Source organism: Microchirus variegatus (assembly GCF_963457635.1).
Source record: "Microchirus variegatus genome assembly, chromosome: 2".
Lineage (NCBI taxonomy): Eukaryota > Metazoa > Chordata > Actinopteri > Pleuronectiformes > Soleidae > Microchirus > Microchirus variegatus.
This window is the reverse complement of record NC_139803.1, coordinates 29,433,797-29,683,076: the sequence shown is the minus strand read 5'-3', so window position 1 is coordinate 29,683,076 and position 249,280 is coordinate 29,433,797. Positions and strand designations below refer to the sequence as shown.

The following is a 249,280-nucleotide window of genomic DNA, read 5'->3' as shown; positions in this document are numbered from 1 at the left end:
CTTGCAGATACAAAAACCCTGAGCTTAAGTTTAGCATGAGTAAAGATGCATGTACACTGTATATAACACACATGCAATGCTTTTTGGGATAATAGACAAATGTGTTTTTCCTTCCCTGACAGTCCTGTCAAAAGCACCCTGGAGGTGTAAAGCATGAATATGAAATCAACTCTCTGTGTGATTGCTGCTAAACTCTTGAAAGGTGTTGACTTCCTCTTATTATCTGGTGTCACATCTGTCACGAGCGCGTAACTCAAAGAGCTACACAGAAAATAGCATTTTAACTGTTCAAAGAGTCGGAGATAAGGCAAAGTGACAGACGCGGGTGAGACAGATTGAATTTTTTTACGGGTCAATATGTGGAGGAGAATATAGAGCCGGGAATGTGGGTTTCTTTTTTTTGAGTCAACACTCGACACTGTGGCGGTGTTGACTTAAAGCTGTGACTTAAAAGGTGGAAATGAAACAGAGGAAGACAGCGAAAGACAATTATGAAATGTGGTGTCACTGTATAAAAAGATAGACAAATGTTACTGTGGGTGTATGTGGCCATCTGTATCTGTGTGATTGTGTGTGTGTGTGTGTCTTGGGAGCAGCTTGTGAATGGGAGGATTTAGGAGGGAAAAGTTGGTCGAGGCTGAAAGCTGCTGGAGGTAATCTTGTGGCCTGCAGATGATAACAGCTTTCCACCTGGAGCCTCTTAACAAATACTTGGACCAACATCAATCAGACAAATGTCCTTCACAGAGAGGGAGAGCGAGGGAGAGAGTAGCTCAAGAGAATACAAGTGCAGTGACCAATACTGCATGTGCTGTATTTATTGTAGAATATTGTAACATTTTTGTGAGGAATCCAGAAAAAAAAATCCAATTTTTCTGCACATGCTCTTGCATCCTTGTTATATTCTTTCTGTCCTCATTTGGCCTCGTCTCCTGACAATATAGCTGTGTTCCAAATCAGAGGGGCTGGACTCATCACAGTAGTGGGACTATGCCAGTCTTATTGGGACTGTGCATTTGTATGTCTATACTGGTGTTAGCTGCCCAGGCAACACATCCTACCACGTTATTCTTACAAAAACGTGCATATTTTATCGGATTATTATGATATTTTAAAGGTTTTGCTATGATGTCAGACCTTTTGCCCCATGTCTGAGTCCTTAAAGAACTGCTTTAACCCTGAGTTGAAGGGTTAGAACTCATTTAAGCTCATTACTATGCTAAAACATATATACAGAGGCTATAGGAATCTGCAATATCAGATTAAAACACAGTGCACAGTGATTGTATTGGATGACACCTGTCTGAACCAGTTTATTTTGAGCATATCCTTGCTTGAAAGTCAACTCGGCATCAGCTGGTGGTCTTGTTTTTGCTGACATACAGGGTTTTAAAGGCCCAATATTATGCAAAATCAACTTTTTAATCATTTAAATCCTTATATTTGGGACTCTGGAGGTCCTATCAGTCGGCAAAGTGTGAAAAAAGATGACTCACTCATGTTTTTGTGGTCCTCCTCAGTCTAAGTACAGGAGATAAAACATGCGATGTTGACTTCCGTCATAATGTGCTAAATTCCTGGAATTTGTTGTCTCGCAGTGCTCCGCTTTGTCCGTAAAACACACGAGAGTGCTGGTGAGGGCAACGGTATCCTAAAACCAGAAGTCCGCAAAGTCAGCAAAAATTCTTGGCTCCACAGTGCAGCACAGAGTTCTACACAAACTTTCAGCCTCAGAGGATTTATCTGTCCAGTGGATACATATATGACGGCAATGTGCCTGCTAGAGCCTGCAAATGATCACTTTTCCAAATGCTAACTGCTGTTAGTTCCCGGTAGCCTCTCTGGCTGATGTCATTTCCTGTCCCTTAGGTTTTGTTTTACTCTTTTTTCTAAAAAAAAAAAAGATACTACTAAACTGAGCGTTCTGAACAGGGCTGTTGCAGGGTGATTGAACTGCTGTGGTGCTTCATCCTTATGGTATTTTGACCAAAGCGTGTCACAGACATGTTCATTAGGACACCAGGGAACTAGTTTAACTTGGAGAAATAGGGTATAATATGAGACCTTTAACCTCTTATCTTACTGCAGTAATGTAGACATGAGCTCTCAGGTGTGTCACAAGGTCACAGAGGTCACGACACACGACACACACTGAGGGGGAAACACCTCCAAATACACGTGATCACAAATACACGAGCCAAACATCTTAAGTGAAGAATTTATTTGGATGCACGTCATGGAAAATCAAAGTTTGTCTGTGCAGTTGTGCACATCTGTCAGTCTAAACCAGGCCTAATGGGCCTGCAGCCCTTTCATCGCAGACAGGAAATCAATGGGCAGCTGGGTTGGTCCGATATTGGTACCTCTGTGCATGAAGAGAGGGGAAGAGAGAGTGGAGGAGAGAGGGGGGGTGACGACCAGCTGACCCCACTGTAAACACTATGGATATATGTCAGTGGCTTATGAGAAAGCTGTCACATATCTCCTTTCACCAAAACCTTGCTTTCAATTGTGTGCACTAATCTTCCCGGGCGCTCGTGCTCACACACAACAGATTAGGACACCAGATGCACGCTGCCGTTTGTATTTCTGAAAAAAAGCATTAAGCCTGAGACTTGATATACCACAACGGGGTCAGGTTAACCAGATTAATCAGAACTTTAGAGAGTCTTTAGAGGACAATGTCACAGAACAGGGAGGGACAAAACGGAGTGATAGAAACGGAAAGAACAGACCGTCAGAATGAAACCGCACAAGTACACATTGTGCAGACTTGTGAGGATTTCTGGCTGTTAAATAACGTGGGAGCTGTGTGTGTGTGTGTGTGTGTGAAAGTCTGCAGGGAAGGTGTGAGTACTTTAAGAAAAAAATGTTACTTTAATGAATTAGTTGGTGCAACAGTAATGTGATTCAACAACAAAACTATAGCTCTATAGAACATATAAAATAAGCTATAAAATAGCAGAAAATAAATTGCAAGAGAGTGCGTCGCCTTTTTCCTCCCAAGAAAAACATCAACAAATAAAAATGTTTATGGGACATGGATCTTTTGAAAGCAGAGCAGCTCGGACTGTTTGTTTCACACAATGGATGAGTGGATGAGTCGCTGCAGTCCCCAGAGGAAAATCCCAGAGTTATTGTTAACAACAATGTTTGACTGCTGTTTTCTCCTCCTGCTCTTCCCCCTGAAACACAGCAGCGCTGTAGCCATGATCAATCATTTTCTAAGCGCAAGTAATGAAACTTCAGTGAAACATTTTGGCCTTTAGTTCCAATCTGACTGGTGCACATTAAATGCTTCTGCACATTTCCCTGAAGAAACATATAATATTCTCACTCTTACGTTTTATTTACAGGTGCTGGTTTCCAGCCTGTGTGTGTGTGAAGCTGTGTTTGACTGCTCTGTGGCTTTCAGAAACGCTGGATCGCATTGGTGATCTCAATTCAGTACACAAATCCTCAACCTCAATCCAATCAAAACTAATACCCCCACTGGGCAAGGGCGAGGGCAGGGCCGCATGCTTTCCACCATCATTGTCCTCCCATCATCTCATCAAATGTTAGTATCACTCAACTCAAGCTGAAACCTCATAATCAATGTGTTTCTTTTCTTGAAAATCTAGTGTGGATGAGTCAAAAAGGGAGATATTCGCACTTTTTTATTCTGGATGGATTGGGCAAACGCAGAGTCAGAATTGAAAGGACTCTTATTTTCATTCATGCAAAAGTACTCACATAGTCTTAGGAAGAGAAATCACATCATAATCTTAAACAAAAGACACAAACACACACTCGCAAAGAAAGAGAACTACACAGTGTGTGTGTGTGTGTGTGTGTGTGGGGCTCGACCCATTTGAGCTGGAGACTCTATGACTTTATACTCCTGATAATCTGGATTAAAAGCCTCTGGGATATAGCATTAACCACTGCCAGCTGGGCATTACACACACACACACACACACACACACACACACGCACTCTCCCTTTCTTCTCTAGTCCAGGGAGTCCCTACTTTGTGTCGTCCTCTAGGAGGAGCTGTGTATCCAGACAGATGAACTTGTCCGGTTGCTGTGTGTTGTGTTGTGTTTTTTAAAGCAGACACAATCACGGGGCTGCTGCCTCGCGGACGCAGCTCACCTCACTGCGTTAAAGACCTCACATCAGCTGCTCTCAGTTTGACCTATTTCGGCGTATTCACAACATTATCGTGGCCTCGTTTGACTTTTTTATACGATGCCCTCTCTCTGCAGAGATCCTCCTCCTCTGTGTCTTACACAGTATGAATCGATCTGATTTATCTGCCATTTTGGACCTCACACGCCGCCCAGAGTTTCCCTCCACCTCAGAGACTGCTGCTCCGTCATTTACATACACATATTGCCCAGTTGGAGTGGATTCATTTGGCCGAGTTTAATCTGATGGTGGGAGATTGATGCTCCGCGGCGTGGTGGGCTGCTCTGTGTACGTTTCCTCACATTCGCTCGCTCACTCACATGTCCCGGTGACAGGCGGCGTGATTGGAACACAACCAGTCATTTCTCACATAAATATATATACGACAAATGAAAAGTGTGTGTGTGCCACACGCAGAGGAGCCGCCTGTGATCACTGGCCTTTCCCTTGATTCCTCTGTAAATCCACTAAACCGTTTGTTTCATTCCTTTTTTTTTTTTTCCCCACTCTCGGCACCTCATCTTTCCCGCTCTAATCTTGCCTTTGTCCCTGTAATCACACGCTACCTCTGCCTCTTCTGTATTCTCCTCGCATGCATGTGTCCTGGTGCTCTGTAAATTAGGCTGAAAATGGAAGATTAACCTCTGGAGATGAGAAGCCTTCCATAATGCACTCTGTTCCTCTCTCGCTCCTGTTTTTTTTGCTTAACCACTGTAGTAAACTGTTGTTTAATGGAAGCATCTAAGTGGAATCAGCTGGAAAGCAGTGGAGCTGGGTGGTCGAACCTTTTACGAGGATGCAAGATTAAAACATGGCGGATTATGCTTATTAAGAGACCGCAGCACAGAAGCTATTGTGTCTGCTATTCTCTATGTTCCAAAGCAGACAATAATATTTCCTCTGGGTGAGGACTGATATCAGTTTATTCATAATTTGATGTATTGCATACACTTTTGGAATCAGCACAGTCGATGATGATGATGATGCATGTGTGCTTTTTATGGCTTTATGGACATTTCATTTGTTTCCTGTTTCCACCCACATCGGTGGATTTGTTAAAGTCTAAAATAAGGATATATTTTTTCTGTGGTTTTCACTGACAATAATATAATGACTATGAGTAATAACAATGTGTCCATATTTACTGTTACAGCTCCAAATGATGGCCGTGTGATGGACAGGTGACCTGCCCAGGCTGTGCCCCTCACCTTTAGCCCTGTCTCAGCTGGGATTGGTTTCCTGCTTCCCTCATGTGAAGGATGAAGTAAGAATGAATTTTCCCTTTTGAACATCATATTCATTTAGAATTGCATGTGCTTGTAAGTGAATACACCAAACCTCTGTTTGTTGCCGTTTCTTCTCAACACGGCTGGTTCTTTACACATTCATACATACATATAACCATCAAAGCTTCTCTGCAATGGTTTTATGGAAATAGACTTACTCTTAATGTTTGTGGTTTCCTAAAACTAACCCAAAGTTATTTCTGGCTCAGTCTCACTTTTTTTCTGGGACTTCCTATTATGCAGCAAACACCTACAAGAGTCCTCCTCATATATAATTCAGGCAGCTCTCTCAGTTCATCCGACCCTTTCTATTTAAGGTTTATATCTGTTAGGTGTGTGTGTGTTTTTTTTTTTTTTCCCCACAAGTGCTTCCTTGCTTGGGGGGAAAGTTGCATCTCTGCAAATCATTTAAAAATAATATGGTCTGGACCTGAACGAGTAGATAATATATTGTCATAGAACTGTAGTGAGTGACGGATAACTTAGATAGCTGTTATCCTAATTTGGTTCAACTACTTATTGTGTACAGCATGCGTTTTTGGAAACATGCAGTAAAGTAAAAAACTATTGGAGAATTCAAATTCTAGTTTTCTAATGACTTTGGCAACCTTGACATTTCTGGTTTTATTTTGAAATTCCCCCAACAGTGTTGGACAAATGTTGTGGACAGTTGTGTCTCCCTCCTCTTTTCCTCCACCTCCAGGTCAAAATTTCACTTTGATTTGATTTCTTTATGGAGTTAGAACGTTCTCCCTATGTGCGCATGTGGGTTTTCACTGGTTTCCTTCATCAGTGGATGGTTGTTTGTCTCTATATGTGTCGATAGATGGAATTCTTTGCTTCATGATTACAACTACAAACCTACCATCATCAGTGTGAAACCTTGAGTTAACTAGAAAAGCACTCGGAGAGCGCAGACCTCCGCCCAAGGTAGCTCATCCCCGCCCGGACGGATCGCGCCCAAAATTAAATCACTTGTTCCTGTTTCCTGAACATTTCAGAGTTCGACAAACAAACAAACTCCGGGCGAAAACATATAGCTCCTTGGCGGAGGTGAATGATTCAGAGCTTACATGCTACACTCGGGTGTTGAATATGCTTTGCTAACCGTTGTGAATCAGTGTCAGTGCATATTAGCGTCCATGAATGTTTACCTGTTTAGTGGAGCTTAAGGTGTGAAGTACATAGGCTTTATTTCCCCCTCCTCCCACGCTTTTACGTGACATTTTGATTCTCGCGGTGCGTAAAGCCGGTGTTCCTGATAACATTAACGTGAAGGCTCTCGAGTCCAAGTGATTCATTTCACTGTTTACACGTTGCGTTGTTCCTCCTGTGACACGTTAACAGGTTATCTGAGTGTGGTACTGCTTTGGTTTGCGTGCTCATCACAGTTAAACACTTAAAACAACAGTTATTCCTCATCGACTTAGTCCACACACACAGACATAGACACACACACACTGCTCTCAGGTTATTACGGGCTGCCTTTGTTTAATTCTTGCTCATTAAATGCTCCAGACAATGACAAAGCGCTTCACTCTCTGACAGCCTCTTTGTTAACCCTCTTCCTCTTATCTCTTTCCGCCTACCATCCTCGCCCCCCCCCCCCCCCCCCCTCCTCTGCTTTGTGCCCATTGTATGACACTCAAGGACGATTTGACGGCATCCCGAGCCACCACTTAAACATCCCTATTCATCTCAAACTAAAACCTGAGAGAGACTGAGCGCGAGAGAAAGAGGGAAATACCAACTCAAACTGCCAAGAGAACAATTTGCAAAAGCCTTGGAATGTCAGATACCACTTGCCACTTACTGGTAATATAAAACTTGCACGGATGGAACTGGTGCTGATGTCTTTGGCGGCAGAGCCACTGCTGATATAAGATGTCACAACCTGGCGTCCTTATTTCACAACCATCAATCCATTTGACCTTTTTTTTTTAGATCCTGACAATGATTCTGTGTGTGTGTGTGTGTGTGTGAGAGAGAGAGAGACTGAAGAAGAAGAAGATGGAGATATTGAAAGAGGCCGCCCCTGACTGCGTTCACATAAGAACCGCGGCCACCTGAGAGCAACAGAGCACAGAAGAGTGAAGATGAGAGAAAATGAAGAGACAAAAAGCACTTCCCTGGTGTAATTATGCTTTCATTTCATGGCCAAGTATCCACATGATGTGCCCTGCATGCAGAGTTACTGCACATCACAAGTGTAAGTGGCATATGTCTGTAGACTCACGCTGAAGAACTGTGTGCCCGAGACCTTTTCCTTTATTAAAAGAAGAGCGAAACAAAGAATAGAACGGTATTTTGCGGTACATTGACCACTTAATTACGCACAGCTTGTCACATGGCAGCAACAAGACACGCGTTGATGCGAGATTATGATCTCTCTTTTTTTTTTGCCTCTCCATAGAGCAGATATATTTGGATGGGAATTGCGTGTCCCGTGGCGCCCATGAAGGCAAAAACACGGCAGCAAACAACAAATCTTCTCAAAGCGTTACCAAACAAATAATAGCAAAGCTCAGGGCAGTATCAGCAGGACTTAAGCACTTTAGTGTGAAATTTCCCTCTGCTGGTAAAACAGCACCATCCCGACTCTCGGATCAATGCGGCAACAAATAAGTGTAACGCACCTGACTGTGTGTGTGCTGCCGTGCCCTAACACACACACACACACACAGGCTGGAACGTACAAAGGTCTAAATGTGAAGAAATAGTTGATTACTACGTTTTATCTGTGTGTTGTTATAGTTTTTTTTTGAGCTCACTGCTCTGTCCTGACCTCCTTTTATCAGATGGGCACAGATAGACGCACTTGTTTTGGTTCAAACTCTTTGCTGTGGTGGTTATGTGTCTGTTTTCTGAAGTTTTTCTTGGTGCATGTACCTGGTTTACTTTGACTTCCTGTCCTGCCCTGATGTGTTTTTTGAGTTTCACCCGTGCTCAATCACAACCTCAATCACCTGTGTATTTAGTGTCTCTGTTTGGTACCATGTGTTTTCTGCAGGGTTCTGGTTCTGGCTCCTGCTCCTGTTCCTCGTGTTGCCAGGTATTTTCCTCTGTTTGGCATTTGAAGACTCCTTTGTTTCAGAGTCCGTCGTGATGTTTTTGCCAATGTGACGGCCACTTGAAGTTTTATTGTGTTTTATTGCCTGAGAACCTCTCCCGCTGTTCAGTAGGCAGTGATTGTTGTGTGCTGGAATAGCAATGTTTCAAATGAGTGAAACTGTGTATAGGGTAGATGTCGTAGAACAGCCAATCTTGAGAGAGAAATCTTGATCGTGATTGTTCAAATCGTGGAGGTGAACAAAGTGTCTCAGGCACAATTTATTCTTTCTTTTATAGCAGTTGGCATCCATACTCCTCCATTACTGCTTCCTTCTTCCTTTTCCCTCCATGATTTCTGTCCTTTTAACTCTTGATTTACGTTATGGTAAATGGGCAGTTAGGCTGAAAGGTTGAGTATTGATCGATAATTAAAAAAAAATCCTGCCAACTGTGTGTGTGTGTGTGTGTGTGTTATGATGGGATCGATGCGGGGACAGAGCATGCAGATTTAAGACCACACACATACACAGCGGAGTATTAACTACATGTGGAAAACATAAACCTGTGTGAGATTGATCAATCCACATTTCATCAATCTCACATTTCTAAAAAAAAAATCGTTGCCTGCTCTTCTTCATCTGCTGACGGCTGCTTTGTGGCTCGTAGAGATTTTATAATGAGAATTGATGAGTGATAATGGCTTCTACCTGAATTCTTCTCATCAATAGACTTAATGGAAAGAACGAGGGGCCGATAATATTTAGTACATGCGGTATCAGTGACTGTGTTGTCAGGCTCTTCAGCCAGGCCCTGGAGTGGGTTTTTTACTGTCAGTGATTTATCCTGGGTATCTTTTGTACTTCAGCTTCCTCAACACACACACACACACACACACATGCACAGACACACACACACACGCACACACACCTCAGCATTGTCTGGGATTTCAGCAATTAATGGGGCGGTAAATGAGATTGTTACTGATGTGTGGTAGCGAGGTGAGCGAAGGTGTGGAGGTGATGGAGGGAGACAGGAGGAAGACGGAGGAGAGCCAGGGGGAGGCAAACACTCTGAAGATGTAATGCAAATTAGAAACTTTTGCATTTTGATTTAAATTTAGTCCAAAGTCCTGAAAATAGACTTTTGACTTGACTTCCTCCTCTCAGAAACACAGGCTCTGAGTTTTTAAAAGGGCTTTTTCGAGTGCAGCCAGATTAATGCTTTGAAAGTGGAAGCTTCAGCGTCGGCGTGGTTTGCAATTAAATACTTCATTTTGTTTTCCCTCCTCCAGCCTGTGAAATATAAAAATACTTCTACTTTAGTGATGTAAGTCGTGTATCTGCATGTTGTCAAGGGCTCATCATAAATATGGACATACAGTGCTGAACTCTGAGTTACCCTCAGTTTACATGAGTTCCGCTTCACTTAGTGATCTCTGAAGTTTCCTAAAACATCTTCTGAAAAACCCCAGAGAGCACGCGTGGACCTGCTGGCTCCAGAGAGGCAGACAACAGTATGTTAAAAGCCTGTGTTTTCCCACTGAAGGATAATCAGTTTTTTAAGCATCTTAAACTCAGAAGGGAAAAGATGTTCTGTCCTCTGTGGAGAAACCAGTGTCTCCTGTAAAGCAACTCAAACATGCAGAGCAGAGGCTCCTCGAGGACCAGGATTGAGAAACACTGAAGTGTTTTCTACTTGTGTAAATGTTGAACGAAAAAAGGACAGAATTTGCTGTAAGACTCTGAGGGACTGAGGGGAGTAGTGTTTTGGAAAGATGAGAAATGTTTCTTATGCTGGAAATGTCATCACAGTAAACTGTACCAGTGAATCCAGAAAAACAACTTCTTCTGGTCAAAAAAACACATTTAAAAGTTTCAACTGGTTTTGGGCCAGTGATTTTTTTTTTTTTAATCAGAATTGGTCGGATTATGCACGACACAGATAAACATGCAAATGTCTTCTTTTGTCTTCTTCATTTTTGTCAGCGACGCATGATTTCCACACAGCGTTATCTCCCCCGCCGTTTGCAGAACCATTAGTCGTGAACGTTTGTGGCAAACTCAGGACTTTCATCAGTCAGATTAACTCAAATTTCTTCTTCTAACCGACTCGCTTTGTTTCTGACCCATTTGTGACTGTTCACAAATGCAGGTGTGGAAAAACCAAACCACCACAGGGCCTGTTTTTCTTTCGACTGGTTCACCTGGGATCACACATCCTGTATATGCGTGTTCATTTTAGTGTGAACGAATCAACCTGAGTGACATCACTGAATAACCAAAAACACATGAGATCAGATTTTTCCATAGCTGATTCAAACCAAATACGGAGGTGGTTTTGAATGCAATTCAGGTCGGATTTTTACAGATTGTCTGTTTAAAGCGTCCACTGACTCATTTTGCGTTGTGCACAGGGCTCCGTCGTTGTTCGGTTATTGCTCCTGTAGAAAATATGCAGGTGTTCTATTTTTGACTTCCTGTCCCACTCGTCCTGACTTGTTAAACACCGATACAACATTAAGAATCCGTTTTTTTTCCCATAATAAAATCCCCCATTGATATATGGGATGGGAATCTTTGGGTGGCTCACGATTCGATTTGATTCCGATTCTCAGGGTCACGATTCGATTCAAAATCGATTCTCGATTCAACCGATTCGATTCATACGAATCTCGATTCAAAAATTGATACAATGCATAGTGTGTTGAGGCAAATTATGGCATCAAAACAATACAGTTTGTATAAGATAATGTGATAATGTGATCACACAAAGGCAAACTTAAGACAAAAGTTAACATTTATTCATTCAAAACAAATAAAAAGTTACTTACTGTACAACAAAAATAACTTGCATAAATAAAAGCTTAGGCTAGCTGCCTTTTTCTCCCAGAAGTAACAAAATAAACTGTACACATATAACATAAACAGTTTTTTTCAAAATAGAAACTTAATCGTTAAACGATTAGAATCGCCATTCATATGTGAATCGATTTTTCCCCCACCCCTAGTTGATACCATACCATATTTTCATGCATGCAGTGGAATCCCGGGGTTCTGCATCCCTTGCAGCGCGACTCGAACGACAGCAACCACAGTGACGTTATATCTGGAGAGATGGAAGGTAATTGGAGGATCCACACAGTGGAAGACAACAGATTAAAAATCAGTTTATAACACACACACACATCGGATCTGATCACTTACAATATATAATGTGAACAGATTGTGATCAGATATGCTTACAAATCTGATATGGGCTCCACTCTAAATGAGACCTAATTCTCCTTCTTGGAGACACATCCATGGATCAGTATCATGACCTACATCCTCTGACAGACTGAGACGGATCTGAATTCCTGATTGCCTGCCTGTGCGTCTCCATTTGTCTCCTCTTCCTCATTGCTGCTAATTCAGCAAAGGCCCTGGAACACCCAGCTCCAGGGAGGGGGAGGGGGAGACAGTGGGTGGCTCTGCATGTGAGGGCCTGCAGGTGGATGCACATCCGCACATATAGTTATCAATCAATATCACTTAGTCGAAAAAGGATGCTCTATTAGAGCTGTAGACGGGCAGAGGAGAGGACAGAACACACACACACACACACACACACACACACACACATTCAGGCAATTTGACAGGACAGCAGAACACACGGACAGAGGCTTGGAGACATCTAATCACACTTATGATGACGCACATGCATAATATGCATACAAGCATCAGCTCATGTACTGCACACACAGATCTGTCAGGGCCTTATTAATGCATGCGAGCGTGAGTGTGGATTGATGTGTATGTTAATATGTAATTTTAACGTCATTAGTCGAGGACTAGGTTTGCATAATCGGCCTCTGCTCCGTGTCCCTTTTTTTTTAAATTTCTCCTTCATCTGGGAAGCTCTTAAATTCCCTTTCCACAAACACATTTATTTTTTATTATATTGAAAATAGTTTTTATTACACTTGGCGCTGATGCTACAGTCAAGTGTAATAATGTGTAGTTGAGTGTGTGATTCATTTTGACTGCAGAAGCCATTTTGTTCGCGTCGTCGGTGTGTCGGACACATTAGATTTTCCGATCATCTTCCGTCCCCCTCCTCACCTCGCCGCTCGTGTGACTGTCATCGCTGCCGTTTTGTGTGTTTTTGTCAGTGTGCGCGCGCTCCCAGTTAATCGCTGCGACTGCACACAACAAATGTCTTTAATCTGCTGCCTAATCACAGCTCAAACCCGGGGAACAGTAACACACGGGTGACATCATACAGCAGATTATGGTGAATCTGTTCTGCCTCTCTCTGCCCATATGTTCCACCACTGCGACTGTGTTCACACTGCAGGGCATGAGTTACAGTCGAACAGGATTAACACAAAAGATTTCCTAGCTCTGCCTTTCTTTCATCATTTTAAAATGACTTTAATAATCCTAATTAGTCTAATTCTTTTTTTTTTTCACTTTACTGTGAAAAAAAATGAACCGCACCAACTTTTGACTAACTACAGCTTCATATTTTTAAATAGCATATATAATTAGCTGTCTTTCATTCGGGCTCTGTGATTCAGGATGAAAAACAGCCATAAAAAACCAGGATAATTCCACCATCTGCTTACGATCATTACCAGAGTGGCAGTGTTTGTCTGATTCTCCAGTTTACAATGAGCTTCCATTGGGGCAGAGAAAAGCAGTTCATTCACACACACACACAAACTTGAACAAGCGTGAAATGAATGTTACACATATTACATTTAATATTTAAAATGACTGGAACTGTATTTTATCTATATCACCGCGCTTATGGCACACGGCAACCTTTCCAATCTGAGCCCCGGAGGAATCCAGCTGTCACTCAAACCAGATTAATGTCGCCGGGCCCACAAAAATATCAGCGCATACGGTAATGACACAATCAATATGCACTGTGCTCTGTGTTTTAGATATATGACATTTAATCAGACTAATGACACCGCTTTAAAGTGAGCAAGCGGAGCACGGCGCATTTTGAATGCTACACTTGTTCTCTCCGTCCGGTTCGGGCTTGTGCGAAGAATTAAAACTCCTGAAACTGAACAAATTGAGTGTGCGCTGTGAGCACGGCGCTTCGGTGACCTTTTCCCCAAACCGTTCCAACGTGCTGCAGCCCGGGCTCCAGTTTGATATCTGCTGTGTGTACAATTGAAAAAGATACCGGTTGAATGGGCAGCACCATTCCTCAGACTCTACTGCAAATAAATCTATAGCATCCTCTCTGCTGCCCCTCTCATACCTTCTTTGAATCCACTTGTAGGAGAGACCCTGACCAATAAAACCTGATCTTCATAAGTCTTGAGGGGAGAGTCGGGCGAAGTTTGGGGAAATTGCTGCATGGGAAAAAAAAGCAATATATGGCTTAAAGATAAGCGAGAGCAGAGGGACTAGCCGAGGATATTGTCTGCTTAAGGCTCTGATTTACACTCGGGATACAGAGACAGGAGTGGAGGGGGGGGGGGGGGGGGGGGGAGATACCCTGACCTAACTGGCTGCTGGCCACAGATACCAGGATATGGCTCCTAATTAAAGATTTCTATACTGTAATGATGCATCGGTTAGATTAAGGATCCCACTATTTTAAAAAACAAAATGACACATGAGTGAGGCTGTTACTAGGCAGACGAGCCCTGGAGTGATCATTTGTCGTCTTTTTCCGTCCACGTGTCCGTCTCCATCCTCCCTGGTCACAGCTCCTGTCTCCTTCTGTTCTCAGAGATGGAGTAGAATCCACTGTGACATCAAGCAAAGCTTTCACACAAGTCCAAATGAACAGGAATTAAGAGTAGACTTTACACAGGACAGATTTGGTGAGGTTTCAGCGCCTCGGTTTATTTCTCACCATTTCTCTTTTCTCTCTCTCTCTCAGAGGATAATAAATGGCGTGACATTCAATCAGCATATATCTATATTCCCATGATGTGTGTGTGTGTGTGTGTGGTCCGTGTCTGTATACATATATGTTGCAGAGATGATTGATGGATGGATGATGACAGCGCTGTCATGCAAGGGTTGTCATGCATTTTCAGTATTTGTCTGCACAGAAAATGATGTGTGCCTTTAAATCCTCCTCCCTGCACACACACACACACACACACTATACACACACTTACACACACTTTCACACAGCCACAAAACACATAAACAGTTTTGTGGCCGTTGTGTCATGTGTTATAGGACAGTTAAACCTAAGGGGCAAACAAAAGTTATCCATGAAGGCAGGAAACTTGGGCTGGGGAAAGAAAGAGCGAGGGAGGGGAACTAGGAAATTGGAGATGCATCAGTTATAGGGAGCCACACACACACACAAATACACTAAAGGAATACTTCAATTTCCCTGTTTCAATGTTCCCTGCTCAAACACACCTGATTCAGATGGTCAGCTGGTCAGTGAGCTCTGCTGAAGCCTGATAACGAGCCATTTATTTGAATCGGGTCTGCAGGAAACATGCAGGACAGTGGCTCCACAGGAGAGAAACCCTGCCTTGGTTTGTGCTTGAGTTTAAACATTTCTTGATTTTCCAAAATTGAATATGAATCTGTGACACTGGATCAAATGGAATCTGAAATTGCAACCAGAAATTGACAGAAACAAGCATGGATGATACAGCTGTAAGTCACACTGGTGTCCACTTACTTTATGGACAAGTAAGCTAATTTTCTTATAGTTTCTGGTGTCTCTTCAGTATATTTTTACTTATGCATTTGTGTGGACTGCATCCAGGTTTTATATGTGGAGGACGACCAGCGTCCAGTTTCTGTGTATGACAACATTAATTCTGCTGGCAGGTAAAAAAAAAAAGCAGTCGTCCACAATGACTTTGTTTGAAATTCATGTGCAGAACTCTCAGAATAATTGTGAAGAGCGCTCCATCTCACCTGACATCAACAGAAAGTTTGAGACAGAGTAAATGTGATGTGAGCAGCACAGCGATGCTGCAGAAATGCTGAAATTCTCTCAGTTTGCGCCAGCACAGAGCTTCAATTACGCCTCGCTGGAAAACCCCCCCCCCCCCACCAAAAAACAGGCTTGACATTGTAGAAACTGCATTAAAGGGGCACTCCAGTGATTCAGTGCTCCACTTCAATAAAGTTTGTTGACTTGTGCGAGACGGATTGAGAAAACTAAAGGTCACAATCAAAGACTGACTTTTATTCCCTGGGACAAAAAAATATTGGTTCTTACTTTTCCCACAGTGCACCACTGCAGCGTGTGAGGAAAGACTGTGTTTGGCATAAAAGAGAGGAGAAATTTCAACATAATAATATGGTAATTACCTCAATATTTTCAAGTGAAGATTCAACACTGATATTACAGCCCTGAAATAATGAGTTAATGATGTATTACCCCATCACCTTATTATCCATTCTATTGTCTTTTTCCTCCAAAGGTCAGAGGCTCAATCCCTGGCTCCGCTCTTCTACTTACCCTCATGTTCCTCCTGATGGCAGTGTGTGAACGGGTAAGTTAGATGCAAGCTGTGATTGCGAGTGTTTTTAGTGTGAAAGGTCCCATATTATGCAAAATCAACTTTTTAATCATTTAAATCCTTATATTTGGGACTCTGGAGGTCCTATCAGTCCTCCAGTGAGTCATCACCAAAAATGATGACTCACTCATGTTTTTGTGGTCCTCCTCAGTCTAAGTACAGGAGATAAAAAACGCGACGTTGACTTCCGCCCTCACTAGGACGTCACAATGCGCTAAATTCCTGGAATTGTTGTCTCACGGAGCTCCGCTTTATCCCTAAAACACGCAAGAGTGCTGGCGAGGGCAACAGTATACGAAAACCGGAAGTCCGCCAAATCAGCAAAAAGTTATATTCTTGGCTCCACAGTGCAGCAGAGAGTTCTACACAAACTTCTACACAAACTTCCAGTCGCAGAACTTTTCTTATTTACCCGAGGATTTTGAAAAACCTTTCAAACTGTAATTCCCAGGTAAAAACTTTCCCTTGACCCCAAACTTTCACCGACAGGATTTGACATGCATACGTCTCATTACCGGAACTCGTAATAGTTTGTGATGTCTAGGAAATTCAAAAACTTTGGACTGGCGATCTGTCCAGGGTGTGACTCCGCCTTATTGATTCCATTATTGGTCATTTCAAAAATATCGAGCCAAAGAAAAGGACGCAGGACAAGTGGACGCATTCGAGAAGACATTATTGGACTGAATGGTAAAATAGTTTATTACAAAGAAAGAAAGAAATCACACTCTCAGGCTTCTGTTTATTCTTGATCGTGTGGCTAAACACAGCAGCCAATCACAGCCCTGCACACACACAGCCATCATTACGAGAGCAATCTGACTCAGCTCGGCGCGGTCAGGAGGTTTGTGCACGTTAGAACGCCTCGCTCACAGAGCTGCGAGCTTTACGCTGCGTATCGCTGCAAACACATCAGTATCCCAGACAACTCATTACAGCCATCTCCACACACACACACACACACACACACACACACACACACACACACACACACACACACACACACACACTGACGGCTCATTACAGCTGTCCTCATTGTCCAGGAAAAGGAAGCCATTGCTATTTTCTGGTTATTTCAATCACCCCTGTATTTTTGCCAGCTCTGGCCTCCTCTAAGATAATACCCATTTATCCCTGCGGGTGTTTACACAAGCGATTCAGGTTAAGTGACTCACTGAGAGGAACGACAGACAGCAGCTTTGCTTTATTCAAAGAAGATTGGATTCATCAGCCGCCGTCTAATGGTCGCATTCAAGCTTTTTGACTGTACTCCATCTGACACATTAGTAGGTGTTTGTGGCGTGTTTATCCGTGCGCTTCCGCTCATGCTCAAATAAATGCCTAAACCTTATGATCTCAATAACTAAAACCATCTTTAGAGAAATATGTTATTGGTTTTTCTTCCGCTATCAGCGTTCAACAACCGTGACGGCTAAAGCCTCTACATCCCCGTGCCTTGTAAAAATCACTCTCTGGGTTCCCCGTCATAAACTAGAGCAATAAACAGCCCCATATTCACGATGCTAATTTGAACGTCCTTTTTTTTTTTTTTGCATGTTTCCACACATTTGCAGAAACGGTGCGATAATGCCGTGCGGCAGGAGGATCACAAGGTCATTTTACACCAATATTTTAACTTCATTTTGAACTGATTTCAATTAATTTCTCCCTCGTTACGCCTTTAAGACAAACGTATAATATCCATTGTTGCACGTCATTGTTCCTGGTCGATTTCATGTGGAAATGCACCATTTACTACTTTAGAGTTCACACAGCAGCAGAAGGCAAAGTAATGCAGCATTTTTATAGAGTGAAATAATGGTCTGTTCAAACTGTGGCGGAAAAACGTGAGCTAAGTCATGTGGCATAAATTAATTACTGAGGAAATACAATAATATTAAACGGGTAGCTTTTTTTGAACGTATAAAAATGGCTTATTTTGGTACAGAATCTCAAATGCAGAAGGATTACATTTAAAATATGACATGATTTACATGCAAAGACTGTAAAAATGTAAATATGAAAATCTAATAGTGAACACATGCAGTATATGTAGTTTTGTTTTGCTCATTTAATCAATGACTTAAAACAAACAAACAAAAAAGCACATTTTAAGCCCATAAACAGTTAAAGTTGAGTCTATCCAGGTATATTGGTAGTTTATTCAGGGTCCAAAAACTCAATTACTTCGCTCTGGATGTTGCTGTTCTGCTCAAACAAAGCTCTGTCAGGGTGGAAAATACTGGGGATAATGAAGTAGATAATGAGTTCTAGACCAACGCCCCGATCATTTATCTTCAACACACTTCAGGAATTTGATTCTTTGGTGTGAATTAAAATTGTGTGTGTGAGTTAGACAAGTGTTCTGTTTAGTCTTTAACCATGGAGCACCTCTGTGCTGTCTAGAAAGAAGAAAATTGGATAAAAGGGACATTTCCAAATAAGGAAATAATAATAACAAATGCGATCCCTTCCCACTATTTTCCATAATCTGTTCAGCCTGCCCACCTAGTGTGAGCGGCTTCACGGTGCACCATTTCATTCTAGTTCGTTTCACCAGTGGACGGCCGCTCTTATTGTAATTAGTTTCAGTGGGACAACAAACCGTCAGAAGCGTGTGCCTTGTTTCTGATTTATGAAGCATTTAAAAGGTTGTGTGGGGAGGTGGGCGGGGCCGGGAGACAACACACACACACACACACACACACACACACACACACACACACACACACACACACACACACACACACACACACACACACACACACACACACACACACACACACACACACACACACACACACAAAAGGCTCCTGCCTAAATGAAGCAGGCCTCAGCCAAGCTCTTAAAGCCAATGTCAGAAACACAGAGAGAGAGAGAGAGAGAGGACGGAGAGAAAGTGAGAGAGGATTCGTGATTAACTTTCATTTCCTATGCCTTATTATTCTTCCCTGAAATGAAATTTCAGAGGAGGAGATAAATCTTCCAGCAGTGCCCGGTTTTGTGCACCTAATGTCCAGGAATAGCTTCTGCTCGCCACTGCTCAGCTTATCGCTTTAAATTCACAGCAAACTAGCTGTCGAGCTCTCGCCTGGCAATATGAAAGCCTGTGACTGTGTGTGTGTGTGTGTGTGTGACTATGTGTGTGTGTGTTTGGCTGGGGGTTCAAGAATGTGAGGGAGAGGAAATAAGGTCGTCAATCAGTCTACCACAGCTTGATATTTATAGATATGGACGGCATGTGTGTGTGTTCATATGTGATATTTGTGCAGGTGTGTGTGTGTGTGTGTGTGTGTCTCCAGTAATGGTTTATATAAGGAGATCAATAGAATTGAGAGCGTGAATCACACAGCCTTTTAATCACATTCCTCTCGATGGACACATGGATAAGTAGATATCGATGTCGCGGCTCTGCCGTCATCCATCCTGCTCATAATTTCTATGGTAGAGGGGGAAAAAGTCTGAGTGTCCAATGATTCTGTCTCCTCACCTTTTACAACAACAGGTAATCACCACCTCCATATTTCTCATTTAGTCCAAAACAAAGGCTTCAGAGAAAGTGAAAGCACGTCTGCATCGTGGGCTCATTAATGCGATCCCTTCTGAAAAATCTGAAATAACAGCTGAACATGCACGGGGGGCAGTCTCCTCCTCACCTGTAGGGGGCAGTCTCCTCAACACAGTGAACAATAATTACATGATCACGATCATCATCAATTACCATTGTTTTTATCTGCTGCTCTAAAACACAATTAGACTGCAATCAGTCGTTCTTTGTGTTAAAGTAGTTTCAGACCTTCACAATAAAAGCTGTGGTTCAACACAGTTCATACTCAGAGTCAGCGTGGCGCTGATTAGGCCTCGGTCGTCGGAGCAGGAAACCCCGCGTTTGATTAGAGCTCTATTGTTAACATTGTGAAAACATAATCAAGGCTCAGTGAGGATTTTTAAACGGCACGGTCATCACGAGCTGCGGGAGATTTTTTTTTTGTCCAGGCCCTGTTTTGTCAGGGCGGGGCGTTTTTTTCCCCCCCTCTGTGGTTGATGTTGATGATGCTGGTTATGAAAATGTATGGATATGTTTAGAGACTCAATATAATATCAAGGAGAATTTTTTTTTGTCTTCAAATGCTCTATCTTGACTCAATTTACACATACTTTACTGTGCACTTCGCGCGCACAATAACCCATTATGCTTCGCGCCGACGCGATGCTATTCACAGGTATGGAGCGGAGCTGCTGCAGGTGGTAAATATTCTACCCACACTGGAGGTGAAAATGATTGACAGACGTTTGATTGACGTTCGTTTAGCTGGCTATAATGGGGGAGTGTAATGATAGAGTGTTCTTGTTAATTATCTCAAGGCCTCAGAACGCCTTGGTTCTCAGTGTTTATCTAATCTGCATTACCTTCAGTCTCATATAATGTTCATATACAGTATATATATAGAATTATCATATGAGATGAGGTTTGAACATGTTGTCAGTCCATATGGGTCAGACTCTCATTGTGTGCATATATAATAATGTGAGTGGGCCCCTGTCCGACTATTCCATGTGGCTCGGTGTGACTGCGTGCATGTTATTAATGAATATATGAATATAATATAATGCAAATCCAGTCATAGTCATACACATTTTCTCTGTTTGATTTGCTCGGTGCTGGCTACCAACGCCATTAATAAATGTATGCAGAGAATAGAACATGTGATGACACATGAAGACAGAGAGAGAGAGAGAGAGGCCACTGGGTGTCATGTGCAGTGCCACTGTGTTTGAATACAAGATCCTTTTAGTTTTAACAGCCTTTATGCTGATGTATTTTGTGCCTAAAAGTGATGTTACCAGAAAATGACTTTAATAGAAGTTGAAGTCACTTTTTATATAGTATTACTTCAGTAAAAGTCTTAAAGTTTATGACATTTACTGTACTTAAGTATCAAAAGTACTTTTCTGATATGAAATCAACTTAAGTTTTAGAAGTAAAAGTGTTAAAAAAAAAAAGTGATGAGTTTTTACGAAGTGAGGACATTTGGCCGGTCCACTGTTTTCATTGAAATCACTTCCTTAGGTTGTAAACATGCTATAATGTGTTTTTAACAGAGGTCCTCAATTTGGTACAAAAACCCGAGGATTGAGCCATTGTGTGGGTTTAATTCCTGGCTCTGCTCGTCTATACGTGTCCTTGAGCAAAGACACTTAAGCCCATGTTGCAGCTTGTGAATGTGAGTGAAAGATGTGTGAATGTGTGAAAACTGTAGTGTAAAAGCAGCTTCATCGAGACTAGAAAAGCTCGATATAAATACAGACCATAATACCAACTCTTCTTCTTCTGATTTTATTTGGTCGTCACAACAAAGAGAGTTAGAGGAGATGTAGTGGAGTAAAAGCTAGAAATATTAGGAATAACATAAGCACAGATGAATATATATACTCCAGTACAGTAACAAAGTATTTGTACTGTTATATTACAACACTGTTATTTTAGCGTGGTACTTTTTACTGTGATGGTTAGAAATTCAGGAAGAAACTGCACCATTTTCAGCTGCTCCTACAAAACTGACAGTGAAAGAAAGGTTGCATAGTGAGAGGTGAGGAGAGCAGAGCTCCGTGTTCCCAGGACAACAAGCGTTTTGTCTCATGTTTTGTCGACGGCTTCTTGGTGGTTGTTGTTGGTCAATAGTTCATTAAAGGCTGGATCAGAACAAAGGCCTTCTCACTGCTGTAGACTCTTCTCTTCTCAGTTGTAAATATAACGGTGTGTTGTACTTATCAAGTTAATTGGCCCAGTTTCACAATTAACGGCCCCCGTTGAATAATCCCGCGCATCATGATTCACGTCAGGTGCCGACATTTAGTGCCAAAGCGAGAAGTGGTGTGTAACGAGCTAGAAAGTAAAGATGTGGAGGTTTGTCTGACTTTCATGGAGAAGATCAGAATTTGCATTCTCTCAGAGACGTGCAATTAATGTTTTATTATCCATAGCCTCACTCTTCCCCCTCACCTTTACTAAGTGTTTCAGTTGTCAAACGACAAACTCATACTTTATCTGTCATCGCCACAATCTTCCCTCGACATAACCTCATATTTTAGAAAGTCGCATATTTGAACTAAAAAAAAAAAAAAAACATTGTTATTTTGTGTAATCTGTGTTTTGCACTAATGTCTGTAATTAATGTTCCCATCATTTTTTACAACAGACATTTTGACATCGCAGGAAACGTACAGGTGTAACTAATGATGCTAATGTTTGTTCTGCTCCATTTAAGTGTCCCTGTAAACCACACCAGTGAGCCGGCGAGCTTAATAGCATGAAACTAGAACACCTATGAAATCAGACACCATTAATGTTATTAATTACACCTCTGCTTCCTCTACCATGACAAATCAGAGTGTGAAAACGGCCAGTTAAATGTGCTTTTCCTGCGTCCTGGCAGTGCACAGTGTGTTTTCTGTGTCCCCGCTCTCCTTCTCCTCAGTGATCACGCTTGTTTATCTTAAGAAGATGCAAAAGACCTCGTGGGAAATTACTGCAATTAGGCCTCTGGCTGTCAGATGCTTTGATATTTACTTTTCATGATCTAGCCCCTTATATGCAGCTCTTATCCTGCTGTCCACTGTGCTTTCATTTTAAATAAAACCATTTTTTTTTGAATGGACAGGAAAACAACAACGTCATTTTCATGCCAGTGTATTCTCCGTTGGCCTCTTTCCTGATGAATCGCAGTCACTGACCACAGAGCAATGAAAGGTGCCCTTTTGTTTGCGCGCCCACACCATTTCCCCTCCAACAGGGAGCAACTGTCTTTCAGCTAATGATGTACTTTACATTTGTTTTAATTTGGTGTATTTAAATAGCTCTGAGCAATGCTTAACTAGCTGGAGCATCAAAGAGGGAGCAAGTGATGGAATTTTTCTGCTGCAGTGTTGTTTTTTTTTCTCCTTCTGCAGTTAGTTCCATTCACAGAGGCACTGTGCCAAAAGTGAATTAAAGAAGCACTTCTTTATTCTTCTCCTCGTTACGTGTAGCTTACATATGGTGGTCATACATTATCCATGTGACACCCAGAGATGTGGATGCTGTCATCCAAGGCACAGCTCAATTGTTAGTTTCAGGTCCTCTTCAGTAGCACATGATATAATTATTTAAATGCAAAATCAACTTTTTAATCATTTAAATCCTTATATCTGGGACCCTGGAGGCCCTACCAAAGTGTGAAAAAAGATGACTCAGTCATGTTTTTGTGGTCCTCCTCAGTCTAAGTACAAGAGATAAAACACGCAATGTTGACTTCCGCGCTCACTAGGACGTCACAATGCGATAAATTCCTGGAATTGTTGTCTCGCGGAGTTCCGCTTTGTCCGTAAAACACGCAAGAGTGCTGGCGAGGGCAACGGTATCCGAAAACCAGAAGTCCACGAAAAGTTCTATTCTTGGCTCCACAGTGCAGCACAGAGTTCTACACAAACGTCCAGCCTCAGAGGATTTATCTGTCCAGTGGATACATGTTATATATGACGGCAATGTGCCTGCTAGAGCCTGCAAATGATCACTTTTCCAAATGCTAACTGCTGTTAGCTCCCAGTAGCCTCTGTGCCTGATGTCATTTCCTGTCACTTAAGTTTCGTTTAACTTTTTTTTAAGGTGGACCTAAAGAGATACTACTAAACAGAGCGTTCTGAACAGGGCTGTTTTGGCAGAGTGATTGAACTGCTGTGGTGCTTCATCCTTATGGTATTTTGACCAAAGCATGTCACAGACATGTTCATTAGGACACCAGGGTAGTGGTTTAACTTAGAGAAATAGAGTATAATATGACCACTTTAATATTTCTCTGACTGACTGCAGACTGTAAACAGTAAACAAACTTGAACTGCGTTAACCCTATTAATCGGAGCGATTACTGCATTAACTTTGACAACCCTACTCTAATATATGATGATTTTTCTATGGCTGGTATTTGGAGATTAATTTGTCTTATTGTGAACTATATATATATTTCAAAATAAAAGGAGTTATTTGGAAATTCTGTGAAATATTGTCACAAATATTATTATGAAAACCTGCATTACAGGGAAACTAGACGTTTAGACAGGACATATGAATGGACACTAGTGTGATTGACAGCTGTTATTATCCACAGAATGTGTATAGTTGCGGGTAACGTCTGTGAACTTGTGGTTTTAAAAACTGTCCTGGCGTCAGATCGAATAACAGGTTGTGTTGAGTTAGTTTTAAGACATTCAATCTTGATATACAGTCCATGACGATGACTAAATCAAAAAGCATCTGTGTGGCATAACAGATGTGGTTTGGGACATGGACGACGGTCTCCACCACAGACTCAAACACTGCAGACTCCCTTCCAAACAGTACAGAGAGAATATGGATGAATGCATAGAGAAATACACTGGACTCAGATGATGCAATAAGCTTTTATTTTCACGCACCATATGGTGAGGAATCAAGGCGATGAAAGGAGATAACGGCTGCTGTAATGTGCTGCTCCAGTTTACACTGTAACTTAACATTAAATTTAAAGAAAGAAAAACTCAAATAATATCAGTATATGCACTGGTGTTTTCAGTGATTTCAGTGCGTGCAGTTTAACAGCCTTAGCTTAGCTCGAGCATGATTAAGAAAAGTTGTGAAAGACAGAATGATGTGAAGGAGGAGGGGAGGAGGGAGGGAGTGAGGAAAAAGTGGGTGGATGCTTCCAGGGCACAGCTCAAGATGGTGTTTGAAGTGCTTCGGGGGTCTTTTCCCTTTATTGTCTCTCTTAATGAGCTTTTTATGTTCTTGTGTTTTTTTTACACGCCATGTGATGGTCGCTGAACGCCTCCTCCACAGCCTCCTGATGGATCTGTTCTTTTTTCATCCAGCGATTCACCGCTGCATGTAAATTTAATTATAGGCATCTGGTTAGTGAATGGGGCTAATTAGCAGATAGGGGCTAGAACATCAGGTCAGAGGCTCGTCTCTCCCTTCAGCCCCCACGTCTTCACCTTCTCCCCTCCATCCATCAGGCACAGATTGTTCCTCACATCCCTGTTTCTACTTTCTTTCTTTACTGTTTTTCACTGTGTCAAAGGACACAATGATTACTGAGCACAAAATCCTCTATATTTAGCGGTCGAAATGTACTTCAAAAACAACACAAAACTTCAGGTGCGTCAGCCTTGCAAGATCGCATTCATAATTCAAATGCACAGCTGGACTTGAGGAAAAACAAGCAGTCTATAATGAGAGGGAAGAGGCGAATCCCAATTGAGGGGAGTGCTCAACCTGTTAAGGAGGTAGTGAAGGCGAGTCTCTCTCTCACACACACATTTAAGTTTGCTTTTTAAAAATTCTGTGTGATTTAAAACACCCTATTCTCAGAGCGAGGAGCTGCTGTGTGGCCATGTTTTCCACCAAAATATTACCTATAATGATGCAGCCAGCGAGCTGTGGAGAAATCCACACAGACTCTTTTCTGCACTCTTAGAGTTCAGAACGTTGAAAGAAAGAAACCCTCCCTCACTTTCATTTAGCCTGTAGACAGCCCCCCCCCCCCCAAAAAAAGATCTTAACTAAGGTTATCTGTCTTTCCTAAAGTGGCAAAGATTGCTTGACTGTGAAAGTGAGGGATTGATTGATTCATTTGTTCCATGGTATTTACTCGGGTCCATGAAATGATCTGACAGTTTCAATGCTCATGTTCTTACTCCTGTGGTGGAAAACAAAATCTGTTTTTTCCCATTTACACAATCATTATTGCAAAAGGTTATAAAGAGTCTATTGATCTTTAGCTACCAGCCACTCTTGGAACATTTGGATTTGTTTTTAACCCACTTATGACCGTCAAGATACTCAGGCCACCTGGATTTTAGAATTTTCTTTTCAAAAATAACTTCCATTTTCCATCTGGAAGCTATTCAACCATTTAGGAATTACAGTACTGAGAAGCTGACGTTGTACACGTGTGACGCATTGGTGAATCTTGTCTGTGATTGGACGCTCGTTCCGCAGAAGTCCTGAGGTTCTATGGCTTTCATTTCTCTTCTTTCTGGTACCCATCCATCCATCTTCTACTACATTATCCTCCACATGAGGTTCAGCTGACATATAGCGAAAGGCAGAGTCACCCTGTACAGATCGCCAGTCCATAGTTTTTGGAATTTTTTGGAGTTACGGCAATGGGAAGTACATGTGCCAAATCCTGTCTGAGACGACCCAAGTCATTTCTTATCAGTACAAAAGTGGCTATTGGTGTCTTAACATGAACTCTGAAGGCCATGGACGTAGTAGCCTTCTCATTTCACCTCTTGGCTCTACCACTTAACCCAAGACAGATGGAGACATTGAATCCATAAGGCAAGGCGGCTGCAATCAGGTTGGCGTACGACTGAAAACGGCAAAAACATGAAGACCACACAAAGGCAGAATAATAACAAAAACAACCAAAACAACCAAGAGTTCCACTGGGCAGCTTTAAGAGCAACAAAGGGATGTCATAAAAAAAACAGAGGATGGCCACTTCAGGGGTAGATGGCGAAGAAAAGGAGGATGTGCCCCGTTACCTTGAAGGAGGACACGAGTCGTTTAATTGTGCTGTAATGGAGGTCAGCGCTGACATGGTCTCTTGGCAGTCAGCAGCCCTCGGTCGCACAGCCAGCCTCGCGGGTCTCTGAGGCTCCGCGGCTAAATGTCTGATGTCTGTAAACGAGATGAAGAGTGATGGTGGAAGAGGATGAAACAGAAGACAACACGGAGGACCTCCAAAGCCTCGTTTCATTTAGTCCACTGGTCACAAGGGGGAGTGGTGAGTGACAGTAGAGGTGACTGGCCTGTCGACACAGCTGATTGCAGCACTGACTGACTTCCACTGTCGTCTTCGCTCCTCTTGCAGTCCTTCGCTCCCTTTGTCTCTCCGGTGAATTTCTGTCATCTGAAAGGTTTAGTTTTTGGGGGAATAAACATGATAATAAGGTGGAATACAGGAACAAGGAAACGTCAGACAAGTTTACAAACGGAGGCGCTGTTTCACGTCTACTATTTTGACAGTTGAAGTTGCAGTTTTATGTCTTTGTCTGAAGCTGCAGACGCTGCAGGTCATTGTTGCAGGAGGCAACTCAGTACAGAAAACTCCCTTTTGAGCAGAAATAGTGAAGGAAAAGTTTAAAAGGAAAGAACCAAAACAAACAAGTTGCTTTTTAAAGGGTCTATTCTCATAAAAGCATGATTAAAATGTTTTTGTGCAATGGGATGTAACATTGGTGAGGCCGTGAAACTTTCTGAGCTCCACTCTGTGTATAGCTCGCAGCCTATCTCTTCTAAATGGCCATTAAAAAAAGAAGTGTTTGTGTAAATGTAATGTTTTATTTTGCTTTATTGAGAAGGAATTGGGCGACATTAACCTTTTTTTTTCTTCTCTCCTGGTAAACACAACAAAAGCCAAGGCCTCAAACAGTCGGCAAGAGAGGGAAGAATGAGAAAGGAAAAAAGGGGGGAGAATAAACAAGCTGGGTCTGGCTGAGTGCGCAAGCTAATTAACTTGAAAAACTATAAAAATGTAAATTGCAATTTGCTACCGTGGGCATCTAATTAAAGCCACTGGAATGTTAAGGACCAAATTGAATTTGCTTAAGAAGAGGAAAGAATATATGATTTCACCATATTGTCAGGTATTGATCGCCTACAGTGGCCGGGAAGAGGAGGAGGGAAGAGGACGGACGTGAAGGGGAAGCAAAGAGCGAGGGAGAGTCTGACGTGATGCTGCACAGACAGCGAAGGTCAAATAAGTATCACTTTGGCAGAGGAAAAATGCGACACGACGAAAAACACAGTGCCCACCAGAGACGGAGGAGGAAGTAATCACAGCTAAATGGCCCTGTTAATACTCGGCAGGTGCACGGGCGCTTACATGATACTTGGAAGAATCACATGAAATGAGGATTGACTGGGAATCGGCAGCAAAATCTGAGCTCCTCCGTGGCCCTGGAGTTAATTGCGTTAGCTTCATTAGTGCAGTGTACCTATAACGTTTTGCTGTAATTACTCCGAGTGCAAAATTTGCCGCGGCTTATCTCGTTATATCGTTGCCTCTGGGCCGTGAGTGTGCAGAAAACAGCGCACAGTGTGTTTATGTGCACGCATATGTGCAAAAAAAAACACCATCCTGTATCTTTGTTAACCTTGTGAGTGTATGAAGAAAAGAAAGTAAAAACTGTAGAGAGCAGCTACTAAACACACTCATTTTAACTCATTGTTTTTTATTTTACGGCTGCACAGCTCTGAATATTTAAGCTGTCATTATACCAGATGGGCACAAATAGGCAAGGGATTGTGTGGCTTTTATTGGAGTAATAAACAATCATCACTAGCTTTCACCACCCCCCCCCCCCCCCCCCACACACACACACACACACACAACAAACAGAGGCTCTGTGATTGAACGCTCAGTTCTCCCTCTGTCATGATATTATATATTCATAAAGCTATACTCTGATGACAGTGCGGCAGAAAGGTTAGCTTTTGTGGCTTTTCATAAATCCTCATCTCTGTCCCGTTGTTACTTCTCACTTCCTGAAACACGGGACTCCTTCGCTAATGAAAGGAGTTTATAGGAGACTGAAAAACACATCATTTCTTTTTATTTTCTCCCCCCACTTTCATGGAAATAAAACGGCTTTCCACTTAAGTTGTATGCGGCACGTTTGAAGGGAGGAATTGATCTGGTTTAGCGTCCGCGCACAGCAAAAGGTAGAGAAAAAGCTCTGATTGACAAATTTACAAGCAGCCATAAATCCTGCTTTTTCTTCCCCCGCCACCGTTACCCCGCACACCCCCTCCCCACCCCCTCCACGGGCCGACCTGCGTCGCTGTCGACGGCTGCAGTTTGTTAACCCAGTAAAAGTTTTATATGTGCAGAGGAGAGGAATGGTCTGTCTGTGGCTGGCATGAGTTACAGGCTGCAGTAAACAAACTTGAAAAAAGGCGATAAATAGACGGAGTCAGGATGGCACTTTCAATAATGCATTAACAAGAGTTGCTCGGCTGCTCGAGTTATGCTAGTGTGGGATTACAGTGTGTGTGTGTGTGTGTGTGTAGACCTGCCTGGACTTACTCCCAATTAACTGATGTTTCCTTTAACATCCACACGTGACTCTATCCTATAATGCAGTCAGCACATCATCTTGGAAATGCTCCTATAAATCTTCTCTTGATGGTTACATATTAATGCACTTTTAGCAGAAATATAAACAGAAAGGGTCACACGGTTGGCGCAGTGGTTTCTCCGGCTTCCTCCCACAGTCCAAAAACATGCAGATTTGGGGATTAGGTGAATTGGTCACTCTAAATTGACCGTAGGTGTGAGAGTGTGAGTGAATGGTTGTTTGTCTCTATATGTGGCCCTGCGATGGACTGGCAAACTGTCCAGGGTGTACCCCACCTATCACCCTATGTCAGCTGAGATAAGCATAGCACCCCCCTGCGACCCTCCAGTGGAGCATAAAGTGGTAGATAATGGATGGATGGATTATTTAAGATACATATTTTATATGTCTTTTATTGAGATCATGCAAATGCCTTCACATTTTGCATCAAAAATACTTCAACGTCATGTATTTTTTTTAATACATACAATTACTTTCTTTGAATTTTGAATATAATACGTGAGGTTCTGCTGCAGATTGGACGTCACTGGTGTTTGGTGTCTGCTTTAATTTGCCTGCACTTGTTAAAGTCACACAGAGCACACACAGTGGAGTTATAATCATTGATCTCTTTGTGTATGTTCTCAATCCTTCATCGTGTCATGACTATTGGCTTCTAAGTAATTATTATAATGGATGGTGTTGGGATGTTGCATTTAAACGTGACTCCCTGAGATTTTCAGCTGCAGACTAAATGATGTAACTGTACTTCGTGTGGAGTCAGATCATCCATTTCAATGTTTGCTGATTCATTGAGGGCTTCATCTGTTACTGAACTGAGTATTTTTAGTGTTTTGAAAATACTGTAGTTTATTTTGATGCATTTATTTATATGTGTTTTTGCCTAAGCCTGGCAGAGAGGATGAGTAAAGGAAACTTCTGTTCTCCGGCACTTTTTAAATAACACATCTAATAAAAGAACATTGTGTCACACGTGTCAGGCACTGACAGGAGGAGAACATGCAAATAATTAGTGTTGTCACAGATGAACATATCACACATCATACCAGTTATTATACTTTCATAAAGAGCTTTATGTGAGCGTATTAAAACAGCCGTGTCTGATAAAACTGTCGAGTTAAAAGAAATAAGTGTCTAACTTCCCCGTGTATTGTTTATATTCCTTCATAATCATTTCCTCATCCTTGGTTACAGTTTTTCTCCTCACATGTATTCACAGAGGCGACACCATATCGATTATATGACATCTCCGCTGAGCGTCATGTTCCTTTTATTAATTCAAATTCATAAAAGTGTGTTTTGTCACTAATGTGTCGCTCTTTTATTACGAAGGAGAGACACACACACACACACACGAGCAAAACGAAGCAATAACATTCATAACTTGTAGAAAATGACAGTTAACGATTACTCAACGTTGTATTTTCTATTATTAATTTGTATTTTTCTTTTCTGCCAACACCTGGGACAATCTTTTCCCCATCAGCTACGATCAGCTTTACATATCCATCGCCCGAAGAACATAATCATTTATTACAACAAACAACCTGTTAATAAGAAATCAATATCACACTCCCAGAAGTGTTTTGTGCAATATCTTAATGAGTTTTTAAAAACCTCAAACTGAAAAACAGCAGAAAGGAAAAGTGAGAGGGTGCTGGAGAGCAGACACAGACTGAACCAGTTAAATGATATCAGACAAATATTTGTTTTGTTTTAATTCAGTCGTGAGGATGAAATCGACGAAGGGAAGAAAAGAAAAACCTTGGCCTCCCTGGCAGAGGTGAAGCCATTAACCAGCTTATTTATTGCTCCCCACATATCATTTTTATTTACATTTACGGGGTCGTTGATACCTGTTAAACGTTGTATTAACGTGTCACGACTTTGTGTTTCACATCGCGAGGCTCATTTCCTTTTATTTGACCTCCACGCGCCTTTAATTGTATGCATTTTCTTTAGGTGACAGTGAAGTCGAGCTACAGTTGTACAGTTGGACCTTGACTACGCCGTTTAATTGGAACACTGTCGGTTATGAACCTCTCAGATTGTCATAACAGTCTATGAGCTTATTTAATTCTTTAAGCTGACAGAGAAATGGTCCTAAAACAACTCCATGTTTGTTACCGTCTTCTTCTTTTGTGTAGCAGCTATTTCTGGGTTCAAAGTTCTGGAGTGGGAGCTGTGGAGCTCACGCTGAGCCCCCGCTCTGCTTCATTCCAACTGAACATATAATGTACATCATAGCCAGTTTTTGCTATATGCGGACAATGTGAATGCATATGTCCCCCACCAAGCCACCAGGGGGCCTCAAAACTGCATGTTCAGCCTCATCTGAGGAGAATTAAGATAATCTGTCGCTGTCTCATGTGTTTATTAAATCTGTTAGTTGCTAAATGTAGGATGTAACTAAAATAAGCTGCAACGATGAGCTGTGGTTGGTGTTTTTGTGACATAATTACATCAACATCGTTGGATCCAAAAGTGTCCTGAAGGGTTTGGAGTGTCGCACGTAACGTTCCTTACTAACTCCAATATTAGGACGTTTTTTGTTTTTTTATTATTTCAAGTTGTGAGAATGGGAGTTGTGATCTTGCTTTCCAAATTTGTTTAAAAAAACACTTGTTGTTTTCCTTGTATTATCATTTTATATCAGCGTAACTTGCTTCTTGAGTGGCTCAACTTAAGAGGTTTAATTTTTAATATTAGTGGTTATTATGACCGCAGCCTGTTTAGATAGATTGCTGAGGTGATCCTGTCATCGCAGAACAGGAAGAGAAATTTTCTTTGTGTGTGTGACATCCTTTTCCAATTAGGAGCACATGTGACTTTATACCACACGAGGGTTTCTTCACACTCTTACATCAGTTGTGTATGTGCACACGTGTGTGTGTAGACGTAACTTATACTAATGTGAGGGGAAGCGAATAACTTGACTTTTCCATGTGTTTCATCCACTAACTACATCCTCATGTCACGGGGGTTGGGATGAAATCTATCCCAGCATGCATTATGCAGGCACTGGACAGGCTGCCTGTATATTACGGTGCAGTATAAATGCATAATGCTGTTTAAGCATGAAAGCTATAGGCACCTGAGTGCACCACTCTGCTTTTAACCGTGCAGTTGTTGTTTGAGTTGAAAGATTCACGCGCGTATGGTTTGGTTGTTACGTGACGTTACAGACATCCTGCTCAAGGGAAGAATGAGGGAAGGAAAAGGTGATGGCGTTGGTTTTCATCTCAACGGCAAGGCCTTGATGCTATAGAGAGCTGTAAATAGTCTGAACCTGCAGACGGTGAAGAAAGAGAGGGGAAAAGAGGCTTTGCTGTAAAGATTCTTATCATGGATATGTGTTTTATGCCACTGCCTGGTGGTTAAGACATATTTTTGTCACTGAGTTAAGCTGTTTATATATATGTATATATATATATGTTGTACTGTACGGTTTATTTCCCCTCTTCCGGTTCTTCTGTGGGCTTTTTTTTACTCCTCACATGGAGACACCGAGGACATAGGAACAAAACCAAAATTGTTCTGTATTGTTCTTCATTTTCCATCATTCTGATTCCCACTGATGTGACTTTCATGGTCGATGATCAAAACAAATAGAAAACATGTAGCTGTACAAAAGCATATGGAATGTATATTACACGGCGCGGTGGCACAGCGGTTGGCGCTGTTGCCTCCACAGCAGGAAGGTGCTGGGTTCTGGGACACGTTAGACACATCACTGTAGGTCATGACGACTCTCTGTAAACATAATGTGACGTCTCCATTGTTGCAAGGGCTTTATATGAGTTTATGTTTGTCATCATTTCCCATCCAAGGCCCTTAGAACAGCTCTATAGTGCAGATTCTATGCTCACTCCCCCTTCTCCCGCCATCTTGCTTTACCTGCTTTTACTCACCTGTCACCTGTTGCTGATCATGTTACTGGTAAAGTTTGGTTCTCTCTACAGCGACAGATACATAAATCTTGGATTATTCTAAATAATGCAGCGTGCAAATGATGGAGATGAAGAAGATGAGGCATTGACACATGCAGTGTAAGAGGATAATAGCTTCTCTTTAGGCTACTCTCTCTCTTTTCACCTCCAAGGGCTAAATAAAATGTTCTCTGCTAACTAGAATTCCATGATACTGAATGTACATTTATGAGCAACACAGAGACAAACAGAGAGAGGGAGAGAAACAGACGGGACATGTATCCGGAGGCGAGAGTGGTATTCTGTGAGGATTGATAGACTCCATATTGTGAGCTAATGATCTCCCTAGGGCGCTGGGGAGAGACGATGAAACCAGCCTGCATGACACTGTCACACTCCCTATGTCACGCTGCCACCTTCATCTCTCAGTCTTTTCTCCCCCTCTCTACCTCTCGCACTCCCTTTCTTCCTCTCAACCTCTCTTTGTCTCTTCCTTGGGGGAAATGCATCGATTCACCTTTGTTTGCGCTGTCACCCACACACACAGTCACCTGTCACAGCGAGGAACGGAGTTCACTGCAGTGATGGAGCTGATTTAGAGTAAGAGGTAGACGCTGTCCTCATTTCCCCAAAAAATGAATCTGGCTGACATCCTTTTCTCATTTGGTTCAGTCTGGACCAGAATGCCTCAACAGATACTGGAGAGGTGGTTAAGTACAGACGAGTAATAGCATGGCACCACGGGGCTTTGCAGGCATAATAGAAAAATGATCTTTGTGAATCAATTGTCAGCCTTCGTACGATCACAATGAACGCATTCACTGCTCGTGTTGATGGAAAAACGCACAATCATCAATGTGGCTTTTAACAAAGCAAACGCTGCCCCCTGACTCAAGGTAAGACGAGGGAGGAGAGGACGTAAGGACAAAGGTACAAATACAGGTTTGATGTTGACTGTGGTTACAACGTTTACTGTTTACCACTGAGGCTTTGTGTCTGCCAGGGAACAGAGCTGACTTGTTGCTGCTAAAATGATATTTTCCAAGCGAGGAAAGGTTTGTTTTTGTGGCCACTGAGCCCGTAGACGTATTACGAGACAACAGGCCCCTTGGCACAAACACATAGAGCACCACATCCCTCCCACTTAGGAGCAAGGAACCCAGAGTGTCTGTACTTGTTATGTTGTAAGTCTTTTCATTGTCATTTTTTTTTATCTCCCTGGTAATTTTGTGTCTTCTCTGGCTTTTGTCCCTTTGTGGCTGTTTCATGTTTTTTTGTAGCATCAATTTGTGCCACCACGTAATTGTTCTACATTTCTGTCTGATATTGTCTCTCTCTAGTTCCTGCAGCGTAGTTCTCTTTCTAATGAAGCTCTGCTCCAAGTCCAGTCAGGAAGACAAGCTTCAGCCACAGTCTCATTCTAATACTTCCTCTTTTAATTTCCCTGGGCGTCTGCTACACACCTCACCCGTTAGACATCGCCATGTTGATAAAGTCTCTTTCTGTTTCTGTTCTCATAGGATCCGTCATTCTTCATCCTTCATCCGTCTCTTCTGGCCTCACACTCACAAGTACGATGAATTTAGAGCGTCCAATTAGCCCAATCCTCAAAATGCATTGAGGATGCATTGAGGATATCAGAGAAAACTCATGCACACATGTGGGAGAACATGCAATTTAGGTTCAGGGCCTCCCTGACCCCTTGGACTCCCCATAGGCCCACTCTCTAATCCATCTAAGCCCGTACTGGTCCTGAAGATGACCTGGCTGACCTGGCTGAAATATGTTTTGATCATCTGTCACATTCCTTAACGCTAAAAGTCAACCTGTGAACATAAGAGCCTGGGAAAAACAAACGAACATCGTACACGTGCACTAACGCACTAGGAAAACAAAGAACAGGGAACAGATCTTATCAAAACACACACACAGACGGATAGAGCGACTTCGTTCAGTGTATTTACACAGAACGGCGTTGTTTGCGGCTCTCTCATGTATTGTTTAAAATCACCGTGCGTCTGCTGCCTTTTCATCTGACGCTGGAAACAAATCTCCTTTTGATGCCGACATCTCTGCGTTTTCATTTAATTTCCATCAGAGAGACAGAGCCGCGTCGGTTTCACCTGCCCTCGCTTCTCAATCAGACGCACAAAGCCAAGTCTGTGTCTCTGCCTCCATGCTGTTTTATCGAGAGGAGAGAAAGTGAGTGGACTGAAATGAGGTTGGATGTGGCTGAACTCTGAATCATTTCAACCTTGTGTTTGCTCAACTTAATTGTGGATAAGATTGATAAAGAAAGAACATTCTGTTTTTTTTATGAGTCTGAACTTCCTCGCTATTTCTGATTCATGGTGACATTTTCTGATAATGGTTTGATTTCCTGACTCATTCTTTTTTTTTTGTTGTTTTTCTTTACCTGGGATCGTCAAAGACAAAAGAGAGCGTCATTAAATATGCCATTACAAATCTCGCAGGAAAGAATCACATTGATTGAAGGCCCGGGGAAGTGGGAATCACTCAGCCGCTCCATCATGACACATGCCAGCATGTTCTCCACTGTGTGCCAAGAAAATAATGGCATTTCTGCATATCTGAAAAACACATTTTGTTCCATTATCACTGTTGTGGTTTTTTTTCTGCTTCGCAACTGCAAATGGAGGCGGATGCTAATTTTTTCCTCTTAGAAAACAGGTGGAGGATTTTAAATCAACGATTACATTTTGACCACAAGTGTTTATCTGGCGTTTATTAATTCTTTACAGCGAGATCACATAATCGTCACAGTGGAGCGTTTCTATTTCTATCATCAATTTGTCTTTGCAGCATGAACGCAGCAGCCTGTAATGTTTCCCACCCACTCCTGCTTTCATTTGCCAGAAAATGTAGCTTACATTATTGCCAATGAACTGCTAAAGTAATGCCATCATCACACATTTTGCCGTATGATATAATATCTCTGCTATTTAACATAACATTATTGTGCTGTAAATGTGTTCCCCTTGGAATATAGCAGCAGGGAAATGAGGCACTTTACTTTGAAGTGTCAGCACAGAGGTAGTTTATGGTCTGTGTACATTAGGTAAACGGGTCAAGATACCTATGGAGTAAATAGCCATAAAGTCATTTGACTTTATGGAAATGTAAAGGCAGGACTTTAATTTTCTCATATTTTCTGAATAAATCTCCTTTTTTTTTAGCATTTAATTTGACCCAAAAAACATTTAAAAAAACACACACGGAACAACATAATGATTGCAGAGAGAGTTGAAAGCCAGTGGGCAGCAGGCAGAAACACAGACTATCTGCTCCACCAGGATCAAGGGTCACAGTATACCAAAACCAAACAAACAACACCAAAAAAAGAAATCAAACATGGACGGAGAACTGGCGGAATGCAGGATGAGGAAGTTTTCTGAACTCTTTCAACAAAGTTTACATCGACTTGTGACTTTCCTTACGACTATAGATTAATATTCTCCACAGATTATGTTCATACGGACTAAATATTAGAGGAAAATCCACTCAAAAATACAGTATGTCAACATAAATGACTTTAATAGCATATTGTTTTTAGCGAAAATACAGTCGACGTGTGTGGATAAAGTTTCATGAAACTGATATACTTCCAATATTGTGTGTGTGTGTTTTTTTTTTTTATGATTGCAGCACAAAACAACAATACATACCACATACACAACTTAAACCCACCCCAAGTTGGTCCACCTTTTTCCATCAATGTATCACATCAAACGTCTTGCATCTGTACATTGACGTTGCGACAATACAAAAAAAAGAAATAATAATAATAATGATATAATAAGTTTTGTTCATCTCTAAGTGGAAGGGGTTGTAACTACCTTATCAAAATATGAGAGGAGAGGCTGCCATGAAGTGTAGAATTTCCTTGACCCTTTAAGTGAAATTTTTGTCTTTTCTAGTTTAAGGAATGACATTAAGTCATTTTCCCAAGACTTATCTGTTGGGGGGTTTAGGTGACTTCCACTGGAGAAGGATACATCTGCGGGGCAAAATGGTAAAAACGTTTAATTTCTCTTTACTTGAACTCCAAATATAGCAATACTTGGACAAGGAGTGATATTTGTATCAGTGTGTATTTCTTCTCAGACTAAATCTAATTTATCAGTGTAGAGTAATTGTGATTGTCCGTGTTTTATTATCTTTGTCTAACGTGAGATGGTTTCATTAACCAGGTCTTATCAGAGCAAAGTGATTTCCAGGCCCACGATGAGAACACACGCACAGGAGGAACCTTGACAGAACTTTGAATGTAGGTAATTTACCTCACGTACATTTACATGCATCACCTGCTTTATCTCCCCCACACACACACACACACACACACACACACACACACACTCACGCTGCTAAAACAATTACAGGTAGTTTCCCCTCTGTGTTGAGAGAGTTGCTTGTTCTATAATTATAATTCCCATTGTGTGCCCGTGAACTGCCGTATATCTGCCTCAGCCACTTTGTTCAGTGGATGTCAGATCACACTGTGTGGTCCACATTGAGAGCGACCATTATATTTAAAAACGCTACAGGAACTTCTGAAACAACAGGGATACTCGCCTCCTTTGTTCTAATTCCCCCCGTCTTCCTCTGTTTCTTTAGTCTTTTGTGTGGCAACACCTGCTCGATATATATTCCTCCTGGTCTTTTTATATCTCTGTGTATGCCTCGCGTCCTTCCACACTCCATTTTCCACGGTGTCCTCCTCACCGTGGAGAACTCTGCCTGTGTGGAAAAACGCTGTGCTAATATCGCCCTGCTTATACTCGTTGGGTGGGATAATGGCAGCCATCGCTCACAAACACCGCAGCTCATTAGCTGACGTTTTTTTGCTCTCCTCGTGCTGACAAACAGCGTTTCCCACGTCCTCCTCGCTTTTGTCTCTCACTCCCGTTTCCACTCGGCGGATCCGTCTTCCTCGTGCCTCCTCTCAGAGGTCATGACTCGTGGAAAGGAAATGGAAATGGCACTTGACTCTGAAAGCTTTATAACTGATCATTTTACCTATACATAAATTATTCAGTCAAGCCCTAAACAGAGGGACACATTAAGAGTCATGGCTACTATTACAAGTCAATCATCCCGACAGGGAATTCTTAATGCTGCTCAGTGACAGAATTATAGCCAAGGCGAAAGACAACTGCTGTATATTCCCTGACATACAGGGGCTCTTAAATACAGCACATTTTCTATATATGCTTAAAATGAATTACTCTGCTATCCCTCATAATAATAATAATGATATTAGATGTCAAATTATTCACCTGAGGTCTCTTTTCAAAATCAGTCTGCAGTTTGTTGAACTTTGTTGTATTTATAGAAGGAATTTTTAGGTATTTATCACTTTCTTTTTTAACCTGGGCAGTTTTTATTCCTTGTATATTTATTTCCTTTACTTATTTTTAGAGCAGCTTGGCTCTATACTTGTGTATTCAATACAGAACGTTCTTCCTCACGTGTTCTGTTTCCTCGTGGATTCGTGTCTCGTTGAATGGTTGTGTGCAGTGGAACTGTGGAAACTCAAAGGGGATAAATGAAGTTTCCAGTTTCTGTATTTAATATCTGATATATAAGAGCTAAAGAACATACAGGACCAATGGGAGGAAAAGTCCAACCTTTACTCCCATGTTACATTGTTTCCTGCTGAGGGAAAAGTGTGCGGTTGCTAAATGTCATGATGGTAAACCAGCTAGAAACAGGGAAATGCCACGTTATTCTTTGTGCATTCGTGTTTATTTTATTTATTTCGATCCTAAACTAAATCAAGCCACGTTTCTCTCCTCGTGCAGGACGAGTTCTTGTGTTCTCTGCGATTGTTCTGGCGCTGAGACGAGCTCGATCCATTCTCCTTGAAACAAAAGCATCTATAATCACCAGCGATACGTACATGATTGCTTTGATAAGAAAATAAACCCTCACATATTATTGTTTTCCGATGCACAGGTGCCAACAAATGACTGAAAACAATCTTTGATAAAAGAACAATGGAGCAGTAAAACAGCTTTTCGAAAAAGCCTCTGATGTAAACACTCGACATGAAGAAGAAAACAACAGCAGCCTCCTTCCTGTGAGGAGAGCCTGCAGTGGGAGGCATTGTTTACAAGGCGTAAATCGTCAGTATGTTTATTTCTCTTAATTAGAACAGCGCAGGTATCGGGGGCCTGTCTTTGTCTCACACAGGAAAGACGTACACGAGCGTGCTTGTGTATTCGCTTTGAAGCGGACTGACCAGTGTGTTCACTGGAATAACGTGAAATTGATCTTCATTTTATGATGTAATGATTTTGTGTTTGCGCGAACACAACACGAACGATCTATTCAAAAAGGCCTTGTTTCATTTCTGAATTTAGTCGCAACAATATCTGATCAAATTACCCAAGGAGCACGAGGATATTGATCCTTTCTCAAACACACTGCGATGACATAATCAAACATTATTACCTTTACAATATAGTGCTGGAGCTTTTACAATTCCCCGCTGTCCTGTTTCTCATTGTCTGTGTCTGTGATGTTAAAGCAGGGCCTCGCTGGCCTGATGACAGCGTGCATTACTTTGTACAAGTGAACACAGGAGCAGATTTCATCCCCATGACACTTCATTAATAATAGTTCACTCTATTAATGCTGTGGGGTTCAGAGTCCTGGAAACCCACAGCCTGGTGATGCCTGGAGTTTGTGTAAAGTACAACACTGCTCCGTACATTTGTATTATTTACACAGTGCACCATGAATTTCTGCATCACACATGAGTCTGACTTCTGGTGCGAGCGTTTTATTCGCAAAAACACAAGAGTCTCAAAATGTAATTTTCTACAGTGGCAGCGCGCAGCAGCCTTTAGAAAATCTAAGCCTTTTACCATTAACCCAACAGATCCTGATTGATCTGCCCTTTCAAAACGCTCTAAATCGTCTCCAAGGTAACCGAAGGCAGTAACTCTTGCACCTGTTAAGTACCGAACAGAGAGCGCGGATGATTCACCTGAAGCCAGACTGCAATCACCTCCATTCATATATTAATAGCCTCCACTGTTTCCAGGCCTGCAGCTTTTCCTTAGGTGGTGCTTGTTGCGCGGTGCGGTGGTTAATCTCGCTAAAACCTGCATTGTGCTTGCCAGGCAATCAGCTCAAAGTGATTGCTAATTTTGCTACTGCTGCTGCTGGTGGTGATGGTGATATTTTGCTGTTTCCTTGCACACCTGCACAGTCAGGTCCACACACGTACACATGTGTGTGTGTGTGTGTGTGTGTGTGTGGGGTCAGTGATCTGTGGCTGGTCTGAGACGGCGCCACCCGACTGCGGGGTCAGGGCACCAGGGACGAACTCTCCACTGTCTCTTCAAAATGTGACAAATAAGATGTGGCGTGAAGGCGCCTGCTCGAGCACGTCACCCCTGTTTCATCAGAACTCACACCCACACACACACACACACAAACACACACACACACACACACACACACACACACACACACACACACACACACACACACACACACACACACACACACACACACACACACACACACACACACACACACACACACACACACACACACACAGACTCACAAACACAGTCACAAAGTGCAGGTTTCTGTGTTTTTCTTTGACAAAATAAGCACAGAAGACACTCACACAGAGGAACACGGTTACTCACTCACATGAACACACACACACATATATATCAGTCTCCACTCTGCCCCTGAACTATGTAAAAGTAACAGCTTGCTTTTATTCTCCCTGGTTTCATTCTCTCCTCTTCCCCCACCCCCCCCCCCGCCGTCATCCCACCTCTCGTGCTCCAGCACATTTAAGTGCATTTGCAGACCCCGGCTCAGATAGGCTGTCATATATATTTCAAAAGGCATCTCAAAGCACATTCAGACTGACTGAATGCACATTCAACAAGAGTCCATACAGGGTGTGCTATTGCACTGGCACTTTTTCCAGTGTGACATCTTTTGTGTGATGTGATGCATTTATACTCAGTCTGGCGTTAAAGGGTCCTTTCACTTTTCACTTTTGCAGTTTCGGTGCGAACGATTAACGCTGTAACACAATATTTACACTTATAGAATATACACAGAAAAACAATGACACAAGAAAATCAGGGTAATTTGTTAATAATTAGGGAAGGGTGTGTAGTTTTATTTATAAAAGCACTTTCTGTATCCAAAGAGAGCATCAAGGTGCTGTAGAGAGACATTTGAAAACAGCAGATTAACGGAATGGAAAAAGAAATAAGAGGAAGTAACGAGGTTAAAAAATTGAAATGAATGAGTAATTATTTAACTGATCCTGCTTTTAAATATGTGGCTGCTTCTGTTCCTGCTGACAGAAAACATGAATAATGATTCACACACGCTTGGAAAAATCGACCCCCGAATTTGTATCGCCCTCCTTTGATGCTGCACTGGAAACTGTGATAATTCCACCTGCGTGTCTGTTCTTCTTCATAACCCCGCATCCAACAGTCTGAGAACGCTGATAATATTTAAAGATGATCGCCATCTGTTCCCGCGGCCGAAACCTGAATACCAAGCAATACACGCGGCAAACAAACACAATTAACACAGCCAAGATGTCAGGAGAGGAGAGGAGAGGAAGAGAAGAGGAGAGGAGGGGAGAGGAGAGGAGAGGAGAGGCAGATGTGATGTGAGCAGAGATGACTTTTCATTTTTTTTCAAAAAAAAAAGAAATCCACTTGTCCCCCTTTTCCTAACTCACTCTGCCCATGTGTGATAGGATCCTCGGTATCAGCTTCACTTAAGGGGATGTGCTTTGAAATATATCTGCCTTATAAATGTCTGTCTCCCTCTATTTGAATGTTGGGGAGCGTCAGTCAGGTGAAGATGAGGCACGCTGGGTTCAAATGCTCGAAATGAAAGCAAATTACATTTGCTGTGCTGTTCACAGTTTGTCAGCGCGGGCATGATTTGTTTGTCTTTGTGTGTGTGTGTGTGCGAAAAAAGAGGCAAATGCATTCGAACAGGGCGATAAAAACGTGTACTTAACACAGAGAAGGTCGGAGGAATCCAAATGTCTTACCTCGCACACAAAAATGTAAAATGTGGGTGGATTTTTTTTCCAAAAAAGCTGTATCTTAACTAAAACCTTTATCTAATTACATTCCCTTCGAGTTTATTGTGTGATAATAATAACAATCTGTCCACTTTTGGCCCTAAATAAACTACAGAATAGTTCAATTCAGAATCACTGTGAGCAGATTTTATATTTTATATTGTGCTCAATGACACTTGAAATGAAATATTCACAAGAAGAACAGAGGATCAAAAAAAAAAAACCCACCAGCCTCGCAATTAATGTGCAATTTGCTCTGCTACCTGAGCAACAGCAGCAACATCTGACGACAATATTTCACAAACAATACAACGTTTTTAATAGCACGAAATGACTCTTGTCAAATATGTTTTTGAAGATAGAATATCACGTCACACCTGGATTACACTGTGTTAAATTTCATATTTGCTCACGCAAATGTGTTGTGCATTAATTAGGAGCCACTGAATATCACAGACTGAGCAGGAAATTAGCTTATATTAGCTCTCACACACACACAGCGTCCCCTCTCATCTGGCCTCCTCCCACCAAATTGCCAGTGTTTGACCACTTCTCTCTCTGAAGCAGATCCACATTTTTAAAAAGCCATTATCCCTGCACCCTCACCTTCACTCATCCACTTTCCCCTCCTCTCACACTACAGTATATAATGTCCACGGTGGATTCAGACCCGGTGGATCAGTGGTGTCACTGAAGACACGTTCAGGTTGACGTGACATTGACCTGTAGGTGATGATGTGAAAGCTATAAATTCTCAGGAGGGGTTAGGTTGTTGCCACAGCTGCAGAGAGGTCACGGTGCGAGGCGCGGCAGCATTCTGCGGATATTTCTCCTCTGATGGTTCGAAACTGTGAGAGCTTCATGATCTGTAGTGACAACATCATCTGTTTTAAGTTTAAAATGGACATATGCAAAATCAACTTTTTAATCATTTAAATCCTTATATTTGGGACTCTGGAGGTCCTATCTGTCGGCAAAGTGTGAAAAAAGATGACTTACTCATGTTTTTGTGGTCCTCCTCAGTCGAAGTACAGGAGATAAAACACGCGATGTTGACTTCCGCGCTCACTGGGACGTCTCAATGCGCTAAACTCATGGAATTGTTTTCTCACGGAGCTCCCGCTTTGTCCGTAAAACACGCGAGAGTGCTGGCGAGGGCAACGGAATCCGAAAACCTCTCGAAAAGCTCTATTCTTGGCTCCACAGTGCAGCACAGAGTTCTACACAAACATCCAGCCTCAGAGGATTTATCTGTCCAGTGGATACATGTTATATTATGACGGCAATGTGCCTGCTGGAGCCTGCAAATGATCACTTTTCCAAATGCTAACTGCTGTTAGCTCCAAGTAGCCTCTGTGGCTGATGTCATTTCCTATCCATTAAGTTTCATTTTACTTTTTTTTTTAAGTTGGACCTAAAGAGATACTAATAAACAGAGCGTTGTGAACAGGGCTGTTTTGGCAGGGTGATTGAACTGCTGTGGTGCTTCATACTAATGGTATTTTGACCAAAGCATGTCACAGACATGTTCATTAGGACACCAGGGAACTAGGTTAACTTGGAGACATAGGGTATAATATGGGACCTTTAAGATAAAAGGGATTGTTGTAAAGACATATTAAGCAGTGGATTACCAGCGTGTCGCACGTTTGTGACGACAGCTTCTCAGTGCTGTAATTCAGATTATGGAAAGTGAAAATTATCTTGGAAAAAGGAAGCAGACCGAACATTTTTTGACAATTCTACAGCCATAAAATCAAAATAAATCCAGGTGGCCTGAGTATCTTGATGGTCATGAGAGGGTTAAGAACACCTGTGTGTCATGATTTAGGGTTTAGGAGTAAAAGAAAAAGAGTGAGTGGCTCACAAACTTCAGTTTAGTTGCAAGAAAAAAATACATATTCTGAAGCGATAATAGATTTAATTTGGTGATTTGTGGCTAAAATCCGTCTAGTATTGATCATACTGTATCTCACACCTCATACAACCACACGTACTCAAGGTGATCTTGAACAAACAGAATCGTGTAAACAATCATCAACCAGAATGTCGTGACAATCGAGGAGCTGTGTATTATCCATATGTTTATCATGTGGACGTGTGTGTGTGTGTGTGTGTGTGTGTGTGTGTGTGTGTGTGTGTGTGTGTGTGTGTGTGTGTGTGATGATTGCTGCCATGGTCCAGTGGGCATGTTAGAGTGTATGCTCACAGGGAGGAGGAGTGCAAGCTATGCCTTCTAATATCAGCATGGCCTCAAAGCCGGCTTCTATAATGCATGAAGATCAATACGCTGTGGCTTTGTGAGTGAGGCCTTGCAACTCTGTGCCCATATCAAGTATTGCCGCCAACTGGCCGCTCGTTTGAAGGGATCTATGCCTTTGGATGTGCTGGGGACTCTGGGGAGAGGAGACTACAGTCTGGATATCTGAACTGCCATTGTTTGCAGATAAAAACTCAAAGCAAGTGCTGCTTTGTTTGGGGTATTTGTGACAGTGGCACTTTTATGACGGTGTTTGATGAGGAGGATTAGCGCTAAAGGGGCATTTCCGCAATAATGCAGTTCTGCTCTCTCTGATGTTTATGTTCAGTCAATCCAGGATGTCGCTAATGTTTGTACTATGAGATTAAAAAAAATCTCTGGGTTTTCATGTACATTTAATTAACTTAATTGATTGTCCTACTGTTCTTGTCCCTGTATACAAGCACGTGTTTATATTTGGCAGCGAACATCTCGTTGTAACCATGATATAGGGCATAAGATCTGTAGTCTATTATTGCCAGTTTTAAATTGAGGGTGAGACCTGGACTGAACATATTCATGTAATAGTTGTTGGGTACCCGCTTACATTATCTGGATGTGTTAAAAAACAGAATAATTCAGTTCTTTAATGTCATGTAAATCAGTGAGTGTTGCATGAATAAAGTCCAAGTTAGGTGTGGATTACTTATAAAGTAAGATTTGTATGCATTCAACATTGAAATAATACAATTAGTAATATGTACCATTGCTGTCATACATCAATGCAACCAAAGTAACGTTAGGAGATGTTTTCAGGCTGTGGGAGGAAACCGGAGAACCTGGAAAACCTGGAGAACCTGGAGAACCTGGAGAAAACCCACGCACACCTGAGGAGAACATGCAGAAACCGGGGTCATGAACCCCGGTCTTCTTTGCTGCAAAGGCAAGTATTTTAATGTATTTAAATGACATTGAATTGTAAGAGGGCGGTGCCAGATGTTTCATGTTAATCCATGAGGTCAGAGTGTGTTCCACAGGTCTGTCGTCTTCCCTTTCTTTGAAAAAGGTGAGTGGCTGTAATGAAGGTGCAGTATAGCAGGGCTGTACGATTTATGCTGCCCCCTTCCTCTTACTCAGTGACAGTAATGGTTCAGAACCGGTGCTCTCTATACTTCTGCCAACTCGCTAGTTAAACTAATGGCGCTACAGTGAAAAGGTGACCCGGCCTCACATAGAATGACTTGTGTTTTTTTTTTTTGTGTCTGCCTCTCTGGGATTGATCACACTCCGCTCATCATTATATGCACGCCACAAATCTTCATCCACGAGTAAATACTTTAATGATGCTCTTTGTCTGGCAGGTGGACCGAGGCCTTGACTCTCAATGAGCTGCTTAGCGAGAGCGTCCTGTGCACTGAATCATTCCAATTTAGGGATGTGGTACTTTTAATCTTCCAATATCCTTTTTTGCCTCTGGAGACTTTCTTGGGTGAACTGGTGCAACTGTTATTAATCTTCAGTGCACAGGCAATTTCTCTAAAAGCCCCTATTTGTTTTTTATGGCTCCATCGAGAGAGGAGGGTGTAGCAGCAGGGAGGACGACTGTAAACAAGGTATGCAGGGAAAGCAAGTTATGTCCCCGTCAGCATTCAACGCTGCTCTCTCACTCTCTCTCTCCCTCTCTCTCCTCTTCCCCTCGAGGATTAAAAGGAGGAAAAGGGGAGTTTTGAGAGAGCAAACTGGAGCGTCAGCATGAATTCAGCCGGACTGAGAAATGATTGTTCAAACAGCGCTGCGCTATCTCACTCCTGTGAGTGTGCAGCCAGGAAGGGAGATGATTTTTTTTTTTTTTTTTTGTGAATTGTGGATATGGCACCTTGCAAAAGTGATGTGTAAAAAAAATTTGAAATAATGTTTCTCCACTCCTGTGAGCTCACGTGTCCACATGTGTGTCAGATCTGCAGAGTCGTTTTTTTCCTCTAACTTCAGACGCTTACATGCAGAGTTTAATCTAAGCTAAGGCCGTAGTCCGACTAAGACAGGCAACGAGACAACTTGCAGAGTCCACGGTGGCGCTGTATCTCTCTATAAGCCAGTGCGTATTGAATCAGTTTCCTGTCGGGCCTTTACGTCACAGAAAAACAAACGTGTATGTGCTAATGGTGATACAAATTAGATGGAGCGTGGCTCTCGGTGTCACTGTGTTGTCTGAAGAAAGACACCGTTGCTGCTGTATGTTTTCCAGAAACAGAACTTCAATTCAATTCAGATAAAAAATATATATATATATTACTTGTGTCTGGGGGCCAATTAAAGACACACAGCAGTTATAGATAACAACACACAGATAAGTTATACAGGCACTATAATGATGTACACAGTACTGCGGTATATATGTCGTCTCCTAATTCTACGTGGACATTTTTGTGCATGTGCAGAACGCCAAGTCCTACTCCAGTCCGATTTTGCATTTTGCATTATGTTAGTCTGACTAAGACTGGCTCAATTTAAGTGGGACTAACTTGTTTACATAACATTAAGAATACTGTATTCATAGTAGTAGCATTAGTCTGACTACAATCAGACTTTTAACATGCATGTAAACTTAAATTATGAAGATTAGCATTCACTAACAGTAATGATGCATCGTGTAGAACAGGTGGTTATGTATGGAGAGAATAGAGGAGGATGATTTCTACACTTTTAATACACAACACTTTGAGGAATATGTCTCTTTCTTTCTCTCTGCAGCCACACTGTCGCGATTGGGTTTGATCTACAGCTCGTTTTCTGGGCCACCTTCAAGCTCGGCGTCCATTGTCCACTGCGAGGAGGGGAAAACAGCAATTATGATATCATTAGAGCAGAAACCAGGACCTACAAAAGCCGAGGACCCAGAGGGAACTGGAAGAAGATTCTCAGCAGGAAAAAGGATAAAGAAAAAGGATGGCAGAGACTTTGCAGAAGAGTCAGTTGCCCCCCAATTACCATGAAACAAGACAAACAGTCATTAGAGGAGGCCATTAGGCTGTAGGGAGAGCATCCAGGGGCTTGTTCCTTTTAACAGTTCGTCAGGTTGTGAAAGTCACACAAAGTGTATAATGTCCTTGTGATAAATGTTATTCATTGCAAAAGCAAAGCAGCATTGTTGTACGTGTGGTTTCCAGCCATTATTATAGTATGTTTTCTGACAATTAAGCCCGAGTGAAAAATGGAACCAAAGACATATTTAATGTCCTGTAAGGGGAACATACAGACAAAGTAAAGCACGAAAGCTTGAGAAACATAAGTTTAATTAGCAACAGTACTGAGTTTAATAGATGATCTTCATCACAGAGTTATTTTCTTGCTTTCTGCCCGGTGCATCCTTGAATGAGCTCCAGTCAATGACCGTCACCTGGAGAGAGACTGTGATGATGAATGCTAGCTTCTTATCACTCCTTTTCAAATAAGTCATTTACTTTCCTTTTTCTGTCTTTTATTATTTTGCTTCCTCAATTTCATTTCTATATTATGTTGTGCAAACGATTTGTTCAGTGATAATCAGGAAGCCCTGTAGTACTGTAGCATATTCAAAATAAATTTATTCCAATATAAACAAAATGAAATTGATACAAAATTAAAATACAATCAAGTAGAAATATGTAATGTTTACTGGTGAACAAATTTGAAATAAAAAAAACGAATGCAATACAGCTATAACAATATAAATGACTTATATTGATATTATATTTTTTAACTTTATGTTTTCATTTCATTTCAAGGATAAAGGAAATACATAAATAACCTATTTCACGTTTATTGTGAACTTCCTTCACTGATTAAACACCACACTTGTTTCCATGGACACACACATACATACACACACGCACGCACGCGCACACTCGCTCGCGCCAAAGCGTCGCTGGTATCATAGCAACCATCACTCCACAAACAAACGTCCTGTTGCTCACACGGATGCTGAACATTTTACGGTGTAAAAAAAAACTCGGTAATCTGCGAAAGAGAGAACACCTGTGATCGCGTGTGAACAGCTGTGATCGCGTGTGAACACCTGTGATCATGCCGAGGAACAGGACGGAGCTGCACGCGCAGGCGTTCACTGTGAAGGCCACGATGAAGAACTCCGTGGTGAGTTGGTTTGTTGACGTTAGCGTTAGCATCAACATCTGCAGCTAACAACAACAACAACAACAGCAGCTTTTCTTTGTGTGAACGTTCCCTGAAGGTTGTCCTGTGGTTGACATCGGTATTATTATTAATATTTAGGCTACATAGTGTGTGTCTCCTGTCATAATTGTGGGCATATTTACTTCACTTTAGTGTGAGATAAATGTTATATCATCACAGTGCTGCTACGTCATTTACCACTCAAACTGTGGTACGTGGGCCACCAGTGGTACGTGGTACGTTTGTCCCAGCAAAGAGAGTAAAGATAAATTAGGTTAAAATAGAATATAGAATGTACACTATAGTATATACATTAATGTACATTATAGACAATTTGCAGAATACACACAATATGGTCTTGATATTTACAGTAAAATACTGACATTTACAGTATTTACAGTATAAATAAACAAACATGGGAAATTGTATTAGTATAAGTTCCTCTGATGGTACGTTAGTTGGGCAGATACAATCTTTCACTCGGTGATGCAAACACCTACTCTCTTAGAAAAGTGCATTATCCACTTGAAAATACAAAATGGCCGCCATTTTTCAGGCTGGCCGCCATTCAAAGTGGCTTTTAACGGTGTTTGAACTACATTTTGATTGATTGAATAATCCTATTTTGATGGTCTGTGCATCGAAACATATGTTTTTGAATGATGATGAATTTTTTAAATTGAGCAAATGATCCATTTGCCCTGATGCACTTTGACTTTATTCAAAAAAAACAAAAAATATCTTGAAATGACTTGAAATTGTCTATAATAATAGTCAACATCACCCTTAACAAGGATCCACTGAATATTTTCTTAATCTCCCCCACTAAAATCAGAAATGCTATTTTTACTGTATAAACCAGGGTATGTGATCGGAGTGGAGCTGAGGACCCGAGCTTCAACTAATGCTTATTTTCATAACCAATTAATCTGAAGATTATTTGATCAATTATGTATCTAAATATTGAGTCATCGTTTGGTCCATAAAATGTCAGTTAAAAAATGTTGATCAGTGTTTGTCAGCGCAGAAGTCCTGAGAAGTCCTCATAGGGAATGACAACAGTTTTGCTGAATTATGTAATGTGTGTGTGTGTATAAGTGTGTGTGTGGGTGTTTGTTTGTGTGTGTGTGTGGGAATGTGCGTCTTTCTATGGATGAAAACCATGGATGTGAGGAAGTTTTTTTGATATAGTTTTAAGACGTGGCTTTAGGTTTACGGTTAGAATTATGTTAAGTGCATGGTCAGAGTAAGTGAGGGTTGAGGCTTGTGATTTAGTGGAGAGTGCATTATGTGTGTGTGTGTGTGTGCGTGCGTGTGTGTTTCTTGTACTCGCTTGGATGGAAACTCTAAAATTATACAATACATCTCACAGGCTAACATTATGTTGTTGGAACTCCTTTAGAATTCCAACATTGTATTGCACTGATTAGACACAAAAATGCAAATGTATTTTCTTTCTTTTAAATGTAATGCCTCAAAGATACCACATTAACATGAAACGCTTGTGGATCGTGGTGTTGTGTGTATTCTGAACAAGTTATTGTGCACTTATTTTTATACGGGGTTGTCCTTCAGTCATATTCTGGAACATAGAGGTTCATTATCCTTAAATAGAACGGGCCAGGGTGGAAGAGACCACTGTAATCATGGTAACAACGTAAAACTGTGTAGTAGAAGAGTGACTGTTTTAAGTTTTAGGGGACAAAAAAAACCCCTCACTTGATTATAATTAGGAAAAGATTCTGGGTTAGGCTAAAATAAGTGCTGTCATAAGGATAACCTAAAATTGTCATCGGTGTATGATTGATTATGTGGAGTAATCGTCATAGAAATAGAATATAGTAGAGTGTCTGAGCTGTATTCAGCAAACTCATAATATGTGCAGTATGCAAATGCTGATTTAAATCAGAATGGTATTAAGCTCTCATATATGATATAATCAATTCCTCCCTTTGTCCGTGTGTCACAATTACCACGACTGTTAGGGGTCATGGTTTGTGTTGGGCAGACGACCTGTGGAGTGCTTTTACAGCGGATCGTCTCATTGCAGCTGTGGTGAAAGCAAAGCATACATGACTGTATTTCCAAGGACTGTCGAGTCGGTTCATCCTCTCATTTACCGTGAATGAAGATGGATCAGGAACGTGTAATAGGCTTGTGCAGCGGGCGATATTTGTCTTTATTGAACCGTGTTAATTGGCCGGTAAATCCTGCATTGTGTGGCCAAAAGATGATTATTTACTACAAATGAGGGGCAGGTGATGTGATGTGTGTTTGTGCATTATTAGTCCACGTTTATTCACTGTTTGTTGACAAACTCTTTGTAGATCAAAATATATTAAAGTCTGTGTTTACTTGCAGTATATGTGACGTTTGACGCCTGTTCCTGCATTTATTTCTCACTTGGCGCCGTTTCAGGTGCACGTCGCATGTCTTAAATTGACAGGTTGTGAGATCCTTGTGACTCTCACTTGCCTGATCTCTCAGGCAATTATCTCTAACCTATTTTCTTAGCTTTCTCCATCAGGAAGTCTCTTTGTAAAGTAGAAATGAAGACAGAGGAGATTCCAATTATTTTATTTATCAGGAATGTAGTGAAAATCTCATTATAAAGTTTATAGTGATACAGTTTATGTTGACTGTTTTGATTAGAAACGAGCGTCTGTATAATAATTAAACGCACTAGTTTGAGCGTAACCAGGCCTGAGTTCTTGTTACAGTTATACTGCACTTACAAAGAAGTGGCTCTACGAGATGGTTGGAATTGCTGCATATTTCTCATGACGACAGTGAATACTTGAAATTGCTGCTCTCTCATTTCCTATGGCTAAGGATTTCCTTGAGTCAGGGCTATCATTGACTTCTTCCTCCTTTTCCTGAAGGTCATAAACAAATCTCCTGTCAAGATCCTTCTCGAAAAAAAAGAAAAAGGGGCTTCTGCAAAGCCTTTTAACATTCACCGTCTCCCCAGACGACGTGGCTATATGTATGGAGCTAAGAGTGATACTCGCAAGCTGCTGTATACCAGCGGCTAAATCCTCAACAAAAACCATTACATTTTTAGAGGCTTGCTTGTGTCTGTTGCCTTCTGTTTTTTACCCCCCCCCCCCCCCCCCCCCCCCCCCTCTCTTCCCCTGTGGTCACTGACATATCGCTCCAGAGAGGGCAGCTTTGCAGAGAGCTGTGATTTGTAGGTAGCGACAAGGCCATTTCAAGCCTTGAAAGGGAATGGGGACTTGAAACATAGGCTTATTATGCTTTAAAGTATTTGTGGTCATAGAAATTGAATCAATAGCACAGGCCCTGAACCCCCCACACCTAACCCCCCCCCCACACACACCTCTTTTTTGGTGATTCATCTTCATGTGTTGAAAGAGAAAAAAAGATGCACTTTACAATCTGTTGGTGGCAAGTCGTCACCTTGTGTTTGAGCCTGAGAGAGGAGAACAAAGGTGTTATTATATGTGTCACTTTTAGGTCAGTGACACAAAATAATCATCCAGGGGGAGACGGTTAACATCTGCGCAGCGTGGTGTGACATCGATGAATAGTGTACATGTGAACACCGACAGTCTCATGTGATTTAGACATGTTGAATTTAACTATTAGGTGTATACATAAGGTGCAGTTGATTTATAAGGCCCTTGAAAACGGTGTTGTCTGTCTGTAAAGTTTCCTCCTTTTATGCCCTCGGCGTGTTTTTATGCAGGGTAAATCTCAAAGGTCTTAAATGTCACGTAGCCCGTTTGCTCGTCCAATGACGAGGCATGAAAGAGCGGCCGACAGTCCTAAATGTCTCTGCAACCGTCACAACACGGGAGCACAAACATGATCCTCTTGAAGATTCTCTATTGCTCCGTTCACCTGAGAGGTCAAAATCGATACAAACTACACCTGATCCCAACCTCGGCGTCCGTGCGGCGAGGCTGTGTGCAGATTGGCCGAGCCAATAGACTGCCTTTATATCAAGCACACCTCATTTACTTTTTTTTTTTTGCTCGGCCTCTGGGATAAAAATGGAGCTGGCGAGCGAGTCACCGTCCCCGAGTCTGTGCTACAAGCCTCCCCGCAACCCTGCCAAGCCCTTTTCCCCCCCCGAGCCTTCTGTCATCTCAGGCTCACCCCACTAACCCCGGGGGACAGATGGAGACTCCATGCTAGCAAACGTGACCTCCATATCTTATTTTGTTCCTCTCCCACAGCAGCATCATTATTTACCTGAGCAGATCTCCTGGCCCCCCCTCGCTGTCTTTATCCTGCTCTCTCTCTCTCTCTTCATTCAGTCACACTGGTCCCTGAAGATGAAAACATTTTACTCTGAGGACAGGAACAAAAGGCTACAAGACAATTACTGTATGAACAAATCCTCAACCAAATCGATGAAATAAAATGAGGTTTCCTATCACACTGACTGTTTACACCACTGTTTAATTGTATCACAGCAGACTGAGCCACAGATGAGATGATGATTTACATCTACTCTATACCCCTACAGTGTAATTTTAGTAAATAAAACCAATCTTAACAAATAAAACAAGTCTCAGTGTAGAAATTGGTCCTTGATTAGGCTTTTGAAGGAGTCTAGGATTTCAGTGTGATCTAATTGAATATAATCTTGCTTTAAAATGCAATAAAAACCTTATTAAATTCCCATCTTGAATTGGATCGCGTTTAGAATTAATCTAGTTTGTCGAACAGTGTGATGTTTATGAGTTCAGGCTTGATTTAAGAACTGCGTATTCTCTCTTTTTGAACACTATAGGGTGGGGGAAAATCATCCAAAACAGAACATTAACACAGAAGAGATTAAAAAGATCACGAGCTTGCAGCCTCATTGTCAGTTATAGGGAGAGCGGGGGAAGTTGCTGACCAAGACTGAATCCTTGAAAGCTTTTATGGAGATGAATTTGTCTATTTATTATTTTCAGTTGCCGTCGAGCTCGTTCGTTTCCTCATCGCTCCAAACACATTTATCTGCCACGGGAACTCATAATGTGCTCAGCATGATACATAAATTGACCATGAAGCCGGCGGCTGCGGGGTTTTGTGTCTGTGTCTGTGCTGTGTGCGGAGCACGCTTATGCAAGTAGAAGGAAATTGATCAAATATCTGCCGTTGGATGTTGAGGTGAAGATTGGCTCTCACCTGTCGGCTTTCCTAAACCAGCCGTGCTTGCAGACACACATTATTTTTCTCCCGCCTCTCCTTCTGCACACTCGTCTTATCAGCACCAGAAGCCTGTCGTTCATCCAGAGATGCAGCCAGGGTTATTTGAAGAGAGAGGAAGAATTGAGTCATGGTAAAATAGGTTAAATCGGCAGCGCAGCTCAGGAGGCCTGTTGGCGTTTCTATTACTATCGATCAACCACGGAGCCTGGAGAGTGGACGACACACACGATTACAGTTTCTCCACCAACTTTGCCGATTATGATTTGCTTTGGCTCCAAACTTTAAAAGCAGCATAAAAAAAGAAGACCAAACAGGAGCACATTTTGAACACTTTTAATCGATGAAATGTTGTTAATTAAAAGCAATCATAAGGCTGACTTTGAAATGCTGATTTTGGGACACTGCTTTGATGGTGTGGATCTGCAGTGTGTCCAGTGCAGTGTATATTTCAGGATAAATTTAGCAGAACGTATTTGAAGAAGTTTCTGCACGTCCTTCTTCTCCGAGGCCACGCTATCTGAAGTGCATTACTCCTGAAATGCCTGTGACCTTTTTCCTCCATGTGGAAACTTCAGTCAGATATGGAGAAGCACTCACACAACATTCTATCATGACCTTATAGGAAGTGCTCGACTGATTCCCATTGTGTTTGCTTCCCACAGAGGTTGGTCGACAATTACACTGGCCACTCTGTTTGTTATGTTCTCCTTCAAGCCCTTGTAGCTTGTGTTCTAATTAAACGGCTTTTAATGGAGACTGTTTATTGCTCCTTGCAGGGCCTCTGTTTCCTGCCGCAGTTAATTAGCCCTGTGTCATGTGATCACTAACGTTAGAGGACATTTAGATCTATGCCTCTTCTATGAGCGGTGTCCCTCTTGAATGGAGGGGCAACGGCTGCGTTTTTATGTAAGGGCATGTTGGTATGAAAAAGATGCTTTTGACCAACAGTAACCTTGGTGTTACGTGCCTGAGTGCAGAGTGGGTTTATGAGATAGACACACAAACCAATGCCATTTCCTCTGCAGAGAACCATTTTGTCCTCATACCTGGCAAATCTGGATAATTACAATCTACACTTACATAAAATATACCCATAAGTAATTAAGAAAACACTCACAAGTCTTTAGAACAATGCATCCGGAATTAGAATTTTGAGACACATTGCATTTACTTTCAAACTTCAAGCTTAATTCAAGCAGTATTGTTTCATTTTATTTTATTTAACCTATTAAATTATGACATTTTCTCTATATATATGTTATATTATAACAACCACACACGCCCCATTTTTTAAAATCATTAATTGTGTGTCTAAGCAGCTATATAAATAATCAAAATGAATCTGTGATTAATTGCCTTAAATTGACAGGAGTCGCCCTAACCCTCCATCATTATCAGCCCTGTCTTTAATTTGTCCTTGCAGGAGGAGAACACACTCTTCTTAGTGTCGCACACTTGACTGCAGGGTCATAATATGGCAGCTTGCACTCGGCCTACATCAATATAGTGGGAACCAGTAGCAGAAAAATCAATGTATCTGACAAACGCTGTTGTTCCAATTCAATAAAACCAAATGTTGGCTGTCGTTTCACTGCCCCTTCCCCCTCCCTGAAAATCTTTTAAGATTACCATCAATGCAATAACATTGGCCTGACCTTTTTGAATTGTGCTGACCAGCGCTGAGATGAAAACAGGCTGCATGTCTGTACTGACTGCAAGGACACTGACATGCATTAATGGTGCAGAACAAACAGAACCTCTAATAAATGCTGGGAAACAAACACACACACAATGATTCCTCTCAGAATACTGAAGGGAATATTGTGGGATGAGGGATGGAAGGTCAGAGCACAAATGTACACTGAATGCATTTTAAAAAAAACGCACAGCAGCAAACTTCACAGACGATGCTCTGGGGCGCTGGGGTTCTTCATCTAGTGCCAAGAAAGCAAACCTACAAACCCTTTAAGATGTGAAGTAGTTTGTGCATTTCCATCAGAATCCCCCGGAGGATTACTTTACTATTTAGCTCATGCCACGCATCCAGCTGAGTTAAAGTGCTCCCAGTTGAAGGCGCGCTGGAGGCGATGACTCTGCTAGAGAGGACGAGGAAAGGGCTGGAAGGCAGAATACTCCACTGCCACAAAAATGATCCACATTACGGCGCGGCGCCCCCTCTGTTCCAGCCACCGTCGCTCATTACTTTCAGCTGTCCAGAAACACCAAGCACATTCTACTAACGAGTGTTTGATCAACGTGGCGCTCTATGACAGAGGGAGACAGGCAACCTGTTCCTGACTTATCCTCTGTCTGCCCACGTCTTTTTATTCTCTCTTCCTTCCGCTCCCTTAAGTCAGAGCAGAACAAAGGCAGAGACAGAAGAAAACCAATATAACCTCTTGGCCCTTATCTGTGGAGCACACCAGAGCATGTCCGGCCTCACACACAGCTTTGCCTGTCCTTTGAAGGCCCTCATCTCCCTTTGATTTCAGGCAAATGGTACAGCTCTGTGACAGATGCTCAACTTTCTATCTGTCACTCCTGACACCCATCTCTTTAGTGTTGTTGAATCTAACTGACTGTGTTCGGACGGAAGTTACCGAGACCTTTTTTTTTTCGCTGATAAAAATGAGAAAGCTGCTACTTTTTAAGGTCATCTGCGCTGTCTTGGCTGCATTTCCACGTTAACATTTTGGATATTTAGTAGATGCTGTGAAACAGAGTAATTTAATGAGGAGTCTAAGGGTCATCATCACATTACCTTGAAAACATTCCTCTGAGATGGGCCACAAAAAGGCATAAAAATCCAAGCCAAGGAGAGTCATAGAAGGCAGCCTTTTTTATGAGAGGGAATTAGAGTGAGTAGAGGGTAAAAGCGTGGAGAGTGAATGTGATTTGGGAGGAAGAGGATGACGTAGCGCGCCTCTTAAATAGATGAGGCTTCGGTTTATGATCAAATTAAAGGGATTTTTGCTGTTCTGATTGAACTTGGGAGGTCAAATCTAACTTTTGTCGAAATAAACAGTAACGTACCCTTTTAATCAGGAGGTTTGTGGGATTTTGTTGTCCAAACTTTGTCACTGATGTCTGATTCACGGTTGCTTATCATGTTTGTCGTTGCTCATAAGAAGTGCCTGATTTCTACAGAGAAGCCACAGTACTAAACACAGTTATAGCAGTTGTGGAGGAAGTGGCATAGAAAGAACTTTGTCACTGCCAGAGCAAACGTCTGACTGCTTCACACATATCCTGCGCTCTGGAATACGACTTGATTGTACAAAATGTTTTTGGCATGGCTTTGCATAATATACTCCTTTTTTTTTGCATGTTTATGAGTCCATGTGTCTCTGTGAGAGTCCCTCTCTCTCTCTCTTTGGGCTGATGCAGCGAGCACAGTGTGGGATTTTATGCATCTGAGAAGTCGCCCGATTTCAATGCATTTTCTTGTAGGAAAATAGCTTCATTCGTCTTGGTCTTTTGGGCCAATCCAAAGACTGGACGATCATTCAGAGCAATATCCCAGCAGGAGGTCTCAATACAAGACCTCTGCTTAATATACGATATCATTCACGGTTTCTTGTAACAACCTCTACTGGGAGCGCCTCTCCTCTCTTATTCTGTGGAGTAAACACATTTTGGATTAGAAAGCATTTTTGTTGCACACAAAAGTCAATAGAGAGAGAGAGCGAGGGAGTAGAAAGTGTGTATGTTTATTTATTTATTTTGTTTTTATTCAGTCCATGCAGCATAGTTTGCAGAGTTGTGTGTATCTGTTAGCTGGGATATAGCTTTCAGTTCCTTTCAACCAGTTTAATTTGTGCAAAGGTCAAACTTCAGAACACTCTCGTCTCGACTTGGTCTCTGTGTGAGTGAACCTCTGGCAGCCTTTCAGGCAGTAAAAACCTATTTTCAGGCACAGATATTCACACTGGGCGTGTGATACGACCGACGGCCTGAGGTTCATTTTGCAATACATAATAATCAGCGAGATAATGTGCTTCACTGTTAAACAATATTCCCATATCAGACATAAAACCTGCATCTCTTCCCATGTGCAGGCTGCTTATCTCCACACGACTCCCTCTCCTCCTCAGGGATCTGTCTCTGCTGGACTTCCTGTGGCACTTGCAGATATGTGCGGTGTTGTTAGGCAAAGTCCTCTCTGCTTTCTGTGGTGAAATCAATGTCTTCCTGCTGTGCTGGTTGTGTTACCTTTACCTATTTCTCCCCTTGTGGTCCAGTATAATGCCCAATAATTGTATGTGCAAAGAGGACAACAACATTTCCCCATGTTCCGCCCTGCTTCTCCATCTTAGCGTCGTCTTTTCTGTACGTTTCACTTCCTGTCTGTCATAAGCCCTCTTATCACACAAATAATAAACCACTCGTTAAACTCCGGCCATGTCCCGCCCTCACTCAAGACTGCCGTTATCAAGCCTCTCCTGAAGAAACCCAACCTCGACCCAGAATGTTTCTCAAACTACCGGCCCATTTCCCATCTTTCATTTCTGTCTAAAGTGCTTGAAAAAGCTGTTGCCGCACAGCTACAGGAACATCTACAACTTCACTCACTGTTTGAAATATTCCAATCTGGTTTCCGCACTGCCCATAGTACAGAGACAGCATTGTTGAGAGTCACCAATGACCTTCTCATCTCTGCCGATTCTGGATCCCCCTCCCTGCTCATCCTTCTCGACCTTTCAGCGGCTTTTGACACTGTCGACCACCATATCCTCCTAAGCCGCCTCCACACCGACATTGGTCTCCATCATTCCACACTGGACTGGTTCACCTCATACCTCGCCGACAGGACAGAGTACATCAGCCTGGGCTCTGCCAGGTCCCAAACAGCCCCTGTTACATGCGGTGTCCCCCAAGGATCTGTCCTAGGACCCCTCCTCTTTATCCTGTACATGCTGCCACTGGGTCGTGTCATCAGCCGGCACGGCATCTCTTTTCACTGCTACGCCGATGACACTCAGTTGTACCTCCGAACTGACCCCAACCTACGTTCAACCCCGGTCCACTCATCATCACCTACTCTAGCCCTCTCCAACTGCCTGGAGGAGATCAGGGCGTGGATGAGTCACAACTTCCTCCAGCTGAACAGTTCCAAAACCGAAGCCATACAAATTGGTACCCCTCATCAGGTCCAGTCATCACCCATAACCACCATCTCCTTCTCTGGTCAAGACATCCCCCTCTCTACCTCAGTTACCAACCTCGGTGTGAAGCTGGACCCACAACTTACCTTTGTAAAACACATCAAACATCTGTACAAAACCTGCTTTTTCCATATCAAGAACATTTCTAAACTCCGCCCATTCCTCACCTTCTCTGATGCTGAAAAACTCGTCCACGCCCTGATCTCCTCCAGGCTTGATTACTGTAACAGCCTGCTCATCGGTATACCCAACAAACACCTTCAGAAACTTCAATTCATTCAGAACTGTGCTGCCCGAACTCTGATGAAAACCCGCAAATACGACCACATCACCCCCATTCTTCAGAACCTACACTGGCTTCCCATAACCTCAAGAATCCAATACAAAATCGCCCTCATCACCCACCTTTGCATCTACAGCAACGCCCCACAATACCTCAAAGACCTCCTTACCCCTCACTCATCCACCCGTAACCTCCGGTCCCAAAGTACCAACCTCCTCCATCAGCCCCGCACACGACTCCGCACCATGGGAGACCGAGCCTTCTGCTCCACTGCCCCCCACATCTGGAACTCCCTCCCTGAACACCTACGACAACCCCAGTCTGTCGATGCCTTTAAAAAAAGGGCTTAAAACATTTCTTTTCGAACAGGCTTTCCTAGGTCGTTCCTAGATGTTTTTATTTTCTTTTCTGCACTTTCTTCTCCTCCTTTAGCTATTCTTTCTTCTGCTGATTTTAATCGTGTCTGATTTTAATCGTGTCTGATTTTTCTCTTAGTCTTTTGTTTATTTTGTTTTTTGGTTTCTGTAGCACTTTGAGAAAACTTTATGAAAAGTGCTTTACAAATAAAATTTATTATTATTATTATTATTATTATTCCATTTCAAGTTCTGGATGAGTCATGCAGCTCCTCTGGGTTATGATCAGCACTAATAGTCACTCTATGACAAAATGCTGTACACTGAATTTAGCCACATTAATATTCTATGATGTGTTTTTTTTCAGTCTGCCATAAATTAAACACAAGATTTATTCCTATTGATGCAAAGCCCACTTATTTGGCTGAATTAAATTGGGAGAACAGTTCTCAGAAGCACAAGCAGCAACTGAAGCAAGTCAGGGATGTAGTTTTTCTTCAGTGTCTCATTAATTTCATGGCCCGGTGCAGTGCTTTAATATCTTCAGATGTCGTCTCTGATTGGGGCTGTAAAGACAAAGCCTTGGATCAGTGTGTGTACCCTGCCAGAACCACAACGTGTGCTTCTCTTTTCTCTCACACATACATACATTAGTACACCTATGCACATTTAATGATTTAATGCAGCAGAAACATGTGACATGTTGTAAAAGATAGAAATAAGCACCTGTTCCACTGCCAACTCTCTTCATCTTCTGCCATTTTTCGCTCCAGCCACAAGATGCCACCACTCACACCTGGACCCAGTTTTCTCATTACACTGTGTTTACCAGCCATTTCCACCAGTTACACATTCATGTTCCACTGCTTTTTCAGTGCTTTATTGTACCCGTCCATCTCCAGGCTTGTTTTCCTATAATTATATGACTGTTACTTTGCCTGCCTGTCATTGTGTGTCTTCATCTGGGCACAAAAAGCATTGAACTACAGTTCTGTTTCTGAATGAGCTCCATCTTCCCCTGATGAAGCCCAACCAACACCATCTCTTGATATAATGTCAACAGCTCTTGGTTTGTCATTGTTGGCCTGACCCAGACCCAAACATCAGCATCCCCCGTTCACTTTCTTTGCTGACATACATCAAGAGGTCTTTTTCCACTGATCATGAGTCAGTGCTGACCTCTCTGCATGACCTGGGTCACTGCAAGTCTGTACATAGATTCTGCCTTTGGCACCAACCACCATAGTGGTCCTGCCTTTATCTCCAGCCTCTGAAAGCTCAGTCAGGCTTTCTGTCTCCAGTCTTAGGCCTGGGGCACACACTGCCCCGCTGTTCTGTCAGTTGCAAAGAATGACAATGAACACTGTATGGAACCACCACCATGGTCTGTATTCACAGTTTGAAAAAGGAAACCAGAAGAACTATCTGGCCATGGCACATATAAACATTTGCACCAGGTTTCATTGATTTGGGATTGTTTTAAGTCACTTTTGTGGTTGTATCTGTGTTGTGGTTTTAGGGTCCGAGTGCTGAGGACCCAAGGTGTTTTTATTACTTTTTATCCCAACTAAAGAATTTGGACAGTGATGCAGATTGTGCATGTGTTTTTCGTATACAAAACAGCCCTAACAAAAAATAAACAGTATTTGGCAGAGACACATGATCGACTATCGCTGTAGTTTCAGAACCATGGACAGCGCTATTCGTTGCGTAGCCTCGTGTAGGCTAAGTGTGGAAGCTTGATTTATGCGTCCGTTGTTTGAGCACCTCCTCCTACAGATTTTGAAAGACAATGCCTATACATTCATGGTTAAATTGTTTTTTTGTTATTTATTGATAAAAACTGAGCCCTCGCAATTCTTAACTAAATCAATCCACTATATCAATGTTCTTTTTAGGGTCAGAGTGCTGAGGACCCCACTGTAACTGAAGGTGTTATTCGTTTTTTATTACTTTTTATACCAACTAAAGAATGATCGTTTATATTAGTATTGGCGCTCATCTTTGCTTGTGTTTCTTTTCACTTAGTTACCAGCTCAGTGCTTGTGGTTTCCTGTGTGAGAGGTGATGTATTCTGCCTATGCCATTCAGGCTGATTCCCGCTGTGCCATCATTTCAGCTGTGGTTTGGTGGTGATATGAATCACCAATAGCACTCTGCAAGCACACGGCTGTCCTGCTGCTGCCTCGTAGATAAGTGAGCCACACAGAAGAAGGAAAAACACTGTGTTCTCTCGCTCTCTTTCTCGCTAACCTCTCTCACATATAGTCCTCACATCTCACATCACCTCACACTCTTTCTTTCACATCTCGTTAATGTTTCTCTGTGTCTCTGCTGCTTATTTAAGTGATGGGGTTAAACTCGCAGGGGCAGAACGCTGTGGGGGGTGGGCTGTCGAATGGTTGAAGTTATTTTTAAAGTATTTCTCACCCTCTCAGTTCAATAGTATGTAGCTGTCACCTGTTTTATTCCTGTTTTTGTAGTGACACAGTGTGTGTGTGTGTGGTGTCATCTGTGTCTCATTTTTCATTATAGACGTCCCTGCCTTTGTGCCCGTGTGCATGATATGGTTGATGCAAGCACACCTTTATGGTCCTGTGAGCTCTGAACAAAGGAATTAGCGTCGCTCTCTCTCCATCAGTCAGAGTATTCCTGTCCAGTGAGAACTCTTTACTCATTTGTTTCTCTCCGACTTTTGTCTTTCATAACAGGACTAATTTCCGCTCATAATGAAACTCACTTGCAGACTGATTGCACTTCTTGCTGTTTCAGTCATGAGAAATTAATGGAGTGCTGCGCAAATACAGCAGATATTTTCCTCTGAAAGGAATTTGTCTCCCACCAGAGGAAATGAGTATGCACAAATATCCTGTCCACTGGTCGAGAGACATGCCCTTACAGCACGGATAGCACACAAATACTTCCTATTTTTTCTTCATTCAAATACAGTTTGAGGATAAAGTGTACGTCTCCAGCCGAGCCCGTCGTATCCCAGGTGGCTCAAAAACATGCAGCTGCTCGGCTACGGCAGAAAATGCCCTGTAAATAAAGAGAGCTAATTTTGTTGCCTGCGGCAGCGATGGGCACACTGACCTTATCAGGAGAGCATTGGCGTGTCTTCTCCATCCTCTGTGACTCACCCACCCGGCTCCCTCCGTACAGAGAGCTAGATTTCAATAACCTCTCAAGCGAGGACGGCAGTGAAATGCAGAGGAAGAAAAGGGTGAGCAGGAAGCAGGAGGAGGAGGAGGAGGCCTGTACTGTCTTTGTTGTTTCAGTATCCAGGTGATAAAACACATCCTTGTTGCCCTGCAAATGCAAAGCAACAAAAATGCATTTCTGAGGCCGAGAGCTGATGGATAACGCGGCATTAACGAGGGTCTCGTATGAGAAAGTGCTGTCATGATGATAATGCAGGGTCGGCGAAGGATTGACTGCACTTGTGGATATCTATTAGAGACAGTCAGAGGTGTCCTGGCACGGCTGTGTTGCACGGAGGCAGAGAAATGGAGAGATGAGAAAGAACGATGGAGCTGGAGGCAGTGGCGCGGTGATGGATCACCTCCATGCTGCAGCCGCCCTGCCACACAGAACACACCCTCAGAATTGATGAGCCACACCTCTTGTGCCCCTGTCTCCCTCTTCCTTACCCCCCCCCCCCCCCATTCTCCATCTTCTGGTTTCCTCTCTGTTTGTCACCGCGCTCTCTCTCCATTTTTCAATCCATCCCATTTCTTCCCAGCTTCTTCATGCCTATCGCTTCCCACACTCTTTAAATTTATTTATTTATTTAAATCCTCTTTCTTGAGCTTCTTTCTCTGCCCTGCCCACTCTGTGTGTCAGTGTGAGGAAGAGCCATGGAATTGCCATACTAATAAGGTTAGAGGGAGCATCTCTGTTTCTCAGGGCGACACCTTTTATAAATGACAGGAGCGAGTGGCCCTGCTGGTGTTCAATCACCCCTGCGGGGGCTCACCCACGGGGGAGCTCAGCATGAGCCGAGTGTGTGTGTGTGTGAGTGATTGTGTACGTGCATGACCGCGTGTTTGTGTGTTATTGCATCTGTGGCTCTGTGCAGCACCGGGTTTACTGTGGAGCTGGAGTGGACGACAGCATTAGAGAGGAAACAGATCTGCAGGCAGAATGAAGGCGAAGGAGAGAAATGACAGCCTGGAGCTCATCTGACCAGTGCTGCCTTGTTATGACTCCCTGATGTGTACACCAGGGGCTCACAAAACAGACACTTCCTCCCTTTATTGCCTTACACCACCTCTATCTCGGCTCTGTAGTCTGTCGCCGCACAGGCCCGGTTTATGGCCTCCACTGAGAGCAAGATGTGCTCTCTCTGCTCATGCAGGTCTATGTTATTATACCCTGCTTTTTCCACATTTCTCACTGCCTGTGTTTTAGGACAGGGATGGAGTTTGCGTTATACAAATATGGGCTTGAGTGTTGCTCCTGTGGAAGAGGAGAAAGGAAATTCCAAGGAGTTAAAATCAAGTACGTTTAATACAAATTGCTTAAAAAGATGAAGTAAAACAAAATAAGCGAGGTATGACCACTATCATGAGTGAAAATTAATTAAAAAAAACATACACTGGTGTGCAAATCAAATATTCCCAAAGGCCTTGATAGAAACTAGGTTTTAAAACATGATCTGAAATAATGTAGGAATGCAATTTGTCTAAGATCAATGATAACATTTACTCGGTCTCCAGTTACGCACACATAGCTTAATATTTCTGAGTTATTAATAGGGGCAACTTTATTTAAAGCTTTAAAACTTTTTAGCCTCACACAACACCACACTGTAAATCATTTCTGTGAATTTACGGCAGAATTTCAACAGGATTACGGTGTTATTTTTTTTAATAAACAGTACTTTACTGTTAATATTGCAGAACATCAGTGAAATTACAGCTCATTTACTGTTTTTTTTAACAGAACTCTAATGTATTCCTATTTCACAGCACTTTACCGTTAAAGTGTATTAGATAACAGTATCATGCATTATTTTTTTGGCATTCTGGGAAGAGCATTGCCTGAGCTGCACATGTGAAGCTATTTACCTGCCATTCCTGATCCATCTCTATCTCAGGAATTCAGGAAATGATCCATTTGCCCTGATGCACTTTGACAGTGAGCTGACTTTAGTCTCAAAAACAAAAAGTATCTCGGAATGGCTTGAAATTTACCATCACAATAGTCGGCACCGCCTTGAACAAGGATCCGTTGAAAATATTTGCAAACCTCTTAAAGAATAATTTTAGTGAATTTTTTGAAATTCAGGAAATGATCCATTTGCCCTAATGCACTTTGACAGTGAATTGACTTTCTTCTCAAATAATTTTAAATATCAGTTTATACTGTATTTTTAATTTACAGGGCAAAACTGTAAATTTCAGTGGCAGTAAAAATATGCTAATTTTACAGTAACATAATGGCAACCCAGCTGCCAGTTCTTTATTGTTTTTTTACAGGAACATTTCTAACAGTGCATGAATTACCTCTGCATACCTCTGCAAATCCATTTTAAAGACTTATCTTATTTGTTATTTGTATTGTTTGTACAGAATTTTGGACAACTGAGGTTTTATTTTTGACTTTAACAGTACAGAATCAGCAGCAGTCGATGACGTCTGCACAGCTTTGCTAAATTGAATAAACACAAATTCCTGCTCGCTCGTATAAAACAAAAACTTAAAGACGTTGTCACGCACAGCAGGGACATTCTGTGTCTTATGTCTTAATGCTCGTAGTGTGTGCTGCGTCTTACTGGGCTACAAAACAGAACACATTAGCTAATTCTCGAGTTCATTAAGCTACACCAGGACATGTACGCAGTCAGCACGGCGGCAGTTTTTCTCTCAGCGTGCAGACGCTGTAAAGCGGAATGTTATGAAGGCTAAATGGGAGAAGGGTGAAGGTATATGGCATCAAGAAACCTATTAGAGTTCTCCTTTAGCTGCTGTGAATGCCAGCTTACATCAATAGCAGAAGGAAAGCCTTTTTGGCAAGTGAGCTTAGTCACAGGGAAATGTGTCACTGAGCATGCATGTCTGTGTATCTTTCTGGCAAGTGAGCATAAAAGGGGGGAAGTAGCTGTGAAGCATGCAACACCTCAGCCATGAACACCATGGAATAGAATTGACTGCAGCATCATCATTCCTGACCATAAAAGCTGCTCAGCCAGTTAGTGCAGTCTGGGTTCATTCTCTCGCCGCTGCCCAGTCTGAGTCTATTTTTAGCCTCCCTGTGCCACGTGGCCCAACCCGGCGCTGTCGTCGTCGCTACCTGGATATGAGGGCTTTGTCACTCCTGCAGGCTGCCACATCACTGATCGTGCACGCTTTTATAGCGTCTTATTTTCACTGCGAGGGCTGCAAAAACAACTCCTGCTGTGCAAGGAATGAAGCGAGACCAGAGACAAACCATAATAAAGATAAATGTTGGCTCTAAAAAAAGAAAAGATGCAGTATAAAAACTGCAGTGATTTTTATTATGCTGTGTCCTTCATCTACTGTCAAGTAATACTATCAGACCTGACTGAGGGAGCTTTGATGTGTATACAGGGGCAGCACATGAGTGCTTATGTTGTTTTCTTGTTCTTTGGTTGTGTCGTGGTGTTTTCAGTGATCTCTTTTTCCTCGTGCATTGTTGTTCTCATTTGTGTTTGACATAAAACAGAGAGTTTGAATATAAAGTAATGTTTTAGGTAATCTGACGTGTACCTGTGTATAATGATGTTGGTTAAAAATGATTAAAACAAGTGCACGCTCACAGATTCATACAAAACAATCGCTGTAACAATTTGCTGTCGTCATTCAAGGTTAAACAAACCATTGCATGTGAAATTATACTCCGTATAAAAGCTGGGGCTTGGAGACGATGGCGGGTATATCTGTATTTTTTGGAAGGTTTTCTTTCATGCTCGTACAATACGTGTTAAATCAAAGTGCCTTTCAGTGTTTTTGTTAGTCACACATTGTGTTTGAATTGTCTTCCTCCTGCAGGTGTGCAAACGTATGCTTATTTAATTCAGCATAATAATATTCCGAATTCCCCGGCATAGCAGACAAATTCTCCAAACAAATCCATTTGAAATGACTGTGCTGCAATCCCACGGTGCATTAATGCTTTTTAAATGAACTGAGAGCTCAGAGACGCTGCTCATAATAGTTTCTCTTCAGGTTCAGCCCCAATACCTTTGCCACGTCGCACATGCAACTTTAACTCATCATTTTACTGACTATTACTCATCTGTGTTTGTGCATAAATGCAACACACAGGCAACGCAGCAGTGATGATGTAACACAAAAATCTAAACAACTATTCAGGGGAATCATATAAAAGTCTTCGCAGCCTTGTCAAAAAGAACATGTCCCTCTCCAACTTTGCTCTTCTTGTGGGCTTCTGCTGCTGCTGCTGCTGCTGCAGAGTTCTGTTACTCACTGGGTGGTAATCTGAGGATTAATGACAGCAACACATCTGCCAGTCTTGTAGCGGCGCCACACAGATGGCCCCAGACTCACACACGGGACTGCACTGTGGGGGAAAAGTAGCTGCTAAGACAAGTTTTCCAAAGCTCAAATGTTTTCAATCAAATAAATCCAAATTCCTCAAGCACATGTATTAACTGTGAAGAATATGAGTGGGTTAGGGTTAAAGGTTATGCTTTTTCCAGCTATGTTTTGGGTAATTGGTCCCTCAGTATTACTGCGTGTGTCAGCATTGTTTTTGATAGTAACACTGCTCTGTTTGTTTCCCCTGCAGAAGATAATATTAAATTCAAATCCTTAAATCTTTATTCCTGCCACTTTTTTCCCCCCTCCACTGGGTTTTATTTGCTTAACACCTGTTGTATGGGTCACACACCATCACAACCACCTCCGCTACAACAACTGCAGCTGATGTGATAGAAGTCCCATTGGCTTTCTGGGACACGGTAATAGCACATATCCAATATGGAGGCAGAGAAAAGACGATCCTAACAATGCCTCAGGCACTGCCTCTGGCTACAGGGCCAATTCTCTCACACACACACACACACAAGTACATACTAACTGTGTTTTGCCGCTGCACAGCAGCAGACACATGTGTCTCACTGAATTACTCCTTAAGAGAAGGCAATGGGAGTCAATTCTTGTAGGGGAAAACACAGTCACTTCTGATTTCATGTGACAACTCTCTTCCTTGCCGTGTGTTTGTCTAATAGTCTTTATTTCTCTATTTTCTCCCCCCTCTTCTTGTGTCTGAGCAGGTGGTAGCTCCTCCGTCTGCGGGGGCTTTCCGGGAGCGTCCGACCAAACCGAGCACCTTTCGCAAATTCTATGAGCGTGGAGACTTCCCAATGGCGCTGCAGCACAGTTCTAAAGGAAACCGCATTGCATGGAAGGTAGGGTTACAGCCCTTCGCTGAGTTGTTTTGTAATTTATGCTCGAGGCCTTTTGGTCAATACTGCCTGTCATCAGTGAAGCACCTGATGCGTGTCGTGTATTCATAATATGTTCAAATCCACTTTGATGCTTCTGAAAAGTTGTGTAGTGTTATTTAAAGGTGCCATATGTAATGTGGAACGTGGCCAAAAACGGTGACTACATTCAAATTCAAAATACCGAGGTCTTTTAGGTTTCGTTTTCTGACGTAACTGGCAACCCGTGGTTGCCTGGCAGCTGAGACTCTACTGACTGCAATGATTGGTAGACGGCGGTAGGTGGCGCCACATGCCAAAACATGATTTCAAAACATAAACATGATTTGCAGTCTGCAAAATATTTTCTTTAATGCAAATATTTTGGCTGTACTGTTGTTGTTGGTAAGTTTGTTATACTTACTGTTATACTATTCAGTTTGTTATATGAACATTATTCCTGAGTCTCTGTGACATATTAGGAGGATTTTATGGCCAGTTGCTTTAGATTTATTACATAATGCACCTTTAATAATGGGCTTGTTTTGTTCATCAATAAACGAGTGCTATGTCACATTTCTTTCAAACCTTTTAAAGGTATGCTTGTACCTGGGTGGAAGCCATTGTAACGATCGATTTCATACATGCAGTATAAGAAAGAACACCTTTATGCTGAGAAAAGCGCTGTCGATCCAATGTGTCTGATCTATCGTTGGTTAGAAACTTGAACTTGGCTTCCACTAGCTGTCCGACAGAAACATGAAACATATTCCTTTCCTTGCACAGAACTGTACCACAGGTTCCTTGATGTGATGCAGCTTTATTCATTTTTAATTTGCACTGACTTAAAAGATTCAAGAGAAACATAGTTCTTTTTTTTTTTCGCCAAAACATTTTAAAGTCCAGAAAAATTCTGGACTTTAAAATTGGATTCTTTTGCCAATTAATGGCTGCGAGTTAAAGAAGTAAATACTGTGCAATAGCTCAGTTTTGTTGTGAATAAATACACATACATACTGTATGAATATGTATTATGATGCATATTATAATATGTGTACTTATTCTTCACATTGCCTCAGTTTAAAAGCGTTTAAAAGCCAACCCTCGTGTCTATCATGCGTATGATTCACCGTGTGAGCCTCCACACTATCATTAGGCCCCTGATTGGCACATAGTGTGTGGGAAGGATACATCGCTCTAATCACCATATTGCTTTATTTAAGCTTCCACTACTATGCTGCCAGCTATTTAATAATGCAACTGCCATGCAGCAACCACTCTTAATGACATTTATTCATAGTAAGCAATGATAAATGAATAAAACAAATGATGTTCCATTTCTTTGCCTTTGCCTACTTGAAAAGAGAGGAGGAGGAGGAGGAGGAGGAGGAGCGCTAGCGTTCTCGGTAGTTAGCTGTCTGTCTCCAGGTGAAAACACTGCAAAAGCGTCTCTCTCTTTGCATGAATTATTTATGTCAAATGTTCAAATGAATCTTTGCGTTTTGCGAAAAATAATGGATTTCTTTTGTGCTCTGCCCATGAAAAAGCTCTCAGCAAATGGGATCTGTTGTATGAAATTGTTGCTGTCATATCCACTGAGGCTGTTATGCTTATTGATTTTTCCCCCCAATACTTAAACACACACTCGTCATTTTTAAATTCCTGGAGTTTATTGCTTCAGTCAGCTGTGACTCTTTGGATTTGCACTTTGACTGTGAACCAGTATCTTTGCTGTGTTTTCAGTCACAAAGCTGCTACTTCATCACGAATTAATCCGTGGATTGTTTTCTTGTTTATCAAAATAGTTGCTACTTAACTTAGTAATCGATTAACCCGTTATTTTAACTGCGTATTTCTATAGTTTTCATCCGTATATAGCTTGTTGTAAAGGTTGCAGGTGGAGGTCTGTGTGGTGTAGCTGTAAACGCAGTATAAGAGCGAGTGCAGCCATGATTGGAGTAAGCGGAGAGGGTTTTGCTGTGTGTTTATACTGAGCTGCCCTGTGGGCAGAGGTTCAAGAGGGCAGCTCAGGATCAATCCCAGTCTGAGATCTCAGCCTTCTGGCAAATAAAAAGTCTGGAGACAGTAAAAAAAAAGAAGAAAAATAGAGAGAGAGAGCGCCTCTTTCGGAAAGAAAAAATAAATGGTGTTTAGATGTAGTTGTGTGAGCTGAATACTCGAACATACACAGCCGTTCTGCTCACATGTGTGTGTATCACGTTGATTGCGGCCATTGATTATTTAGCCTCCCTCCCTCAAAGTTACTTTGCACAGCAAGCAAACATCTGTGTGTGTGTCACACCTCTCAAAAATAGACCTGAAATAGACAAACAGGCTCCATATTCAACCAAAACAAGCTCTGACTCAATCAATATCAGCGTCTCCTCTGCACAGGTGCACTTATAGGAAGGAGTTCCTCTCTCCCTCTCTCCAGTCTGATGGTCATTCCTCCTCCGAGCAGCAGGGAGCAGCAGCACGTGTTTTTGTGCACCTGATGATTCCTCTGCTGCTGTCATTAACATTTCCCCTCTGTTCACACAGCATCACAGTTAATACTCCCATACTGAGGGAATGATTATATCATTAATATCATCTTGATATCAGGATTATTTTAGTAGAGGATACTTAAATGTATTCTCCTCTCATCTCTGCTGTTTGCATCAGCTACAACTATTTCATGCTTTAAACTTAACAGTTTGTTTGTTTTACCTGATGAAGAAAAAAAGGATATTATTGAATTATTCTTACAAGCTCAGACTGTGTGTGTGTGTGAGTCTCTTTGCTACTTAATAATCAACTGAATTCTCTCTTGTGATCAATCAAAGTAAAAATGGGATCAGACATTCAAGTACCCCTTTATAATAACAATAACACAATTATAATTAATAACAAAAAACTTATTTCTTTTTTTTTGCCAGTGGAAATTGTCTGAGGTTCCAGGTTCAGTGAGCTTCACCTCTTTGATGACACAGATTCGACTCCAGCTTGTTGTCGATCTCCAGCAGAAACAAAGCCAAATGAATTAGATTTCTTTTCTGTTTGTTTTTACATCCCCTTTATTGCTACTTGTGCACTGTAAGATACTGTAATTTTGGCGCGGGCCCATTAACTCCTGAAATGTCTCAGTGGCTTTGGCTTGGATTTGGCTTTCATTAAGAAATCCCTCAATAAGTAAAGCTCTGCACTGTTTCACGCTGGGCGGGCAGAGGCGAATCGGCTTGTTTGTTCAGTCTTTGCAAAAATTTGTTTTTCAGCAGATTTTTATTAATTGATTAACCAGGTAGACATTTAGATCAATGATAATATCATAATATTGCATATAGGTGTTCATGTGCGTGTGTGGTTCTATCGCTTGTATATATATATATATATATATATATATATATATATATATATATATATATATATATATATATATATATATATAGATAGATAGATAGATAGAGAGAGAGAGAGAGAGAGAGAGAGAGAGAGAGAGAGAGAGAGAGAGAGAGAGAGAGAGAGAGAGAGAGAGAGAGAGAGAGAGAGAGAGAGAGAGAGAGGGAGGAAATGCAAGTGAACTAAATGTCAAGGGCAAGTTAGAAAAAGGGGAGGGTTATATCTGAAAGGTAATTTGGCTCTCCAGAGGTAAAAGCCTCCGCTGTAATGGTGCGCTCAGGTAAAAGCTTTACATGTGTGGGGAACATGTGCGGCAGACAGATAAGGGGGAAAAAAAAGACGAGTGAGTTCCTGTCCTCGGTGTGTACTTCTGTGTGTGTGTGTGTGTGTGAACTGGGCCTCTGCCACATCGTAGAAGCCAAAGGCGTGCAACTCTGGTGAAATCTACAACGCTCCCCCGATGCCAGAGAGAGAGAGAGAGGGAGGGAGGGAGGGAGAGAGAGAGAGAGAGCTCCACAGGGACTCAGCAATCAGGAGACATGGCAGCCGCTTGGCTCTCAGTTATAATGTATGAGTCGAGGTCTCCCTGTGTTCCCCGTGGGGCTTGGTTCTGACTCTCCCATCTCTGCTCTCTGTGCTGTGCTCTGCAGACTCGGAGCCAAGCACCATGGTACATAGTAACACACACACACACACACACACACATATACAACACTCCCTAAACAGCCTTGTTTGTTTTATTGCATTGATTGCCTTGGTTCTGCTTTATCTCCACTCTTGATCTGCTGCTCAGCTCCGTGCGTCCCATACGCTGCAGGTTGTTGTTGTTTTGTCCTCTTTATAAATCCTGCCTGTCTGTTTCTGGAGGCCTCCTCCTCTCCATGTGTCACCCACGACCCCCCCGACCCCCCCCGCCCCTCCATCATGTACTTTATCTATTCCCCTTTGTCCTTTTATGGGGGTCTGTCTGGGGGCAGAAGGAAAAGCCATTTCATAAAAATATCAATGCAAACCAGATTTCTGCCAACTCTTCCACCACTGCCCCAGCCTCAGAGATGAGGAGGAGGAGGAGGAGGGGGGGGGACAATCAATTAATCTGATCAAGCGCTTTAGGAAATGGAGAGCGTAAGCGATCCTGGGGGACGGATATCCATCTCCTTGGGATGATTGAATTACGCACAGAGCGAGAGTTAGAGGGAGAGCTGGAGAAATGAGGTGGTTAGAGTGACCGAGGATGAGGGAGGGAGCGTGTGCTCGAGAAACACAGTGTCAGTGTGCGCTTGATATGAGAAAGTGAAAGATACTGAGGATTATACCGAGAGCAAGAGCACAAGAGGGATTCATCGCTGCTTCTGCAATGACCTCATCTCTCTCTCTCCCACACCTCCAAACCATACTTTATTGTTGATTAAGCCTTCTTTTGACAACTGCATTACATGGCATCGCTTCACCATTTGACTTTGAGTACATTATCGTGCAGTATATAGGGTCTGCATTATTTTCTTGTTTCTAAATTTAATTTGTAAACACAGCGTTTTTGACGGACAGGAGCTCACTGTGACAGTTTATGCTAATATTATCTCTTAAGAAAAGGGAAAACTCAGTGATTTTGTATCATTTTTATTGTGAGTTACAATAACCAGGCCTTTCACCACAGCTTCTTCACTTCATCAATGCCACAGAAAGTGAGCTATTCTGTTGTTGTGTGAGCTTCACAGTGTGCAACACAACTGCTGAGGAATGCACTGTTCCTCTCGAATGCCACACTCGTGCAGAAAATGACCTTCTCTTCTACTTCTGCTAAATGCATACCCCTACCTTCTCCTCTCCTCCTCTCTGTGAATGATTTCTTATCTCCTGTGAGCACTAGAGCTTTGTCGGGGGAACCTTTGAATAGACAGAATAAAGCGGGGTTAACCATGCGTTCTCTCCGGCTCCCTGGCTGAGAGCTGGATACTCTGGGGGGAGAGTTCTGTGTCATAAGGAAAAAAGATGAAACACAATAAGAGGAGAGAATATGAACAAGTCCCCTGAGAGGAGAGGAAAGAGGAAAAAGAGGGAGTTTAGATTAGAGAAGTGGGGAAAAAGTGGCAGGGTTTTTCAACGAAAATGAGAGATGAAACCGAGGAGGAGGAGGAGGATGAAGAAAAAGGCCTTCAACAAACAACGCTGGCTTACCATCGAGGCTGGTGTGGGCTGCTTCCTCCCTGGGGGGAGAGAATTGTTGGGCGACTGCTGGGAGGAAGCCTGATGAGCTGCACCGCTGCCATGCTGCTGGTGTGACTGCAGGAATGAAGCGACTGTTGAAACTGAAGCATCCAGCAGCGAGAGCTCATGTCTGCGGAGCCTGAACTGCTGCACCGCCTGCCGCCCTCAGTCATTATTCATAGCAGACGAACGCTACATGAAACTGATGATGGTTGTTTAGCCAGTGGGCCTTCCCATAATACTTCAGTGTGAGGCAATAGCAAAAATGGATTTTTGGAGAAAATGGTGAGGGGAATCACTGAAGAAACTACAATTCGAATCAATATCAAAGCATTTTTTTATCTTTTGTTTATGATGCAGATTCTGCGTGGTTCTCTTTAGTCGCTGATGCTGTCGCGCGTTCTGTGACAGGCCACCAGCCACTTCCTGTGATCATCTCCTCCTCGAGGCAGCGTGTCACAGCTTGTATTGACAGTTTCAGACATGACTGCAGACATGAAAAATGAGCCCCTTATTCAGGGCGGTGATGTTGGGAACGCGGCGCAGCCTCACGTTGTGAGACCCTCTCTTCCTGTCCCACTGTTACCTCCTCCTCCTCCTCTATTCCCACAGCTGCATCTCAGCACAGCTGGGTTCCCTGGACACAAATGCACACGCACTCTCATGGAGAAACACAGCGCTGTGACTCCTGGCAGTGGGAGGGGGGGGGGGAGTTTGGAGGAATCGTAAATTCCAAGGGGAAAAGAAAGTAAAGTAAAGTGATCGATGACATCACAGCGGTGAGAGAGGGTGGCTACCAAATTAGACAGAGACAGAGGACAAGACGGAGAGGGACACGGCTTATCAGCCAAGGCTACAAATCATGTCCCTGAATGCAACACCAATGCTGTCACCCCCCCCTCCCTCACACACACACACACAAAATAAGCCAGAGATCTATTGATTGGCACTCGTATTTGCTGGCGGGCTCCAGCTCAAAATGGAGCCTTTAATTAACTTAATGGAGCAGCTGCAGCTGTGTGTGAGCCAATGAGGGAGGGAGCAGAAACACAGGCAGAGAAAGAGAGGGAATAAGTGGGGTTAACTGCAGACACCTTCTACTATCAGTCAGGACGGACATAAAGAGGAGGACGAGGAGGCGGTGAGGACGAGTGTCCTCTGTGCATACTCTGCTTTACGCCGTCGTCGCTTCTTCAAACTCTCTTAAAAGACTCTTTTCTTGTGAGCAACTGTGACCTGGTGTCTGGATATGGATCAAATCATCCTCTAAGGCCTCTGCTCCATGTTAACCATCATGTGTCTGACTTCCTGTGTAACCCCACATGTAACATTCCCCGATGGTCAGAGCCCCCCCCCAGTCTCTGCTCACCCGGTGCCCACTTCACCACCACACCCACCTCTCTTTCTCTCTCCGTTCACATTCCTGTCCACTCATCCGTTTTGTCAAAGGTTAATTGGTTTGGAAATGATTTGATTCATTCTGGACGTTAATGCTGTTATCATGCTTTTTGTACGGCAAAGAAAAAAAAAGAAAGAGAGAAAGAAAAACCACCCCCACAAGCACTTAAGCCTAATTTAAAATAAAGGGGAAAATGAAAAAAAAAAAAAAAAAAATCCAATTTAATCTTCTTTTTTTCACTCAGGCACTGGCTTGTCCCCACAAGTCTTTTCCTTTAAATTATGGCAGAATTTCATTACCTTGAAAGCTTTTTCTGCCCCCCCCCCACTCCCTCTGCTCCACTCCGTCTCCAATACTTTGAATGGATCAGGACTAATGTCTTTCTTGTAACCTCAAGGTCGGAATATTTGGATCCGTGGAAGCGCTCAAGGGTTTCGGTGATTAATGCACTGTACAAAGTACCTTGGAATAATGCGGCGGCTTATGGCTGTACAGAGTGATCAGTTTCTCTCCGCCCCAACCCCCCCCCCCCCCGCACATATATGCAAACAGTATGTCCGCTGCAGGTAGTTGTAGATAGAGGTGAACGTCAGTGCCCTTGATGTAGATCAGTGGTGGAACTTGCGTTCAAAAAGGGTACCGTAGATGCCTTCTCTCAATTCCCTTCAGCAGAATCAATACAGATCTGTGTGCTTCACTTTTCAATGTTTTATGTCTTTACTTCAGCTGGTTATAGGATGATAGAGTTTCATTGGAGCAGAGTATAAAAAAACTCCCAATTACACATCAGTTTCTCAACAATAATAAGTTCACTTATATTCATTGATATCTCAACATCAAATACCTCAACTAATGCTCGATCAGTGCTGTGGTCTTCTTCGCTGACACAGCTGCGATCGGTCTGATAAACTTTGCAGAGGTCCTGAACATGGCTGCTGCTCCTGCTGCTGCTGCTGCCGTGCACACCGTCCACGCCCTATTGATCAGACACAGGGGCCTCTTTTTATTGAAGCGCTTTGCAGAGCCGCAGATGCTATCTTCGCGTCTGTTAATTATTTACATTCGGTTCCGCAAATCTGATCAATAGTTAATTGAGCCGGTCGGGAGAGGGAAAACAAAAACTTTGTGACCCGAAGGACGCCGTCGCCACGTCAGCGGTGCAATGTAAAGGCCACGCTCTAGAATATAATGTGAATATTGAGTCATATTTAGCTCGTATAGGGAATGCTTGAATGGTACACTTCTCCTTTCTAGTCGTCACTCTCACTCCCGGCAGCAATAATTCTAAATGGGAACATTTTAAAGGCGAGGACTCGCAGCCATTCATTTGATTGAAGCACCATTTAAAGTGGCAGGTGGCTGACTAGAATACACTTGCAAGTGTTTGTCTCTGGTGGGCTGTTAGGGAGGAGAGGCCATTGAAGTCCAGCTGAAAAATCAAGATGTATGATGTGTACCTGTGCTGTTGTTAATGAAGCATTCGCATTAATCCATACCTTTTTTAGGTCAGGTATGCACTGGAAATCAAATAATACATCATTATTTCTACTTTATTTTCCTGTGTGGAATAGTACGTCAGTATCATTCAAATGTATTCTTTACCACTTATTTAATTAGAAATGTCTCTCATCCATCTGTGTGTATGTCAGTCCCCCTCACATGTGACAGCATGACGATTACAGCAGGGCATCTCTGTCATCGCCTATGATGAAAAAGCTGATTTAGCCTCGCTGCGTTCGTAATTACGTGTGAGTAATTTCGCTCGTACACAAATTGGAAAATGTCCGCTGTCAGGAAACACAAAAGCTAACAGGATAGTAAAAATGTTAATCTGCTGTCACCAAAGTACAGTAAACACGCACCATAGGTTATTGGCTGGAACACATTAAACGCCTATAGTGCTGTTCAGAACGAGTGTTCTGGGAGAACCAGCTCTGCTCGGAGCAGATGACCCAATTAAGATCTCCCCATTCATGTTTATGTCACTGCTTCTCTCAGGGATTCATTGCTTTTATATATATTTACTTTATTATTATTATTGGTGGCAGGTTAAAAAACAATATACAGTTGTGTGTGTCGTTGAGCATCGTGGCTGCTGTCCTCCGTCTCTCTCTTGACGCATGCTGCTGCTTCACGTGTGTGGGCTCAAAATTAAATAAAATAGTGTGGGATGAGTTCATGCTGTCATGACAGATACTGACCCTTGTTGTAATGTGAATGGATCCATTGACGTGTGTGCATACAACAAAGAATGTATGATACGAAGCTAAGATAGGTTAAAAAGAACTGTTTTAATTATCACTATTACACATGACATTGCCGAAAGGGGAAAAACAGACAGCATCGGAGCGCAGTGAGCAGTCGATAGTGTCATCCATGACAATATAACAGTAATTATTGTGTGAGTTCTCTGTGAAACGCGTCCAAAATCAGGAGTCTCAACGTCAAATGACCTGGGGGCAGACAAATGGAACTTTTTGAGGAAAAAGACTTAGAAAGAAATCGTATTTATGATGGGTATTTCACTTCATTTCAAAATGAAAGTCTTCGTTTTGATACGGCATAAACATTTATGATGGAAAATGCATTTATTAATTAAAAAACAACAAAAATACAGAAATCATCATAACTAACCAAACTGAAGAAGAGAGTGAAATGTTTTTAATTTGGCAGGATTGTTTGAACAGACGCGGCAGAACAGAACAACGATAACCCAACACAGTCCCAATGTAATACCGAAGTATATGAATTCATAATGAGTGCAGAACAGTTTGGACAGTTTGTCACAGAAACACCAGAAATTAAAAAAAATCTCACAATAGTACTATTTTTTGCAGAGGAAGAAAAGTTGTAAATAATAGTTAACCTGAAAATCCTTGTGCGGATTGAATCGCGCAGCGTGTGCCGTCGTTATAAATTCATAAGTTACACCAGAGTCTGATTGAGTTTGAATTTGTAAGAGGTAGAATCTGATATTTATGTAGAAATAAACAAAAACAGTTGGCACACACACACACACACACACACACACACACACACACACACACACACACACACACACACACACACACACACACACACACACACACACACACACACACACACACACACACACACACACACACACACACACACAAGCGTTTGCAGGCGTAGGAGTGATGGATCAGTCCTTGTGCATTTGAGTCTGTATTTATTTGTGTATACGTGTGTGTGTCTGTCTGTCTGAGTGAGTGACAGCAGCTGATTAAAGCATGCAGTAGCAGCTCCACTTTAGTAATCTGTCCTGCCACACCTCAGGGGATGAACTGTACTCGCTGTTAATGTCGGCAGGTCCATAAAAAACGCGTCATAAGGGTGAAAATTCATCTCATTGTTTCTGTTCCCGTTCACCAGTTTGAGCGGCAGCGTTTTTTTTCTTCTTTTTCCTCCATTGTTAACTGACAAACGTGTCGATGACTAATCTGCCTGGGTGTTCGACCAACACACCTTCTATTGGCTTTGCTGTTTCCTTATCTCACCTCTGTTACCAGCCTGTCACTGATAAGAGGCGAGGAAGGTATATATGTGTGTGTGTGTGTGTGTGTGGGGGGGGGAATATAAGAAAAATGGAGTGAAAAAAGACTGTTAGTACAAAAAAGAGATTCTATTTATTGTGCGTGTTTGAGTCAAAGTGAGAGAGACAGGAATACAGAAAATAATGGGGCATGATTAAAGAGAGAGGTCTCTTAGGTGACACTTATACCCCACCGCCTTTTCTCTATTTTGTGGTCGGTCGTTTGTTTAACACGCTGTGTGTTGTCATTGCTGGCCTGTTTCACGAGAGCAGATAAACACCACCTTTAAGGTTTTTCCCTCATCTACTTGGGCTACGGGCTTTTATAAAGTCTGCAGAGACATCCATCCGTCCTCCAGCAGCATGTGTCAGCATTAAGAGGAAGATTTAGTCATTTGGGCCGTGATAGATGAGGCATAAAAGCGGCGAGCGGGGCGTGTTGTCGTAACTTCATCTTGGGTTTAACCCGACCACTCTTGCTAAAATCGGACTTGTTTCCGTGATGGCTGCTCTGGCTCACCTCGCTTCGCTGAGACAACCTCTGGCCACATTCTGGGTGTCTTTGTCAGCTCAGAGCAGCTGGGCCCCCAGAATCGCTGAGGTGGTGCATTTCCTTCTCCTCCCTCACTCAATCTCTCTCTACCCACCCCTCCCTCCCTTCTTCTACCAAACATCCACAAATCAGCGTTCCCCCCTCCCCCTTTGCTGTCACCAATTCACACGTCCATGGACCAGAAGCTTTCCCAGCATCAGGGGATTCTTTATTACTTTGCTGCCAATTAGCGGCATATAGACGCTTTCCCATTTAACTTAAAGAAATGCAATGAAAGGAAAGTATGACAATAAAAATTGGGGGGATGATGAGGAGAAAAGGGGGGGGGGGAATTAAACATTGACACATAAGAGCTTGATTAAGTGGTCTTTTAAATGTGAGTGGGTAACAATTCAGCAGCTCTTTAGTCTCAGGAGGACCTGTCTCAATTACCCTAATGAAACCCAGTGACTGTGGCTTCTTAAAGCTATGAGAGCCAAGGCAAGAAGACTTGGGTGTATATGTGTGTATATGTGTGTGTGTGTGTGTGTGTGTGGGATTCAGGATGTGAACGCCTTGTGAAGTTAAATGGAGCGTGCCGGCTTCTCAATGAGCCGGCGTTAGCTGTCGTCCTGACACACGGTGACCTCCCAGCAGACACATCACTTTCTCATCGGTGCCGTCAGTGAATGGCAGTTAACCCCCGGCTGCCCTGAACCTTGGCCTTCACTAAACCAATACATGTCTCCAATAAAGGCTCAGTATATGGAGAACGCACGTCACAATATGTAGGCTTATACCTCCAGTCCTGTGACAGAATGAAATCAGCTTTTTTCGTTATGAGCCACAAGTCACGGGCTGCAGTCCATGTGCTGTTCCACATGTCATCGTTTTTTTCTGCTACGATGCGGCTGGCTTTGCTGCTTCCTGACACGAGGTAATAGAAGCAGCCTCTGTGCTGTATATTAGCCTTTACCTCCACAAACGCACAAACATGCCACCAACTACACTGTTGTGGAAGCTATCAGCGCCGTGTCATCATCGCCATTACCCTCGTGTATCCTGCATCCCCTTCACATGACATTCCATTAGCAATTCAACGGCCTCTCTGGAATACATGTCAGGGTAAGAGCACCAGGCTTTACAATAACTGCAGCACTTCTTCAAACCCACCCAGTGTACCATCTGCCTACTCACCTCCATTGTGTTTGTGCAGTCGTTTCAAGGGTCTGCCACATCTTTTTAGTGCCATCACAGAGCAAATAGTGGAGTGGAAATGGCTCTGACTCACTGACTGTGAGGTGTATAAATATAAGTTTTGTAAGAAAGGATGACTCCATCTCTTTGTCAGATATCAGTCCCATACAGTCCTTACATCTGTAAAAGTACTAAAAAAAATATTTATAAAAAAATAAAAGTGGACATATTATTCCCTATTTCTCCAAGTTAAACTAGTTCCCTGGTGTCCTAATGAACATGTCTGTGACATGCTTTGGTCAAAATAACATAAGGATGAAGCACCACAGCAGTTCAATCACCCTGCCAAAACAGCCCTGTTCAGAACGCTCTGTCTAGTAGTATCTCTTTAGGTCCACCAAATGTTTTAAACGAAACTTAAGGGTTAGGAAATGACATCAGTCACAGAGGCCACTGGGAGCTAACAGCAGTTAGCATTTGGAAAAGTGATCATTTGCAGGCTCTAGCAGGCACATTGCCGTCATATATAACATGTATCCACTGGACAGATAAATCCTCTGAGGCTGGAAGTTTGTGTAGAACTCTGTGCTGCACTGTGGAGCCAAGAATAGAACTCTTCTCGGACTTCGGGTTTTCGGATAACGTTGCCCTCGCCAGCACTCTCGCGTGTTTTAGGGACAAATTGGAGCTCCGTGAGGCAACAATTCCAGGAATTTAGCGCATTGTGACGTCCCATTGAGCGCGGAAGTCAACATCGTGTGTTTTATCTCCTGTACTTAGACTGAGGAGGACCACAAAAACATGAGTGAGTCATCTTTTTTCACACTTTGGTGACTAGTAGGACCTCCAGAGTCCCAAATATAAGGATTTAAATGATTAGAAAGGTGATTTTGCATAATATGGGACCTTTAATAATGATCGATCAGAAACCTCTCACAGTAGTAATTGTTATCAAATAGCATCAATATAAACCCCATAAACACTGTATGCATGGTTAATATCTTTTTTTTAAAGTCAAATATTATGGTGAAGTTACATTTTAGACTCTTTTGAAATGGCGTTGTTTTTCACCCACCTAATTTCTAAATCACAGATATGAATTCTTTAGATCCGTTGACCCCAGCCAACCTTTGTTTTTGCTCCAGTGAGCACAGCCAGGAGAGGTCAATGTTGGTCAATACACAGACAGAGAAATAAATCCTTCCCACTTGCATAACTGTGCTCCAGTCTCATTGTCCTTGTGTCAATCTGTTTGTGCAACACGTTTTCTCTCCAGAGACAGAAATCTTGGAAACTGTTTGCTAGTTTCTGCTAGTTTTTTTCAGCATTCAACATTAGAATCCTAATTATTTCTGCGATCCTCAGTTCTTCAGAAATGTAGCTGCCAAGACGAAGCACAGTTTATTATTTTAATGTCATGACTGGGTTGAAAGAACTATTTAATTGTACCACAGGTATATTTCTCATTTGTAAGCATGTAATAGGAAGCAATTAATTAACAGTGTCTGTGAGGCTTTAATCTTTATGTTTTATATATATATGTATATATATGTATATATATATACATACACATATATATACATATATACATATACATACATATATATATATATATATATTTTTTTTTTGGATGACTGTATTTTGTGTGCTATTGTGGGGCCACAGCCCTCACTTATAGACATGTCTCCTTTCACTTTCAATTACCGCAAAGTAACCGAAATCATTTGTCATTCTTTCTGGGCCACAGAGTGAAATATGACTCATAGGCCTCAGAAATGTTGAAATTGAAAAAGCACGGCAGAAACACAGCAGTGCTTTCTCTCAAATCCCCTCGCTCTCCTCCTCCTCCTCCTTTTGTTGACACTCTCAGTCAAACAGAAGGAATGGCTTCAATTTGACTCTCCTAATGCTCTTTCCTTAATGGTTCTTTGTGATGGAAGTTATTTATTGTAAGATTCATTTTAATCTGTCAGTCTAGAAGATTGCTCTCAAAATGGCCGATCCTCCCCGAAATAAGCTGTCCCGTTACCTCAGTGAGAACCAGAGTGCTCGTCCTCTTTTTTAAAAAGTTCTATGCCAAGGCTGGTCATGATTTAGGTCACCGCCATTAAGTTGGGGTTTGAATTGCAGTACAGCTGGCAGAACTTGGCTTTAGGTGGGAAAATATCAATAGCCGTGAGTGCCACGTCTCCCTTGTCAGCCCTGACGGAAGACCAACAACCGGCCAGGCTGCCATTTGTCTTCCTGAGTGAGTTTTCTAATAACCGTAATGGCTGAGGCCATAAATTATCAGCGGCCTGTCAGAGAGAACATAGTGCAGCATTTAAATCTAACAAAGAGCCCTGGCTACCCCTCCCCGATTTACCCCTGATTTTTATTTTTAAAACTTACCCTACAGAGTACTTCAAGCTAATATTGAATAGCCAAATGCTTTTTGCGGAGCTCAAGTATATCATGTCCTATAACTGGACAGGAAATCATTGGCCAACATTTGCCATTTCCATGACAGACTTTTGTTTAATGCTACATTTCCATTGAGCAGTTTAAATTATGCAGCCATGTCCTGACTGCACTGTTCGCCTCCCACTTGAGTGAAATAACAAATTAAAGGTGATGGCTGATTGGAATGAGATGTCATCTTACCCTTGACCCCGTCATCATGTGCCCTTTCTCTCTCTCGAGCTGCAGTTTTCCCTCGTCCTGCACTCATTGACTTGACTGCGTCCCTCTGTGAGATGAGCGCGCTCGGTAATTGGAGCAACGGGAGGCGTTTTGTTCCCGTCCTTTTCCTTCAGCAGCAGCAGCAGTTTGCCGGTGGGCAGCCCATGGAGCAGTGCCATTCAGCCATTTGTCAGACAGGTCTGCAATTTCCCAGTCATCTGTTTCCATCGGTAACTGAAGAACGGAGGAGAAAAAGAAAGGTGAAAGATGGAGAATGGCTCCTCAAACTCATACGCTGTCACCCTGGTGGCAAATACCGCAGTACAGTGCTCATAGTCTTCAAATGCTCACCATTTACCAAGTGACGCATTTCTCAGTAACGTGGGGCCCTTGTAGACCTGTGGTGTTCAGACGGATGCACCGAGCCTCTGGGATGGCCTGTGTGTCATGTGGAAACGATTGGCCGTCATGAAACATGAACGATTTGTTCCTTGAGCAAAGGTGAGACATTCTCATCATTTTTGCCTGGAGCAATAAACTTCTGTTACCATAGATCTCTGAGCCAACATGCACACACACCATATATATATATATATATTATTTATATATATATATAGAAAGATGTAAACCAAAGGCTACATAAAACCATTCACTTTGAAAACACACCTGCTTTGGTGCAAGTTGACCCTTAAATCTGCGTAACTGGCAAATAAAGACTCTTCTAAGTGAGTACAGCATGATAAACATTTCCATCTCTGCATTTATCAGAACCAATTATTGTTTTTTTTTTACAATATGACATATAGTGCACTTGTATCTCCCCCATCAGACACAGCAGAGCAGTAGGTGATGTGGCCGCTTTCCCCCTCTGAATGTGAAGAAAAGTGGAGCTGGTGTTATTTGTAATAACAAATTGTTGTCCTTTGTAGCCGCGCTTCTCGGTGTGGGTTGGGAGAGGCGGGCGCCATGTGAGGCGAGGCAGCTGCTCGGCTTTTCTCTCCTCCCCGAAGAAAAGCGTTTCCTTTCAAAGGAGCCAAATGTATCTGCTTTCAGCGACGCGAAATAGAGTCACTGTTGTTCAGTTTGCGATAAGATTGAACAGCTGTTGTGATGTCTGTTGATCTTTTTACATAAACATCCTTTTATTCTCCCTTTGAAAGGAATTAGGAGCCATAATTTAATATCTTTATGAACACCGTTATCCTGTTCCCCCCCAACTCAGGAGCATTGCATTTTTTTTTATTTCAATTTAAACACATTCAGCACATTCTCTGAGTGAAGAGGCTGCACGGTCGTGTCCTGAGGCAATAGAACAATGTTTATTCATTCTAATAGAGAGTTAGTTTTTATAAAATTATGTAAAGCAGCATTAGTGAAAGGAACTGCAGATAAGAGATGTTTAGATATTTATCAGTTTAATTACTTCATCAAGAGACTTGGATTGTTGTTTTTCCATTGATCTGCGTTCTTTTGTTTGCTTTAAAGGACGTAGATTTACACAGAGCCGTGTGCCAGATATGATACACTCGCGCGTTTCCCGTACCGTTAATTCAGTCAGTGCTGACGGTGAGCTGTGTGCACATGTGCGTGCACTTCATTCTCAGAGCACAGACTGTACACAAACCCTGAGTGTGAAAGAAAGCACTCATCTGAGAGCAAACTGCATCGCATGCCACCGGTGCACAGCAGCAGCTGGAAAGGTCTGTCGCTCTGTGTGAGCAGTAATAGCTTCACTGACGGCATAGCACCACAGATCTACAAGGCAGCAACGGAGCAAAAACGCGAAGTCTTATTTAGGTTCATTGAGGCCACCGCGGAGCAGGAAATCACTAAAGCGCTTGCTAATGACACCGTAGCACTTGACGATGCAGAATTCTCCCCCTGACGGTAAAATAAGCTTCACGATGTTGCAATTCCAGCTCTCAGATATCACCTCCTTCAGTCGTCAGTCATTGCATCGATAACACAGCTGACTGACAGCTCCCACCTTAGGCAAGACATGACAGACAAATCTGACATTTTAATACAGAAACTATAGTCTTCTGTAAGTGAACCAAACGTCACGGCAGACTCGTTTAGTCCGTGTTAAACTGAACCATGAAGGAGTTTGGCAGTTGTCTGGCTGAAAAATGGCATCTTACCTTTGGAGGAAGCATGTTGTGATTACATGTATGTGCTCCTTCATATGCTGCACCTTGTTCTGAGCTTTGCACTAAAACTAGAGCTGCAACTAAAGACTATTTTCATAATCGATTAATCTGTCGATTATTTTCTCGATTAATCGCTGAATCGTTTGGTCTATAAAATGTTAAAAAACGTTGATCAGTGTTCGTCAAACCTGGAAATTATGATGTTCTAGAAAATCTTGTTTTGTCCACAAACTGAAATGATTCAGTTTTAATGATTTCTTTGTTATGTGGAGCAAAGAAACTAAGAAAATATTCACATTTAAGAAGCTAAAACAATCAGAAATCTTGTTTTAATCATGAAAAAAGCTTCAAACCGATTATCGATTATCAAAAAAGTTGGCGATTCATTTAGTAATCGATTAATAATCGATTCATCGATTCATCGTTTCAGCTCTAACTGAAACAGCTCCTGTTTTTCTTAATCTGGAGAAAAAGCACAGTTTGTTTCATCCTCCATAAACTGTTTCTCTGTGAGCTGCAGATCTGTCCACGGCAGAATATCAGGGCAATAAAAGAATGTAATCCACTGATTAAAGTCTGACTCACACAGGCCTGGCATACAGTATGTATTAAAGTAATTAGTAAAAGAAAAAAAAAAAAGTCATATGCAGATTCAAGGGCATAGCAACATCAAAAATAGGCATAATGAAGAAATGATGGCTCTTATATTATTATGTTGTAAACAGGCGTGCAGGTGACTTTTTAAATTGAAGTGAGGATTATACTCGCACTGCTGACTCATCGCATCCAAAACACCCACCATTGACTTTGATTCTCATGTGCATCAACAGTTCCACCTTGAGAGAGAGCTGCTGGATTAGTTGTTTCTTTTTCATAGATGGATGACATGTAGCCTCACATATACAGTACAGTGAGGAGCGTGCATCTGTAGTAACGGCTACCCTCCTACACTACTGAAGCTATAATGATGCACTGTGTGCGACCCTGAGATGGAGATTGATCAATAAGTCACTGCAATGAAGTGGCACATCGATTATGCCAATGACAGGGCATTTACAGGTTTAATCTGTATAATGACTATAACCTTTTTCTTTCAGCCACCTGCTCTGTGCTTGGCATGAGTGTGTTCAAGGCCACAGGGTGTGTGTGTGTGTGTGTGTTGGGGGGTCACAGGAGGAGGGATGCTGCGTGGTGAAAGTACATGAGATAATTCAGAAAAAGCAGGAAGTGGAGCGAGGAGAAGAGAATTTGTGACACCTGGGCTCGTGTTTGTGTCACAGCTGTAGGTAAGATATAAGAGCAGGGGGAGGATCATATATATTTTTATATTTTGTATGCAGTGTAGTGAGAGGTCACCAGTGATTAATGTGTGTCATCGGTAACTCCAGGCTCTGCTCTCTCTTTAGCATTTACACTGTGTCCTCCTCCTCCTCCTCCTCCTTTAGCCTTCACATGAACAGCTTCTTTATGATTCCTTTTCCTTTTCAAGCGCCAGCTTCCTCCTCCTGCTTCTCGTCTAACACTCAGAACTCTCTATAACGTCGTTTGACCAACACCGAACCTCTATCTCAACCATCGCTATACTTTCTCGCCTTCTGTTTTTGCAACGCGACACAAATGCCAAGCAATCGTGAATGGCGTGAACACCAATTAACCTATATGCTTATCAGCCAAACACAGGCGTGCATGGTGTGGGCTCTGTGTGTGTGTGTGCGTCTGAATGCGTCGCGCGTTCATTTGTGAAATGAATATGCATTAAGTCTTTTTAAGGCAGCAGCAGGACTCAGATAAAAGATTCTGTGAAATGATTGATCAACAACTTTCTGTGAACTTGTAGTCTTTAAATAAGGGGGAAGGGATTTTTTTAAATTATTGTACCGCAGTTAAGTTGTTATTGTTTTTAATTGATTGCGCTCATAGATTTGAGATTTTACTACTGATTTTTTTAATTATGCCAGCCAAAGTTAATTACACGATTAATGATTAGGTAAACTAAATAAAAGCCACATTCGTTTCAGTCCAGCGTCTACTGTGCAATGCAGACCTTGTTAGTTATGTAGCAATAGTTGCTCTATTGTAAACATAATATATAGGGCTCACTCGTGGTTTTATAGACGCGTCTCTCTCTATTTTTAATCCAGTGATTTAGACGTTTTATTTTAGAGCTTCACTAACTTTTTAGAGCACGCTATGACTGAGGCTTAATATGAGTTTTGCTGTTAAAATGTCATCTTAATGACATACGAAACAGTCAATGTCGTGCTTTTATTTTGTAGCTGGCTGTAACATAGCAAAAGATACTATTTTGAATTTGGTATGAACTAAAATCCATTATAGAAGCTATAATCTGCACAGATGTTTAAAGATGCCCAATACATATTATTTTTTTGAAGTTGTAATTATTGTTTTATTAATATTATTATGTATTTTAAATGTGACATTTCCTTTTTAAAAAAACGCCTGCTTACGAAGCCACCGCGTCGTAAATACGCTGCTGCGAAATGTCTCTGGGGCACAAAGTGCTCTGAGCGTTATGTCAGGGGAATATTACTGCGGCGTTATGATGTGTTTTTATTCTGTCAGCCTCATCCCCAAGGGCAGGAGCCCCACTTACAGCGGTGCTGCCTGCTGCTTCACTTCACCATGATGATGCTTCGACATGTGTGCGCTGCACAGACACGTCCATGCTCTCTTTCACACACACACACACACACACGTCGAGCTCAAGTCATTGCCTAATCTTCTCTTAAACAAGTGAATTCAAAATCCCTGCTCAACCTTAACTTAACCCTGACTACTTAACTAAGTGTCTAACCCCAACTTTTACCTTATAGAATAAACGTTATCGTAACCGTTACAGTTTTTACCCCTAGCCTTTTCCACACACACAAAGACACACACAGCGTCACCTTCAGAAAGTTGAATGCTCGCAGCCTCAGCCAAGTTAAATGCTGTTTTGCCAGTCCATCTCCTTATCCCCTCCCCTCTCCTCCCTCCCTCCCTCCTCCCCTCCCCTCTTCTCATCTCTTTGACTCCCAAGGACAAGGAGACCCACTGTACAATGGGACATCATTTATCACTGCAGGAACAATTACTGGAGACGTTTCATTGTCAGAAATTTTCAAGCCAATTCTTCCCCTCATGCCTCTCTCTCTCTCTTTATCTTGCTCCTCCTGCTCTCTCTCCCTCTGTCTTTTCTTTCCTGCCCACCTCTGGTCCTGTTTCCTCTCCTCCTTCCTCTTTGCATGGCTCCCAGTGAGCTCCATTGCAGGTCAGACTCCCATTAGCCCAGGCCCATCACTTACAGCACAGCGGCGGTGGTATTATATCTCATCTAAAGGCCTTGACAGACTTTATCTCCCTCTGTTTCACTTGTGTTTTTTTTCCTGAGGAAAGCCATGGAAAGTTGTCTGTGACACTGAGTCTTCTGCCTTGAGCTTTAATGAAGCCTTTTAACGTGGTTTTGGTGTGAAGGGGAAGGAAGAGAGTTGGTCTTGGATGGATTTAAGTGCCGTATAAACATCAGATATATAATGACTTTGCCAGGCGTTTTTTCTTTTTTCTCCCGAGTCACTTGACACCATGGCCATAACTGAGCGAGACCAAGTCATGTGACAGCTGTTTGTTATGTCTCCTACAGAAAACGGTCGGTTTGAGTCTCTGCTTCACTCAGTAACTTGATCTCTGGACTAAATGACCTCTTCTCTGCCCCTGTGTGAAGAAGAAAGTCAATTAACACTCCTCAATTTTCAAATTTGCATTTGTTTTGAAGCCACAGTTTGCAGGTTTCAGTGTGACACTGGCATGCGTGTTCACAGATATAAGCAAATTCAGCCAAGTGTGAAGCAGCTCCTCAGGTTGACTTCATGCCTCCATCCCTGACATCCATCAGTGCAGAATGGAAAAATGGGCTCTTAGTGTCAAATGTGCTGTGATTTATCCACGAGTGCTGATATGATTATCAGTATTAGATCGTTTCACTGACTAATGACATTTGAAAGGTGCTTTGGTCTGGTGCTGAGGCACCGAGGGCAAACGACTGCTCTGCCTCATCGCGCTGTGTTCTCCCCGTAGGTGAGAGCAGCAGGTCCAAGTCAGTTATGAGATGCTGTATTGAGCGTACTGCATGTGTGTGGCCGTTTGTGGCTCAGGGGAAAGACCCCCAAGGCTTTGCCTCGGGGCCGATCAGTGGCTTCTCACATGTTTGTCAGTGTTCCACAGCCACCTGTCAATCCACAGGTTAAACTCTAGCATGTGCAGCTCACGACGAGTGGATAAACGGTTGCTGCTATCTGTAAACTCTCAGAAACCTTTCATGTTTAGTCAAGTGGCTGTTGTCCTCAATTGTTAACTTATTTTTAGAGGGAGTTTGAGGAAAAATCAAGCTGACTTTTTATAGAGTGAGTCCAGTACTTTTTGTAATTTCCTAATGTCAGTGGTACTTGACGAAACTAGGATATCTCAGGTGTCTGTAGTGGCACTGGTTTTGTTTGCAAAATAATCTGGATTGTAATGCAATGGGCATATAATAAAACATGTATGACTACTTTTATATGACCCTCTGTTTTTGTGTTTTGCATTATGTTCAGCATCATTTCTCTTCCCCGTTTGGAAAACACACCTTTAACAAGCCTGTTGCTCCTGAGACGGTGAACTACTTGCACATTTACAAAATAATATTTTGTTGTGGGCGAATTCTCCTGGGAAATACCTGGTTTTTTTTTACTCAACGTATGAAAGTGTGCCAAGAAATAAAGAGAGGTGGGAGACAGCCGGGAATAAGAGGTGAAGCTGAAGTGGTGAGGTCACAGTCATGACAGGATGAAATGAGAGTAAAACTGTGAGAGAAATATTAGTCATTCTGCAGCCACACGGACTGCTTTCTGGATTTTTGTAGAGTGTCACTCTGAGCTCCAAGAGCCACAGCTGGTTCCATCAGCGGCAGCAGCCAGACACCCAGGGGAACTCTCAGAACACTCCTGTGAGTCTGTCTCTGTAATAACTCTGTGCTGACATGGGTTAAAAAGGGCCAGAGACTTCAAGAGAGTTATAGATCTGCCATGCCTACACAATTGAGTGGAGATGGAACTGACCGTACGTGTGGCGTCTGCACTGAATACTGGACAGAAAAAGACAGGAAATAACAATGAGCACCGTGTGTTCTGCAGTTTTAAGTCTAAGTGCAGAATTCCATCAGTGGTGCTGCCTTGACCTTTAAGCTGATTTAATACCAAAGTTCAAGACCGTGGGGACTTCTCCAACTGTCTTCCTTGCGGCTTTTTTATATTTCTATCTTTAAAAAGTGGATCTAACTGTAGACAACCGCCACAGACGATCCATACAGACTTAATATCACTGAGAGGGCTAGAACAATGATTTAGGACCATGCTCCACATAATCAACTTTGCATATTTGATGCGAGGCACTCTCCAGAGTGGGCCGGCTTTCAAATGTAAATTTCGCCTGCAAACTTAAATCATTTAGTGCATTTTACTCCAAGCGTATCTTTGAAAACAATGAATCACAAGGTTGCTGCATCCATTAGCAAATTGGCTCTGCAGTAGCTGGAGGAATAAAGGGAGAGGGGGAGAGAGAGAGAGAGGGAGAGGCAGAGTGAGCAGCGCTCCTTTATAATCAACGGTAACAGTTTTAGAGCGACAGCAGCCAGACACTGCGGCACACGGACATCCATAAACCGCTGGTCACATGCGTCCCAACAATAGGCCCATTGATTGGCTGGCTGGGGACAGTGGGTGGGAGGCACTGGCTGTAAGTGATGCATGCCACAATCAGCCTCTGAAGAGCGCTGTGTTCTCTCTGAGGCTCTGTCGCGCTCACAGCACCCTCTGTGTGACCATGAGACGCCTGCGACAGATCCCTCAATGGCCTCCCTTCATGTCTCGCAGTGTGGAGCCAACGCAGCTCTGTCTGCCTCCGCTCTCCAGCTCATCCCCATTCTGTCAGTCACACACACACTCACACACACACACACACTGACAGTCTTGTCGTTCCTCTTTGGTTTTCATTCCGGGAGTTTGATTGTATTTGGATAAGTGCAGGCAACAGAATGTCCATCCTTTTTTGAGAGATGTGTATAAGATGGAGAAGCTTGTGCTTTCATAAGCACAAAGAGAGACAAGAGAAGGAGAAATGGGGCCAATTAGAGGCCTGAAGCTACCACTGTCTTCTGCTGCTGGTCTGGACCAAAGCTCCGTGTGATATTGTGTGTGTATGAGTGTGTGTGTATGCAGGTGGATTGGCTGCACATTCTGTACGAGAGGTGATGAGTAAAAAATAAGGAGCAGGAAATCCATTATTTCTTCTTTGCTGTCTAACATTGACTGGCTGATGTTTAAATTATGGAACTGACTGTAGGCTTTTGTTTAGGCCCAAAGGCGTTGATCAAATACAATAGCACAAAAAAAGTGGGCCCATGGGGATGATTTTATTTTTCCTGTTTCTCTTTTTGTCCAAAAAAGGGAAGTTGAAAGAGTTCTGAGAGCAGTGGCTCCCACGTGTTTAAGATACTGAGTGGATTAAATCTGCTTACTTTAACTACATGGTGCCAAATGCACAGAAAAAGTCGCTGTGGTGAGAAATGAATATTGTTAAAGTAGAGGTAAACAGTGAGCCAACACTGTGTGATCAAAGTCACCAGATCAAACCAGAGCGTTAGGAAATGTGACATAACTTCTGCAATTATTCAACAGCGACGTAAATAAAACTTCCAACCACCCACTGGAGAATTGTTGGAGAGATTATTGTTTAAAGTATTGAAGCTTTGTGTGCTGTTGCAGCTCTGTGTTGACTTTGTTCCTCCACCCTCCCTGAGACAAACTACATATCTTTACAGACCGAACCACATCCCTGCTAATTAACAGAACAATAAACATGCTGGCTCCCATTAACTGTGGCGGCCACTGCATATTTCCCCAGACAGTCTGACTGGTAGATAGGGATCCTCTCTCTCTCTCTCTGCTGCACAGTAGTAATCGGCCTCCTTCATCTCAAGCTCTCCATCTTCTCCGTGTCTTCAAAGTCAAGTCAAAGACCCTCTCCTCTCTGCCCTATCTGCACCTGCAGGAACCTTAATCTGTCTGCACCGGAGACTTTTGCCACATTACTTAAGTTGGAACATTTCAAGTAGAGGTCTCGTCAGGTTGATGTCACTGAGGACAAATGCGGACGTCCTTTTGACCTTTTGGATCGTCCTGATGCCTCAGGTGCTCAGGCAAACAAGACAAGTGGTGAAGTGAGTGAGTCTATCAAGCTCAGGGTGATAATAGCGGCACGGACGTGGAACAGTAGTCGGCCTTAAAGTCTGTGCCGAAAGTGCACGAGAGTGTAGCACAGCTCTGGAAACACTTTGGGCTTTATGTGGCGTAGAACCTCTTTATTTTGGAGAGAAGCGTGTCAGTGTGGCAGTATAATCCGACCTGCAGATAATAAGACGCCACATCATAAATCCTCTAAGAAAACTGAGGCAGTTAGGCTCATATTTGCTCATCCCATCAGGACATGCACTGTTTGCTGCTCAAAGGGGATTGTCTCCATTCTTTCTTTGTACTCTGTAAACACAGAGAGAGAGAGGGAGTCAGGAGCATTATCATAAGCTGGTCATAACCAACTTTTTTTTCTTTGCATTAAATAGAGGAAAAAAAATGTAGGTCCATGTTTTAATTAAAGCTCGACTTAGGGCACAGGAGGAATACAAGGCACAAACAAAAAGAGAATAGTGGCATTAATGGTATGTGTGTGTGGTTATTGCTGGTCCAGCTGCAAAATTAATGTTGTGGCTTCGGGCTCTTTGAGCAGCGGTGGGTGATGTGTGTGTGTGTGTGTGCCCAGCGACTGGTGTGAGACAGGCAGCAGTTAGACAGTTGCCAGTGTGGTGGCCTCTTTCAGCCTGCCAGTCTGCTCAGATCTGCGGGGCTTCCTTCGAGCCCCCTTTGCTCTCTGCCGTGCAGTAGCAGAAGAGCTAATTAAAACGGAGCTAAATTAGCAACACATTCAGCGAGCAGCCTCAGCTGTTTGACTCCCTCCCCCTGGCTCTGTGTGTCTGCACCTCAGTGCGCACACAAAACACGCACACAAACACTCCTCCGTCCTCCTCCTACCAACCTATATTATTATACTGAGGCTGCCGACTGAAGAGCACGTGTTTACCTTAAGGGCTTTTATGGCAATTACACCCACTGTGCTCTCTCTGCCCGTTTTGTTTTCCATTTATGTGTTTATTTAATTGGCATTCAGCACGCCATAATTCTATTAGTTGTTGAAAAGGTCAGGGTCAGAGGGGATCGGCTTTTGGCAGAGACTCACTCGTGAGACACGGAACACTCGAACCGTACCATACATACGTGGAGATAATTAAAAGGGTCCATGCTTGAACTTATTTCTCAACCTTTTAGAAAGACAATTAAAATCCCATAAACACCCCAAGAGGGAATAAGGAGGGCATTGAAATGTAATCGATTTTGGCTGGAATACATATTAATGATGTATCCTACTACAGCACAGATGATCTCTGTTAATTCTGTATAAACGACTTGATCAAACAGTAACATGGTTGAATTAAAGGTTATTATACATCATTATATAACAGTATATAGAGAGCAATCATGAACATCCACCAGTCCATTTAATGCAACCTTGTGTTCTTAGTAATGGTAGTAAAGGTCCCATATTATGCAAAATCAACTTTTTAATCATTTAAATCCTTATATTTGGGACTCTGGAGGTCCTATCAGTTGGCAAAGTGTAAAAAAATGGGACTCGCTCATGTTTTTGTGGTCCAGGAGAGATAAAACATGCAAGGTTGACTTCCACACTCGTTGGGACGTCACAATGCGCTCAATTCCTGGAATTGTTGTCTCACAGAGCTCCGCTTTGTCCGTAAAACACGCAAGAGTAATGGCGAGGGCAAAGGTATCCGAAAACCGGAAGTCCGCCATAAGTTCTATTCTTGGCTCCACAGTGCAGCACAGAGTTCTACACAAACTTCCAGTAGCCTCTGTGGCTGATGTCATTTCCTGTCCCTTAAGTTTCGTTTTACTTTTTAATTGAAGGTGGACATAAAGAGAGCATTCTGAACAGGGCTGTTTTGGCAGGGTGATTGAACTGCTGCGGTGCTTCATCCTTATGGTATTTTGACCAAAGCATGTCACAGACATGTTATTAATAATAATAATAATAATAATAATAATAATGCATTATATTTAAAGGCGCCTTTCAAGACACTCAAGGTCGCCGAATGTTCATTAGGACACCAGGGAACTAGTTTAACTTGGAGAAATAGGGTATAATATGGGACCTTTAAGTAACTGTAGGCACTTAAAGAGTCTGATTTACCATATAAACTGTGCAAATCCTCTGTGAGCTTGTATTCAGCTGTCAGGTCATCGTCCAAATTAGCCAGAAATGTTTAAAAAAACAAAACAAGTATTCCAATGTTAAACTCCTGTACGTTGGCCTACATGGCCCCAGCTGCCTTTGGCTGTTAATAATGAATGTAAATGAACAGATCAGCATGTGTAATGGGGGAAGGAATGACTGAATATTTCAGACCATTTATCAGCACGTCTGCTGACCCTGATGTGCTGTTATAAAAGGCAGGGAGGGTTATTGTATTAAATATACCCATGATTATGTTATTGTTTAAGTATATAATCACTAATTAGTATATAGCATATATTAAGTCATAAGTGTATATTGCTTATTAATGAGACAAAGCAGCCGGAGTTACACTGTCATATATGGTTTAATCTGACAGTGCAAGTTTGTTGGTAAAGAATTTATCATTGTCATATTCGACTGTTTTATAGCATGTGAGTAATGACCATAACTGCTTTGATAACTGATGGACCAATGGGAAGACTCATTTGTTCACGATACCCAATCTTAGCTATGTTCTGCTTGCTAAAAAGGAACATATTTAAGTTTTGTTCCTCCCTCCCTCCCTCCCTCCGTCCTCCTCTCTCTCTCCCGCTCTGCGAATGCTGCTGATTATGGTTAATTATGTTGATGAATGGTCGTGCTGAGGGTACTCCATCAGCATTTCATAATCTGTCTTCTCTCGCTGCACTTTATCACAACTACGCTGAGTGTGCAAGTGTGAACGACGGTGCGTGCAGTGATGCTACTCTCACACACACGCACACACACACACACACACACACACATACATGTCCGACTTGAACTCTGACTCTTCTTTCCTCTCAAGTCTCCCTGCTGAACACAAAGTAGGTCTTTGCATGTGTTAAATGTCAAGTGTTGCATTAGTAAAAGTACATACACGCCTGTAATGAGGATGTACTCTTTACATTTGAACTTGCTCTACACGTTGCTTAAAGCTACACTTCACAGAGAGATTATAAAAAGGTTTAGCCGCGACTGGTGCAGCGCCACTGTTCTCCTCTTTAATTTCTCTGATGCTGTTTTCGTTGGTGCTAATTTTAGCCGTGCCACCACATCCGCCCCTGCTTTAATCTCGTCTTTTTTTTATTAGTGCACCCTTTGCCATAAAATCTATATTAATTTAAGCACCTGTAGTAAACACTTGCTCTTGTTTCTATTTTTTCACAACACTGCTTCATTTTCCCTTTAATTTGTTGGCAGCACAGCGCTTTTCTGCTCGTGAAATGTTTCTGCTGAAGAAAAAAAAACAACGAAAAACACAATTAAGATAAACACAGAGTGACAGTGCTCTGTGAAATGTGGTCAAAAAATAGCCAGCACTATTCAGTCTTAATTATCACTTCTTAATTGCCATTGGCTTCATTTTATCCCTGTGACAAAACTCAAGTTCTGACAGAATTCACAGTGTGAATAAACTGGACACTGCTCTATGATTAAACTCCTCACTTAATTGGCTTCGATGAATATCTAAAGAGCTAAAGCTCGGCCTAAGTCGTGCTATTAGTGTCGTGTTGTTATTGAATTTACATGAATGTCACGGACACTGATTGTTGTGTCGTGAACAACCTTTAAACCATAGTCCATGTATGATGGATGCGTTACATACTGTAAAAGTGTTTATTTATAGAAGAGAAGGAGCGAGAAGAAGGGAGGCGGTGTGAGAAAATTGCTTGAAATTCAATATGCTGTGCAATTATCATGTGTAATAGCCTGTAAAATCCTAATATCTATTCAGCCACTTGGAAAGGCACAAGAAAATGGCCTGACCACTTAGCCCACTTTCGTTGGCCCCGTCCCCGGCCATGACAGACGGCCCTGTCTGCACAGCAGAGAGGAATAATACCAGCCATATTTCATTCAAAGGCCCCTCTCAATGTATCCTCATTCTCTGGGTTAAACTGACTTCCTCTCCTTTTTCCTTATCTGTCCGATTCCTCCAGAGCTGTATTGGTGATTACCTGGAGTGAATTAGTGGAGACGTAAGGACTGACTGCATCCTTCAGGCCAAATACGCTGTGAGAAAGTCGTCCTCTTGTTTTCTCTGCTATTTATTTCAAGGGTGTGGAATCGGCCGAATGTGAATTTTTGATATGATGACCTTAAGTTGGCATTTATACAGTATATAATAGAGAATAACTTCATGCAAGGGTTGTATCCAAACATAATGAAACGTTTGAGTGTCTGCAGTTTGCGTCCAATCCAATTAAAAGAAAAAGGTAAAGTAGCAAGGAAGACGGAGCATTTGTGTTTTAATTAGCTTTGCCAAAATAATTGATCATTGACTTGATGAGAAGTGCTGGCATCAGAATTGATGACATTTTCTCCTCTGCATATAAAATATGAATGTATGGATGATGCAATGGCAACACATTGGCTTTGACGGGCATTTTTTTTTTTACTCATGCTGCGTTCTCCACTTTTGATTCTAAAGTAAAACTCTCCCTCTTTTCCTTTGCTATCGCTCTGATGTTTTCTCAGAGAAACATCAGACGCAGTAATCTCGTGAGTAATCTGTGCGATGTGGCGTATGCTCGTCTGTTGCGTGTGTGCTCGTGTGCGTATGGCTGTGCAGTAGCGGGCGGCACCAAGGCCGAGCGGTGGTTTTCCACCTCCAGTTTTTGTAATAAACCTGTCAGAAACATACCCATCTTCATCTCCTCGCTGTTCACTTTGTCATCTGACAGTGCCTGTCATATCTCTCCACGGGATTTTCTCTGGGAAAAAAAAACAAAAAACATCTCAACTCACATTAATGGCAGCAACAAAACAACAGCAGAAAATATGAACTGCCTAATTGTTGCCGGGCTTATGAACAAAGGAAGTTCTTCAGAACAAACTGATGGTTCCTTTTCTGCATTTAAACACTCGACGAGACTCATGCTGTTTATCTGCCTCAGATCTCTCCTCCTGGGGCCAGCCAGTGATTGTTTACCTCCTGCTGTGCAGGGAGGGGACTATTTTCCTCATTTGCTGTCCTCTCCACCAAGCACCAACATCATCTTCCCTATGTGTCACATCTGAAAAGAGCTGGAAGATTTCCCCGCTCTGTGCCGCTGAAGATAAGCTCTGACTTACTACTTCCTGTGTGCAGACACACGGCTTGTGTTTCCTTTTGGTGTTTACACCTGCTTCGCTGCACTGTTTCTGTTCCTTTCTTCCATGATGAGTTAGAGTGTGTGTGCATGCACGTGCATGCATTTGTGACTTCTCTGGTCACTTCTACAGGAAACAGTTTGCATGCAGGAAGGATTTTGTCCGTCCAATTACATGCATCTTTGTATATTCTCATTGTTAATTGTGAATAGTTATTCAGGCTAGACTTTGTGCATAAAGTGTGCCATTCTAATAGAAAATATGAAGCAATATTGGCAGACTATAGTTGTGGTTTAGTTAAGTGAAAAGCTGAATTTGTGCAGACAGAATAAGTGGCTTATTGAAGAGGACATGATTAATGAAACAATAGGTGGGAAAAAAAACTCATTTTTACAACACGAAGTTATGTCAGTTCACTGTTTTACTAATTTAGAGAACCGTAGCAAAAACATTTCCCCAGCACCCATTAAGTGAAACACTTCACTTAGGCTCAGTATTAGTTCCAATCCTCACCCGAGACACTGATTTTAGAATTGGCCCGCGTTGCATACCTGATGAACGGCACTGACAGCACTGAAACTGTATGGTAAACCCCATTTGGACAGGATTTATTTCTCCAGAGAACGTGGGTAATTTTAATATTGCACGCACTGATGTGTAGTGATTTTCCTCCTCATCCAGAGTGCATATATATGAGATTTTCACCCCACAAACTCCGGTGTTATTCACAGGCCCAAAATAACAAGTGTACTTGTCTGTTCATTACTTAAAAAACAAAATGCACAAACAAGCTAACAAGTCAACATAGTTTGTTCCCTGCCAGAATACACTCACCATGTGTGCATCACTGGCAACAGTTGTGTAGATTGTGCAGAACAGGATGTTTCTAACTTTAAGGGGCACATCTTTGTCTGTGCAGCAGCTGCTGTGCATTATAACAATCTACACTAATGATAGGGTTCACTGAATACACTGTTGATTACACTTCAGCATCACAGCGGCTTAAGCTTAAACGTCGTGATGTGTTGACATCGTCGAGGTGAGGTTTCGTTAGTGTCAGCGTTAAGATTGCTGCATAGAATATGAACTATAACAGATTGCATGGATCTTTTGTATGCATGTGCACTTTCTAGTTCTATTTCCCGTGTTGCAGTTTTCAGTTTCCCTGAAACAATCCTCCGTCTTTAGATTCACTTCTTCTGCCAAATGTCCAGAGTGAAAGTGTTGAAGCGTGGGATTGAAGATGCTATCATCAATGCCAGGGAATGACATCTCTCTCCCTGCGGGTGCTCAGCCTCTGTGTGCATTTGTTTGTGCACCCCTGTGCATAAAGCTTTGTTCTTTGCTGGCTTCCATTCACCGTGCTGTTTGGCTCTTGATTGTCATCACACCGAACATCTTTTTCTTTTTTTTCTTTTTTTTTTGATCATCTCTGGACCTTGGACCATCGCCCACATGCACAGTTGGCTGCCGCTCTTACCTCAGAAGGTTGATTCAACATCACCTGACAATAGAGCTTTACTCTGACATCTCTACTGACCCCTGAGCAGCGAGAGCTGACACTCGACCACGAGCTCCCGAGCCACAATCCTGCTCATCTTAAGATGTGAAGATGCCTCGGTTCACCTTTTATTGACACAAGAAATATATGACAGGTAATTGAGTGGTGACTTTTGACACTTTGATATTAACAAAAAGGTGCTTTTAGTGACACCGTCTTGGACAGCTGTGGTTTTGGACCCAGACATCTCACAAGTCGAAGAATGGACTGTTATTGACCTGTAATCGTGAATCGATGCAGTAAAAGATTATGGGGGTTGTGTCTCTTTGAGCTCTTCTTTTTTCATTTTACCCTATACTTACCCAAATCTTCTCTCTGTGTCACTGTCCACTCAGTCCATGGAGCTCAGGAAGTTGTGTTTGATCTTCGGTCCGTAACACAGAATGAGGGTTATCCACTGGCAACAACAAGAACATCGCATTAAGAGACAACTTGACAAACACTCTGTGCTTCTCTGAAGCAGCTGATGCTCTGTGCTGCTCTGCTGTGAAGGGTCAGCTTTCCTGTCTCAGTTGCATTTGACACCCGGAGCGGAGAGCTTTTAAAAAAAAAAAAAGATAAATTGCTTTGTGTGAGATTTATTTATTGGTAGTCACAAAACGTTCAGTGTCAAACAGCTCGTGTCTGTTTACTGACGGACAGTCAGAGTGGGAGCTTTCTTTCACACAACAGTCACACCTTCGTGTACTGTGGACGTCTGACTGTCCAAAACAATCTCAGCTCAGTGACTTTTTGCAGTAAATCACATGATCTACTTGTGCCGTACTGAGCAGAATACAAAGGCACTTGTGTGAACTTGTCACACATACATTACAATCTACTGTACTGGCATCTTTGATGCAGAGCACATAAAGATGTCTTAGGTGGAGGAAAGGTTAATATAAGCTCTTTCGAAAGTCATAATCCAAGGACGCCCTGTGTTTAGCTTTGACCAAAAGACACTGCATTCACACATTAGCGAATCACAAATTGCTCTCATTGTCTTTAGTTTGTAATGGCAGGGATTGATTTGTTTCATTGAAAGTCAACATAATGTGACCAAACCTCCAGTGTGGAGGACGTGAGGAATACAGGAGTCTCCCAGGAGGAAGTTATAGACCCGTGTATGGAGAGAAGTCTATAGATTTTGCAACTTGGTAATTAGAGAGACACACGTTCGCATTAAAATCAACTGCTTCACCATTATTTTTGCATGTTAATGCACGTATTTCTTCAAACACGGGGCCCTGGTGTTGCCGCCTCGTTATTTCACACAGCGCGATCATTCATCTCGGGCTCCATTGTTTTTGGCTTCATGCGCAAAATCAATGGAGCTCATTCATCACCTGCTCATTGAAAACGAGAACATTTGTTTGAACATTTGTGCGTGGATTTCTCCGTTCATCGTCGAGGCAGAGGAGCCAGATTCATCACAGCGAGAAGTGCGGGCGCCAGTCGATGCAGCTTACAGTCGTGGTGTTTACCTGCTGAAAAAGCGCGTCCCCTTATCTTCCCCTCGAATCTGACACGGACTAATCACACGCACGCGGCGACATGCAGAAATACACGGGAATTAATGCACACGCGTGGACGCGCGCCCGCAACACCACACGCTGTGCTGAAATACATCCTCGCCGTGCTTCCTGTTTTCCTTCACAAACAGCCAGTGATGGATCGGCCCTTTCCAATTTAAACAGGGAGAAAACACACGCCCCTGGGGACCCTTGTGTGTGCAAGTACTTTGAAGTGTCCACATTTAATTCTTCTGTATGATAAATGAGAGGAGAACTGCAGTCGTAGCCTGTGAGGGGTGGGGGGGGGGGGGGGGTGGAAGAAAAAGCTCAGCTTGCTCAATGAGGGGAGCGGTAACAAATGTAGCAGGAGCTGATAAGCTGACTCTGTCTCTCGCTCGTGCTTGTTGTTCTGGTCCCTGCAGACCCCCACAGCCAGATAACAAATCCATCCTATCAATCAAACCCATCAATGGCTGGCTGCAGATTAGAGACAGTGATTTTGGGGCTGATTGGAGAGGAAACGCTGATTACACCTCTCTCTCTCTCTCTCTCTCTCTCTCTCTCTCTCTCTCTCTCTCTCTCTCTCTCTCTCTCTCTCTCTTTCTCTTTCTCTCTGACTTGATTACACTCCTGCCTGTGTGTTGTCAAGCTCGGGCTGCTGGAGCTGTAATCACTGGAAGCCGTGGATCCAGACACGAGACACGGGCACCAGCCGAGACCAGGTCGTATAAAAAGGGCCTGCGTCAGACACTGCACACATTACACTGAGATAAGGAAAAGTCCCGCTGTGAAACCTTTAGTCAGGCTTTTTTTTTTTTGTCTTCTTCTCCAGCTCCTGTCATGTTCATCGCCTCCTGTTCCTCTCAACTGCTCTGGCCTACTTCCATCACAGTGGCACACACACACACACACACACACACACACACACACACACACACACACAGTGAGGAGTACAGTGAGTGGAGTCCTAATCTGAGCTTTATTTAGCTGCCTCACCTTTAAAACTGGAGCAAGTTCTTGACAGTGTCTGTGTCACCTCAACTTCTTCTCGCGTTACATCCCCCTATCCTTCTAAGCCTCCTCCAATCTGCTCAGCTTTCCATCTTCCTGTCCACCTTCTTCTTTTTTTTTTTCCCTTCTTCCTCCCCAGTCACTGCTGCCAAACGCAGGTTTGCAGGATTCGGTGGATTTGGACTGTCGTGGCCAACAGAGGCCACTGTCACTGTCGCGTGTGCACGACTTGACTGAACACAAGAATATACCCGGCGTACAGTCATTACCCAACATTCCACTGGCAGGTTTGAAATGTGTTTGCCAACATTAATTGGTTTTACATGCTTGCCTTGTTTGAGGAGAAATAATTGCGATGAGTTCTCAGTGGCAGCAAAAACAAACCACATTTCCTTTCGTTCCTTAAGTAAACAATGAAACCGCAGGTTTAAAAAAAAAAAAAAAAAATTCAATAATGATTTTAGTGATGACATTTTGAGTAAATTTGAGTTCATGTCTGCATAGAGGAGAAAAAAAAAAGCCCGCAGCAGTGTCTGGTGTCTGGAAACTTATCAATATTTAGGGTAATGCATTTTTTTAGCTTCCTGCACTCAGTGCTGTGGCTGTTTTTTTCTTTTTTACGGTGTGATAAAGGCGATGCTGGGGAAAAAAAAAAACAAATTGCCCTGCCATGTGCAATTCCTCACTGGAACTACTGAGGTTTTCTTTCAGCATTAACCAAAACACAGTCTCTACACATGGTCACTCTTTCAATTACCACGGCTCATGTTTGTCATCCGTGCTTTTAATCCTCCAATAATCTGTATTAATTTCACTGTATGTTTGCTTGAATGTGAGGTGTAATATGTTCTTGTAAGAGTCAGAGCTCGCGTCCTGCTCGTGAATCTTTGAATCCCCCAATTTTTGTCTCATTCCGCATGTAGTTTGGTTTGAATTCAATTGACATCATGGTCATTTCTAGTATTGCTTTGAATTGGACACACTCGCACGCTTGTTAGATGGAAACAGCTGGCAGGGGAGATAGCGATGGGTGACTCACTCTGCTCTCCCTCACTTTATCGTTTGCCTATTCCAGTCTTGCTCCGCTCATCGTGACCTCCAAAAAAGTCAAAATATTCTGTTTCGTTTTATTCCTCTCTGATACTCACATCGAGCACACGCAGCACGCCGACGTATTTTTAGAATCACCAGTGTGTTGAGCACCTGTAGCACGGTTTGAGACGAGCTTGGATTTGGATAAATAAATGATTAGTATGTGTTGTGCACAGTGTGCTCATGAAAATGATGAGAGGCTCATGTCATAAAAGCTGCTGAATGTGAAGTGTGCAGCGTCTTTGCAAATAAATTCTGTCTTGAATAAACTGCAGTAGCTGCTATTTAGCTTGGTTTGGTTTTATTCTCAACACTTTTTTTTCATCCAGCAAGGAAATTGTCGTTGTCATGTCGACACTTAGCGATTTTAAGAGCTAAATTCCACTTCATCCTGCTGTGAGGTGCAGAGACGATGACCTCATCTCCATAACCCCACTGTAATGACTGTCATGGTGCAACTTTAGCTCCAAATTCTCATATTTTTCACAGAACAACGTGTTTATGCGTCTGTCCTGTTTGCATGTTGGACACCACATTATTATTTGTCAACATTATCGTTCCTGTTTGCCAGATTGTGTCTCTGTGGTGTCGTCTGCAGAGAGGCCAGTTTTAAAATGAGATTCATGAAGAAGTTAGGGATCCAAAATAAAACTTGTATGCAATATTAATAATGGGAGGGAGGGAGGATGCCGATGTTGCCGTCCTCAAACTTTTGATGGTGATTTGATCTGTTCCTTATTAAATTGGTTCTCGGGGCTGCTCTCTCCCCTCTCCACCTTCATTTATGTCATTTCACTTGTGATTGCATGGACATAATTAAGTCTTAATGTTCCATCATAAATAATAATTGAAATCATTGTACGACATAATGTATTGCACATATTCAACTAACGGCCGTTGTCAAACTGCAATTAATTGAATAGATCGTTAAATGAAAATGAGTCTGAGTCAAAAACGGCAAACAGGACTTTCACCAGAACAAAAACAATCTATATCCATCCATCCTGGTATGTTTTGCTGTGCCTCTCTTGCCTGTTGGCTCTTGTTCTTCTCTCTGCTTCTTCATATCATACTTTTCTTTAAATACCTTTGAATGCGTGCCACGCCGTCTATCATACATAAGTCCTTTTTTTTAGCCTTTCGTGATACAGTTTCACAGCAGAACTCGTGGATCGTCCGTTCTGGCCTTCGTGACAGTGGAGTGAATCCCTCGTCCTTTGAGTGGCACCAATGTTACGTCTGTTTTTTTTTTTTTAAAACACGACAGCGCCGTCTCATATAGCAGATAATCTTTGTGTAAACAAAAATCTGAATTCACGTCAAGTCGTGACACGCAACCGGTTTCTTAAGTGATGCTTTTAGTCTGACGACATAGGTTAGATTTGATAAGGACTTGGTTAAACCACAGTTTTAGATTCTTTAGCTTCTGTAAAGTGACATATTTGTTGAGAGACATGTGGGTGCATCGTCCTGTAGAGGGAAAACAGATCTGGTGTTTTGAGGGATTTGATTGTGCACAGTTGTAAAACTATACCTAAACCGGAATGTTAACCTCCAAACACATGACATATGAGCTGAAAACATGGACATTATGTATTGAAGACCTGTAACTTGCGATTGAGATGGAGAACTTCTTATTTTTAAATCAAGTGATAAGACATTTGGTCATTTGGTCATTTTTTTAATGAGCGGAATGAGCAGAATGTCTCATCTGTTGGCGTGTGTGTGTATGTGTGTGCGTGTGCTGCTGCTGCAGACATGTGGCTCTGTGTCTCGGGGCTAATTGCTGCTCCTTTGCTGATAGTCTTTCTGCGCTTCACTCTCATTGACTCCCTGGACTCCGGGGGGGATTCCCACAAGCACCCGAAGACAAACAAACCTGGGCAGGCAATCGATAAAGGATGCAAGAGTTAGCGCTCAGTGCAGCTGCTGATTAAGATTCTCTGTGAATGTGTAAGTATATATGTGTTATATAAGAGAGTGAGTGTGTGTGTGTGTTGCCCCCCCCCCCCCCCTCTCTCCTTAAGCGCTAACTAGAATCTTCAGCCAGTCTCTAAGTGCTTTATGTGATTTTGATTAAGAGACTAAAAGAGTTCAGAGGTGTCTTCACAGCCACAGCACATGAAGGCTGCCACGTAATTATTCCCTCAACATATTCACATTCACAGTCTGTGTCTTTGCCTTCATTGTGAGATTGTGCTGTTATCAATTAAAGGTAATGACAATTACAGCTTTTATGGCCTTATTCTTTAAATGATTTGACTATATGACAGTAACAAACAATATACATGCTCTGTATTCATGGAGAACCTTTTCTTGTCTTTTACATTTAAAAATACTAAAGTTTTTTTGTCGAAGTGTATCGACATGCAGCTCTTTTCTGTCGCACATTTTTGTGCCGGCACATTCTCACACTGCCACGAGCAATTTGGCATTAAGTGTTTTGTACAAGGACACATCTGCAAGTGGTAGACGAGACAGGGATTGAATTCAAGTTGTTTTTTTTGTTTTGTTTTTTTTTTTACCAAAAATTCCTTTGCATAATGGTTGAAAAAGAGTACACGAGTAACATAACAATTTCTTAATATAGCTTTCAATAAATCAGTTTACTTTCAGGATTAAGAGAGGGCAGGGTTTTGTATCATGGTTTAATATATTTATTATGGAAGTGTATTTGAAATAGATGCAGCTACATTTACTTCATGTACTTTCAAAAAACCTCTATAAAAATGGTTTCATGGATGACGCGTCTCTGTGCCACTGACTGTCACAAACATTTATCGTTGCTGTGCCTCTAGTCCTTCTCTTCACCTTCTCTCTGGACTCATGTTTGCTCTTGTTCTCATCTTCAGGCCGCCACTGACTCACAATCGCGGTCTTGACCAAGCACGGGGGAAAAAGGTCAAGGTTGGCCAGCAAATTGCCTCAAAGCAATCAGCCTCGTCTCTTTTACGCTAACAGTGTGAGCTCTTTCTGTCTGTCTGTCTCACTCTCTCTCTCTCTCTCTCTCTCTCGCCGTCACCATATTTTTTTATGTCTCTCTCTCTCCATCTCTGTGTACTCTTTGAAGCCCTGGCTGTGACCAGCGGCTGAGTGAGGGCTGGGGACTTGAAAGCACCAAGCGTCACTGTCTGGGTGACATTTCAGCACAGACCGGCATGACCCAGCACTGTGTGTGTGTGTGTAAAAGAATGTCTCCTCATGGCTTCAGCTGTCCTCAGGGACCGTCGCCTACTGCTGGAGGCTATTTGCTTCTGCACCGAAGGGATTACCTTTCATTACATGAAAAAAAAGAAAAAAAGATCCCCCCCCTTCAACCTCTAATAACTCGTTCAACCGTCGATCCGCTGGGATGTCGCGCTACAGCTACAGCCGATACTCCTGTTATAAATACTCAGTCAATAACTAGATCCTGTGCATAGACATCGCGTATTGAGATGATTTTCCAGAGAACGCGCGAGGCTCAAGGACGGCCCTCCTCTGGGTCGGCTGCTCTCCGCAGCCTCATGTGCTGCTTTACACACATGAAAGACTTCACACACTCAGCCAAACGACTTCAAAGCATGCTTTGTAACCTGTAGCCGGACAAATGTGTTCATCCGCCAGGCCGGAGTGTGTGTGTGTGTGTGTGTGTGTGTGTGTGTGTGTTCTGTAAATGCTGTAAACAGGTGTTAACATGTCAGCCCACAGGATGCCACATGCCGCTGTGTCATGATCCCCTGAACAGCTGTCTCCCTGCCATTGTGTGTGTGTGTGTGTGTGTGTGTGTGTGTGTGTGTGTGTGTGAGAATGTTTTCACTGCAAGGGATATAATTGACCGCAAGAGGGGTTTTAGCCCCTAGATTTAGCCTAGCCAAGGTTAAACAAATACAGTGTGCAAAGACTGAAGCGATGGGAATGCAAACAAGTTCCTGGAAATGACACGGTGTGTTTTCACCTGCTGTGAATGTTTGTGTGAATAACGGTGAGATTGAAGGGTAAGGGAGGGTGTTCGGTGTCTGTAATGAGGCCGTCAGGTGTGGGGCTCCATCTGTGTCGCTGGCTAAAGCCGTGTTTCCGTCACGGTACGGAACGGTACAGTTTGGAACGGTATCTTTACTCGGTAGGCGGCGTGTGGGCTGATACGGCCGCGTCAGTGAGATACGTAATGTGATAACGATTCAGAATCCCTACATTTATACACAATAAACTGATCTGTCCTGTCCTGGACTCTATTGCCGTGTTTCCACTGCCTCGCTTCGGCACGGCACGGCACGGCATGGATGAAAGTCACTCAACCCTCCTTTCTTTGTCCAACCTTCTATAAGAAACATCCGATGATCCCTTTAATGTTAAACGTCGCTCTCTCTCTCTCCTCAGGTGGAGATTGAGAAGCTGGATTACCACCACTACCTGCCGCTGTTCTTCGACGGCCTGTGCGAGACCGTTCACCCGTACGAGTTCTTCGCCCGCCAGGGGATCCATGACATGCTGGAGCACGGAGGCCCCAAGATCCAGCCGGTCATTCCTCAGCTCATCATCCCCATCAAGAGTAAGGTTTACCACACACACACACACACACACACACACACACACACACACACACACATCACAACTCCTCTGTGTGTCTGTTTCATTTATTTTTTACAATCTGACAGAGAAAAGTGTGTTTGTCTCGATACTCGTCGATGTTGTTGCAGCTGAAAATAAAAACGAGTGTTGCCATAAAACATAAAAATTGTGCACTTAACATTTCCCTACCAGCCACCCCTGTGGGTATTATGTGTACCTAATAAAGTGGTTATTTGAGTTACTGTTCCCTTTAAATCATCTCCAGCCCTGTTTCTGTTGTCTATAAAACCTAAAGTGTGTAATCACTCAGGAATATTACTTCTATTCCAGCTATTTAATTAATATTGTCAGCAAATTGGCACTACTATCTTAATTAATTTTTTTTTATAATTGACTGACAGTCATTTAATCTGCTCAGCCACAGTTTAATTGCAGCCTTAATACATATTTTTTTTGCATGTCATTATTACATTATTAACTGTTTTGATGACAGCATTGTTACATTTTGATTTCTGTTTGTTGACAAATCACAAGTACCAGAGGGTAATCCCTGTTCCTGGTGATTATAACTAGCTGCTTATTATATAAATAAATCAGATGTAAATCATATACAGATTTGAACAAAAGGCCCGTGTGGTGCAGCTGGTGTTAACACAACAAAAATACAATTTATTGTTGTTTTGGCAACTAGGAATAAATTAAAGTTTGAAATAAATGAAGTGATTAATTATACACTAATAGGAATCCTATTAAAAATGTTGAATATTTATTCAAAAGGTTTCTCACAGACTGAAATAGAACAACATGCTTACCAGGAATAGAGTCACCTGTTCAAACACACACGTCCTGTGACAAGTCCTAATTTGGTTTCACAGTCACGCTGCTCCTATTATTACATTAGCCGTCCCGGTGTAAGCGTCCTTGCTGCTGCATTTGCCAGGAGAAGGTGGCTCTGAAAGCATCGCCTGATAATCTGCCATGAATGTGGTGACGTGCTGCGTGTAACTGTGTCATCGCACACGCACGCACGCACGCACGCACACACACAGATGAAGGTGGACAGAAAGGTCACGCAGCAAAGTGGTCCATGACTTCAAGACATCAGAATATACGGTAACGTGACAGGAAAGATATTTGTGTGTGAGGCAAACACGGACGGGATCAAAGTTCAGTCAAGTTGTTGGGGGGGGCGGGGGAATGCAGAGAGTGTGTGGCTTTTGTGAGGAGGGAAATTTCAACACACACACACACACACACACACACACACACACACACACACACACACACACACACACACACACACACACACACACACTCTCTTCTGTTTGGCGCCACTGCCAAGTAGAGTGTCAGTTTCAAAGTGGGAGCCTATAAGTGGCGCCCAGAGAGCCTGAGATAGTGTTCAAGTCACGGACAGTTGGCCCGTGTGTGTGTGTGTGTGCGTGTGTGCACTAGACAGGGCTGTTGCTGTTAGAGACACAGACGCACAGTGACAGACGGAACCTGGCGCAGTCTGTTGTCGCCCAGTGGCACCGAGGTCACACCGCAAGACTTTAACCATCACAGTCTCGAGTACAAACTGAATCATCGTGTAAAGTGTAATCACTATACATGCAGCTTAAACTGTGATATTCTAAACTGCACGTGTAGATTTTTATATTTCAATTTTTATAAGTGTTGACCTAACCTAATGTCCTAATGAGGCCTTATTTCTGAGGATTTAAACTCTGGTTAGGTTAAGCAGAGGGTTGGCTATAACTGTGTCAGGTTAAAGTTGTTTGTACGCGGCCCTGATACAAACACATTCACATCATGACAAAAAAACAGTTTTCAATGACATTTTCAATACAATGGTTGCTTTGGCCCCAGGTGAACCCTTAACAGGATAAGAGCCAGAGGATGAACGGTTCATTTACTTATTTAGTCAATGATGGAGAAGGACATTATTTACTAAAGTGAGTCTTTTGAATGAATAACAATGTACTCAGTAGTGGTTGAGGATTCACTTTGTGTCATTTACACAGGATTCAAAAGGCCGGTCTGTGGGTTTTTCGGGGATACATTTGCAGAAAATTTAAAAGAGAAGTACATAATTATCTTTTCATTCATGGGTAATCACTTGACACCTTCATATATACATATATATATATATATATATATATATATATATATATATATATATACTGTTGCCCAAAATAGAAAACCAAGTTGCTCTCGAGTAAGGTCTTCCAATTATGTTTTTCTGTGTTTGTTGGTTTGAAGGTCGCTGTGTTTTCCTACACTTTGCTCAACAAAGAAGAAGGGGAAGAAATGAATGTATTTGCGAACTGCCATGTCACCACTAGATCCCACTGAATCCTTTTACCTCCTCTTTGTTTCTCCCCTTCATCAGGACCGAGCCACTCTACACACGTCTAGTTAATACACACAGATTGACTCAGCCTCTCACTAACTCCAGCTTTAATTTACAAACTCAAAAACCCCTCAGCAGTTTTTGGCCATTTTTTTTTTTTAGTGGGGGGGGGGAGGCCAGAGCAAAGGTGATGCTGATGCTCTTCATGAAAACACACACACACTTCTCACTGATAATGGAATTTTAAATGGCCTGCTCCTCATTAACTTCTTGGTTTATTAAAAAATCAGGCCTGTTTTAGCGTCCACAAGGCGAAGCCGCCAGTCCGTGTCTCTGTCGCAGATTAATTACTTTTCCACGTAGCACGGAAGAAGAAGGGATGGAATGGAAAGAGGAAGAAAGTAAAAAGCCGTCTGCAGTTTAAAACGGGCGAGATATATATTTTTCCCGTCTGACATTAATCCATCTTCAATGTGGCTGGCAGGCTGTTATCTGCAGACCGACTGAGTCATGTCAGGCCATGGTGAATTTTGATGATGACTGCAGGTCACCCAATGAGAATACACAATGAAGGAGGCTCTGTCTGACATTATACTTTAAGGCGCTGTCCTCAATGACTTAAATGCTCGAGTGTTTCTCCCTGTACAGCGTGTTCCTTTCACTGCACACGAGCCAGACTATAATTAACAGGTGGGGAAAAAAGGGCTTTTATATGAAAGAAATATAAGAAATATACATACACACAAAAATATACACTACCGTTCAGAAGTTTGGGGTCACCTATGCAATTTGTCTGTGTTTTCCATTAAAACTCACACTTTTATTCATCAAAAGAGTTGCAAAATGAATAGAAAATATAATCGAGACATAGACAAGATTAGAAATAATGATTTTGCCTTTCAAAGGCAAAGGGTTTTCAAGGGTTTTCTAATCATCTAATAGCCTTCTAACGCGATTAGCAAACACAATGTACCATTAGAACACTGGAGAGAAATGGACCTCTGTACACCTATGTACATATTCCATTAAAAACATTTGCAGCTAGAATAGTCGTTTACCACAATAATAATGTATAAAGTGTATTTCTCAATAATTGAATGATATATTCATTTAAAAAATAAGGGCATTTCCAAGTGACCCCAAACTTTTGAACGGTAGAGTACATATTTCTTTAAGTACATGAACACTCGTTACCAAGTGACTTTAAGAAAACATCTACCTTGTGACTGAAATGCTGTGCTTTGGGTTTTTCCCTGGCTTCTTTAACGAGGCAGGAGGATTCACAGCCATGCCTCCATTGAGCCGCGGTTGATTGGCATAACATTTGCTCAGCTTTGAAACCAAAATGAGAATTTCATTACACAAGGACGTCTTCAGCGAGGCTCTCTCTCCTGCACGGGAACATCATCTTCTTATCTGGAAAGTGTATTTATACTCCGAGCGAGGAACAGTTCGCCGCTTAGCTCTCCGACGTGTCGCCACGTTTCTGACATTTCACTGCGATGAGGTCATTGTTGTTGTATTTTTACACTGAACATGAAGCATAGATGATGACTTTATTTAGAATAATGCCAACACAGGTTTTATTCTTATTTTCCTGAAAGACGAGAGTGCCGATGAATAATTGAACAGTTCCGTGGTACAAATATCACAGCAGGGGAAATTGTTTACACTGGCCTGTAATTAGAATTTCATTGTTTGTAATGTAGGTTTTTTAGTTTTTTTTTATCTTGGTGACGGCAGATCTCTGTGCCTGTCCGTGTGTCTGTGGAGACGCTAAGAAATAAGATGCAGAGATGGCACGGAGCACAATGGAGTCGCTCATTCAGCATCTCCGTCACTGCTTGGTCTTACACACACACACACACACAGTTTCTCACTCAAAGATGTGTTTGGGAGCGAAAGAAAACAAAGGACACGAGACAATGTTCTCTCTCACAAAGTACCTTTGTACACCATAGTAGTGTGTCAAGGTCAATGTCTCGTGCCAAATGGATCTCAAAAGAAAAGTTTTGCTCTTACTTGATTAATGGTTTATGATTAATGCAATTCAACATTTTACAGTTTGTGTTTGAGAGAAAATTAGAATTTCAAGGGAGATTTAGACTGAGACTGAGTTTGCAACTTTTTTCTGACCAAATACATCTGTTATGATAGCATCAGTCCCCCAGCTTTTAAATTGTATTTAGTCGTAATTAGTTTTACTCATACTCATTCAATTAAAGGCCCCATATTATGCAAACTCAACTTTTTAATCATTTAAATCCTTATATTTGGGACTCTGGAGGTCCTATCAGTCGGCAAAGTGTGAAAAAAGATGACTCAGTCATGTTTTTGTGGTCCTCCTCAGTCTAAGTACAGGAGATAAAACACGCGACGTTAACTTCCGCGCTCACTGGGACGTCAGAAGACGCAAAATTCCTGGAATTGTTGTCTCACGGAGCTCCGCTTTGTCCGTAAAACACGCAAGAGTGCTGGCGAGGGCAACAGTATCAGAAAACAGGAAGTCCGCAAAGGCCGCGAAAAGTTATATTCTTGGCTCCACAGTGCAGCACAGAGTCCTACACAAACTTCCAGCCTCAGAGGATTTATCTTTCCAGTGGATACATGTTATATATGACGGCAATGTGTCTGCTAGAGCCTGCAAATGATCACTTTTCCAAATGCTAACTGCTGTTAGCTCCCAGTCGCCTCTGTGGCTGATGTCATTTCCTGTCCCTTAAGGTTTTTATTTTTTTTTTAAATAAAGAGATACTACTAAACAGAGCGTTCTGAACAGGGCTGTTTTGGCAGGGTGATTGAACTGCTGTGGTGCTTCATCCTTATGGTATTTTGACCAAAGCATGTCACAGACATGTTCATTAGGACACCAGGGAACTAGTTTAACTTGGAGAAATAGGGTATAATATGAGACCTTTAAAACCTCAAATCACGTCTTTGTTTTATGTGTTTTTTTCTGATTTAAAGTTAGATTCTCTCTTTTGTGTCTCCCCTCACCCTCCTTTGTTTTGAATTACTATTTTCTTCATGCTTGTCATTCTCGCGTTGTTGTTGTTGTTGTTGTTGCTGCTGCTTGTAAAATCGGTGCTTTGATGCCATGATGATTCTCCTTTGGTGAGCGTAGGCATCAAATGACAGTTTAAGGTGTCATAAAGAGAAATCACTTTGGTCTGTTTTCCTTACCTGGGGTTTATATGCTGCCGCTGCTGCTGCTTCAGACTGACACTTTGCACAAAGAGAATTACCAGCCCTCATGCAGCTTACACACAAAAAAAACTTGTGTAAAGAATTACAAAAACAATAACGTCAGTCTTAGTTGCTAATCACAGTTATTTTCTAAGCATTTGCCTTTTGTTTTGCTTGTCACGTCTCTTTCTGCGTCTTTTGTCCTCTCTTCCCCCCTCTGTATTCGTCTCTCTTGATCTTTGTAGCCCTCCATTTCTCACCATCATTCCTTTTTGTTCTCTCTATCAGTGGGAGATGGAGTTAAGTGCAGCTGTAGGCCAAATAGCCCAGCGATTGGCTCTCACTTACCTCTGTCTCCCCAGTGCATTTGGAATCACTGATTGCAGACGTGCCAGTCTAAATCAAAGCCCAGCTCTAAAGGAAATGGTTTCAAGGGAAAGTGTGTGCGTTCTTGCATGTGTGGGAGAGAGAGAGAGAGTCAAAATTGCTCTTCATTTGCTATACCTTCACTCACCTGACTGTAAATCCAGTTTACCTATGAAACTGGACTCACTGTTATTCTTCTCAGACTTTATTCCTGACCTTTGCCCTCTCTCCTTCCTTCATTCCTTCCTTTCCAGACGCCTTGAACACGAGGAACCGCCACGTGATCTGCAACACCCTGAAAATCCTGCAGCACCTGGTGATGTCCGGAGACATGGTGGGCGAGGCCCTGGTGCCGTACTACAAGCAGATCCTCCTCATTCTCAACATGTACAAGAACATGAACAGTGAGTAGCAGGCGGACAGATGGTGGCGTGTCGGTGTGATTGTGCAGCGACCATTGTGTAAAGTGAACGTTAGAGCAAGCAATTAACAGACTGTGAATAACAGTCATAGATATTGACGTGCAGTTTGTTATTGCTGTGGTTTGGTTAAACCCAGGGATTCCACAGAGGTGCAGAAATGAAAAGTCTGATTTTGTTTGACTGTGAGTCAGAAAGCATCCGGTTTTCTGCCCATTATGTCCTCCCTTGGATCCGGCGTATGCACCTGTTTTTCCTTTTTTCCCCCCATTTAAACATCTATTCAGCAGAGAAGCTCCACTCTGTCCTTTCTGCCGTCAGTCAGGCTGCATTGTTGAGCAGAAGAATGTGTCCTTGGTCTCTTTGAAAGCCCCCACCTGAGTGAGTGGACCTGGAAAGATTAGCCTCTGATACGCCGGGGGCTCTTTGTGTGACGGCGTCAAAGCACTTAGCATGGTGTGACACGATGTGGGCCCTCTGAAGGTTTTGGAAGCACAAGCAAAGCCAAACGCCACTCACTACGATCAGCCGCGTGTGAAGAGTGACATTGTCATTCAGTCATTTAAACACAGGCTTTAACAGGGGAAAACTCACAGCTTTAGTCCCATAATCAATATCCAATTTGAGTCTCTTGTCTCTTTAATTCGCTTACATTATCTGTTACTATTTGCTGATGTCTAAAAAAGAAAGAAGGGAGCTAAATGAGATAGTGGGGGAAAGACAAAGGATGGGGAAAGAAAAGCCTCTCTTATTAGCAAATCTCCTCTCTAAATTAGCTGTCAAATCAATCCCCTAAACCGCTTTGAAGCGTGAGCTCCTCTGCCACGGCGCAGGCTCAGCGGTTGGCGAGTGAACCCCACCAGGAATAGTTGTATCTCCTGCCTGCTCGTTACTGTGCTCGCCTGTCTGCATGTCCGCCTGCTCGTCTGAACATTGATTAAACCTGAGCCCCGACCTCTTACCTGTACGATGCCCCCGGTTATTGAACTCTCCTCGAGAGACCAGTCTGAGGCAGACAGGGGTTCACCGAATTCTGCCAAAGCACAGGACCTGAGCTGCTGAACGAGGATGATGTTTCCTGTTTGGGAACTTAGTTGCATTGAGTAGAGTTTCTGTCTTTCTGATATTCAGCATACAGAGGCTAAATACCGTTTTTTTTCGACCAGTTTCTATCAGAAGTGAAGTTTTTAGTGTGTATCTGCGTCATTACCTTGTTTGTGAAGCCCTGAAATTTCGAAACAAACAGTTCAGCCACTGCTGAGAACGCTGTGTTTTATTGTAATCTCGGGCTCAGCGAGATCTCTGAAAAAACCTGGTCCGGTTACGCAAACAACAGTTCTCCTGAACAGCAGATCCTCCTACTCCGGGCACTAGTCCGGGCACATCCGGTTGCGTACATTGAACCACAGAAGAAGAATAACGTCCATTGTGGAGGTGTTTCACGAGCGACAGTGTCTTCTGACTCTGGGTCTGACTCCGGGTCAAAGTCATAAAATGGACTGCGGTGGGGAGTCGTGAAGAAGCTATTTTTAAACATTGTTAAAACAATGTTTTGATAATGAGTAGCAGTGCATCCACCGCTCCAGAGGGGGAGCTGCGCTTCTGAGAGCGGGTGTGCTGATTATGTCACTTCTGGGTCTTCCAATCACAAGACAGTTGGGAAGCCTCTACGCTGGCTGGCCAATCACAACACAGTCTGTCTTCTGGGTGTGAGATTTCAGTCTGAAATATCGCGGCTGAGGACAGCGTCAGAAAAGAGAGATTTCTATTGGCTCGTTTACAGCAACTAGGAGGTTTTTGACCATAAAAACAAGTTAATGTATGTAAGTAGACCTCCATAACTAACATATATGTGCAACAGGACCACTCTGTGTGACCTTTAACTTTCCAAGCAGCAAAGCAAAGCAATGACATCACAATGCATTTCAGCAACACCTGAAGCCTGCACCACATACGTATGTGTGAGTGTAGCGTTACACACTCTTTCTTCCTCTCCCTCTCCTTTTGTACTTACTGCGTATAAACGTTCTCATTGAAGTCTATTTAATATCAGCTATCACACACATTCACACACCTCCAGTACCAGTCCCACACTTGTGTGCTGCCGTTAGCAGACAGACAGTCATGATCATTGTGTTTGACACAGGAAGAAGAAACAGAGACAGAGGCTTGTGTAGCAGTGTGTGGTAACATCTCCTTTTGGCTCTCCCACACTGTTACTCCCAGAGCTCGCATGGCATCCCTCTTATCTCATGAGCCACAACGGAGCCACTGTCCAGTATATGCCAAGTGTGTGTGTGTACATCTGTCCTGAATAGATCTGTTTGTGTCCCAAACAGTATGCAGCTGTTGGACTCCTCTGCAGCATTCTGTCTCTGTCTCTCTCTGTTCACTGTTCAGGTTTTGCCAGCCTTGGGCACAGAATGCTCCAGCAGATGTCCACTGGCTCACGTCGACGCGCGGACAACACATTCCGCACACTGTTCCCAGCTGCAGCGACACAACTTGACTCTGTCCCCCTGTCTCCCTGGTTGTTTGAGCGGCGAATCGATCGTCTGACAGCCACTGCTGTAGGGTCAGAGCTACAGTCAGATATCAGCAGCGTCTCATCATGGGACAGATCCCCTAGGCTGTGTTCACACACTCCTGCTGTGAGACAGGGTTGTGACCTGTTAAATTGCTCTGTATACACGTCTTATCGGAGACATTTTTCCAAGGGTCAACACTGGGACTTGACAGCTATTTCCAAAATGGACCCTTGGGTTTCCTTTCACTTAGACAGCACACTGGACCTCTGACCAGAGAAGCTCAGCCTCTCTGCGATCCAGGCCTCTGATGAACGAATGAATCCATTGTTCAGCGAGGGAGGAAAATAAAACAAACGCCTGTTTAACTCTAGCCGACTGTCATTTTTCCCCACTGACAGAGTCATGTGTCATTTTGAAGTGCACAGTAATGAGCAATCACATGCTATCACCGTCCTTGATGTCTCCTGAATCAGCTCTTTCAGCCTTTGTTTGCTTTGTACCTTTTTGCCAATCAGCTGTGTGTGTGTGTGTGTGTGTGTGTGTGTGTATGTGTGTGTGTGTTTGTGTGTGTTTGTGTGTGAGTGACAGAGTTGGGGACAATGTAAGAATTCCTTCAGTGCGATTTGCGCGGCGCTCCTGTTTTGCTCGCTGTGATGAATCTTATCTCTAATGAAATGCAACAACGTTCCTTATGAGGCAGAGATGTGCGCCCTCATCCAGCAAATTCCTCTTCTCAGCTCCAAGAAAGCAAGGGAGGAAGTAAGGGAGGAAGGAGGGAAAGAAGGACGTTTACTGTGTGTTATCTGAGGAAGAGAGGGAAAGATTTTGTGGAATTTTATAAGGCAGCAGAGGGAAGAAAATATTTTTAGGAGCACTAATGGGCGCCGATTTGGATATGGGTTGGAGTGTATCCCAGCTGACACCGGGCGAACGGCAGGGTACATGGACAGGGACAGATCGCTAGTCCATCACAAACATGGAGAGACAACCATTGACCACCTCTGGTCAATTGAAAGTGTCCAGTTAACCTCTGCATGTGTTGGACTGTGGGACGAAACCAGAGAACATGGAGATGATGTGAACTCCACACAGAAACAGGGATTCATTTTCACTTGATTCATAACACGAGCAAATCTCGAGTCTTCCGCAACAGAACCCAATGCACATTTTATAAACACAGTTTGATTGACAGGTGGTATTGTCCAATAGGAGCCTGGTTGCAGGTGATTTTTTGAATTTCTGGTTGCAAATAATGTCAACATGGCACGATTCTGGAATGCTTTGAAGCAGGAAGTTCAGATTCCTGTGGCTGACGTCACGGGTATACAACACAAGTCGAGCAGTAATTGTCAGGAGCTACATGAGGGTTATTTTAATGACATCTTCATGGCTCTACATGGCTCCATATTGTGTGTGACTGTGGGAGAGCTCTGTGCTGTTCATTGGAGTCTGCACTGTAGCATTGTTGTTGTTGTCCTGACGATTTTCCCTCGCTTATCTGTAAGGTGTAGGTCCTTAGACTCCTATTCATCACTGACAAACCCTCACACACACACACACACACACACACACACACACACTAGTGCAGTGTTGCTCTCACACACTGTGGTGATTTGGTTCATTTGGCCTCTTTTATCTTGTTGCTAGGAATGTGGCCAGCTATGATAAGGTCTCACCCACATGCACTGCTGAGCGCTTGTGCAGGCGCCCACACACACACACACACACACACACACACACACACACATGCATGCACGCACACACACAGAAGCACACACAGGGGTTATAATAGTGGCTCTCTGTCTTGTGTGCCTTGGCGACTAGTGAGGTTTTTCTGTTGGTGACATATGAAGTGCAGTGGCTGGCCACTCTGTCCTACCCCGCGGGCCAGCTTTATTTGTGCATCACATGACACACACACACATGCTCACACACACACACACGCGCTCATCGCTCATGCTTGGACGTCTTTATGGAATCAGTGGGTCAGTTCGAGCCCACGCTGATGGCTGGAATGGAAATAAACAGGAAGAGCTGGCTGACCTCATCATGTCTCCTGGACAAAAGGATGTGGAACTGGTCAGAAACAAGATGGCAAGGACATTTGAGTTTATTTCCAACTCGTTTAAATCGGACTCATTTTAAGCATTATGCCGGTGTTCTCAGCCACCTGTGCTCTCATCGACAACACAAAGCTCCCCATTCACCGTTGCATCTCCGCGTGTGCGGGCTGAAGTTAATTCCCGGGGATTCCCCATTCACAAATATTTGCTTTATTTAATGACCTTTTCCAGCTGCTATTGTGAAAAATTAATTCACTGCCACACTTTCATTGTGTACACAGCGACACAATGGTGCGCGGCGCTCTCCCTGCCCCCCCCAAACACACGCCCACACACACACACACACACACACACACACACACACACACACACACACACACACACACACACACACACACATATATAAACCTGTGGCCCCCATGTAATCCATCATCCTCACACACACGCGGCGCTCCTTGTCCCTGTGGACGACAGAACACACACCTCATCCTCGGCCCCCGTCTCCTCTTGCCTGCTCCTCTCTCCAGTCGGAGATATCTATCTGTCAAGCAATCACAGTCTGCCAAGACCCCACAGCCATTAAAGTACAAAAAGTGCAGGGGGAAACATAGAGAGGGAGCGAAAAGAGAGAGATGGAAGGAAGGATAGCGATGAGTGAGCGAGAGATGAAATCCAAGTAATACTGAGCTCGTTTCCTCTTACCTGCTCCACCGTTAGCATGCTTCACAGCACATAATGACTTTTTTTCTCCTCTCCTGAAGCTTAAGAAAAGACAGTTGAGGAAAACAGAGGAAATATGTTTTTATATTAATGCACGGACCCCCGCCATTCCCACCATCCCCCATCCCCTATCTCTGTTCACTCCTGGGCTCCATCTTGCCCACGGACATGCCCACCTGGCTCTGTTAATTTCTATTGTCAGCAGGTTCGACGCAGAGCAGCCAATCAAATTGTGAGACTGCAGCCCGTGGGCCTGCAGTCTCTCTGCGGCTCCAATTTAAAGGTCAGCTGATAAGCAGCCAGATTCATGCATAATCTGGGCTGCTCTGCAGGCAGACGCGAGGCAGAGTGTTTCTGAGAAAACACGCACACTCAGACGATATACACGTCATCCTCTGGGTCTCAAATTGACCCTAAAACTTTCTTACTTTGCAGTCTCAGATGGTCACGTTTCACTTTTCCTTCTCCGGCTGAAACATGTTTGTCATCATCGCTCCCTGCGGAGAGCGAATGTACATTTTTTTACTAATTGCTTTATGAGAACTTGAAGCTTTGTGTTTTGTTGATTTGCTCCTTAATTTGTGTCTTCGTGTGCGATACGAAGCACTAGGGGGAATTACGTTTTAAATGGCACAGAATCCCTTAAGCTGGCAGTGTGCAGACATGTAATAGAATTTGGCCTCCTCACATGAGCTTTAACAGTGTAGTAGTGTGTGGAGGCTGCTCCACAGTAGCATTCAATCGTGCTCCTCCCACCTGACAGAATGATATCATTTATTTCTGGTTCAATTTCTCATTATATCATTGGCATTTCACATCTAATGCAGTCAATAAGTCGACTTTTATGTAATGGCATTATTCTTCAACAAAAACTCGATTACATTCTTTGAAAGTGTAAGAGAGCTGTCTCACTTTCTCTCCTCACGTTTGAAAGGGCAAACTGTAAGACGCAGTTTCAGAATTAACTTTAAACTTTATTCCAGGAGGGCAGATGAAAGCAATAATACCTTAAACCTTAACTGTAATGAGGGAAAAAAGAAGACGTGAAATGTGATTCAAGCAGTAAAAAAAAAAAAAAAAAGAGCTAGCTCACCTGTTTTCACAGGGCTCACGGACACCCAAGGCCGATATCTTAGAAAGTCGTTGGCGGATTAAAAGTAAGGAGACAGAGAAAGCTTCTAAGTGGATGTTGAGCTTTCAGACAGACGTTTTACAGACAGACTGGAGCAGAATCACCAGGGACAGGACTCAAGTCTCCACATTTAGATTGCGTTATTGTACAAAAATGTAATTTCATCTTCGCTGCCTCGTCAAAAGTCTTCGCCAAACATCTTCTGTCACTGTTTTCATTATCGAAATGAACACTAACCGCAAGTCCTCAATCTCAGCAGGGCTCCTCCTTTCATTCTCGCTAATCCAAGAAGCTCTCAATTACCTAATTGGATGAGTTATGAGGGTCCTTTTTCTTCTCTCTGTTCCCCTCCCTTGTCAATGAGATTAACACACTGTAATTAATGAATTTGGGGCACTTTGAAAATGATTTGCAGGATTCTCCGGGCCCCCGGGGGCCTGACATGTGTAACACAATTATCGAGTTGTCGGAATAAGACAATAGAAGAAGATAAAAAATATTTCTGTGTTTTGTAAAACATGATCTTTCTGCTCTGAAAATGATGCCGCTTTTATTCTGTGTGTGTATGGAGGCCATTTTTAAAAAAAATGTAATTTAATTTTCTATGAACATTCGTGTGCCTTTGCATGCACCGTGACTTTCCTGGTCGTGCGCTGCTCTGCAGGCTCTCCCCACATCATCGTGTTTGACATCTCTGCAGGCCGTCAGCGACAGTCTGCTGCTGCTGCTGCTGGTTTGCGTGTGTGCAAGATATTTGTCTGGCCCGCTTTGGATCAGCATTCGCAACCCCGCGCCAGGTTTCCCTGTCAGCTTTCATAAAGGGCCACACCTTCACAAACAGGGCCTGCCACTTGGAAGTGGAAAAACAAATATAACAAATAGCATTTCTGCAGCCTCCCCTCACTTGCTGTCCCAGGCAGGGACACATGCATAATAAGCAAGTGGAATAAAAACAGATTTTTATTACCACTGTCAGGATGTGTGTACATATATATATACTGTATATGTGTGTGTAAACTGTATAAATATTAAGTTAATTGAATGTTAGGCTTGTGTTGAGCATACTTTTGATGTGGCTGCGATCGTTGTTTGTTCAGTGAGACCTGAGCCAGGCTTTGTCAGTCCTCATGCCTCCACACCTGTCGATTTTCGACTCTGTCTCCTGTCTGTCTGTCTCTGTCGTGTCCCCTCCCTGTTACGGCCCCCCTCCTCAGCACGTTTTCCCTCCAACAGAGGTAACCTTATCTCCTCCACTCTCAGGCAGACACGCCGGCATGCGCCAGTCACAGTCCTCACTGTCCTTAATGGATGTAACCGAAACTCCTATCCTAACATTTGAAATGCACGCTATTCTCTCCAAGCAGCCACACAACCAAGCCTCCTTCACACTCACACACTCAATGGCCACGAGGTTGTTCCAGGGGAAGTCTTGTCCCAGGTCCAGACTGCAGTGTTTTCGGTGGCTCCTGTCTCTAATGTTCTCATTTGGATCATATTCCTTCAGATTATAGAGCACTGTAGATAAATGATGTTACTTTAAAACAAACTAGAACAAACATATTTGTAGTAATGTATTCATCCTTGTTTTGTTTTACATGCATAAATGAATGTAGAAGTCAAGGCTAATCAAACTTTTAATATTCACATCAGCACCACGGATCAGTGGTTAGAGCTACAAAGCAAAATAATTAAGGGGGACAAAAAAGGTCACGATGACCCAACAAAAACCAACTCTTTTTATAATGTGTATTTAATAGACTATTTTCCTGGTACACTTTTCAAAATGAGGACATTATCTGAGAGGCATGACGCTGATACCATCTCCTCTCACAGTAATACTTATTGCCTGTCTCTGTGTGTGTGTGTGTGTGTGTGTGTGTGTTTTCATCTGTGCTTTGCCTTGTGCATGAACGGAGTAAATGGAAGCCAATCTTCTGCAGATGTTGCCTCATTACGTCCGACCACTCACTGCTGGAAGAGCTCAGGTCATGGAGAAGAAAGGCTTGTTTGCATGTTTTAGACAGAGATGCTCAGTCATCTGCAAAACAAGTTCCCCCTTTCCTATGTTCCTTATTGGCTTCAGTGCAAGAACACATCATCTCTCTGCTCCTAAAACCAGGATGCTGTTCTTAATGTGCATCAAATCATTGTGTGAATGTTAACTACTTCTGTTTGTATATTTAAAGATTTCATCTACTTATTCTTTGTGGCCAGCTTTGGCTCTTTTTCTTCATAAAATCCACTCTATGTTTGTCCAAACTGCGTTTTCTGACAAGCTGTGGTTGCCGCTCCCTAAGACAGAAACATGTCAGTGAGCAAACGTGGACCTTTCCGTCTGTAAGCTCCACGGTGTGATGTTGTAAACACTGCATGAAAACATGACAAATCTCTCAAATGTATGACAGGACACAACCTGACTCGATTATATTAACTTCCCCCAAACCTGGAACATCAAAACAAATGCAGCTTATGAATTTGTTTGCATGCTAACGGTGAGCTCAGAAATAAAAAGATGATAAAAAAGAAAAGAAAAAGAGCTTGGAGCGTTGATGCTTTTCACTGCTGCCACATCGTGAATGGTTAAAATTCATTTAATAAAGCATAGATTAATATTTAATTAGGCTTCTGGCACTATTATAATTTTGAATGCACATTGTTTGCATAATTAATCCATTGCAGCTTCATCTGTAAATAATATTGTTAACACACAAGTCACATGGGAAAAGAAGACCACCGTCACAAACCTCTCTAAGACCTGGTCTATGGACGTAGATTTGTGTCCATATTATCAAACAACACTTTATGACTTGACACAAAATCCAAATACTCAAAGTACAAGTGAAATATCGATTTAATCATTCAAAATTATTGGATTTTGCGTTTGCGCTCCCTGTTGTTGTTTTTTTTGTTTGCGATGCCCTTCAAAGTCAATGGAGGGAATATAAACATCGATACGTGGGCTTCACACCACCCTGTGGAATGTGGAGTATGCCTGCCTGCCAGGATCTGCTCCATGGAGGACACACAGTATTCTGACAGGATCATGTTCTATAGGTCATTTCTCGCTGTTGCTCAAACGCTCTCATGTTGCCGACGACCTCAAAGCTTAGTTCATAACATCCTCCGGCGCATGAGGATGTCGTCGCTGCAGCCGAGCCAGACCATAAACGTCCGTCATTTATTTTACAATGAATAAAAAACAATGAAACTAATCCTAGTTCAGTCACAATCCATCTGTAGCAATAATCTAATTATAAGAATTAGATTAATGGTAATAAGTAATGTATATAATTGTATTGTTTTCCATTAAAAAAGCATTGATATAACAATTTTTCATGATAATAAACCCTAAAAAAAACTTAAATTTTATTCATAATCAGTACAAATAATCCAAAATGTGACAAATGACTATTGTTCTTGCTTTTCATCACAAACAATTTGTGTATTTTAACGAATCCCATTCATTAAAAAAAAAAAGCCTCCACATTGCAGATCACTACTCTACTTGAGATCATAATTCTATAAGTCTCCTTCATGTGTTGCTGAAATACTCTCATATTACAGCACACGCCAGCTTATATTATTATGGTGGCATAATTCATTTTAAAGAAATGAAAATAACAAAACTAATCACAGTTTATTCGCAATCAATCAGTGCTAAATATGCATTAACACTCATCTACATAATAGAATGTCAGTCACTCCATCCTGTAACGCAGATCACACACACGTTTCCATGTTAATGTAACAAGGCTCTGGAGGACGTCGGGGGTTCAAGGACTGTCCTCTGTGGCGTTTTTTTTGCACGCGTCCATTCTTCCGTGTTATTTTCTGTTGTTATATATAGCGACAAATCGCGACAGAGGACGGGAATGCTATATCCTGCAGAGGTCACATAATTAACACCGTCTCACCTGCAGCCAAGGTTACACCATCTCATCCATTTGTCCTCTCATCTAAATCCTTATATTCTCTCTCTACCTTATCCCCATTTTTCTTCTTCCCTCCTCCTCCGTGTAACTGGAACCAAGCATGACTTTCACTTTCCTGTTCCCCGTGAAGAGTGCGAGCTAAAAGCCTTGGCCTCATTGTTCTCTATGGTGGGGCCCACCCATAACGCTGTTCTACTGTTGAGCTTGGCGTTATGAATAATTCACCCAGCAGAGTGTGGCGAGCCTTGTAACACCCTGACCCCCTTCATCCGCCTGCATGGCCCCGTGGGACACTTAACACGTTTCCCAGAGGAGACACACCCATGATTCTCCACCACCTCCTCCCATCAAATATTTAGGAAGCGTGAAAGGGAGGCGAGCGTCTCTCCCTCGTGGCTTTTATCCACCGTCTCCCGTACTTTACTTGTCCTGCCGTTCCTCTTAGGTCTCTCTTCATCGAGGCATCGAGGTGGATGAAACATTTGTGTGTCGACCCCTGTGACAAACACAGAGAACCTGAAATGAGAGCACGTATCATTATGCTGACATATAAAGTTGTACTCGGACACATAAAAGGCAGTGGAAATAAAGATATTATTGTCTTTTATTATTTTTGTTTTACTGTACTTACTGTGTTTTATTCTATTTTTATTTTTTACCTTGAGTGTAATAATCAATAACATAAAGAAATCTTAACTTTTTGCAATATCACAACAACAAAAAAGTATTTCTTAACTAAATTGTGAGAAGAACTTCATTATGTCTTTAAACTGAAAGTATATATATTATATATGTTCATGTAAATTGTTCAGGAAACAAATAATATAAGGAAATGGTGAGAATAATCCATATACACATCCTGTTCCATCACATAGCCTTTCAATTTCGTTGTCTGTGAACATCGAGGATGCACATGTTTTCAGTTATTTGTTTATATTTATATTATTATTATTATTATATTATTTGTTTATATTTTTTTTTATGTCTCCTTATGCTCCCCCCCCATGACATATGAGGACAAGCTGGTGGGTGGTTCCTGGAAAATGACCCCTGCATGTTGCTGCACAAAAAAGAAAAAACGCCTGCCCCTCACCCCACACACATATGACAAAGTAACCCTGTATCCATGCAGCAGGGCCTCCCTCTCACTGGAAAATAACAGAGAGAATGTCTCTCATCACCTGAGTCTGTGTGTGTCGACAGCTGCTCTGGAGCAACAGCGATGACGATTCACGCCTTCACCTTAAATAGCAAATTAGAGAGGAAACCATATGTTGCTAAAAGTTAAGTAAGACCGCGCAATTTGAGACAGAATCTTTCAAGTCGAGATGCTCTAGACGATTTAGAGCGACTTTCTGCCGCGTGTAAGCGGAGATCCTGTTTCCCATATGGCCACGCGTGTGTGTTAATACTACCCACAGCAGCAGCAGTCACCGCAGGGTGGGCTTTTATTAAAGAGTTGTAATGAGTGAGAGCCATCATGATCCAGCTTGCCTATTGATTACCTATAAAGAGCACTCAGTGGAGATGTGCTGTGATCCATAGATAATGCGTTGCACAGGGAGGCTCAACTTAGCCAGCGTTTCCAAATGGAAACCGCAGCCATATCTCAAATTTAGTCGAGTTGCTCTGTTTTCTCTGATGTTTGGCCCATTTCCAAGCTGCGGGAATCAACTGAGACTTTGTGGGTAATTGATGCTGTAAACAGTTTTTTGAAACAGGTCAACATGGGGATTTCATTTGTTATCATAAACATCCCTGTAAAGTGAACCTCCGTAACTTAACATACCCTTAACTTTAGCACTGATTAAACGTGATGTCAGCAGTGTCAAAGGAGTGTGCACACCTCTGCAGAGCAACATGGCACATGGTCTTATTCTGGGGAAAGTTGAGGAAAAGACTCTTTCCTCTTTGAAAAACTGTACCTTTCTCCTGAAACTAAATGACCGAATCCTAAATGACTTGTTCGTTTGTTCCTCTGCAGACTAATGTAGCAAAACCTGCATAAGCACTGCAGGATAACACTGAAGTCACTGTAAGGTTACACCCTTTGGTACTTTAAGACTTTAGAGACCTTAGAAAGGTTCTTTTTCTAATGAACTGGATCTACAAGTGGGTTTGGAGCTAATGTCGTGTGTGTGTGTGTTATCATTAGAGTAGAATGTAACTCCCTGGTTGGTATTTATTGAAATAATCTTGACAGTGGATCATTGTGGATGTGAGAGAGAAAGAAAACACACACACACACACACACACACACACACACACACACACACACGGAATATGTGTAAGTATGTGAATGTTTGTGAAGTCACCCCCATCACTCGTGATCCGTGTAGGTTGACACACAAGACAATTGTTCTATAGACAGAATGCACAGATGGACATTAACGTTGCAACACACGCACACACACACATCATTTCGATGCAAATAAGTTCACCCCTCTCTCTCTGGGAGAAGAGCTTAGCAGACTGCATTTTGTCTTCTCTGTCACATGGACGATGTTGATTGTATAACAAACTCTCGGGTAGCAACAAGCAAACCACGAGTGCATGGTGAGCGTTGCTTCATTGAACGGATTTATTGAGTCTTATGTTAAGTAACAGTCTTTTTATATAGTATATGCATAATATGTATGTATGTATTCCAGCTTGTTGCATTTGCACATTGTTCCTGGAGGAGGATTCAGTCCCGATCATCATTGAAAGCTGTGTATCTTCATTGTTTGAAATGCACTGAGTGGTCTCGGTGTCGCGCGTTGCACAGTCGCTGTATTGTTGTGCTGATATATGATCGGTCTTTGCACTGCATGCCTGCAGCAGTGAGGCTGGATTCTTGTGCTCTCCCACTGGGCCTTTGTCCTCAAAAAAAAAAGAAAAAAATGAAGGCTCCTCACTTCATCGGGTAGATTACAGACAATTAAAAGTGCCCATTATCTCCCATTAATTACCGCCACCACTTCTCCTAGAAATAGGCCTGACCAAGCACTGGCTTGTGGACGTAAGAATTGACCCAAATACATCAAGATGAGTTTCCATTTTTCACGTCTTTAATCAGCTCTCATCAGCAAAGGCCTATCATTGAACCACATCATCTGTCACGTCGACTCCCCGTGAGATGTGTTTACTGGCTGATCATGCATGTCTTCTATGTGTGTGTGTGTGTGTGTGTGTGTGTGTGTACAGGCAGACACACAATACATCAGTGTCTGTAGATTCATGGATGTATGTTAGGATGCCTTGAATTGTAATTGTTGGTTACGTCATTGCACGTCATGAGGAACAATAGCTTATTTATGGAGTGAGTCATCTCGCTTTAAGAGATGCTTGTGTGTGAGACGCCTCCGCCAAGCCCGCTGTTAGCTGAGCTACGCTAACAGCTGAATCCACAGATTGTTTACCGTTACTTTGCCGTCTATGGCGTTAAAGCAGAAATACTTCCTTATTTAGCAAACACAAGTAACCGAACATGCACTGGTTGTTATCCAGTTGATGACTTGTTGTCTGTCAAAATAGTCATTAGTTTCACTTCGTGTGCTTCCTTCACCATGTTTCTATAACTACAAGTGATGCGAAACGTGTGATGCGAAACGTGTCCTGCAGCACGTGAATGTTATTTGAGGTCAGAGTTGATGGAGCTCTGCTCCCACAGAGGCAGGCGGCCTCCTCGAAGGACTGACACCGCGCGACACCTCGCTCACGTCAGCCTGATTAGTCGCCTCTTTGCTGTAACGGCCCATATTAAGGCTCTTTTGTGCAGGATTGCTTGTCAGATAGCAGCTGAATGGGGTTGATTGAGACAAACACACGAGACGACACATTACCATTACCCTGTTTTTGTTTAAAAACACATACGTTTTTGCTCCGAATGCACTCGCTGTCCACGTTTACTGCTGTGATTTAGAGCGGGGTTTAAAAGCGTCGCCCTCAAGGCCTGCGTTTCAGTCTAGACGGCCAAAAAATAGACACATTTGGAAAAACGATGACACATTTTTTACGTTCACTTTCTGGTTGGTTCTCACCAGCCACAAAACTGAAAAGTTATGGCTTTCATTGGTCACAAAATAAATAATCCTTGCTCTTACTTTTTCACCATTGTAGTTTATCATTATGAGAGCTTTCTGAAAGTAAAGCCCTGTTAGGATTGGGATTAGTTTCACATGGAGAGGTGGGGTTGAAGTCATTATTACCAGAGATTCTCAGTGATTTTAGTCCCGTCTGAATGTGTCATGATTACGGCCACTTTTACCTATAGTAATAGATCACCAGTAAAATTATGTGCGTAACTATTCTGTTATATTGTAGTTTCACGTATGAAGTCGGGGATCACCGGGTTTCCCAGTTCATAGTCTGCGTCCTGGATTACTGGGTAAGGTGACAGAACATGTGCCTTGTCTGGGTCAGACATGGGGGATTTACTGAGATCTCTTATCCCGTGCGAACTGGCCATTAATATCACAAATGTCCTGTGGTAAAATAACTCTACTCCACCTCCTCATTAGTAAAACTAATCCCATCCAAAATGGGGCTTATGCAAACCTGCAGAGGAGAGAATCAGCTTCCTGATTATTCTGACTGAATGAAGGTCTATGGGGGAAAAATTGGACTACTTTTCACTTGATTTAAAGTCAACATCTTCCTAGATTCAGATGTGATTGACATCTCTTATCATCCAGCAGGCACATGGTCGCAGGTGATGTCTGTGGATTTCATGGCACAAGACGCCAAAAAATCGACAATCTTGAGTCTTCAGAACTGGAGTTCACACACTCATGGGTAATGTCGCACCCTGATGCCACATGGTTGCTTCAAATAAGGAGGACACAGATAGTTTTTACTTTTAAAATGCCATATTTAAATGTTCTCTATAATCAGTGGTCTAAAATAAGCGCAGCACCCTCTGTGAACTCCGCGTTGCAGATGTGTTTTCACGGTGTACGAGCACCTGTGTGTTCTCAGTTGTTTGGAAACGTTATGTGCTGGGCTGCGCTTGAGGAATGATCGGTATTTTAGGGAAAGTCGGCGAGATCACAATCCCTCCCTGTCTGTTTCTTCCCCCTCGTTCTCTCTCATGTTCTTTCTTGTACTTTCTCCTTTTTTGTTTGGCGTTGACAGCTGCCCTCTAATCCAGAAATCAGCCATTAAAAGGAAAAACGGCTGATGATTAATCTGCTATTGTCTCACTGGGACGACATCGGCGTAACGAGACAGACAAAGAGAGAGAGAGAGAGAACGAGGAACAGGTTCCAGACTTATTTCTGCCCTGGGAACATTTCAAGAAACATATTTATGGTCTCACATTCTTCAGTCAGAGATTTCTATCAAGTAAAATGTGTTTTAGTGACTTAGTAAATACACCGTTATTGTGAGGGAGTTTTATTGGCGCTGCAGTCTTATGACTGTCTGCAAACATGGCCACATCTTTTTTTAAGAGCATTGTATATTTGTGCAGGGTTAGACTGAATACATGGTGGCTTTTTATATTATGTGAACATGCGTATGTTTTATATACAGCAGTGTTGGCTCTATCTGAGCAGTTTGCTCGTGTTTTTTGGCTCTTCTGTCAATATGGTTGCGTTTGATTGAGCTCAAATCAGAATTACACAGATGCAGCTTGTGTTTACAGCTTCTACTTCTTCCTTTTTCCTTCTTATTTGGTCTGGAACTTTTACTAAAAACTGACTTCTGATTTTAACAGGAGCGCTTAACAATGACACCTCCAGATATCTCCACTCAGATAGCCAAAGTGCTACGACCAGAGGTGGAAACAGTACTAAAATATTGTACTCAAGTAAAAGTACCAATACTTTGATGAAATATTACTCAAGTAGAAGTAAAAGTAGTCATCTGAAAATGTACTCAAGTAGAAGTAAAAAGTAGTTCATTTGAAATTTACTTTAAGTAAAAGTTACTTAGTTACTTTGCGTGGGGTGTGTGGGTAGTAGAAATATGACAAGGGGTCAGAAATCCAAATCTATTTTGGAGCTGACGCACCCGGCTCGACACAGGATATTACATCACTATATTTACTCAGTAACGGATAGGATTTATAAAGTAATTAAGAACAATACTTGAGTCAATACGTACTCAAGTAAAATACAAAATCCTGATTTTAAATTGTACTTAAAAAATACAAAATACACACAAAAAAAGTATTCAATACAGTAACTTGAGTAAATGTATGTCGTTACTTTCCACCTCTGGCTACGACACAATGCCATCCTAAATATGGCGTTGCCGGTTTTTCCATGCCAGACTTGTGATGAATGATATGACACAAAATTAGGTAAACAGCATACACAGCACTGGCCCTGAGCCTGAGCACTGCTTATACTGATTGTGTCTATAAGCCAAAACCATCTGTCCAAACGCTGAAGTTGAGCTGTGGTGCCACGCTCATACTGCGGCAAAAAGGCTGGATGGGGCTGATGTGAGATAACTTATAACAATACATATATAAATTTAATGACATTATTTAAATCAATACATGGCCAACAATCTAAAGTAAATAACACGTATGAGGAAAGTAGAGCTCATACCTGTAGTTTAAGAGGAGAGAAACGGGAGATATGAGATAAGTGATGGAGTAAAAAAAAAGGAAAATACCTGCTGTTTATGGTTGTAGGCGTCAATGATGGAAGTTACTTTGCTCTCTCTCTCTCTCTCTGTGTGTGTGTGTGTGTGTGTGTGTGTGTGTGTGTGTGTGTGTGTGTGTGTGTGTGTGTGTGTGTGTGTGTGTGTGTGTGTGTGTGTGTGTGTGAAGGCCTCGGGAGTGTTAAACGCTTTGATCGTGCAAAAATGTGTCCTACAACCGTGGAACTAACAGAACTGCAAGGAAGTTTGATTGCTCAGACACATGCATGTACACACACACACACACACACACACACACACACACACACACACACACACACACACACACACACACACACACACACACACACACACACACACACACACACACACAGATATAACTCAACAAGCACACGTACAAGCCTTTACCTTGCACATCTCTGGGGTTTTACAACACTGCAGTCACACACACACACCACCTGGAATGGACCGCCACCAGGTTGTGAGATAAGCTGAACGAGGTTGAAGCCCCTCAGCTGTCGTCTCCAGCAGCAGCAGCAGCAGCAGCAGCAGCACAGTGGTATCAGCTCGACCGCAGCAGCCACTCTCACTCCCTATATCTCTCTCTCTCCCCCTCCCCCTAGGTGCTCTTTGACAGAAATAATTGAGGCAGGGAGGTGGTGGGAGGTTAATGAAGCACTCCCAACACACAGGTGACCTTTCCTCAGCCCCTGTGCAAATCATCGCAGCACAGTTTTTTGGACATTTTTAAATGAAAGCCTTTAAATAATTTATCTAACTATAGTTCCCGGAAGGCCCTTCATTAGAGATTGGCCGTGACATTTCCCTCCTCTCATACTTACCGCCCTCACATTCAGTCCAAGAATATCACTGTCGATTTCTCTCGCCTTTGTCTCTCTTCCGCTGTCATCTCTGTCTCGGTCTCCGTCCCTGTCTTAGTGTTTTCTCTCTGACATAAGTCACATTTACGTTCCTTCAATCCCCGGTGTGTTCTCGTGGAATGACAGACGGGCGTCGGGGCCTTGAGATGTGATGAGCTGAGCTTATTTAATCTTGGGCTAACTGACAGTTGGGAAGAAACAACGGCACAGGCGATTAATCAGAGCACTGATTAATCGCCTGTGCAGGTGCTAAACTGTACACAAATCATCGCGTTCACTCCTGTCTTATTACCGCTGTGTCATTTTCTTTTGAATCCTAATCAAAATGAAAAATGTGGCCACGTTATTTTAATGATTGAGAAAGAACGCTGCAGAGGAATGTTTAGGTCAACATCCGGACATTTAATCAAGAAAAGATTTCCTCTTTAGCTGAAATAATGTACAGATTCCCTAACAAATGTAAATAAAACTGCTGTTTTATGAAGAATGTGGGTCAAGTAAGGGCGGACTTTGGTGTTTTTTCTCTTAAAAACCTCATGTGAAACACAACAATGACGACGTCGCCCCCCCCCCCTCGTGGTCTGCTGCACAGATGTGAGAGACGACGACAAAACAAGATCAGACACGTTAATGGAAGACTGCTGTCATTTCACCAGGATTGCAGTTCATTACACGTGCTGATGAAACGGGGGAAATGTGAGTCGTGACAACCCGCCCGAGTTCCCACAATATTGATATTAAGTCGAATTGTTATCTGATACAGCGTGTGAGGCGTCGCGGAAACACATCCATCCCAGGGGGAGAGATGAGCAACTCGTGACGCAGCGTCCGCGGATTTCGCTCAGTGTTGTGCGGGCAGTATTATGATCCGTGGTTACTTCAGTTGGTCAAGGTTCAGCGATGAACTGAGCCGAAAGAACTAAGGCAGCTGATGACATGAATATAGTGAAGGACCAGGGTTTTCATGACATTATTCCAGTGTGTCCAGAACATCATTTGGAAAAGAGTTAGGGGCCATTCACACGCAACATCTAGTTTACTTCAAAGTAAGCAAAGACCAATTTGACTATAATGCTATGGCCCAAACATGTGCTGTTATGGCGTGTTGGCTGAGAGCTGATTTGTTTTGCATAAATCTGTGCCTTGACTGTAAGAAATAGACATGAAATATTCACCAGTTTAACAACCAAACGGCTGTATTTACAAATGCAAATGGGATGCATATGCAGTAAATTAAATGACATTATATGACAGCAATGTGCCTGCTAGAGCCTGCAAATGATCACTTTTCCAATTGCTGTTAACTGCCAGTAGCCTCTGTGGCTGATGTCATTTCCTGTCCCTTAATTTTCGTTTTTACTTAGCTCTATGAAACTACATCAGTTTGCTAGTCACACCAAGGAATGAGTCTACTTAACATAAAGACCACATGAGGCCTCTGGTTTTATGTTTAATTGTTGTATTTAATATAGTTCAGATCCATTTTCCTCACAAGTAGGACTAACATGTCAGACGTGATGATAATGACATTATATAAGGATTTTTGTCTCCGTAAAAAGCCTCTTCTGTCTTTGATGACCTGTGGCCTGTTCTTTAACTGTCATATCGTGTTTATTCTCTTGAGTGATTGTTGTTCATTAACAAGCTGCTGCAAGCACTTTTTCTTTATTTTTTCTTTTACTGTTGTTGTTTTTTTTGGTATTTGCCAAAACCAATTAGTAAAGATAAATCTGTCTCTCTCCAGCCTGCAGATATATTTTTGATTGCCATTTTTTGTTTTCTTATAACCTGTCAAAGAGACTTCTTGTCACCATTTTGTGGCCATTTTTTTTTCCGTTGCTAATTTGTGTGTTAGAGATGTATCTGACGTTCTTATCATTATTCAGAGCTGATTGAAGTCCCTTTATACTCAGTTTAGTAACTGATGATGTTATTGTCGTATATGGCGTGGATGATTGGAGTAGCCGTGCTTCTATTGGCCGATACACAGCGTGCGTTAGAGAGCGACTGAATCGGGCTTTTGTAAAAAAAATTGGCAGCAGGAGAGTGTTTAAATCTCGCCACTAAGAGGCAAAATAACTCTTAATTTGCTGACTCGGCTGCCAGCAAATGTTTGACATCTGCCACTGAACCTCGTCATTTGTGTCTGGCATCACATTTCCGTCGTGTTGCATTCAGCTCCTGTCTGCGATTCACTCCTCACGACCGTTATACCATGTGTGCGACGGCTCCATGAATCTTTTATTCATGTCATTAGTCTGGAAGTTTTTTTTGGGTCCGCGCTCCTTTAATAAATCTGTTTCTGTGCCGCTGAGGTTCATTCTTTGTTCCACCACTGTCTCTCTCTCTCTCTCCTCCTCTTGTGTTGCTGTTTCGCTATATCAGAAGTTCTTTATTACCTGGAAACAAGGGCAGATTTATGCCTTTGTCCAGGATGGAGGCAGGTGTGGTTTACTGTGTGTCGTTGTGAGGGACAGGGCTGTGTGCAAGATTAATTTTGAGAGGAAGAGGAGAGAGGAGAGGATTGCCTGTTACCTTGTGTGCTGTTCTGTGTAGATGAAGGCAGAGATAATAGGGACGAGCTGGTTCATTAACTCTCAGGGTCCATGACCATGCAGCCTGTGTCTGTCTGTGTCTGTGCTCACCTTGGAAGACTGCTGCCCCGCGCTCTTTTCCCTCTTCGCTCTGCCTCTCAGTTTCGTCTGGCTCTTTCTTCTCTCTGTCTGCCTGCTAAGGCCATGATTTTCTATTAATACCTGGGAAAAACCACGGGCGATCCTTTGAACTGATGTGTAAATTTCACTTACATAAAAAGATAGATGGCCTAATTATCCAACACGACGCCCTGCAGAAGGAATAAAATGCTGTCTTACTGCAGACAGTCAATTGGAGCTCCCATACGTCTGTGTTTTACAGATTAAAAACATGTTGACTTGCCATTTGCACCGTGATTGAACTCAGTGACGTTGCCAGGGCGTTGATATTGTTTCAGCAGAGCCGAGTTCTGGTTCTTCTTTATTTCCCATCGGCTGCTTGATTCCATTTCCATAATTTCCTGTGTTGTGAGTCTGGTGCCACTTTTTATTCCGGCAGCTTATGCTGGAATAAAAAGGGTCAAAACACACTATTAGCTGCTGCCTCGAACACATCGCTTCACAGTGCTGCTCAAAAACATTCTGAGTGTAGGAGTTTCTGCCTTCAATTTTCCATTTTTCTTCTGGCAGGAAAACATAGATATATATATACACACACACACACACACACACACTGGTATCAGAGTAAGTGATTGGTTGTTAACCAGTCTGGAATAAAAGAGACTGAATGCCAAACACAGGAAATTGATGTATTCCACCCCACCCCCCTCCTGTTTTTCCCATAATCCTTTACTGTCTTTAGTTCTCCCACCATTACACCCGCTGACAAACAATGACGCTCTTTACTCACACTCTTAACTCTTCCCTCGTTTGTGCGCGCGCTGAATGATGTCAGCGAGCCGCATTCACAACAAAACAACAAATCAGGCATGTGATCATATTTAAATACGGCTGACAAGTCTGCGATTAAAGTGCTCGCTCGTAATCGCGTCGGTACAGCTGTCGCGGACGCTTCATCACCGCGCCTCGCTTTTTCTTTCACCGCAACTCTCCCAGAACTATAGATATTTAAACTGCAGCGCGCCGTCGACCTTTCCCGATGACCAGAGGAAGCGGCGTTACCTCACGTCACAGCAGGCGTTTGACGTCACTCTCTTTCCGCTGAATCCTCTCTTCATTCAGCACAGTGACAGACGTACACAGCGCTGTCGTTGTCCGTTTTTGTTGTCGTGTTAATAATTCACTTTTTTTTTGTAAGTGACTGATATAAAGTGGGCTAATCCCTTTATGAGAGGAGAGGCTGAATTTGTCAGCAAGTGTTTCCTAATGAAAGGAGCTTGTTTTCATCGGTATGCGCGGTGTGTCGTTGTTGTAGTGAGAGTGCGTTTGTCTGCGAGGGAGCAGGGCTAATTTCCAGCCTGCGAGGGTCCTGGAGGACTAAGCTGCTTTTGACCTGATAAGCTCATTAGAATTCCACACTAATTACAACAGGCCCTGTTTGGCTGTCACCAAATGAGAACAACAGGTCCCAACTACATCGGGAGAGGAAAGTCAGGGAGTAGAGGCGAGGATGAGGAGATGCTCGTCACGCATAGAGAGGGAGAGACAATGAGCGGAGGAGTGAAAAAGAAGTTTCAAGCTTCTAATCTAATCCCAACAACTTTGATGCAGAGAAAAGGATTCAGTGACATCAGGCAGAGAGCAGAAAGACAGCAGTGGGAGGGAGAGATTGTAAATTAGCCCCGGCCGCCGCAGAGCGTTTTCTCTGACTTGTCGAGGCTAAACTGAGGGCAGCAGGGAGTGGGGCCCGATATGTCAGAATCTCCCTGGCAACCAATCCTTCAGCGGCCCACACACACACACACACACACACACACACACACATGCACACACACATTAGATGTAGCGCCCTGTCGAGGCTGGCCCAAGCGTGTTGTTTGCATCGCGGCCCAGATTAAATCTGAGGCAGGGCTGGAAAATTTATAACCGGGCCCCTCTTTCATATTTAGAAACCCAGACTGTTTTTATTTAACTTTTTTACTTTCATAATATTTTCCCTCCTCTCTGTTTGTTTGTGTCTACGGAAGAGGATTAGGGCCACGGAAAAAAAAAAAATTGAGTTCTGACTTTAAACTCAGAATTCTGACTTTAATCTCAGAATTCTGACTTTATTCTCAGAATTCTAACTTTAATCTCAGAAATTCTGACTTTATTCTCAGAATTCTGACTTTATTCTCAGAATTCTGACTTTATTCTCAGAATTCTGACTTTAATCTCAGAATTCTGACTTTATTCTCAGAATTCTGACTTTAATCTCAGAAATTCTGACTTTAATCTCAGAAATTCTGACTTTAAACTCAGAATTCTGACTTTAATCTCAGAATTCTGACTTTAATCTCAGAATTCTGACTTTATTCTCAGAATTCTGACTTTATTCTCAGAATTCTGACTTTAAAGTCAGAACTACGGGTACACCATAAGGACCACTTCGCGGGAGAGTCCCTTTTCATGCAGGTACTTTAGCTGATGACTGCTAAAATATCACTTCCTAGATAGCAAAAGCAAATTAGTGTATATAGTAAATACTGAAGCTATTCTGATGTATATGTCATATTTTCTTGGTACCACATGTTCGTTCATCAACCAAAATGATGATGGTCTTACAGTATCTTGTGACACCACGTCTCAGTTGAATCTTATGAAGATATAGCTACTCTGCATCTGTCCTTATTGGTCGTGATCTCATATTAACAGACCACAAACTGATGTAATCTCTTCTAATTTTGGACAATATGATTGTTATTGCACAAGCACTAAACAATTCAGTTTGATAATTTTGTGTTCTTATATTACACACTTAATGTGTCAACCAATTTGATAATAGCAGGTGCTGTAATTGTTGAGTCTTCCTTGTTCCACATTGTTATATTTTCAGGTGTTTTGTTATCATTACAATACCAGAAAGTATTTCCTTGTTGCTATAAGCAAGTCTGGAATATAGCTTTAGTATAGCTGTATGCACATCTTCTTACGCATTAACACTTGCCTTTATTCTACACCATGTTTATGGATGAAATGGGAGGTATTTTGTGATACTACAGACCCTAGTTGAGTAGCTGGTATTACCTGAAATGTTAATATGTTACATTAGGTCATTGATGTAGAAGATATTTTATGAAAAAGAGGCTACATGAGACTCTCTAAGGCTAAAGTTTTAAGTTATTTCATTTACCATCAAAATTAAATTGTATGCTTTTCACTCAGTAACTGCTTTTAGCTCATGACTATTACTTTAGTTGAGATCTCTAGTAAAGCCTCGTTGACTGTAAAATGCTACTTTATGCATTGGAATGTTACTTTAATGTTAATAAAATGTTTTGGGTTAGGGTTAGTGCTTTTTCAATCACATTTGTATCAAGTTCTTCAGTTGAATGTTGATGAAGCTCCCTATCCATTTGTAAAAAGTGATGGGGTAAATAAGGTTTAAAATACAGTGTTAATAGAATGTTACAAATTATTTCATTGTCAGCTGGATTGAAAAACAATAGTGAAAGATGATAAAACAAAAAGGAGGCATTGTGTTTGATTGCACCAAAAATGCATTACTTTATTACTTAATTACTATTACTTCACATTCTTAAAACACCTGCAGTATAGCCATACTTGTCCATACTGACAAGATAAGACAAATACTATTAAATTATATCACTGGGGCTAATGTTGTATTTCGTAAAAATTGGATTTGTCCATTGATCAAATAATTTTCAGTAGTTCCTCTCTTAACATGATGTATAGTTCAGTTGCAGATAGAGGATCTGCTGGGGCATCCCATCCCTTCTTCTCTTCCATCAGCAAACAAAACAGTTCAAAAACAGTCTCATCACATGTAAGCTGGCCTTTGGGAGTACACTTCCATTTTAATCAAGTTATCCAATTCTGTCATTGCAGGCATTGTTATCTATCTAATAATCATGAGAGGGCAATTTGGTCTCCAGTCATGGGTCTACCAGAGTCACATCATCCATCAGTGCAATGACGTCACTGTCAATCTGTGAAGAAGAATGAATAAAAGACAATTATTTTCTTCTACGTACACATTGCAAACATAATGTTGAGGTTAAGCCCCTTAAATCAGTACACTGGTGTCAAGCTAGGTAGTGATAACCCTTTCAATGTGAGACTACACATTCACTGACTTATTATGAGTATCTGAATACTGCAATCAGACCTGATATTATCTAATTTATTTCTGTCAAACCATTTCATAGTGGGAAATCCATGGCTATTTGACCAGCCCTCTGGTACCTGAGAGAATTAGGGTGAATGGAGCTAAATGGCTGGATCATTCTAAATAAAACTTTAACACACCGAAACAATGTTCTGTTATTGGATCAAACAACAAATTGACAGGCCAATTGATTGTAAGGAGGGGCATGCCTGTGTAATTATTTAGATAAACAGATGAACGGTATTTTGTATATGTATAGTTTTGTTCTTATTCAAATGGGTTTCTGTCACATTTCTAGTATTTGAAACTCCCCTGAAATAACTAGTGCTATACCATTTTCCGCCAATAGGGGGCAGTAGTGGCTTGGAAATATGAGTGACGGACGCTGTAGTAGACTACACAAAGAAGAAATTAACACAGCAGTGTTACCGTGAGCGGCACTGACTGCAGCCCAGCAAACGCTACAAATCACTACTTTATCACTAAGATCTTAGTTGAGAAAAGTACATATGCGCCACACGATTTTGTGTTTTCTTAGTTTATATCCGTTTGTTTATGTTGGCAAACGGGAGTAGCTTCGGAAGCTAAGCTACAAGTGGTGGATAGTATGTTATTGCTACATGAACGTGACCATGCCATTATGTTGTTTTGGTCCGTATGCAAAATAAATGCATTATTATCAATTGACTACACAAAGACCAAAATTAGCCGACTACCGCAGCGTACGAAATGCGTCGGGTCTTTACTGTCTCTAACATCATTAATGTGTAAGCGGGTGTTAACCTGGGCGTGCTACTCCGAACACCTAAACAACACGTATTTCATTTTCACTCACCTTTTGGTCTTCCATTAAAGAAATAGCTTCCTCTGGGACCCCCCGAACACGCAAAAAATCGCCGATGGACATCTTCTGCCACCCTGCGTTTCTCCCACCTGCATGAAAAGGGACCCTCCCGCGAAGTGGTCCTTACGGTGTACCCGTAGTTCTGACTTTAAAGTCAGAATTCTGAGAATAAAGTCAGAATTCTGAGAATAAAGTCAGAATTCTGAGATTAAAGTCAGAATTCTGAGAATAAAGTCAGAATTCTGAGAATAAAGTCAAAATTCTGAGATTAAAGTCAGAATTCTGAGATTAAAGTCAGAATTCTGAGAATAAAGTCAGAATTCTGAGTTTAAAGTCAGAACTCAATTTTTTTTTTCCTCCGTGGCCCTAATCCTCTTCCGTATGTGTCTGCCTTTGTTTTCTTTGTGTGTTTCTTCTCTAACTGTGTGTGTGTGTGTGTGTGTGTTGTGTCTGTCTCTGTGCATGTGTACAAATATTTGCCCTGATATGTGTGTGTGTGCGTGGGCTGTGCTGTCTGGAGGGTTAAAGCACTCACAGGGGACGCCGTGTCCACCCCGACCTCTATTATTCCTCGTCTATTTGCCGTTTCCTCTCTCACACAGCCGCGGAATGGTGAAAGGGAATTATAAGAGTACGTCAATTTGCTCTCTGTGTCAATATGAAGCATGGCTGTGATCCTGCTCAGTCACTGTTCTCTTCTGAGCCAGAAGCCTTGCTCATTATCCAGGTCGTTTTTTTAAGACACAGGGAACCTCCCCCAAGACCCAACACTGTTTGTGAAACATGGGCTGTATTCAGTTTGTGTGTTTTGGGGATTTTTTTTGCATGGAGGCACCTGTGTGTGTATGTGTGTGTGTATTTATTCACTCCAGGCCAGCGTGTGTGTGTGTGTGTGTGTGTGTGCCTCCCCCTGGGCAGTGCAGAGCAGAGATGAGTGGATTAGCCTCTGGCACACATTTGCACCTTGGGACCAGTGGAGCTGCTGGCGCCAGCCATCTTTGGCACCAGTTCATCCCTGGGTGCTCCAAAGGCTGAGCCCCTCAGGAGATGTTCGCAATTGCAGATGTCCGTGCGTGAGGAAATGTCTGTTCCTGTGGCAGCGACTGTTAAGGTGTTGCTTTTGCGCGTCTCCACGCTCCATCATAAAATTGTGTATCTATCTACTGCATGAGGCTCTGTGTGTATGTATATGTGTGTGAGCGTGTGTGTGTGTGTGTGTGTGTGTGTGTGTGTGTGTGTGTTGTGTCCTTGGAAGCTGAAGCCATGAAGTCTTGCCAGAAGAGGAAGGGAACAGTTGCCTCCACTGGGATGACACTTAATTGGACTCCTGTCAGTGTTTGGCTGCCTTTCACTCTCTCACTTCCTTCATTCTCTGCTGCAGTATTCTATCTATCTATCTATCTATCTATCTATCTATCTATCTATCTATCTATCTATCTATCTATCTATCTATCTATCTATCTATCTATCTATCTATCTATCTATCTATCTATCTATCTATCTATCTATCTATCTATCTATCTATCTATCTATCTATCTATCTATCTATCTAATCTAGATCTGGATATTCTACAGTATTATCTTCCTGTACATTTGTATCTCATACGTCTCTCTCTCTCTTTCTTTTCCTCCCGTCTTTCTGTCCTTCTTCTTCCACACTCATCCCTCCCTCTTAATTTGAGAAACAGCACATCGATCGATCGGTGGTCGCATCCTCTCGTCTCCCCACCCTGCTTGAATTTATTATTCTCTTAAACACACACACACACACACACACACACACACGCTGATGGTCCCCTGGAGAACTGGGATGTGCAGCTACTGACACACACACACACGCACGCACGCACACACACACACATAGTATAACATGAATGGCATATGTTGATGCATCATAACATCACATGTACAGGGGCACTCGGGGCACGTACAGTAATGTGCACAGTGTCAACTCATACATTATTGTTATATATATATATATATATATATATATATATATATATATATATATATGTATACTGTATATGTGTGCGCACTGGTGCAAGATGCATTCACACACTCATTACTTTAAGCAAACACTGACACAGTCTGACTCAGCATTTCACATGTCGTTGTACTGGTTCCATTTAAGCGTCGTCCACTGTGGATCAGCTCAGAGCGATGGGAGTTTAGATCACACAGTAACGGTTTCAGAGCTGCTGGATTCCTCACAAATACTGTATTTCGTGACACTTTTTTTTACATGAACCCTGACTCTTTAAGTGCTCTACAGTTTAAAAATAGTTTCACTGCAGCAGATAATAGAAGCACACACAAGTCATCGGAAATACGGATTAAATATATATCGTGTAAACATGCCAATCGCAAAAAAGTCTGATCATGACTTCCTGGTTTGTTTCCATTATTGTTTCTGATCTATGTAAATGTGACATATCCGTGTTTTGTTGCTGCTGTATTTTTATTAGAGACGCCAAAGAGTCGGAAACGAAAGAGGAGGAAATGTACATTTATGTTGCATCCATGTAAACGATGGAATTGTAACATTTTGCACATATAAACAACAACAACATTTTTGCCAGTTCAAATCCCCACCAGGTCAAAAAAAAAAGGGCTGGGTTACCCCTGAGCAAGGCACCCAACCCATCTGCTGCTCCTAACTCTAGGAAGGTTTTTAATCGAGGATGAGTTCAATGCAGAGAAGGAATATCCCCGAGGGCCTGATAACAGACTAATTTAATTTAAAAATACTTGAGTAGAAAAAAAAAAAAAAACGTCTTTGCATTCATTATGAATCCCACTCCACTGGTGCAGTTACAGCGAACACTGCCAATAATTTTCACCCAGTGAGATTAAACACAAAGCTGAGTTACAAGTGAGCAAACAATGGAGTGAGCAAAGAGGGAGAGGAAAACATGTGTGAGTCACTTGATTTAAGATGTCACTTAATCACGAGCATAGTTAGCTCGAGCATTAGCCACAGGTGAGTAGTCGGACTGATCTGAGTGAAATGGACGCTGGCTGCATGTTCACTCAGACTCAGAACTGATAAAAAATCTTTGATTTTCTAACCATTAAATGTTCTAAAATCTTAATCGATACAAAACACACACACCATGTTGATTGCGTGTGGTTCCCTTTGTCCTCCCCTGGTGACTGCTTTACTCGTTTGCTTGCTGAGCAGAGTCTGTCGAGATTGTTATAAAGAACACGTTTTTCTGGTGGCCTCCATCAAACCCCCACCACCACCACCACCTCCCAACCTGCAGAGAGTCATCGTCACTCTCCTCCCTTCCCTATTTATGACTCTGCTTCGAGTCCGACGGCAACTTTCAATTTACGCACGGCCACAAATCACACACACACGCTGACTTTGGGAAGCCGAGTCGCCCGTGTTCTAAGAAGGTTTGATGGCGTGAGCTCGGCTAATAGGCTGTGAGTAAAAGATGCGGGGTGAGTGCTCCGCAGGAGGAACTGTGATCAGACAGATGCAGTCATATACGTGGAGTTTAATCTCCCAGACAGAGTTGATGCGGAGAAGATGCTGTACTGTGTCATTTTTTTTGTCACAAATCCATGCACGTTCAGCTGGACTAATGCTTTTGTGCCAGTATAAAACTATAGTGGAGAAACTATTTGTTATATAAAGTATGATACACCTCCTTTCAGTTTGGGATTGAGCAACTTTTGAAAGAGCATAAAGTTAGGGTGTTTTCATACCTGCGTTTGTGGTGTGGAGTCAGGCCAGCTTGAGTCTGACTCTGGTCCATCTAAAGGTAAACAAGCAGCAGTAATTTGAGTATTTTTGTCCATCTGTAGTAAAAGGCAAAGCCAAATAATGCTCAGTGAATCTGAGTTAATCCTCTTCGTCGTCGAATTGTTGCTTCATGACAAACTCACAGACAAGAGGGTCTCTCCATTGCTGATTTGATGTGGTGATTAGACTGTGCTGTGGTGCGTTTGATGTGTGCACCTCGACACATCAAAGATTGGAGCGCGTTGTATCTCTCCTTGCAAATAATGTAAAGTAGAGTGAAACCTGAGCACATGTGAGAAAGTGGCCCAATATAAGAGTTAACACAACGCTCATATTTTAGGCCATGCAGTAACTCGTGTTGTTAAGTCTTATCTATGTTGTTTAGTGTATGTGTGTGTGTGTGAACATTTGTTTTACTGCAAAAACAAAAACATTAACATCATTAGATGGAGCAGAATAACGACATAAAAAACAGAATAATGGAACACAGAGCTTTTTTTTTTCATAGATTAAGTGCACAAACAGCACTACAGACTTCTTCCTCACAAAGAGAAATGTGATTTCTAATCTGCAGCGCAGATGTTGCTTCTTTAAAAAGTGGGGACGTGCCTTTGTTAATTCAAAGTTGCCTTTGAGGTGGAGCATGAGAGGAAGTTCTATTTTTTTGTTTGTTTGATTTCTAGCAAGACACACACACACACACACACACACCCATATCATGCTGTCGCCAAGGATGGCAGGCTTTCACTTTTAAAAGACTGTTATGGAAAGCCCTATTACAGTGCAGAAGGTTTCAACCTCAATTATATGAGAATATATAGTAGTCAGGCCGCTAATGAAAATGAAGGAGAGTGTCGACTCCAGCAAACAGCTTTCTGTGAAAGATGGGGAAGTAATCTATTCTCTTTACGAGGAGCAGTACTTTTTCCCCCCTGACTGCCACGGCTTTAATGAAGAGCTTACATACCTGAGGGGAACCATTCTGGAGCAGAGCATTGGGCAACATATTGAATGTGGCTCTGAAATGGAAGTCTGGAAAACACTGTAGGTGTGTGTGTGTGTGTGTGTGTGCATATATACTTGTGTATTTTTGTTACTGTTTTAGGACATTTTCCTGGCATAAACTGACCTTTTCATGACCAGTAGTCCTGAAGGAGACCAGAACCTGGTCCTAGAATCTCATAACTGGTTCTGATGAACTGGTTAATATCTCCTTCATGTCTTTAGAAGACGATCCATTTTTAAAGGTCAGATATTATGCTAAATCAACCTTTGAATCATTTAAATCCTTATATTTGGGACTCTGGAGGTCCTGTCACCTCCAGAGTGTGAAAAAAGATGACTCACTCATGTTTTTGTGGTCCTCCTCAGTCTAAGTACAGGAGATAAAACACGCAATGTTGACTTCCGCGCTCACTGGGACTTCACAAGACGCTAAATTCCTGGAATTGTTGTCTCTTGAAGCTCCGCTTTATCCGCAAAACACGCGAAAGTGCTGGCACGCCGCGAAAAGTTCTATTCTTGGCTCCACAGTGCAGCACAGAGTTCTACACAAACTTCCAGCCTCAGAGGATTTATCTGTCCAGTGGATACATGTTATATATGACGGCAATGTGCCTGCTAGAGCCTGCAAATGATCACTTTTCCAAATGCTAACTGCTGTTAGCTCCCAGTATTAAGCACCCAGATTAACTTGCCCCAGAATGATGGCATATATAAAGACTATAGAGAACGAAACATTAGCCACCAATGGTCCAAAGCTCTGGCAAACATGGTGGAGCCACTGTCATGGGCAAGAGACTGACTCACTGGTGTTCATTGACGATGTGACAGCTGATAGGAAAATGGCTGCATAATCTGCTCAGATTCAGCCAAATGCTGCAAAACTGATGGGACAGTGTTTCGCAGGACAGATGGATCATGATCTGAACATACTGTTGAAAGCGACGTGTGATTTCCTCACAGCAAAGAAAAGGAAAATTCTTCAATGACCTCAACCCAAACGAAGTGAGGAGCTCATTTCAGGCCCATTTATTTAAATTCTTACATAAATGCAAATGAACAACTAGAACAAGAATAATTATGTAAAACGGAGAATGCTATAATAGTGTATTTGTGTGTGAATGTACAAATGAAAATGGGCTTTATCGCTGAGCAACGAGCAGCTGTCTGTCTGCAGACTTCATCATGTAAGATGATCCATCATCGGTGATAAACAGCTGATTCTGAATGACGCGTTCTAATTGTGTTCTAGCATACATTTAGTATTGAAATGTAAATACAATACAGAACATATTTGAGGACATTTTGGGAGGAAGCTGATCTTCCCTCGCTGTCTTAGAGCGATCGCCACTGAAGGAAACTCTTTGTTCCATTACCTGCCTCAGAGAATGAAGGGATTGTAACAACAACAATAATAATGATGGTGATGTGAGGTTTTTTCTTTTGTCAAACCTCTTGAATTACAGCTGGAAGTCAACACTTTAATCATCCTGATGAACGAATTTCTGTTTGTGACGGCACAGCAGTGGAATTGTGTGTCTGCAGCGTCATTGTCGTCGCTCTGGTTTGTAAACTCCGAGCACTCGAGCTGCGTCTCCACTGATGTCTGATGACTTAATTGATTACATGCAATAAAATAAAGGTGGAGATTGGCGAATAAGCCATTTAAGTGAAAATACATAATCATCACATAATCAGACGATCCTGGCAGCTGGTAGGTTTATGCGTTTCATTTTCTGATTTTTCATTGTTTACCAGCATTTGGAAGGAGAAAACAGACCATAATCTTGGACAATAAGTAAGAGTTCCTGCAGACAATGTGCAATCAGTGTTGTTTACTCTGCAGCTACCCAGCAATCGAATCCAATCAAGGGAACTATACCTGCTTGTTTGTATAACCTATGGTCAAAAGGGCAGCTTGTTATGTTAATCACTTGCCATAAATATTGGTTTTTGCACAAGACATTTGTTCGTAGCATAATGTTACACAAAGAAAACTCCAGCAGTTCTGAGAAGAAAGACAGAAAACTTAAGTGAGCTGGGTTGGAGCTGCACAAGATCATGCCTGGGTTAATACACCAGGCCAGAGGGAGAGAAAGACAAAGACAGAGACAGGAAGAAGGGGAAATAAGATTTCATTTAAGGGAATGTGCCGCCGCCTCAGAGACAGTGTAGTGATGTGAGCCTGACCTCTGCAAGGAAAGCAGCAGCAGGGGTCACCGAGGTTGATCCAATTCTGGGCAGTCAGTGCCAACACTCTGATTAAGAGGTGAAGAAGAGGGCAGGCTGACCATCATCTCTGCAGGCAGATCGGCTCCACGCTGCATCAGTGGTGCAGTGGAGGGAGATCGCACTGCTGAAGCGACTGCTGTTGCCTGGTCACGCTTCCCTGCATAAGCTGCGATTTTGTTTGTTTACATACTTCATCATCCCCATAGTTTCAACATTAGCGTGTGTGGCTTTGTTGGTGGTGACGGAGGATTAATTCAGCTTGTCTCATTTATTAAAGCAGAGCTGCTTTGGAAAGAAGAGATAAGATCATGTTAAATTAAATGTGTCATTTATATGGAGAAATGTCTGTCGGGTTTAGCTGCTACAGACTTGGTCGCTGATGGTAGTTATTAGTAGCACGCTATTAGCACAAGCTTGCACAAATACTGTGTGCAATTGACATTCAGTTTGCTGACAGTGTTGTCGTAATTGAGACCACAATACAGTCTGTGATTATAGAACAGTTTATGACTAAATATGAGTCATAATATCATTTTAAAGTTGTGTTGTCTCTCTGTCCTGGCCTCTGATTGGCTGTTGTTGGTTAGAGTCGTCATCCATGAACCAAACTAATTGCATCTTTGAAGAGTTCAAATGGAGCAGCTGGTGAACTCGTGGTCCAGCGCGGCAAAACTCTCACCAGTGATTGGAGAAGTCAGGCTGAAAATCATGTGAACTCAATAGAGAGCGTTAATGTGGGCTTTGTTGTATGTACCATATGTGGATGATATAACATAAACACCACCTCCTCCTCCTCTGTGTGAGTGAATGAGATTACGACTACTATTAATTTGTGATAAATTATCTGTAATCTGATGATATGATGAGGTGAAATGTCACGACGCTAACTTGGCAGAACCTCGACACCACTCCACATTCGCTCCAAATGACAAATGCAGTAGCAGCACGCGCACATACGTGTCATCGCTCTTTACTACACTAGTTTAAATTACAATGAAAGAAAAGCAGAGGAGGAATAACGAGAGGGAAAAACAAACATGACATCAGCACAGAGACAAATATAACACTGAGGTCAGTGCACGAGGACAGTGGCGTCTCCCAGTGAGACGCTCTCTTTCCAAGCATTTATCTGTGTGTGTGTGTGTGTCTGTGTGTGAGAGTGAGAAGCAGTGGGGAGGAGAAGTCATGGAGGTGGTTTGGAGTTCTCCTGCTGGGCTAAAAGTTGTGCGACTGGTCAACTCTAATTAGGCCGCTCTCAGCAGCCTTTCCCCCACACCTCTCCTCCAGACACATAAACACACACACACACAGAAAGAAAGAAAGGAAGGTTTTCCTGTGTTTCTGTATCACACTGGAAATGTGTCCTTTGTTGTTGAGCATTCTCTCTCTCTCTCACACTCACAAACGTAGGAGACAGACATGACATCAGACTGACACACACTCACACACAAACTGACAGAGCGGCAGCGGTGACACGCGCACAAACACACACTGGGTGGGTTTGGGGGGGGGGGGTTGGTGGGTTTAGCCTGCAGAGACATGTGAGGGAGTGCGTTTTAGTCCACACGTTTTCTCTGTGTGCATTTGAACTTTTCAACGGGAGGATGGCGAGCAGCGATTGGCCACTCCTGTAAATGTCAGCGGATCTGAGGCCGAGCAGAGACAGCCTCACACTGTCACCTGTCACTCAAACTCTTCTTGTCTTTATCCATTCTTTTATTTATTTATTTCTTCTTCTTCTTTTTCTTTTTTTTATCTCTGTCTGGGTTCTGTTTATTCCCTTCTCTCCTTCTACCCCCGTCCTCCATCTCCTCCCTCTTCCACACTTTTATTATTGTCTGTTACCATTGCCTGCAGGAAAATAGCACATCCTGTTATAGACAAGCTGTGTTTTTTTTTTGTTTTGTTTCTGCTGGGTTTTCTCTCCCTTTATATGTTCCGCTCTCTTCTTATTCTCTCTTTTTTTCCTCCGTATCAACCGTTCTGTCTCACATTACACAAGCTTCCATAGACTTTATAGCATTCTGGCTGCTTGGCTTTATTTCTTCCTAATTTATTAGCCTACCTTTATTTTTGCTCTGCTGGTAATTTGATTTTTTTCTCTCTCGTAGAAGGAACTGTTGTTTTATTACATTCTCCTAAACCATCTCCAATTTCCTACAGTATTACAGAGGGAGGGTTCTTTCATTTAATTTGTACGGAAATTAATTTGTCAGTGTGAGAAATAGGATACTTGCTAATCTGGTTATGCCAGGGTTTCCCCCCCCAACACACACACACACACACACACACACACACACACACGCCACACCTACTCTTAACTCTTTTCCCACTGTTCAGTAATACGTGATTAAAAAGGCAGAGTCCACGCAAACAAGATTTCCAAGACAAATGAATAGAATACGCAGGGTTTTTCGTGACAAAGGAAACACAGAAGCGGGAAAGAGCTGGAAAGCAAACCAGAGAGGGAGAGTATTAAAATCAAAAAGCCCAGAGGTGGGGTCATAAAATGGCTGCCTTTATTGAACAGGGCACAGTGGGCCAGCTGACGCCTTTAAGCACAGTAGACTGCATCTCTCTGCGTCTTGTTTTCACTTCCCTTTAACACACCGCAGCTTTATTGTCATGGCGTTTTTGTACTCGTGAAAATTTATTTTTTGCAAAAAAAACAAAAAAAAGGGATTTGTTTATTCATGAATAAACATATTTTTTGTGTACTTATCTCTCAGCGTGTGTTTCCGACTCCAGTGATGCAAATTCCTGCAGCCATGAAACAAAACCTTAGCAGAAAGTTGAACTATTTTACATTTTTGGGAAATATGTGGATTTACCTTTTTTTTTGCTGAGTCTTGTTTTGTACAATAAATATGAAGCCAGATTCAGGAGGTGGTTATAGCATTAAGTGCAACATTATTTATTTGTGTTTGTTTCATCAGTACAGATATGTGCAATATTGTGCTTTTTTAGACAAACTTTGATTGGCTCTCTGTGGATACACCGGCAGCGCAGTGGCAGGATGGGCAAGAAGCATTTATCCTGTCTTTTTGAGAAGTAGATTTCACTAGTTAAAGGTCCTATATGATGCGAAATCAACCTTTTAATCATTTAAATCCTCATATTTGGGACTCTGGAGGTCCTATCAGTCTGCATAGTGTGAAAAAAGATGACTCACTCATGTTTTTGTGGTCCTCCTCAGTCTAAGTACAGGAGATAAAACGTGCTCACTGGGACATCACTATGCGCTAAATTCCTGGAATTGTTGTCTCGCAGAGCTCCGCTTTGTCCGTAAAACACATGAGAGTGCTGGCGGGGGCAACGGTATCTGAAAACCAGAAGGCGGCGAAGTCCGGGAAAAGTTCTATTCTTGGCTCCACAGTGCAGCACAGAGTTCTACACAAACTTCCAGCCTCAGAGGATTTATCTGACCAGTGGATACATGTTATATATGACAGCAATGTGCCTGCTAGAGCCTGTAAATTATCACTTTTCCAAATGCTAACTGCTGTTAGCTCCCAGTAGCCTCTGTGGCTGATGTCATTCCCTTTTTTTTCAAGAGATACTACTAAACTGAGCGTTCTGAACAGGGCTGTTTTGGCAGGGTGATTGAACTGCTGTGGTGCTTCATCCTTATGGTATTTTGACCAAAGCATGTCACAGACATGTTCATTAGGACACCAGGGAACTAGTTTAACTTGGAGAAATAGGGTATAATATGACCCCTTTAAACTTTTCGTTGGCGCCTCCTTGTGTTTTTTCAGTCATACTTAGTTTAAACCGTTTGCAGCTGTCTCACTTCACCAGTGCTGTGTTTCCTCCATCTGCCTTGACATGAAACGATCCGCTCCCTTTGTGCAGCGCTGGAACGACGTTACTGGGCAACACGAGATTCCAAACACCTCGAAGACAGAAAGGAAGGAAGGGAAGAAAGTGTCCCTCTCCTCAGTCCCATCCCTCCTGGCCATCTCTCCTCTACATTCACAGCGACTCTTTGCTTGTATGTTTGTCTGAGATATGGACTTGGATGCGCGCAGAGAGACTGCCCACTCCACACATTCCTCTGTAGTCCGCCTGCTTCTCTTGGACGTTGAACAAATCGATTTGGGCGTCGATTATTCAAGGGCCATGTTTTAAAAACTTTGGACTGGCTTCTCTCCAACTTCTACCCTTTACTTTTCTTTCACCATGCATCTGCCTCTCTCAAACTCACACTCATATCCAGCTGCTGCTCTGCAGGATACAGCTGAAGCAGGCCCGTGGGCCATGTAGTTCAAGGCTCTGTCTAAAGTCTGATTACACTGCAGCAAATCAGCGGTGTAACCTTTCTCCTTGGGGTGCTCGGGCGCAGCTGTCAGTCGCAGATAGGGAGACAGAGAGGATCTATAAGTAACAGAATCGCCGTCTTTGTAGAAGAGACAAACGCGCCGATCAGGCAGTTAATTTCTCAGATTGCAGTGGGCGTAACGTTCAGCGTTCAAGGGAAGTTTCTTATTTTTGTCGTGTGCTAAATTTTCTCCACTGTGTGATCTGACACCGTGGAGCCACATTCCTCGCAGAGACATATCACACATGGGTGTGTAATTCCACATAAATATGTTAACTTTTCGGGGCCATTTGATAGTTTTTGCACCACTCCCACATGGATTATTGTGAATGCCGTCGGGAACAAAACATAAGACTACATAAAATCTATGTATGTATGCTACTAATGAATATTCAAGAATGGTTGGACACAACCCAATAAAGCATTCATCACGGGGACGTGAGCGGGAGAACGGCTGCAGGCGCACACTCCTGCCTGTTATTAATATAAATGATCTTCACCACAAATGGCTAATAGACTCTACTCTGTCCCTCTCACTTGGGCAAAGAAGTCAAATTATTTTTCCTTGAAGATAAGTGCTTTCAAATAAAAAAAGGTGATAATCTTAATAAAGGTCTAAATCCTCAGCTAATAACCTACAAGGCATTGATTTACAACGTGCTGTAAGATTTATATTTGTACAACAAATCAAGAAGAACGGTTACAGATTAGGGCTACAACTATTGATCATTACGAGCTGAATGAACAGAATGTTTTTGTTTGTTTGTTTGTCTGTGGATAGATTTAGTCATGAAATATGAAGGTGAGATTAAAATAAAGTTTAGATATGCCTAACTCTAATCCATGAGCATAATAATCATATATCCACTGAGTTCTCCCAGTGCATGATGGTCTCTTATTTTCATTGTTGATTCATCTGCAGCTTATTATCTTAAATGATGTGTTTTTGTTTGTAGTTAGTCAAATGTCTGCCGGTGCTTTTATAATGCAGAGCATTATTACTGTGCTGTGTATGTCATAAGGTTAGCCCTTACCTAACCTTATGTAAGGTATTACTTAACATTAGTAACCTGACCTAACCCTTAATAAGTGCCTCTTTAGCATTAATTAAACATAACCATTACTATATATATATGCGTATATATATATGTGTGTGTGTGTATGTGTGTATATATATGTGTGTATACATATTTACATATATATGTGTATATATATGTATAAAAAGTTGTATATATATATATATATGTTTACATGTGTATTTGTATGTGTATATGTATATATACATATGTGTGTGTGTATACATATAAACATATGTGTATATATGTGTGTATATATATGTGTATGTATAAATATATATATATACACACACACATTTTATATGTATATATACATATTTAATTTGCTAAAGGACATATATTTGATCCATGCTCCAGTTTCCATCATTAACATCTATCAACATAGTGCAAATACAGTGCATCCTTGACAGCTTACTTTTTTCTATAAGACGCTGTCATATGATGCACAATTATTATCATCACTTCTATGTCTCTGGTCTTTTTCTGACAGGTTATCTATTTGACGAATGAAATGAGCCCTGTGACGATTTTCCAAATACCTGCGGATCCTACATTACCTCGCCGTATTGCCTTCATTTACAGGCTGCACTCCCTCAGATCCACAACCTGAAGGATAAAGTTAGTCACTTCTTTCAGGGCTGAATGAGCAGAACATGCGAGTGAAAATAAGCCATCACTTTCAGAGAACCTGCAACAATCATGAATCAAACGAGAGAAGAACAGCGAGGGGGGGGGGGGGGGAGAGCGCCACAAGAATGAGCCACAAAGTAAATGAGTGTTATAAAGAGGAAATGATTCATTAAGGACTTTCTCCTGCACATCCTCATAAAGCCAGGATCATTTTGTGACTATACGCGAATGCTGCAGTGCCGTACGCTCAAGCTGTGTCTCCACCACCACCACCACCACCACCCAGGCAAGGCATGAAACATAGATCAAGAGGAAAGTTTGAGCTAGGAGAGAGTGTGTATTATATGAGCCCATGGCTGATTGCTCTGACACAAGAGGAGAGTGAGGGGGAGGAATAGCTTTAGTGAACTCATCTTGTGTCTGATGTATTTCTTCTTCCTCTTGAAACGTATACCTTATATAACGGGAAAGTACTCGTCGATTCAAACGCTCCATTCCCGACGCACCACAATCCATCTGGAGAAGCAAGTTTGCATCTGCTGCTTCCCCACCGGACTCCCATGTGCTCGGATTTTGTGTTTCGTTCGCGCCAAGTCGCGTTCGTCTCTTTATTCTTGTGCAGCAATGTGTTGTAATCAAGTCAGCCCAGCGGCAGTGTAATCTCAGTCAGATAGCATAAACCACCAACTAACTCCTCTGCTGCTTTTCCTGCTTTTCTTCCTCAGGAGCCTCCAGGCTCACCTTCCTCTCCTGCCTCCCATGGCTTTCCTCTCTGTCGCCAGCTTTTCACTGCAAAGTCTGCATTTCCTGGAAAGAGAGGCATGTGCTCTGTTAGACTGTCGTGCAGTTGGGTTTGGTACAGTTTGGTATGAATGGACGACAACACAACGTGGGTCTAGCTCAGTGTTTCTCAATCCTGGTCCTGGTTTTAGATGCTGCCCTGCTCCAAGACACCTGATTCAAATGATTGATTCAAATGATTCAAACTGCTCGCCAAAGCCGACGCTGACCGAGCAACACTTTTCTGTCCAGTTGGTGGCGCCACTCTCGTCAAAATAGACAACAAAGAAGACGATAACTCTTGTTTGAAGATATATGCACGGAAGTCTGTGTCTGTACCCACACATGTACACATGCAACCCGTCGCTCAAGCACATATTAATAAGACGAGAGCTCCCGGTGAGAAATTGCCGCTACTGGAGTGGAATGCGAGATCGATGTTGAAATGCTAGACTGATGTGAACTCTCATTTTTAGTATTAATGGAAGTGCAATGTCGTAGTGGAGCTCTGCAGACGCAGAACATTTTTCGGTTTTAAATTAAACGTTTTGCTAGATGTTCGTACATTTTAATGAGGAAACCTGAAATGTGTTGAATAATCTGTTTAAAAAAACTAGCAGCTTCTAATCACTCATGAACCTCAGAAATAGATGTTTGAAATGAAGCTGCGGCGCTGTCTGAATATCTGCCTTTCATTTATCAACAATGCAAGCGAGTCCATGAGTGTTCGTATGCACAAACAAAACAAATGCCGCTTTTCTGTTTGACTTGCTCCCTAAACACACATGCGTGCGCGAACCCGGCCTCCGTCCGCCGTGTGTTTAGATTGGAAATGAAAGCTCCCAGTAAGAGTGTTTGCCGAGGTGTCGCTACGGTGGATAGATGATTTAGTGGGTGATTCTATGAGGAGATTCCTCTGTGGTCTCAGCTGGAATGGAGCGAAAGAGATAGTGAGGGGAGACGAGTGTGGGAGACTGCCCTAGTCATTTGATGGAGAGGTGGAGCGGGACAGGAGCCCGGGTAATAAGACTAACACACACACACACACACACACACGCGCTCTCAAACCTGAGCATAAGCACAGAATCGTCTGGCAGATTAAATGCGCTGCAGGTTGTATAAGAGCAGGGAGTGAAAGAGAGAGATGGAGAGAAGTTGTTGAGTCAGTGTGTAAGCCGCAGGGCAGCAAAGTCTTCCTCTAGTACTAAGTCAGCTACTGATCTCATTTCTCCACAGATGGACTCCTAACACACTCTCATCAGGGGACAAATATATATTCCCTCTGTCTCTTTCCCTTACACTGACAGCACTTTCTTTATTAATCTCCCACTTTCTTCCTGTTTTCTCCCGTCTTTGTCTTCACTCTGTCTTTATTATGCTCCTCCACCTCTATATCCTTCTCATTGTCTCACTTAGGCCCCGTCCCAATACCTCCCCTGACCCTAAATGTTTGCCTTAACCCTAAATTTTGTGCGTTTTCCTGTAGGGGGGGAGCAAGGGGGAGTGTGATTTTGCCTGATGCGGGCTTAAAACGAAAGAGGAAGATGAAATTACCCATGATGCTTTGCGAATCCAGCGAGCCGGCTGGTTTTTTTTTTTCAACAAAGATGGCGGCCACATCTGCAGAGGAACAATTTTGTTGAAGGTATATATTTTCACAAATAAGCACGTTACAATGGTGAAATGTGTTGGAATATGTTGGATCACATCCAAAGGACCGTTGAGCTTTGAATACTAATGTCAGAAAATAACTGACGATTTATGAAAGCAGCTAGCTAACTAGCTAACTAGCACGCTCCACCGGTAGAATTGTCAACATGTGACGTAGGTTAGCACGTTCGTTGCGTTCACGATGCTAATTTGCGTATGATGGTGTCCCAATTCCATAGGGAGCCACTTCCCTCAACGAGGGGAATTTACAGTTGAGGGTACTCCAAACCAAGTGGGAATTTTAAGGGGGTAAGAAATGGGACGTGGCCTAACTCTGCTTTTAACCCTCTCTCCTCCATCCTTTCTCTTCATCCCATGTTGGATCTCGCACCATTTCCTGTTCCTCTCTACCTTTGCTCAATCACAGCCAACAGGTGCCGTAAACGCTGCCCTGTGGTGAAGCAGCAACACTGCAGCTTCTCTCTCTCTGGCATTTCATCCCTCACTTCCCTCCAGCTCTTGCCCCAGTTTGTCAGCGAAGCAAAACTGGCCGTGTCTTGCAGCTCCCCATCATTCATCTCCCCACCATCTTGTCACGGCGGCAGCATGGCTGCTCTCAGACAAAATAGCATCACAGCAGATAATAACAGCCGGAGAAGAGACAAATAAATAGTCCGCTCTCTGCTAACCTAATGGTGCTGCTCTGGGGGGGACGACATGGACACAAATGTCCTCCTCTAATGAGAAAAACTGTCCATGACATGCACAGAACATGCATCCCATAACACAATAAAAACCTGTCAACTGTGGTGCAGTAACAAACCTTTCATTTGTCCTGGGATGTGTTTATTGTGCACAGTGACGCCTCCAACACAACGCTGATTTATTTAAATCGCATCTCAAAGCCCTGATCAAATGACACTCACATTATTATTATTATGTAAACACACGCTCTATATTCTGCCGTGGTGAAAATCTGTACTTTTGTTCAACAGTGCTGCAAATTTTGTGGGGGTTTTTTTCCAAAAGATTGCAAAAGTAAATGCCGATGACTGTGTTTTTCTCTCTGTGAACACTGTGAACAGGGTTTAGTAATTAAATGAACACAAGTGTCTTCCCTGTAAATCCGGTACATCATGGCATTTCATTGTTACTACCCACTAGAGATGGCATTTGTTATAGCATATGTTATGAATTAGTCTTCTCTGTCGACGCACCAGGTGGTGACTTTCTCTTTTTTCTTTTTTTCTTTTTTTAATATAACCATGACTACTCCTGGTAGAAGCTGCTGCAGAAGAGGAAGATGTCATTTCTTTATCTGTGGGAAAAAGCAGCTCTGGAAACAGTCTTTGTGGCAATTACCTTTTTTTATTGTTTTTTTTTTTAGGACGCCAATTTGTGTGTGTGTGTAGGTGAGTCCGTTCAGGCTGTGGTGATTTTTATTTAAATTCCACAGGCTTTGCAGCGGATTTCAATTAATCAGTTGTTAAACATACTTGCTGCTTTAGCTACAGAATAAACCCTGAAGGGATGCATTTTCCACAGTGTTGTGAAGACACAAAATTGAAATTAAACAGCATCTTTAATTTTAATCACTTACTCTTAATCATCTCGGACAGCCATGATTACGGTTTAACCACGACGATGTGATTCAGGTTCAAAGAAATCAGCAGTGGTGATTACCTGGTATGGAATGTGGATTTCCTAAGTCAGAGTCCAACATCCGCCCTGTCCGCGTCTGCTGATCCTCACAGGGATTTCTTTCTTCAAGTTACTTTATGGCGTAGAAACAATTCTAATTCTTGTTGCATTTGTCCCACTAAAACGTCAACATCCATTTGGAAAAACTCTTAACTAACACACGCTCCCTCTCTGACCTTTGACCTCTGGATATGGAGGGTAGAAAGACACGGACAGGAATGGAATCTACTCCCTATGCCAGAAGAAGCAGTTTTGGTTTAAATGCCGAATACTAACGTGCTGAAAGGGGCACCTATCGCCCCCTAGTGTAGCGGAGCTAGACACGTTTAATTCTATAAACCAATGACTGTCCAATGCTTGTATACTGGGACAAGGACAGTGGTCTATACCACAGTAAAGTCACCTCAATGAGGGAAGTGCAAGGGAAGATTATCCCCTAAGACATGGGACACAGCGCAGCCAACGTCTTCCCTACGTCACGCGCATCATCGACGTGTCTGATTTCACCCCAGTCCAGTAGATGGCGGTGACACACAATGCCTGTGAACTGCAATACCACCATACAGAAGAAGTGCTATTTTCGTTCACGTTTGAAAATGCCGGTTCCAACGGAGCTCCTGCCTGTTGTTTTGGGCGATGTTGATTTATCTTCGTTTGATAAATCAACGGAGATGAAATATGCGAAACAGAAGACGCGTTAGTCTCGCAATAGTCGGGATGTTTCAGGATAATCACGAAACAACCGCATGTTTACACCGGGACACACACACCCCGGTCATGGGCAGACTCTTGCGACGCACTCGGCATATTTATGTCGTCAAATAACGATTTTCAAACTATAACTTAACGATAATAGTATTTGCGAATATATTCCATTTGCATATAGTCGTTTACACCGGTAGCCGCCATATTGTTCCAGAAGATCGCCGCTGGCTGAGTGTGCAAGGCATCATGGGACACTCCCTTGCCCGCAAGCCTGGTCCAGAGCTGACTTGGTGGTGAGGGGCATTTTTAGAGGAGGATAGGCACTTCCCCTTGCTCCCTAAAGTATTGGGACACTCTACCCCCTCGCGGGAACATGCAAAATCAAGGGCAAGGGCTCAAATCTAGGGCTAGGGTTTGAATTGGGACAGGCCCTAATTAAAAGTCCCTAAATATGTAATCATTAATTATTGCGGAGTTATAATTGAATGGTTATTGATCAGACGTCACAGAGGCTATAAATAATCCCCCCCCCCCTTTAAAAGAAAGTGCTGCTTTGCTACAGCATTAAAACCAATTACTAGTTTTTAATGTTGTGGCCGATCGGTAAAAAAGTAAATGTGTGTGTGTGTGTGTGTGTGTGTGTGTGTGTGTGTGTTTGCTGGACACAGAGAGAGAGAGCGGCGCCACCACCAGCGTAACTGCTGACTGCATCGTCTCTGTCTGCCTCTCACTGATGCACCTCCTCCGTTCCCCTTGATCATGGCTGCTGCTGTCATCTCCTCTCCTCCAGCATAATGAGTCAGTGTGATGTTGGATGGCTGCTGACAGTGTGTCCTATGACTCACATTGGGGTGGTACTGCTGTCCCTGCATATCTCAATACCCTGCCGCCGCCCCCCCGTCCCCCCTCTCTCCTCTTCTACCTTCCATCTTCCCTTCCCTTCCTTATTCCCTCTCCCCCTGCTCTTGTTTGGACTGCAGCTTCCTCAGTGGACATCTGCTAATTATATTGAAACACGCTGAAAAAGGTGACACGCCAAAGGAGCAGTTGGTCACTTGTAACTGAGCCTGATTTCCATAGCGTGTGTCGTGTCACTCTCTCGCTGCCTTTTTTTTTTTTTTTGTTCTCTGCAGAGTGAGAGAAGCACAAAATATCATTCGAGAAAAAAGGGGAGCGCCTCCGGCGGACGGCACAGAGTGTTGGCCCCTCGAAAAATCCAAATGTTGACGGTGTCCAAAATGACTGTGGAGACTCACAGCTGGTGTCACAAATGACACTTTAAAGGCTTTTTTGAGATGTGGCGCACGCGTGACCGCGCATATATGTAACACTACATGTTTTACATTTGACCTTCACATCACAACCGTGTGATGATTTTTCTCGCATTTATAGCCAGAAACAAAGAAAAATGAATATCATGTCTCGTCTCATCAAATACATTTATTTTCTTCCTCTGCTGAAGACAGACAGACTTGACGGACCCGCTTGCTTTATGTAAAAAAAAAACACACTTAAACACTGCTGCTTTAAAGGGCCTGTGCACACGTAAACCTTGACAGGCCCTCGGGCCACAGCGCTGCCCGTAAAACGCTGACTCTTTATGGACGTGCGTACCTGCTGTCTTACAACCATAAACACTTATTTTTCGTCCTTCTGAGATCAAGTCGATGAGGAGGAGGAGAGGAAGATATTGTGTTGTGTGTTTTAGGCCATGTCTATTGATATAAATGATTAAAAAAAAAAAAAGAAACTCCCATCGAGCTATAATAAAAGAATATAAGTGTTTAACCACAAGACTCCCAGTCCCAGACTCCCACTTATATGCTCTTAGGTTAAAGTTTCTTTACATTTATCCATCTATTATCTACAGCACTCAGGGCTGGAGCCACAGGTCGCTGACAAACAACCATTTACACTGCAACACCTTTGGGAAATTATTTAGGTTATAGGAACAATGCTGAAATTTGCATTGTTGCAAAAAAAAAAAGAAGAAAAAAAAACAAAAGCAGGAGAATTTTCCCACAAATGCTGCGCTGATCAAAGCCAAAGCCTTTGCTGAGTCATTTCACCTGCAGCAAATACTCTGTATTTAGACATTTTTATAGTGCATTTTATATCGCTACGTTAATATGTCTAGGTTGTTCTTTTTTATATATCATTGTGTTGTCATTGTCTCTGTGTCTAATGCTGCCGCTTGCACTATAATTTCTCAGCTTGTGATCAATAAAATATCCTAAATACCTTTAGAATGTTACATCCAACATATGATTTTATACACTCTTAGAAATAAAAGTGCTAAGTCGAACCATATAAGGTTCTTCGGCTTGTCCTCATAGAAGAACCCTTTTTGGCTCCAGGTGGTTCTTACTGGAACCATTTGTGTTACCAAGAACCCTTGAAAAACTCTTTTCTTTGGGTTTTTCAGAAGCAAATGGTTCCAGGTAGAACCTCAGCTCTTGTAGAAGAACAATTTTGGAACCCTTATTTCTAAGAGTGTATAGTACTGTGCAGAAGTCTTAGGCCACCATTAGATTTGTTGTTTTAGCAATGCTATAACAACAATAGAGGATAGTTATTTCTATTTCACTTTACTGGAACACATCCAGAAAATATGTATGCAGTTTTTTGTTGTTCAAGAAAAGTGTCAAGTATTTAGCGTGATCTATCCTACTTGAACAATAACACAGCTCTGTTTATACTGGAGTGGAACCTTAATTAATGTTACTGGTAAATCCTGTGTTTGTCCTACTATTTCATCACTATTTCAAAACGTCTATTACACCAGGTTTATTCAAGACATGCTTGAGCATTACGTATATACCGTGTTTATTCCAAATTCACATGAGAATTTGACAGATAGAAAAAACAACAGACCTGGCAAACTTTTGCACAGTACTGTATATGTATTTGTTTTACAAGTAAACAAGGAGAGACTCAGCTTCCTCATGCATGTGCAGTGTACCTGAATGGTCATGTGACCAGGTGTGTTAGTATGGATGCAGATTAAGTCTCTTAACTTACGCTAAAGGTACAAACAGAGCCCCTGTTTGCACCAAGCAGTATACAGTTCACTTCAGTGCGTTACAAGATGATTTGCATTTCCATTGTGAGACGTTGTGAAGGCGTCATCTCCGTTCTGTACCGAGCACCGAGCCCCCCCCCCCCCCCCCCCCAGCTTGTGGCTCCTGAAGCCATGCAGCTCCACACACTGCAGTCCATTTATTTCTCCACAGAGAATCTTTTACCTCCATTCAGTGATAACACAAAATGTCGGTGTTGGAACACAAATGGCTGGATGTACCCGCAGCCCCGTGGGGTGGGATTCATGAGTGGCCTCCATTGTGTCGCACTGGTGTGATGTCACACTGTTTTGTGTGGCTGACACAGCGATCGCCTCCTGGCCCACACACACACACACACACACACATGCAGAACCATGGAAATGCAAGTTCAGGGTCCAAACTGGACTGAACTTTATTACATTTTCCTGAATGGACTTTAACTCATTGGTAAAGCTTATAGTGGTATAGTACTCTCCTCAGACATCCCGTAGCCTCCCTGCTCTCTGAATGCAGACAGACTTCATACTGTCTGCTCGCTGCCATTGTCATTGTTGAACCAAAGTTCTTTTAATCACATTGCTCCACCCACTCCCACTCCCACCCCCACCCTTGATTCACTCCATCTCTGCATCCAAAGGCATCCACTCCAGCCAACTGCATTAAAGAGATAAATAACCAGGCCAATAAAAGTGTTGTGCGAGGGGCTGAATGGCTCTTGGAATGCTCAACGTCCATTTGGTGCAATAAGTAGTCGGGGGGGAGAGGGGAGGGGGGAGGGGGGGAGGAGGCTGGGGGACGGGTGGAGCTTTTAGCCGAAGGTTTTTTAGGGGTGATATTGTGATTGGTGGTGGAGGTGATGTCATGTCATCCATCTTAAGGAGCCACTTCATTAGGCTAATGGAAGCGCTGGACGGCTCACCGTTCGTTACTGTACGTGTGTGCGTGTGTGTGTGTGTGTGTGTGTGTGTGTGTGTGTGTGTGTGTGTGTGTGTGTGTGTGTGTGTGTGTGTGTGTGTGTGTGTGTGTGTGTGTGTGTGTGTGTGTGTGTGTGTGTGTGTGTGTGTGTGTGTGTGTGCGTGCGCGCGCGTGTGTGTCCTTGCACTGATGGCAGCTTCCAAGGCTAAAGTGGTTATGAAGACTAAAGTGATTTTATGAGGCAGGCACAGAGGCCGTCTCCTCTGTGTATGTGTGTGTCTTTGCACATGTGTGTGTGTTTGCACATGTGTGTGTATGTGTGTGCTCACAGTGCAGTAATGACACTGTTTTTTGTGGGGGGCTAAAGCACCACCTCATTCCTTTGATGTTCCCAAACTACAAGTGCGTTCCTTCAATGACTTGCAGAAGTGTGAAGTGCCGACTCAGAGTGAGAGAGAGGAGCGATATCAGTGATAGACTTTGATTTTGTCACTAACTTAAATTAGCATGTCACTTCAAATGTTCCTCTTGTGACGAGTGAAGAGGACAAACGGGACTCGCCGTTTGAATTGACTGTGCCACTCGACCTGCTCTCTCTCTCTCCTCCGTCTCTGTCACTCTTCATCTGTCGCTCTCTTTGTCAGTTTTTTTTTTTTTTTTTCCTTCACCTGAATCCCAACATGATTTTCTGTCTGGATCAGGGATTTTCTCTGATTCCATTCCTGCCTTTGTTGTGCAGGTCATTCCACCTTCAGTAAGGTGTTTTATTGAGCTCTTTAGATTTCTCAGATGTTGATTCACTGTGTGAACACCTTCAGCTGAACTCTTTCCTGTCCTTTTGTAACCCCCCCCCCCCAGGCTGAACATTGGTAAAGCCTTTGTTGTGTATTTTTCTTTTATCTAAATAATCTGGTGAGGTTTTAAGCAGTAGCACGTTTACATTTATCTCTCAGTTTGCTGTAATTGTCTAATAAATAAATTCACAGTGGTCGACGTCAGAGGAAGCACAAAAGAAGTTAGCAGACTTCAAATTAAATTACAGGTACGCCTTAATTTGAATTAAGCCTTTCACTTTAATTTCATACTTCAGAGCTCATAACAAACATAGAATTAAATTCATCATAATCAGCAGCTCCATTATCAAACTGTTTTCATTTTCTCTGCAGGACAACAACCACTAACCAGAGATTGCATTCATCTGTTTATTTGCCATATTTAGAAATGTTCATATGAGTGTAAGCATGTTCTCTGTGCTGCACAATGGCCACACTGTAATGTCTTATTCAAAATCTTCAATTTCTCACTGAAAGAAAATCTTAAAAAAACGCTTAGAGTGGTTTCCTCTGTAACTTAAACATAATCTGGTGTGCACATTATGATGTAAATGAGAGGAAGAGGTTGAGCAAACCACTGCTGTCACCCATGTACGGACATCTGCTTCTGGAGCAAAGGTTCAGCTGTTTCTTCTGAATATTCATTTCTCTGCGATTACTTTGTGTTATCGAAGGTCACAAATCATCCGGAGTGGGGGAACAAAACAAAAATATTTCCCATGCTTTTTATTTATTATTTGTGACAGCCGTTAATTTGACACGGCTCCGTCCTCAGATGTGAAGAACAAACATCATCGTCATCATCGCGCTGTGACATTTTCACATGAACACATACAGATGCAAACAGAAAAACCTGTCAATGCTCATTGAACTCCTGTCAAACGTGAGGAGATGTTTCTCGTCGGCTCCGTGTAAGCGTTTGTTTGCTTCATAACAACATCATTTGATGATCACGATGCTGCTGCTGTCATGACGTAAACCTGTGAGCTTCAGGTTGCGTCAGTGGCAGAGATTTGTATGAAGTGATGTATTTGTGCAGGTTTTTACCCCCACATCCCTATTTCAGGAACTGTTTTTCAGTGATAGAAAGGTGATAAGAAGTATTATATTATCTGCGGGAAAGATTCAATGCAAAGCTGTTTGACTGCTGATGAGATATGAAGCTAAACTTTCTCTACTTTAAAAATCTTTATGACGCCAAAATCAACACTTTAGTGCTCGAAATGTCACCTGCACGCCATAATTCAACCTCATATATCAAAAGAGCAGTTTTTCCAATGTTCCTATTGGATTTTTAGACGTTGCCCTTGAATCTGCTTTGAGATTTTTGATGAGTCATTTTATAGTCGGGGAGTATGCTAATGTCCATCCAATCAAGCGCTGTATGATTCTTTCAATGCCCTGTCTCAACCTCGATCTAACATGGCATTCACACGTATCATCTCCAGCCTGTGTTTCTCTGCTGTTTTTCTCTCCTCACTGCAGAGCTACAGGAGGCGATGATAGTGGCGAGAAGTCGTCCAATTAACTTAACACTCTCTCACAGCTCGCTCGTATTAACTGGAAATGCATAAATAAGTGGATGCAAGAGCCACGTCGTGAGAAGCTATATGTGGAATATATGCAGCTGGAGTTTAAAACATGCTACTGCAAATCCAAATTAAAGTGAGAGTTTGAGAGCGATTGGTTGTTTGTCCCTGTGATGGACTGGTGATCTGTCCTGGGTGTGACTCCACCTATGTCCCCCCATCATAGCAGTAGAAGTTGGATGGAGCGACGTTTATACATTGTGAATAAACATGGCTGCACCATTAAGGCTAATATTTCAGTTTGACATGTTTCCTTAAAGGGGACATTTTATATCCTGTTTCTCCAAGTTAACCTAGTTCCCTGGTGTCCTAATGAACATGTCTGTGACATGCTTTGGTCAAAATACCATAAGGATGAAGCACCACAGCAGTTCAATCACTCTGCCAAAACAGCCCTGTTCAGAACGCTCTGTTTAGTAGTATCTCTTTAGGTCCACCTTAAAGGTCCACTTTAAAAAAAACTGTAAAATGAAACTTAAGGGACAGGAAATGACAGCTACAGAGGCTACTGGGAGCTAACAGCAGTTAGCATTTGTAAAAGTGATCATTTGCAGGCTCTAGCAGGCACATTGCTGTCATATATAACATGTATCCACTGGACGGATAAATCCTCTGAGGCTGGAAGTTTGTGTAGAACTCTGTGCTGCACTGTGGAGCCAAGAATAGAGCTTTTCGCGAATTTCGCAGACTTCCAGTTTTTGGATACGCCAGCACTCTCGCGTGTTTTACGGACAAAGCGGAGCTCTGTGAGATAACAATTCCAGGAATTTAGCGCATTGTGAAGTCTCAGTGAGCGCGGAAGTCAACATCGCGTGTTATATCTCCTGTACTTAGACCGAGGAGGATCACAAAAACATGAGTGAGTCATCTTTTTTCACACTTTGCCGACTGATAGGACCTCCAGAGTCCCAAATATAAGGATTTAAATGATTAAAAAGTTGATTTTGCATAATATGGGACCTTTAATCTCTGAGAGCACAACATGGTGATGTTGAATTAATGCAATACATTTCTCACACACAGCTCCTTAAATAGGGCTATTTTTTATTTATTTGTTATTATCTGTAAGCTAATCTGCAGCCTTTTCACATGCTGTGTGTGCGTACTGCAGCTCACACATCCATGCCTGTATCACAGGCTTTTTGCATTTCAAAGTGCAGCGAGAGCTTGTTTGGCTTGTGGCCGGCGTGTGCGCGCCGCCGCTCACCACGGTGGCCTTTAACTCCTGTCCCCGGTGCGAGATCGATTTTGTGCCTAGCCAGCAGCCCACAGCTAACCTTGAGGTAAGCTGCCGTAATGAGATCGCATCTGACGACATTGACTCACACCTGACAGCACTGACACGTCGCTGCCGGCCCGGGGAGAGACACACAGGCCCAGTGGTAAAAGGCTAAGTCATCTGTGTTTCGACTGCACTGCTACAAGCTTCGATTCTTTACTCTGCTTTTGAATGACGACTTGGAAGCGAATGGGAGGTTGAGTTTTTGAGATCGTGACTGGATGAACATCCGTGTTGTCGCCTCAGCTTCAGTTTGAGTTTTCTATGTATGAGTTTGTCACCACTAAAGTACACATGCACACTTTTAAAAATCATTTAAGAGTAGCCGTCTGATGCACCTGATGAACCATGAGATGTCTCTTTCCTGTAGAGCTGCAAGAAGCACATTCACACATTTTATCAAGCTACAATTGGATGAGATGGGACTGGGATAACCACGATGTGAGTGCTGGTAATTGAAACAATAATGGACATGGTAACAGCTCGGGAAATAGCATTGATCCATCATCTCAGATGAGGCCTCTTTGTGCATTAATGCCATGACTAAATGCTGCAAACCGATATTGCTCTCGGTCATGGTTACAGGTCGAGTTGGTTAATTGAAAACGAAATGAGCAAGAAGATGGTTTGTGCTGTGTGTGTGCGTGTGCGTGCATGTGTGTTTGTATATATGTGTGTGTGTGTGTGTGTGTGTGTGCACCATTTGAATCTCCCGGGGCCGTTCCTAAAGAAACATTAGCCAAAGACGCTGCACGGTTTTGGCGGAAGTGTGAAATTGGAATTCAATTGTACGCACGGATGTAGACGAGTAGGCCAGTGGGAGCCTGGTCGATTGGAATCCTCAGAGTCGTCCTCAGTCTTCAGTTGGTTATGTCTTTGTCTCTTGTCCACGCATTCCTCCAGACTTACTTTCTGCTATGCAATCACGTTTCCCTTTACCTGGCAGACTCCTCTGCTGATGTCCAACTTTCAGCGGGCTGAGCTTCAGCGAGCGCACAGACTGAACACTGCTGGGCTGGATGAACACGTGGAAAATGAGATCAGTGACCTACAGCAAAGGTCAGACTTCAGTAAGCATGAGCAGTCAGATGATGCCTGGTGTAGAGGTTCAGAGTTTAATAAACTACTGCCGGCCGTAAGCCTATTGTTTTACTTCTCTGCTCGCAACACCATGTGTGTGTGTGTGTGTGTGTGAGAGAGCGAGCGAGAGAGAGATGTGATTGTGCTGCTCTTGCTTTGCTCTCCGTGTTAAGCTGAAATGCTTATTGATTACACACAGAGGGTTAGTGTGTTTGTGTGTCAGCGTGCATTGTGTATGTGAACCTCTGCTCTGGCTCATGGGCCGAGGACCTGGTGCCAATTCATGCATCTGCATTGAATCAGTGCCACAGATACGGTGCAGGTTTGGATTTTGCATTTGCCTGGGAATTAACTTTATACATATATATATATATACACACACAGACACACACACATATATGAAGGCAACTCAGACGACTGCAGTGTCAGCGATTGGTTTGTGTCATCTATGTCAACGGTTGCGTACGATAACTCCTCTGTGTTCTGCTCTCTTTTCTACGCTGCGATGTTACGATTATTTAATATTTATTAGCTCCAACTCCAACATGATCCACTCAGTTTTAATGAGGTGGTTGAAAGTGGACACACACACACACACACACACACAGTGACAGAGAAACCCCACTGCCGACCAGTGTTTGGTGGTGTCATTGCAAAATGGCGCGCACACATAATACATTCCCTTACCCTGACCTTAACCATCACAACTAAGTGCCTAACCTTAACCAATAACCCTTAACCTAGCCTAAACCCAATTCTCACCCTAACCCTGAAAAGCCCTTTAAACTTGTAGGGACCAGACCAAATGTACCCACAAAAACAGTTTTTTTTAGGTTTTTTAGACCTCACAAAGATATAAGTACAAGAACACACACATAAGCACACAAATGCATGCTCACAGTGGCACTGAGTCGATCGTACACTGAAGAATAAACCAGTGATTAAGACTTAAGTGTGAGCGAAAGTGGAACGTGAAAAAGAAATTGTACTTTACCTAAGTTCAGTTCCGATGTACTGGAACTTCTCTTGTTTCTGTATTTAATATTTATGAATGCAGTTTGCTCAAACTGTTTAGTATTTTACTCCCGGATTTTTAAGGGAAACACAGTAATACAGTAAAACACACTGTCCTGCATGTTTGAGGTGTTTCCCTGCTCCAACACACCCGATTCAAATGGTCAGCTCGTCAGTAAGTTCTGCCGAAGCCTGATAACGAGCCATTGATTTGACTCAGGAGAATGACGACAACAAAGAAGATGGTCCCAGTGAATGAGAGGAGGGACGATGACCTCTCCCAAAACGCCATTTCTGTGTCGACACAATGCCCATACGAGAAAATATTCACCTACGCCCGTTTCTGTGTGTAAGACTTTTGCACAGTACTGTAATTGGTCAAATGTCGTCCACACACACACACACATATAGACACAGTAATTACCTCTGTACACACAGACAGACACACACGTAGCTGTGATGCTGTCTTTCACTCCCCTCTCTTCACAAAGACCTGTGGTTAGGTTTGTGTGTGTGGGTGTGTGTGTGTGTGTGTGTGTGTGTGTGTCACACCTGTTCTCTCCCCTCTGCGAGAGTGTGAGTCTCTTTATGAGAGGCCTGCCTGCACCCAGCTGTGAGGCCATTTTAATTAGAGCCCTGCTGTTAAGCACAGGCCTCCCCCAGAGGTGAGGTCCCCTCTCCTCCTCCACCTCCGCCTCCAACTCCACCTCCTCACACTTCTGTCTCACACACACACACACACACACACACACACACACACACACACACACACACACACACACACACACACACACACACACGCACACACACACACACAGACACAATATAGACATTGTATTTTGTGTGGATCAAATTGCAGTTTCCACCACACGACCATGGATCCATGTCAAGAATCAGATTCTAATCGCAGTTATTTTTCTGACTTATCTCTGAGTAACACAGGACACAGTGACAACACACGCTCTCACTAAAACACCCTCGGTTATGCAGTCAACAGCAGCTTAAAGTATTCCTGGAACTCGAGCTGTTCCATCATGGCACTCATAATCTGCATTCCTCCATTTCCCCTTTTGTGAAAGACTAAAAAATACCAAAGGCATTAAGAAAAACAGGTCTCTCATTCATGGATTCTCTTCTAAATGTCAGTGTTAGATCGAGGCCTCTCTTTTCCTCTGAGGAACTTCCACACTCAGACATAAGTTGATTAGAAACAATAGGTGAGTTGATATTGTGTTATAGCAGCTGTGGAATGTTCAGCTAAACTTCCTTAAGCTGTTGCAGTGTGTGTGTGTGTCACCCAGTTCCTGGTAGGAGAGGAGATTATAACCACGCAACGTACACATGATGAATTCTAACCTTGGTCACGAGTCTTAATGTGGGGCAAGAGCACAGCTCTGTTAGGAAATATGATAATCATCTGACCCAGTTTGGCAACAGTGAATAAACTCCCTAAAATATACCGTTGTGTGTATGTATGTATATGTGAAATTAGTGTGTGTGTGTGTGTGTGTGTGTGTGCAGGGTGGGGCGAGCTGCCTGCATCTGTGTCTGCTTGTCTTGAGCTTGATGTGGGAAGACAGGTTGTTTAGGACCGTGGGGAATGAGCGAGCGATTGGAGAAAGAACAGGAACAGGGTGGAGGAGGAGGCCGACGGCTGCAGCTGTTGGTGTTGGTCTGGTGTGGTCTGCCAGGAAATCACAGCCCGAGAGAAGACAGACAGACAGACAGACAGACAGACAGACAGACAGACAGACAGACTGACTTCTTCTTCTCGGCTCCTCGCTGAAGGCCTCTCCGATCCCTGGGATTTAGCATGAAAGGTGGAAGCAAAACACCTTTTCCTTCTCCTGTGTGTAGTAAATGTCGCCGTGCGTGCATGTACATGATCCTCCTCCTCCTCTGTCTGCAGCTGTATCGACCCTTCCTCTTCCTCAGAGGAGCGCGCGCTGCCAGCTCCTCCCGCTCAGGCCCTTTTCCTTCTGTTCACAGGGCGGGAATTTTTTATTATGATTGTTTTTAAAGATTTTTCTTTCCTTCCTTCGCCATCTCTCTCTGTCTCTGCCCAGGGTTTCAGTTATTGCTGCTGAAAGCAGAGGGAGGGGAAAAAAACAAGGATACAGTTGAAGAGAAGTGATTTTGCTGAAGGACATTTGCAGAGACAGCTTTTCACGCCTCCCTCCTCGTTCTCTCTCTCTCTCTTCCTGTCCGTCCATCCGCCCTTAAACACACTTCCTCCCCGTTCTTGCTTTTTCAAATATGGAGAATCAATGGCCTCTTCCTCTCTTTGATGCAGGTGTCTTCCCAAACAGATCATCATCATCACAGATCTGTGAAGTAACAGCAACAATTCCCACTCTGCAGGACCTCCTTGCCCTCACTCCAGGCCGCAGTCAGTGGGTCTGACTTCTGTCACTTCCCAAGCTGCACCTCTTCCTAAAGGCCAGGCTCTCCCCCTCTGGGCCTGCTCACTTTCAGGGGGTGGCTCTCAGTGGACTTGGCTTTTTAACACCAACAAACATGCAGGCACTCACAGGGTGTAGTCTAACAATCAAATCACTCCTTTCACTTTATTTTTTTTTTACTTTCCACCACTCACCAACGTCCACACATCACAGCATATACTGTTGTCCTCATTCCTTTATTTTTTTTCCTTTCAGTGCACAGATGGATGCATTTTAGATGCTATTTAAGATTGTGCTAACTAGGATGCAGGGCCCTGTGTTGTGGGGGAGCTCAAAAATAAAACACCCGAGCAAAGTCTTGGCTCCATTCCTTTGAGTATACAGTGATTGCAGTTGTTTTCTCTGTAGCTGCTAAGTCAAAGCGCCGCATTCAGGCAAAGCAGCGGTCAAAGCGCGGCTGGAGAAATCTCCCCCCGTCGCTTTCATGTAAAACAGGAGAGTGAATCCTGAGGAGAGAGCAAGTGCTGCAGATTGAGATCATAGATGTGTTGCTGCTTAACAGCCCCACTTTATGGGACTGGCTGTCTTTGTGCTTTAATGAGGAGGCAACTGTGGCGGGGAGGGGGGGGGGGGGGTGTGAAAATGAAGGATAAGAATAGAGAAGGGATAGAATGTTAGGAATAAAGGAAAGAGGGGTTTAATGTCCTCCTCTCTTTTTATATCAAAGAGTGAGAGATGGGGCTGATGAATTCTTCTCTTCTCCCATGATATTTTTGTTCAACAGCGCAGTTGTCAAAAAACATGTTTGTGTGTGTGTGTGTGTGTGTGTGTGTGTGTGTGTGTGTGTGTATAGTTACCTCCCTCTGAAAAGTGTTTTGAGCCCCCAGTGCAGTGGCATGAAATTGGCAGTTTGCTGTGTGCTGATTAAGTCACAATCTCTGTGTGTGTGTGTGTGTGTGTGTGTGTGTGTGTGTGTGTGTGTGTGTGTGTGTGTGTGTGTGTGTGTGTGTGTGTGTGTGTGTGTGTGTGTGTGTGTGTGTGTGTGTGTGTGTGTGTGTGTGTGTGTGTGTGTGTTTAAGAGTGCCTGCAGGTGAACGAGAGGAAGAACATTGGAGTGAAGGCTGCACACCTCAATTTTTTTTTTGGGCAATAAGTTTTCCCCCAGCATGCCAGAGCTCTGTTGCACCATTTTGTATGCTTTTTACTTCACACCCTGTGTGTGTTTGTGTGTTGTCTGTGGTGTAATATACATAATGTTATAATAGAGTATTTGTCATAGATGTACATACTTTGTGACAGTATGTCCCACGTGCATGTGACGCACACACACATACACTTACCTGTGGAGCGTGACTCCAGGTCACTGCTCAGGCAGAGGAGCTGTCACTAAACTCTGTCTGTCCTTCTCCACCGCTCTCCTCTCTGCAGGCTGCCTCATTAAACTTTGAGCTGTACAACACAAAAAAAAAAAAAAAAAAAAAAAACTCCTCTGCTGTTCAGTCCCTGCTGGCCACGGCACAAGAGAAGTAAATTAAATTAAATCCGTCCATTGGGTTTGAAGTCAGATGGAAGGATGGCGTTTGCCAACGCGGTCTGCGGCAAAGCAATGCGGCATGGTCCACAGGTGGTGCTGTGCGAGCCCCGTCATCACACACTGTGTCTGTGTCCCTCTCTTATGTCTGTCTGTGTCTCTGTCTGCAGTCAACTCAGGAGATGGCATCGTCTACAGTCAGCAGAAGAGAGAAAACATCGGTGACCTAGTCCAGGAGACTCTGGAGATGTTTGAGCGCTATGGAGGAGAGGACGCCTTCATATACATCAAATACATGGTGCCCACCTACGAATCATGCATGATCACATGATCACATCTTTGCATCTTCAGACCCAAACGCCTCTGTTTTACTCCACTATAGTCCCCTCGCCACCTTTGTGCATGTATGTCTCCATTAATAAACCCATAACTGCAGGTCATGAGGTATCTTCTCCCTGTTTGTATTCATAACTAACATTACGAGTTTGCACACACACTTTTATCTTTTAAGAGTCCATGAAGCGTACACAGCCCTGTATTCCAAATATGCATTTGCTCATTCTGTCTAAATGTGGAAAAGATAGCCATCTGAAAGTCAAATGTAACCCAGAGTTTACCTTTTGACAAACACTCCTGTGCTCTTGGATGTTGACTGTAAAAAAAAATAAAAAAAATAAAATAAAAAGTTAGCTATTTCCCTCCTTTGCAGAGAAGAGCAGTTGTGGCCGGCTTAAATTTATGTCAGCTACAGTAGATTCCAACATTTCAAGGCAGCAAAAATTGTCGACGGCTCCGCAGAAACTTCTCAAACCACTCCAGCAGCATTTTTTTTGGTTTATTTACAGCCACCTTTCAAGTCTGCCAGCTGAGATATACCGCTTTAGCGTATATGTGAATGTATTTAGACCCAGTTCTGAAACGGTAAACACATGAATGACATAATCTCTGCAACACAAAGCTTTTAATTGAGAAGACGCTGCTTGCAGTTCTGAAGGTGCTTTAAGTGATAAATGCCTAATGTCGCGTCAGGACAGCCCCATTGAACATCTGCAGTGTGTTTTGTCCGTCTCTACGACTGCCTCTGCGACGCGTTTTTATGTTGCATTGTACCACTGTACCCATTCTGTCACTGACGCAGCAGGAGACAGAGCTTGTCTAAACACGCCGTGAAAGACGCACAGGAATGGCGAATGACAGCATTCCTCTAGACAAACACGCATGTTTGCGAACAGTCCTTTGAACTCAAACACCCTACGGTGAACAAACACTGTCTCTCTCTGTGCATGTGTGTGTGTGTGTGACCATACCACTTCATTTTAAAAACACACTTTTCAGATTTAAAAAACATCTGTGTCCAGACCGAGTGGCCGCCGCTCGTGATGTCACTCATAGGAATTTGAACCTCTGATTTGATTCGGGGCGTCGGTCTTGTTGACATTTAGCAACTGAGAGTTTACAGGCCTTACGTAATGGATGGCGCCAGCTGTCAATCACTGTGGTGTCCGCTCACATGTGCCACACTCCGTCTATTTTTACTTGTTGTCATCGTGCTCTATTGAATCAACTCCTCAGGAAACTCCATAGGCTTCTATTCAAACTGACTTCCCCTACTGGCTTTTTAATATGTTTTTATTTCCTATTTGGCTTCAGCAGGAACCCAGAAGTTTTATTTATCTGTTTTATTAAACGAACAGTTAATGGTCCAGATGAGCTTTTCAGCTCCAGAATTAATCTCTAAACTCACTTACCCAGAAATCTCTACCCATTTAGGTATTTCAGGAATGTTCCAGTGTTAAGAGGAGGTTAATTCTCTGCTTTGTAGTTGTTTGCTTGGTTAGGTTGTGCTGAGAGAGCAGTAACAAAGGTGAATATTAAGCACAGGTAGTTCCTTTATTTGACCAACGACGAGGTGAAAGTGAAACTATAAGTAAGAGTTAATGTGAATAAGAAACTATTATGGGAAGGCGTTTCCTAAGGTCTATCCAAACTGAAACAGAGCTAAAAAAGGTTGTTAAACTTCTCACACATGCATGCACATATACATACAATCCTGCAACCCACAAGGGAGGAGACAACATAATTGATTCCCGACACTCACAAGGGCGCTATAGCGCCGTCGTCGCTTATTGTAAGTCATGTCTCCAGCAAAGGGCGACTTTACAGAGCTGCAGAGGAATCTGTTCTTAACCAGAAGACAGGTTCATAACGCTCATATTTCAACCTCAGCACATCTTGAAAAGAATGCGGCTGAATAGGTGTTCCACGCTGCTGATCCCAGCCGCGCTGCTCTCCGCCTGCTGCTCTCCGCCTGCTGCTTCGTCTGTGCAGTGAAAGACCACGAGGAGAGCAAAGCAGAGTATAAGTACAGCTGCATAACAAAGTAAATACGGCCACAGATACAGAGGGGGGGTGCGCAATTTCACCTCTGTTCTGGATTGGATCGAACTCTGAATAGCCTGCGGTTTTGTCCGACTGTATCAGTGACGCCTCGCTCTCCCGCTTCACCTGTCCAATTTCACTGAGCCACAGGCAACGGCTGCAGAGTTTACAGATAGAGAGGACAACTACGGGAAAACCAGAATGCAGTGCAACGTGGTGCTTTTAGGCTTTTATTCATTGGCTGCTTCAATTCCTTCTATCTGTTCATCTGAGTCAAACTAAATATCACATACAGAAACGGCCTCACACGTACAGGCCCAAGCAGTCAATTAGGACACATCACAGGAGCTAATGACCATTAAATGTTAAATGGCATGCGTTTCGACTTCTTCAAGAACCAGCAGAAGCTCATTAAGAGAGGTGACAGTCTGAGAAGTGGCATAGGCATACATATGGTTCTCAAATCAAGAGCTGCAGGCTCATACACGAGCACAGAAATCCACAAACTACACAGAACAACATCGCCAAGCTGTAATTGCTCATGCAAGTAATGTGAGTGAGCTGTGAAATGAACAGGAATGAGTGCAGCCAATGAGGTTATTTGGCCTGTATCATAGGCGTCGACGCATGACTGGTCCGGGCCCTACAGGCCGTAAGAGCCGCGCATGACATCATCCGATTTCCTCCTTGTTCTCAGACATGAATTTAGCAGAGAGCAGAAATGGTCCTGATCATCCTGTTGTGACCCTTTTCCTTAGTCATAATGAGCAATTGATCATTCTGTGACTACGGGTGCCCCCCGACGTACACCAAAGAAATAAATTGCTTCCTGTTCACCGTGTTTCTTCCAGTTATAGAACACAGGTCGTAGCATCCTGCTCTACTTCCCCACAGCAGATGCAATCTGTTGCAGATAAGGCCACGTTATTATTATTTAAATTTCTGTTTTGATTTTTCTTCTGTTGTGAAAGATCTGCATGCAGGGTGGCTGTTGATCGAGGAAACTAGTTAGTTATAATGTCTATGCTTTCCCAGGAAGGGAAAAAAAACTTGGTTATCCAGTTTCTTTTGTTTAACTGCTGCTGTATATATTTAAATTTCTGTGTGGTGTGACAGGATTTGGTGAGAAAGCTCCTTTTAAAGGTTTGCATTCATGCCCTAAACCTCTGACTGTGTAACATTTAGTCTTCGTCCTCGCGAAGGTGAAATAACGTTCTCTAATCCACAGCTTGGCCTAAACCTCACTCTCCGGTGCAACTGGACTCCGAGGGTCAGCGGTAGACGATGTGCGGCCCGTGGGCACTCACTCAGCTCCGGGGTTATTATTAGCCCCGGCTCGCTGAAAATCCTCACAACAGCTGCCACTGCCCTGCAGCCAGCAATAACTCCCACTGAGGAACAAATGCAAGCCCCGTTTTACTGCTGGAAATGTAAAGCACTGCGGCGACACTGGACACTTTACAGAGAAACCCATACAGCCGTAAAGATCGGTGTCCGCACACGTGTGTCTGGCTCCATCCCCACCAGTTACTGCAGCCTTCAGGTTGAGCCGTTATCACAGAATGAGCAGTGACTTTGTGAAAGCTGGATCCACAGAGCTGGAGTTTGTCCTTGTGCGTCTCCGTCTCACCACATCAAAACCATGGCAGGCCAACAAAGGCTTTTGTATCGCAGCGAGCGGCGCAAACAAAAGCTACACCATCACACCGATTGTGTTTTGTTGACGGAGGCGAAAAATGAGATTGAGAAAAGTAGAGAAATGGCTGAGACTGAGGAAGTGAAAAAACAAACAATTATGTGAGAGCTTGGAAATGCTTATGTGTTTGAGAGAGAGAACATGCTGAATAAAGAGGAAAACAGGGAGATGTGTGTGGTGCCCGAGCTCAGAGACGGAGCTGCAGTCCAAGATGAAATCGGCGTGGAGAAAAATGAAGGGAAGGAGAGAGAATGTGTGGGCCACGTCGAGATGGATGGAGGGAGGGAAGTGGGATGTTGTGTCACCTGGTAGAGAGAGCTGTCGAGCTCCAACCAGACCTGAGATTTAGGAGCAGTCAGCTGCAGAGAGCGGAGTAAGAGACAGGAGAAGAGGAGGAGGAGGAGGTGGTGGTGGATGTGGTGGAGGGGGTTATAGACTGTGCCAGTTGTTTATCTGTTTTTTTTTCCTCACAAGTGAAAAAAAAAAGAAGAACAGAATTGAGGCAACAACTGGCACTTAACGACATCACCGCGCTTCTCTTATCTGAACAAACATGCTGCATGTTCAGGCCTCACTCATCCATCTGGGTCACACACGCAGCATGTTGTATCATAACCTGGTGCTCAGTGCACGCGTTCGGTCTTCATTTGCGCCGCTCCTGCTGTGCCGTGTCTCATATTGTCATGTTACGCTCTCATAAAAGGCAGATTGTTAGGACAAGTGCTGAAGGCATATTTGTTCTGAGAAAGAAAACAAATGCTCGTCTGGGAATGACTCGTCTGGTTCATGGTGGACATGCTCCTTCGGGAAGCTACTGAGCCTGTGCAAGACAGGACATTACAATGGAGGTTTATCTGTGTGCAGGACTTCTTCACACAAGCGTGGAGGAATAATATCAACACAATCTCAAACCAGAGTTGACCACACCATTCTTTCCCACGCAGAGAATCCCACTTCCTCTGTTGCTTCCGTCTCGTCTTCCTCCTCTCTCCAGGTCTTATCACTCACGAACACTCATTTCTTTCCCTGCTACAGGCTGACAGGAGCACACAAACAGAACAGGCCAACGGCCAAGTAAATAATTACACTAGGAACAGGAATGGATCCACGCACTGTTCACAATCGGGGGCGACAGATGTAGTATCAGCTCGACGCGTTAAAGCCGCATTGATGCCGACGTTCTCAACGAGGGACTGACGGGAAAAAAGGAGGACTTGGTCAAACTTGTTTATCCTTTACTGTACAATAGTGGCGTGGGCTTCGGTGTGTGTGTGTGTGTGTCATCTCCTCCTGTTGATTGATGATCAGCAGGTGCGAGGTGGGAACTCGGAGGTGATATTCTCCCATCACAGCCTTCTGTCACAAGTGGCTCCAGCTGCCCCCTCACACACACACCCTCCTCCCCTCGGGGTGACAACAGGCACGGCCAACAGGCATTTCCATCACCCCATTGCCAAACCACTGGTGCATCTACACAACAACACAAGGTGACCTTTAACAAAACAGGGAATAGCTGTGGTTGTGACAGTTGAATGTGTTATTGGGAGCAGGGGAGAGGTGGAAAGCTGCAGTTTCAGCTAGAAATGTGATAGATTGGATTCCTTGTGCCACGGTAACACTCGGTGTATGAGTGGTGTCCTCACTCTTTGGATGTGTCGTCTAATTTGTATTATAGTTCCATTCTTGTCAGTTTTATTGAGAGTGGTTGCGGGCTGTGTGTGTGTGTGTATCTTTTATTCATCCACCAGTGTTAGTATCCATTTCCTGTTCCAACAACCACAAAATACAGGTGGCACTCAAATGAGATTCAAGTTAGATGGATGCTATTTGGATATATTTCCCCTCAACAAACACAGGTTTGTGCAGCTATCCTAACTTAAACCACGACCAGTTGGAAGTAAGCTTTGGGTCTTGTTTCTGCCAGAGATTTCTTCCTTTTTTTCTCTTCAATGTCACCGAGTGCTTGCTCATTGTGTCCCTCTGTCAGGAAATCCCAATAGCAATAGATAGAGTGTGTGTGTTAGGATAGATAAAGCACTAAAATGACTAACTAACCAACTGCTGCCAAGCAGCTGACTCAAAACCAGAATTGTCCACGAGACCCAGAAAACACAAAAGGCTGAAGTTACAACAAACTCTGCAGCACAACAAGTTATACACTGGGAAAACAGGCAATTGACATCAGACACACACACAGTTCTGAGTTGGTGTTTAGAGATACACCGGCAACTTAATTTAAGAAGCCACAGGGAGAAACCTCTCACTACCTCTGAACCGGAGATTCAGGGTATATGAACACTCTCCACACCTTAATCAACGCCAATCAGTGCCACCCACACCTGACTGCAGTGAGTTGACGACTGATTAGTCCTGGTGACCCAGTAATAGTTAAAGGGGTCATTTTATACCCTATTTCTCCAAGTTAACCTAGTTCCCTGGTGTCTTAATGAACATGTCTGTGACATGCTTTGGTCAAAGCACCATAAGGATGAAGCACCACAGCAGTTCAATCACTCTGCCAAAACAGCCCTGTTCACAACGCTCCGTTTAGTAGTATCTCTTTAGGTCCACCTTAACAAAAAGTAAAACGAAACTTAAGGGACAGGAAATAACACCAGCCACAGAAGCTACTGGGAGCTAACAGCAGTTAGCATTTGGAAAAGTGATCATTTGCAGGCTCTAGCAGGCACATTGCTGTCATATATAAAATGTATCCACTGGACAGATAAATCCTCTGAGGCTGGAAGTTTGTGTAGAACTCTGTGCTGCACTGTGGAGCCAAGAATAGAATTCAAACAATTCCAGGAATTTAGCGCATTGTGATGTCCCAATGAGTGCGGAAGTCAACATCGAGTCATCTTTTTTCACACTTTGCCGACTGATATGACCTCCAGAGTCCCAAATATAAGCATTTAAATGATTAAAAAGTTGATTTTGCATAATATGGGACATTTAAAGTTATAGAGAACATGTTTTGTGTTTTTCATTTACTATAAAACTGTGATTCACAACTATCTGAGCTTCTCCTGCACTGCTGCACGAGTGAGCCCCAATATACTGTAATTGTGAGGTCATCTGACAAAGGGATGTTTTAACAGAATCCATTCCATGGCATTACAGTTAAATGTCAATATAGCTGCTGTATATAGGGTCTGTAAATTTGCTGATTTTTAACGATTTCATTCCGCAGCGCTGCTAAGTAAAACTAAGGGAATCGTCCCACACTGTCTTATACCATCAATTTCACTTACACGTCCTTTCTCCTCATTGTGATTGTTTACACTTCTTATTTCAGGGGATTTTAAGACAAATAAATAAAGCTCACACAGTAACAATAACAAACACACACACTATATATTCTATATAACCACACAGCAGCAGAAATGTGTGCAGCGGTGTATGAACATGTCTACACAGGCACCAGTACGGGGTATTTGTCATGTCGCGCTCATGATATGAGTTCAAATGAATAATGGGTACATGCGTATATGTGTGTGTTTCTCTGTATATTATACTCTGTATATTATACTCTGTGTGCTCCTGTTCTCACCTTCCTCAAAATGTAAATGACCCAGATTCTGCCGAGATTTTCCCCACAGTCAAAAGAAAGTAAGTCAAAAAAGAAAAGATGTTGTTCTTGTTTGTGTGTGTGTTATCTGAGCCCTTGGGTCTCTCGTGTTTGCCTCAGCCTTTATCGCAGAAAGCCTTGCTTCGACAGAGCCACCGCAAACCCCGCTCGCTTCCCTGCAGCCGTGGCCCCCGAGACAGCCTTCAAACGGCGACTGGGCCCCGACCGAGGTCTCCATTGTCTGCATCAGTGTGTTTTCAATTGTAAACCTAGGGCGCTCTCAAAGCTGACTGAGAGCGAGCTAACAGCCTCTCTTCAAACGGGGCTAAACACATGTTCATTAATTATCTGGATCCTTGTTAATTGGATTAATTGTTGAATGGAAACCGTGTTATTAAAAATGACGAAAACACAAGGGCAGGGGGAAGTAAAATGGGGGGATTAATATCCTCTCTGTTTACTCTGGGGCTGTCAGTAGACACAGGCATGCACGTACACACACACACACACAAGTCTAGATTTGTCTTGTGTGTCTGTGTTGCTATTTCACACACACATACCGTATGTGACCCAACTCAGAAAATTGAGCACCAGAAAAGGTGCAAATTACCATCACCACTGTTAGAGATAAGAACTAAATCCATTTTCAAAGCTCAGAATAAATGCCAGATTCTTTTTGATGCGAGAAGACTGTGACTTCTCCCCGTCCCTTATATTCAAAGAACACGCACGGAAAAAAGGGAAGCGAGAAGCATAAAGTCAACGCTGTGGACAATTTAGCTATCTCACGTCACAGGGAAAAAAAATAAAAATCATCCCACCATTCTATCTGCCTATCACACACACGATCCACACACACACACACACAAACCAACACTTTAATGGATGTTTTTATGATTCTGGCTTTGAGATAATGCTGATACTGCATCTGTGTGCATGGCAGGACTAATATTACATGCTCTGTGTGACCAACAGTGGGCCATAATGACATGTCATTATGCAAAAACCTACTTATCTGTGCACTCCTGTGATCGCCAATTAAAATGATGACACGGCAAAAGGTCGCAGCAGATACACACAGAGGACAACTTCAGATATTAGCCTGTGGAATGGAGAAGAACATACTTATTTTAACGTGCAGTACACGGGTATAAACATACATTAATAGCTTCTGATGAATGCTGAGCGATCTCTTCCAGCTGACCTGCAGAAACACATGCAAACACATGTAGTAAATGCATTACTAACTTTGTCTGGGATTTACAAAAACATATGGTAAAGTCGTCTGGTGCAGCTAAATGTAGATGTTGGCTGAAGGGCAGGGAGCAGGATCCAGTAAATGCGTCGCGTTGGTTGTTAAGGCAACTGTATCTGTCTCCCTGCTTTGATGTGGAGGCTACTGTCGCCTGGTGCACTCCCAAACGCTATTATCTCAGGCTGGAGGACTTCATTCGCGCACGTTTTTCCTTTATTCTTTTGCATAGAAGCAGCGTTATAGTTTGTCTGTCGCCTCTATTTCCAGGCAAACTGAACCTGTCCAAAGTCATCACTTAATCTAGATGAACAATCAATAGTGTGTGTTGCACTAATTTTATGAGCTTGGACTTCATTTTTCCTGCACACCAACACGGTGGTGACAAACTAAAGCCAGAGGGTCATAGTGCAGCTGTTTGAGTATTCATGCACCCGACGAAGGAACTGCTTTTACAAAGACACGAGTGGGCGAGCAGTAAGCACACAAACTGATTGAGGGCCAAGGTCAGGACGCAGATTTAGCAAGGCCCCCTCGCAGCCAGCAGCTGTTAAAATCAGAACGGATCAGTTGTGGTTTATTTTCACACTAAGCAAGAAACTGGAGGAAGCTGGTTTGTGTGTGTTCCATTGATCAGGGATGTTAATCTTCTGAGGATATGTAGAGAGGTCCTCCCAAGGACAGGACAATAAAAAGGCTCTATTGATTACTGGAGCGTTGATCAATCGGTCCCTCGACAGATAACAAGCTGTACAAGTCTTGAGTAACAATAGGCTTTTTGAACGATATGGACTGCACATGTTGATCATTCATTCTATTTTAACGCCTTTAAGTGAAGCCTCCACGTGGAATCTAGGATCGGTCTGATTCGTAGGCTGCTCTCGGCATGGTGTCCCTCAACCCACGTATGATTATTCAAACACAGAGAATTACGCCAGAGCTTGTAAAAATCAGAGTGACAAATGGAGCGGCTGACTTATAGTCACTGTTTTAGTCTCGAGGATCTGTCAATGCAGTCTTAAGAGGGGAGAGCATTTGTCCTGTAGGTCTCAGGTGTGGTGGTTCAAAAATAAAATGCTGAAACTGGCAAAACATACATGTTTTTATAGCTTTAATAGCACGTGGGTATTGCCAAATAATCAAAAGTAGAATGTCATTACACCACCCGATTTAAAGTGAATTGTTAACTGAATCCAAAATGTAATAATTTCTTTCTTGGACGGCCCCACAGAATATGATCCTTACGTTGTTTACTTTTTCAGTTGTGCTGCTTAGAGACAAACACAGCAGCCCAAAACATAGCCTGTTTGGTATTTATAAAAAAAAATTAATAATCCACTTTAATTTAAAAAATTAAAAAATTAAAATAATTAAAAAAAAAAAAAACACAAGTTTTTGTTGTTGTTTTTATCTTTTAAATAGAATTACAGCCCAGTTTTAGGGGAGGACCCACAGACAAACAGTGCTATGCGCTCGTGGAACAACAATAATGTTTGAGTCTGAATTTCATAACTGACGACGTTTGGAGGAGAAAGTAAACGTGTGTTGTTCACTGTGGACAACACTTCTTGGGCATTTTGTGCATTCCTGCGCACTGAACACCATTGGCTCCACTTCCTGTCAATCACTCCACCAGACGCTCTGACCCGCCCCCATTTCTGCATATCTGAGCGCTAATTGGTCATACCATTAGTCCCCGAAAGCCCCGCTGGCCAATGGGAATTGAGGTTGACGTACCCTTTCCGGTGGAGCAGTGTCTCGCGCCTACAGTGGTGGAATCGAACGTCCCCGAGCGCACACAGCGTAGAGGAGAGTACGGCGCACGAGTGTTCGGAAGGGAGATAACGGTTTGTGTTTTTAACCCCCTCTCCACTCCAACAACAAGAACAAACCAAAGCTGCACATTTAGGGGGGTTTACAGAGTCTTCTGTTCAAACGGAGGAGGGAAGCGAGGGATTGGAGACGCAGTTTTTTTTTTCTTTTTCCTTTTCTCCCGTTCCTTTACAGAGGATTTTGTGTGTGCTTTTCTTTTTTTTTTTTTTGCGGTGGTTTGTTCTTCGCTTCTCGCCGCAAAGATGATGGTCGGAGAGGTCGAAGTGAAGGAGCGACCGAGGCCGAGTCCCGACTATTTGATGCAGTTGTTAAACGAGAAGAAGCTCATGACCAGTTTGCCAAATCTCTGCGGCATATTCACGCACCTGGAGAGGCTTCTCGACGAAGGTAAGCGGGGATCGGAGTGGAGGAACGTGGGGGGGTAGACACTGGGGAAGAAGGGGGGGAAGGAAAGCGTGACCACGGCGCAGTCCGGTTTCGGTGGGCGTCCCTGCTGCATAATGTTAGCGAAACCCAGCAGCACGTTGTTACAACGGGGCACCCCGATACTGGTGTGACCGTGTCAAGGCACCGATAATAACGAACCGAACTTCTACAGATCACCGTCTTCGGTGTGAGTTTGTTTTCTACCACAGCGCAGCGGGGTGTAGCTTCCACTGCCGTTTTTTGTTTTGCTAACGCTGGGCTTCCCCCAGAGTTTGTTCGTACACTCTTGACTCTGATGCTACAGGACGAAAACTTTCTGCCACTCACTTTGATCGGATTAAAAAAAACACACACACAATATAAAACCCCTGTCAACCGATCAAAGGACACGCGGTGTCCACATGTTTAGTTGTAAAAACTATCACACTTGTTGTTTTTTGTCGCTCAAGATCCGCGGATTCCACATGTTCCACAAGCACGGTTAGCTTTGGGGGTTAGCCTCGTTTTCAGCTAGCGAGGCTGGGTGCGTTCCGATGAACTCTTCAGGAACCAACCAAAAAAGAAAAGAAAATGGGGAAAAAACACGGCATCGACAATTAGCTACGTGTTCATAAAAGGACAGAAGGAGTGACTGTGAGTGTCTTAGACGTGTGTTTGAATAAGTGCCCACTTCCCCTTTTTTCTCTGCTTGTGTGAGTTGTTGTTGCCCAGCGGCCGAGCGAGCTGAAAGCCCCGGTGCAGGAATGTGTGTGTGTGTGTGTGAATGTCTGCTTGTTGCCCAAACAATGGCAGTGAGTTGCTGCTGCAGGGAGGAGGGCGAGTGTGTGTGTGTGTGCAAAGATCAGGACCAAGCGGCCAACTTTTCCATTAAAAACTCCCTTTATTTATCCACCGTCTCTTAGCTGCTGTACTGTTTGTCTTCCGTGGATTGTATGTTTTCCCCTCTCTCTCGCTGCCGCAGCAATCGTCGTGTATTCTTCTTATTTTTTTATATTTTTTTATTTATTTATTAACCAGTCAAGCGTGGCGCTACCACAAATGCGTCGGCTCTTGTCAGAGGCGCCGTCCCGACGGGGGTTTTTGTTTGTCCTCCTGCGTTTCTCGTTTAGACGCAAAAACATTGATATATATAATCCATAAAATAATCCAGGTCTACGGCGCGAGGTTGGATCTATGGTTTATGTAAGTGATGTGGGGACACTAGAGAGCGCCACAGCCCCCCTATCACACTGTCCCCACGTCGTGCGTAAAAGGATCGGGCTCGGTTCACAGTGACATTGATGGATAAGAACAACAGACACTGTGTCTACGTCCAATCATAAGAGCAGTGATTCCTTCACAGATAGTAAAGGATGCTTATTACTTCACAGTTTCGGGCTGCATGTCTGCGTTAGAAAGACTCTCAGTATGCAGTTGCTAAACCGGTCTGCAAAGATTTTTTTTTTTGGCTCCCTTGATGGTTGATAAACAAGCCAGTTGATCCACTCAGTGGGTTCACAACTATTCCTCCCTGTAGTCTCAGGAAACTAGAAATCACAATTAATCTGTATAAAGTCATCAAACTTTTTTAATGGCACACGTATGTTCAACAGGGTTAAACTGCCGTGGCCCAAAAAGTAAAGCAAATGTGTGCATAATGTAATTAATTTTTGCGTAACACTTAAGATTAGGGAACACACATTCACCATTAGGTGTTTACTAACATATATAAGCAGCATATGAGCGCTTTATTAGTAATCGGTAAGCACCTTATTCTACACAAGCTTATTCTACCTCTATTATGACATCAATTGAGATTTTTCCTACATAAGGTGTCAATGCATGCTTATTAATATTTACTAGTGTGCTACTTATATAAGCACATAGTTAATGGTGAATGTGTGTTCCCTAATCTTGAGTTTACTCTAATTTAATTGTCATTTTAATACAATACGAGCGAGGTAAATCGTATGACGCTTAAATAATTTAACACATATGCACCAGTCACGTCACAGTGTTGGTATTCATTTTAAGTAAACAATAAATAGAGAGATGTGTGTTTCATAAATTAACATAACAACTTTATGTGGAATGTTACCTTTGAGAGAGCCGCCTCAATGACATTCCTTTGTACTCCCACAATCGCCTCACACAGTTTTTTTTTAATTCTAGAAAAAAAAGCCTCTTTCTGTTTTCCCTCAGTTGGGAATAATGGGTGTGTGTTATTTTCATTCGGGGGGGAGAGTCGGGGAGCCGTCTTGTTTTTGTTTCCACCCCTGCTCCCTCTCGCCGTCCTCCAGCCCCAAGTGGTCGAACACGACATACGTCTGAAGAGCAAAGACGGGGAGCTCTGCGCGCAGTCTGCGTTTGCCAGTTATCAGTTACTTTAACAGCCGCACTGCTGTGGTAACTCGCCTAATGTTTTATTTTAGATTTGGTGTGGTCAAACGTACTTTGCATTTTCCATTTTATTTTAGATTAGATGACATTAACACTTCATATGAAGTATAATCGGATGTAGTTTAATCTAAACGATTTTGTAAATCCTCTGGTCAGATGTGCAGATAATGTTTTTTCTCGGTAAATTGCTTCACATTTTATCAATCGTCACATTACATTAACAAAAAAGGCTGTGTCTAACTAGGGTCTAGTTGATCAAGCGCAGATACTTTGCCCCTTTGTGGTAGTTTGATAGATTTTCTAATTGACATTCCATCTTCCTAAAATTGTAGTAACATTACACACAATTAAAGCTATTTTTCACAACAGAGAAATGCTTTTCCCAGCTGCACTGTATGTTTTTTATAGCTTTAGGAAATCCAGACAGGAAATTAGTGCTCTAATGCTATACTGCTGTGACATTTTTATGCAGGACGTTCACGTATAGCGGGATAAAATGTTCCCTCGTCTGGCGTTAAAGAAATCATGAGTGAGACACTTGTTACTCCCCAGTCTCGCTCTCCCTCCTTTAAAGCCACACAAATCTAAGGTTTACAGAGGTTTCCACAGCACCAATCCAAACTTTTACCGTGCTGCCAGACATTGGATGTGCGTGTGATGGAAACCAACTTTAGTTCAGGAGGACGCCTGTGTGACCGTCTGCTTCCTGTTAGAGAAGCCTTTCGGTTTTGCTCCATCTGTGTGGAAGGGACTGAAACCCTGATGTGATCTCCTGTTTCCCTGTGAGCTGAGCCACGGAGAACCAGATGCATCATCTAAGGCAGGGTTTCTCACTCCTGGACCTGGGGAGCCCCTTTCTCCACCACGCCCGATTCAAATGGTCAGCTCGTCGGTGATCTCTGCTGAAGCCTGATAACGACCCGTTTGTTTAAGTCAGGCGTGTTGGAGCGGGGAAACGCCTCTTGTCACACTTTTATCCACGTAATAAAAGCACAAAACAAACCAGTTACAACTAAATGCTTACATCTCATTCCCAGATTGTCCATCTCTGTCTTCTAACAGCTGCATCCAGCCCCCCCCCCCTCCCCTCCCCTCCCTGGCATTTCGTGCATGTATACACAGTTGTTACCATGGCGTAAGAAAGACAACACCACCCCATGTGTGTGTGCTTACTTGCCCTCATTTTCTTCAGTGGCATGTGTGCACAGACGTCCCGTGCTGCGCTGCCACTTTGTATGTATTCCCTCAAGGTCACTCAGACCCATTGACAGCCCCCCCCCCCCCATACGAAATCCTCTTGCGTTGCAGTTGTTCATCTCTCAGAGGTGACACCTGCTCCGGAGTCTTTTTTTATTTCTCTTTACGATCTGCCAGCCAACAAGCTGCTTCAAATTGCTATATTTTCTCTTGGCAGGAGGAGACAGCCCATATAACATCTAGAGATGTTGCCCGAGTCGTGGAAGTGCAAGTGCTGTTGTGAGGTAGTGGAGCATAGGACACAGGCAGGATGTTTTTATAGAATATTTATATTTTTTGGCTGGAATATATTCCAATGCTTGATCAATTTATAGTAGATTAGTCCATTGCACACTTATTGGTGGTACATTCCTCCACAGTTTCCCCTGCTTTCAGAAGCCCCCCCCCCCCTCTGTGCTAATACTCTGTTGTGAGTGCTTGTTAGTCTCTGTGTGCTGTGATTTAACTGGATGTTCCCGGGAGAGCTGTCAGCATTTGGAGGACAAACTGTCTGCCGTCCGCTGTGGTGCCTTTGTAGGGAACTGGTCCTCTGGGAGAAGCTGTTAAGAGAACAGATTTTGATAAATGGAGAACGCTAGAAGTCTTTGTTTCACGTTTTTACCGCAGGTCTCGCGTTTCGGTTAATATGTTTGTGTGGTTCCTGTGGCTTACTTTGGTCTCTGTGTCAATATCGGCTGAATAAATACACAATAATAATAATAATCATGATTTGACTATTTTTCACATTACCATAATAGCAGTCAGTGTAATCCTTTATGTCAGGGTTTCTCACACCTGATATAATAATATCATATAAATGGCTCATTATCAGAGCTAACTGATGAGCTGACCATTTGAATCAGATGTGTTGGAGCAGGGAACCATCTAAACATGCAGGACAGTGGCTCTGCAGGAGCAGGACTGAGAAAACCCTGCTTTATGTTCCTCAGTACAGGGCTTGACCTGTACTGACCTCTGCCATTGCAATCAATGCAGTAGCTAATAAGACAGAGCACTGCTCGCAAAGTAAGATGCTGCCGATAGAGAGACGGGAAGAGAGAATTAGGGTTGTTTAGACAGGATTGTTGTTGAAAGCAGGAACCTGTATTACCCTTCTCCTCTTCCCCCCTTCCATCCCAAAGCACCTCTTATACGCTGGAATTTAATTAACCAAGAGCCATTCAGTGAGTTGGTTAACGGGGCTGTCGCCACCGGTGAGAAAGCAGAAGTGCAGGCTTTGTCCTTTCTCTCTCTCTCTCGCTCTGTTTGCCTTCCTTTCTCTGTGTCTCTCTGGTTATAAATGAGGTGGTGGTACAGGTCTAACACAGTGAGGTGTAGAGGTTGTGGCAGGACCCAGCACTGCACCTACCCTCCAAACTTGTGTGAGGTTCAGCTCCTGTTTTTATTGCACCCGACTTGCTCCTCAGGCCCCCCCCCTCCTCCTCGCTCAGCTCCCCACACCGGGTGTTTTATGATAAAGTCATTCAGCGACAGCCTGCGCTCTTATCTCAGGCTTCAATCCCGTGAGGGCTGGGGCCCTCCTTATCACCGCTGCCTCTGCCTGGCCTCCTGTGTCCGTGCCCTGCCCTGACTGCCTGCCTGGCTGGCTATCTGGCTCACTGTCTCCCAACTAAGTGTCTTTCCTTCTATTACTGCGAGCTGATAGACAACACATTGCTGCAGGCAGTTCATCTCGAGCGTTGCCTGTTTTCTCCCTTAAACCTGAAAGCACGGCAAGCTGGTTAAAATGAAGGATAATAAAGGTAGACAGTGGAGTTCTCTGATGTAATTTGGACACATGGGGTTTTTGTTTGTAAACTAAATGAGGATCATTTTTGTCTTAATATTTAGTGTCTCGAATAAAAACAGCTACGGGAAGTAGGGCCTGTTTTAGACGGGAAAAGGACCGCAGAGGAGGCAAGTGAGTGGTTTGTTTTCCCTGGGACAGACGTGGAGAGCTGCGGTGCCGAGAGAGGCCTGCTCCTCTTTTGCCATCTCGCACAGAGGTGGCTCTGTCTCCGTTTTTTCCCTTTACCGAATTTGCATTGCGTCATGAATCATCGCCTGTCACTGCATATTTGTGCGGATATGCAACACAGTAACCAAAAAAATATTCGCCCCACCCTGTTACATTCTTTGAGTTCTCCAAATAGCCGTCTCTTACCCCCTTGCTCTAAATAAGCCCCCCCCCCATTCACTGGCTGTTTTTCCTCCTGTCCTCTCTTTTTAAAGTCTCTCGCCACAGACACAATTTCTCACAATTGCATTTTTTCCTCTGGTGTCATATCAGTAACATTTTCTCAGTTTCCTTCCCCGTTTTTTTTTTATCGTCGTAAAAAATGAGTTGAATGCTCACTTTGTTCCTTTCACTCGCCCACCCCTCTGCATTCATTTGCTCTCCTTTCAGAGCAGGAATGGCAAGTGAGCGTTGGCAGCCAGCTCAGGAATTTTTTTTTTTAACCAGAAGCACAGTCGGAGCACTTAACCTCCAGCCTGGTGTTTGTTTTCTCCACACACTCTTTCGTGCAGTGTTTTAGCACAGTTTAACGGGAATGTCATCCACGGTGAGGCACCGGAGCGCCTAGTTTTGCTTTAAATATCGAGAAATATTCAACTAATGCGCGGTTTGATCGTTTTTTTGCACCATGTCTGACAATAACAAGCTCCATTTGTGTGAAAATATTACAGTCGTGTAACATTTTTTCTAATTTTCTGACAGACGCCCAGTCCCATTCGTGAACAGAATATTAAATGTTTATATTTTGATTCATGTATTTTCCACAATCCTCTCTTTATAAGAATGTGAATAGTTTAATAATTATTGAAATAAACATGGACTTACTCAAAGTAACGGCAGCCTAACTGTGTCTGTGTAGAAGGGACTGTGACGGATTGCCACATGCACAGAAAAGTCTTCACATTACAAAAAGTCAGCTGTAAAGTGTTTGGATAAGCTTGTGTCGCAGTGTAGTCGTTACTGAAAGAGACAAAGTCCTTGGATTCAATGATTGATTAGTTAAATTGATTGCTGTTTTCAGCTGTGAGCGACCACCACACGGTCACGATGATAAGATACCAGTGTTTACGTTAAGTCAAAATCAACCAATCTGACCCTTTAACCCGTGGTATGGTTTTATTGCACGCTTATCTTGATTGTTTTTACAATATCATGATTTTATATATTATATATTTTTTTGTTTTTTAAATGCTGTACAAATAAAAAGAACACACACTCCCTGGGTGTACAGAATTTGACACATGACCAGCAATGTGCTGCCTCACCCTCAGAGATTGTTTTAACGTGAGCTCACGCTGCTATGTTTAGCTCAACTTCCTGGGGTCGGGTGTAAGGACGGTGGTCGTTGAAGTTAAACCGAAGAGTTATGAAATGCTGTCAACCGATGTGCATCATAGTGAAGTATTCACCTCATTTATTTATCAGCCAAGGACCGTCCTCCTTCACACCGCACAGTCTGAGCTGTGGTTTGCAGCCCTTACCTTGGTGTCTCACTAGTTACAGTCCGGCCAATAAATCAAAGAAGAATAATTTACCTGTCCCTCAGCAGCCGGTGTTGTTTTTTTGTTTTTTTTGTGAGGCTTGGCAAGAGCAGGCGACCTTCCCCAAAGGCTGCACAATGTGAGGTGGCATGGTCGTGAGATTCCACCAAACACCGAGCGCTACAAACCCCTGCAACACCAATCTCTGCTTCTCACCTGAATCGCTACAGCTTCTGTAAAACCATCACGATGTAATACATCAGCTCCTCTTGTTGTTATAAATACAGTGGAATCCTCAGTCATCTGTAGGCTAGCACTGAAGAAGGCTAGAAGGAAAGTGTGGTATTTTGTATTTGGTTGGCAGCGATGCAACAGTTTGTATTTTTTACCCCGAGCAGGTGTTGTTCGACTGGCTTTGCATCTTGAATGCAGATGGTTTCATTATGAGGTTCACTGTCGTTAAACGCAGCTGTCCCGTTCGATTTCGCCTGAAATTGTGAGTGTGACAATCGATAGTGTACGGGCGCTGAGAATGCTACTGTAAAAGTAAAGTATGGCAAATATTGTTATTCTCAATATTCTCTGTGTGTGTGTGTTTTCAGTGAGGTGTTGCCCTCACAGCCAATGGGTGTTGCACACAAACAGGAGCACAATTGAATAAAGTTACCATGCGAGTTAAGACGACAAAAACAAACGCTGCTGTTCAAACTGGCAACATGGATGGTGTTGTGTCACATCAGGGTGTTGTGTGCTCGTCAGTTTCTATACCTCACCTCTATGTGAGATGCTGAGACATTGCTTCACGCATGCTTTTGCTGGCATGTGTGGTGGCTGTCACCGATGGAGCAAGGCAACATTGTGAGTACAGCTGTGTTAAGTCCATCTTGACACTAAAAAAGTACTTTTTTTACAGTGTTTAGTGTGCCCTGAAAAGATGTCAAAGGGCAAGTAAGGAGTGAAAGTTAGTGTCATGTTTATATCTGCACCCATTGAAGCCATTTTGCTTTATGAATGTGTAAAGGGACACTCTCATGTACATGCTTGTGTGTTAAAGCTCCCATATTATACCTTAAGTTAAACTAGTTCCCTGGTGTCCTAATGAACATGTCTGTGACATGCTTTGGTCAAAATACCATAAGAATGAAGCACCACAGCAGTTCAATCACCCTGCCAAAACAGCCCTGTTCAGAACGCTCTGTTTAGTAGTATCTCTTTAGGTCCACCTTAAAAAAAAAAAAAGTAAAACGAAATTTGAGGGACAGAAAAAGACTACCGGGAGCAACAGCTATTAGCATTTGGAAAAAGTGGAAAAATCATTTGCAGGCTCTAGCAGGCACATTGCCGTCATATATAACATGTATCCACTGGACAGATAAATCCTCTGAGGCTGGACGTTTGTGTAGAACTCTGTGCTGCACTGTGGAGCCATAAGAGGAGCTCCGCGAGACAACAATTCCCGGAATTTTGAGCATTGTGACGTCCCAGTGAGCGCGGAAGTCGCATGTTTTATCTCCTGTACTTAGACTGAGGAGGACCACAAAAATATGAGTGAGTCATATTTTGGGGCCTGATGGGGCCTAAATGATTAAAAAAAAATTTGATTTTGCATAATATGGGACCTTTAATATACATGTGCGTCAGTACCGACTACCAAAACAAGGAAGAAAGCTGCCTAAATCACAATTCCCAAAGGGGGTGTGACTTCAGTCTCTGTTTAGAACACCATGACTATAAAACATCTTGACACAGAGGAAGGTTAAGTGTCTCCAGCATGTGTTACTCAAAAGTTATCAACTTAAACAAGCAACATGCAGCTAAAGCAGCTTTTTTTGCTTTTTGCTTATAGTGACAGAATGCCCGCTGATGTGTGGGAGGACTTGCCCTCAACCTATTCAGCATTATTTCACTGTCTCCCTGACACAGTAACACAGTGACTGTCTAGACTCACTAGAAATACATGTGTTGCACAGTTGTTTTTTTTTTTTTTACAGTGGCTGTCTGCCTCGCAGTCTTGTGCTGTAATGTAAAACATGATTTGCTCAGCATAATTTATGCCCATGTGCTATGTCCGACCAAAAAGTGACGGTAGCAGCGCTGCGAATCCACGGCCGCGCTACTGCGACCGAAACAGTCGTCAGCGCTCGTCTGTTTGTGGCGAGGCTTAAGTCTGTCTGTCCTCATCAGTGCAGCAGTCGGGAGGAGATTACAGAGCAGAAACAATGGGCGGTTTTGTACGATTAGGCGTTTAATTGTTTCAACAAAGAGTCCGTTTAGCGCCATGTGTGACATAGGAAAAGAGGGGCACGAAAACCCACCAATAACTGGCTGGAAAAGAATGTGCAGTCTGTATGAAAGGGTGAGTGAACACGAGCCTCCGTTCCTGCCTCAGTCGATTGATTGTGTTCGCTGAAAGGAAAAAGGCGAGCGAGGCTGCCTCCAGCGAGGGGAGGATGGTTAGTGTGATAAAGAACAGTGGGGGGAAGACAGAGGAATTCTGTGATGTGAATGAGGTCATGAGGGAAGGTCCCTGACCCCCTCCCTCAGCTCCACACACCACCATCATGTCCCCCCCCCCCCTCCTACTCCATACTAATGATGACACAATGGCTGTTTTGTGCTGTAGTGGGCCACATGCACACATCGGGTCATTCCTACCAGGTCACACACACACACACACACAAGTGCCGTCTGTCAATGCAGGGCCTCTGCATTACATCACATGCTTTATTAGCTGTATGTGCTCTCACATGCTGATGACAGTATTATATTGTATTATGTATATATTATATTTATATTTATTGGGAGTCTTTATGTGAACATTTATTCTCTTGTTTTCTGTGTGTGAGTTGGTAACGTATAGTTACATGACTCACAGCGCAGTCAACAGACATAAGCTCCTCGTTGAGCTTGCAATAATACCGCAGCGTTGTTTTGACAGGTTTTGGAAATACACAACCAGCTGGCACAGTTAAACTGTTCCTCTCCTTCTTTAACATGTGCCTCTGCTACACTTTGGCCCTAATTTCCACCATCTCTGCAAAGTGTCGTTATGTCGGGAATATTGCCCATAAAAGGCTCACAAGGTGTTGCTTTATTGTCGTCTTGGATAAGATTACAGCTGCTGCTGCTGCTGCTGTCTGCCTGGCATATATGTTATACCACAGAGCGTGCCATGGCGAGCTCACTGACAGTTGGACAGTTGGACTCAAAGTGCTGTAAATATTTGAAATAGATCACACGTGTTTTTTTGTGTGTAAATGACATCATTCACTGTCGAAGTCGCTCGTCCTCTAGCGTAGGTTAAAGGCAGCTGGGGATGGACGATGGTGTGTGAATGCAGCAGGTGTTGGCATCAGTAAGGTGCCACGGTGCCAGATGTTGTTGACACCTTAAGGTGAATAATAGTCCGCCAGGTGATGGAGATCTCCCGCTGTCCCTTCTGATCCGTCTCTTCTCCTCCCCACTTCCACTCTCGTCTTTATTCTTCTGACACGAGTTTAGGCTGTTTGTGATGGGAGCTTGATTTTTATTGAGTGTCTTGACACTTTCGATGAACCAGATCTCAGTTCCATCTCCCCCTGTCCTCCCTCATCACCATGTACTGCATAAATCACCTCCCAGATGTACATATGGATGTGGGATCCTTTCCTCAAAATATACAATAACACTTTTTGTTTGTTTGTATAGTAAGCGATTGATGTGATGGTGACTCAGTTTCCCTAGCTTTGGCTTTTTTTTACCTATTTATTTTAGCACACTGACACTTGCACTGTCATCATCCTCTTCCCTGCTGTCTTTCTGCTTTCTTCTTTTTTTTCCTCTCCCACCTTTTCACTTCTTCCATTTGTTCCTTCCTTTGTAGTGCCTCTTTTCTACTTGAATGCGACTGTGTGTGGCAAAAAATCCAGCCGTGGGGCAACATTGCCTCTTTCATGTGACGACCACTGGTGACATTAAAGGCCCACGAGGTGGTCTGTCGCTTTGCATCAGCCCCTGCTCTCGCTGTCTGCACCCAGGACCTTAGTATGGGCACAGCTTTCCACAGTCACTCTCCGGCTAAAACGTTAGTTTATAGAGAGAACAAGGGCTGCGTCTGTGTTTGTGCACATGTTTATATCGGATTCATTAATCCTTCGCATCCCAAGAGCTTAATGCAGATCAATGTTTAAAGGTTTAAACGTGGTGGAAGCAAGGTTAATGATACATGCGTCAGTGAGAGGGCTTCTCTCTTTTCGCCTAATCCCTCTAATCTTCGTGACATTCGGACTCTGTTGTCATGTCCTCTCTCACTTCATTCAGATTATTTCACACTATAGTCAATGTCAAGTGAGCACCAAAAATTAACACTCTGCTATGATTATTTTCTGTTAAAAAAAGGAATCCTAGGATTCCACTCAGGCGAGCCAGGGTCTCGCTGTTGTTCGAGAGTAAGGGTCGGTCACACTAAGTACTTAGAGGCTGCTATTTCTGGTCGACGTGTTATTTTACCAGCCGTTTATTTGAATCAGGTGTGTTGGATGAAGTCTGATAGTACGCCTCAGACGTTTTTTTTTTCCCGAAGTGTTGTCGAGACAAATCAGAGCTGCCACAGAACACAACAGCAGCTGTGATGCGAGCCTGCGTGTTGTTGTCACACCCTGCGACGGCTGCAGAGTGGCTGTTGGACTGGAACTTAGGTGGTAGATACAAGTCCCAGCAGGCCCCGTCCCTGTGGATGAGACAACAGCCGACACACACACACACACACACACACACACACACACACACACACACACACACACACACACACACACACACACACACACTTTATGATGTTACCTGTTTGTCCTCCTGTCCTCCTTCATAAACATGCATTCTTCTGTGGCGCTGCATTCATTCAGCATTGCACTGTCACAATGTCGCTAAATCACTTCAGGGTGAGTGACAAGCAAACTTCACACGATAACACATATTTTTTTTATTTCTCACCAGGGTGGAGAAATATCTCAATTCACACGTGCTGTTGTTAAGAAATTAGCTATTAACTGACTTGACACAAGAATGTGTTTTTGGATGCCTGTTGTGAAGATAAACATCTGTTACAGAGAGGACTTTGTGGTGTTATAGACTTCTTTTTAATTATACTGCTTCAATGCATTAGTTTGGGATGGCTTTACCCAATTTACTAAATCAAGTTTTCTACCTTTACTACCCTTAAATTAAATATCTTACTATAGACTCTGTTAGGGGAGAAAACAGTATTGCAGGTTAATAGTTGATGGAACACAGTTGTCTGTTCGCCTCTGTCTCTGTTCGTGTTGCATCAATTCTTTCCCCCTGCTGTTATCAAGTGACCTCATTCCCTGATACGACGCAGGCAGTGAAAAGAATTTGGTTGTTCCTCATTCTGTCAAACCCCCCACCTCCCAAACATGTATTAATAAAGAGGTTTTTCCCTTCAATCTGTTTGTTGACGTTAATAATACTGCACTTCTGGCTGCGACTCCCGCTGCTTCCATCTGTTCCTCACCAGAAATCACCAGAGTCACAGTTGATCTATGGATTTGCCCAAGATTTACAGTTGAAAGTGCAATCCCTGACTTCTGTCTTTTGCCGTTTAGATTCTTTCTTCTTTTTTTTAACCGTAATGACAGTAATGCCTGAATAATCAACTGCTTTAACCTAATCTCCTGGTTTGAACCTTGACAGTTTCACAGAAATCGCTGAGATTATTTTGAAACGTAAATTGAGATTTCATTGCACAAAAACAACAACACTGTCGAGTCTTTTTTTGAGCTGAAATGATCCTCCCTCTCTCCCATTGGTTCCCGAGCATCGCGGTATCCTTAGTCACTGGGGTGGGGAAAGGAAGCACAGAGCATGTTATCGTCTCCGGGCACATTGACAGTCGGAGCCTTTCCTTCCTTCCTCTCTTGTTTCCTCTTCTGACAGCTGGACCTTTCCTGGCATTGTTCCCTGAGAGAGGGAGGGGTTAGGGTCAGGGGGGGACGTGTGCAGGGGTGGACATAGTTCAAATGGTTTTAATAGATGAAAAGTGGTCAGCTCTTTGGTCGCCCTCCCTCTGAGGCATCGATGTGTCAATATATCAAGAGGAGTTATTGGTGTCTACTGACAGAATATGTCAATGCTCCTCAAACCCCCTCCAGCTTGGATTTGTGAAGGACCAGGAGGATACCCCACATTTTCACACACACACACCTCCAGGACAACGGTCAAAGGACAAATGAGGCGTTCAGTCTTTAACGTGTACAAACACATGCATCCTGACGCCCTCATCCTGTTGTTCTTCCTATACCTTATCTGGTAGTCTCACATCTTGTTGAGCTCACAGCGTGCATCCTGTGCTCGGCTTCCACGTAGCATCCCCTTCATTGTTGTGCTTTTTGTAGGTCTGCCTGCCTGTGAAAGTTAACATGATGTATGTGTGTGTGTGTGTGTGTGCGTGCGTGTGCATGAAATAGTTTACAGTAGTGTTCAATAGCACAGCATGGCTCTGGTTTGTGCTCCTGTTTGCTTGATTTCATTGGCAGGTGAAGTCTGTGAAATTAGTTCCCACGAGGTAGAGACGAATCAACAATCTGTTTCTCTTTGTCTGAGCATTGAATGCGTGTTTATGTTCATACTAATTAATCGACTAGTTTTGACTGCACCTGTCATTTCTAAGCATCCTTTTTTAGTGAGTTGCACAGATGCAGGTTTTTTTTTTCCATGCAATCGGGAGCTGCTCTTCTTCCTTGTTTTGTTGTAGCTCAGTTGAGGCGAGATGTTTCCGTTTTTGAGTACAATCTCAAAAATGTGCGTAATCATTTTCAGCTCCTCTCTCTTAAAGCCACCCTGTTAAATGACTATTGCTGTGCATTCAATTTAACGCTACATATTGCTCCCCCTCTTTAGATGGCGAGGGCAGCAGTAAAATTGCCCGTCTTTGCTTGGTGTTTTTGTTGCGAGTCTGACTGTGCGTTAGTGTGCATTAGCTTGTCTGTTTCAGCTGAGCTTGTGCATCAGGCTACTTCTAAAGAGGTATTTTTATAGAATTTTAGCTCTTAGTGCTGGATTCGTTGAATAATTAGCAATATTATGAAGCTACTCTGGGACGGAGCTCATCCAATTTCTGTTAACTACCACTCTAGCACTCCCTATCGCCTCCTGAACCACAACTATTTCTCTCTGTGTGTGTGTAAATGAAAGAAAACAGATTTTTTGTTTGAAGTGTTGCACCTTGCTCTTTCACTTTGGGGTGAATTCTTCAAGGTCTGAGCGTGTGTGTGTGCGTACACTCGCAAGCTTCACCCCAGGATCCTGTCGAACGTCAGCCCACGCAGAGAGTAATGAACGTTGGCCCCTCGCGGCAGCCATTAAGAGTAAGCCATTATGGTTCAGTATTGAGCTTGCCCTCCCTGCCAGTTTCACCTCATCATATGGTAGACCCCACTGCGTGCACGGAGCTGGCACTCCCATGGCTCATTGAGCTGCCAGTGTGCCCCCCCCCCCCTGCAGCACACACCCCCATAACGCAGCTTCCCATCATCTGATGATGATCCCCTCGTTCTAATTTTAGTCTGAAGTCTTAATAGCTTTGCAGATACTGCCAGAAACAGTCGTTTCAGTGTGAAGCTCAGGCAGGAATAGTGTTGTGATGAACTCGAGAAGGATAAGGACAAGGTTAGGCTACACAGGGTTTTTTTTTAGGAACCGTGTAATGATCTCCTATAATAGTTAAACCCAACATTATTGATGGTTTCTGACGCACCTCGAGTCACTGTCATTTTGCTTATTTTTCCCCCCACACACACTCTAACGCTAAGTTTTGAAACCACAAGACTTAAAAGCATCTTCAAAGATATTGCTATCTTAAGATCTTCCCCGACACTGCATTTTTAGCCTCTTTTTAGACAGTTTTTGGATGAGATTGTTAATCTGGCATCATAACTCGTGACGCCTCCATGAACTCGGAGCCACATTTTTCCGTGGCAGTGACTGCACCTGTCCGTCTGCCATCTCTACTTTTACTAAATGTTAATTTCCAATTACGGTCTATTGTGGTGTTTTTTCAAGTATGCATATCACTTCTCTGAGTGTATTCCGTTCGCTGTGCCTCACTGTATCATAATGTCACTCCTTTTGTTGCCCCTTCATCTCTGTCTTCCCCCCCTCTCCCCCTCCTCTTCTCCTCTGCCTGCTTGCTTTGTTTAATCACCAAGCTAACAGGCTATGTCACGTTCCTATAACACACCATCACTATTGCTGCCAGCAGCCACAGAAAGCCACATTCAGGTTGGCACTTATTCCCCTAACCAGTCACAGTGACAGCTCCAGAAAACATTGCATTTGTCACCGGGTTATGATTAATGGCTTTGCTGATTGCTGTTCTTGGCCATCACCACACCTACACATTCTGCTTTTAGCATACATGCCAGTCTCCAGGGGTTCAGCCAGAATAGAGGTAAACAGTGCCTCCTGACACGAGTGGGGATGTGTTCAGCTCAAGTTTTGATTTGACAGAGTTAATTTGTTGTCAATATTTTAAGTGAAAGTTTATTCAAATAAAATATGGCAGAATCACATCCATGCACCTTTTCTGTTGTTTTCCATAAGTACAACCTTTCAGCGCTGCCGTCAGTCATCTTTAAAGCTGATGCGTGTCGAAAAATTGAAAGCATTTGTGCCATCTTTTCATTGCGTCATCTCGGTGTTAACACTATTGAAGCAAAGGCGAGCTGGGTAAGGATGCACGAGAGAGGTTTATTCCCCTCTTTTCCAGTTTTTCTATTTGTTTAGCATTATTTTCTCTGAGGCGGTTTCGCCTTCTCTTTCTATATGTAGTGTTATTTCTGTGGGTACACACTCTCTGGGGAGCCCTGCCTACAAACACAAAAAAGCTCATTAGCTGGTGTGTGTGTGTGTGTGTGGGTGTTTGTTTGTTTTAATGTTTAGTTTGGTGTTTGTTTTCACGTGTGTTGCGTGTTCTTACATTTGTGTCGGGGGCCAACGCATTCCTGTCCGCTGTCGGACCATGGCTTAATGTCGCGTGAGTTGTCCTAGGATGATTCTGCTCATTATTGAAGACCACAGAGCGTGACCTGTTGCTCTCAGAGGATGTGAACGTATATTCTTATTATTCACCACGGACTGATATTGTGTTAAGGTTTTTTTAATTATAGAATGCGTTAACTGTTCATTCATGAGTTCTTTTGTGAGATAGCTGGAAGAACGTGTGTGCACACGTGAGCGTTTTTTCCTCTATTTTATGACTTCTTTCACCTGGCTCAGGGAGAAGATCCAGAAACCTTGTTATGCCGGTCGTTTATTTAGTGGCCTATCTACTTAAAGACCTGCCGCTGTAGCTTTTTACCCAGACTGCCGCTGGAGAATCACTGACACACAACATAAATCTCACCCTCTGGCTCTCGGTGAATCGCGTCGTCATTTCTGTCTCGAGCCATTTAGACCCCTCCACCTGTGGGGGTCCAGCACTTATATTCACATCGTGTCAGGGTTAGGAGCTTTGTGGATGAGTCACTTCAACGCTGGAGAGAAAAGTTATCTTTCAAAAGCATTTTTGAATGTGATGATTGACAAAGACCTGGTTAGATACATATATATTGTGACATGTGTCAGAATGTTCCCAGGTCCAAGCTTTCATGATACACACACACAGGCCATAATTACACTGAAAGTTGCATTTTCTTGCTCATACTGACTGAAGTGTTCTTTTATGAGCGCAATGAAGGGAAATAAAATGTTCTCTTCTCATTTTTACAGACATACAAGCTACTGAAATCTTTTTTTTTTTAATTTTGTACAGTCTAAATGAGTTCCTCATGTTACTATCCTTGTTCTTCAGCTCTGCAAGGAAACCCTTTAAGATAAGCAGGGACATTTTTGTATTTGTACTAAGTAAACATTACACGTGCATTTCCATGTGACCAATCGATTGGCTGAAGAAACAGTGCAAATTAAACACTGTTTTTTTTTTTTTTACTACATTATAATCCCATATCAACATCACCTTCCACCCTAGTGTGTGTTTTAGATTACTGATTAAGTCATAAACACACTTTAATGATGCTGTAAAACAGGGTTTCTCACTCCTGCTCCTGGGGAGTCACTGTCCTCCATGTTTTAGATGTTTCCCTGCTCAAACACATCTGATTCAACTAGTCAGCGTCAGTGAGCTCTGCTGAAGCCTGATAATGAGCCATTTATTAGAATCAGGTATGTTGGTGTAGGACCAGGAGTGAGAAACCCTGTTGTAAGTGATGACTTAATCTGTTTAATCTACGCAGGTAGTTTGAGTTAAATAACACTGTATTTATTAGATTGAACAGTGATAATCCCTTGTGCACTCAAATGCTCCCCAAAGATGCTTATCAATACTTAGATGGAGGCAAACATGAAAAATTGATGTCCAATTCTGTGCAGAAGCAGAGCAGAGTTACATCAGAGGTTAGTCTTATCTGGAAGATTTGCTACTTCAGTTTAACTGTATTTTTTTTTTTTAGATTCAACCAATATGGCTAAAATGAAGCCTGATAACATTAATGAGGAAATCTGCAAAAACGCTGTCTGATGAAGCATCGTCTGACGTCTGATGTTAACGCTTGTGTTCGCACCTTCAAGTGCAACACAAGAGCACCGCGGCTGCCCGTGGCCCGCAGCACAATCTAACGCTGCAGATCAAAGTGAGCGCTCTGCAGATATTGAGCTAACATTTCTAAGATGCCATCAGTAACACCAGTGTGGGAGAATTTCCTTATTTATTCTTACTTGTGTACATGTTCTGCTATTTATTTGTTATATTAAATTAAGGCTGTAGTGATTCGTGGATCTTTAAAAATAATAATAATAGCTTCTTAAATGTTTTGCTCCATATAATAAAGAAAAAATAAAACAGCCAAATGTTGTGTTACGACTGAATAATAATATCATCGGTTAATTGGGAAATCATTGACTAATATGACGGTTGCAGCATAGTGTTAAAGGATGCTGACATTAACAAGCATACTCGTTTCCTCCTATTTCTTTCCCCTGTTAGAAGTGAAATACATGCACTGTAGTACAGCACACTCATTAACGGCACAGAAATAGTCGGTGAATCAGAGGATTGTGCGGCGCAGGCCTACCATTAATTCAGAGATTAGGAAGTGAAAATAAGACAGAAGCACAAAGAAACATCTTTTTTGCCTCCTCACAAGGAGGTAAGAGGAGAGCGAGGCAGCTGTAAGTTGATGATAAGAAGACACAGAAATGCATATGTTTTCATGGCTCTGTCACCCCCCCCCCTCCCCCACCACTACCACTGCACACTGTACTTTAAAAAGAAACCCCCCGTCTTTCATATGCGTGGCCTGCCAAACCCCCTTAACTGTTGAAGTGGAGTGTCGTCGTGGATGAAGTTGTCTGTGCCGTGAATAAAGGGCAGGAACGCATGAAACGTCCAAATCCTTTCACTCGCGACGGGCACCCTGGCTTTTGTGATTTAGAAATTCTCTTTAAGTGAAAAGGCTTGTTACTCGACTGAGTCCTGTTTCACTCAGCAGCAGCAGCAGAAGCACAATCCGTCTTCTGTGAACGACGTCATCGCTCCCTTTCCCTTCCCTTTATTATTTACCTCGGCTTTTAAGCTCGAATCGTTAAATGAGCGTATGTGCATGCAGATGCAGGATTTCTAAAATATATTTCCTCATATTTAACGGGGGGGAGATCAGTTAAACATGTGATGCATTAGCTTCACGATTAAACGGTGTTGACCTCGGTCTCAGGTGCCGGATATCATCAGCCTAATACCAGGCATCACAAGGCCTCTAAAGCTGCTTTCCTCAGGCAAATCTGATCACACCGATTACTCGGCCATTACATTTTGTTTTCGGTATATTCTCTCCCACACACATGATGTATGTGTATATATCATGACTGTATGGAGAAAATCTGTTGTGCACGGTCAGAGTTGCAGTGAGGACAGAGCAGTTATGGAGCAGGTCTATTTTTGGGCTCTTAATGGACTTGTTCCCATTCTCTGGCAGAGCAGGTCTGCAGCTGAATGATCTTCACCAGCCTTAAACCTGATTACAGCTCCTCCTTCTGGACTTCTTCATTGTTATTAATTTTGCAATTTTCTCTCCTCTTCTCCCCCCGCTCTTCTGTCGTTCTCGCAGCTCTCCTCGCTCCTCATTCCCGTGTTTGTCGTTCATGCTACGTGATGTTTACAGTCATGATGTCAGGGTTTCTCACTGCGTGTTTTAGGTGTTTCCTGATTTGAGCAGGGAAACATCGAAAAACATGCAGGACAGTGGCTTCTCATCTCAACCACTCCCGAACTTCTCCTCATTTGCTTTGTCTATGTTATTGTTTCTGCCATTAAGGCTGTCTGAATAATTGAAAAGCTTCTCTATCGAATGATGCGTGAATCCCCGATGGCCGCCCCTGTTCAATTATCCAATTTAAATGAGCTCAATACAAAGTAACGTGCTGACATTTAAGAAAACTTCAACTAATTAAAAGGGAAGACCTTCAAAATCCCAACACGGTCCACTGACCTCTCCGTTCTTGAGTCTTTTCGACTGTTCCAAAATCAAGAATGGAGACGTTCACCACTCCTACCTTGAACATGCAGCATACAAAGAAATGGTTTCTTCATTTTGTCGCTTCAGAACTTGAGCAGGAAGGGCAGAAATTTAGAAAAAAAAAAGGAGAAGGACAAAATGAAACGTGTTAACTTACACCGAGGCAGAAAAGAGCCGTGTGAGTGGAGAGGAATAAAAGTGCTCTCTCTCTGCTTGCTCAGCACTGTGATTATTATTCTTCCTCTTTCCTCTTTCTTTGTCTCGGCAAATCGTCTTCCACTCTGTCCTCGCGCTACTCTCAAGGTCGATTTCTTTATTGTCCCTGCCACACAAAAGTGATAATATCCTGTCTCCTGTGTGTGTGTGTGTGTGCATGAGCATATACTAATGTGTGTGTGTGTAAATAGACAGCTCTGTGGAGGGTGTGTTTTTGATTTGCTGAGTCAGTTTGCTGGTGACACAGAGAGATGGCTGAAGGGGAAACCGTGGGATATTTGACCACCTTTTCATTTAGCGGTTAAACACAAACATTTGGGTTAAATCTGTAATCTCTGGCTTATGTAATGACAGATTTTTTTTTTTTTTTTTTTTGTCATCCAGTCCCAGAGTTGTGGAAGAAGTTCTCAGCTGTATAGCTTTTACAGATTCAGTCAGTCGTCTTCTTCCTCTTTTGTCTGTTCTCCCCAAGATGGTAATTCTTCTTTTCCCACCCTCCCCTCGGTCTCTCTTAGAGAAATCAGCCCTTTTTTTCTCTGTGCCGTGATGGACAGCTAGACAAATGATTTTGTCGGTCATGCAAGGCAGGGGGTAATTTTTAGGTGAGCGTGGAGCCTCACAAAAGACTTGGCACGCTTAAATTAGAGGTTGTCAAACGCTGCACGTCTCACTGATTCCCCAGCACGGCCCCCTTATGTTAATGTGGCATTTCTGCAACAGGAAATGGAATCAGGAGGAGGAGGGGGTGCTGCGGGATGGTGGGTTGCATATTGTCACACGGGCACGCTTCTTTTATTTCCTTGTGTCATGTAAAGAATTGATGTTCCTCAGACTCTGAACACGCACACATAGTGTTTCTATGGTTATATATACATCTAAATATGTATTTATAATTAACTGTGTTGTCTTCCTGATTATTCATATCTCTCGCTGTGTTCAGCTTGTCCTGGTTCCCTTCCTGTTTGATGCGTGTCACTGCCAAGTCCCATTTGTCATACATGGTCTGAGCGTGGCCTGGATACCACGAGGGTGAATGTATCCAACAAGGGGGACGAGGAGTATTTGCGCGGACTTGGTGTTTTTTGGGGAGGAGTCGTATTAGGCAGAGTTTCCTGGCTCTGAAGTTTCCAATATGTCCCACAGGTTTTGTCCGTTCAGCTGCAGACCAGATGGACGACAGCTCATCAGTCAATGAAAGCATATTTTATGCTTGTTTTTAAAAAGCCCTTCCCAAAATTCTATGACTAAATATAATTTTTTTAGTCCCTTTATATTTACTAAAAACCTAATTATGTTAGTTTGCTTCAAAACTTGCTTTACCTTGGCCTGCTACAGTTGAGCATCAGCTCTCAAATGCCTGAAAGTCTCATCTGCCACCACTCCACATAAGACTTATCATCTTGTTTGCTGTTTAACCCTCACACCTTAAACATGCATTACTTTGCTGTTTTAGGTGTTTCCCCATCATTCTCTGCCACATTTCACACACACATGACCTCAGCTGTAGTGTTTTCTGCACCGTTTCTTCTTTATAGACCTATGTGCAGTGCATCACTTTGTTGTTTCCACCTCCGACAAAATCTTATCCGTCCTGTGCATTTTTTTTTAGTGTGACCACTGTGACCAAATTACAGACGTCGATGCTCATTCCATGTTTTACATGTCATACGCGCAGACGGTACAATTTTCCTCTGGCGTGTGAGACCGAGGTTGTAAAAGGGTTAACCTATGTTGCACAGCAGAAGTTCATTAGATTTATTTGATGTGGATCAGATGTTAATTTAAACATCCCATTTCCCCATCTGCTCAGCGACTCAAAAAAAAAAAAACCACTGGTGCTCAGAGGAAAGACTGTTGCCATAAGCCGTCCATTATCTCTCTGTCATATCTGCGTAGATACAGCACGTTTTAAACATCTATCTTGCAGGTATTGGCACGCGTCCCTGTTTAGCTCTCTTATATTTATATACTCAGAGGCTGTGATGTTTTTTTTTTTTTCGTGAGGTACTTAACAAAAACGCACAACACTCAAGGCAACTGACAAATTTCTGTTACGTTTTTTTTTTTTTCTTTTTGCCACAGCAAAGATTTATATGCCACATTAAGCCTCTGCCCCAAAGTCAAAATCAATATGACAGTGATTTATCAAATGCAAAAATAAAAAGTGCACTTGTACTGTTGTTGTTGTTGTTGTTTTTTTCCCCCCCATTTGCTTACCACCGTGTACACGTGTTTGTGTTCCAGAGATCAACAGAGTGCGTAAAGACATGTACAGCGACACAGTGAATGGCCTTGTGGACAGACACCCACTGGAGCTGCCCGAGCCTGTGGGACCCATCGTCCACCTGCAGGAAAAACTCTTCGTGCCTGTCAAAGAATACCCTGACGTGAGTAGCTGTCTTCCACTGTATCGGCTGTACCGCAGATAATATTTGTGCATTAGCCGGAGTTGTTTGAAATATTAATACGAAAAAGCGTAATTGATTTACTCACCTTGAGCAGCGACGGGAACTCTCCTGGTACTTGTGTATGTGCATCAATCAACATCTGCGATGTGATTTCATTTTGGGGATGGATGGTTACATTTTCGGTGGTATATGTTGTCAGTTTTGAAGCCATTAGCAAATGTAATGAAAGTGTGTTACACTTGTGTGTGTGTGGGGGAGTGGGGGGGTTTAACCACAGTTAGTCAGCCATCCTCCTGCCCTCGTCGTGCTCTGAAGTACACACATGAATGGTCGTGTCGCGTCTTGAGGAGCAACATTCCTCTCTCCGTAATCCTAGCAGCTTGCAGTGAGGAAGTGAATGGAGGGGAGGTGACGAGTGGATAAGCAGCACTGTAGAGCAGAGCCAAGGCCGAGCAATGCATGGATTGCATTTTTTTCTCCCTGACAAAATTGATAAAGAGCCCCGGGGACCAGCTGAGGTTCAGCTTAGCTTTAGTCGACTGTCAAAACCAGACCCGGCCTCTGAGTTCATAAACTAAATCAGCCAACGAGTCCCATCTTTCACTTTTCATCTGCAGTGACAGGACTGACTCCAGGCCCTGAGACGGTTCCCTCATTAGCTGTTAGAATCAGATGCGCCCTTAGTGTTGCTGTTGTGTTTTAAAATCATTCTTTGTTTTAAATGCTTGTCAATCTTTACCCCCCCAAAAAAAAATCAAGATTAATGTGGCGTATTATCGAAATAAAAGTTAACTTTAACTTGTATTTATCCTGTATCAAAGGTTTAGTTGCACATTAGCAGGAAAACAAGAATTTATGTGCACACACATCTCAGGATTAGTTACTTAATAATACTCGATTGTCTCTTAAGAGGTTCATCGGTCATCAAATTGAATCTTTGTCGTTTTTTTTTAAAGGGCATGTCTAATACTGTCATTTTTATCTGAAATAATCCCTCTCTTTTAGTAAGATAGAAGCCAAAAGCAGAATATTCCAGTATTTTAAATGTATCTTTTTCACCTGACATTTTGGCCGTTGATATTTCCGTGAAAATTGAGTGAAACATTAACTGTGACCACCTGTGGCTGATGACACTCACACATTCTTTAAGGCAGGGCATCCTCAGGTGATCCCTTTTGTTAGCTGCATGTAGATGAAGAGCACGGCGGTAACTCGCTAGTTTGTTTACGAGCTACCAGGAAAGTAAACACTGAAGTAATTAGGCTTCCTCAGCGGCGGCTGAGATGAGTCGCCGCTGACCTGAGTCGACACCAAGTCATACATTATCTAATTAGGCCTGATTCAGAATGTCGATTTGGTGACGTATCGTCATCCCTCCTCATGGAATATGCTAATCGATGCACCCGGGCAAATATCGATATTTTAATTAATAAATGAAGGTGCTCTAAAGTAAATAAAGGGAGGGAAATATGAAGCAAGGGAAGAAAGTGTCACTTCCTATCCCATCTGTCCGTCGCTTAAAGGAGAGGAAATGGTAATAATGAATATTAGACTGGGGAATATTTTTCCCCTTCTCACATTTTCATCTGATTCCCCTCATTGAGTAAAGATGTATGCATATATATACGTGTATGTGTATCTCACTGGCACCAAGTCTAGGTTCTGACCAGAAGGCAAGCAATTATAGTTCCCCAGTCGGTTTGTGTGTGTGTGTTTGTTTTTTGACATCAACTCTCATGCAGTAGACGATTTGTTGTTGTTCATACCGTTTGCCCGTCTTCCCCCCTCTTCCACACTTCTCTTGTCATTTTAGGGATTCATAGCATCGACTTGCATTCCCTGCAGTTTTCACTTTAAATGACAAATAAGACTCCCACCTTATCCTGGAGGCTGGAGTCGCACTCACTCAATAGGGTTTCTCTGTCTCACCTATGAGCCCCCCTGCTCTGGTTTCACCAGCAGATAATTAGATTGCCCTGGTGCCTGGATGCAGTGCAGCATGTCATTTCTACCAAAATAACTCGCCTTGCCAGCACACCTCCACCCTAATTCCCTTAAGTGTGTCTCGTTTCTGGCTAGTGTGCGGTTTGCCTGTGTGTGTTATGTGCCGGGGCCTGTGTCTCCATCGTCCTCGTTGTCTGCATGTGTCCCAGCCCACGTGCCCACGTGTTCATCAAAGTCAGCCGTTTCACCGGTTGTCGTCAGCGGTGCGGAACGCTGTGAAGCGTCACCGCGCGTCTTGACTGACAGCCGAGTCGCAGGCTATCTGATAACTTCAACCTTCAATTAAATGCTATCTGTGGCTCCACTTTTCTTCTGAGCACACACACACACACACACGCACACACCTTGATAGATAGTTGACTGATGGCTCAGCATGTCATTTCTGTTGACCTTCAGGCTTCTGATAGGATATGTGACATGTCTTTTAAGTGTGCCTCTGTCTCCTCTTTATTCCCAGAGTATTTGTATTACCTTTTGCTCAGGTGGTTTGTTGCGGGCTGCACACGCGAACACGCTCATCCTCAGTTAGATGCAAGCTGTTGAGCAGCTAGTAAACAGGACTGTTTAGATTATTTTGGCCATTGCAAAGAAAGAAGCATTTATGTAGACTGGATTGAAAAGGAAATTGGGTGACGCACAGCTCTGCTGCTGCTGGTGTTTCTGTTGCATTTGTGTTTATCTGGTCTTTGGGGGGTTTGTCTCCTGGTTTCTCCATCTCCAAACTAAAGATCCACACAGGAACAGATGTTTGATCTCCCTGCAAGTAGTCATTTTGTGGTTATTATTCCGTCCTTTGAAGGCAAATTAATCTAGCTGAAGACAACCAATGTCATCTGGAACAAAAAACACACAGCCAAGGGATGAATGAGCAATATTGGCTCTATCCACTATGATGTTGGAGACTGGAAATTAGTTTTGTTTGTTGTAGTCATCACTGTATTGTAGCTACAGTCCTCATACATTTTAAACTTTAAATGGTTCCCTTTTATTGAGGAACAACAGTAAAAAGTAATTAAAATGCCACTAAGAAAACTGCATTAAATAAAATTGACTCAATCACTTTAAACCTGCAGTGGGATAGAGATGCACTTTGTACCACAGAATTATTGTGCGAGTGTACATGTGTCATATTTTGCAGAGTGTGGGAAAATCACAATATCGCCTTGATATTTCACTTGCACTGCAAGGCACAAAGAGATGAGAATCCGTAAAAGAAAAGGGCTCTGCTCTGTTTCCTGGACATTTCTCTTTTTTCTCCCTGCAGTGAAATTGCCGAACCAAGCCAGCCACAGAGAAAGTCATTAAGCTGGTTCCCACGAGGGTGTCATCACTTATCATGCCAGCTCCTGATATTCTTCTGACCCCCTTAAGTCATTACCCGTTCCTGGAAATGTACCGCCCAACACCTCACCTCAGCAACTGAGCAGCAGAGAGGAGGATTTTCAGATCCAGCCATGCATTATTATAATCTGATGATGGGATGGTTTTCTAGTTAGCTATTAGATGCAAAGGGTAAAACCAATGATGATTTAAACTGAGAGGACTATGTTGTAGTTCTTTTACATTATAAGTGGAAACCACTTTGACCTGTGCTTCCAAACTTCCATCACTTTATCCTCTTTTCCTTTACCTTCACCTCTGTGCGCTCCATGCAACCCCAAAATAAACCCGAACGGAATTATCAAAGGAGCCGTGGATTAGGTGTTAAATGCTAGATGTGCTGAATAGAGAACTTTGAAGTCTGTAGGGCGACTAGGCAAAGATGTCATCATTGGAATTGAAGTCTTATTTTGTCTCCTCACCGTCTTTTAAAACTCCTCCCCCGTAGATCAAGCGTGCAAAGTGCTGTAGGTTGTGTACCTGTGTTCCCCTCGTTTTCCTTTTATCCGTTTTTTTTAAAGTGTGGAAATGCTGTGAGGCTGTGTGCCTGTTTGTGTAAGTTGTGGGGATCAAGCCACAGAGCAAAGGCAGGTGAGATGGCTTAATTGAATGATGGAACATTTTCTCCCTCAAAGATGAATGAGGGATAAAAGGCAGTCGGTTGGCTTGTGGCTTGTGTGTGTGGCGTGTTGTGTGTCGTCGCAGGAACAGATTGATTTGTGCTGAGAGAGGGAGAGAGCGAGGGAGAGAGAGAGCCATGCGCCACGAGAAGATGACAGATAACCAGAAGAGAAATGGCAAGAAAAGGGGAAGAAACCTATGAATCGACCAGTGTAAGGGAGGGTTACAGTCAAGTGAAGTCTGAGAGCAGGCAGCATAGATTTGACCATGCTGTTATACATTGTACTGAATAAACTCTTGCTTATTTCCATAATACCAGCGAGGCTGGCTAATAAGTGATTGGTATTCTCCTCTTGTCCTGGCCCTGCTCTTTGATAAGCCCTGTGCACACACACACACACACACACACACACACACACACACACACACACACACACACACACACACACAAACACAGCCAGAGAGCATGATCTCATTTCCTGTCTCCCCACCACCCCCAAACAAACGCCATCAAAGACTCAATTGTTCTACCTCTGCGAGTATTGTTGATGGAGCTGCTGTTGTGTCTCAGTTGTTCACACAAAAACAAAAACCACCAGTGCACGTGCACTTAAACCTAAACACCACAATCTGCTCTGGATGCTGTGGGTGTCTGCGGGTGTCTGCGGGTGTCTGGAAGAGTTCACCCCGTGTATTGTGGTTTTGTGCACACTTGTGCTCGACAGAACGTGCCTGTGGATTAGTGATAACTGGGGCTAAACAAAGGCCCTTTAATGTCACTGTAAGCCTGGTCCTGAAGGGGGCTTTGTACGCACATATAAGTGAGTGTGTGTGTCGGAGTCTGTCTCGTTAGAAACCGTGTTAGTAAATGTGGATGAATTTCTATGTGTTTCTAAAAGTATAGCAACCATAGAAAAACTCTATCAGTCGACCTCTTTACAGAGTTTATACAGTTAATATAACTGTGTATAAAGTGCTGGTTGACAGCGTTTGATTAAACACAATTGCTTTAATATACACATTCTATCACAGGGCCGGGCCCTGGCAACAAAAAGTAACAGACAACAAATGGACAAACCTACACAGAAGAGGGAAGTTAGGTCAGAAGATAATCCATGCACTGACTGAACTGACATTACTCAGAGGAGCTGTGTGTGTGTCTGTGTGTGTGTGTGTGTGTGTGAACGCAAATGTCCAAACGAGGTGGACTGAACTGGATATTAATCACTGCGATGGCTCCCCAGTACAGAGTCTAATGTCCAATTGAGCTAATGTTTGAATAGAGCCGGTCGTCGTCTGCGTAATTCACAGCGAGCAAGTGGGCGCGTTGATGACTTTTCTATTGCTTTTCTGTTGATCTCTCTGCAGCAGCTTTCATCTACATCCTCGGTGCTGCACATCGACATATTCTGAGCTTTGACCTCGTCTTGTTCGCAAGTGTTTTCTTTCACTCTGGAAGAACTCTTTCTTATTGTCATTGGTAACGGGGGCAGAGTGATTTCTGACTGTGAATTAAAATAATCTAATCTGACCCCTCCGGTGCAGGATAAAGCGGTAGATAATGGATGGATGGATATTTTGAACTAATCTTGTTTTTGTGAGCCAGTGTGAGGATAGAAACTAGCTTTTATCACTAGGTACAGAGATAGTTCAGCTAGAGGATGTGAATATAGAGGATGGTATGTTTGTCAGTGAGGAAACCGTATCTATCTCTCTCCTTTGGTTCGTTCCTGGCAGGGCTCTCCGGCTCTGCACACTTCCGATAACTCACTTTGCTTAGATTCCCATTGTCTCTACATTCCAGTGGCTTAAAACGGAGGTTACCTTTTCAACATCCAAGAGAAGAATGTCAAACCCTCCGTGCTGAGTTTGACACCAGGGAGTACAGAGAGAGAGAGAGAGAGAGAGAGGGCTTTATTCCATCACTGTAATTATTTCTTTTTCATATCTACTGTAGAGTTCCACTTCAAACTGCAAGTGGAATTGTACTCGACAGTGTTGTTGTTTCTTTATACATCCCTGGTTTGAGGTGAGGCGTTTGAAGCTCTGTGATTTCATTTCCTCGAGTCATGTGTAAGTAAATCCTGTGGCGACTCCCTGGCCAGACACAGCGCTGCATCCCTGCCCACATGTGCGTGAGCGCATGGCCCCTCTCTTCATCATTAAAACACATTTGACAGTGGTTTCGCTCGCCTCCACCCACAAGCTCTCACTCTATGGGAGGGCCCTTGTGTCATCATCTCTCTAACCTCCTCTGTCTGGATTTCACTGAGCTTTCTTCCATTAGGCCTCTGCTCACTGTCGAGTGCAATTGTCATCAGCATATTCAGGTCCACAGAGAATACTTACCACTGTCAGAAGGAGAGCTGTAGCAGCAGCATGGTGAGAGAACGCCACAGAATCAAATATTAAATGCACTTTCTGTACCATTCGAGCAGCAGCCACCTCCGATTTTAAATCCAGTGTGCTCTTTGCTCTTCTCTAGTCCTTCTGACATCTGGGGCTTGCTCTGTAATTCATCTATTGTGTGCATTTAATATATTCATAGCCTGTAATTCGGATGGGATTTTAACTGATAGAAGATATGGATGCACCCCCTCATAACCCCCTAGGTTGGTGGGAACAGTCACATTGGGTTATCTGCAGCAAAACCTACATGTAAATATAGAACATTTTTAAACCGTGTATGTGTAAATGTGCCGTATTATTGCAGCAGAATAAGAAAACCCGGCATGTTGTCACTGTAGTTTTATAGGCTAGAGGCCATGCATGCGCTTATGTGCGCTGCGTACGAGGACCCACTGTGCCCGTGTCTCCTGCATCACTGTGATGCAGACAGACAGCTCTCTCCCGAGCTCCTTGAGGTGCTGCGCTCTGTTCGCTTGTTTACGTAGAACGTCAGAGACAGGCCAGCAATGTGTCGTTGGTGGCCGACCTCCAAAGACAGGTGCTCAAGCTGCCTCCACAAGACCCCCGGCATCAGTTACAGTTCAAGAGACGAACAGCTGTGCTTCTTCTTATTATGAACATCCACTATGCTAATAAGCATGTGAATACTTTGGAAAAAAAATGCTCAGTAAATATTAATAAAATGTCCTTTTGGTACAAAGCTTTCAAGCCCCAGTGCCTGATAAAAGAGGGCCTTGATAAGAAATTGGTGTCAAGCAAACGACGACACCCCATAACTCACCTTTTTAGCAACACTCTCCACATTGATGCATCATGTGTAACACTATCACTGGGCCACTTCAAGATGGATCTGGAACCGTGGAAATTCATCCCGGGATTGTTTCCTGTTGAAATTAAATGAATGTGTCTTATACTCTAACACTCACACTGGTGTGTTTCTCTCTCTCTCTCTGTGTCTCCTCAGTATAATTTTGTGGGGAGAATCCTTGGCCCTCGGGGTCTCACAGCCAAACAGCTGGAAGCAGAGACAGGATGCAAAATCATGGTGCGAGGCAAGAGCTCCATGAGAGACAAGAAGAAGGTAGGTCAATCATCATCACGTGTCACATCTGTTGATAACAACACTGCTGCTCTGCAGATTCTCTCTCTTGTAATCATAAAATGATGTCAAACTCTGTGTGACTGTGACACACAAACACCAGCCACACACTCGGTTAATGACAGTTGAGAGGGCTGTTGGCTGAATGCTGTGCAGTGGAAAGCACACAATGTCGTGCTGAAGAATATGGCCATGGCCAAGGCCGAGGGTGTGGGGGTGGCTAACACTATTTCTGGACCCAGTGAGCTGAGGCCGGAGACATAAAAGGATAATGTTGTGTGTACACATGTCCTCCTGTGACCCAAGGGTTGAACTTGTAAACACTCCTTAACACAATTATACAGTTAATATTTGCACTGAATGGTGCAGTTTTTAGAAGCAGCCACAGGCAGCGTCTTTAGTTTGTATGTACAACGTCTGGACAGCCTGACTTTAAAGTTTGTTTAAAGTTGTATTTTTATACATCATACATTTCAGCTCAGGCTTATCATTTAATAATTAAATAGTTAACTAGAAAAGCACTCGGAGAGTGCAGACCTCAAGCCCCATCCCCGTACGGATTGCGCCCAAAATTGAATCACTTGTTCCTGGTCCCATTGCAAACATTTCCTGAAAAATTCCTCCAAATCCATCTGCGACTTTTCGAGTTATGTTGCTAACTAACAGACAAACAAACTCCAGCGAAAACATATACTTCCTTGGCAGAGGTTAAAGGTGCCATATGTAAGAATGTGGCCAAAAACGGTTACTACATTCAAATTTAGGTTTCGTTTTCTGACGTAACTGGCAACCCGTGGTTGCTCGGCAGCTGAGACTCTACTGACTGCAATGATTGGTAGACGGAGGTAGGGTGGCACCACATGCCAAAACATGATTTCAAAACATAAACATGATTTGCAGTCTGCAAAATATATTTTTTTATGTAAATATTTTGTCTGTACTGTTGTTGTTGGTGAGTTCAGTTTGTTATATGAACATTATTCCCGAGTCTCTGTGACATATTAGGAGGATTTTATGGCCAGTTGCTTTAGATTTATTACATAATGCACCTTTAATTAATACTTACATAGTTGTATCTGAAGCATCCATGCATATTTTGACCATTAGCTTTAGCTTTGGTGTCTTTTTTGTTGTTGTTCTGTTCATTTCTTCATTGATTGACACCTTTTGCAGTTTAAGTTCTATAATCACTTCCCAGTCGCTCACATTTGCAAGGAAATGGTGATGTATGACAGGGCATTTATCTAAGACATGTGTGTATTTCAGCTCTCTTTTTGGGAATCACCTTCTCTACACACAAACAGATGAAGACATATTTTCAGCTGAGTCATTATCTTAGACGCTCCAGTTTGCTGCAGGGCCAAGTTTTCGTCTGTCTTTCTTTTCTTTTCTTTTTTTTTTATGGCTCCTCCATTTGTATTTTAATTTCTGTCTCTTCTCATTTCCCTTTTGACTGTGTTCATTATTACTGAACACGATTAAGACGTTCTGCTGTGGTTCTTTCTGTGGAATTAAAAGTTTAAAAGTCGTTTAATTGGAGCGAACGCGCGCTCAAACATGTTCAGGCTCACTTGTGCACGAAGTATAGAAGTATAGAAGAAGAGGCAGATTTTGTTTTCCATGCATAGAACACAATTATTTTGAACTTGGGGATTTAATTTCTTCCATTTAAATGACATCACCTTTCCTCATCACCTGTTAAACGGAAAAATATCACGCAGGAATCTGCTTGTTTTCCATTATTCCCTTTCAGTAAATAACAGAAATGACTTAAATGTTGTACCCCAAAAGCTTTAAATGTGTGTGTGATAAGTGTGGTTCAGCCACAGCTGCAGCCTCCAGTCACTGCATCCTCAGCCTCAGTATTTTCAGCGTCGATGCCCCGTGGCAGCAGAGGAAGCCACAGCAGAAGCTTCGCCGGTGTGTTTATTCAGGATCCATTAGCGGCAGCGTTTTTATGCTCTCAATAATTCAGCTAGTTGCTCCCTCCTGGGCCGCACTGCCTGATGGGGAGTCGGCTCACTGGAGCTCCGCAGTGGGAGAGAGTCAGGCAAAGACTGAGGGACACACACACACACAGAGAGAGAGAATAATGGGGAGAGGGTGCAGAAGATAAGGAAAATGAAGAACTAAGGTGAGAGAAAAGAAGCAGATTAAGAATAAAATAGTGTTTCTTCTTTGTAAATATGCATTTTTTTCCTCTTCGTAATACAGCTCATGTGCCACACTTTACCTGCCTGCATTCCAACATTGTGTCGCATTATGTTCACTCAAGTCATTTTATTCACAACCGCTGAGAGGAAACACTGATGCTCCTGACTTCATCTATTTAATTGTAAATAAGATACAGGCCAGGGTTTTGTCTTGTTTTAAAGATGAGCTATCACCACTGTGGTTCCTTATAAAACTTGAACTTGTTGTCACCTGTAACAATGACACAGTAAATACCCTTTGTTGTTGCACATCTGCTTTTTTAGTTTAGTTTCAGTTCTTTCAAAGGAGAGTCATTCAACACAATTCAAATCCACAGTCTTAAAAACATGCAGATGTGGCGATTAGGCAAATTGGACGATCGAAATTGACCGTAGGTGCGAATGTGAGAGTGGATGCTCGTTTGTCTCCAGTTGTCTCTGCTGTGATGGACCTGTCCAGGGTGTGACCCCCGCCTTTCACCCCATGTCAGCAGGGATTGGTACCAGCACCCCCACAGTCCTCATGTGGAGGATAAAAGCGGTAGAAGATGAATGAATGAATGAATGAATGAGCTGTGGAAAGATTAGCAAATCTGATGCAAGCTCTCTTACTTACATAATGACAAATACTAGAAAGGAGACAACCCCTCACTGTCCAAAAGAACCCCTGCAACACAGCCCTCGAATAAAGCATCCACTCTACCAGAATAGGTAGAGTGGATGCAACGGTTTTATTGTTATTTTGCAAATGTTTTTAAATATTCTGTGAGCCATCGTTTAAAAGTACGAGACGGCTATAATAATATCTGTCAACAAACTCGCACCCAGAACAATCTTTTCTTTCCACTAACTAGGTTGACAACATTTAGAGTCGTTCTCAAAAATGTTTATTTATTGTGTTGGGTGAATCATTAGCACAGTGACCTGCAGGCAGCGCAGCACTGTTTGTAAATATAGTTGTTTTGTTTTAAAAGTGAGGAAACCTCATCGTAGATCTGAACTCTGTATTACTTCGGTTTGTTTGTTGTGTGCCCATGGTGTCTCTTTAGGTTTGTTGTTTTCCATGCATTACATTTGAAGTGGCATTCAGTCAGTCATAGCATAAAATACGTAGCGAGATCCAGTCTAGTCCTCGACTGGATTTAGCTTCTGCTTGTACTGCAGTTATAAGAATGTCATGGTAGCACTGTGGTTTATTTTTGTGTTTTCTCTTTTTCTTGTCGGGGAAAATATAGAGGTATTTTGGTTTAAGTTCGGTGTCCTTTTCCTTAGCAATGTTGCATTTTTAATACTACGCAGGAAATGGTGTTTAACATCTGTATATGAAACCCTTGAAATATTAAAGGTCCCATATTATGCAAAATCAACTTTTTAATCATTTAAATACCTTATATTTGGGACTCTGGAGGTCCTATCAGTCGGCAAAGTGTGAAAAAAGATGACTCACTCATGTTTTTGTGATCCTCCTCAGTCTAAGTACAGGAGATAAACACTCAACGTTGACTTCCGCAACCACTGGGACGTCACAATGCGCTAAATTCCTGGAATTGTTGTCTCGCGGAGCTCCGCTTTGTTCGTAAAACACGCAAGAGTGCTGGCGAGGGCAATGGTATCCGAAATCCGGAAGTGCGCGGATAGTTCTATTCTTGGCTCCACAGTGCAGCACAGAGTCCTACACAAACTTCCAGCCTCAGAGGATTTATCTGTCCAGTGGATACATGTTATATATGACGGCAATGTGGGGCATGGTGTTGAACTGGAATAGGAGGAGACGGAGGAGACTAACTCAGAATAATAACCTGTTCTCAGAACATCACACGCTGATCAAATGAGACGAAATGTAAGGTGAGAGTGAGTTAATTTCAGATGCATTCTCTGTACTTCTCTGGGCAGAGACTTTATGACACATTTGTTCACACAGAATAGCTCGCACACGCAATTCCATAGAGAGCGTTTCATTTTAAGGTGTTCAGAATGTTTTGTTGTGAAATCTTAGGCAGTTTTCAGATGCGGCCGTCAAGGGAGGACGCTTGTTAGCTCTGTCCTTTGTGATGATTACTGTCTTAACCGTTGGACAGAAATGGGACTCACGTCTAGATCACTGTTCTAATTCAAACTCTCACGTGATGCGGCGGCTCGAGTCTCCCCCGGTGTTGACGTTTACAGTCGTGCTTAATGTACAACAACAGCAGGAACAGCGGCAATTAAATTACAGGTAAATCATATTGATTTAGTGCAGGGGTGTTTTTCCTCCCATTTGCAAAAAACACTTTCCTCATTCTGTTTTAACCATCAGACAGTGTGAGCGCACAGATAGCACCACTGACAGCTGTTGTAGTTGGAGCTACAATAAATGTCCTTATATCATTAAAATGACAGAATCGTTCATTTTCTGTGTTATTTTGAACACTGAATGGATTGATTTGTAGATGCTACCTTATTTTAACACTTGATGTCAGTTCAGATTGTGATGTGTATTTTAGGTTTAACCTTGATCCCTACAGTGCTTTTTAGAAGTATATATCAGGATATACATTTTTGATGATCTAGCATGTAATGAATTTGTGGTATCAGCGTGATCTCTGGCAGAGCAGTATAGACCTCTGGCTCTGGATACCTTCAGCCTTTGCCAGCCACCTGACAGCGCCACACCATGACTCCCAACATTTTATAGCTTAAGAACTGGCACTCGATGACGTTGGCAGTCAGTCAATATTCTCAACTTGATTTGCCTGTTGGCAGTGTAGCATACAAGCCTGCTCTCCTTCATTTCTTTGTTGCAGATTACCTGACCCAGCACTTACAAAAGCTTGTTTGTTTTTTATTAAGAAATTACAGGAAGCTTTTGTGTTAACAAAAAAAAAAAAAAAAAAAACACAGAGCAGAGTCCAGGTATTGGTGCCCAAGGGGTTATTGGCTGGAAATGACTTGCGAGGGCAATAGGGAGGATGTGATGGTGCAGGACATTCAGGGAGGCAAATGGCTGCAGGTGTAGCAACAATTGCACTGTGGTTTATTGGTGCTATAATTACTTCTGTTGATGTAAGCTGTAGTGCGGTTCCCCTTTTTCTTCACATAACTAAAAAGAAACCTGACATTTAGGTGACCTGTTTACAAAGGAGGAGAGAAACAGTGTTGATCCGGCTGATCTGACAGGTGCTCTTTAGTGAGGCGCAGAAATAAGATCTTACAAGTCTTGCTGAATATTGAATCATGGCAAAAAACTAAAACGCGTTGTCTGCGAATGAATTGATAACCCAATTAATTCATAATTTAAAAAAATAACTTTTCCTACTGTGTATTGAAGTTAGTTTATCTTGTTCATATGCAATGTTCCATATCCCATTTCTTAACCAGCCGATCCTTCCTTCTCAACATGCACACTTGTCCTCGTCGATCCTTTGATGGTTCTGCAGCTCCCCCACTGCACCTGTTTTGTCTGCTGGCATTTAGCCTCGGGTGCGTTGACCCCAGTCGAGGACGTCCTTGTGGATCAAAGTAGTCGACTGTTCAGCGTGAGAGCGAGAGAGAGAGGCAGAGTTGAAACGGTGCAAATAGTTCCATTTACGAGTGTTAAAGTGCAGCGCTGCCAGGACGTCATTTTTACCACATATTCCAAAATCCCAAAGCAGCAGGGTGGTATATAAAGCAGGGCTGACCTTCAGCCGCGACACGCAGGATTGAAACCTCTGCATCTGCTAATGTCCGCCCTGTCATGTCCCTGCAGTAATAAATAGAGCGACTTCCCCGTGGATAGAAACCAGGGTTCCAACAGGATCGATGACATTAACAACAACAACAGCAACAGCAGCATAAAGTAACATGAACATGTACACGGCTAACGCGGAGGGTCATGGTGAGAAGAAAAAGAGTCGTCTATTTTTATAACCTTTATGAATGTGGTGTCATCCATGTTAAGAATTGAGGCCTTAGAGTATATTAGGCTCAAGCTGAGAGGTGTGAAAGCCAGGAGGCAAACAGGTGTTCTACAGACCACGGGAGCCGGGGAACCTTTTTTCCTCTGATCCTATTCTTAGATGTTGTTCCTAGATGCAGTATTCGTTTTATTTGTTTAAGATGATGTGTATATGTTTGCCAAAACTGATACCCTCCAGTATGTAGTTAATGCTATGGCATTTGATGTCAGCCAGCATGGGCATTCTCTTCAAAGGCTTTTCCCAGTATTCCCTCCAGCACTCGCCTCCCCTCTCTTTTGTCACCCTCCCACTCTCTCTCCCCCCCCCCCTCACCCTTCCACCCCTTTGTCATGCTGTCACTTTCTCTCAGAGGGCACACTGCGACCTTGTTCACAGTCAGTCACGCTGTTGTGTGTGTGTGTGTGCGGGTGTGTGTGTAAGTTTCTCCTCATGTCTTCATGGATACAGTCGAACCAAATAAACACAGACGCATGATTGGCAAATCTCATTACGGCCAACTAAAGCAGCATTTCTGCTGTTCATCAGCGGCCTCTTCAGCCACAGGTGGTACAAGAGTCTGTGCTCAGAGTCTGAGTGTTTACCATAAAGTAAAGCCTGTTGCTCGCTCGACTGGAGCTGAGCTGCATAATCCCACTCGCTGTTTTGAAACGCAGCCCAACGGGGTGTAGTCCAGTGGTTTCAGAACAGGAAGTGAAGTTGCTATAACAAACGCACAAAACTTACAAACATTTCCTTTTTTATAATTCCATGTCTTTTTAACTAAATAACAGTTCCATATTGCTCTTGAACATACTGGGACTGGTTCCAAAAATGGCTCTGACTCAGTCAAGCAATTAAATAAATATGCTATCAAAATTGAAATGAAATAGTGTAATGTTGCTTTAATAAACAATATGTTTGTGTATGCCCACCATGTGTTTTTCGGCTGCCTTCATAATGTATCTGTCCACTGTAGAAGAGGCTGAGTCACCTTCCATCCCCCATGTCCCCTAATAGGCTATAAGCAAACAGCCATGGTGAAATAATGGGCTGACTGCTAAAAGTAGGCCCTCCCCCTGTGCAGAAAAGGAGAAAACGAGAGTGGAATATTGAACCCCCCTGTGTTTGTGTTTGTGTGTGTGTGTGTGTGTGTGTGTGTGTGTGTGTGTGTGTGTGTGTGTGTGTGTGTGTGTGCGCGTGCGCGTGCACTAAAAAGAGCAGTGCCATGGCAACAGCTCTTTGGAGTAGAAGGTAGGTGGGTGGCACTCGACTCAAGTGCTAAGCTGTGTGTGTGTGCGTGTGTGTACGCGCAGGGCAGCGTCCTGAAATCATGTCAGGTACCCCCCCGCGCTCTCCTCCTCGGAAGCATGCGCAGGAGTAAACGGTGCAGAGTTCATCAGCAGTCTGCACAAACAAGCACCAACAGCAGCAGGAGGGGGGGAGGGGCTGTTTCAGTCTCTGACCTCATCTGGAAAAGGAAATCACAATTTGATTTAAAAAAGTCATCAATTTGCTGTCTATTGGTTTGATTGTCTTGGTTTGTTTCCACAAAATCTGTTTTGATATTTTAATATGGAGTCAGATCATTTTTGTGTTTTTCCACACAACCGAGACCTAAATTCCTCAACTCGGGGGGGCGGGGGGGGGGGTTTGAAGTAGTCAGCTTTCAAACTGCTGGCTTTCATGGTTGTACAGTGACATGCGATACAACCTCCGAAAGCATTTGAGAGCATTGTCAGTGTCACACCACTGCTTTTACTGTCAGCAGGGCAACACGAGGAGGCAAGAAAAGAGATATTTTAAACGTAGACGCACCTACACATGTGAGGCTACTCCACATTTTGTCGCCACATATCCAATTTCTACCTTTCCACCAGTCTCGCTCCTCTCAAAAGAGCCAAGTGCGAATGTGCTTTTAGTGAATACAAGTGTTATAATTTGAACTGAGCACGACCAGACTCCAATTCAACAGCGGCATGCGTGTGTCAATCTTGTGCAGGAGAATTGTTATGTCTATTGATATGCACTTCAAAGCTACTGTGTGGTGTTTTTGGTCAGTATTGTGAGCCCATCTATGCACCATGTCCTCTGCATTCATGTCTTCAGTGCTTGTATTTTAACTGCCTTGAAAGGCTGTTGATCAGCGATGGTAGGCTTTCAGTATAGCCCTTTTTTTGCCTTTGACTCATGAGTGCTACAATTTGGCACTCTGTGAGTGCCTTGGCGCTGCCTTTTCAGGAGGAAAAAAACACTCCCTCAGAGAGCTATTGTTACTCCATTGTCCACACAAATGCAAGTCAGAGACAGAGGCACTCACTTAAGTACCTTCATGCACAACCCCTTTTTTCCATTAAATTGGTTTTATTTAAAATCCCCATCCATATCTCTTTGATCCGTCCATTCATCCGTCTTTTACTGTTATTAATTGCTGCAGGCTGGCTGTCAATTTCGTCTTTGTGAGGTAGGGTAGCTATTAAAGAAAGGTGTCCTTTCAAAGTTGAAGCTAAATAGCTGACTAAAGGGCCAATCCTGTCATCCGTCTTCCCTGCACAGGGCCCTGTCGTCCTCCGTGTATTAAACTGTGAGACGTTCGCCTGCACTTTCTCCCTCTTTAGAGGTGCATTCACTCACCACCTCTTTGTTTCTCCCTCTATCTTTGTCCAGGAGGAGCAAAACAGAGGCAAACCAAACTGGGAGCACCTAAACGAAGACCTCCACGTCCTGATCACGGTGGAAGATACACAGGGCAGAGCGGAGATCAAGATGAGAAGAGCGGTGGAAGAGGTCAAGAAGCTCCTCGTACCAGCTGTGAGTACAACATGCATGGCGTAATACATGATGGCACCCTGTCAAGTGTTCTGCAGAAGCAATTGTCGTAGAGGACGTGGTTGAACCCGATTTAGGCGCGTTAATGCGCAGAGAAGCCTTTTCATGTAAAGCTATCTCAGTGTGAACAACGGCATAATGGGGCTACATATGGCACAGCACCCCTCTCCTACTGTTCGCTTCCTGTTTTTCTTCCATATATAGATCAGGTGAACAGGTTGGCTGCACCCCCAGTGGTTTGGAAACACACGGGTAGCTGCACACACCTCCTGTGACTGCCACATTTCATCCCTGCTTCCCCTCCGCCCCAGCTTCCTCATACACTGTGCCACCGGTGATGCGCTGGTCGTTTTTTTGGCATGTGATGTGCGTTTCCTCTGTTCACTGTGGTGATCTGATGAGAGGGGCAGGTGACAGCACAGATTTGCCATCAGGTGGCAATCCACAGGGTTTAGTAGTCTGATGAAATGAGATCAGTCAGTGCCAGGCGTGCGAGATCAACCAGCGGATGCTTCGTAACATGAATCCTAATATTGTTGAGCCACTTTATCTTTTAAATGCAGAATTGTGCTTATGTGTGTGGGAGAAATAAATACACCATGAATGATGATTGTCCTAGATATAGCTGCACGGCAGTGCAATTTATCTGCCTGTAATGTTTCAGGAGCAGAATAATGATGCCTTTTATAACCGCAGGGAAAGTGACAGCTCAAGACTCGCAGCCCATTTAATTATAAGCAAATACAGATGCGTTAAAAGCAGACGCTCAATTCTCACCCCTCTGAACTTACCTTAAAAGTATGTGATCACATGATATTGTAGGCTAATCTCAACTGCACCTTAGAGATTTGACAGCAACATTGTTCTGAGGAGTGATGTAACTCGGCACATCTCCCTTTTGTCTCACTGAAGGCTCCTTGCAGCCAACCCTCATCAGAACAGAGTGCCACTGCAATAGCCTTCAGACTCTTTGAGAATTCCTTATTAATTTCCCATCCAAACAAGGGTATTAAAGACGTTCTAGAGATTCGTATCTGAACCATGCAGGAGATTAAGAATAAGAAGAAGCTCTCCACTTTTATTTCTCAGACATAAGAGTTTTATGGAGCTAATTAATGACCCGTCGTAGTCTACCAGAGGCAATTTTTCCTTCAAGTAAGGCATCTTTGTTCATTTAAATGTAATGAAGGGATCATTCCATTAGGCAGATTGTCTCTTTTAGGCCATCAAATGAACCCATAAATAATTTGATCGTTGAGGAAAGAAATGTTCCTGCCTTATTTTATGATATAATATCAAATTGTTTATCTAGAAATTCTATAAAATTCCTAAGAACGGTAGTCAGAGGTCTATTTTTGTTAAAGCAAATGTAATACGGTTCGGAGTTCCAGCTCTAAATGAGATCATGCTTTGAATCACATTCTCTAAACACGCTTAACTGTCACCGAAGGTCATCCCAGCTCCAGAAGGGAAACGAAGAGGAAGGAGAGAGAGAGAGAGAGAGAGAGAGAGAGATAACCAAATGTTGTTTTGTCTTCAGTTTTTTCAGTAAAGTTAAAACGCTCTGTAATGATAGCTTTGCTTTTTTAAATAATGTCACATTGACTCAACGTGTGATGTGAAGCCAGGATGTCTGGCATGGAGAAGCCTATACTTAACCATTTAATCTAAGTATGCAGTAATGTTATATTTGATCATGAAATGACTTGTCAATGGAATTGTTTGACCCGAGACACATATGAGGGAATATGTTGTTCATGCATTTTGTGTTTTCGAGTGCTTAACAGAGCAGATATTGACTGTTGTGTTAATGCCCTGTCAATGACGGCTCCTTCTCAAGACATTGATTGACAGGGAAGGGTTAAAGGTGCACACTTGTTCCTCTTTACCCCGATAGCTCCTGTTTTTTTTTTTTTACCCAATTTCCATGAACTTTTCAACTCTCAATGAACTTGGAACAAGGGAGCGTTGTCGAGATGAGAGAAACAGGAAGGCAGAGAGAGAGAGAGAGAGAGAGAGGGAGAGATGGGTGGGAGAGTTTGATTGAGCTACTCTTTCAAGTGTGGATTTACTCCACTGATCCTGCACTGGTACGCACACTTTTCCACACACACACTGACTAAAATGCTCTGCTTATCCCTTGAGTCTTTAGGTTAAGGCAGTCAAACGAAACCTGCAGTAGAGGCCCACTGCACTGTGGGTAACCTCCACTCTGATGCTTCCAGACCTGAATGCATAAAGAACCCTAACTTGCTCACTCTGCGTACCCTTTCTGTCTCCAGACTGGTACGATGGAAGGCACTGTCATGTGATCGATGAAGCCTATCGAGCATCACTTAGAACATATATTAACCTAGAATCTATTTCCTTTCTTCTATCAACCTGCTGTTTGATATCAGTGATTAGGATGAGAGCCAAAGGAATGAAAAACATAACTTAAATGTTTGACTACAGGCCATAATGCAGTCGCAGTTTGACAGATTACACTGAGTGTGTGATTGACAGGTGTATGCACTAGACATTGTTGTGGTACAATAATAAATTCCCATTTGTCCTCTCAGCATCTTTGAGGGACTAATGGGAAAATGACAGATAGGCAGACGATTGGTGGAGGCCACACAAAGGCCTTGTCTGTCGCTAACCCCTTCTGTTCTTCCTTTCCTAATAAATATGTTGGTCATAGACTTGTTTACATTTTGCTTCTGGGCAGTGGCGCTGAAGTAAAGAAGCAGTATTTCTTTTTCTTGCTTCTTTTCTGTGATCTTAGCTTGAAAAAAATCCACTTACTTACAGTACATGATGACTGCATATTATGTCATAGGCTGAAATCACAGCTTCATGCTTTATGTGCTTGAAGATTAAAGAGTCCTATAAGCCACTGGGCTTTCCTCTTTTTCTAGTATCTCTAGTGAGATATATTTGTCAGGTCATTATGGCTTTGCTTTTTTTTTTTTTTTGCATATTTTCCCCCTAAAATATGGCAGATTTGGGAAATGAAGCATGCTTTTATAAACACGTTACCCTGGTAACAAAGAAACGGCATTAGCACATCCTTTCTTAATCATTGTCAGCTTTGAATTATCATTTTTAGTATTTAGTGATTTTTTTTTGGCCATTTTTTTTCTTGTCTTGAAGTCATTGACACATTATGGTGTGAAGCAAATGTTCCTTCAATTAAAAGAGCAGGTCATTCCTTTTGAACCACTGAAGCAGCATTATTTTGAAGCATATGTATATAGATTTATAGAGGAAGCATGAGACCATGGTGGCCACACTGCTCGGATCTGACTCAGTGCACTGATGACAAACACTTGCCGCAGGCCACTTACAGTACATTAAAAAAAGAATAGAAATTGTGAGCTGGCCTTGAATTTTTTTTGCACACACACACACATATTGAGCATATGAGACAGCAGCGAAGGCTTGGTTTTTTAGCGAGCAGCACAAAGAGAAAGAAAGAGTTAGTTGGCACTGGGGCACTTTGGCCCTGGAGAGGCCAAGTGCATGTCTGCTTGAATGAAAGTGTCGTTCCAGAGAACAAAGTGAGCATGGTAGCAGCCGTGCAGACCAGTGGCCTCGAGCACTGCACTCCGTTTGCAACACAGTGGGAAAGACTTCCTGTTTCCCTGTTTCCCAGCTTCAGCTCACTGCTCCCTCTCGTGCTCCAATCCCCTCCTGTTCCCTCAGTCACATTGTAAAGATCTGTTTCTGGTATTTTCCAGTCCACATTTTGGAAATTACAGGTTGGTTTCATTGCTCCACTTTTCTTTTTCTTTTTTTTTGGTTTTCAATGGCTTTTCAGTAGCTTGCAAAGGGAGACCTCCACACGTTGCCGTGTTTGGCTTACCAGCCTCGCTGTTCTCCTAATAGGCCAAGACTAAGTTTCTCTTTTGGGCAAACCTCCGTGACCCTTTGTTATAGTTCCAGGCTCTTGCTCTTCACAGCCTGAGTCTCTCTCTCTCTCTCTCTCTCTCTGTCTCTCTCTACCCTCCTGTGTTTCACTGCCGTGGACCACCACAGAGGAAGGAATATATAGTAGGTGTTTTTGCAAAAGGCAGACAGATGGACCTTAGCGCGAGCCAAGTTTGCCGATCTGCAGGGTGTTGTGTCTGTACTTGCCAGTAGCATCCGGCTTTGCAGAGTGCTACAATCACAGCACCACCAGAACCACTCAGAGGAAAGACAGGGGCAGAGAGAGAAGATGACTCGATTTTAACAGACAAAGTCTGTTCTAGCAGTGTTCTGACTTGGCAATCGGCAAACACCCTTTTTCTTCTCTTCTCTTTCTCTCTCCCCCCTCTCTCTCTCTCTCTGTCAGCAATGTATGACAAATGAGTACAAAACACCATCTGGCTGCATCCATCCATGTGTGCCTCTCCAATTAATGATGTTTATTCTCCGTTAGGTCTACCTATCACTACCATTCTCCTGTTATTTACTCTTAATCGACTGCTCCCCCCCCCCACACACACACACGTCCTCTGCCATGCATGATCTCCATCCATTTCCATAAACGGCAGCTTTAGTTGGGGCCTGATTTATTGGCGTGAGTGATGCAATGCACGGCAACAGGACTTAAAAAACCATAATAGTGCAATTACTTCAAAGCTGCAACTTTATGGTCACACAACGTGGGAGATTATGCGTCTTCGCTTCGTGACGGGAAAAAGATTTGAGGAGTGATGAAACTGGCGTCTGGCGATTGGGGGGCCCAGCACGTGCTGCATGTGCTGAGCAAAGGTGGCGACACACTCGCACGTGAAGTCACACTGCGGAAGAAAGGCGACGTTATCTTGTCCAGTATAGTCTGCGATTATGTGCACGTAAATGTGATGGATAACAAAAGTGGCGGTGAGCTCATGATGTAGACTTCGAGGCGTTTGCGGGCAGCCAGTAGTTAGATGCTCTTAGTCAACCTGGCAGCCTTTCTCTCCCTCTGGGTTGTTATTACCTTCATCAGGCTAATGAACGAGCTGAATTGGATCATATTAACCTCCTGATCTCCACCTCCCAGGACACTGCAGTTACAACAAGCTGGCCTGCACTGTTCACTGCACTGTGTGTGTGTGTGTGTGTGTGTGTGTGTGTGTGTGTGAGAAAGTGAGAGAGAATGGTGAAGCCAACCCACCTGCATGAAGACACTGCAATCTCCCACATGAATGTTAATCATCTTTTTAATTGGCTTCCTTGACTCGGTGACCTCTACTTGAGACGACAAGTCTGCATCATTGTGCTTTGCTTTCACTGCTGTTCTGCTGTTTTTTTTTATTGTGTGAGAGAGAAAGAGAGGAGCCGGGCCTCTAGACGGTGACCACACACACACTCCCAGCACTCTTCCCGTCTGCCGCTTTCATCATTATGTATCTCGACTTCATTACGCTCTTTGCGCTCATTTACTCAGCCTTTTCGGTGCTTCTATACCCTGCTAATACATTTGAGATAAGTACTCCACGCTCTCATTTAAACCTTTTAACCAGGTGAGCGGACAAGAGCAAACACTTAAGGGCCCGTAAACACAAAAACGAGTTTCGGACAGTCTGTAAAAGTTTCCTATTAAGTTTGTTTAGGCACAATTATATGGCATAATAAGTTCTTCTTCTGTAAAAAGCCTGTGTGTGACATATAAATTACCTGTGATTAATCGTCCACATGTGGTAAGTGGTGGTGATCGGAATTGACCACATAATTGCTTTTACGACAGGTAGCATATGTGACTTTTTCTGACAGTTCTGCCAATAATGATCACGGCTGCATGTCATTTAATTGGTTAGTGCGTGAGAAGTGGCCGTGTGAGGGGCAACAGCATCTACTCGAGCATGCACCCAAGCGAGCGCCAGATCCCAACACCACAACAAATAAACACGGGGTGTTTTTTATTCATATATTTAGTCACAACTTGCTAAGTCAAAGCAAACCTTAATTATCTTACCATAGTCATCTTTTCTGTCCATGTTTCCTCGTCCCCTGTGTCCCCTCTCTTTGTTTTCTTTGTTTGTGGTGGTTGTGTATTTGCCGTTCTCTGTCTCTCTCTCTGGGGGATTGAATGGACAAGCCGTTGAACACTACTTCTATTATTGTTTCTGCAGTGGCCTGAAGGCCGCCACATCCTGTTAACAACACACAGGTTACAATCCGTACAAAGGACTGGGGATATATATCGGTCTCTGCAGTATAAGTGGTTAAAAAAGTAAATATGTCCTTAAACTGTGCTCATGGGATGAGAGACAAAATACTTGTTTGGACCTAAATGTAATTGATTATTTCCCATACACACTCATACTTATTTAAATAATTGTAAACAAGAATATGGTGTTTCTTTATTTGAAGCACAAATAATAGTGTAGTGTCATCAATCATTTAAGCGGATACACAGAAATCCTGGCTCTTTTGTAGTAGGTATACAGTACGGTGTATATTTATTTGCGCATCAAGTAGACATTTTGGAAGATGGAAGACGTTAGGAGGCATTTAGTTGCATGTGCACACTTGCTGCAGCACATACGTTACCTCTTGAGCTTCTATCTTCGTGTCGGGGCCAAACCCACAGAAGGTTGCAGCTTGGTCTGGTCTTGGCCTCGGGGCTCCTCCCCTGCAAATCTCCATCTGCCATTTCCAGCTCCATGGCTCTCCTGGCGGGCAGACAGGTGGTTCTGACCCTAAAGAAACAGCACCCCTAAAGGGAACAACCTGCCTCAGCCTGGCATCCTTCCCCCGATCTTGTCCTCTTCCTCTTGGATTCCCTGGCCCTGACACAGAAAGACGAGCAGACTTCATCAGCGAGTTTTAGTCTGCAGAGACGCTCGCTGCCTTTGATATTTTAGCTGCGAAGCACATATAGAAACACAATTAACATCAGTTGTGATTAAATAAATCTGCCTTCATTTAAATGAATGCTAATTACTGTATGATAATGGAAATGTCTTAATGCAGCGGCCTTTTAATTAGGCGGGTTATTTATGTTATTTAATTGTATGATTTAGATTGAAAGATTCTGTTTTTGTATCTGCTTCCACCCAAGGCTGTGGGGGTTAGTGTTTGAGACATGCCATGAAAGCTAAGACAGAGGCAGTGTGACTTTGAATTTCTCCCTCGGTTCCGTTCCCCTCATCATCAGGAGTTTGCTCACGGAGTTCAGTCACAAGAATCGGGGGGGGGGGAATTCCAAGGCACAAAAAAAAAAAGATTCAGATTTCAATAACATTTGTGCTGAATGGCATCTTTCATCTCCTCCCTCACTGAGTGTTAAAAACAGAGCACAATAATATTTATATGCACTTTTAGGCCCAATCTGTAGATTAAAGGGGATTACATGAAACACAGACAAATGTGTATTTCGTAAAGGCGATCCATCAACATCAAGTATGAGTCAGATATGATCTGTGGTTGTGATAGAGCATCACATGATGGCATACACATCATGTGCCACTTGTACAGAATACTAGTGCCTGTCTGCTGTGGACCATAAAAAAAACTTTATGGATTATTTTTCTTTTTCAAAGGTTCCCCAGTCCATTAATGCAGTGGGATTTGGGCAGTACGACAATGACAGATGGTGCGTTATCATTATGAGAGAGAGAGAGAGAGAGAGAGAGAGAGAGAGAGAGAGAGCAACATCGGGTCAATGAAGCAACAACACAAACACTCCTGTATAAAACCTCTCTGTTTGTATAAAAAATGCAAAAATCATTCCAGTTAATTAATAAACTGTGGTATGATAAATTAGACGAGGCTGTCACAGTCGACATAATTAATGGGAAACACGGACGAATGCAAACTCATTTAAACCAAGACTACACGTCAGAATGCTGCTGCTGTGTCACTTAGTGACGACAATAACTTGGCATGTGCAGTTTTAAATCCTTGTCATCTGTGGTCCTGAACCAAACCTTGGCCTCATTACGTTGCAATTAGCTCTTTGTCTTTTTTTTCTCCACACTCTCTCCTGAGTTCTTTTACTCGAAACACCGTCCTGTTGCTAATTCATCTCTTTCATTTCTCCACCTAACGGGAATAAATCCTGCTCCTTCTCCTGTCTCAGTCATTAGATTTCTATGTCGGCTAAAATCCCCCGTGAAGGAGCGTTCTCTGTACACTGGCCCTCTGGACCACTTCCAGAATTGCCTTGCCTGCTTGTCCCGTCCTTTCAATTTCAGTTCACATGTGCGCCTCCGTCCCCAACCAACCTCGATCCCTGACATCGTTGTGGAATAACCTCCTTCCTAATCCACCTGGCTGTGCTTGGCTTCTCCAGGGGTTGTTTAAGTATCCTAATGCAGAACACAGGAAGAGAAGGCGGATAACAAGGCAGGCTCAGAGGCCTGGCCAGTTTTAATCTGCCTCGGTCCTCCTGTGACGAGGAGAGGGACCCTGCCGGCCCCTGGCCAATCTCTCTGCCTCTCTTTGATGGTGCATTTAATCTACTTACACTGAAGCAGTGAAATGCAAAAGTGTGCATATGTGTTGGACTGTTTTTGCATATGTGCAGATGGGAAGCCGCAGTTCAGACTTAGTGCTGATGAAGGCATACACGCATTATCTCTCGGCCACTTCTTTACGCACATGCACACGCACACACACACACACACATGTCACTTTGTGCATTGTCCACCCGCTGTATATTCTGAACTCCCCCTAGGGTCTTATGAGGGCCAAGCCATGTGAAGTGAGAATACACACACACACACACACACACACACACACACACACACACACTCAGACATGGACACAGTGCTTTCATCTCGGCCTCTCGAGTGACTGCGTGTCCCAGTGTTTAGGGCAGGAAAATAGGATTGTGTAGAGCTCAGCGTTTAGAAAGCCTAAAGGCCGCCTATCAAACTCAGCTCTTAGCGTGTGTGTGTGATGCCTCACTTTGCCAGCCATCGCTCAAGTCATTCCCAACTCTTAGTCCAGCTATTCAACTCATGGTTTCTCAGGTTTATGTCATATCGCTTGGGTTTTCACGTTGTTTTTTTGTTTGTTAGTGATGATTTTTGACTGGTTTTCCCATGGTGGGACTTTGGTTAGGTTTAGTGGGGCTACAGAAAAGCTAAGAGAATGCTAAGTCGTGCTAACATCTGATGGAACACTTCATATTTCACTTTGTAAGTATTGTTGAATTAGTCAGGATTTATGCATTGACAGCTGCATAGATAAGTTCATTGGACTCGGCTCGTTTTAGAAGTATCCGTCTGTCTAAGAGCTTCCACTTTTGAATCCCATATCTTGCAGGAGATCCTAAGACCTCACTTTTCGGAGAAGACTCCAGTGATCAGCTCCGAGGCATGATATCTGAATCTGATGCAAATCCTCCCGCAACTATTTAAAGCTCCCAAATCAATCCTGGCCAAATCCCTTCAACATATTCCCCTGCTCGATTGGATGGCATTAAAGGATTGCAGGCGACGGAACAATGCCCCGTCTGGCAGTCTGGTGGAATGAGGGATAAAGGAAGGGAAGAAGAGGGGGGGGAAGTGGAAGGAGAATGGCATAGCAGTGGATGAAAAAGTTAGACGACGGGAGTGTGTTAATGGAGAATATGGACTGGAATGACGTGTGAAATTGGGGCACTTTTCTTGGCAGGTGATGGAGAAAGAGGAAACAGGCATTTCTGATCCCTCCTTCTCGTGGCCTGTGACATGTTTGTGAAAGCTTGAACAATACATCTTAATCATGTTGTGAAATCTGCATTATATTTCTCTAGGTTATTAAAATGAAGTTTATCCATGTAACATGACAGCATTAAGGGGTGGATTAAACGAGATCACTTAGAGTTTCCACATGGTTTTCCTCTATGTTACTGGAAATGCTTTTGAAGGGAGAGGAAAAAAAAACTGTTTTTTTTTTCTTCTTGGTGCTCTGGAGAGAGCAAAGAAGTAGCAGGGGGGAACATTTCATCCCTCCCTTCCTCCTGTCGGCGATACCGAGCCTGTGTATGTTTGTTAGTTGATATTGATGGGACTGGCACAGAGCACCAAGCCTGCCTACTTCACTCCTTTTTTTAGTCCGATAAAGGGCTGTTTAAAAGCCCCATAGATCCAGGAGTCGGTGCCAATGCCGGGGCTCAGACGGAGTCCACCACCCATACTTGCATTTAACATCATGGCTGATCCTGGAAAAGCTGTGGGAATAATAAACCAATCTCTACAAATTCAATTAATGCATTTTCCAGAGTAGAGGCATCACATTTTCTCTGGATCGTAACAATGTTTATAGGTGTTCCTTCTTGACTTTGTAATGCGCCACTTCAAACTTTACCTCCGTGAAGCTGTGTGATTGACAGTAATGGGGCGGAGCCGCCCCGCGATGTGTTTGTAAATAATCTGACTGGAGTCAGGTTCACGTCTATGCTAATGAGCTGCTGTGTTTGGTAGGTTAGCGTGACTAATGGTGCGCGTCGCTAACAGAGCCGTCTGCGAGTGAGGAACGGCAGCAAATGAGTAAAAGGAGAAATAAAGAAGCTTTGCGTGATTGTTGTGAAGGTAGAAAGACGAGGACGGGAGAGGAGAGTTGCAGGAGATTGCATTGCGAGTCTTTTGAGAAAAGGAAAACACAGTTGAGGCCTGATTCCCCTGGCAGATATGTTCACAAAACCGGAGGAGCGAGGCAGAGGAAAGAAAATTGACTCTGACAGTACAGCATTGGGCCATGCAACGCTTTATTTAAAGGTGCTTTTCCTGAAAGGGAAAACACTCTAGATGTTTGTGTGTTTTTGTGTTGTGTGTTTTCATAGTCATTCATAGACAAAGTATAAGTTGTATGTGGAGAGGGTGGGGGAATTTTTGTTCTCGTCTGTGGAAACGCGAGAATCATCTTCTTGTTTTTGCTCCTTTCCCCAAATCCAGCTTCCAGGTTTGCTTTAGTTGACTCATATCGACTAAATACTTTCTCGTCAAATATTTATTTTTTGCGACGATGTTTTGATGTTTTTGAAGCTCGCTAACAAGTCCTCCCCCCCCCCCCCCCCCCCCCCCCGCTAACCCGCCACTTCTGGAGTGCGGAGTTGTTGATAAGTTGTCCTGGCTGCATTGCCAGAGTAATCATTCTCCTCCAGATGTTGGCGTTTGGGAAGGAACCCAAAAGGGAGTGGAGAGAGGGAGGGGGATTGGGAGAAAACACAGATGCCACCACTACCAATCCCACCCCCTCTGTATCATCTACTCCTCCTTCCCCGAGGCTCCTCGTACCACATTCTCTACTCCACTGAATTTCCCCCCTTCCTTCTTATTCTCAGTACAACACATACAGCCTCTATCTGTATCCTAGGAGGCAGCCAGGGCAGCCTGTGTTTACTGCTGAGGTAATTGGAGTAGTTTAGTGAGAGCCTTACCCTGGCCCTGCAAAGACCTAAGATGTGTGTGTGTGTGTGTGTGTCTGCACATGCTTGTGTGTTTGTGTTGACTGACAGTGAGGCCAGGGAAGGAAAGCAGGCCTTAGCCAGTGTCAGCCCACTGGGGAGCAGACAAATTGGTTTTTTCGCTACGTTGTCCGTCTTTCCTTGTCTTATATTCACCAGCGATCCCTTTCTTCCTCCCGAATATCTCTCTATCTATCTATCTCTATCTATCTCTCCACCAACTCAATCATTCACACACTATCCTGCTGAACCTGCTCAGCTGTGCCTTTTCCCCTCTACCTGGTGCTCTTTTGTTTCACCTCTCCGTCTTCCTCACCGTTCATTTGATTTCTCTGAGCTGAGCTTAGCCACATAGACGGAGACCGCTTTCAGATATGAGGCCGAGTCTGAGTTGCAGTTTCAGCCATAGATGAGAGAAAATTCATCGACCTCCACCCAGGCAAATGTTGTGTTTATCTTTGGTTAGATGGATAGGAAAACGCAGTCACTTTTTCCCAAAAAATGAAGATTCATAATGACCTGTAATTTGTTCAAATAAATGTGACGTCGACTTCCTGACACACAAACTTTGATCAGGTGAGAGGCACAAAAAGTGATTAGGCATGTATCTGGTGACCTCATTCGCAGGGTTGTCTGGCAGTCAGTGGGACACGGATGACTTACTTGAGCTCATCAAACCATCGTCTCCTCTTTTCGTTTTCCCTTCCTGCGTCTCCTTCCTTCCCTCATCCCTCTCTCTCTTGCTCCTCCCTGATAGCTTTTACCGCTCCACTGATTTCACAAATAGGCCTCATTGATTGAATCTGATTCTTCTGGATAGAGCAGCTTTATTGAGTAGCTTTTCTCACTGATGGACAGCAATGTGCGGGTGTGTGTGTGTGTGTGTGCGCGCGTTTGTTTCGTGCATGCGTGCATGTTACGGATGATAAAGGAAAACTTCCTCTCCTCATTCCTCTCCGGGTCTGTAATCCAGCAGCTATTCCTCTCCTGGGAATCCCTGCAGCCAGATCATTACAGAGACACACACACACACACACACACACACACACACACACACACACACACACACACACACACACACACACACACACACACACACACACACACACACACACACACACACACACACAAGAGCAGCTTGCTCACACACATGGTGCAGGTTATGCCTGCGTCTGAGACAATGTTTTATGGTGGGTGGTGCATGCTGACTGAGGAGTCTGTTAACAGTGGCGTCACTTTTAGCAGGGCAACATTGGAGCGCTAACGCCTCTCTGGTGCTGTTTATGAAATCATCATCTAAGATGTTCTGCAAGGCCGTATAACGTTTGTTAAGCAGCAGTCTCTGTTGCCACATGTTGAAATTATAGCATGGGTGTTCATTCAATCTGGGTTGTGCTTTTAATTTGAGCAATTAAGGGGGACTGGCAGCAGTGAACCTCTAAAAGTTAAGAGCTCATATACAGAAAACAATCACCCTCATCTCCCAGCTACAGTAACTAAACATAACTGGTGGAGTGTTAGTCGTCGTGCCATAAAGAAATTTGGACGACATATTTCTCACATTTTGTACGAAAAATGTTGAATTTTTTCTTGTCAAAATTCAGACAACATGCTAATGTATGACTTTTTTTTCACATTTTGAGCGAAAAATTTAGAGATTTTTTTGGTCAAAATTTGGACGACATGCTAATGAATGACTTTTTTTCACATTTTGGCTGAAACTGTGACTTTTTTTGTCAAAATTTGGACAACATGCTAATGTATTCATTTTTTTCTCACAATTTGGACGAAAAATGTTGACCTTTTTTAGTCAAAATTTGGACGACATGCTAAAGTATGACTTTTTTGGAAAGAAATTTTTTTTGGGAGAAAAAAAAAAATGTGAAAAAAAAAATTGAACCACTAACTTATGGGGGGAAACAACGGGGGAAAACTTTTTGAAAGTAGAAAGAAAGAAAATAAAATGTTTTAAAAAATGTTGAATTTGGACGACATTCCGAAAAAACATTACTTTTTTTTACAACAATTTAGACACAATTTGAATGACATACTAATGAATAACTTTTCAACATGTTAGACGAATAAAATTCAACAATTTTTTTTGTCAAAATTTGGATGCCATACTAAAGTATGACTTTTTTTTCACATTTTGGACGAAACATTTTGAACAATTCTGCACTCCGCCCAGGTGAAACACTCGCATTCTATTCTCATACAAAGCTTGACTTGTCTTGTTGAGACAAACAGCCGCAAACTGAGCAGCTGAATGTCCTCCATTGTTGTCTGTTGTGTTGGCATGTCGTCATGCGGCCACTAGGTGCATTACTGTACCAAACTGAGCCGTACCATGATGGAAACGCAGCTTTTGTGACTGTAAACAAAGTTATTTTATTGCAAATACTTAGCAAACCTCCATACAGCACTACAGAGAACAAAAAAAACAACAACAGGCAAAGGGAAATGTTGCTGCTGGGAATTGCATTTTGATGGCAGAAGATGAGCTTGTTTCAGATGCAAATCACAAACGATCTGTTGGGGTTTGGAGGCTTTAGCTAACAAACTGTGTTAGCAGGATGATGGAGCTGTATCGGCAACACTTCACTGGGGATACACACTTTTCACACACAACAGCACACACCTCATCATAGCGCCAGCATCTGTGCTCTTCCCCTCTCCATGCCCTCTATTCTGTGTCTCTCTCCTCTCAACAGGCTCTGGTGCAGAGTTGGATGGATGGTGGCACCCCTCCTCCCCCGTGCCCATTTAACCCCCACAACCCTGCCATTCCATCATCACAGAGCACACACACACACACACAAACACAGAGGCGGTGCTAACATTCATCTAGCAGCATGTATTTGTCTAAAGCTGCAGTAGGCTGCCGAGTGCCGTGTACTTGCCCTCTTACCTAGAGCCTTATTAGAGCCCAGTCCTCCTCTAATGGTTAGTCTTCTTTGTCTTACGCATTATTTAAGTGTCGCCACAGAAACACCAAGTACCACTGAACACAGCTACTTTGATATTTGAGACGGTTTGTTTTGAGTAAAGTTGCTCTGAATGTCTGAAACACTTCTGCATTTTTATGGTTGGTTGAATAGAATTATCACAGTATTTCTGCTGGTTAATAGAAAGTGTGCATCTTCACGACCACACGTCCTTTCATGTCCTCCTTTATTGGTTTTGTTGATCAGGAAATTAGCACAGCCATTTCATATGTGATCATTCTGTTGGTTGAATCATATTGATCCATGTTATTAAAGGCCCCATATTATGCAAAATCAACTTTTTAATAATTTAAATCGTTATATTTGGGACTCTGGAAGTCCTATCAGTCGGCAAAGTATGAAAAAAATGACTCACTCATGTTTTTGTGGTCCTCCTCAGTCTAAGTACAGGAGATTAAACACGTGATGTTGAATTCCGCGCTCATTGGGACGTCACAATAAGCTAAATTCCTGGAATTGTTGCCTCACTGCGCTCCACTTTGTCCGTAAAACGCGCAAGAGTTCTGGCGAGGGCAACGGTATCCGAAAACAGGAAGTCAGTGAAAAGTTATATTCTTGGCTCCACAGTGCAGCACAGAGTTCTACACAAATTTCCAGCCTCAGAGGATTTATCTGTCCAGTGGATACATGTTATATATGACAGCAATGTGCCTGCTAGAGCCTGCAAATGATCACTTTTTCCAAATGCTAACTGCTGTTCTTCTTCTTTCTTTTTTTTTTTAAAGATAAACAAAGCGTTTTGAACAGGGCTGTTTTGGCAGAGTGATTGAACTGCTGTGGTGCTTCATCCTTATGGTATTTTGACCAAAGCATGACACATGTAATGTTCATTAGGACACCAGGGAACTCGGTTAACTTGGAGGAATAGGATATAATATGAGACCTTTAAGTGAGATCGCGATGGTGTACCTGGAGGTGGGAGACTCGAGCCTGTATGTTAGCGACTGCTTGTAGCAAGTGAAAAATCTGCAGGATGGATAGTGTTTTGTCGAGCAAGTCTGTTTGGCTCACCTCCAAAGAACCACTGACACACTTTTTAAACACAAACACACAGAGAAAGGGAGGGAGAGGGAGAAAGAGGAGAAGACACAGCTGTTGTGATTTGTGTCATTAGTAAAAAATGCAGCCATTTTCTTTGCCGTTTATTTTTTCTTTTGCCATTTGTGTTTGTATTATACGAGATTGAATTGATGTTGTAAGTAACTAAGGAGGAGCGCGGAGAAGAATTAAAACTTGGATTTAATCCCGTTAACACACTCGCGTGTGATCGGCAGCCGTTTGAGGGCTTGTTCGTTCACGTGTGCACGTGTTTACACAGATGTTGCAGAGTCTAAGTAGTGATTTCTACTCTTTATCTTATCGAGGAGGGTCGACTCGCCCCTGCTCGTCATTGACCTCGGCCATAGTCAATTAGCCCAGTATGTTGTTGACACATAGGTCGAGTGGTTTTTGGCCTCAGCACCAATGCTTGTTTGTGGTGAGGTGAAAATCTTAGGTGTGGGAAACTGTTGAAATTATTCAGGGAGACTTGTGCTCAATAACTAATACTAAATGTGTTTAATTAGATGAGTTGTGTTTTTAGGTTTTAGTTTAATAAATTAGTGGTAGATTACTGTGCCGCTTTGAGCAACAGGAGGAATAATGAATATATAATCATTTGTGGCTGTGATGTTAAGAAAACCATTTGTTCAGAATTGCCTTTGTGATTTTCATGCGGCATGAAAATCCTGTCTTTTTTTTTTCCAGCGTTGTGATTCACATCATCAAAGTTTCATAGGCAGAGATGGTGAATCATGTATGTTGCGTCAGTCGTTTCTGTATTTCTAGCCTCTTTTTTTGTTCAGAAGACGGTTTAGTTTAGTTTAGTTTTTTTGTGTGACAGCACTGTGGTGATAGTGAAGAAAAGTGAGAATATCCCTGCTTCATTAATTGGCAGCTCTGTGGTGCACTAAACATCGCTCACACACACACAGCTGAATACTGTGACTATTCTGAGGCCACTGCCTTATATTTAGTCAAGGGAGACCAGCCTCTGTCACTTTCTCTTGCTTAACCTCGCGCTTTCTCTTCCTCTTTTTTGTGGCTGTGTTGAAGAGGAGTCTCTGGAGAGGGCTTAACTCTGAGCCCTCATTCTTTTTTACCCTCTTCTTTCTACCTCTCCCCTTCCATGTCTTTCTTTGCTTATCATCGTCTGAATGGAGCAGCAGACTGTTGCTGAATTAGTCGAGGACGCAGAGATGAGAGAGCATGAAGAAACAGAGGAGGTTCAGTGTCTATCTTCCTGCCCTCTTGAACAGAACTCTGTGTGCTGCTGCTGATGTGTTCACATGCAGATGCAGAGCGCCTGTGCTTAAGCCTTTTGCGTGAGCATGCGTCCGCACTATTTTTAGGAGCCAAAATAAGCATCAAATCAAGTGTTCACTTAGGGTGAATGTGACATTAGGGCACCAGGCTTCACGTGGTCGTCTTTGCACCCTTCGGTTTTGAGTTATTCACACCAGAGCCTGCTTAAATGATGATGTACAACCTGGAGAATCACAGGGGCTTTTTGTGTTGTCATGGTTATTGAGTGTTCAGTCGCTTCAGGGGAAATGGAGTTGGGGTGGCGGGTGCGAGGCGGTCGGGGGACTATCTTAATTGCTTTCTGTGAATAATTTCAGTCCCCTAATTTGGCAATAATGACAGTGGCTGCTGCTTTTGTATTTATTTATCCAAACCTTAATTGACAGGACTGACATTAGCCAGGGCGGTTATTGCACATTTGATTGCACACAAGGGAGCAAAAGAAAATTACAGTAATTATAATTCTGATGTGGATTATGAATATGCATTCCCACACTTAATGTCTCTGTCAGCATTTTAGCAACATCAGGGCACTCTGCCATGACAACAGCACTTAAGCTTATCTCCATCTCTGTTTCCTTAATCCCAGTCCAGAAGGGATGACATGTTGTGTCCGGGCGACGTAGCCGTAGCTGTATACGCTCATGTTCTAAGGTGAAATGGTTGTTGTTGTTGTGTATCCTGCTAATGAGGCCTGTATGGAACCAATTTCTGGTGTTTTATTGTTAATAGACACTAACATATTCAGTTTTTGTTTTTTTTACAGGCGGAGGGAGAAGACAATTTGAAGAAGATGCAGCTGATGGAGCTTGCCATTCTCAATGGGACATACAGAGACAACAACATCAAGACACGTAAGAAAGATGCCACCATGTTTACGCCATTTTCACCATAAACCACTAATATTTTTACTACACTGGTTATATCTAAGTTATAGCTTTATGTGGATATTTTTACTCTGTATTTTTTTAAATGCCCTAATATGGTTTAACTTCATGAAATGAATGTGTTTATACATCATAATATCTGCCAGACTACTCTGTCTCAAGCTCTCCAAGCATTCATGTTTACCTACCCATCCATGAGTAGGACGCCTTCCACTCTGTTCTTCTCCGTATTTCTCTCCCTCCCATCCTCCATCCAACCTTCCCCCCCCCCCTGCAATTTTAGATGCAATCACTTGCTCTTGGCGGACTCTAAAGCACATTGCTGTACTCCACCTGCTCATCTCTGCATGTTGGTTTCACACGTCCACAAATGCTTACTCCTGAATATTAAGTGTCATTTCTCCATGCATATGATCCATCTGGTTCTCGGATGAAGTAAAAGCACCAGTACTCCAGTTCACGCTGACGTCGTGTTGATGTCGTTAATTAAAATTCAAAGTGAAACATTATCGGAAACATCTCAGGGATTAACTCCCTGTTGAAATTATGATTTATTTATTATTATTTATCATCTGCTTATATCGCAGCTTTGATGAATGATCACCTAACCACATTAACCCCAGTGCTGTAATGAATTCATGTGCATTTGCTGAAACCTTGTGGGGCACAGGTCATAGCACGAGCTAATGCGAGTGTTTGTAGATGATCTGAACTGAAATTGGAGAAATAAGTGACGTTAGTTTACCTGTCTTTGATTGTCTGTACTTGTAATTGTCGGTGTGTTTACTTCATCTGTTCCATTTCCACCAGATGAATGTGAAGCTGCCACGGTGACTGTTTCGCTTTGAATGTGTTGGGATGACCGCAAACGTTTTTTGTGCTTCTTGTGTTTTGGTGTGAGGGGTTAATTTTCCTTTTGTTTTTGTTTTGCTATGATGTTTTTTTTTTTTTTGTGGCTTTTGTGGTTCACCACCATGATCATTGCATGGACTAATTTTCCCTTTTGTCCCCCCCCCCCACCCTTCTCTCCCTGCCACTTCTTGTTTCCCTCTTTTGTATTTTCACCTTTCACTGTTCATCTGTGATTATGATCAACGACACCACACTTTATCTCTTCTCCTCTTTCTTTCTTTTTCTTTTCTTTCTACTCCTGTCCTTCACTCTCTTGCTTATGGCAGCCACCCTTGCGTTCTCTCTTGCAGCTGCGGCAGCAGCCGCTCAGGGCCCCCGCCTCATAGCGGGCCCCACAGGTCAGGTGTTGCCTCCCCAGGCACTCCGGCCCCCCACACCAGCTGGGACCCCCATCATGAACCTCATTCGACCCACTCAGATGGCTGCCATGTTGCCCAATGGCACGCCCACGCTGGTGCCTCCCACACCTGACGGCGGGCTCATCTACACCACCCCATACGACTACCCCTACGCCCTGGCACCCACCTCCCTGCTGGAGTACCCCATCGAGCACAGTGGGGTTCTAGGTAAGAGAGCCTGGGGGTGCATGGGTGCAGCAGGTACAGCGGCCAGCTTTGGCCAGCCTGGACATGAGGCCAGCTTGTTTTACCCCGGAGCGGGGGTTCTGGACGCGGCTTCCCTGAGCCACAGTCAGGACTTTTTGAAAGGTAAATATGTTGTGTCCACCTGAGGATCAAAAACAAACAAACTGACAGGGTGGATGTTCTGGTGGAGCTCTGGGTAATGGGAACCAGCGACAGCATGTGGCTCATATGGACACTGTGTTCAAACGTTAAAAAGGGGGACATATCTTTATAATTTAGTCAGAGGTTACTTCACTGTAGTCGTTACGCTCCCGCCAAACAGCTATGCTCTCAGGTCGACACAGTCTCCTTTCTGCAAGGTATATATAGGAGGACTTGGCTCACTGTGAACAGAAATGCTCTTACACACACGCAGCCTGCTCTCTAACCCTTTCATGCACTGGCCTGGAGGCATATCCAGTCTGGCGGCAGATCCCCTTGGATTTCTGCAGCTTTTGAAATCATTTCTCTCAGCTGTTCTCTGCAGGCAGGCCTTGATGCCTGGAGATAGTCCCTTTCTCACCCCCACTGGGGATGTTCATTAAATTCCTCCAGTCTTCCCCTTTTTTTTTTTTCCTTCACCTTCCCCTCTCGCCATTGTCTTAGCTTCGCCCCTCTTGAACTGTAGCTCAGTGGTAGCAGAGCCTGACGTCGCTCTTATTTTCTGTCAGGAAACGCAGCTCAGTTTTTAGGATCGGAGAAAAGACCACACTCAAAGGTGCTTTAAGCTCGACACATCTGTGACCAAAGAGACGAGCCAACATACACTGATAAAACACGTCTGACACGAACACCATAGGTTTTACAACAAAGTGGCCTTTATCGGGCTTTTGACGTAGTGCTCCCCTCGTTTTCTGCAGACCTGTGGATTTCGAGGTGCTTGTGGGAGTCATGTGTAGAACAGACAGCGAGCAGCTGACTGGCTTTTCTCTCTTTAACTTGCAGGGTTACACCAGCTTAGTGCATTTTATTTACTCACACTATCGATCGGTGCCTTCAGCTACACAGGGCCCTGTAGAACATGCTCGCACGTGCTCGTGCACTCAGCTCCACTGCATGCACTACTGTATACAGCCATCGTTGTGTTGTCTCACATTAAGGGAATATTAGGCCACCAAAGCATGCTTTTTATCCAGTTCAATTTGTATTCATAAATCATGCATGCGTCACATTTTTATAATACTTACAGTGACACGCAGCGTAAATATAGTGCGTGTCATATATGCAAGGGTAGCGTCAGGCAGTGCAGCAGGCAGGAATCAGTTTTGACAAATAGCGGAGGTAAACGACAGCCGCTGTCGCCGGTGAACAGATTGACCTGGAGAGAGATGGCGAGAGAGGGGAAAAGGGAAATGAAAGAGAAAAGGAGAGGCAGGTGGTGTCTGGCACTATTCAATTACCATCAGAGCTCTATTGGATTTTCCCACCTTTCAAAAATAAAGAGACAAATTTCTCTCAGTCCCTCTCTGGATCCCACAGGAAGAATCACATTATTTTTTTTCCTGGACAGCCCCAGAGCCTGTGCCCTTTAGCTGCCCTCCTTTCAAAGAGTCCTCTATAGAACTCGGAGCACTGTGGAAATTTTATCACTTAAGTTATGCATAATTTTTTTTTTTTTTTTTTAAATACCAAGAGAAACTCCCAAAAAAGATGTATTATTATTTTTTTCTACTGCATTTTTCTACGAGGAAAGATCTGTGTGTGGTGTGGTGTGTGTGTGTGTGTGTGTCAGTGTGTGTGTGTATATGTACTATAATCTGTATTCTGTTCTGTGTATTGTTGTATTATCTCAACATTATAATGATAATGGCTAAAAAAAAAATGTGAATGTGATTACTGTCAAAGATGACTGTTTTTTTCCCCCCTTCCTCAAAGTGAACGGTTTCTAACCTTGTGGACCTGTTACAATCTAGGTGCAATGGCTACTAAAGTGAGACGGCATGACACGCGGGTCCATCCTTACCAAAGGATTGTGACCGCTGACAGAGGTCAGTTTAGTCTCTTAGCTACACTCTGCTATTGACTGATGCATTTCAATGATTATTATGCCTATGTTTGCCTCAATGCCTTAGTTGGGATTTGTATTATTGTCTGTTTTTCTCGTTTGCTCGCCCCCCCCCCCCCCCTCCACAACCACCACCTTTTTCTACCCCATCCATCCACACACCAGCTAAATGGTTGCTTGTGGTAATGCACATTATGTTTACATGTAGTACTTTAACATATATATATATATATATATATATATATATATAAAAATACACTGTGTTTGACTGCGTAGAAGGCTGTGAGGTCAGCACAGGTCGTAGTTGAAGATGTTTAATGACATTCCTCTGATGTGAAATTAGAGCCACAATGGGTGCAGGCTTTGTTATTATGATTATGATTTGACTCCTTTAGAAAACACGGGAAAGCATCTGTACACACAGATGCTACCAGGCACCATTTCACCTTGAAAACTTCAAATTTATTTTGGATTTTTATTTTTCTATGGAAGACAAAGACGCACAGACAGAAGAAGCTGAGCTAGTTTGCGTTTTTCTCTCCAGTGTTTTTGCAAATATTGAGTAAAGCTAAAAAAAACATTTTGAATATTTCAGTTGTACATGAGGTACTGTCATTTTATATTTGAGCATTTTATATCAAATGTATTTATGGTTCTTGTGTATATTTATATTATAAAAAAATATACTGCTAAATAAAGAGAAAGAATCGGAAAACAGCGATTCATCTATTCATTGCACATTTAACACTAGTCACACAGTTTCCCCTCACATAACATCAGTTAATATAAGTTTCTTTAACCCTAATCACTGTTTGTAACGTGCACTCCAATCTGAAAGACACTAAAACACTAGATTCTTGTTTATTTATCTGTTTTTGTTAGCTTGTCTGTCTGTTCGGCCTCTCCTTGCTTCTGTTTTTGGGGTTTTGGGGACGTTTTTTTGCGCTTAAATTAAACCGCCATGCAGCATTGATTGATTCAGGGTGGGGGCTTAAAGGTGAGGGTCATGACGTGGCAGCGTCGTCATGACGATGAGATTAGCTGGGTTCATCTCATGTTAGGAGCAGGGGGGTGGGGGGGCAGCTTTAGAGATTGCATTCATTTTATTGTTAAAATGATGTCATTCCAGTCTCTTCTTGCTGACACTAATATCCTTTCTATCTTTTTTTTCTGTTTGTTTTGTTTTTGTTTCTAACCACCTAGCCGCCACCGGCAACTAACACATGACCTTCTGACCTCTGAACTCTTCACCCAATGACGAGCCGCCCCAAGCCTGCCTGCTGATCAGTTAACTGGTAATTGCCTTTTGCTAGCCTCTCGGACGCAAGTGAGAGAGAGAGAGAGAGCGAGAGAGAGAGAGAGAGGCGCCTGCCCGTACAGTTACCCTAACACGTTCTGACAAAAAAAAACACAACAAAAAAAAAACTAGAAAACAACGCAGAATCTTCACACAACAAAAACCCAACAACGTTGTGTAATATTCATTTTTTTTTTTTTCACTCTGTTCATTGAGTTAAATTCCCATTCTTTCTCTTTCTTTTTCTTCATGAATCATAACACTGGGTGGATGCGTTTTGTGGTTATTACTCATGAATCTGCACTGAATTATATAGCAATAAAGACCCCGCCCCACCCCCGCCCACCTGGCACACCCACGCTCCTCTAAGTGCTCTGATTTGATGACCTCACTTGTGTGAATCAAACTTCAACATCTATTTGACGCAAACCATTCGGTTTGAGAGAAATGGCATTAACCCCCCCCCCTCCCCCTCAAATATTCCCCTTTAAAAGAAACAATAATAATAAAAAAAAAAAACTATCAGCCCCTACCTGCCCCCCACCCTGCTCCACCACCCATCTGCTGGGAGAGAAAAAGAAACAGAAGGAAAGAGAACACACGCTCACATTAACTTGTTTAATTTCTGTCATTATTTGTTTACATGTGGTGCAGTTGTTGAGCTCTGAGTTGTGTAATTCTGAGCGGACACGTTCTGGGTGTGCACCAAACAAACAAACAAACAAACAAAGCATGGCTGAAATGATGGCAAAAGGAGCTTTTTATGATTTATGTGTTGTGTTTTTTTTCCTCTGTCTTTTTGTTCATTTTTTGCTTTCGAGTCATTTTTTTTTCTCCCTCCACTTGATTTTTGGTTTGTTCTCTGTTCAAATTTTTTTTTGGACTAATTGGCTTTCGCTTGAAAGGCAGGTGAAGACAAAACGCAATCTGATGTTTTTAAATGCAGGCTGAAAAAAAAAAACACAAATCATTAAGGGCAAGATGGGAAGGTCAAAATTGGGCTGATGGGTTTGTGTGTGTGCGCGTGTGTGTGTGTGTGTGTGTGTTTTGTTTTTTTAATACTACAATGAAAGTAGAGTGTGCCGAGGCTTTGGGGAAGCGCAGCAGTGCTTGTTGTTAGCCACTGTCCACTGCTGCAGCCCCATCCACACTACATTCATCTTACAGTGCCTGATGTATTTAGAAGAATCTCGATGAGTTAGCTGAGCTGTGATCAAAAAGACAAAAAAAAAAAAAATTACAAGTATTAAGTGTGCATATTTAGCCAAAGGTTTTTTTTCAATGAATTATTATTATATCTGCAATTATGCATGAGTCCAGCAGGGCTCTCTTTGTGATTTTAGAGTAAAGGGTGTGGATTTGTGGTGCCTGCCTCGGTCATTAAGATGATTTCTTGACCCATTTATCGCTCCACGTTTGTTTCTGAGTAGGTGAACACAATTACAGCCAAGTAAACACTAAATCAACAGGCGACTCAGTGCGAGAGGGAAGGGCACTTACGTTACGCGGAGGCTTTTCTAGGCGTTTCATCAGGCACGCTTGCCAAGTGGGTGATGATTTCTTTTGTTTTTGCATCTCAACATTTGGCCACATATAGTTTTTGTGTTGTGGTTCATTTAATTTTTAACACCACATGGCCATAATCTAATACATTCATGTTTTACTTCTAATAAAAACATTTATTTTCACCACATTTTTTGCCAAAACCATCCAAGAGCGCATCCACAATGTGTCACTCACACCTCCCCGGGATCGTAGTCTAGAAACCTGTGCCCTACAATTCCCTTCTTTATTTTTTTCTTTATTTTTTTTTTGTTGAACTCTCTCAAGAAAAAAATAGGATGTGAAAGCCATGCCTGCCTGTTCAAATTGCTTTATACATACGTCTTATATATATATAAATACATATAAATATATAAAAATGTAGATATCTGTCGATGCTTATACAAATACAGACGAGAACAAAAAAATAGATCATTTTACAGGGTGCTGGAGTAGAGTAAAAAAAGATAAAAATAAAAATCTATTTTTGGCAATTTTAGCTTTTGATACTTGCATTTACAAAATCAGAATTTAAAAAAAAAAAAGAAAAAAAAGTGTTTAAAACAGTATATGGGGGGAAAGAGGAGCGGTGAGTGGGTGAGGGGGGGAAAGTGCTGTGTTACCTTATGATATGATCGCAAAGGACGACATAGACCAAAAGAGAGAGTTGGTGAGGAGACGACAAAAAAAAAAAAAACACGCCCCGAGAGTTTTCAAAGGATCAAATCAAAGTGCCTTATTATCAACAGTGGTTTCTGTTTCTCTGAGTGTTCCTGTTGTGTTCAATAATACCCAGCACCCACCGCGTCGGCGCAGAGAGGAATGGCTAGTGTTACTCGCTCTTGAAATATTTGAGCAAGGGCAGCGGGCGCCACGCCGCGGCGCTGCCCACGTTATTCTATGCAAAAAGAATAGCAGTCGTTTAGACCAGCTAAAATATGTGCCATGGTTTTGTCTTCCTGAATGATTTTTTCTCTTCTTTACCTTTAAACGGCCCTTTACGCTGCTGTACGAGCAGACTTCGATTTCAATATTATATCGTGTTTTGACTTTGAGTTTTCGTCCTGAGACTGTGACTACTGAGAAACTGCCAACAGCGACGCGGTAGTCTCTGCCAGAACCATTCACGCTAATCCAAGCTCAAGTCGAGCGTCGTTTTGTTTCATCGGCTGAAAAACGCAGAGTCGCCGTTTTGATGTCAGTTTTAACCGCGAAGCGACGAGATCGTGGCGACGAGCAGTTTCCAGCTCCTGAAACGAAACGTGATCACGGAAGGTGAAACAAACTCGTACTGAATTGAAGAATCGGATCCTGATTTTTTTACCCTCGGCAGTTGAGTTTTTCTATTCATGGCTCTTTCATCATGCTGTTACACCGAAAGGTCAATGATTTCTTTTTGTTTCTCTCTCCTTATTTTTTTTTTCCTCAGTGTTATTTTATGAAATTGAAATGCAATATTAAAGTGGAGCAAAGAGATGTGGCTATTCAGCATTTGACAGTATTAAGAAAAAATTCTCCCTCTGCAATGTTACAAACGTGCTGTGTCATTGTGAAAGGCTGGATTAGTCCATCAGGTGAAAGGTGAACTCTATACCTACCGTATTCTCTCTGGCCTGCCTACTACATGTATGATAATGTAATTAACAGCCATTGTTACAGGTTTATAATGTATTTTTCTAATCTCATTTTATATGTATATTAATCATGTTTCCGAGTGCTTTTTTTAATGACACCCACTGCTACTGCCCCCCCTCCTCCCCCCCAAACAGCCCTCTCTCCCCCCCCTCCCCCCCTTCTCTTTTAGATCTTGAAAACTGTCTCTTGTGGGGAGTGTTGCCTTTTTTTCCCCCTGTTATATTTTGTTTTGTTTTGTTTTTCTTGCCAATTCCCAGCTTGTTTAACTCATTAGCTACTTTATTAGTTTCTCTTGTCATAAGTATTTTTACATGCTTGCATTTAGTTTTCATGGTGTATGCTGTTATTTTTCTTATTAACCTCTTGGCATTTATTTTAATAAAACATTCTTAGTAAGAATTTTACTAACTTGCTGATATTTTGTCTTGTTTTTAACCAGTTTCATGAATGTATTTACCTTGGTCTGGTTCACGGACTAACACGATTAAAACTGGTGTCTGGCCACCACTCACACTGACTCATCACACACACACACACATACACACACACACACACACCTAACTGGAAAGTGCACGAGTTGATCAGCGTCGCTCACCTTCCCGCTCACGCGCTCTCTCACCTCTGTGCTGGAGAAATCTGCTGACACCCTTCACACTTGTTTCAAACACTGCTGCTGTGTCTCGTCGGACGCCTCTCTTGTCCGTTTGTCCTGTGTCTTCTGTGTCTCCAACCTCGTGAGACGACGCACTATACCACACGTGGGTCACCGGGGTAATCGTCGATCGACGAAAAAAAAGGAAACATAATCCCAGCCGAGGATAAAAGTAAGCACGGTGCTAGTTTTAATCTGTGCAAAAAAAAATACGACACGTGAATCATCTCAAAAGGGATTAAATTGACTGTGAATACAGCAGAACATCTCTCGTCACCTCACCGTGAGTTTATTTAACAACAGATAATGTGTGACATCGTCTAAAACTGTCCCCACTGTCTACGTCTCCGTCTCTTCTGCAGCAGAACAGTTATTATCATCAGCAGCTGCTGTCTGTTTGGTGAACACGTTCACGCTTATTGATAGAACCGCTGATACTGGGCCATTTTTGGGAGAGCATCCCATAATGCTCAGACGCACACACCAGCACCACCGTGCCAATATGAAGTACTCTGGGATCAAAGCAACCTTACTATTCCTTCCAGTATCAGCCAAGTATTTATTATTGTTTTAGTTTATTTTTGGAGGAATTCTTTCTCGTTTTCTGTTTTAGGAAACGCTGACGCTTGCACATTCACTGACTTCATCCCTGACTTCTCCTCCTCCTCTCTATTTACTCTATCACCTCCTGTCTCGTCTCCTCCCACTAAGTCAAGGTATTGACACAAAAGATTAACACAATTAATCTTGATTAGTAGTTTAACCCCACGCTGACCTCGGGTGACGACGATTCTCTTCGTGTCTCAGTCGAGATAAAGGATTAAAAGTGTCCTCGCATCATTTGAAACCAGCGCATGTAATAATGTCAGAATTAAACTCGGAGCTAAGAATCCGTCCATTAGCACTGATTTCAGCATCACACGTTTTCAGTGCCTTTGAAAAGTGATGAATGCATAAATAAATGTGTTTTTTTGTAGAGCGTTGCAAACACTGCCTAAATATGTAATCTGTGAGGTTACAAAAGTGCCTTCTTCTTCTCGAGGTTATATTTGTGTACGATATCATTCACTGTCAAACTGCTAAAGCACAAAAAAACGAAAAGCCCAGGCTTCTCTTTCCTTTCTCTCTGCAGTGAATATGATATGATATTTAAAAACAAACTGGGAAAGAACAACCAAAGTGAGCACTTTGGTCACTGGTGATTTCCCTCCATTAAACGTGGTTTTAATGGCCGTTGTTTTTGGGTTTTTTTTTTAAATTTGATCCACTGTTGATTTCTTGGACCACAGTGTATGTTGCAGTGCATTGATCACTAACTCGCCTCCTGTCAACCTCTTCATTTCTCCTCTGTTTCTGTTTAACAAACATTCCTCCAATGAGTTAAACGGCAGGTTCACACGTCAGTGTTGAGCTCAGCTCCCCAAAAATACACAATCAGAGAAGAAGTGTGATGAATATGCATTCAGAGGTTTAGTCATTGCTCTTCCTAAAATTACACTAGTATGATATATATATACTGGAATTTCCTCGTCTATATAGTGGTGCACTAAAATCTGTGAGATGTTTTTTTTTTTTGTCCTCTTTTTGTGAGGTTGTAAGTTTTTATGTGAAGTAGGTTTTATTTTGTTTTGTGGTTCCTTGTTTGTTTTCGTTGTTTTTATAGAGGCTTAGACTGAGAAGAAAAATGAATAGGGTGTAAATCATGTTTTTTTTTTTTTTGTTGCTCACACCAAAAAAAAGAAAAAAGAAAAGGAACAGAAAAGAAAATGTCATGTGTGCAATAAAGATCCATATTTACAAGCTTCCCTCTGACTGCTCTGCCTGGACTGCTCCTTTGCTTCTTTATCCGTGTGCAGTGGTGTTTGTACGTTGTAAAGGTAGGTGCCGTGCGTTTGCAGCAAATATGATAAAAAGCTTCACTTTTTGTGGCTTAATACTTGGTTGAATGTGACTCGGGGTCACTCGGTTAAAGATGCAGCCGTGGAAATGGGATTCAGTGGTCACGTGTGCTTTTGTTTTTGAATGATTCTATTCTTGCACATAATTCCTCAGTATTTGGTGCCACGTCCAGCCCTGGCTGCACAGCAGATGATGTGACGCAGGTTAAAAGTTTGACACCTCTGCTGTAAACTGATGCGACGCCACGTGGAGACGTATTCGTTGTCGACGGGCGGTAAACGGTGATGTGACGGCAGCGCAGAGTGAACTCTGCACTCTGAGGTCAGGCGCTCACTCCACGTCATAATGAACCAGGTTTATGCAAGTCACTTTTCTACAAAGACTATATTTGTGTTCCTGGAGTTTAACAATGTTTTTATTGAAATGAATCTGTGAATGACTCCTTGCCAAGTAAAGTTATTATATATCCTGTATAATTATATGTATACATGCGTAGGTGTGTAATGAATCCTTTCCTCGTGG

The 249,280-nt window shown here is 42.9% G+C and overlaps 2 protein-coding genes across 7 annotated transcripts; both read left to right on the top strand.

Moving 5' to 3' along the window:
- Positions 1 to 48,520: 48,520 nt before the first annotated feature.
- On the top strand, positions 48,521 to 171,153 carry pacrg (PARK2 co-regulated; the record flags this gene model as incomplete). The annotated part of the gene is made up of 5 exons (XM_083906364.1): positions 48,521 to 48,589; positions 67,862 to 67,996; positions 107,116 to 107,287; positions 113,467 to 113,616; positions 170,874 to 171,153. 5 exons carry the CDS (start codon positions 48,521 to 48,523, stop codon positions 171,032 to 171,034), a joined length of 687 nt encoding a protein of 228 aa, XP_083762490.1. The 3' UTR covers positions 171,035 to 171,153.
- A 10,264-nt stretch (positions 171,154 to 181,417) lies between these two features.
- On the top strand, positions 181,418 to 243,327 carry qkia (QKI, KH domain containing, RNA binding a). Of its 6 annotated transcripts, none has more exons than XM_083885969.1 (8): positions 181,418 to 181,818; positions 203,994 to 204,136; positions 211,536 to 211,652; positions 220,444 to 220,587; positions 238,073 to 238,160; positions 239,372 to 239,671; positions 241,642 to 241,716; positions 242,937 to 243,327. In XM_083885969.1, the coding sequence occupies exons 1-8, from the start codon at positions 181,674 to 181,676 to the stop codon at positions 242,951 to 242,953; spliced, it is 1,029 nt and encodes a 342-aa protein (XP_083742095.1). In that variant the 5' UTR covers positions 181,418 to 181,673; the 3' UTR covers positions 242,954 to 243,327. The 6 variants fall into 6 exon arrangements, with proteins under 6 accessions (XP_083742095.1, XP_083742092.1, XP_083742096.1 ...); XM_083885966.1 differs by having other exon boundaries at positions 239,372 to 239,812; XM_083885970.1 differs by lacking the exon at positions 242,937 to 243,327 and having other exon boundaries at positions 239,396 to 239,671; positions 241,642 to 242,385.
- Positions 243,328 to 249,280: the final 5,953 nt, after the last annotated feature.

Excerpts from the sequence above, each read along its gene's own strand:
- qkia (XM_083885965.1), top strand. The coding sequence starts at position 181,674 with ATGATGGTCGGAGAGGTCGAAGTGAAGGAGCGACCGAGGCCGAGTCCC. Across the intron at positions 204,137-211,535 it reads CTGTCAAAGAATACCCTGAC|TATAATTTTGTGGGGAGAAT; the intron begins GTGAGTAGCTGT and ends GTGTCTCCTCAG. Across the intron at positions 238,161-239,371 it reads AGACAACAACATCAAGACAC|CCACCCTTGCGTTCTCTCTT; the intron begins GTAAGAAAGATG and ends TGCTTATGGCAG.